Source organism: Colossoma macropomum, unplaced genomic scaffold (assembly GCF_904425465.1).
Source record: "Colossoma macropomum unplaced genomic scaffold, Colossoma_macropomum, whole genome shotgun sequence".
Classification (NCBI taxonomy): domain Eukaryota; kingdom Metazoa; phylum Chordata; class Actinopteri; order Characiformes; family Serrasalmidae; genus Colossoma; species Colossoma macropomum.
Genome location: NW_023494799.1, coordinates 17,930,978 through 18,163,605, shown reverse-complemented (window position 1 = coordinate 18,163,605; position 232,628 = coordinate 17,930,978). Strand labels below are relative to the sequence as shown.

Here is a 232,628-nt window from a genome sequence, read left to right as displayed (position 1 = left end):
TCACTAAGCATTGTCATTGGACTGTTACATTTCCACAAAGGCAGACTCTCGGGTCTATATCACATTTATATTTATCTGATGCATCAAATGACACAGAGCAAGCAGAATATACGCTTTATACTTTAATTTACGCTTTATATTTTAATTTCTGCATTTCTCTACTAAATCAGATCCTAAGAGAGTGTTCACTAGACACCATCTTTCCTTATTTTCTTTTTTGTTTCGTTTTTAAATTATATGTACACACATTGAAAACTCATTTAAAGGTCACGCTTGATCAGAATATATTCAAACCTCAATAGGCATTGACTTTCATGTAGTACTTCGGAGTTTTCTTCTTTTATGGCTTGTGATCATCTATAAGGCATAATATAATTTGAACTAATTGCAGTACATTGGTAGATCATAGGATTTCTAATGTGATGAACACTGCTCTGGAATTCGGGTTTTCTGGTTCTTCGCATGTTCGCTCGCGCTGCTGCTGCAGTTATTTGTCCTTGCGACTTTCCGTACCAAGATGCTTTCAGAGCTTGAGGAAGCGAGTAGTCGGTACAGAACAGCTAGCTAAATACAAAGCATCCCCCGGCGGTTATTGTCTATTGCAGAAACAGATTTGACTTCGCTGTAATATACGAGATGGCATATCAGCTGTACCGAAATACGACGCTCGGAAACAGTCTACAAGAGAGTCTTGACGAACTTATACAGGTAAAATTAACCAGCGTTCGCGTTAGTTAAGGTAGCGAGCTTGCTTACGGTTAGCTTGTAGGCTAAGGTAATAACCTAGCTAATTGCCTACAGCCAGTGTTACGGTCATTTAGAGTCGCCGTTTATCCACTGGAAGCAGAAAACTCATTTTGCACACTTTGTTTTGTACATAGTAGTAGGTGTTAAAATAATACATTATTAAGTTCTTGATTTTTTGATCATTTTTGAAGACTGTTCGTGAGAAACTTGTCCTGCCTTTTAGCTGTATCACTAGCAGCTTGCTCGGTAACTTCTAAACATTTTAAAACGACTTCAGTTGAAGTCTGTGCGAACGAAGTTGTTCATTATATCGCGTTTTGTTGGAAATCTTAGGGAGAACATAAACGCGTTTGGAAAAGCTTAAGAGTTTGTGCACAAAATCGATAAAGCCAACAACAGCCTATTGGATACGTGGGTCTGTTATGTCACGTAGTTAGCTAACTTCTGTCTTCAGATGCACGCTGAACCCCAGCATGCCGCTAAACTAGTTTAAATGACGTGTCGTGTTAGTGAAGTACATGTATCGGAGAGCAAGAGAAAAACATCTTATAAAGCTGGTTCTTCTGTAACGTAATGGAAGTCTCAGTGTCTGGTTTGGAACACTAGGGACTATCACTATCATCAGTTGGAATGGACCGATGTTTAAGAGCCTATTTCTTATTTTGTTGTTCTTTTTTTGTTGTTACAGACTCAACAGATTACCCCACAGTTAGCCCTCCAAGTTCTGCTACAGTTCGACAAAGCCATCAACACTGCACTGGCCAACCGAGTTCGCAATAGAGTCAATTTTAAGGTGAATATGAGTGATGTATGCATTTTATTAATTGTTCTCAAAATTGTTGTTTAGATTAAGAAGGCCCCAATGGCAAATTGGTATTCATTAGTAGGATGCAGGATAAAACTCCTAAGACCTTTAAGCCTTCTGTATGAATTGTGGTAAGTTTCCTCTGTATAATTTGCAGGGATCACTGAATACATACAGATTTTGCGACAACGTGTGGACGTTTGTTTTAAATGATGTGGAGTTCCGGGAAGTCACTGACCTGGTGAAGGTGGATAAAGTGAAGATCGTAGCCTGTGATGGGAAAAGTAAGATTGTGTAATCTGTGTTGTTCGTCACTTGTTAATTCGTTCTCTTCTCTCAATTTCCAACCTCCCACACTAGTCTAAAGAAATATTTGTCTGTTGTCAACACTTAATCAAGCGTCATACAAATGTGTGAAAAACTAATCCATATGATGTTCTTATGTAGCCTTGCAGTCTCATCTCATGTTATAGAATCCCACCATTTGTTTCAGCTGGGATTATTTAGCCTGTGAGCTGCATGTGTTGTGCAGCTAGTCTCAAATGTATATTTAAATAAATATAGCCTTTAGTTGGAGGATAGACATTAACATATTGCCCCACTTTCTGATCTTCAAATATCTGTATATTGAATTCACAATCATAGAATATTGTACAGAATAGAAATACTGGTTTGGCTCCCCAGTAGATTGGGCATGAGGCAGCATTGTTCAAATGAACTTTAGAACCACTCACAATGTTTGTGAGCATCTTGGCCAATCACAATTCCAGATGAATGTTTCTGTAGATATTTAAAAATTTAAATATTTAGATTTTAAAAAGGCATTTACATTATCGAACAAAAGTAAATTAATTTTGGGCAAAATAATGCATAACAGATTTACTATTGCATTTTAATAAATAGCAAGGCGTATTGCAATATGTTGCATTTTAATCATGATACTAGTATTTTGTCCATATTGTGCAGCCATAGCCACTGGACTCTTTCACACCCCTGACACCCCTTGGTTTTGTCTGGATTGTTTCTGTCAGTCAGATGTAATTGCCCATTCAAGAAGGGTATCTAATTACTGATCGAAATTGCAAGTATACCATAGAGAAACCAGTAGATTCCTGGGGTGGTTAAATTATTTCTGTTCGTAACCATGTATGGTATAAGAATGTGTTTTTCGCTAGGACAGTGTTCTGCTTGACTGTTAAGGTTTGTTTCTGTTTTGAGCTATGTTATGGTATGTTGTTTTAGTTTAGTGGTGCATTATGTGATTAAGTGTGGCATTGGTTTTAAATGTCATTACATTCTGTTGTAGACACTGGCTCTAATGCAGCGGAGTGAGAAGAAGAGCGGACGGATTGCAGGAGAGAAAATGGAAACAGAGTGCCATGCTGACCGAGGAAGACTAGGATGAAGGCCGGTCACACAGAGAGGACTGTGTACATATTATTTATTACAGGCGACAGCTCTCCGTCCTTCATAATAATAACAACCAGCTCAGCACAAGGCCGAAGACAAGACAAAGCCTTGGACGTGACCTTTTTTATGGATTATATATATATATATAAAAATATAATTTTTGTAGAAACATCATTTTGTTTCCTGTTTCAGTTTATTACAGTTTAGCTTGAATCATTTAATAAACTTGTTTTAAAAGATCTATTGTACTGTAAATTCACTTAAGTGAAAAATCTGGTGGATTAGAATTAACATGGCTGAACAGCAAGTAAACCCTCATGCCTCACGTGTTGTTGTCAGCTTTTCAATGTGCGTCAGTCTGACATGCCATTAAGCTCTCTGGCCAAATGAGGGCACTCGTATCATCTTATTTTGGGGATAAGTAATGAAAAAACAGATTGCTGAGGGCTTTCTTTGTAGATAAATTTTCACAAATTAACACTGCTTAAAGTCTGTTCTATGCAAAGAATATGCTTTGATAAGTTTATAGTTTGTGGGAGTCAATGGATATTGTAAGGCCTGTTGGATTATAATAATAATTTTATTGAAATTACTTGTTGTCCATGTAAAGTTAATCACAATTTAAAGTGATGGTTTTAGCACGTGAGGCCCTCCCCCAAACGTGCATAGGTCCATGCCCTTAATAGCACCTTAGGGAAATGTGTTCAATATAATGTCTGTTACATAGGCGTTGGTGAGTACATCTGTGAAGTATTCAACAAAATAATGTGAATTCGTTATTAGATGTGTTAGATTGTGTTTAATCTCCGCAGTTCACACGCTGCCGGCATCAACTGACTTCAAACGTGACGTGCTTTGGTAATCCTGTGCATTTCTTTCTCTTAATGCAGCGCAAGTCACGGCCTGACTCTCATGCTATTATTAAGCATTAAAGCCATTTTGGGTTTGACTTTTACCAAAGTAGATTTACCTTCAATCACCATTTATTAAATCTCCTCTGCATTAAAGAGCATCGTTCATAGGAGTGACTCCATTAAGCCTGATTACACAAACACACATGCAGTGCGAGAGGGAAGGGGTCCCTGTCAGCATCATACTGGTTACAGCTTTATCTGCATTTCAATCTCTCCCTCCTCACTTTAGCTGCACTGTGTTGCTCAAGGCAGCATTTGGAATTTGTGTTCATCACTGTTGACTCTTACTGTCTGCTGAAAGAGCTTTTCAGCTTGACTGATTGTGTGGGCTTGCAATGCTTGAGTACTAAACTTAGTACTACTTGTAGGGTCAGAATTAAGAGAAGAACACAGGAGGCATCTGAACAGAGAAGTGAGGAGAGACAAATGCCCAGTTAGCCATGGAGAACAAGAACTTTGGTGGGAAGAAGGGCAAGGAAGGCTCCTTTAAACGCTCCTCCATCAAACGCACATCATCTGGTTCTCAGAAGGTAAGGATCACTATAGCTCACCTCCTGAGATAGCCTCTAAGACAAAATCTGTGCCTTATTTGTCACAGATTAGGGGTGGATAATACGGCAGAAACATCAGTGTTGTACTTATTTTTTCTGAGGTTTGTTTACGAGCTTGTATTATAAATATATGGACATGATGCACGAGTTACACTGTGTTGCTACATACTGTGAAAAGTTGAGTACAATGAATACAATTTTTTTTTGTTTGCTAAGGTGTAGGAAAAAAGGAGTAGTATTTGTTCCCAAATGGCTGTTGTGGTGTAGCCAAAGGATTTCGGTCTGGGCAAATAAAAAAAAAAACTCTGTAGAGGGTACAGGAGTAACAATCAAATGATTGGTGAAAAATTAATTAATGAAAGGGATTATGAAGGAATGACATCCAATTGGCTGCTTGTTACTAAACAATTTATGTAGTTATGTATTGTTTACTGGCTCTGGTCTTCACTGGTCTTTTTTTTATGATGCATGTTGTTCAGTGTTCTAGAAGTACTGACAATGCCAAATATTTAGAAAAACATATTGTGACATAATTTGTCATGATAACATATTGTCACAATGATAAACTAGTCAAAGGGTTCACAGTCCCAGTTTTGGCACAAGGACTAGGCACAAATAGGTACCAATGCCAAACACACAGTGGTTCACTTTCCAAATAATATGGTCCAGTGTATGGATATATGGATGGAGTAGAGTGTGACTGGCAGCAGTCAGCAATTGTAAGCCCACAAAATACACCTACATGGAAGGCATATAGCTCAATAAGTGTAGGTATAAATTATTTGTACTTTATTTTCATTGTGCTAGCAACATAACAAGCATTTAATAGCTTAATTCTGTGAAGAATATTTTTAGTGTTAAGACAAAACCTTGCATCTCAATTTGAGAGTGCCAGCTGCCTTTTATATTGTGTGAACATTTCATTATGAGTGGCCCAGCAGAAATGGCCTAAAATTACTTGCAATTCCTTACTTTCATTAACTTACATTAAAGTTAACTTTGTAGAGAAACAAGGTTCTCTTCCAAGGGCGGTGATATGTACATAAGAGAGAAAAACCAAAAGGCCTTATGGTAGAGGAAGATTAAAATATATTATTTATGCATTGTTTGAATGGGTCATTCTCAAACCTGTCTTCAGGATCCCTAAAATGGTCCATATTTTGCTCTGTCTTTATGTTTTGAGAGTTGGGATCAAGCAAAAATGTGGAGAGTCTAGGGGGCCCCTGTGAAGTGGTTTGAGGACCGCTGGTCTAAATGTGTAATGTGACAAATGTGAAAACAGGAATAGAAACAGCTGAAACCATCCATCCCAGAACAGAACCTGTTCAGAACACATACAAACACATACTTGAGAGAACAAACATGCATTTCAGTATTGTTCTTTAATCTCTGGTAATGGCTCTGTAAAGACCAGCTGCCTGCACAGCTTAGTGCCTCCGTTCATTCTAATACTCACTCTCATGTGATTAATGCAAGCAGAAGACTATAGACAGAACTAAAACACACAGCACTACTACTGACCTTGACCCTGAAATAATTTCACATCTGCTTTCTAAAAGTACCTTGTAAAAAGTATAGACGAGTATGTGGAAGTTGCAAGATGAATACTGTTTCTTCAAGATTGTACATTTTAAAGCTGACAGCAGTTTACTGAATATGCTTTAATGTTGGTTTCTTCTCTTCCTTTGTCCTCATATTCCTCTCAGTAAAAAGGCTGAACAGCATAATCACATTGAAAGGATCAGGAAATAACTAGACTGCATGTTTAAAATACAAGAATAGGTAACTATAAACCTGTACACAAAATCAGATTGTAGTAGATAAATCAGAAAATCCGGTTACTGTCTCATAAAATGCAGTGATTAAATGTTGGATTATAAATTTAACCAGAATGAAAAGCATGTAGTGCCATTCAACATGAAAATTGGTAAAACATGGAGATTTTAAGAGTGAGAAACTGTGACTGCAAGCATGACCATCAGCAGAAAAGGTTTAATCAGCAGGAAACTAGATTTTTCCACGCCATAGTCTTGATGAAAACTTTTTGATGAAAAGTTATGAAATACATTTTATGAAACCTACTGGCATAATACATTACTGCTATTATCCAGTTCCTTTAGGTATATTGCTGCTACACTTTTACTGCATTATGCAATTCTTTAGATTATGTTATAGTTTAATCTGATGATCACTAATCTGTACTGTTTTTTCATTAATCCCTAACCTGAATAATCATATAGCATCTTTCACAATAGAGATAACCTGAGCCCTGTATATATTATTTAAACAGAGTTGATGTTCCTTCCTTACTAATTTAATTTTGACCTGTTCTAAGAAACTAATGTGGGGGAGCTCAAAAGAAGTTAGAAATCATTTAGCTATCTAACAGTCCATCCAGCTGTGTGAATCACATGAATTCAATACACTTAAATTAAGTCTAAATTAGAGTCTGCAAAGATCTCATGAAACACACACACACATGCATGTTGCCCCATGGCCCCACCTGTGGCCTTTCAAAAGCTAGAGTAATCCTAAAAATGTGGTCATGTGGTTTCCTGTTTCACCCCAATGACACAAAGCCCTGTCAAAGTGAGGTATACTGACAGGTTCTGTTTTAAATAGACACGACTGTGCAACCAGAAAACAGTGCTATGCAAAAGTCTTAGAAACCTTAGAAAACCTTAGAAAACTGTTAATGTTTTTTATCTATAATTATAATTATAATTTTATCAATAATTGCATTTTATCAGCTAAGCATTAGAATAAATACAAATAGACATAAATACAATAAAAGGTAACAAATCTAAAAGTAGTTGATATGACATGGTTGGAAGAATACAGGTTCTGGATTTCTCCCTGACCCCAGCCATCACATGAAATCCACCATTACCACAAATGATTTAATTAATGAAGGATTGATAGGCCAATAGAGGTGTCAGATGATAGCTACAAATAATACTGGGTCATGAGAAGAGATTTGGAAATGGTAAAATGAAAACATTAACATACAAAAAATCACTACTTATTGTGTCAATATTATTTGTATTTATTCTAATATGAGTGTTTTCTTAGCAAATAAACACTCCATGTCCAAAAAAATAGCTTTCTAAGTAATTTTCAGGGTGTCTAAACTTTTGCACAAAACTGTATGTGTATGCACACTCACTAATAAGAACCTGTGGATAATGAGCAAGTTCTGTTCCATCATATGAGTGTGCCAACACAGGATGGTGTCAACCTTAATAATAATAATAATAATAATAATAATAATAATAATGGCTGCCAAATCAGACCTCTTCTCAATCTCCTTTGCAAAAGCCTATGGCTTAGACAACTCAATCCTACCTTAGTACAGAATTCTATTGTCTATTGTATTTTCCAGTAATCCCCCCAAAAAAGTATTTTCCCTCACTACAAATGTTGCTCATTGTTTTCTATTTGGCTAATAAGTTAATTTGCTTAGGCAGAGGGGGATAATCTGTAGAGTTAAGCTTCTAACAGGAGGCCTATGTAGCTAGTGCTAGCTCACAGGACTTTTGATAATTAGATAGTTTTATGAAAAGGCTCAAACCCTGCATTGTGCTGTGTACCACGTTGCACTTGCAGACTTGGCCATTGTAAGGTCTTTTTACTGTAACTCATTTTTTGTAGCTCATTCACATGCTTGGCCAAACCAGGGCGACCGTATGCATTATTGCCGAAACCAGGGACATGCAACAGTGCACAAAGTTTCACTTTAGTTTAATAGGCTCTCAAAGTTAGTTAGTTAGTTAAAGGTGATGTTAGAAACCGAGAAACAGAGCCATTTTTTTATAAACAGATGTTTCAGCACATCAGTTAAAGTCAGGGCATGCTGCTAGAGATGTTATCTCACTCTTTCAGTTATATGTGGAGATTTGAAATCTTATACTGCTCCCCTGTGAGATAGCTTTATTCTTTGTATAACATTACTGGGAACTGGAATTCATTTCTTTGAATCCAGATTGAATCCAGTTTGAATGGTCTTGCCATGCAAAAACACTTATGGATGGTCACCCTTAGATGTCAGAGATGCTAATGCCTCACTGTTCAATGCTAGTCCAAAATCTGTGTTTATGAGGATTTGGGTGTTATGTAGCTCTAAATGACTCAAGGCCAAAAGTCATCAAAAGCAGAGCTGCCGACAGATGTTGAAATACATATCCCATGATGAAATTTGGAACACACACAGATTTTGGTTTGGTAAGACTGAACCAAGCACACTGTGTTTTGGTGAATTTGCATTTTGGAGCCTATTTTTTTGGTTTGGAGCGTACTAGTTGTTCGTGTCTTCTTGCTTTCATAACGACAAAAGTTGCATTACTCTATAATTAAATTTGTAATTGAACTCTAATTCATTGCTATCCTTAAGATTCTACAAGACAGTACTTAAATGAACTACTACCATGTAAGTAGTTGGGGAAATCTTTGAGGATCACTGTATTACGTTTTCTTTGGCAAATTATCCAAGACAAATTAACAACGAGTTGCCCATTGCAAGCACTGGTACACTTTGCCATTAATCATCTGTGATCATGTTTTTCTCACATTCTATTCTTCTCTTTCATACTGTAGGTGTAGACTAGGTGAGAACCCAGAAGTCTCCCCTAGTCTAACGGGTTCTTGTTGTTGACACATTCTATACAGTATCTTTCATTCTCTTGACTCAGTTAATTCATTTGCCAGTAATTATTAACACCGGTTGTTTGGAAGGAAGAAACTGGAAGAAAACTTAGAGATTACTGCGGTAGCCATCCAAGTAGATTTGTGGCTCCTTAGCTTCTGAATGGACTTGAGTGGGGTGGTGGGGTGGCTGTGAGTTGGTCATGAGGTTCTCAGAGGATTACCTTCAGCAGTGGTCATGAGACTTGAGGCTGAAGGCCAGCTCACATGGTCCTCATAAGAGATGCATAAAGGCGGCGGCGGTGGTGTGTCTGAGAGTGACAGTAAGTGTGAAGTTTGGTAGAAAGAACAGGGTTCCAGCCTGGTCTGAGATGTGTTCCTCTCTCCTTTGCAGTCATGAATGGTAAGTATCAAATTACTACATTTTCTGAGGCCATTTTGAAGTGTTGGAGCAGAAAAACATATTCTTTAGTTCATGAGTTCATTAGCGGTGGTGCATTGCTTCGAGGGGCAGCTCTCTGTGTTGACTTGTTTTGGATGATTTCTGTGTTTGTAATTGTAAAGTTACGAGAGCAAATATGCTATGACTTTATTGGTTTGAAGTCTGCTTCATCTCAAAAACAGACTAAGAAGGGTCTTGATTTGAGACTTATTGATTTGACGCCTTATGCTCGTTTTTTATTTCAACCATTAACATTGAAGCTTAGCTGTATTTAACTTTATATGTATGAGATGTCTGTGTATGTAAAAGAAAGAGAGCGATAGAGTAAAAAGGAAATATAGGAGGCATAATGGGGTAATCTGTTTGCACGTGAGCTTAATCTCCCATTATCTAGCATGAAGAAATTTATTTCCAGGAAATGCCAAATTAATCACTATAATTACTATATTATCATTCACATGCACAGATATTTTTTTTCCTAGATTGTAGCACTGTTTTATCCTGACCTGGTGGTTATTGAGGATTATAGGTGAGCTAAAAGAATAAATAACATGGAAAAATCCAAACAATATAATGCAGTAGGGTGGTAGTGCACAGCATGAGCTTTTTGTTTTGTTTGTTTGTCGGTTTGCTACAGGTTTACAGAGACCAAAGTGGTAATATGAACAGAATATACACATGCCAGATTTTTTCCGTGTTCTGCAGGCCCAGAAGGCATGGATTGAGCGGACCTTTCAGAAGAGGGAGTGCATTTACATATTCCCCAGCAGCAAAGAACCAATCAAGTCAGTGTTCGGTTTCATTTGTTCAATTCTATGTCCATTTTTTATAGAATTACCAGATATATATGCTGTGCATACACAACTCACAAGACACAAGTGTACCCCAGAAGTACCTTTTGAAGTGAACTTTGCTTTGGTCTCTAAATTATTATAAATTCTCCACGGTGCCTAGTCTTTGTGGGAGACATGACAGAATTAAAACATTAAAAGCTAAATCCTGCCGTACCATAGAGCTTTAATCCCTCTCAGAAATCCTCCTGAAAGATATACATGCTCCAGAGTAGCTGGAGCTGCCCCAGTTTGGGTGTTATGTCGGCACCATTGCCACATGACTTTAGCAACCCAATGAGTTTTTATAGATTGAGAGTTTTCTATAATTATTAATTGACGTAAGGCTCATCCCTTGCACCTTATGACTGTTGTAGATGCAGTTGTGGTCAGCTGTTGAATCAACATACGGCCATTCCTCCAGCCGCCACCAATAAGAGTGCAGAGGAGGGTCAGGTTGAGCCTCCACAGGAGAGATGGTCTGTTGTGAAGCACACACAGCTCATGCCCACCGATGCCTTTGGTATCATCGAGTTTCAGGGAGGAGGGCATGCCAACAAGGCAATGGTACCAAAAGCTTTAAATGTTACAGCCATAATTGAAGAGTTTTGTTCCAAAACGTATTATAGACCACTTTCAAAAAAATGTTTCCCATTATTTACATTGTTGGGAATGGACTTTACATATACAAGAAATACCAATGCTATATTATAATTATTACCACATTTTTAGAGAAAAAAAGGGGGTTTCCATTGCATGTCAGTTTTAATTCATTTTAAAACCTGTTATATCCACAACTGTTACAATTCAATATACAGCATTTTGAAATTAAACTCTTCAATTCAAACCGATTAAAGATGGTGCTAGAAGCTTTTAACTCTGCCTGCAAGTCTTGGTTTCTTGATTTAAAAGGTGCCATATTCTACATTTTTTGTTTTTTGAGGTCTACACAAGACATGTGCCTTTAAATGAACAAAAACATTCATAATTCATTTTTACATTACCATTTTTCAATCTCTTTTTATCCTATAGAATTAAACAGGCTGTTTTGTTACAGTCCATTTGAAACTGATAATGTAAATGATCTCTGTGTTCATTGGATGCCCTATATTGTGCCTCATTCACAAATCCTCCTTATAACTTTATCGTGAGTGGGTAGGGCTAGTCTGCTGTAGGCTGGATAGGCAGATATGTAAATGCATTGGTTTGTGACATAAACTAAAGCAATGGATTCAAAACGGGCTCTTTTTATAGCTTTGTTTCCATGTATTGACAGGGGATGGATGGTACACTTCAAAACTTCAAGCAAACTACATTAAACTTTTTTTTTTATCAAATCAAAAATGATTTTTTTTTGTCCATTATATGGTCCGTTTAAACCTGAAAGTCAGGACAAGTAAGTTCATGGTATTGCTATGTATGCATTAATGCTAGGAGGTACTAATTAGCTTTGATTTTCTCTGTCCATCAGTACATCCGTGTGTCTTATGACACTAAGCCTGATAACCTGCTGCATCTGATGGTGAAAGACTGGCAGCTGGAGTTGCCCACTCTGCTCATCTCAGTGCACGGTGGCCTGCAAAACTTCGACCTGCAGCCCAAACTCAAGCAGGTGTTTGGGAAAGGCCTGATCAAAGCCGCGGTCACCACTGGAGCTTGGATTTTCACAGGAGGAGTCAGCACTGGTGAGTCCCTCTCTACATTACAGCAATATTGATTTGTGTTCAATGATCATCTGCTCTATAAAGCTTAATCTGTGTACCTCTTTTCGTCATTTTGCCATGGATAGGAGTGATCCGCCATGTAGGAGATGCTCTAAAAGATCATTCCTCAAAGTCGCGTGGTAGAGTCTGCGCCATTGGGATTGCACCCTGGGGTATTGTGGAAAATAAGGAGGACCTTACTGGTCGAGATGTAAGTCTGAACTTCAAAGTCCTATACAACAGCTCCTAAGATCGCACATTATTTTCAAGGAAACCCATGTTTTGTCTGTAGAGAATTTGGCCCCTGGAATGTACGCTGAGGTACTTTTATGAATGCTTTACCACCACTGTGGTATTTTCAGGTGACTCGGCCATACCAAACCATGTCCAACCCTCTCAGCAAGCTCTCAGTGCTTAATAGCAGCCACTCTCATTTTATCCTGGCTGACAATGGCACTCACGGCAAGTACGGTGCTGAGGTGCGCCTCCGCCGACAGTTGGAGAAACACATCTCCCTGCAGAAAATCAATACACGTAAGTCGTAGAGCAATCCTGATCTTATGCGCTCTTAAAAGGTTAAAGTTCTACACTGCAAAAAATGATATATTGGCAAGAGAAATCATTTTATATCTAGTCAGTATGTCTAATATTTCTCTTTTTGAGATTGTTTTAGAAATAAGATTATTTCACTTGTTGCTAGACATATTTTACTTGTTTTAAGTCTTTGTTTTAAATCTAGTGAAACTGTCTTGATGACAATGATCTAAAAATGAGTATTATTATTAAATACATTGATGTTTTCCTTACGAAGCCAAGAACCATTTAGGAAGCTTCATTTTTAAGAGTTTAATCTAGATGACTTTACAGAAGACCACTGAACACTATTTGATGTACAATGGGAATCCTGAGAAAGCATGATGAGAACATAAAATAAATGCATGCTTTTGGCATCTGTGAGTGGTGGATAGTGCTGGATTGTCCTGTCTGTGACCTCCTGGGTTTCCCTTTGTCATCCTATGCCTGGGGCTCCTGATGAGGCAGGGACAGCAAAGGGAGGCCCAGCTGTCATCCCATACTACATCCAAATTCCATCCAATTAACCATGTACCAAAAAAGGCAAAGATTTGGTCCATGGCCAAACGAATCACTATTTTCCAAAAAGTGATGAGTAGATGTGTTGTGTCTATAGGTCTGGGGCAAGGAGTACCTTTGGTGTGTCTGATTCTGGAAGGGGGACCCAATGTCATCACCATTGTGCTGGAGAGCCTGAGAGAAGATCCTCCTGTGCCAGTGGTGGTGTGTGATGGCAGCGGCCGAGCTTCGGACATCATCTCGTTCGCCCATAAATATGCAGAAGAAGATGGGTGAGTCATGTGTGAATACAAACTTGATACCTCAGCAGTGACGTGACTACCACCAGTGCAGGCGGCATATAGCGTGGAGGGCCCATAAGATCCTAGTTATGCCATTGTACCTTAACTACATCGTCAACTCCAACTGGCTTTTTTCTTGAATTCCAGCCTGGTCAATGACAGTGTTCGAGACCAGCTTCTGGTGACTATTCAGAAAACCTTCAACTATAACCGTAATCAGGCTCAGCAGATCTTCCTCATGGTGATGGAGTGCATGAAGAAGAGAGAATTGGTGAGTAAATGGAAAGAGGACCATAGACCTTATAAACAATATAGTACTGTTTGCAGTCTTTTAATGAATATGTTCTTTTGTTTATAGTAACACTTTCTTGTACTGAGCTGCAGACCCAACAATAAACATTGCTTTCATTTACATGTTGTTTCACTGTCATTCTGCAACTGCATTTCACTCTTCATTACACAGTGTTTCATAAATCACAAACTGCTTTTAACATCATTTCCCCTATTAAGCCTCTCCATAAGCACCCAGACAAAAACATTAGTCGCTATCGTCTTAATGACAGTGCCAATCCTGTCAGGTACAGATGACGCTCATCTCTTGAAATCCTGTCCATTTTGCCTCACTCTTCAATTAACTTCGTGCTTCCTTCCTGAGCAGAACACTACACTGACATTCCCATTCACATTCCAGGGTGGCAAATATAGAGTATCTGTATGTGAGTGGCCCCCAGCTCTAAACTCCTGCCTTATATCCTTACATCTTTCATTAAACATCTCAAGAAAAACTGCAGAGAATTCATTCTAAGATAAACACAGAAGACCAACTTCTACCCAGAACTCCAGCACTCAAAGGTCCCATTTTCAAGTGTACCTCTTTTCCCTTTCACAATTTTTGTTAGTCATCCTCTAGCCCTTTATCAGTGGTCAGTTTCTGACCATCAGACTGCTGTTGGCTATATTATTTTGGTTGGCAGATTACTTTCAACTTAGCAGTGACACTAAGGTGTTTAAAAAACACAGCAAGTACTGTGCCTGATACATTCATACCAGTGCAAATTGTGGTCTCTTGCCATTGTAGGACAGGGAGGGGGGCGGCGCTGATGAATTGTGCTGCAACAGATAATAATCAGTAACTGTAAACCTACAAAGTGCATCTATATTGTGGGTGGACTTTTGTACACCCCCTATATTTCCTCACTTCCAAAATATAATTGCTATATATTGGCCCCAAGAAGTATTTGAACACTTTAACCTTTTAATCAGTGGCAAACTCTGAAGTTCTCTAGGTTACATCAAACTGATAGAAGACTCTCTATGTGGAGAAACCCTGGATGGGAATTCCAACCAGACTGCACTCTGTGTAAAGCACAGGTGGAAACGTCAAAATCTGTGGCTGTTTTTCTCACAGTGATGTGGGTGAACTTGCGTTGGTTAACAAGATGAACAAAGGCTTTTTGGATGCGAACCAGCAGAAGTGTGCAAAGAAACTGCTCTAATGATAACGATCAGCAGACCAGCTGCCTAAATGGTTGGTTTAACACTTTGTTTCCCAATGTAATATTTTTTTAAGTGTGGCACAAATGTCCAAATACTTTTGAGGCCACTATATTTTAATGTATGTGATGTCTTGGTGCTGAAATTAAAGATATAAATTCACAGCCTAAAAGTTAAAGATGTATATGTGGTGCATGTGCTGAATCATTAATTTTCCATAAGGTTACGTGATATTACAGTCACCATCAGAGTGTGTCATTTGCACACATCAGTAATTAAAGGACTGAAATACAATCAGATGTGTTATTGATGTTATTTTCCTTTACAGAGTAAGGTCCAGCTGAGTACAAATAAATACTGAGTATTTAATTACTGTATGATACTTATTTTCATTTCTGTTTAATCATCCTCATCATCATCTTTAACTGCTGTCCAGATAGGGTCGCAGTATTTCTGTTTGATGTTGTGTTTTAATGAGTTCACAATCAGGTCTTACTGACAACAGCTACCAGTTTACAGAATGAGCTTTTGAACAAGTAATCAGACTGGAACATGCGAAATGCCTCAACAAATCATGTGAAAAAGAGTTGCATTATTTTTGTCCAGCAAATGAGGTCCTATGGGCCATATGCAACTGGGCTACTCTTCATATGCCTCCCGCTTCCACATTTGCTCTTAGATTACAGTGTTCCGAATGGGCTCTGAGGGACAGCAGGACATTGAGATGGCAATCTTAACTGCTCTGCTCAAAGGTAAAAAAAATGGAAGATATTGGCTGCTTTTTGTAATTAGAATAATTTACACATTAAAGCCTGTATGTTTAAGTTCAAGGTGTAGAACATGAGTGGGTGAAAACATGATGCTACATACAGTCAGGTCCATTTTTTGTAATTCTGCCTCTATACACCACCACAATGAATTTGAAATTAAACGTTTAAGATTGAAGTATAGACCTTCTGCTTCAATTCAAGGGGTTTAACAAAAATATTGCATTTAATACATTTAAGAATTGCATTCATGTTTTACATAGTCCCTCCATTTTTACATGCTCAAAAGTAATTGGGCAGTTGATTGATAAGCAGTTTCTTGGCCAGGTGTGGCCTGTTGTCTCATTATTTTAGGACAAATTGAAATAACGAGGAGATAAAAAGAGAAAAAAGTCTTGAGTTTATTTCAAGTGTAAATATACATTTGGTAGCTGTCCATGGGAGCTGTGGTCATATGTGGTCCAAAGAAGTGTTGATGTAAGTGAAGGGGGCCATCACTAGGTGGAAAAACCAAAACTAACCTATCAGAGAGATGTTAGGAGTGCCCAAGTTAACAATGTGGTACATTCTTAAAAAAAAAAGAAATGCACTGACAAGCTCAGCAACACCAAAAGGCCTGGAAGACCAGGGAAAACAACTACAGTGGGTGATTGCAGAATTCTTTCCATGGTGAAGAAAACCCCCTCCACAATATCTGTTCAATATCTAAGTCAAGAACATTCTAGAGGAGGCTGGTATATCGTTGTCAAAGTCTACACTCAAGAGGTGCCTTCAAGAATGTAAATATGAAGGGTTTACCTCAAGATGCAAACCACTGGTAACACTCATGAACAGAAAGGCCAGGTTAGACTTTGCTAGAAAGCAAAGTCTGTGAAGAGTATAGAGAAGGAAAGACCCACAAACAAGCAGCAAATGAAGACAGCTGCAGTAAAGGCCTGGCAAAGCATCTCAAGGGAGGAAACTCAGCGTTTGGTGATGCCTATGGGTTCCAGACTTCAGGCAAAGAATTTAGATCCAAGTATTAAAAATTATCCTTGTATTTATAATTAGTAGTTTATCCAATTTTGAGCCTGTGAAAAATGGAGAGACTATGTAAAAAATGTCTGCAATTCCTAAACAGTTAATTAATTATTAATTAATTCATAGTTTTTGTTAAACCCCATGAATTAAAACTGAAAGTCTACACTTTAATTACATCTTGACTGCTTCATTTCAAATCCATTGTGGTGGTGTACAGAGACTCAATTACAAAAATTATGTGATTGTCCAAATACTTATGGACCTGACTGTACATATGGCTAGAAAGAAATTAATCTCCTTTGTTCATAATAGTAAATAATTTTGTTGCATTTGATTGTGGTAAAAGAACAAATTTGCATCTAATGTTTCCTCTTAGATTTTTTGATGAGTTTGTCTGTTTCGTGTTTTAAGGTACAAATGCTTCAGCCCCAGACCAGCTGAGTCTGGCCCTGGCTTGGAACCGTGTGGACATTGCTCGGAGCCAGATTTTTGTTCATGGCCAGCACTGGCCTGTGGGTGACATCAGGAGTTAGAGCACACATACACATACATTGTGCATTTCATTTTAATACAGAAAAATCAACCTCAGCAGGAAGCCAACCTTAAATAAACAAACCTAAAATAAAATAAAATATGAAATGTCTGTGCCATAACCTTCGCGCAGGCCACATTTTATGTTTTGTTTTGTTTTTTTTATGTTAAATCCAGCAAATAAACCATAATTGTGCATTAAAATGTAGTACTGTGTAGTACAGTAGGGTATTTATTTTCGCTTTTCACTTAGAAAACATGTCATTTGACCAGGGGCACCTACTTTTTCATATGACTATATGTCAAGACATTGCTAACTGGAGGTGTTTTATATCCGTTCAGCCTGCTGGTTCTTTACCCACTTCGGGTGCCCCACCACAAGAGAGGCCCAAAAGCCCATCAGGAACTCGTGCCAGCAAGGGCAAAGCAGCTCGGGCCAAGAAGGGCAGAAGAGGAAAACCTAAACCCGAACCACCTGAGGAGACAGACCCCAGAAAACTAGAGCTGCTCAACTGGGTAACAACCCACTTCACACTGTCCTGTATTAAGTAGCGGTGTCAATCTTAGACCTCACAGGTATTCAGTTCATTTACAGTTTTTCAGGAACCAATATGATCCATCATGAAATGTCAAATTTCACCACAATTACGTTAGTATGATTCTAAATTATTTGTAGATACAAAACACATCATGGACTTTGCTGGTAACTCACCAGAGACAATAATTTGAAATCATTCATTTATTCACTTTATTTGCTCACTCCAGTTTGAAGATACTCCACAGAGAAGCTTGATGCTTCAACAAGAGTAGTACTTCACAGCAGTGACACTGTGTCTTTGTTTTAAAAACATTGTAAATACACAAATGTGATTGATTTTGATATTGAAATATCCATAAGACTTCATAAATGATATCCAGCTAATGGGGATGCAGACATTAACAACAATACATTGGCCTGTATTTTACATCTGAAATTAGCCTGAGAAAATCTTTGTGGTAAAAAGGAGTGTGTATTTAATTTCATTATAACTGATCGTAGTCCATTTTTACATTCCAAATTGATGCAGTTGAATCACCACCTTAGCATCAAGGTGTGGGTTTTCTTGTTGTTTCTCATGTGTGAGCTTGTGTGTTTGTGACTGTCAGGTGAACTCCCTGGAGCAAGCAATGATGGATGCATTAGTGCTAGACAGGGTGGACTTTGTGAAGCTCCTGCTCGAGAATGGTGTTAACATTCACCATTTCCTCACCATTCCACGTTTGGAGGAGCTCTATAACACAGTGAGTGCACACATACATACAATGACAATATTATTAGCAAGTACAATATAATTGGACAAAAGGCCCCAAATTCCCCATTCATGCAGCTTAGGGGATGTTTATGATTTATACTGTGTTACTTTCAGCTTTTCCCATGCAAAATGTGTGCATTTAGAGTCATTCTGCCATTGCAGTGGCAAATGGTGCCCACAACTTTGAACCTGTGAAAATGAGCTCGAAATAAGAAAAAAAGGCACACAAAGCTGATGTCTGTGTTTTGTTGATTCCATCCCTAAATGAACCAACAAAAACTATGATAATTCTTCTCTTTTAATGTTTATTTTAGTGACATTTAGTCATGCTGTGCTGAAAAAAGTATTATTTTTATGTGAATCAACAATTTTGATGCTGTTTTTCAGTTTAAATTGTAAACATTATTATGTTAAAATGATTAAAGTTATATAAATATAATTTAAGTTTAATTATAAATCATGTCCCATACTTTTTTTGTCAGTGATGTTACAGTAACAAAAATCTGCAAATCAAGTTTTTTTGTGGTGATATCCCAAAAATATAAAGTCTAACTAGGAGAAGTCCACAGTTAGTGAAATCTCTTTCTGATCAATTTGGCTGAAATACTGAGAGCTCCCTGTGCTGCAAAAAGATTATGTCAATGGTGTTACATGAAACATTAAGTGATTTTAAAATTAAAATAAAATGACAGCTTCATTGCAGTATTGTACTTTTCTAGATACACTGTGACCTAAGTGAAACTAAAGTGGCAGTGGATTTTATTTTCTGTCAGTGGTGTTAAGGTTAATGGTGTTGAAATTTTACTGTGTTCTTAAACACAACAGACTACGTTTTACAAAACATCAATTGCATGTTTTGTCAGGGGGATGGTGGGTAGGTGCCGGGGTAAGTGAAAGCATGTGGAGTTCCTAATGCTTTTCCCTGTCTGCTCTCTTCCATTAACTGCTTTTGTTCTACAGAGGCTGGGGCCAACTAACACACTGCATTTTGTGGTCAGAGATGTTAAAAAGGTACATACTGTATATTTAACAACTCTAGCATTCTGTGTGTTTTGTGCCCATGTGTGCTGATGTAGGTGTGTGTGTGTGTGTGCATGTCAAAGAGTGAGTGTTAAAACAAGTCAGATTTATATGGCTAAAAGCAAGCAGTTCTTCTAGCGAACCCTCTCCAAACCTTTCAGCAGCTTAATTTAAGCCCCAGACTGGGTGCTTGTTTTTTTGATGATAAGTTGATATAATGATATAGCAACAATTTTGTAATGTTCCCACAATATCGTTCCATTTTCAGGGAAACCTCCCTCCAGATTACCAGATCACCCTGATTGACATTGGACTGGTTCTGGAGTTTCTTATGGGTGGAGCATATCGCTGTAACTATACCAGAAAGAGCTTTCGTACCCTCTACAATAATCTGTATGGTCTAAAAAGAGTAAGTGAACCTATATGTTCAGTCATAAAAAAAAAAAAAATTTGGCTCAAAATCTAATTTCCTCTTACCTCAGATGAAGTTGATCAGCCAAGACATGTTTGGTGTCTAAAATCTGTTTTCAGGTTTGAACTGGAGCTAGAAGGCTAATGTAATCAAGAGCTAATGTATACTTACAGCCACCATGTTAACACTTTGCAAACTCCACACTTGCACCAAACCATGTTAAGTAATATAATGTAGTTTTATAAATAATCGCATGTAATACGGAGTCAAAAACCACATGCAAGTCTATTTGAGATTTTGTAGCCTCTTTCTTCTCTCTCTCTTTCTCTTTCTTTTAGTCAAACCACCACTATAAGACTAGAGTTTACAGTTTAATCAATGTTTTCTGAGATAAACCCAAATTTCACGCAGTCCATATCTAATCTTTACACAGTTTGTAAAAATGATTTTAATAAGGGTCAACATTTACCAACTTCTCTGTGTCCTTACAGCCCAAAGCGCTCAAACTTCTGGGCATGGAGGTATGAGACTTGTATTTATTTTTTCTGTCATATCCATCACTTGTTAGACATATCCTTAAAGAATAGTTCAGTTATGTTATTGGCATGTTTAAAATCAACTTGACTTTATTGCTGATCTGACTCCTTCTGCTTTCCTCCAACCCCTACAGGATGATGACCCACGTCCTAAAGGCAAAAAGAAGAAGAAGAAGAAAGAGGAGGAGATCGATATTGATGTGGATGATCCAGAGGTCAGCCGCTTTCAGTACCCCTTCCACGAGTTGATGGTGTGGGCGGTGCTGATGAAGCGCCAGAAAATGGCACTCTTTCTGTGGCAGCGGGGTGAAGAGGCCATGGCCAAAGCATTGGTGGCCTGCAAGCTGTACAAGGCAATGGCCCACGAATCTTCTCAAAGCGAGCTGGTGGATGATATTTCTCAGGACTTGGACAACAATTCAAAGTGAGGGATCACCCCTACACATAGAGCCACATAATGAGCTGTACAGTACATTATTGTAGAACAGTAGAACAGTCTTCGTCTTGGTCCTGGAGTGACCTTGCTCTGCACATTTTAGTGTTATTCCTGTTTCCAACATACTTGATTCAACAAATCGGCTAATAGCCACACACTTCCTGAGTTTAACTGTATGTGCTATATTAGGGAAAACACTAATCTGTGCAGGCAAAAGCACTCCAGGATCAGCGCTGAGAACCATCTATCACCATCCACTTTATTAGAAATGTCTACCTTATACTTCCACTCTCTGCCCTGCCTATCTTTTTGGTCCACTATATAGGTGTACAATTACATATTGTAGCCCAGTGGGTGTCAAACTGGTCTTCAGGGACCCCCAGACAGTCCAATTCCCAACATATACAGATATACAGCAAAAATATGGACTGGTGGAGGTCCCAGAGGATGGGTTTGAGAACCACTGCTGTTGACATGCATTATTTCTCCATCAATGATGAATGTAACCCATTCATCATTGGTTTCTGACCACTTGGCTGTTATTGACCAGATATTGTTTGGGTGGTGGACCATGCTCAGCGCAGCAGTCACAGTAGCAATGGTAGAGGCATTATATTGGGTGTTGCATTGGTATAAGTGTATCAGAAGTAGCAGCATTACTTGGGTTTTTACATGTCAGCATCACTGCTAGGTTGGAATGATCCACCAACCAAAGTATCTAGCCAAAAATGGTTGTTTGTCAGAAACTGACCACTGATGAGTGATTAGAAACTGGTATCACAAATTGTCCATGGCAACAGATGGTCTATAGTCACTAAGGGCACACCAGCAAGGTGAAACTATGAGATATTTCTAAAAGGGAATGGGAAAAATATATTGATAATATAATATTGTATGTTAATAATGGTCATGGTTTTTTAACCAAGTTATGCTTGGTTTTGAACAGATAAACCTAAAAATGCTGACTATATTAAAAAAGGATAGAATTTTTCATTTTACATTACACTATTTCTCTTACAACCTCTCTCACTCTTTCTCTCATTTCTCTCTTAGAGAGTTTGGCCAGTTAGCATATGAGTTGCTGGATCAGTCTTACAAGCATGATGAGCAGGTGGCCATGAAGCTGTTAACCTACGAGCTGAAGAACTGGAGTAACTCCACTTGCTTAAAGCTGGCTGTGGCAGCCAAACACAGAGACTTCATTGCCCACACCTGCAGCCAAATGTTACTCACTGACATGTGGATGGGCTGCCTGAGAATGGGCAAGAGCAGTGGCCTAAAGGTATAACACACATGTACACACTTAACAAAAAAATTAAAAAATCATTAAACAAAGAACAGCATGCATTATATATGATCAAATGTGTGTGATTTGCAGGTGATTCTGGGCATCATATTTCCTCCTGCCATTCTTCTGCTGGACTTCCGGATAGGGGATGACATGTCTTACCATGGCTCCAAAGAAACAGAGGAGGCAAAAGAAAAGGAGGAAGATACCAAATCCAACAAGGTAAGAGAATGAAAATACACAGTAACAAATGTCCTCATATCAATTTGATCAGTGAGCATGACAGTGTTGACTACATCAGGGGTTAAAATAACACTAATTATCTTTTATTTGTCACACACGAGATGACTTACTACACAAATCACAAAGAAATTACCACATTAAAGGATATACATTCACAATCCAATTTATTAAAAAAAACACTTATTTTAGACTTTCAGTTACTGGCCACTTTATGAGGTTACTTACTTTATGGATACTTTATACTTACTTTGTAGTCATACGGTTACAGTCTATAGCCCATCCAGGGGTGCTGCCAGGGATTTTGGGCCCCATGAAAAGATATCAATCACCACAGGCCATGCCAGTGTGGGGGCAACAGCAGCGTAAAACTAAGCGCAAGCTTGGCTACATAGTTGATAGTCAGCTGGCTTTTTTAAACAATAGCCAGAGGCTTCAAAATTAGCTAATATTAGCGTGTTAATCCCTCAGTGTACCGAAAGCTGAAAAATGGACACTCACTAACCCAAATCACAATTTTGATGGTATTTGAGTATCTTTATTACAGAAAACAAACACAACACCACACAAGAGTTGTAGCCATATCTGAAAATGAATTGTGGAAAAATGATTACAGTGTTTGAATTCTTATCATTTAAATTATTTAATCTTATAAATCTTGTAATAATACAAAAAGAAATTCCCACAGACTCATTGTAGTTATGCCAATTGACATGTCAATCAACACAATGCTGCTCACCTATGTCAGGGGGGTAGGGCTGGTTAATTGGTAGGGGTGTGAGGATGGGGACACAGGGCTGCTGAGCCTGGAGCTGCATCTGTTGGGCCTAGTAGCAGACATTTTTTGGATATGTTGTTACTCAAAACACAGACTCACTAGATGTTTACTTTTTGCCCAAAGCAAGAAAAGAAACCATTCATTTTATAAGTACATTGTAAATTAAATATTCTATTAATGACGCTAGGTTAACTATTTAATGTTGAAAAAACATACCTAATGTTCTTATAATATTTTAGGGCCCCTTGTCTGTCACAGGCCCTCAGAATCATCCTAAACCCCCCCCACCAATTTCTCAGCTAGCCCCTACTATGGTTGTCAGTGGTTAGTGTCTATCCACTGCTGACCAGACTTTTTTGGGTGATGGCCAGTAGTGGACACAAATCATGTATTTGAGTTAGAGATACCCAAGGTAAAATATTACTGTAGTAAAAGTAGAAGTCCTCCCTTGAGACCTCCACTTGAGTAAAAGTACAAAAGTATTTTTCCGCAAATGTACTTAAGTATCGAAAGTAAAAGTACTAAAAGATTAATTATGACTCTAATGTCCTATTACCATTTTTGTAACAAGACTCTTGCTTCATTAACTCATTTTAGGTGAAAATACCCTAGTGTCACTCTTGGTAAACAAATCTTTTAATAGAATGTCATTAATTAGTCTGACGCTGATGTACTATAAAATGAAATAGTGATGCCAGTCACAACTGCATATGTGTACATATTTCTATATTGTGGTCTATTTACACAAAGTTAGGTTAGTTCCATCATTAATGTTGGAATAGACACTCCCAAAATTTTATGCTGCTGCACTGACGTTGAACCGTATACTTGAAATGGGTCGGTGTGTCCAACAGGTCAAAACTAAGTGCATGCTGTGCCCTGATTGGTGTGCTGCTTCACGCTTCTTTTTTTTTTACTTGTTACGTTTTTTGCACACATAAGCCAAAAGGAACGATGGATTTCGAATAATGTAGTGGAGTAAAAAGTAAGATATTTGACTTTGAAATGTAGTGGAGTGAAAGTAAAAAGTCGCCCAAAATGGAAATACTTCAGTAAAGTACAGATACACAAAAAAACTACTTAAGTACAGTAACGAATTACATTTACTTAGTTACTGTCCAGCACTGGTGATAGCCCATTCTAAACCAAGCAGTGATGTTGAAAGGATTGTCACATGGTATTGTGTGGGGTGCTGGTATGAGTTTGCTGGCATTTTTCCAGTGCCACTGCTTGAGAGCTGTCTGCCATCTAAAAATGTCCAGCCAAGAGCAGTTCTTTGGTCAGAAACAAGTAACAAAGGGCTAAAGAATGGCTAAAACAAACTGTTCATGGCAACAGATGTTCTATAGTCAATTGTGTACATTTGCAAGGTGGGTCTACAAAGTAGGTGTTTCTTATAAAACTAGTAAAGAGGAAATAAATTATAGAAATAGGATAAGGTAAATCTGAGTGGATGTTAATATCTTTTAGGATGGAGCTGTGAACATGGATGCAACATCCAAGAAAGGCGACGAAGAAGATACCAAAAAAAAGCACAAAAGAGTGCCTGTTGGGAAGAAGATTTGTTATTTCTATAATGCCCCATTTACCAAGTTCTGGTTCAATACGGTATGTGATATTCCACAGAGTCTGCAGAAATTGCTCTAGAATTATCAAGTAGTGATTTTAAAGTATCTTCAAAATATTTTCAGTCTATCTCAAGAGAGACCTATACAAAATATTTTAATGATTATACCTTACAAATCCCGAAGTGACAGTCATTTTCATGTACCAGATGTATAGATCTATTGCATGCAACCAACCAGGGCTGGGTTTTCCAAAAGCATCTTAAGACAAAGATGATTTTTTAATTGGTAGAGCAATCATAGCACAATGATCTCTCTACCAATTAATATAATCTTCACCTTAAATGCTTTTGGGAAACTGGGCCCAGACTTGTGCATGCAATAAGTACTGCATAAACTTATGCATATAATATGCTACTGTGATCATGTTTCACAGATTGCTTATCTTGTGTACCTCATGCTGTATAATTACATCATCCTGGTGAAAATGGAGCGATGGCCATCACTGCAGGAGTGGATCGTCATCTCTTACATAATCACTTTGGGACTGGAGAAAGTTAGACAGGTGAAAGCTAAGTTTGTTTTAAAATATATGGGAGCAGCAGAACAATATAAGAATTAAGAGGCAAGAGTCTGATACGTCTGTATTTGTTAGATCCTCATGTCCGAGCCAGGGAAGCTGAAACAGAAGATCAACGTGTGGCTAGAAGAGTACTGGAACATCACTGACCTGGTTGCCATTACCATGTTCCTTTTGGGCCTGCTGCTTCGGCTACAGAACGAGCCTTACATGGGCTACGGGCGGGTCATCTACTGTGTGGATATCATCTTCTGGTACATCCGGGTCCTTGATATCTTCGGCGTGAACAAGTATTTAGGACCATATGTCATGATGATTGGAAAAATGGTGAGCACTGAAAGTAAAGAGGTAACTGATGGAGAAAAAAAAGAACCTCTGTTTTGTCCACCCTACTTTGGCTTCCAGTTAAATTTCCACATTCATTAAAAAATGGTATTGCTGGCACAAATATGGCTTAGCCTCCTTTTATTCAAATCCTTTAAGGAGGCATTTCAGCCTAAAACCAGTGTTTTGTATCTTTTTTTGTCATTTTTTTTAGTAATGCATTAATTATTTAGCATTGTATCTCTCAGCCTCACTGGTTCATGATTTTATATAGTTTTTTATGTATCATTCATCAGTTTTCTCTTAATACAGTACCCAATCATGCATTATGTATGTAAATACAACCATTGGGAAGCCTTACAGCATTTAGGAAATCCTGACTGCTAGCCTAGCCACACAATCTAGCTGTACTCACACCCCAATATGGTTTTTCAAATGTATCTCCCACCTTCACGATTCATCACCAGAATGAAGAGAGAAAAGAGAGGTTGGAAAAATAGTTTCATTTTTAGAACATGAATGTATGCGAACATTATAAAATAATAAGATTAAAAAACGTAAATAACAAAAAAGTATGATCTATAAAAACATCACAGACGTTTGCTTTCAGAGACTAGGACCTATGAATTACTCTGCATAGTAATAATTATTTTTCATCTACATTACAATGATATGCTTTTAGTCTACAATCCCATTTCCAAAAAGGCAGGGACGCTGTGCAAAATGTAATTAAAAACAGAATGTAAATGTGAAAGTTTTTTTTAATATATGCCCATTTACAATTTGATATTAGCAGTAAGTTTCAAAAAAGTTGGGACAGGGGCAACAAAAGGGGGAGGGGGGTGTTGGGGGGGGGGTCACCACTCTGTGAAAGACTGTGAGGGCAAACAGTACAACAATTTAAGAATAACTTTTATCAACATAAAATAGCAAAGACCTTGGGAATTTCATCATCTTTGGTATATAATATCATTAAAAGATCCAGAGAATCCAGAGAAGTCTCTGTATGCAAGGGACAAAGCCAAAAACCAATATTGGATGGCTGTGATCTTTGGACCATCAGGCAGCACTGCATTAAAAACAGGCATGATTCTGTAGTGGAAATAACTGTATGGGCTCAGAAACACTTCTGAAAACCACTGTCTGTGAACACAGTTCATCACTACCATGCAAAGAAGAAGCCATATATAAACAGCATCTAGAAATGCTGCTGCATTCTCTGGGCCCAAGCTTATTTAAGATAGACTCATGTGAAGTGGAAATGTGTTCTGTGGTCTGACAAATCAAAATTTGAAATTCTTTTTGGAAATCATGTGTCTCTCAGGCTAAAGAGGAGAGAGACCATCCGGCTTGTTATCAGTGCACAGTTCAAAAGCCAGCATCCATAATGGTATAGGGTTGCATTTGTGCACATGGCACGGGTGACATGCACATCTGTGAAGGCACCATTAATGCTGAACGACATATATACAGGTTCTGGGGCAACATATGCTGCCATCCACATGACATCTTTTTTAGGGAAGGCCTTGCTTATTCCAGCAAGACAATGCCAAACCACATTCTGCCCGTGTTACAACAGCATGGCTCCATTTTCAAAACTACAGCAATTGGTCTTCTCAGTTCCCAAACACTTGCAGAGTATTGTTAAATATGTTGTCTTTGTACTATGTTTAATTAAATATAGGGTTTAAATGATCTGGAGATCATTGCATTTTGTTTTTATTTACATATGCCCCAGCTTTCCAACTTTTTTGAAAATGGGATTGTAGGTTTAATTTAGACACAGCTGTTTAAACTTGACTGTTCCTGATTTTCTTCTGTTCATCTGTTTTTTTGGTATCTTTTATTAAATGTTCATTCTTTTTAAGCTTAATTTTTCATATATATTTTTTTAATATGTACATTTTTACTTCCTTTTATTGTATTCATATTTTTAGTACAAAAGGTGCTACATAAACAAACTTGAGCTGTGTTAAGCTGAGATGATGTGTGTGTGTGTGTGTGTTTGTGTTGGTGTGTGTCTCAGATGATTGACATGCTGTACTTTGTGGTGATCATGCTGGTGGTGCTGATGAGTTTTGGCGTGGCGCGACAGGCAATCCTGCATCCAGACGAGGAGCCAACATGGCGCCTGGCCAGGAACATCTTCTACATGCCCTACTGGATGATCTATGGAGAGGTGTTTGCAGACTCGATAGACCGTAAGACTAGAATTCATAGTAAGATTCCGTTTCCTGATTGATGGACGAATGATGCGTTCCAACTCCATTCTAGCCCTTCATGTGTAATTATAGCCCTCATGAGCCATGATTTCTAAGGAAAGCCTCAGACATTTTCACCATCTTACGACTCATTCCATTCATTGTCCTCTGAATTGTGTGTTCTGGACTGGGTGTGTGATTGTGACCTTCCTTGCTCCCTCTGTTGGTGTCTTGAAATACTACACTTCAAATTTTTTACTAGTCAATGATGGTTTGAGCTGCTATGTCATATTAAGCGATGTTATATTACTTTTCATTTTAACACTTGTAATTAACTTTGTGTTTAAAATGCATCTTTGTTTTTAAAGTGTTGTATATATGTTTAGGCAAAACTGTTTCTTAATGTCATATGGTAAACCCAGAAATTGTTCTAATTTTCTCTTTTTTTTTATTCTTATAATTCTTTTAATTTCTTATAATGTTTTCTGTGCTTACCACAACAATAAGTCTATGCAATGGAGATAAACCGTAAGTATTATTCCACTATGCAATCCCTTCTGTAGAAACTATAGTATAGTATAAGTATAGTAAATAATCAGATAGGAAGGTCATGTCAAAGTGGCAATCTAAATGAGCTTTTCTTTCAAAAGCACCCTGTGGTGAGAATATGTATGATGAGGATGGAAAGAAACTGCCACCATGTATCCCCGGAGCTTGGCTAACACCTGCCATCATGGCCTGCTACCTGCTGGTAGCCAACATCCTACTGGTTAATCTGCTCATCGCTGTATTTAAGTGAGTAAAAAAAAAAAAAATTATATACTGGCAAGAAATTACCAGGAACTTGTCTATAGAAAAGTCAACTGTCATTGCTTTATTGGAGTATTCTGTTAAGGGGCCCATATCATAAAAAAAAATCATAAAAAGTACCTTTTCCACTCTAGTCCTAGGGTCTACATATGGAAATTAAACAACAAAAACATAAAAAATAAAGCAGCCAATCAGAACAAGGGTCTTTTTACACTCTTAAAGGCACAGTATCTATTTTATTTTAGGGGGTTAAAGACAGATTGGAAAATGGTGTGTACAATTAAACTATAACTGTTCTTTTAAAACCACAAAAATGTCATAAGTGGACCTCAAGGGAAAGAAATAAAATTAAAGAAAAATGCACGATATGTACAATTTAAATAACAGTACATATTATTTGCATATAGAAGATAATTCCTTCAGATTGTATATCAAATATTCTGTACATTACAGATTAAATTTAGTTTTGTTCTGTTAAAAAAATCCTTTAATTAAAAACTATAATTTATGAAGCATTTTTGTATTTATTTAAGAGCTATCTGACCAGATCACCATTCAGTGACTTAAGTTAGCTATGTATGGACATCAACATTTTGTCCAATGGCTATCCTGAAGGCAACACACCTAACTTGATGTTGTTCTGAACAGCAACACATTCTTTGAGGTGAAGTCCATCTCGAACCAGGTGTGGAAGTTCCAGCGCTATCAGCTAATCATGACGTTCCATGACCGACCAGTTCTTCCTCCTCCCCTCATCATCTTCAGCCACATCTACATTGTGTTGAAGCGCTTGTGCTGCCGCTGTAAGAAAAAGAAAAAGGAAGGTGAACTGGATGAAAGAGACCGTGGCCTCAGTAATTCATTTCCTATTCCTTCTCATTGCTTATTATTACTGTTTGTAATAGTTTATAATATTCTAAAGATTCGCAGTAGGTTTAATTTGTTAAAATCACTTTTTTTTCAGAACTGATTCTGAGTCCTGATGAGCTGAAGAACCTGTACGAGTTTGAAGAGCAGTGTGTGGAGGAGTACTTCAGAGAGAAGGAGGACGAGGAGCAGTCATCCAACGATGAACGCATTCGAGTCACTTCAGAAAGGTACTTAGCTCAAACTAATAATACAGGGGTCTTTTCTCCAAGTTTAAGCCTATGTTCCTTAAAAGACTTGAGCAGAAACATAACATCTCACTCTGACCATCTTCTCTGGTTATGTGACTTGCAAGAAGGAACTTACTGACTAGCATTTGAAACATATTCCTCCTCTCCAAAAAATGGGAGGGTTGATTCCAGTTCAGAAATGCAACATGTTCAGGAGATATGCTGGCTACATCCAGACCACCTATATAGCTATAAGTAAAACTGAACAGAGACAAGGATGCCACCGTTAGTTTGACCAAAAATCAAATTTATGCAGATTTGTTTGTTTCTTTGGTTCTGCACCAGAGCTATGAGGTGAATGTAGCTAATAAGGAATGGAAGCTTATATCTCCTATTTTAGCATCATGCTGCACAGCTAAATCCTCACACACTTGCCTAAATTTGTCAGGTTGTTGTAATCTCAGATCAACTTAATGTGTGACACTGTGTCACATACTGTGATCTGTTATCTAAAATTATATGTTAAATTAATGATTATATGTCAATATCTCGTATAAAATGACATGTTTGAGGTAGGTGTGTGAGGATATAGACTTTCAGCATAATGCTAAACATTAGCTCATTAGCTACTTTCACCTCATAGCATGCAGTCTGCAAGATTTGCAGTCTTCTACACAATTTTCTGTTAAATATCCTGCATGTTTTCTGTTTTTTCCTGACATTGAACAATTAATAACTTATACTTAGTGGCTGTTTTTAACTGGAAATTAATTAAATGAAAGAGTGATCTTCTGTACAGTACTGTATGTGTATAATATAGTACATTGTGCTATATTGCTATTGTTGTGGCACACAGGGTGGAGAACATGTCTATGCGTCTGGAGGAAGTCAATGAAAGGGAGCATACCATGAAGGCCTCTCTGCAGACAGTGGACTTGCGTTTGGGTCAGCTAGAGGAGTTCTCTGGCCGTATGATGCGTGCTCTGGAGCGCCTGGCTGGAATTGAACGCTCTGACCTGGTTCGGACACGATCTGGTGGCTCGAACATGGGCGATTGCTTCCTGCGCCGCCAAAGCAGCATCAACAGCAATGATGGCTACAGCTTATACCGCTTTCACTTGGATGCTGAGGAGCGCACAGCTTCAGAGGAGGTCATGGGTGAGCACCTGGGGCAGGGGAGTCCTGAAAGGCATGGCAGCCTGTGCGGAACTGAGCCCCTGCTGCCTCCACAGGGGGGCGTCCATTCTTTTGGCACCACTCTGGATGTTCATCCCCTACAGCAAAGGAGACGCTCTACCTCCAGCGTGGATATTCTCATTTCCCCCTGCAATCCAGGATTGGGGCAGGATTCTCAAGGCCCAAGACTGACCTCCATTCACTCGGCAAAAGATCCACATTCCCTGCTGGACGCAGCACTGGAGCGAGCCGGTGTCATGGTAGGGAAGACAAGGCTGGAGACAGTGGTTTCCTATCCTCTAGAGCGGGCGCAGTCACTTCGGCAGTATCCCGCCGGGGGGCTAAGAAATTCACTTTCACCAGAAAGTAGGGCCTGGAGCACCATGGTCTATTCACCAGTGGGACAGCCAAGACTAGGAATAGAAGGGGACGCCTGGGCATCAGAACCCTGCAGCTTACAGGATCAGGTGAGCAGGTCACCAACAACTGGTCGTTGGACCCCTCGCTTTGAATACAAAGTTCATCCCTGCCTGTTTGGACACATGCCCAGAGTATCTGCAGAGAAGCTTTCTGAAGTAACGGCAGGGTCAGGGGGAAGAGAGGACAAAGAGGATGGACGAGGAAGAGAGGTGATTCAAACAGATGAGAAGGAAGTGGCAGACACGGATAACTTGTTAGTAGCTGAAAACAGAACGTACCCGGCACTCAGATCGAAGAGTCTGAATACTAACCCTCGGAAGATGAAGGCCCGAGGAGACAGCCTGGAAAAGTCTCGAACAGCCTGCAGTGTAAAGGACCTGGTGGGAGCTTTTGAGATTAATTCGAATGACCATAAACCTTCTGCAGAGAGAACAACCTCACAAACTTGACCCTGAACAATAGTGAATGACGTCCCACAACAAGCAATATCATTTACTTAATTTTATAACTGTATAGTTTGTAAGAACAAACTTTGGACCTAATATGGAACATAAAAGTGAAGGTTTTTAACCATGCTATGATATTCTGAAGAACAGTTTTCCTTCCCATAAAGTCTTAGCCCATATATATTACTGAAGCATATTAAGATGGAAAATTTTCTTAGATTATTATTCATTAAACATATTATATTAGATGTTATTTTTTGTTATAAAATATATTTTTCTTAAAAGAAAAAGGGATGATAACTACCTCTGTGTGATCATTTTTAACAATAACAGTTATCATGTAGTGAAATAAAATTATGCTTAATTATAATTACACCATGAAGCTATCTCTTATTTTGGAATGTTTGATGAAAGAAAAGCATTAAAAAATCATAATTAAACAAACAAAAAATGTAGTACAGATAGAAGGTACACCAGTTTAATTTACAAAAGATAGTTTAATCTTTATACAGTATCAGTTCACACTGATATATATATATATATATATATATATATATATATATATATATATATATGTGTTACAGAATAGACAAGGAATTGAGGAAGACATGTTAAAAAGTACTTCAAGGGACAGAAGCTGTGTAATTGTACTATTAAGATCATAAGATCATGGGAGACTGAATGCTGTCATTGTTACATTGTAAAGTATGCACATGTGCCAGCATGCATTTTCAAATTTGGACCATAGAGGTCATTAAGAATATCTGTTAGGCCCAAACAGCCAATGAAACTCAAGCAATCATGTACCCTTAAACAAAAATCAGTAGAATGTGGAATAAATGAATAGATTTAATGATAACCGGAGTCATGGACTGCCATTAAACAAAATCAGTAGAATGTGGAATAAAATGAATAAATTTAATGATAACTAGACTGGTATACTAATGTCCTAAGGGTCAACTGGAACCATCTTAGGGTTAGGACTTTAATATTTGACTCAAGGAATCTGGAAAGGTTAACCACCTCTGCACTGTTCCACACAATCAGTACTGAGGTATCACAATTTATTGCAAGTGATTAAGACAGACCCCTCTAATAGGGTCCCAGTGGTTTTTCAAACTGGACAGGTCTTTCAGACAGACAGCAAATAGTGCAAGAACAGAAAAAAAAAATACTGTAGCAGTGGTACTGTAAACACTACACAATAAATTCACACTTATGGAATCTTAAAAAAGAGGAATCAGAAAAGACAAAACAACATCAACATACTGTAAATACACTGCAATTATTTTACATATATATATATATATATATATGTACACACACACACACACACACACACACACACACATACATATATATATATATATATATATATATATATATATATATATATAAAATCAACATCTTAACAACAGGTTGATTTAGAACAGGTTAACATGCTTGAAGTGGTTTTTATGGAATGGTAAGTAACAGGTGCTTCCTTGGATAAAGTATAAAAATATATTACCATTAGTAAACATAATAATGTGAATTAATATTCAGGGCCCAGTTGAGGCAAAGCTGGCTGCTGCTTCAACAAGCATTTGGACAAGAGTCTTCCTCATCTGTCTACACTGTGTGTGTATACAATTTCAATCAGAACACGGAATGTACATGATATTACAGGAATTATTTACCCACAAACACTAACCTTGCTAAAAATGAAAGAAAGTAGGGGCTAGACTCAGAAAATACTGTCAGGTCCAAACCAGCTTTCGTTCACTGTTAACCATGTTAGCATGTAGGATGGCCATCCTTTCAGGAAGAAAGGAAAACATTCATGGCCCTAAAAACACTTATAACAGCTATGACCCATCCCACAGCATCATTAGTTTTCGGTCACTTTGGTTTTTGTTTTTATGGTGGCATAAGCTAGGAGGAAGATAGGAAGACTGCTTTCTGTGAAATACCTCTGTTCCTGCAATTTTAGCATTGGCCTGTTTGGAACAGTTTAGAAAAGTCTGCCTATGTTTTCCTCACACAAATAATTTCTATTTAAATGTCGTATGAAATTTCCTACAAACATATTCAATGTAAACATCAAAAGTCATTTTTCTCAAGACCAAAAAAAACATGTCATCTTTAAAAAATAAGATAAAGAGCTTTTCCTAAGAAGTCCTTCAGGTTAATCAATGGAGATCCTTCAGTTCATAGTTTCTGTAACTTTATGTTCATTCATGTCAGTATTCTTGACCCTAAACTAGCCCCATACTGGGTAAAGGTCATATAGCCAGTACGCTCTTATGTTTTCCTTCATAATCCATAATGACTGTCATGTAAAACTAATCGAAAGTATCTTCATATGTAAATGCTACAATGTTGTTTTAACACTGTTTCGTAAAAAGTGCCTTTACAAGCTTTGGTAGCAACTTGCTGAGGATGATTAGGAACCTTTGATTTGTTTTGTTTTTTTCTGGGGGGCACTAATAGCAAACCAGCTGAGCTCCATCTTCCTTTTCTTTTTTAAGCCTTCAGTATATATTTCTGAGGAAGGGTGTCCAGAGCTCTCGGCAGCAGCTCACACTCCTGAGGTACTGCAGGCTGCCTCAAACATACACAGGCTGAGCTCCAAAAAACATGATCCTAACACACCTTCTCAGACACACGCGCATCCTCGCACACTGAAGCTGTAAGAATTTCAGGGTTAAAGAAGAATGCAGCGGAAGAAACTGGGCTTCTTGGAACGATTCTCTGTGATCTTGACTGGACCTCCTCCCGACGGGTTATTCTCATTCTACACACAGAAACCCAAACACAAGGAGACATTCAGTTTTAATGCCAGTGGTTGCACAAAAAAATGAAGGTTTTGCTCAGTGACTTTACACTTTCAAAACGTGTTCTCTGGGCAAGTCCAATTTTTTAATATTAGCTTCATTTACAGTCCTATGCAAAAGTTGGGTGCACTGGTCAAATTATGCTATGTGTTTTAATGTTTTGATTTTTTGTAAGTGAAAATAAGTACACACTTTACAGAGAACACAGCTCTGCAATTTTCACACACAATTACTGTTAATGTACTCAATTTAACATACTGGAGGTAAACATGTAAAATGTGGCCTGTGTACAAGTTAGGTCACATTTTGTATTTTTAAAAAAGATTTTTTCAATATGCTCTGCAAATGTATATAAATTGTGCGCTAAACTTTACAGAAATGCTATATTCAATTTGTTCCCCGTTAACTAATTTTCACTTAGAAAATCAATGTGTTATTTGACCAAGGGTATTCAAACTTCTGCATGTGACTAACTTGCGTATACAGATTTACTGAATAACTCAGTAACTGTATACCTAGAAAGCATACCTGTATGTACTCTGCATTGATAAAATGTCCAAAGAATGTACACTGTATTCAATAAACTAGTTATTCAGTATAGGTGCACTTTTGCAGGTTTCTAATTACTGAATGAAGCCCATCTGTTGCTGGATAGTTTGCCAGCCACCCGCTACCCCATCTATAAATGGTAAGAGACAGGCCTGATTGATCTGACTGTGAATGTAAATTAAATTTACAGCATATGGCAGAGGCCAGTGCAGGGAACCAAACAAAGAGGGACCTTATACTGCCTGACAGCATAGAGGCACCAGGGGTCTTTCTTTGCAGGACCACCACTGACCTGATTCTCAGTTGAATTGGATGAGTTGGATTTTCAAACAGTGTAAAATACACTACATTGTTCCATAGAAGAAGTAATTGCACGTTACACAAACAGAAATTTTGAATGTGAATTGTGGCGCCTTAATGGGGTCAAAGTGAGACAAAATGGCACAAAGCATAATGGTTTGTTTAGCTGAGTAATTAAATAATAGTGGAAAGTTTTCAACACCATAGTGAAAGTGTTGAACACAGTGTAATCAATTTAAAACGGTATCACCAATGTGCCCCTCACTCTCTTACAAGGCTTTCTCACTGAGGACGTTGGGGTATGCACACACCCACAAATGACTAGGCCTTATTCTGAAATTACTTATACTTTATTGGTTTATTGTGTTAACAGGCTGGTGCAGCAGGCCCTGACAAAACTTTTATTTATCTGAGCCAAACCAGACCAAATCAAACCAAAACCAGGACATTTTGTTTCTATATGTGTATCATTACATCCTTAGTGAATAGATTAGTGAACTAATTATTGAAATTATTATTATTAGTTACAGCCCTACTACAGTGATAACATATTTACAACAATAAATAATCAACAATATAACAACATTAACTTCAACTTCATCCGATGGCATAAACGAAACTTACCATTTTCCTATTAAGTCTGGTCATAATGTCTCTGCTGAGGGTGAAGAAGGCCTAAAATAACATAAGAGAAGTCACAGTATAGTTAGAACAGGGCAAACCTACACAGACATAGCCTTGGAGTCCAATTCAATTCTGAACTCCGATGGATATTAACTTTGTGTGCTCATCATTACTGTTAAAAACATTCATTTACTCAATCACACATGTTTTTATTCTATTTTCTCTTACCTCTTCCACATTTGTGCTGGATTTTGCACTAGTCTCTAAGAACTTGATCCCATAATCAATGGCTAGCTGTACAAAAAATCAGAAATGACTGTATAAATGCAACATAAAGTCTTGTTGTTCCTTGAGCTTAGCACTGAAATGCAAAATTATTATTAATGAAAGTATTATATATATTGGCTCTACTTACCTTCTCCCCTCTCTCTTTTGACACTTGTCTTTTGTCATTCATGTCACATTTGTTCCCCAAAATCATTCTTTCCACATCTGATGATGCATGCTGTTACAGAACAAAGTACAACAGAAAGAAAGGTAAAACAGTCTTAGAACAAAGCCACCTGTACCTACATTAATAAATCTTTCATTTTGATTATAAAGACCAGTGACTAGAGAATCACCTCCTCAATGTTTCTGATCCAGTTTTTAATGTTCTCAAATGACTTCTCATTGGTGATGTCGTATACCAACATAATACCCTTGGAGAAAAAGCACAGGATGACTGTTAATAACAAATGTTAATGGCAATATGTGAAGGGCTTCACATTAAACATCACTTTCATTTTTTCGTAATATGTTGTTGGGAGTGGGCTTTACACATATAAGAAATACCAATGCTATATTATGATTAAAACCACATTTATTAGAGAAATAAAATGCATTTTTACAAAGTGCTTTACAGCTGTTATTCTCTTCAAACCTCTTCTTGGATGTACAGAATTCTCTTCATGTATAGACACATATAGATATGCATAGGAGATGACATTTCTCTATGGAGGAATTTAGGGGAATTTCACAGATTTTTCAAAAGTTCAATTGTTGAAATGTCATTAACCACAGAGTGGTTTGATGTCTACAACAGTCTTTCTATTTGTTATCCAAAACAAACAGTGAATCTACAAGTCTTCTAAGTTTTTAGGTTTGATGTTGATATTGATAATCGTGGGAAATCCAATAAAATAAATTTTTGGAACACACCAGATGTCTGGTTTCTTTTCACCACCACTGTGAGCAATTCTGAGTTGTAGGCTTCCCTAGAATGGCAATTTGCGCATCAACCACTCTAAATGCATTTATTTACATCTGAACAATTACATAGAAAATTTGAAAAATCTGTGAAATTCCCCTTCAACAATAGATTTTGCTTCAGACATCAAAATTACATTATATATACATGTTATATAATACATTATTACATAACATGAATTATGAATAATATTACATAATAAGTGAATATTACATAATTCACTCCAGAAACATTCATTGTGTCTAAGCATTCATTTGTTGTGGTGTATTACAAACCCTACAAACATTTATTTGTAGTGGTGCAAGAGAGTCCCAGTCTCACCATTGCTCCTCTGTAGTATGCTGTGGTAATGGTTCTAAATCGTTCCTGTCCTGCTGTATCCCTGCAGAACACACAGATATCCTCACACATTGATATTCAGGCTTACTCATGCAAAATCAATGAGTAATCTACCTAGGGCTTACCAGATCTGAAGCTTGATTTTCTTGCCATCCAGCTCAATTGTTCTAATTTTGAAGTCAATTCCTGCAACAAGTGGAAAAACATATCAGTGTCATAAATTAGGCTTTCTAACTAATGACATCAGATACCTTTCATAACCACCACCATGACACCACTGTCCTCAAGACGACAGCAGAGGTGTGCCAGTGTGTGCACTGGGTAACCACAGAAACACAATGTGGGAAAAGGTCACAATGCTCCAACTTCTGCCTGATCACTATGGCCCATTGACATGTAAGCCACTATGTAATTACACTGCTGCATTAAATGTGCTTGTATCAAGCCTAATCAAGTTGCATTCAATGGGAATTGAAACTGCTCCCAATTATGACAATTATAAGAAACTGGCAGTTTATGAACAGACATCTGTCCACTGAAAGCTTTAACAGGATATGGGACAGGAAGTGAGACAGCAGCGTTGTCCATAGCAATAGGGGAAGTCTGAGGCATAACAACAACAAAAGGTCAAGAAACTCTCAAACACTCGCTCCATTTTCAGACAGGAAATATCATACCCAACCACCCCAAAAGCAAAACCAGCTGACTGTATCAAAGGCAGCAAACCAAATAACACTGGTTTTAGGAAAACTACCAACCTCCAAGAAGTTGCAAAAACCTAGTACCTACAATGCCTGGCTACATTGTTAACTTAACGCTGTGTTTAGATCATTCTCATTTTTCAATTTCCACGCCTAATGTTAAACTCGCACTATCAATGGAGATTGAGTACTTTCCCACACGTAATAAAAGTCTACAGTCCGTAAGAAATACTGGCTAACAATATTACCCTGTAACATAGACAGCTGGCGGTTCTGATTGCTAAAGCGTTCCAGAGAAAGCTCTGGGAAAAGTACTGTTAATTTCAGTCTGCGTGATAACTTCCTACGTTGTGGGCGTGATGTGCGAAACATGACAATTAACATAACTTCAGCTGTAAGTTAACTAACTACAACAGTTGACCGCTCCCCCTTTTCACTATAATATAACCTGCTAGTTACCTAGCTAAGCTAACTTTACTGCCAAAAATACCTGTGTGATATTTACCAACTTATCTTATATAACTAACTAGCTAGCTACATTAGCTATCAGTACTACTTGCCCAGACCGCTAGCAAGCTTGCTAACCAAACTGGTTAGCCAGCCACACAGTACCGTACGGTTTCTGTTCGGTAATGGAAATACATACGACATTTTATCTTTACATCATCGAATGAAGTAAGTTATGAGCGTAAAGTTATTGAACTGTCGGGAGAGGCATAAATGTAGCAGAAAACGTTAGATAAGCTAACAAACTTCCTAGCTAAGGCGAAGCTGTCAAAACGGAAGGCCTCTTCCTGTCACTCAACTCAACACAGCGGTTTTCCTAATCCTGAGTTTAAGACACGAAATGTTCCGACAGATAGCTAGTTGAACAAAATGGCAAATGACCCACCATTTCCTATTCAATAACAATGTGATATTAGTAAGCTAGATTAATCATATAAGATACATTTCAGAAACTGACCTATCGTGGAAATAAAGGTGGTGTTGAACGCGTCCTCACTGAATCGAAACAGTAGACATGTCTTGCCAACTCCGCTGTCTCCAATAAGCAGTAGTTTGAAGAGATAATCATAAGTTTTTGCCATGTCTACTCCGATATATTTAGAAAGCTACCTTGCCTGATGTGGTAGCTAAGTAACGATATTTGGCTAACGGTTCATAAAAATGTGGGTGAACTAGTCTTTCCGACTACTACACTGAGGAGGAAAAGGCTGGGTGTGAGTCGAATGACGTCATACCCAGAGCAGGACTTTTAGCTACAAGATTCAACAAATGAGAATATCTAGTACCAGTGGAGAGATGCTACAAATATTTGGGGGAATTGTTATCGAGAATGTATTGAACAGTGTTTAGCTTTGTTATTTCTTTGTTTTGTTTTGTTTGTTTAGAACAATGTCGTATTCAAATTGGCCGAGCGATGATGACAAAACAGTGTCTGTCTTTCCTGTTGGCTCGGAACACCTGTTAGTCAGTCATGCTAAAATGTAATTTGCCCCGTGTTTTCTATGAACAAGAATGTACAAAAACAACTTCATAATGTGATTTTTAAGGAGAGTCCCTAGAGGGCTGCATATGGCTTATGAAAGTAATACTCTGATTGCCTACTTCTACTTTTTTCGGCTATGGCATTGTTATCTCACTACACCATACAGATGGGTGACAAATCAAAGAAAAAAAAACTATGGTAAAAGATAACCCATCTGACCAGTTCACTTTTTTTCACGTATCTGTAGACCAGTGTCTATGGCTGACTCTCAAATGGTTCCCTACTCACTATACAGTGCACTGCATAGGTCATTAATCTATAGTGCTCTTGTAAGAGTGTAAGAACGTAAGTGTTGGGTATAGAAGCCTTATTTCATACTTACGTAGTTGTTTGTTTTGTTTTTATTTTTACCACGGACATCTCAAATGTGCATTCGTCTTTGTAATGAGAGATTTTTTTTCACAACCACACGATTATATTATAATATCCCTCTGTGTACTCTATGTACTGATATTCTCAATTACCTGAGGAACAGCTGTTTTTCTGTTTTTTCTTATGTATCACACTAATGCATGAGCATCACAGTCTTTGAAAGTACGCTTTCGACCACATTTTCCAACCCTGTTTACTGTTGTTTTTTGCACATCTAAACGCAGATGTCACTTTAGTTACCGTACCTATTGAAACACTAATCAGTCGAGCTGTCTTTGTGGCTGAAGCTCCTGCCCCAAAGAATGAACTCTTTCATAGTCACTTAGATCTTTTAATCTTGCCATCTTGATCCACAATTGCGGTCAGCTGAACCTACTCAGCACTTTATACATGCCAGAGAGCATGGTGGGATGTTAAGTGCTTAACTGTATAAGGCAGTTCACCTGTCTGAAAGCATATGGACTCACTATGTTTCCCTTCTCATTTATTCAGGTTTGTGTCACTTATCAAGGCTGTAGCCTGCCTGCTTCTATGTATGTAAACTCTGGCGGTTAAATATCCCCACCTACTGGTTTGTATGCTCACTGCGACGAGCGCTCCAGCGTGATCCCCACTTACCACAAAAAAGATGTAGCAGGTCATCTTCCGACGCTCGGTGAAGAGGGATAGCCTACAAGACGTTTTGCACGTTTGTTTATCTTGTTTTTTCATCGGATTTATTTGACGTGACCAAAAACTCGCGTAGTTTTTATCTTTATCTTTTTTAAAGAACCATAACTTAAGCCTCCAGCTGAACAGTACACAGCTGAAATACTGACATGCTGCTGTGCAGAAAGAAGGCTTTTACAGGAAATGGGGAGTAAGCAAACAACCTTCAGAGATGACCAGCTTGACGAGTATCAGGTACCTTCCTTGATAGTTTAAGCGTTTTAAGTGGTCATAGCTTTTCGTGATTTTAAAAACACTGTGATATAACAAGTAACATAACATCGCAGTAGAGGTTTGCTTAACTCACAACGTGCCTGACTGTCTTCTAACAGGACTGCACATTTTTCACAAGTAAAGAAATCCTGCGGTGAGTAACATTAACTCTTTAATATAGTAACGCCAGAGCTGTTTGCAGAATTTATCATGCAGGTTGATTTGAGGCATGCTTTGTTATCGTTCCCGTTTTGGTTGATTTGGCTGAGGGAAGTGGTCCTAGAACAACAAGAAGGTAAGCTTACACCAGGACTAAAGAGGCCATTCTTTCTCGAAATTTGCATGTTTTACTCAGCTAAATATTTATCACTTATATTTGAATCTAGCTGGAGTAGAAATACATCACAAAATATTACAAATTAAGAAGAATGTTATGTAAGCTCCTGGATGATGAACATGAATCTGCAGTGCAGAATTGCTTTCCATATCTGGCACTGAAGTTTGATTACCAGTTGTGCTATGTGCTGCCATTAAGGCCCTTGGCTGTTATATTAAATTATATTATATTGTATTATATTATATTACATTATATTATATTATATTATATTATATTATATTATATTGTAAAATATCTTAACTAGCCAAATTTTAGTTATCAATGCAGACATAGAATTACATGTACTGTAATGTACTGTAAAACCACATTGTAGTCAGTATAATTGTTTCATTTACTTATTTATAATGGGCATTAATGGATTTCATTGATCTACACTACTTTGTGTGTAAATCTTAAATATGATTGCAATTAATATTGATAGTACACTTCTTAGGTAATATCACATAATGGGGATGGAGAGGGGAGATCCTGTAGTTTTACAAAGGGGTTTTTTTTTGACAAGGAAGATGGCATCCTCCCGCATCTCCCCTCAAACTGAGCCCTAATAGCTGGACTTTGTAACCTGACTTGTAGGTCTTAACTCACTTATTCACAGCTTTTTGGCTCACTCAGATGGGTTGTAGAAATAAACTAGCTGAGCTACAGCAGTTGCTCTAGGCATATACAAGAATTCTTGATGGAAAACATCAGCCTTTATCTTGCTAGCTGACCAACTTCTACTCTGTTGTCCCAGTACAAAATCATCTGACAAAGATTAATATAGCCTAGGTAACTAAATACATTTTTTAGTGTGTTTCACTGTTAAATGGGCATTCCTAGGCCTGTCACGATCTATCTATACATACTGTTTAGCTGAAGATGAAATACTGGTATGCCCACACATGTCAAAAACCAGGATACATATATTGTCCTTCAGCCTTTGACAGAATTCACAATTCTACATCCTTCTTGTGTTTACATCTATTAGTGTTCTGTCATTGTAATACAATGGCGTGCATTATGCAAATATGTCATAAATTAAGGAAAATAATAAGAAAATGGAAATTCAACTTTGCCTCTGGTGTAGAATCTAATAAATATAGACGTGATACTCGGCTTCCTAGCAGTAAAGTTAGCTACATTAGCTTCCTACTCCATAAGCCAGCTAGCAGGAAAAAATAAAATATAAAAGCCTACCCCCAGTTATCTCCCCTAAAGCTCTTTTCTAAAAGTTCCTCTCACCTTCCAGATACATCATCATAAGGTAGTGTTTTTAATCTTAAAACCAGAAAATCTCACTGTTGAGATTACTGTGGCACCACTGTAGGATCTAGACATATTTACCAGTAGTTATTGTTACATTTTACATTTTCACTAGAGTGCCCATTTAAGCGTTCAGTTAGCATCAGATAATTCTGTTCAGTCACTGTCTAAGAATGATGGCTTTGGAAGCGTGATGCTTGCATCTGTTTTACTGTGTAGCCCTTTTTTCCAGGTTACATGGGCGATTCCGTGACTTGGCTCCCAACATTGTTCCAATGGACTATACAAATAACCCTGATATTACTCTCCCCTCCTCTGTCATTACCACCATGCCTGAACTTAAGGTAAAATTTGAGGAATGGCCTTACATTTAAGAGTAACATTTGACACTGTTTTGACATGATAATATGTTTGTAATCTTAGTTTCCTTTTGGTTCCCCTTTGTATATTGTGCATATATACCGCCTGGCGACTTCATTATGTACGCTTCCTTATATCTAACCTCATTGTCCATTTTATCTACTCTGTTTACCATTTATAGTTCTACAGTTAAAGACTGTAATCCATTTGTTTCTCTGCATAATTTCTTAGCCCTCTTTTGCCTTTTTCGTCAATGGTCAGGACCACCGCAGAGCAGATATTATTTGGTATTTGGGTCGAGGACGATTCACAGCACTGCAGTGACACTGACATGGTGGAGATATGTTAGTGTGTGTTACACTGGCTCAAGTGGAATAGACACAGCAGTGCTGCTGGAGTTTTTAATTAAACACTGTGTCCACTTACTGTTCACTCTATTACGCACACCTACTTGTTGGTCCATCTTGTAGATGTAAAGTCAGAGACAGTAGCTCATCTGTTGCTGCACAGTTTGTGTTAGTCATTCTCTACTACTACATCAGTGGTCACAGGATGCTGTTAGCTGGATGTTTTTGGTTAGTGGACTATTCTCAGTCCAGCAGTGAAAATGATGTTTAAAATGTTTAAAAGAATGTTTAAAGATTTAAGAATGTTTAAAAACTCCAGCACCACTGCTGTGTCTGATCCACTTGTACCAGCACAACGCACAGTATCACTCCGCTACCATGTCAGTGTCAATGCAGAGCTGAGAATGATTCACCACCCAAAAAGTACCTGCTCTGTCGTGGTCCTGTGGGGGTGCCGATCATTGAAGAACAGAGTGAAAGGGGGCTAACAAAGTATGCAGAGAAACAGATGGACTACAAACTACAAAGTGCGCTCTATGTTTAGTGGAGCTGATAAAATGGACGAAGAGTGTAGGTACAAGGTGTACTTAATAAAGTGGCCAAATTTTATATATATATATATATATACATATATCTGCTCTTTTTTATAGGAAAACCCATTCTGCCAAAGCATAGTTGAGACCTTTTCTGAGGATGGCAAGGGCAACCTGAGTTTCAATGACTTTGTGGACATGTTCTCAGTCTTGAGTGAAATGGCACCACTAGATCTGAAGATCATCTACGCCTTCAAGATATATGGTAGGCCATCTGTTTCTGCTATTCAATCACTGTTCATGGAGATATTTTTTTTATTACAGTAGTATCACAGTTAGTTCTGACCTTAAAATGTGAGTGACATTCAAAAAATTCCAAGGTTACCCAATATTGGCACTCTTGGCATTTTATTATTTATTTAATTATTTTTAAATCTTTTTTTGTGAGTGAGAGAGTTCTAGGCGACTTCTGCTTTAGTCTATATACTAGACCGAAAAAACTTCCTCACAGGCAAAGGAAGGAAGAAATGGAACTTTAATCCAGTCCCAAATGCCAGCTTTAGCTTTGTGATCCTCCTTAAAGTCCACACTTTGTTGACATCTACAATGTCAACGACTATAGGGCAAAATACCTTGAAGGTATTTTATTTAAAGATGTGTATTTGGGACCAACTCATGCAATGTGTAGGTTCCACATGTGCTGCACTTGGCAAATCAGTCATAATCCTTTTTTAGATTAGCTCATTTGCTTATCTGCAGTGGCACAATGTTGGTGTAAAACAGCACAAACAGGTGTAAACAAACCCTCTACTCTGATTGGTCCTTGCCTATATGTCAAGACATTTTAAATAATTAATTTTCTCAGTTGCGGTCCTCACCGAAGGCCACAGTAAGGGTGCTCGTGGGCACCCCACTGATCACCAGAAAGAGACATCTTATGGCCTTCTGGTCTTTGTATGCACATGTAATTGTGGGGTACAGGACCATGAGTGCAGCTTTTGGGACTGGGCTTTTGTAGGAATTTAGATAGGAAAGGTCTTCCCTAGTTATTCCATTATGGCATTATGTATAATTTCCTGCGTATCTGTAACCTAGTAATAGCCACCAACATATAAACCATGTAATATTTACTCTATTTTCTTGAATTAAATAAAAGTAAATAAACTCTCTTGTTGATGAATTTTTGATTTATGACACTGATTTATGACAATTATTGCATAATTGTGGGTCTGCGATTCTTTATTGTCAGATTTTAACAGAGATGGGTTCCTCTGTGAAAAGGATGTAGAGGAGACTGTGCACAGGCTGACTGGGGAAGATTTGAGGCCAGAAGAAAGGAGGCTTGTCTCTCAGAGAGTGATGGAGGAAGCAGACCTAGATGGTGATGGGAAGCTCTCCGTCATTGACTTTGAGAACATGATCTCCAAGGCACCAGATTTCATTAGGTAAGAAAAGTTGCACTTATGAAAGACTAGCAAGGGATATAACATGCCAATATGGTTAAATGGGTAAATGTACATAAATGTCTCCTAAGGTTTAGCATAATTCACTGTTTTATTGTGAAATCTTGGGAAGGGTGCTAGTTTGATTAGACTGCTCTTTGCAGTCTTGCTTCATTTTTAGTATTGGGTGATTTGGTAAATAACCCTCCTGCTGCTCAGACGTAAAATCCCTGAGAAACCTTTTACTGCTGACCGATCCATCATGGCGCTGTAAGTGGATCCCATTTTATAGCCCAAACCATTTGGAAATGGCTTAGAGCTGAGAAACATGAAAGCATTATTGGACTGGACAGGTATATTATACCATAATCAGCTGGATGGGCTGAAGCTGGCTCAAACTGGTTTCTATACCACATAATGTTCAGCTGGGGTGGCCTGTTGGGCAGAGAGTTAAAGTGGTGCTAATGTTTTCTTTTCTAAACTGTTTTAATGTTGTGTGGCCATGCAGCACCTTCCATGTACGCATCTGAAAGGGTGGAAGATGACCTTGAAATGGAAGTGAAAGAGGATGGATGGCTGACTCAGTGGGTTGCTTGGAAGATTGTGCCTCTCTCTCCTGTGCTGCTGTTCTATGTGACTATATTTTGATGCTGGCCAAAATGACAATGTCAGTCAGCTGGTAAGACCCGCATATGTATATTAGAGACAGATAGTAGAGACTTCATGTCTGTGTGGACACTAACAGCAGTCTTTTTGGCTACCTTCTGTTTGCAGGTGAAAGGATCTTTTCAATCATTTTAAAGAACAGAAAAGGACTGATTGCACAGGGAGTCTTGCCTACAGTGGAGTTTTAGCTCCATCTTTCTCATATGGATATTACGTGAAAGAAAACTCTTTATGACCGCTTGTCATGAAGGAAACCTGAACTTGAGGTGGTCAGCTTTCATGTGGACTTTTTTCAGCTACTGAAGTTCCCACTGTAAATTATGAACATGAGATATTATTATAGAATTATGAACAGATTCATCATTCACATTTAAATGTTTGAAAGCTGAATGACCATTGGTAGATGCTTTTTCATAATCTACATTACACAGCTCAGTAAATACAGTGTATATCATGAGCACATGCATAATGTTGTTTCTGAAAAGCCTTTAATGCATTTTCAGTCTTTTTTTCAGGTAATTTTTGTTTACTACAGTGCTGCTGGTAGACAGTTTAACCCTGCTTTTAATAACGCAAAGCCAAGATTTAGTGAGAGATAATCCTTTAAAAGCAGTTCTTATATGAGAGCACATTAGACTAAACAAGTAATCACATGAAACAGTGGGAATCTGGGCTTCCCTTTAAAAAAAACAGCACTAAACATATATGTACTAAATTTATATTGGTTTTACTGTATTCAGTTTATGTATATATCATTCTGTAAATCAAGTTGTAGTCTACTTAAAAAATAAGGGAGAATTGTTAATTTGTTTATAATCTTTATTTAACAATTTACAAACAACACACGTGTGTCAAATGTGATATAACTGTGGAAAACAAGACCTACATTCTTTCCACAAAAATGCAATTCAAACTACAGAACTACAGCATCTGCACAATGTTGAATTCAAGGCAGTCAAAATGGGTTCTGTTGGTTCAGCATTCACAGCTAAACTATTCTAAAAACTAAATCTAGAATCTGGAAATAACATTTAATATACATATATGTCGATCTAATTTTGGCATTTTTTTGATATTACTGTGTCTATGCACTTATACTAGCATATATATATGTTACAGATATTCTGCAAAATGCATAACCTACTGCAAGCCCAACATATCAAGTGTACTTCATGCCTTGTGTTTTTACTGTATTATTGCAAAACATTTGCATGTCAATAGTTTATTCCAGTAAAATGATTATGCACATCACATCTGCTGCACAAACACTATAGGAAATATTACACATTAGAACTACTACTATTAAACACAGAGTATTCCTAAATAAAACAAAACACTGAATTACAAATACTATGCACATATGCAAAAAGTAACAACAACAACAACAACAATAATAATAATAATAATAATAACATCTTACACATCAGACAGAAAAGTGCATCTAGTTGCACCTCACTTTGTATGGGACCTTTGATAGCTTGTTCACTTCTTCTTGTTATCTGGTTTGAATTTCCACCACTTATGGGTCTGTGAAAGTATAAAGAATGCATTTTTTTGAATGATTTATTTATTTGAATTATTTATTTATTTGAACTGGCACTGTATTTGTACAGTCTTTTCTGGTTTCTTACCTTCTTTCCCAGGGAACTCTGCTGTTTGGGCTGCAGCTCCTTTATAGTTGCATATGTGTTATTGTGTGTAGCTGGAATGTCCTCGTAGGTGTTGTTCTCTTGAGTTTGTAGGTTACCTTGCTGGATCTCAGGTAGGTCTTCATAGGTGTTGTTCTCTTGGGTAGATAGGTTACCGTGCTGGATCTCAGGTAAGACCTCATAGGTGTCGTTCTCTTGGGTAGATAAGTTACCTTGCTGGATCTCAGGTAAGTCCTCATAGGTGTTGTTCTCTTGGGTAGCGAGGTTAGTTTGCTGGATTGTGGGTAAGTCCTCATAGGTGTTTCGATGCTCCAGAATGTCTTGGTAGGTGTTTTCTGGTGTAAGAGGGTCACTGATGGGTTTGCTGGAAATCTCAGACAATCTGCTTGGCTGGGGGTTGCAATGTGGATCCCAGCAGCTGTTGGGCCCAGAACACAGCCCAGAGGAGGCCTGGTACAGCGGGTTAGGTTGTAAGGTTGTTAGGTTGGTGTCAGGGAGGTCACTATGTTCAGGCAGGTTCTGTTCCTTGAACTGAGACAAGGAAGAGACTGGGCCTGATTTGGGTGGAACAAAGGGCAGATGTGGTGATGCAGCAAGTGAAGAGTTAGCTCTATGGCTGCTGAGACAGTGATCCTCATCCAGATGAGGTAATGACCTGCTCCGGCTGTTGTGATGTACGTTAGATGTGGAAACATGGCCATCGTGCTCTGAGTAACACTGCAAGTGCAAATCCAGAGAAGTAAATCCCTCACTCTCCCAGGCATGCATTCTTCGCCTTTGATTAAGTCCTTCAGTCCCCATGTTGCTTGGCCACTTCTGGTCTGGCTGGATGTGTTGCTCCATGCCATGTGATAGATGTCCACCACTCAAGGCATTCCGAAGAGGTACGTTTCTCATCTGTTTATGCAAAAATGATGTTGCTTATTATAACAGATGAGCCATTTCCAGTGTTGATTTTGTCTTGACAGAGAAAAATATTAGATGTTGTACTCTTTGTTTCAATACTATTCTTAACATGCCCTCACTGACTTTGGCTCCTGCCACAGAAGTGTATAGCACCTACATCATACAAGTTACCAAAGAGGAGTTGATTCTTTTTTTTAACAGAGTTTTAGCCAGGCAACCTGTGTGAATGTGTTTATAAAACCAATGTCTACATCAAGTCTGGGGCCTAGGTCTGGGGTCGATTACCTGAACAATGTTGTTCCTGTCAATGGAGGTTGAAGAAATGAGTTTGCGGTTGCTACTTTTAGGGGGTAGAGCGGGAGGGCCCTTCGGTGTGACATCACAACGGTGATCCCATAAACTCCGCAGGGCCTGAACACTCACCCCTGACTTTATACTGGGTTTACAATGAACCACATCATACAGGTCATCTGAGGGGGGCTGTGAAAATGCACAGAAAAGGAAACAATTAGCAAGAAGACACAATGGCCTAGGTTCACTCAGTGTGCTTCTGATGGCAACTGCTTGTTTTTTTTACAGTTCAGAAGAAAGTTTTACTGAAACTGCTAACACCTTTCAAACTATAGTGACATATTGCTTCTTCTAGCTGATACCCACCTCTACCTCTTTCTCTGAGATCAGACACTCTCCAAATGGCTGGATAGGTGTAGTTTTAAAGTACTCAAGCAACTCTGGTAGACTGTTGTGAGTAATGGAATCACCAGAAACTACCAGCATGCCCTCCTTGGTCTGGTTTATAACAAAGTGACGACAACGATCTTGTCCCCTGCAAGAACACAATACATTAACAAAGCGGAAGTACTCAGAGCAACATTGTTTTAATTGCAAGTAGAAACAGTAATACTTGTACATTTAATGGTTCAAGCTGTGAGAGTTACTTTTATACTTGTACACATTAATAAAAGAACAAATGTCACATAATGTGTAAAGATCGTCAAGCTACAGAACTCTTACTTGTAGGAGAGAATGTAGCCACTGGCTTTCTCACTGAGTCTGATAAGAAAGCTGCCGAGAGATTTATCTCTGAGATGATCTTCAGCTTCTCTAAATAAAAAAAGAAGCAGAGTTAAATCTGATGGAGCCTGCCAACTCAGCTCTTTACACCAACTGTCTAGCAACCTCAAGCTATTCCTTATATGTACTATATTGGGGATTCCCAATCCCAGTCCTCGCCACTCCACACTATCAATATTTTTGTGTTTTGTTTCATCTAGCACACCTAGTTGGAAAGACTGGGATTGGAAACCCCAGCTCTATGTCATTGGCTTTTCTTGTTCTAGTAAACATTATTGTGCTGTAAATAGACGAGCATGGGGCACAACCAACATATTTTGGTTTTCACTAAATAAGTTTTACAATATTTGAACACAGTCATATGCAAAAATTTATTTTCACTCAGAAAATCAATGTTTTGTTGATTTTCTGAGTGAAAATAAGATCCTCTACAGAAAACACATTTCTACACATTTTAATGCACAAGTACTGTTTATTTGCTGAATTTGATGTATTTGGGGAAGAATAATACATAAAATGTGGCCTGTGCAAAAGTTATGGCAAATTTAAATTTTATGGGGTTTTTTTCCAGTATGTTAAACTCAGCAAATAAATAGAATCAATTGTGAGTTAAAATTCACAGAAAAATTACATATTTAAATTTTTACCTCGTAGAGGATGTGTGAATGTATTTCGTTTATCAAATCGGGGTGTTCAAAAGTTTTTTGAGTTTCAGCTTCTTTAACCGTTGTTTGCCATGCAGCATGAGGAGGGTAGCAATGCCCACTTAACTGACCAAACAAGCTCCTATTGATCAATCAGACGATCAGATAGATTTCTGACATGTCAGAAATGTTGGTCACTTATCTTTCCTGTATAGGTGAAAACATATAGGCTAGTCTGTATGTGTTGACTTTGCTCTATTTGACTGAATGTAATTGAGACCTTTAAATGGTAATTTGGTGTTTTTGCCCAATTGTCTTTGTAAAAAAAAAGGCTGCAGAGAGGTCCTACCAATGTACATCACTGCCTGGTTTTATTTCAGTGCACAGTGTGGCACACGTTAACAATGCTGCACTAAACAGTGCATTGTCCCGTATGGTATTGTGCATACAATTCAGGTCAATCCCAAATGACTAGACATAGTATGCACTGTGTGAAACTGAATGAAACAGCTTCATTAGAAATTGTCCACAGACAGAGCTGTCTGTAAGGACTGCATTTTATTTGCGGTGTGTGTGAGTAGGGGTGCCACCAGGGATTTTGCAGTATAGAGGCTCTCTGGGTATTTACTTTTTGCCAAAAACTAGAAAAGAAAAAAAAAAACAGTTAGTTTTATAAGTACTGAATAAATTAAATATTCTATTAATGATGAAAGGTTAATAATTTAATATAAAAACACAAAAAATTAAAAAATTCTAAAACTTTTTAGGGCCCCTGTCAGTCACAGGCCCTTAGAATCTATATATGGAATATATGGCGCCCCGAGTGTGAGCAGTCAGACTAAGCACTTTTGTACAACTTGAGCATATAAATCGTAGGCTTTGTCTGTACACGATGGTCAATTCAAATGTACGTCACCAAAGAACAAAATTGAGTTGTCACCAAAGAACAAAATTTCTAAAATCACACCGTGTATACTTGACTTTAGAACTGTGGAGATAAATACAAAAATAACATCCATAGAATTAAAAGACTGTCCACAGAGTGCAAGAAAGGGTGAACATTCTAGTATTTACTATTTGCAGAAGGAGATTCAAAAAGAAAAGGAATACCGAACACTACAAGATGCAAAAGATCTTGTTTGCACCAAGGACAGAAGGGCAAGGCAATTCGCAATGAAGCAGAGATGAGCCAGAAGTGTTCTGGAGCTGTCCCTGAAGTTATGTGGATGGATTAGGCAAAGATTAATCTTTCACAAAATGATGGGAAGGAAAAAAGTATGGTGAAACAGAGAGATTGATTGAGATTCATGGCTGCTTCTGGAACTTTCTCACTGGTCTTGATGATGGTAGTAGCAGTATGATATATGATGTGTACATAAACATCTTGTCTTCCTATGTCTGAGCAAATGCCTCCAAACTCATTGGGTGGAACTTTATAATGCAGCACTTAACGAAAGAGAGGGAAAAAAAGTAATTGACTGGCCAAGTCAGTTTCCTGATATAAACCCAACTAAGCTTGCATTGAAAAGGAAACTGAAGTCAGACTATCCCCAAAACAAGAACTAACTGAAAGAGGCTGCTATAAAGGCTCTATAGAGCATTACATGTTATCAGGAGTTAATAAAGTTATCAAGATTCTTGAGTCAGTTATTGCATGTTAGGGACCTTGTCCCAAATACTAACTTAAAACATCATTTTGCTTTAAACTTATATGTTCCAATACTTATGCTCAGCTGAAACTGGAAGAGTATGCACAACAAATTATTTTTTTTTCCTGTATGGTTTATGTTCAATGGAAAATACTGCTCATAAATAAGATCTTGATGTGTCTCATGCTCATCTTTTGATCTGGAATACAAATATTGTGAATTACATAACAGAAATAACCCAATTCATCCCACCATCAATTGCTTCTCACTGTATGCCTCTCAAATAGCTGTGGAAATTTGCAGATGACATTCCTATGAGAATATGAACACAAGCTGGTCCTACTCAAACCTGCTTAACTGAATAAATAATTTGTGTTCCATTTTACCTTTGATAGGTTTTGCCTCCCCACTCTCCTACTGCTTTTCATCAGATCTTACCCTACAGTAAAACTTATATTGCAGATATAACCTTATAATATATATTCTTACTGTCTGGAGATGAAGCCATGAAACCATGTGGGGAAGTTTCCATTACAAAAAATGAGTGAAGCCTGCGTTTCGACAAACCACCTCAGGACCTGTTCCCTCAGTCCACCTTCAGTTCTTTCCATCCACTCTGTTCCTTCCGTTTTATCCACACACATCTTCAGTCTGGCTGATCGGCTTGTCATAGCTGCTTGTATCTCCTCCATCCTTACCATCTCCTTTTCTCTTTACAGCTTCCAAAACACAGATACACAGAAAATTCACCTGGACACACCTACAACCACCCTCACGCTCTTGCCTCAGCAATCCTACACTGCTACAGGAAGAAGGGTTCATTTGCCTATTTTCCGTTACACGTCAGTGTGCGAGAGTGTGCCTGTGAATAGTGCCATTGTTAAAGGGTGTCTATCTACCTGTTCAATTGGACCTCTGACAGGTTCTTGTGATTTTACTGCATTATCTGTTCCGGCTGTCTTGTGTAAATATAGTGCCTTGCAAAAGTATTCAACCCCCATAAAAGTCATCAGATCCGTCTTACAAATTGTTCCAGCCAGTATTTTAATTGCAAACCAATATGCTCTTAAAGTACATTTCCAAGGGCAAAATTCATTATTTGTCAGCAGATGTTTTTTTCTTTAAATAAAAACTGAAAAACGCTGTATGCATCAGTATTCAACCCCTTCAGACTAGTACTTGCTAGAACTTCCTTTTGCTGCAATAATAATCATTGTCCTGCTGAAAGGTGAAGTTCCTCCCAAGATTTAGTTTTTTAGCAGGTTGTCTTATATGTCCCTGTATTTTGTCCCATCCATCCGTCTTTCAGTTGTAACATGATGCCCAGTTCCTCCTGAGGAACAGCATCCCCACAACATGATGCTGCCACCCTCATATTTCACTGTGGGGATTTGTTGAGTATTTGTTGAGGACTGGGCAGTGTTAGATTTGCACCACACACAGCAGAATTTTGTCCAAAAAGTTCCATTTCTGTCCCATCCAACAACAAAACTTTATCTCACATTTTAGCTGGGTCACTCTGATGCTTTAGGGTTAACTCCTGACATGTTTTCTCCTTAGTAATGGCTTCTTTCTAGCCATCCTCTCATCCAGGCCAGTTGTATGCAGAACTCTTAATATTGTTGACTGGTTCACTTTCAGTCCGGTTCCAGCCACTTAACCCTTCAGCTTCTTCAATGTGATTGTTGGCCTCTCTGTGGCTTCCCTCAGAAGTCCTCTTCTTGCTCTGATGCTGAGCTTTGAGGGACGGCCTTGTCTAGGCGGTGCCTGGGTGGTATAATGCAGCTTCCATTTCCTGACAATTGATCTTCCACTATACTGGGATATCCAAACTCTTGGATATTATTTTGTAGCCTCTTCCTATCTCAGGCATGTATATAACCTTACCTCTTATTTCCTTAGAATTCTCTCTGGGCTTCATTTTCGCAGCTTTTCTTCAGATTCACAGTGTGATAAATGGTTGAACTCAGGGGGTCTTTTATCCAAAAAAGACTCTGAAGATGATATGCTCAGTGGTAATGACAGTTTCAGAATTTTGTGTAAGGAGCTGGAGAATGAGCTGCTGGCTGTGCAGTGGGTGAGCGGAGTTCATTACTCTGACGTAGCAACTAGCTGCTTGTTAAGGAACTATAAATTTGGCGGAAGGAATTGCTAACATTAAAACATATTAAATGCCATGTTCACGGCCCAATTTATTTATTTATTACTTTATTTATGTAACTGTTGTGTACAGCAAAACGAGAGGGAATGTGTTATCGCAAATAACCTGCCTTTGGCTCGTGCCTGTGGCCAAATCACAGCTGTGATGTTATTTCACGATAACACACTCCCTCTCATGTTCTGTTGCTTATATATATATATATATATATATATATAGGTAGGCCTATATTACTTTTCATTGAATAACTTATTAGTGTCCCAAAGTCCCAAATAAAAACTGTATATTAATCTACAATGTTTAAGGTGTTATTGAATTTAAAAAGCAACATTTACTAATATGACAAGTGATTCCAAACACCTGAACATTAGTGTATATGTGTGGTTTTGATTCTGAGCATGAACAGGTGAGGGTTTCAGGTGAAAATTTGACCATTGCTGTGCAAAACTACAGTGTCATTTTGTGATGTCTGTAGACTTTTTAGACTGATACTGTGTCGTTGGTTTGTTTTTAAAAACTAGAGATGAGTCCCCAGTCATATGCAGAAATGGTAGAACAATGGTGAAAAGTGTTTACAATATCATCTATTTTTAATCTTTTTTCTTCAATGAAACACAGTCACTTGTGTCATTTCATTGTTTAAAAGTGTCAGTAACTGACTTTATTCTTGGAGAAAACTGCACATAAATTACCATTTCTCATTGTGCAAAGTTTGCCTTTGCTGTTTTTCATAGGCCTTGTGTTGGACAAGATTCAGCTAAACAGTCCACAAAAACATGTACACTAACTTTTCATTGATGTTAAAATATCATATCACTACAGCTTTTAGATTAGCATATCAGTAGATAGGTGATTAGCAAGAATACAACAACTGACCTTAGTAACAGATATCGCACCATATCAGTGGACCAAACACGACGTAACTAGTCTTTTTCAAAATCAAATGCTCCGCAAAAGGACGTTATATTAAGCAGTGCAGACACTCGAATATTACAGCCTAATTATACAGCCTACGTACATCTATCGTTTAGGGCAACTCCTCTAGTCAGTGTGCAAAGTGTTTATGCAGCCATGATTTCAACAGGTGGCGTCCTGTTTTAGACAGACAGCGAGGCTCGCGCACAGGAACGCGCTCGGTCAGGCAGGCTGTTCACAGAAGAGACAAAACAGAGCAAGGCTTTTAAACTATATTCAGAGAACAGATTGAGAGGTAAGTCACTGGAAGCTTTTTTGTTTAATGAACTTTCATAGATGTATGTTAGTTCTAGTTGGTCCCTTTAGCTCAGCTAAAGTTCTGGAATCGGTTAGCATGAGACGGTTATTGTTTGTTGATACAGCAGATGTCACCGTACGTTCATTATCTGCAACCGTTTAATTCACGGACCTATTCAGTGTCACCGTCTAACTCGCTGTTAAGTTCGCAGTCACTAAATCACCGAAACACGAAAGTAGTCCGGAGTTCACTTCGGCTCTGACGTCATCCTCGACCAGCGTTGTTCTGCCATCATTCACACGGATGTTATGGCAGTTAATGCGGCATGATTTTACCATTTTTTTTTTGGAGAACGCTTCTATAAGTACGTGTTTTATAGGCCATCTACCGATAGAAAAAGAGCATGTTTTTATTTAAAGTGTAATATAATATTTTCACCGGTCACTGGGGTCGTCTGGCTATTTTTACTTTTATTTAGTCCGAAATAAGCCGTGAGTCATCCGTGAGTGAGATGTGAAGCAGTGCCTTGAGAGAAATAGAAATAAACCTTTTTCAATGACCAAAAAAATAGATATGCTAGACTTAATATTCCAGTGCATTATTAGGCGTGGGGGCTGGGGGGCTACACTTAAAGCGGGACACTTGCCATCTCTCCCTCTCTCTTTCTCTTTAAAAACAAACAGAATGGCTGTGTTTAAACAGGAGAAGGTGGAAGACTTCTATGAGGTCGGAGAGGAGCTTGGAAGGTTAAAAGACTATTTTCCCTTTCTTTTTCACTTATCATGTGAAGTATATATGACATTAGCTGCATTGACTTGCTGCTGCCTTTTAAGTATTCATGTTGTGTTGTAGTATTGTACAATGTTATGTCAGGGATGGTAACTAATAGTAATAGCCTTGTTGACCTATTGCTTCAACCCAGTCAGGAACAGAGCAAAAAAAAATGTTGTCATTTGATTTATAAAAAATAAGATGCACACTTCAGATGATATGCGTTTGTCTGGTAAAGCTTTATGTTTTGTCTATTTTGCATTACAGAATGCAGGTTTTATTTTTGTATGTCAAGTCTTAGTACTGTGCTCTCAGAACTCTTATTAAGATGAGCCCAGTTTAGCCCATTTTCGCACACTTTGGAGTAGTTTGATTCAGAGTGATGGGTGTCCTGTTAGCCCTGCTTTCATTAGGTGGTAAATATAAATAATGGCTGGATTAAAAAATCTGAATCTACTGATGAAACCTCACAAGATTCAGGGTTTTTAAAAACCCAGCTGAGTAAACACTATAGTTTACATATTGCATATAATGCATACAACATGATCTTTGAGCCATTTCTTTATCTTATCGTAGCAGTTATGCTAAGACAGTGCTATCTGTCCAGTCTTGCAGACCACAGACAGGATACAGCAGAGAGCTATCTTTAGGAGCCCTGCTAAGCTATTTGCATTGCAGTAGTCATTTTTAACCTGACATTTGTTGTAGTGCTTGTTTACCCCAAGCCTAATAAGCAATACATTCTTCATGCTGCTTCCAAAATCAGTGAGTTCTGTGGCATTTTGTTTGGCGTGAATGTATATTCAGTCTACACTTAATACGTTTTCCCATTTTTTAAATGTCAATAAACCAAAATAAACAGAGCTAAAATGTGAAGCATGGTTTTTCTTTCAACAAAACAAGACTATACATGTACCAATAACTTCTCATCAAATTCAAATTATAATAAAATATCTCCTCTTCTACTTAGTCTTATGCAAAACATTTTACACCCATCACATGTTTTGTTGATGTTTTGTTGATTTTCTAAGTGAAAATAAGTTCACACATCCTCAACAGTGAACAAACTTAAATATGGTACTTTTTCTGTAAATTTTAGCACATAATTTCTATTTATTTGCTTAGGTTAACATATAAGAAAATAATAAAACATAAAATGTGACCTAACCTTTTCCCCAAAAAAGTTAATAAACAGCAAATAAACAGTAGGTGTGCAATAAAATGTGCAGTCATGTATTTACTTTCAGCAAAACATGTTATTTGACCAGGGGTGCCAAACAAAATGTTAGAAGACATATTTTAAGGAGTGTATGCTATGGGAGATCCAGGAAGGTTAAACTTGCAATGTGAGTTTCCTTCGTTCTGTCTATGCACTGTAGTCAACAATCACACCTTCATTAATGTGCCCCCATATCTATTTTACATGTTTTACATGGTTTAATTACTTTATCACTATCAGATTGGCCATCCTGCCAACAGGACAAAATTCCATGTTGTTGTTTGGTGCTTTTTGAGCAACATGTCTAATCGGCTGAGGTTGTGCTGAATTTGGGGTTAGTACTTTAAGTTATAAAAAGGCATGTTAACTCCTTAAACTGTAAAGGTCCATATGTGGGCCCACACTTCAATTCTTCATCCTACATATTAATTTCATAGTAGTTACACAATAACTCATAGCAGTTACTGAATAACAAGTCTTACTAATGAAAATGTAATAATAAGCTTAGAATTGAAGAGGTTAAACAGTGATTGTCCTGTTCGAATCTTGCATTCTTGTGCTGCTGTTGCATCAGTGGACAGTTTGCCATTGTGAAGCAGTGTCAGGAGAAGAGTTCGGGCCAAGAGTTTGCCGCCAAGTTCATAAAAAAGAGGCAGAGCAATGCCAGCCGGCGTGGAGTACTACGAGAGGAGATCGAGCGGGAGGTCAGCATTCTGCAGCAGATCCGCCACCCCAACATTGTCACTCTGCACGACGTCTACGAGAACAAAACCGACGTTGTGCTGATCCTGGAGCTGTGAGGACACACATACTTACTCTTTCACACACACATTGATTACTTTGCCTACACTATATGTTCAAAAGTATCCAGACACCCATTCTAATTAAACAATTAATTCAGCTACTTTAAGGGGACTCATTGCTGACACTCAATTCAGTTGCACACGCAGCTTGTACAATGTTTCCTCTAGATTTTTTTGGCAGCTACCAGTGTAGTTTTAAGTCTGCCAGGTCTACAAGAAAGGAACCTGGTACTGCTCCAGCTTGGGACTATTGCAAGAAAGCCCAAATAGATCTGCATTTGATGATAACCCTTGAAAATGCTTTAGGAAGTTGATTACTTACATCTGCAAATATCCAGCAGTTGTTGTTTTACCTCATTGAACACCACATTTTAGTTTCACTTTATTTATTATTCTCTCTTCAGGAGTACAGCACAAATTTGAATAAAACAAAAACATTGCAAACTAATATCTCAGACTGTAGAAAAAAGTATAATTTATGCCTAATCAGACTAAATGCTACACTCAAAAAAACAGAAATTGCACTGTTGTTGGTTTAAATCAGTTTTCTCTCATTGATATTACTTAACGAATGCTTGTTATGTGAAACTAAGTTAGTTGTGTTATTTCTAAGAAATTAAGTGAATTGTCATATTTACTTCATAGGTTTTTGTTTGGTCAGTGTAATCTTTCCCACTGGGTCCTGACACCATCTATTTGCATATCGTTTTACTTGTTTTACTCACCATGTTTTTGTTGCCTATACTTCTATTGTGTGTACGTTTCTCTTAAACTTAATCGCTCAATAAGCAATCAACTGCCAAGCTTCGTTATCGTTGGTGTAAATGTAAGTTGCCATGGAATCTTTTGCAGAGTGTACTCGAAAGACAGATCAGTACTATACCACTACTGTAACTTGATGGAATTCTGTGAATGAAACTTAAACCTACTAAATGGAATACTGCAGTAATATGTATTAGAACCAGAGATGTTATAAAGGAGAAGACTGGTCACAGTTTGAAATAGCCTATAAATGGGAAAGCTCATAACGCTCATATGGCGTCTGTTTACGAGGAGAGCCAATCAGCTTGCTGTTTCAACCAGGGAAAGCCCCACCCCCACCCCACCCTGTTGTGAGATCTGTGAGAGATCCGCAAGAGAACAAGCTGAAAAATCATGTTTCTGTGTGTTATTTAAGCCAAACGCCACAAACTATTTATGCTATTTTGTCATATTTTATTACTGGTTTCAAATAATGATTTGATATGGCTTTTGGTTTCGGTTTTATAGCTCAATCCTCTATAAAAGAGATAGGAATCTGGTCTTGCGTGAGTGCAAATAACTGCCCGGGAGCGTTGCCAAGATGGCCGTTGAGTGGATAGACTTTCCTATAGATTATCTGAAACAATCTGAAAATAGATTATTTTGCTCAAAATTGAGTAAATACCACATAAAAAATTAACACTAGAAGGCAAATGTTGGCCTGTCAGTTATCCTAATGTTTGTATCTCTGGCAGCACACGAGTTTGGCTGGGTGGGCCCCACAGCCTATATTATTGTAGGGGCAACAATGTTGTATAATCTCATTAGAAAAGCATTGCCAGTAGAATGGGGGCATTCTGGAGTAGTAGCACATGAGCCTAAGGTCATGTTGCATAATGCAAAGCGAATACCATGTAAGATCCCCAGTATTGGGCTGTGGAGTAGTGTAATTGCATTCTCTGGAGAGATGGTGTTCTGGAGTTGGGTTGCTGTTTGTGATCCAGAACTAATCAACCAACATCAGTATCTGTAGAGCAGAGGCAGCAACAGGGGAAAAAACTCTTATAAATGCCCCTGATTTCACAAAAAAAGCACATTGGATGAAATGGTGTCTACAAACTTTTGGACATATAATGTATCTAATATTGCACTGTATTCAGAGGCTCACAGTTGACTTTGGTGTTACGTAATGAAGAATGAACAGACAATATTTGATAAGAGCTTTGATAAGACTTTGATAAGATTTTAATAAGGGATAATTGTGTTTAGAGTATCTGGAGGAGAGCTGTTTGATTTCTTGGCACAGAAAGAGTCTCTTAGTGAAGAAGAGGCCACTCAGTTCATTAAACAGATTCTGGAGGGCGTTCACTACCTGCACACCAGAAACATTGCTCACTTTGACCTGAAGGTACATTCACTAACTATAAAAGTGTTTGTGGAGTTACATCACTCTTCGAGTAGTTACTCAGTACTGACTGCCTGAAATTCAGTCATACAGAGAAAGAGTGTTCTGATTACAGATTAGTGATTCTGTAGCAGGCCTCTGGATTGTGAACCATAACATACAATATTTTCCAAATTTCCAAATCACAGTATCAAACATTAATATATTAAGTTGCTATATGTGGGGCTACTAACATTAATATAAAATAGGGAGATGAGATGTGGTCTGGACAAGCTGTTTCCTTTTTTTGCTAAGGAGAAATACAGCTATATTTATATGAGTAATTAAATAATTACTTAATTAAGTAGTATAAGCAAATGAATGAATTGCCATTCGTTTGAACACTGTGCTCTGTTAGTACAGACAGGTTTCTTGGTGTATGTGTGATTAACCTTGTCCATGTGTGGTAACCTTTTCTTATCTGTAGCCTGAAAACATCATGCTTCTTGATAAGAATGTTCCTCTGCCTCGGATCAAACTTATTGATTTTGGCCTGGCTCACAAAATTGCTGAAGGGGCTGAATTTAAAAACATCTTTGGAACTCCAGAGTTTGTAGGTAAGACCTTTGACAAGCATAAATTATAAACCCAGCATAAAAATGGAAAAATTTATGACATCTTTTAGCAAGCTAGCTATGTTGTTTTTTGTTAGCTGACCACAGTGTAAATTCTGAAATGTGATGTGATGACTTTTTTTTTTTTTTCTATTTGCCGTTTCAGCTCCTGAGATTGTGAATTATGAGCCTTTGGGCCTAGAGGCAGATATGTGGTGAGGCTTTGTGTCATCTAATATGAATCTAAAATCTAACTCTGTATTGTCTTGATGATCTTTTTTATTACCCTGAAACACAAATGCATACATACAGAATAAGTTAACTGATGCTGCTTGTCTGTTGCAGGAGTATAGGAGTGATCACATATATTCTGTAAGTTAAGAAGAAATATTGACACATTAGTTGATTCATAACGTCTTTTAGCATTTTATCATAGCTTATACGTTGAGTGTGTGTGTTTGTAGGCTGAGTGGAGCATCTCCATTCCTAGGAGAGACAAAGCAAGACACCTTAGGAAACATTTCAGCGATGAACTATGCGTTTGATGATGAGTTTTTTGGCCACACCAGTGAGCTTGCCAAGAGCTTTATCAGACAATTACTACAGAAGGACACCAAGTAAGGGATGATGTTAAACAGAAAGAGTGCCTTAGATGTTTTTGACAGAGGACTTGAACAATTTGCCACTTCAGACTGCAAACTTATAGTCCAGGATATCTGTAACAAAATGTTGGGTTTTTGCTTTACAGAAAGAGGCTCACTATTCAAGATGCTTTAAACCATCCCTGGATCAAGGTAGTACATATCTAAAGTTTCTCTCAGGGGTGTAAATCTCTAAACATACAACGTAAACAATTCAATGCATAATGAAGTCTACACTCTTGCAAATAAAGGTTCCTAAATTGTTCTTTGTTGAAAGGAATAAAAATCAAACCTACCTGACTTTCCTCTTACCCTAGATGTAGTTGATCAGCCAAGACATGTTTGGCATCTAAAGTTTAGAACTGGTGCTTTGAGGCTAACGTTACTAACCAACCTTAGAACTGAAAAATCAAAGTAGCCTGAATTCTTTTATTAGAAATGCATCCTCAAAACACCTCTCAACCTGCTTAAACCACATCCATCTCTTCAGTAAGGTTGCACAGAACTGTTGATGTGGTTTAGAGCACAGTGTGTTTTACTGAAAACAACCTCTCTATGCAATGGGCAACATTTCAGACAACACCAGGGCTGATACTCACTATGCAGGACTGATCTTAAATCAGATTCCTCCAGATTTATAATGGTCATTGTCACAATTACTGATTCTAGGTCAGCACCCCTACTCTTGAGGTAGTTTGTGAATACAGACCCTGTTGTCTAAAGAGGATACCTGCAGCTTTGTTCATTTTAACGCTTCACAGTAAATTCTACTGGGTCCTAAGCCACATCAACAAGTTTGCGCAACGCTGATGAATGTTTGGATGCAGGTGACTACTGAGTTCAACTTTGTGTGTTTGCACTGTTAGCCTCGCCGCTTCAGTTCTAAACTAAAGAAGCAAAACTTGAGCTTAAGACATATTTGGCAAGTACATCTGGGGTGAGTGGTAGTTTTTCCAGTGTTTCCCACATAGTGTATTCTTGGGCACCCATTTTAACAAAATTCCAAATATTTTGTAAGGTTATGTATAAACAAGGTCTTTATTTGCATAACATGGGACACAACAACAGCTTCATGTGTTTCAACATTTCATTAGTTCTTTGTTGCAGACTTATAAAAAATTAAACTTTGTTAGCAAAACTACAATCTAAATATTTTAGACCTGTGGGAAAAAAACAGTTTTCTTATTGCTGAATCAAACATCTCAGTGTCATTCACCCTGTCTTGTAAACCCTTCTCTTCTTTGGCTCTACAGTCCAATGAGCATAAGGAGGAGCCCAGCAAAGTCCCAGAGAGGAAGCGTGAGCGGCGGCAGCTGAAGACCAAACGGCTGAAAGAGTACACCGTCAAGTCGCACTCAAGCATGCCACCCAACAACACGTACGTGAACTTTGAGCGCTTCGCCCAGGTGGTGGAGGACATTGCAGCCATGGAGGACACTTTCAGCCAGCTGGCTTTGGCCCATGATGGCCTGCAGGAGGACATTGATGCTCTGGTGTCCATCTACAATGAGAAGGAGCTGTGGTACAAAGAGGAGAGCGAGAGCATCCGGCACGAGTTGTCACAGCTCCGCTACGAGTTCCGCAAGGTGGAGGCACAGAGGCGCAGTGTGCAGGAGGACATGAGGAATGTAGAGGGTGGCATTAGTCGCGTTAGTGAGCGCTACAAGGAGAGGCATGCTCATTTTGAGGCTTTGCAGAATGAGCTGGGGGTGGAGCTGCAGTGGGTGCAGGAGGTGGTAGGATCCTTCCAGGTCACCGGGAGCAGCGGAGGGTTTCCCAACTGCAGCTTCAGCAGTGTCTTTAATGCTGATGTGAACGAGGCACTGAAAGAGCTGCTGAACAGGACCTGTGGTGGAGAGTTGCTGACAGGAATAAATCTAGACCAGCAGAGATGATACATATACATTAGTGCTGCACAGTACACAATTTGTTAATCAATATCATGATACTGGCCTTGGCAACATTTATATTGCATAAACCTGCAACATGCAAGTGTGCCCTATGACAAATTACTTTTTTATTATGTGCTGTGAGCATCTTGATTAACCACAAATGTTCCAGATGGATTTATGTTTATGTGGGTATTAGGATGAATCAAGGGGTTCATGTGAACCAACAAACATAAAAAAATTAACCAAACATAATGCATCTTTAACCATCAAATAACATTGTGTTCACTGATGTGTTTTTCACATATTGTCAATTGCAATTTGTATCAGTAGAATTGCAATGTGGTATTTTCCATTTCATGCAGCTCTAATACACAGGGGTGGATTTAGTGATTCTGGGTGCTTAGGCAAAAGACAGAAATGAGGCCCCCTGGATGCACATCTATAAATTAGTTGAGGTTCGGGACTCCCAAGTGGTGCATCTGTCTAAATTCAAAGAAATTATATTATAAAATCCTGTTAAATCTAGTTGATATATCTAATATTTCTCATTTTGAAACTCTTGTAAAATATAATGAGATTATTTAACAGTCCATATCCTTATATACCAGAAACATTCATTCATTTTTACATGAACATTTTCCACCCTCTCTTTATTCCTTTAAATTAAACAGCCTGTTTTTGTTACTGTGCTTTTAAGATATGTAACTAAGCTTAGCTCTGATTGGGGTGACTTGTATTATTGTGCTTAAACCAAAAAGCAGTCGAGGCTGAAACACTCCTTTAGTGTAAATGAGGAGGGCTAAACTGTTGTAAACTGAATGGACAGATGTTTGTAAATGTTTTGGTTGTTCATTAAATCATAGAAATCATCAGAACAGATTAACATTTAAATTAGTATAGTTAAGTTGTATTTTTGTGGCTTATGGAGGCCAGGTGGCTGCCATCTTTTGCCAAGTGCAAAGACTGCCCCTGCGAATTCAAACACATATAAACACATCAACAGAGGTTACACACCTATACTGGTATGATGCTCTCTGCACTTCATCATTTATAAACTTGGACACCTGCCTCCACCTCATTCATAGCATTAGTGAACTGACAAATACAGCACTTGAGTGTAATCAATTCAAATATGTACATCAGTTACATATGAACAATATTATATGCTATAGTAAATAATACTGCACATTACACAACTACATTCATTCTAAACTGAAAAGAAATGGGTTGCTGTAATATTGCAATTCACATTGAACTGATGTACACATTTGAATCAAGATTAGATGTGTTTACAAAAATGACCTTGTTACCTGTTCAACAATATTAACATTTTAAACAGGTCAGGTCATCAATTATGGTAAAGGTGTTCAACAAGGCAAGGCATGCCAAAAACCCACTTGAATTGCGATAGGCGTTTTCATTTTGTATCTAGTTGAACATGAAATAGGAGGCACAGACAATCATCGTGAGCTATCATCAGATTCTTAACAGTATGTTAGGTTATTGGATTTAAAGCATTGGGTCTTGCTAGCTTTTGCCTACTGTCTGACTTTTTGAGTTTTCTGAGTTTTTGGCCTGAGGTTGTTGATGAGTGTCTCATATCTTGAGGATTTTTTGCATGCTGTCTGCTCTGAAAGTGGAAAGATAACGTTTCCATTTGAATGCCATAAAATTTCAATCAATTTCTTACAGTAACAAAACAAATTAAGAGATTATCATGATATCACTATAGAAGCAGATATACTGTTTTAAAACTGTTATAAAGTGTTATTTTAACATGGTGCAATATACAGGGTGATTCAAAAAGATTTATCCAATTTCAAAGTGCCATATTTTTATATATTGAAAGAGGGGGTCATAGAGTTTCTACATGTCAGTATGGCAGTGAACCTCCAACAGCTCAGAGCATTTGTCGTTGGTACCAACTGTTCCAAGAAAAAGGTCACCAGCATCACCAGATCTCACATCATGTGACTTTTTTTGTGGGGATAAGTTAAGGATTCTGTTTATGTGCCACCACTCCAAATAACACTGGATGATCTCTGAAATCGCATTGAAAGAGCCATGAGTACAGTGACACCTGACATGCTCAGTCAAGTATGGGATGAATTTGACTATCATGTTGATGTTGTACAGCTGAAGGAGGTCATATTGAGCACTTGTAAAATTGCATAATAAACTTTATGCTCACTTAAACCATTTGCAATTTACTGCATTGTTCTGTAATGATTTACAAGTGAAATAAATTATTTTGAAATCGGATGAATCTTTTTGAATAACGCTGTATAGCCGTATGCAAAAATTTGGGTGCCCCAAATTACATGATTTGTTGATTTTCTAAGTGAAAAAAGTACACATCCTCAGAAGACACAACCCTTCACATTTTAATGTACAGTTACTTTTTATGTGCTGAATAATGAAAGTGTGGCCTGTGTCAGATTCAATTTTTTTTCCCCAATATGTTAAACAAAAAATAGAGATTGTGCACTAGAATGTGTTGGATTAATAACTTATTTTCACTTAGAAAGTTAACAAAACGTCATTTGGTATGTTCAGTCTTACACACAACTGTAAGGGTTTGTTCATGTTAATGACTGAAGAGACTTAAGTTTCAGTAGTAGTAGTATTTAAGATTCTGTAGTAGCAATGTTTTGTACGAAAGATTACTTCTTAGTGCTTGTTGTCCTTAATAGTATTATTTCTTTCAGACACTCAAATCAGTATTAAGACTGATTTTTGAATGGAGTTTTAATACAACATAAATAAAAGATTAAATACTTTCAACATTCATCACAGTGCTGTTATCACAGATTTACCTTGGTATACACAATACTGAAAATTCATTCATTCATCTTCTTAGACCACTTGATCCAGCTAGGGTCACGATAGCAGTCAGGAAAGCAGAGAATCCCAGATGACCCTGTCCACCGCAGCTTCCGCCAGCTCATTCTGGGGACCCCAACTTGGAGATATAATCCCTCCAGCAGGTCCTAAGAAAACTTTGAGGTTCCAGTTGGCAGTGCCTGGTAAACCTCCAACGGGAGGTGGCCAGGGGGCAGACCGAACCAACTCAACTGGCTCCACTCAATGTGGAAGAGTAGCGGCTCTACTTTAAGCTCCTCCTGGATGACCAAGCTCCTCACCCTATCATGTAGAGTGTAGACTGCCACCCTGCAAAGAAAGCTTATTTCCGCTGCTTACATTTGCAATCTCATTCTTTCGGTCATTACCCAAAACTAATGACCGTAAGTAAGGGTTGGGATGTAGACTGACTGGTAAACAGAGAGCTTTGCTTTATGGCTCAGCTCCCACTTCACCACTACAGATCGGTACAGTGACCGCATTACTGCTGCTGCGTGTCCCAGCCAGCCTGCGGCCAATCTCACAATCCCTCTTCTTACACTATATTGCCAAAAGTATTCGTTCGTCTGCCTTCACATGCATATGAACTTGAGTGACATCCTATTCTTAATCCATAGGGTTTAATATGATGTCGGCCCACCCTTTGCAGCTATAACAGCTTCAACTCTTCTGGGAAGGCTTTCCACAAGGTTTAGGAGTGTGTTTCTGGGAATTGTTGACCATTCTTCCAGAAGCACATTTGTGAGGTCAGACACTGATGTTGGACGAGAAGGCCTGGCTCGCAGTCTCCGCTCTAATTCATCCCAAAGGTGTTCTATAGGTCAGGACTCTGTGCAGGCCAGTCAAGTTCTTCCACACTAAACTCGCTCATCCATGTCTTTATGGACCTTGCTTTGTGCACTGGTGCGCAGTAATGTTGAAACAGGAAGGGGCCATCCCCAAACTGTTCCCACAAAGTTGGGAGCATGAAGTTGTCCAAAATCTCTTGGTATGCTGAAGCATTAAGAGTTCCTTTCACTGGAACTAAGGGGCCGAGCCCAACTCCTGAAAACCATAATCGCCCCTCCACCAAACTTTACACTTGGCACAATGCAGTCAGACAAGTACCGTTCTCCTGGCAACCACCAAACCCAGACTCGTCCATCGGATTACCAGATGGAAAAGCGTGATTTGTCACTCCAGAGAACAGCTCTAGAGTCCAGTGGCAGCCTGGACAAAATGACAACAAAGTCAATAATTGACCTTTGATCCAAGGAGATCTGGTATCAATTACACTTATGAATGTCCTTGTGTTTGAACTTGGAGTTCATGATGGATAATCCATGACTAGCACAGAAGTCCAACAACAATTCACTATTTGGGTTTAGATGGGGCAGGCTGTTCTTCCCAATCACCCCTCTCCAGGTTTAAATACTCAAAACTGCTGTTTGGTGCATAAACACATACAACAGTCGAAGTTTTTCCCTTTTAAATCATATTAAGGTGCCCCTCTCGTCCACCGAGACAAACTCCAACTGCACGGCAGCCAGCTGGGGGCATGTGAGTATCCTCACAACCACCCAGCACCTCTCACCTGGGCAGCCCCTGAGTAGAAGAGGGACCGACCCCTATTAAGGAGTTTGGCTCCAGAGCCTCCACTGTGAGTGGAGGTGAGCCCAACTATGTCTTGTTGGTACCTCTCAACCTCCCACACAAGCTCCGGCTCCTTTCCCCAGTGAGTTCCACCTACCAAGAGCCAGTTTCCGCTGCAGGGGTCCATGCCACCAAGGATCTCCCTGCCATCTCCCACCACCTGAACGGCACTGCACTGGTACCCCATGCTGGACCTTGCGACTAGTGGGTCCCCTCACGTTGCCTTTTTGGGCTGAGCCTGGATGGGTTACAACAGCATGGCTGTGTAATCAGAAACCGTGGGTGCTAGACTGCAGTCTAGACCTGTCTCCCATTGCAAGTGCGATAAACTATGACAAAGAATACTCCATACTGTTGCATGGCTGAAGACTTGTATAATGGAAGAAATTCTGAAAAAATCTGCTTTCAAAACTAGATCAGTTGGTGTCATTAGTCCACAAACAGTTATTAACTGGAAAGGCAATGCAACACAGTGGTAAACATGCTCCTGTCCCAACTTTTTTGGAAAATGTTGCAGGCATCACATTTCAAAGGAGCATGTATTTACAAAATATAAAAACATTAAAGTTTATAGAGTAAAACATTGAATTCCAAAAATAATATAGTTTGTATGCTGTTTTTTAATTGAATATAGATCAAACAGAATTTACTAATACTGTTTTTTGTTTGAATTAGCATTTTACACACAGTCCCAACTTTTTGTTTGTAATTTCCCCTTTCCTCTGCTTCTATTGTATACAGCCTTTCATAGGAAATTGATGTATTTTGAATAAGTCTGTTTTTATCATCTTGAGAGCACTGAGAGGTCAGCCTCCATAAAAGGAAGTGTACTTAGGGTTGGGGTTGGAGATCATGTACACAAACCTATCACATTATTTGAGGACTGTTTTATGTAAACCTGGTTTATGTAGTTGGAGTAATTCATTTACTTGCTGGCTTACTACTGACGCTGCAGAAACTTGAAACTATAGACAGTGTATGTGTGGATTCTAAAGGGAGGTCAGTGTGTACAAGCTGTTATTCCAAAACCGTGTGTTCTTGATTACTTGCTCAGTTCTTTACTTACATAATGTGTCATGACACTGTCATGGGAGTGGTTGGTGTATGTGCTGTTTTTGCTTTTTTGGTGTTTTTCTTACACTATACCAACAAAAGTATTGGGACACATACACATTACACTTACTGGAGCTTTTATGGCATGCCATTCTAAATACATAGGCATTAATATGGAGTCTGTCCCCCCCCTTTGCAGCTATCACAGCTTCTACTCTTCTGGGAAGCCTTTCTACAAGATTTTGGGGTGTGTTTGTGGGAATTTTTGCCCTTTAATCTGGTAGAGCATTTGTAAGGTCAGACACTGATGTTGGACGAGAGGGTCTGGCTTGCAATCTCCGTTCTAGTTTATCCTAAAGGTGTTGGTTGGGTAGGATTGAGGTCAGGGCTCTGTGCAAGCCAGTCAAGTTCTTCTACACAAAACTCACCCAACCATGCCTTTATGGATTTTGCTTTGTGCACTGGGGTTCAGTGATGCTGGAACGGAAAAGGACCTTCCCCAAACTGTTTCCACAAAGTTGGAAGTGCAGAATTGTCCAAAATGTTTAAGCATTAAGATTTTCCTTCACTTGAACTAAAGGGCCTAGTACAACCCCTGAAAAACAACCCCTTAGCATCATTCCTACTCCACCAAACTTTCCACTTGGCACAATGCAGTCAGGCAGGTAACGTTCTTCTGGCATTCATCAAACCCAGACTCGTACATCAGACTGCCAGATAGAGAAGTGTGATTCATCGCTTCACAGAATACGTTTCCACTGCTTTAGAGTCCAGTGGCTTTACACTACTCCCCCCAATGCTTAGCATTGTGCATTTTTAACTTAGGCTTGTGTGTAGCTGCTTGGCCACAGAAACACACTCCTAACGCACAGTTCTTTTTGTGATGTTGCCTTTAGAGGTAATTTAGAATTCTTTAATGAGTGACTTGACAGAGGATATGCACTGTGCACTTCAGCCCTCAGTGGTCCCACTCTGTAAGTTTGCGTAGTTTACTGCTTCGTGGCTAGGCTGTTGTTGCTTCTAGGTGCTCCCATTTCAGCAATTACTGTTGACTGAGACAAAAATTTCACAAACTGACTTGTGGCGAAGGTGGCATCCTATGACAGTGCCATGTTTAAGGTCACTGAGCTCATCAGCATGACCTATTCTGCCAGTGTTTGTCTATCAAGACTGTATGGCTACATGCTTAATTTTATCCCCCTGTTAGCAATAGGTGTGGCTAAAACACCTGAACTCTGAATACTTGTGTCCACATAATGTACTTCTGGATGTGCAGTTATCACTCAAATCTTTCATAGAACTATTCAGTAAAACAGCACACGGCCAAAAACATAATTTAGTGTGCAGCATCTCTATTGCTGAAAGCATAAATAAGATTATTGGAAAATGTTGGTGAACGTTTACCAAGAGATACCAATTTGAATATACTTCAGTATAAATTGCATTTAATTGTAGTCAAAAAAAAATTCAGTCTGAATTCTGTTTTTCACATGAATGTCTTTTTCTGTTACCATATTCATTTTTAACAAGAATTTCATGTCTGTTTTTGTGATTTCTTAAGGTAGACAAGGGTGAAAAACATTGTGAAAATGGCACAGTGAACAAAATGTAAGAATGTTATTACCTATAAATTGCAGTTATCACAATTGATAGCAAAAACAATTAAATTTTTACAACCCCATTTCCAAAAAAGTTGGGACTCTATATGGGTATAAATAGAGCATACTAGAGAGGCTGAGTCTTTCAGAAGTAAAGATGAGGAGGGGTTCACCACTCTGTGAAAGACTGCACGATCAAATGTGCAACAATTCAAGACACTATTCAACTAATTCAATTTCTCAACATAAAATACCAAAGAACTTTTGCTTTTCATCATCTATGGTACATCATAACATTAAAAGATTCAGAGAATCTGGAGAAATCTGTGTATGTAAGGGACAAGGCTGAAAACCAGTATATGCTGGCCATGATCTTTGGGCCCTCAGGCAGCACTGCATTAAAAACAGACATGATGGGGGCTCCCGAGTGGCGCAACCGTCTAAGCGTTGGCCCTATCATCAGGAGATTGCGAGTTCGATCCCTGGTGATGCTACAGCCATCCGTAGCCGGGAGTCCGAGAGAGCACAATTGGCCTCGCTCCCTCTCCTGGCCCGTCCCTCATCACTCAGCGTGATGCTAGTCAGCGCAGGCGTCTGTTAGCTGACGTAACAGATCTGGCGGTTGGCGCTTTCCTCTGAGCGCGTTCAGCTGTCCAATGACGTTGCGTGAGCGGCAGTTCGAAAAGAAGCGGCGGCTGGCTTCACAGGTTTCGGAGGAAGCATGTGTTAGCCTTCACCCTCCTAGCGTTGATAGCATTGTGTGACTGGGGGAGTCCTAACTAGCGGGTAGAATTGGAGACGACTAAATTGGGGAGAAAATCGGGTAAAAATTAAAAAAAAAAAAGAAAGAAAACATGATTCTGTAGTGGAAATCACTCCATGGGCTCAGAAAAACTTCTATGACATAGTTCGGCGCTGCATCCACAAATGTCAATCAATACTCTTAAAAGCAAAGAAGAAAGCATATATAAACAGGATCCAGAAATGCTGCCACCTTCTCTGGGCCCAAGCTCATTTAAAATGGACTGAGGGGAAGTGGAAAAGTGTTCTGTGGTCCAACTAATTAACATTTGAATTTCTTTTTGGAAATCATGGACACTGTGTCCTCCGGCCTAAAGACCACTCAGCTTGTTTTGGAGGGTTATGAAATAAAAAATACAACAATTGAGCCCCCGAACTGATGAGCAGTTGAAATCCTATGTTAAGCACAAATGGGAAAACATTTCACTTTCAAAACTACAGCAGTTGATCTCCTCAGTTCCCAAACACTTACAGAGTGTTGTTAAAAGAAGAGGTGATGAAACACAGTGGTAAACATGCCCATGTCCCAACTTTTTTGAAATATGTTGTTGGCATCAAATTCAAAATGGGCATATATTTTTCAAAAACCAATACAATTTCTCATTTTCAACATTTGGTTTGTTATCTTTGTACTATTTTCAATTAAATACAGGGTTTAAATGATTTGTACATCATTGAAGTTTGTTTTTCTTTACATTTTGCACAGCGTCCCAACTTTTTTGGAAATGAGGTTGTATACTAATTATTCATTTCTAGATTATTAAAATAACATGTTAGTATGATTTGACTTCATGAAAAAGTTTTGTGTGTACAGACGCGTGGAAAGAAAGCTGTCCTTTACATTTGTGCCACATTATTTCTGGTCATCAAAACTAACAGATTTGGAAGCTGTCGGTACACAATGCAAATCATTGTAAATGATCTCAGTCAGCGTAATATGTCATTGCATTTGAATAGTATAGCAAAATGAAAGTAAAAACTCTTGACTTCTAATGGATAAAGTCAAGTTTTACAGCTGGTGAAATAAAGCCTTGAAAGAACATTGTTTCGTCTCCACACCTGCATAAAATGACCAAACGAACAGGGCTTTGCAGTTTATACAGGAGCTTCGTCACTCTGAGCATAGCTTCAGTAAATATAACCTTACTGTTCAGCCTTGCACTCAGTGACATAGAGCTCCTCCACCATATGCTACGTCTGCTGAACCCGTTGCCTGACTGTGAGTGCTTTTGGCATGTGTGGGGAATCCAGGCCACAGAGACAGCTATCTGCTGTGCTTGGAGGTTGGTGGGGATTACGAAAAAAATTTTTGGTGAACAATATTAACATAATGTTTAGGATAGTCACTTCAATGATGAATATAGGACCCTAGAGATGTATTCCTGCTTTGGAACCTAGAGAGATAGCAACCCCGCTGGGAACGCTTTGTTCTAAAAATATTCTGAGAATATTACACACATGCTCTATTAATGGTTTCAGTGGGAAGTTATTTTTTTTCACTAGAATGTTCTTTTGAGAACATTCTCTAAAAACATAATCATATAACATGATCTGTGGCCCGGACAACATCCTCAAAACATCCGTTGAATGTTGCAATTAAAACGTTATATCTTAGTTAAAATGTAACATTATAGATACATTATTTGAAATGATAAACGTCCTTAAAATGTTATTTGGACATTATATTTAAAAAGCTTTCTTTACAACATTATTAAAACTTGTAGGTAACGTTAGCCAAAGCTGTGGGAACGTTCCCTGCCAGCTGGGAAAACCTATCCACTAATACTTAGAGAGGGAGCAAGACCTACTTATGGTTAAGTTATTTGAAGTATCATGTAGCTGTATAATATTTTTTTGTCCTGCAGGGGGCAGCAGGGCTCATAATTTCATAAGCTTCCACACTTCAGGACCGGCGTGTCTTTGCACTGCGTTGGAGCAGCCAAATGGGAACTGAGGATGCCTGTTGTTGGGTAATATTAAGGACAGTGAACTACTGGTGCGTGACTGTTGACCCTTGAAAACGTGACGGAGACCATGCAGGGGGTGTGTAAGTAACTAAAGAAGATGTAATAATTGTATGTAATATTGTTTGGCAAACCATGGCACATCTCAGCTTCATGGGTTTGACAGATTTCTCGATTATGTATTGTTCTCAGCGTTCGCTGCAATACCCAGCATGCATTGTGCAAATACATCACAATCATTGGGAGTACACAACGGAGCTGAACAAATCCTGATTCCTAAATACTTTTGTGGTGTTACGGCTAGCATTGGTGATTTTAGCACTAACCTCAATCGTTCAATGTTTTGTTAAAGCAATAATTCAGTTAAAGAATTAGTCAGATATCAAAAAAAAAAAAGAAAGTCAAACAGCAACATTCATTTAGTTCCACCTTCAAGACACATTATCAGAAGTGGTTTTACTTTGTCTTTAAACAAGTAAATATTGCTTTAGAGACTACTGAGGCACCGCTTTAAGAGGCGAGTAAGCATGTTTATAACAGATGTAGCGATGGTTGCATTTTTATTTTTGGCCATAGTGTCCCTTTAAGTGAAAGTACGAGTAATTTTTCAAAGTCTGACTCAGTTAAAAGTGGAAGTATGAAGCCAAAATATGCTTGGGTGAAAGTAAAAACTATTAACATTTTTACAATAAAGGGAATTGGGTTGAATGTTTCAATTAAAACAAAAAAATGATTGGTGAGAAAAAAAATCATGGCCTTTAAGATTTGTGTTACTTTAAAGGTCTGAATGACAATGTAAGGAGTTATGTATTTCCACTTGGAAAGTAATAGTATATGCATATTGCATATCAATACTACTTGAATAAAGTACACATCTTTCAAATAATACTTAAGTACAGTAACAAAGTACAATTGCTCTAGTATTATTCACCCCAGATCTATCATATGGCACAGCTGACACATTGTACACTTCCATTGGCAGTGTGTGTATGAGAGAGAGAGAGAGAGAGAGAGAGAGAGAGAGAGAGAGAGTTTTTTGCTGATATGGTTGTTGTGACACTCCTATCTGTGCCTGCAAAGTGGAGATAATTAAACTCTCCCTTTTATTCTCTCAGAATAGTCAATAAAACCCAAACAGTGTATACAGGAAACACTGTCTGTTTAGTAGACAGCTGGTCTTCCATAGTTGAAATCTGAAAATATATATTTAACTATGCAAAGAACTGTTTAAGCATCCAGATGGTTCATTGAGTGTTCACGGTTCTATATACACCAATAACAGCTAAATCTGTGACTGTGGATAAACACAATTACCTGTTTTATATATTGCATGTAAATAAAGTTACTGTTTTTTTTTCCAGTTGTGTACACAGCAGAGAAGCATTGTTTGAAAAGTAGAATTTAAACCTCATTATATCTCATAAAGCGGATGTGCTTTTTAATGTGATGATTCTCTGTGTCCCTTGACAGTGTACTGTTTCCTGGAAAACAAACACATAGACATATAAATACTTTACATACATTAGGCCTCTCTCTCACACTCGCACACACACGCACGCCACACGTCAGTGCGCGCTGAACTGGGGCTCGGTTAGGGGTAGGGAGGAATAGAAGCCGAGAAGCTTCAGTCTGATTGTAGAGGGAGTGGAGTCGAGGGAGAAAGCAGTTCTCTCCCTCTCGGTCTTAACGTTGGTTTTGCACTCTCTGGGCGACGAGGTTTTCAAGTCAGTAGCGGTAGCTTGCTTTGCACCGGCACACACACGTGCTGAAGGGGTAACAATGAATTCCATTTATATCGTTTGTGCACAGAAGAGGCCTTTGACAGTTTGTGGTAAGCTTCAGTTTCACCTTTTACTGATTGTGCTTAAGAACCAGCAGGAGGTTAAGGCCTTGAACAGTTATATTGTGGTTAGTCTGCTCATTAAGTCTCATTTTAGTTATGCAGAATGCAAAAATACCGCATACTGAGTGATTTAGAGGGCGGCTTCTGTCAGGATTTAAGAGACCTGGGAGTAACGTTAGCACCAGCTGAGCTGACTCATAAACTGTGGTTATAGGGGTAGCTAGCGATATAGCCTGGAAACCAGCTGGCTAGTTAGTTAGCTAGCTAGCTTCCTAGCGACCTGACATATAATGGCTTTGTCTTGACTTGGCAAGTCAGCTGTTTGTCAGCAAGGTTAGTTATTCATAAACAGCGCTCACTGGTTTCAGAATGACACTTATTTACGCCACAGTTCAGCAGCTGATTCAGTGGTTTCGTCAGATATCTGTTTAGTTTTCAGGATTAGTTAGCCTGAGCTAAGTACTGAGTACTGACGTTATTTGTTGGCTAATGGTAGCTGCTAGCGTTAGCTGTTCTAGGGGATGTATAGCTACCTAGACAGATAGCTAACAGGTCACTTAGCTAACCTACATGTTTTGTTAGTCATCTTTTTGTTAGACTGGCATAAGCATGTAACACAACATATTCTGTCGACTTTGGTTTAATTTTCCGAACATTAACTGTTGCCTCTTTGCGTTTATTTGCTTGCACGCAGTGAACGTTACCGAGTTAATATTAGCTGGAAAGCTAGCTACGTCAAAGATGGGTGGGCAGAGGGGTTGGGGAGCCAACTGGATGATTAAGGAAACCGCAAGCTTTGCTAATTATTTGTTGTTGTGAGTCACGAAGCTAATAACTGTTCATACTGTCAGTTTTCCAAAGCAGGAGATTTTTAATTGTAGCATGCGCAGTCGGTTACAGTGCTTGCTAAGTAGCTAGGTCAGCTAAGTTGGAGGGCTGGCCAGTTGGCTATCTATGATACTGTGAAATTGCAAAGCTAGCAAATACAAAATGTTTAAAGCACTGCACCTAAAATATAGAGTAGGTACATACAGAATGAGTTAGAAATTGGGCACGCAATGTTACAGGTAACAGAACACATTTTTAGCAAATTGAAATTATGTAGAACAACTTCCTCAGATAGCTAACTGTATCATTCACTGTGGTTTGAACCCTTGTACCAGTTGGTTACTTAGCCAATGTATGATAAGTTACTGGGTGTCACAGTGAAGCAGTCCACAGGTTGAAACAAATAAAAAAGAGATAAAGGATAAAAAGATGCATGTTGGATATCAGTTGCAGCGGTTTGCTGTAAATGGAGACTATATAAGACGTGGCCAGGTGTGATTTCTTGCCAACAAATTGGAAAGAAACTCAAAGGTAGTTGTTCAAGCTGAATAGTTTTTTTGTGCAACACAAAGCTGGGTTTTGTGAAATTAGGCTAAATCAGATTCTGAGGGTCGACTTACTTTATGGAAAATGTCCTGACATGATGGACAAGTTTGGAATCAGTGGTACATGGTATTTGGTACATGGTATTTGCTACAAGGAACTGGCAGAGGTTCAGCATGTAAGCTCACTATCTGTAATACAGCGTCATCATTGTTTCCGGGTGTTTTGGGGAACAGGCAAGTAAGAGGAGTTCTTATCAGCTTATCATGAAATTTCTTGTTACCTAAGCAGAGCACCTGTTACATTACTGTTTTCTGAGTCAGACTTCTTATGATGCATTTCATTATTACTAACATTAAAAGGTGCATAGTATGTGGAAGATGATTCCTTGAAGTGTTGACTTTAAGAATATGCTAAATTTGCAAATAACCTTAGTAAAAACATAGCTTATGATTGTTTAATAACCTTCAGATCCACAGTTATGTGAACTACCTGCTTAGTTGTTGTATAAACTGATTATAGAGGAGGAGATTAAATAAAAACTGAATGATTTTCTTTACAATTAGTAATTAGAATGTACTGTATTTTAACAAAAAGGTATCTCTATACTGCTACAGAACTGCTTTCACTGTTGATTTACTCATTTTTTTTCAGTGAAGTTTTTCTTTTTTATACACACACTGTTATGGGTAAGACATTTTACAGTGTAATTCCTTTAGTGTTCCGCAAAGTCCATGTACTTTAGAAATTGTTTTTATAGAGTTGGCCCTTTTGGCTCATTCCAAATGTTTCAATTATATTTACAGTACAATAAGAATATGTTGGAATACTTCAAATACTTAAAAAATTACCTAAATACAGTGTATGATGATTAATTATCCTTTTCCAGGTGTGACAGCGTGTGTGTGAGGTGGCACCATGGCCGCAATGATCCCTCCAGTGAAGCTGAAATGGCTGGAGCACCTGAACAGCTCCTGGATCGCCGAGGACAGCGAATCCATCTCCACACGTGAAGGCGTGACCCTGCTCTACTCCAAGCTCCTTGCCAACAAAGAAGTGGTGCTGCTCCCCCAGCAGGTGCTATGTTTAAAAGGTCCCCAGCTGCCGGACTTTGAGCGAGAATGTCTGTCCAGCGATGAGCAAGAGCACTACCTGGACGCGCTGTTGGCCAGCCAGCTGGCTTTGGCCAAAACTGTCTGCTCCGACTCGCCGTTCGCTGCTGCCCTACGCAAGCGCCTTCTAGTCCTGCAACGAGTCTTTTATGCACTTTCCAACAAGTACCATGACAAAGGCAAAGTCAAACAGCAGCACCACTCACCTGAGAGCACACTGAGCTCTGCTGAGCTGCAGGCGGTTAGCGAGCGGCCTCGCTCCAGCACGGATGCACTTATAGAGATGGGTGTGCGGACAGGTCTCAGTCTGCTCTTTGCTTTACTCCGACAGAGCTGGACGCTGCCACCCACTGGGCCTGGCCTTAACCTCTGTAATGATGTCATCACTACCGCCATTGAGGTGGTTGGCTCCTTGCCGCCACTCTCACTGGCAAATGAAAGCAAAATTCCACCCATGGGCTTAGACTGCTTGGCCCAAGTGACCACGTTCCTGAAGGGAGTGACCATGCGGCACTCGGGAGCAGATGTGGTGGGCAGGAGGCTGGCATGTGAGCTGCTCCTGGGACTGGCAGCTCAGAGGGGCTCCCTACGCTACCTTCTGGAGTGGGTGGAGATGGCGCTGGCCGCCTCGGCAGGAGTCAGTAGCCTGGAGCCCAGCCAGGCTGTGCAGAGCCAAGAGGGCCTGATGGGATATGACTGCTTTATGAACATTCTCATGCAGATGAGACGCTCACTGGTATGTAATCTCTGCCTTAGTTCAACACAGTCATGGACATTTTCTCACTACCCAGCACTGCTTACGCTGAGATATGAGACGTTAAATACATTTTAAATCGTAGTTAAACATTGTGGAACTCTTATTACATTACCAGAACTCTTATTAAATACCAGTTACACCATTACTAGTCCCAGATGCTGAAGCAACATCGCATCTAGAAAATAGGTGTCAAACCTGCTTTTCCTGTGTTATACATGTGCTAAGCAGCAATAGAAATTATGAAAAACAAATGGAACAACAATTAAAAAAAAAAACTTTTGTAGTAAGTCTATAGATTTGATACCATTGCCCAATCACAAGTCAGAAAACTGCTGAGGGTGAACCAGTGCAACATGCTCTTATATAGATTTTTGTAACCTGGTATTGTTCACGCTGAGATATGAGGTAAAAACATTTTAAACTGTAATTAAGCATTTATAGTACTCCTATTACAACTATTACAAAGTTGCTTTTGCGTGCGCCCACAAAGAGGAAGTTAGGTTTTGGGGATATTATGGTTCAAAAGTATAAATTGTTTCATAAATTTGTCAAATAAAAAAAAATAATAAAAAAAATTGAACAAAAATAGACATGAATACATTTTGAGGTTTTGGGTTTGCTTGGGGATTAAATCATATACATTTTGGACATTTATAGAGAATTATATGCAAATATAAATCTGTCTCTTAAATTTGTAAATTTGTCAAAAAAAAACAACAGCTAAACAGGAACAAACTACATTTGTGTCTGCAAATGTAGACTTTTCACAGTGTTTGTCATGTATATGCCGCATGTCAGATTCATAATGCACTGTGAAATTGCTCCAGACCTAGACAGCTGGAGTCTAGACTGATGTTGTTTAGAAATTTGTTTCCCAGTTTCACATTTGTAGTGCATTACTTAAACAGTTTACTTAAAGTCATTTCTTCTTGATATAAGTAAGTGATAATTCATACTGATAATGAAATGATAGATGTCTGTTTTCCAGGGTTCATCTGCAGACCGGAGCCAATGGAGGGAGCCAACTCGCACACCAGACGGTCTGTGCTCCCTATATGAGGCTGCACTCTGTCTGTTTGAAGAGGTAAAACCTAACGTCCACAGAATTCAGAACAGATTATTTGCTTTAGGCATGGAATGTTGGTCGTATTATTTTCTTGCTTCTGATTTCCTGTGATGGTGTGACAGGTTTGTCGCATGGCATCGGATTATTCAAGGACATGTGCAAGTCCAGACAGCATCCAGACAGGCGAGGCAGCCATGGTGTCTGAGACATGTGAAGTGTATGTCTGGGGCAGTAACAGCAGCCACCAGCTTGTGGAGGGAACTCAGGAGAAGATCCTACAGCCTAAACTAGCACCCAGCTTCAGTGACGCACAAACGGTAAGCAGTGCACGAATACAAACTGCTTGTATTCTGTGTTCTCCTGGAAACTTGTTTTGTTTTCTGTATGCATCAGTCACAAGGTGGCTGTTGAAGCATATAGATTTTGGAAATTTATAAACAATTATAATCAAATGCTCTAATTATATAAAGAATGCACAACAAATAAAAGCTTAGTCTATTGTTCTACTCTTGTCTACAGTTGTGTAAGTATGTCCTCCTAGCAGAATAAAATATCTGTTTTCACTGACTATTGAAAAATGGATTTCTGTAGGACTTGGTTAAAGGTAATATGTGTGACTATGACTACAGCAGATATTCATTAACATTCAGTAATTAAAATCGCAAATGAAAAAGTTTTTCAAATAACCAGTGCTTTTACCTGCATTTATGCAAGCGTGTGCTTCAGTACACTAGTTTTTTGCCTGTCTGATGGGAAACGAAGTTTTGTTTATGAAACTAAACACTCAAGAAGTCACCAGTAGCGCACAGTAGCATATCAAAAACATAGTAAGATAATTTGCTTGCACTTTATGCAAAAACTATGATTTACAGTTAGCCTTTTTTCAAGTCAGTCAAATAGTCCTTTACTGTCAAAGCTACAGTGATATCTCTCAACAGTGTTTCCCATGCATGGGTTATACTTCGGCGATGTGCCAAGGTATATGGACACCTACCAATGTAAATTTTGATGGTTTAAAAACATGTTGAGCATTTTTATCAATCTATTTAGAAAAAACAAATGCTTTGGATTTGACTACTGCATGAACACAGAGTAGAGACTCGTAGGTAAAGTACCGTGATGTGTGCAGAATGAGGCAGGTAGAGTTTGGATTGTTAGTTTATAAATGTTTATGCGATGGTATATAGTTTCCGAGGGGAAAAGTACACCACTCATACTCAAAGAAGACATAAAGGCATAAATTAAACCTGTAAATGATGATGTTATAAATTTTGTTATTTATTTATGCTTTTGAGTCTGTCTCTGCTCGCCCCTACTAAAGTATTTCAAAACTGTGGAAAACACTGCTGCAGTAGTTAGAGGTGTAGTCAGAGGTAGGGCTGGCGAGACTGTTCCTGACTGCCTGTGTTAGCTCTAATAAGAGGAATTAATGTTGGTTTTAATCACCCTGGTGCAATCTAAAGGTCTATTCCACTGCATTTATTTCCAAGAATAAACGACACCGTGCAGGCTAGCAAGGAACTTAAGAACTTGGAAAAATCTACATAGAATCTGAAAAAGATAATAGTACATAAATTCTCAAATTTAGATTTTGATAGAATGTTTAATAATTTTAGCAATGTATGTGACCATGGTTAATCATGGAAAGCAATCAAAGAGTTAGTGAAAGTAATTTTTCTAAAAAAGGAGACTAAAAGGAGGATATTTACTTGTTGACTAGGTTCTCATGTTTTGTGCTACATTGTTTGTAATCTCAGATTGAGGCTGGTCAGTACTGCACTTTCGTCATCTCTTCCGATGGCTCTGTTCGGGCATGTGGGAAAGGGAGCTATGGTCGCCTAGGACTGGGGGATTCTAACAACCAGTCCACTCTTAAGAAGCTAACCTTTGAACCCCATCGCGCTATTAAGAAGGTTTCATCATCCAAAGGCTCGGATGGTCACACACTGGCATTCACAAGTGAAGGGGAGGTGTTCAGCTGGGGTGATGGAGACTATGGCAAACTGGGTCATGGTAACAGCTCTACACAGAAATACCCCAAACTCATACAAGGACCCCTGCAAGGAAAGGTACTAAACGTTCCCTGCACTAAAAAACAACATTCTAAAACGTTCTAATGAAAAATATGAGATATATGGAACAATTGCTGTGCTGTTTTTAGTGGTAGCTTTTCCAGTAGGCTAACAGATCCACACACCACGGCACAGGTTTGATTTTGCCAAACTCATGCTCCACTGATACAAATTTACAGGAATAAGGCTCAAATCTAAGCCAGCACGGTTGAGCAACTTGTGTTTGACTGTCAGAAAAACTGAATCTGACCTATTCTGTGGTGTTCTGAGCTTCGAGCCTAGTACTAATAAACATTTCTTTAACATTTAACAGTTGTTGTTGTTGTAGATTAATGGTTAAATGTTTATTGGGTAATGAAATGAAAGTCTTGCTAGTTTATTTTGCTGGTTATTTGTGTCACATTCTTAATCTGTTCGAACATGCTGAGTCAGTTTCCTGGACAGGGATTAAGCCTCGTTCTGGACTACATAGCACTCTGAACGTAGATTCTTCATTGAAAGGTTCCAAATTAGGCTTCTTGCCTTACTTAGAAGCTGAGCCATAGTTTTTTATTCCTTAGCCTTACATCTTGCCTGATTTGGCATTCTTAAAGATTGTTTAGAAATGCCCCAGTTCCATTTTTGGTAGTTAGTTTTTTAGGCATAACAATAATACATTGACATATTTAACTATTTGTTATTCATCATAGATTATTTTTCTTGGTTTGAATTAAAACTTGGGGTACTTTAAGTACCCAGTCAAATACAATCACGTGCAGTAAATAAGTAATACAAATGAAAATATTTCAAACCTTTGGTCACATTCTCATTACTTCAGTCAAACACAAAAGTTTGGGCCCCTGGTGAAATTACCTGTTTTGTTGATTTCTCCAAGTCAAAATAAGTACACATCTTCTACAGAGAACACATTTTGGTGTACAATTACTGTTCTTTTGCTGAATTTAACAGATTTAAAAAAAAACATATATACCTGTACAAAAGTTATTGCACGTTTTATGTTTTAATGTTTTTCCAAAATGTTAAACCCAGCAAATAAATAGAAATAAGAGCTGTATACTAAAATTTGCTGAAAAATGCAGGGGTGATTGGGGTGTTCAAACTTTTGAATACAATTGGAGTTTGATTGCTCGCTTCCAGCAGGACACTGATACTGTTTTGCCTCTGTATTGTAGCACATGGGATTTGAAAGGAGAAATGATAAGATTCAGTACAGAATGTCAACTTTTCTCATCTTTGTTATATTTTTAATAAATGTTTGCTTATTAGTATGCTTTAAGTCAAGTCAAGCCCCGTCCTGTATAACTTGCATATGGGTAGATCTGAGTAGTTAAGATTCTTGGGAATTTGTCCTGCTCCTGCAATTAGCAATCACATTATCTGTAAACACTGGTAAGCCAGTTTTACTGGCAATCATATAGGGACATGCTGTCATATTTTAGACATGCAGTGATGTGTTTTGGATTATGGACAGTTCCTTTTTTATTCATTGCACTTTCTAGTGTAATTCTAGTACAAGTTAAATATTTTATCTCAAATAATTGTAAGGCCCCCATGACCCAGGATAAGCGGCTTAGAAAATGTCTGTGTGTGCGTGTGTGTGCGTGTGTGTGTGTTTATAAGGCTTTAGTTACTCTCTGATTGATTTATTCTGATGATTCAGCCTTATGATGGTCTGTTTTACTGGCTTGTTAAGAGAGAAGAGCAGCATTCTCTACATGCAGATGCTCCATCTAGAATCAGATTTAGATGTTTGTTAACTGTCTTGTGCATGAACTAATAATGCAATGACCAGCAGCGGCTAATTGTCTGGTTACTTGTGGTAAAAGGACTCAGATGTCTCTGTGGTTCACTCTGTAGATTCACAAAGCCTCAAATTAAAGCCCACCTTCTGCACTTTAATCTCTTATTCATTGTTTTATGTCACATCCAGTACGTTAATACAGAGTGTCTCACTCTGCAGTTGCACACAGACAGCACTGTACAGTGTATATTGGCTCAGGCTTTGTACATGTCTGTTTCTGTGTAGGTGGTGGTGTGTGTGTCAGCAGGCTACAGACACAGTGCAGCTGTTAGTGAGGACGGGGAGCTGTACACATGGGGAGAAGGTGACTTTGGAAGACTAGGTAAAGGTTCCAGGTTTCTTCAAATATTTAGTTCATAAATTAACTAATTTCTTCTTTAGAGTGACTTAATATCATGAAGTTTATTGTCCAAAACATTAATTTAGTTTATCAGATGGTTTTTATCAATAATTGTTGATGGAATTACATCATTTGTTTGTGCAATGTTTCCAGTTTACAATGTCTGTTTGTTTATATGAAGTGTCTATAATGTATGTTGGTATTTAGGCCATGGTGACAGCAACAGCAGGAACATTCCCACACTTGTAAAGGACATCAGTAACGTGGGCGAAGTGTCCTGCGGGAGTTCCCACACCATTGCACTGTCGAAAGATGGCCGAACTGTCTGGTCGTTCGGAGGGGGAGACAATGGTGAGTCCAGTTAATTTAGCTGCGCTCTGCAGTAGTTCACAAGAAGATATCTGTGAATCTCCCTAGGGGCCCAGGGTGCATCCATGATGATGTCTGCCTTTAAATTTAGCATTTAATTTTGAGGATGCATGATGATGTCTATCATATTGGCATCTGAGGGATGTTTAGATTTGTTCAGAATGTTTAGGTGACACTGGGCTACTACTCTAAAATGTCTGCATTGTATTTATTGTGCTGCATTTGTAACACTACAGAAATTAATGTTACATGTTTCTGTCATGCTGGGCCAGATGAATTTAGTCTCAATTTATACATTTTATCAATGTTTATATGTCTGTATCAGACCCGGTATATGCAGATGTGTAATAGGCCTGGGTAATATCTAAAAGTAATAAGCACGATATTTTCTAATAAAAAAAATTAATCACGATTATTAATAATGTCACTGCCCATCCGCCCCCCCCCCCTAAAAAATGCAGTTTGCTGCAGCTTTGACCTACTTTCTGTCCTGTTTTAGTTTATATGCTTTCTAACATGAACTATTTTATTGAAATCTTTAATAAACTTCATATATTAAATAAGTTGATACTAAGTAGCCCAGCATTTTTTGAGAACTACATTATCTGACATTATAATAAGTGTCACAGCAAACAAGTGTTCATGAGCTTCTTCCGCTGTAGATTCACGGTGACTTGAGCGCTAATAGTGTTTACTGCCAGAGAAACTTCAGACTGCAAGTGATTTTCAGGGCTGTGCCCATGTGCTTTCCACATTAAAAACGAAATGTTTTCTGTCATTACAGTTTTGTTTTTATACTTTAACTAACCACCAGGACACTTATTCTGTACAGAGAGAACTGCAAATTTTACTTAGTAAATCACACGTGCCAGACGCAGTGGGCAGCTTTACCAGAGCTTTTATAGGCCCTGTTATTACTCAGTTTTTCAAGAATAAAAGTTCATAAAAACATATGTGTATTTAATTTCATTTATCACTTATTAATAAATAAAAGTTAGTATAGGTAATAAATTATTTATTACCTTTTTCTGAGACGAGGATCAGAGGAACTTTCTCTCCATGTTAGGATTGATTTAGCTGCTCTGTGCTAACATCTAGTCTAGTTTTTTTTTTACTGCAGCAAGTCACTTTGAGGCAAGCTGAAGTTCCAAAGCATGTCTGCATTCATTTTGGATTCCATTCACATAAAATAGCCTAAATTAAGGGGAATCTGTGCGATAAAGCTAGCATTACAGTGCGTAGCAGAGAGAAATAACACAGGCAGTTTCTTGACAAACCTTTCTCTGTGTGTGTGTGTGTGTGTGAGAACCTGACTACTGGTGCATGTGTGGGCATGCTCGTTAAATGTGAAACCTAGTTTCCCAAAGTATTTTGCATGCTGTTTAACAGTAAATTAGTGCTCTCTAATTCTTTTTTAGTTCTTTTGCCAAAACTGTGATTATTGCCTTTTGCACATCGCTGTCGGGTTACTTGTCCATCAGTGATGTTATCACCCTATCGCTTTTGTGATATTGGATATCAACACTGACCGACAGGTCCCATATCAGTGCATTCCCTACTTAACATAGTAATGCTTTTAGATATTTTTCATTAGCCTTTAAAGGATTTCCTGTCCAGTACTGTCCAGAAACAGAGATCGCATACAATTTTGTCTTGACCACAAGTACTTAAGTGTGAGACTTATTCGTGTTTTTCTGTTTTTCTGTGACAGGTAAACTTGGCCATGGTGACACTAATCGTGTTTACAAACCGAAAGTGGTGGAGGCTCTACAGGGCATGTTCATCCGAAAAGTGTGTGCAGGCAGCCAGTCTTCTCTGGCCCTCACCTCCACCGGACAGGTGCGGCTCTAATTTGAAAAAGAAAGATTTTTGCCTCAAATCATTTTTAGTCATGCATATTACTGTGTGTGTATTCACTGTTTTATGTTTTTCTAGGTGTATGCATGGGGGTGTGGTGCCTGTCTAGGATGTGGGTCGTCTGAGGCCACTGCTCTAAGGCCAAAGTTAATTGAGGAGCTGGCCACTACCAGGGTTGTGGACATCTCCATAGGAGACAGTCATTGCCTTGCATTGTCACATGGTAAAATACCATGTCCAATCCATTCTCTAAAGCATACACCCAGAAAGTTTAGCTTATTTTTACAGGAACATTTACCATTACATCTTGCCACTCAAGCGGTCTTATTGTCTTATTGATTACTTTCCATTTAAACTACTTAAGACAAGCATGCAGTGTTGTCTTATAGGCAGGTTAATGCACTGTGATACTGAGGATGTGGGATACAGATTGCTGTGAGGTTTGTTGAAGCAGAAGAGGTTGTGTTATAAAAGAGTGCTGATAGAGTTGAACTCTGATATGTGCTGACTCAGACTGTCATGCATAAGGTGAGGAGAAGGGCCTCCAGAATTGACATCAGATCAAATATTTTTTGAATACTCTACATGTTTATAACCTGCTTGAGCAATTTTCTCAACAGGATCTAGATATATAACATGCATAAGTTTACACTTTTTTATCTGTAATACGTTAAACATTTCATTGCTATTATTAAAATTATATTAAAATATAGTAGCCTTTAAGGTAGATTATGAGCAGTCTTGATCGATTGTTGTGACTGAAACTAATGCTTTGTTTCTGCACATTTTGTAGACAATGAAGTCTATGCATGGGGTAACAACTCCATGGGCCAGTGTGGACAAGGTAATTCTACTGGTCCCATTACCAAACCCAAGAAGGTCATTGGTTTAGATGGAGTGGCCATTCAGCAGATTTCTGCTGGCACCTCTCACAGCTTGGCTTGGACTGCCCTCCCTAGAGACAGGTTAGCAGTGACCTTCAAACTGTCTTAACTGTACTGGTGATACTTGCTTAAAGTTATTTGAATAAGGTGTTCTTATGTAGCATATGTCTGCATAGAGAAGTTAAACAAAATTTATATGTGTTGTATGTGGTTATATGCAGGCAAGTGGTGGCATGGCACAGGCCTTACTGTGTAGATCTGGAGGAGAGCACTTTTTCTCATCTGCGCTCATTCCTGGAGCGATATTGTGATGGCATCAATAATGAGGTTCCCCCACTGCCTTTCCCCTCATCCAAGTATGTCGTTACAGTTCCACAGACTCACATTTTATTGGTAATTAATAATAAAGTAGTTTGCTTGTTTTTAACATGTATCACATGCATCTGCTATCCTACAGAGAGCATCATAACTTCCTGAAGCTGTGCCTGAGGCTGCTGTCCAATCACCTGGCTTTGGCACTGGCCGGAGGTGTGGCCACAAGTATCCTGGGGCGACAGGCACGGCCCCTCCGCAACTTGCTCTTCAGACTAATGGATGCATCAGTGCCTGATGAAATTCAGGAGGTGTGTCTATGGTTTCTGTTTGCTGATTTTCACGTATGCTAGCATGTTTTCAAGCAGGCTGTGGTGTCGTTCCTGATTAATACTCTGAAAAATAATAAATAAAAAATACTCTGTGTTTGTGTTAAAGGCGGTCATTGAGACACTGTCTGTTGGTGCCACAATGTTGCTGCCTCCGCTGAGGGAGAGAATGGAACTTCTACATTCACTTCTTCCTCAAGGACCTGATCGCTGGGAGAGCCTCTCCAAAGGACAGGTGTGTCTTTCTTTGTGTGTGTGCGTGTCCATTTGCACTGTGTGAACATGTCCATAACCAAGCATATTTTGATTTTATATTTCTTGCTGTCTTTGTTTTTTTTTGTTTTTTTTTAAAGATCACAATTATGTACAGTGAAGCACATTGTAAACCAACAATTGTATCCGCACATTTTTTTGCGAGACACTCATGTGTTAATCAGTAAAACCTTTTATACCGGCTACACACAGCTGCAGTTCTAAACTCTTAAGTCTATTTTTTGACCTTTGCTGTGAGCTACATGCAAATATGTACAAAGTACCGTGACGATTTTTTCCTCTCATGACTAGTGTCAAAACAAGAGTGTTGCATAAATGTTTACTTTGCCACTGCCCTGCATCACTTCTAGTGTAACTCAAGCTCACATTAACATGATCTTTGCTAATCTGAGATGGCACTATACCACTTTTTCTTTCCTGGTGCTGATACTGCTAGGCATTAAAATTAGTTATTTTCAAATGAAGCTTTCATTTAAGATGAACATCCAAAAGCAGGCTATCAAACTACTTGAACATTCTACTACCCCACAGGAAGAAATACACAGCTAACAACATGATATGATGTGAATATGTGCTTATGGTACTGGATCAGATAAATTTTCTTTCCTCCTGTGTGATTAGTCTGGTAGTTTTAGTTGACTGTAAACTCGATTGTGCTCGTGCTTCAATTCAGTTCATTAACTCCACACTAGTGACTTTTCGCCATTTTTTTTTTCTTGCTGTGTTTACTTCTTTTGCAGTTTAAGTTTTCACTGGCTGTTAGAGGAATCTGTTCATATTGATTCATTGACCAGTATACACTACTAGATTACGATTCAGAGTTGGGTTGAAAATGTCAAACATAATGGACATTCTCTGAGTGTTTTGAACCGTGATCAGAAGGCAAAAAATCGGGAGTCTGCGCCCCGCACGCATTGCTCAATTTATTTCCCAACTGTCGGTGCGGACTGACCCAAAATCTGCAGACTAGATGCCAACCAGCACAGACTTTGCCAGACAGAGAATCTGGGCTAAAATCAGGGTAAAAACTGTGTAGTGTAATCCTGGGCGATATTGAAAATTTGTCATCACAACAGCCTTAATACTGAGTTAACCTTTGAATACAAAAGTCTTTATGATGTGAGATAATAGCATGCTACCTTACATTTGTGTGCATTTTAGAGGATGCAGCTGGACATTATTCTGACCAGTCTCCAGGATCACACCCATGTAGCATCTCTGCTAGGCTACAGTTCTCCCCCTGATGCCTCAGAGCCCTTGACGCTGCCCTCAGACTCCACACACACCCCTGGCACTCACCCAGACACACACCCTGATACACACCTTGCAGAGATCCTCATGAAGACTTTACTCAGGAACCTTGGCTTCTATACGGTTAGTGTGCCTCACTTCCAGCTCAAGTAATATTTTTTTAGAGAACATTACATTTGCACCCATTAACCCCCAATTTATTACAAGTATTCCATGATGTGCATGTGTATGTGTTAACAGGACCAGGCATTTGGAGAGTTGGAGAAGAACAGTGATAAGCAACTGCAGGGCACATCTTCATCAGACAGCAGCCAGCCAGCCCACCTTCATGAACTCCTCTGCTCTTTACAGAAACAACTACTGGCCTACTGCCACATTAACTCTGTTACAGAGGTAGGCCCTGTTCACGCTTGATATAATTATCTTTCTTGCGTGATCTGATCATAATTGCACAGCAAGACATGTAGCCATTTATATCTTGCATTTCAAAGTCTTGAATTCGCCTTCACTGACCGCATATGATCAGATTTCATGACTAAAGGTACAGCAGACATTTACATCAGTCTCTCACTGCGTTTTCTTTTTCAGACTAAAAAGTCATTGTTTCTGTCAATTTACAGACTCTAGAAACATGTTGATTGTATTGTTTACTAACACAAGTTATAAACAAACAGGACAGAAGGCGAAGAAAGAAACAACGCAGCTGCTTTTGTCTCTGCCATAACACAGTTGATTAGGGTGGTATTTGTTGCTGCCAGGAATGCATCAGGATGCTTTAGTGTGCATTTCAAATGTTACGTGGTCGTAAGCATCCCCGACCACCTCTCAAGTGGCTCCTAACTACTACTACTATTGCTACTACTACTACTACTACTATTAATATTAGTAGTATAATAATTTTGTAGGTAGTTTGACCAGAGGAGGATGGGTTCCCCCATGTGAGCCTTGGTTCCTCCCAAGGTTTCTTCCTCAGCTCTGAGGGAGTTTTTCTTTGCCACTGTCGCCCCTGGCTTGCTCACTTGGAGGATTTACATTTCATGTAAAAACCTTGGATTTCTGTGAAGCTGCTTTGTGACAACATCAGTTGTAAAAAGCGCTATACAAATAAATTTGACTTGACTTGCTTGAGTGATCGGATCACTATGTTGCTATGAGATGTATTGGACCTTGTTCATGGGGCTATATGTACTTGTACACATAATTTTTTAAGAAAATTGTTTGCAGATAGCTTAATGACTTTGTCAAAATGACTGATTTGATGTTTGTTGTTTTTTGTCTTCCTAAGGGCTCCAGTAGTGTGGCTCTTCTCCATAAACACCTGCAGTTGTTGTTACCTCATGCCACAGACATTTTCACTCGCTCAGCTATGCTTCTGAGAGAAAGCTCTGGAAATGGCAGTGTGCGTGAGAAACTACGAGGTAAGCACTTTGATGCATGCACAAACACAATATTTACAAACAGACATATTGATTTTCTTGTTCCATGGCAAGTACAACTGGGTTCAAACTGACTAGGTTTGTTAATATTTTATGTGTGTGTGTGTGTTGCAGATGTGATCTACGTGTCTGCGGCTGGCAGTATGCTGTGTCAGATTGTGACATCTTTGCTGTTGTTACCTGTGTGGGTGGCCCGGCCGCTGCTGAGTTTCCTTTTAGACCTTCTGCCTCCATTAGACTGTCTCAACAGACTACTGCCAGCTGCAACCCCATTAGAGGACCAAGAACTACAGTGGCCCCTTCATGGTCAGACATAAATCTAAAAAGTTTTTCCAATTTTTCCAGGGTATGGCCTTAATTTTTTACGGTTAAACCCTTAAAGTATTTTTCAAATTTTTCAAAGTTTCTTCATAATACAGTGCTTGGATGTAAAATGAAACTTATCAACATAAATATAGCCATTTTATTTACTAACTAAAATGAGCAGTGAACCTGCATGGCTTCTGAGTTTTTAAATGTTGGTAATTATGGTTACAAAATGGTAAAATAGCTTTCTGTGAGGGAGCTTTGAGTAATTTTGAAAAACAGATGGAATTCCTCTTTAAAAGGCCTGATACGTGGGCAAATGTGTTAAAAACTCCCATAACATGATTTATGTTTTAGTTTCGTAGTTTAAAATGTGTTACTAGTCTTAAGTCTCAAGCTTAACATATGAATAAAAAGCTCAAAGGGGTTAACTCATGTAACTATCTCTCTTTGTCTTGTTGCAGGAACCCCAGAGCTAGTGGAGCCAGTATGTGTGTGTGTATCCGGCCCAGCGCAGTGCTGGGTGTGGTTGGTTGACCTGGAACGCACAGTGGCTTTGCTTGTTGGCCGCTGCCTTGGCGGGATGCTGCAGGGCGCCTCACCTTCACTAGAAGAACAGCATACAGCATACTGGCTTAAAACCCCACTGTTTAGCAATGGCCTAGAGACAGACATACCACAGCTAGGTACACACGCACAAACACCTAAAAAGAATTGGAGATGCTTATTTAAAACATTTATTAACCAAAAGTACGTAACAACAGCATTCAGAAATTGTGTTATTAATGAAAGAGTGGACAAAACATTTTTGTATTAATCCTAAAGAGTTAATGTTGCCATATACAAAAAAAAATCTTTCAACATATGCATTTTTATATTTTTATACTAATGATGCCAATGTATGTATATTATAGACACATGCATCAGCTCTCTGCTAGAGGTGGCTCTGTGTGGGAATGAAGAGCAGAAGCCTTTTGACTGTCCGCTGCGTGCTGACATGAGTGTATTAGTGGACCTGGCCCTTGGCTCCACCAAGGAACCCACACACAGTCTATGGACCAACATGCAGGACTATGCAATCAGCAAAGGTAATGCATGCACATATATACTAGAGTAACTCTTTTTTACTCGGATCAATCAAAGAAGGCAGCTGCAGTATTGTACTATTTAAATAATAGACAGTCCTTTTAAAGTAATGATGTATTCTTCTGAAAGGAATATAGCATGTATAACATTTATTTACCTTTGTATGTGTGTGTTGTTTTGAATGCAGACTGGGACAGTGCATCTTTGAGTAATGAGACTCTGTTGGACACAGTGTCCCGCTTCGTTCTGGCAGCCTTTCTGAAACACACAGGGCTGCTGGGCCAAGCCTGCGGAGAGGGCAGGCAAGACAGTTTCACACCACACATCTTTAACAAATTTCTCCTCTTGTTTCTAACACTGCAACACTCACAATCACAGACACACATACTTAGATAAACAAACGGATAATACATGCAGTTTTTGTTAACACAGATAGATTATTATGTTTAGTGATGTGCAAGTCTTAGGCCATCTTAGAAAATTTGTAAAGCTGTTTATGTGGGCAGTAAGCGTTTGTTTTTGAAAAACACTAACATTAGCATAAATACAAATGAACAATTAATTTTGATTTTATTCTTACGAGTGTGTTAGTTTAACCATCTCCAAACTGTCTGTGAAGAAGTCCATTATTTACAGTTACCATCCAATACCTGTTTTGGCCACTTGATCTTTCTTTAAATTCAAGTGTGCTGGTGATGGATGAAGTCAGGGACCAAATTTGTATTCTTCTAAGAAAACAAATAAATAACCATGGCAACATTCTTATTTGTGTTTATTCAAATGCTATATGCTGTTTTGCCGACAAAAACACGTTTACTAGCTGGGTTTCCATTCAAACAAATTTTAAGTGAATTTAAAGGTAAAGATCAGTAAAAGAAAACACAAATGAATCTGTGTTTCCATCAACTACGATTATGTTCAAGATAACATGACGCACGTCATGTACGGCATGAGACAGATTTGCACATTGTACGTGCCATGTACAAAGGAAAGATCTGAACCTTTATTTTCTCTCTTATTTGTTTATTTATTTATTCTTTTCACTGAGTGGAGTAAGCAGTAGCCCATTTAATGAGGCCTGAATTTGCTATTACACTTCACTGTCACCCACTGATCACCTGAGAACAGTTCTGATAGAATGTAGCGCCAAACATGTGACTTTGTTTCCCGTTATGTTTCGTTCTCATGTCATTTAAAAAACCTTTTTCCATCACCGTTTTTCACATCTTTCTTTTATCGAGTCCATAAATATTTTTTGTTTTGTTTATTTTTCCTGACAGATAATACTTTTCACTGGTAATTTTCATTTTAGTAATTGTCTTAGTCTGTAGTTGTGTTAATGTATTTATTTGATTAATTTGCAAGTAATATGTGAATCTTAAATGTTACCCAATGAGTGAGCATTATTCATGTGTTGGTGTGGTAGGTATCAGCCATGTAAGCTGTTGGCCGAAGTGTACCGCAGTGTTTATAAGGTGCGGAATCGCCTTCTGGCCTGCAAAAACATGGAGCTCACACAGACTCGTTCATCATCCAGAGAGCGCAGGGTATGAATACAAACACAAACAAACACTCTCTTTATACTTTCAGATACCTCCACACACATCTGTTAAACATGAGTGTGTTTGTAGATCTCGGATAATATAGAGTCAGTGGAGCTGGACCCGCAGGAGCACTCCTTTACCCGCACCATTGATGAAGAGGCTGAGCTGGAGGAGCGAGCTGACCGAGAGAGAGACCGAGAGGAGGGCCACCAGGAGCAAGAGGAGGAGGAGGAGGAGAGAGAGCATGAAGTCATGACAGCAGGGAGTGAGTTCTTGCACATGCACGTACACACTCCTGCAGACTGGAGCATGTGTTGGTTATGCTGCTTATGTAGTATTGGCTGGTGCTTTGGCAGAATTCATAGTAGCATTTTATAAAATTCAACACTCTTCAGTTCTTCACTTTCAAGAATGCAAAAATTAAATTAAAAACCTGAGGGTTACTTAGACTCAAGTAGAAATACTAAACCATAAACCATAGATCAAATGGAGTTAAAAACTAAAAACAAATCTACTTCTCTGCCTCATAAAAACTGAGTGGGCATTTCAGGCTGTGCAGTGATTGACAGTTGTTTTCTGGCAGCAGTTGAGCTTTGAATTTATGTGAATGAAATATGAGGTTGCAGAGGTAAAGTTATATTCAGCTGGGAGTGACTGCAGTAAATGTGGTAAGTAGTAATGGCTAATGCATGTGATTTTGGGCACAATGCTTAAAATGCTCACTCAGGCACAAATAATGGAGACTTTGGGTTGTGTGGTGTGGGACTGTGACAAGTCATAGCTGCTCTACTTAGGTTCAGCAGGAGACAGACAGAAATACAGCAATTTGAAATGATCAGCATCACTCTGTTTGAAAGTCGAAAATTCATTCAGGAACTCAGAGCTGAAAGCATAAAGATTAATTAAATATACATTAAAGAGTAATATCTCAATGGTAAGTATAGGGTTTAAGGGATTAAGTGAGGAGTTGAATCTGATGTGTTAGACCAGTGAACATACAAAATGTACATTGTTCCCTGGCACTTGAATTGAAGACTGTTGCGATGTGGCATCATGACCGAACCCAGCTGTGGTATTATAACAGTGTGTCAGGCTTGTTTGCTGCTTCTCTAACCCACCTGCTCTCTGTGCTGTGTCTTGGCGGACGCAGAAATCTTTCAATGTTTCCTCTCAGCACGGGAGGTGGTTAGGGGCCGAGAGCGAGACCGTGCAGGCAGCGTCAGTGTCCAAGAAGAGCCTGTTCAGCCTGGACAAGAGCGCAAGAACAGCACTGTCATACAGGAGGGGCAAGACCTATACACCACCGCCTGCAATGGAATCATCCACCGCTGCGCTATGCTCCTTTTGGCCGTCAGTCCGCCACTCATGCAGCAGACCAATCAGCAGCTTCCCTCAGGTAGTGCCACACAGGAGGGAAGTGGATTCATGACAAGGTGAGTGACAGTGACTGGATGTGGAATGCTCGACTCCATCTGCTGTTTCAGTTCTGGACTGTTATCATTTTCTTAACACATGTCTATATGGTTCAGTCTGTGGCCTATAACAAGCTCCCTATAGGTACTGCTGCTCTCCTCTCAATCAATCCAGATATACTTGACCTACATTCCAGGTGCCACATCTGAGTCTCACACTTGTAGCCACATGTTTTGTAGGCTGACCTAAATCTTGTTTAGAAGTTTGTTTAATTTAAAACCAGTCATTACTGTTACATCATTTCAGTAACTGTAAAACATAGTTGTGGTGTGAATCAGTATTTGGGTCTTTATTGTTCTATAGAATGATATTGATATGATGAACTTTCAAAACCTAATTAGCGGTGCATTTTGCATTGTGTGTAGGAGTGAGAGCTTGTCTGCTGAAAGCCGTTCCATTCAAAGCAGTCCAAGTTACAGACTTACTAAATCCCGGAGTGAGTCTGACCTTTCACAACCAGAGTCTGATGAAGAGGGATATTCATTGGTGAGTTTGCACACTGGCACTTGCTATTTCTGCTTCCTTGTCGTATGCATGCTTGTATGAGTCAGGGTTGTGTAACTTGTGTGTGACCTATTTCAGAGTGGCAGGAGGAATGTTGATCTGGATTTGGCGTTCACCCATAAAAAGAGAGGTTAGTACTTCACTTGACACTGCACTCCCTTTCAGTTTAGCCCAACTTGTTACGGCAGTTTCATGGCTGACTGTATTATTAGTACCAGACACTTTTATGCTGAAGTGTTTCCAGAAGTGGTGGGGGATATGTGTGTATATGTATATGTAAGTGTAACTTGTTTCTTTTTCTTTCTGACTCTATGTATCAGTGTATGTTCTCCTATTTTATCAAATGAGTCCAAGAAATAAAAGGAACAAGCAAGTACCTGATGGCACGTTTCCCTCTTCCTTTAATCTTAGACTTTCAGTACATCCAGATAACATTGGCATCAATCAAAAATGTCAAACTCCAGGCGACAGCATTTTAGCGTTTTCCTGTAACACACCTGATGCAACGAACAAATGGCTAATTGGGTTGATGCAATGAAAATCAGGTGTGTTAAAGCAGAGAAACTGAACTGTGGACCTCCAGAACTGGAGTTTGACACACCTGGCATAAGAAAAAGTTCATCACATTTGACCATTTGACACTCACAATTGCTGACTTTTATTTTAATATCAGAATTTGTGATCATCTGTGCCTGCAGCTCTTTTGACTTAATGAGCTCATTAAAAAAAAAAAAGACTTCCCATGGCTTTTGTTTAGTGTTTTATTTTCTGCATTGGCTGGTCTCACTATCATAATTCGTGTTTTGTTCGCTTTAGGTCTTCTCCACAGTACTCCAGACTCGTCTGCTGACTGGTTTGGTGGGCGTTCAGGCCGGGAGCGCCTGTACAGCTCCCCTCAGTCCTATGAAGAGTCTGACCTGGACCTGAGCCGCACACTGGGCATCCATGCCCTCATCGACAATATTGTCAGCTTTGTCAGTGGCGATGTGGGGAGTGTGCCTACGTTCAAGGAGCCAGAGGAGAGCATGTCCACCAGCCCACAAGCTACCATTATAGCCATGGAGCAACAGCAGAGCAGGGCAGAGGTAGATACAATATATTAATCCTTTCCGGCACTCTAATATGAAGTATGTAATCACATATAAATGTAGGTATTGGTGTTTATCTAGCTGCGTCTGGAGGCCCTTCATCAGATCGTGGTGTTAATCTCTGGAATGGAGGAGAAGAGTAGCCAGGCTGGAACGGGGGCCGTGACTGGACATGCTGGCCCTGCCTTTCACTCTGCTTCCCTACTGACATCGGTCCGACTGCAGTTCTTGGCGGGATGCTTTGGCCTAGGCGCCGTCAGTAATGGGGGACTGAAGGGTGAGAGTGTCCAGCTGCACCACTACCAGGTAAAGGTTGAACGATATTGGGGGGTGGGGGGAAGGTTGCATTATGATATTTTAAGTTTTTGTAATAAATTTTTGGATATTTGAAAAGCAATTTACCCAGAAATACTATTTAAAACAATTTTAAAAAATTACTCAGATTAGCTATTCCCAAAAGGAGCTATTTAATACTTTAGCAATTATATAGAAAGGGTGTATTTAGAGGAGGAATTAAGGAGTGACTCAGTATTCTAGTTGGTTAGAGCTGCATGATGTGGTGTCACGACTATATTGCTGCATGATGTAACTGCAGTATAGCTTCCAATATACTGAAAAAAACATTACTGATGTGGTTAAGGATTGACCTGCTTTTTTTTTTTAACTGAAAGTTTTTACATTTGTTGCATATAAGAGTGTCTTGATTCAACAGAACATCCGAAGAACAAGTGGAATTCATCAGAATGCTTGCAACACAAAAAATATTTAGTGACTAGTTAAAGATGTGTTTCTATATTGTAAGTATTTGCAATATTAGTGTTGTAAAGGCCAGTGTCTTATTAAATAACTATATTATGAAGCCCTACTTGTGTTGTTTTTTCAGAAAAGCTATCGCTCTGAGAAATATTGTTCATTCATGTATATTTTTGCCTTCTGCAGGATGGTGTTCGAGCTGCTAAAAGAAATTTACAAATGGACATTCAGACAGCAGTGCACAAAATCTACCAGCAGCTTTCAGTCACATTAGAAAGAGCCCTGCAAGCCAACAAGCATCATATAGGTAACACACAAAAGCATTATTTGATACAATCACAGACACACAGTCTTTCTCTTAAATGATGTAACATGATTTTTGTTCATATAGAGGCCCAGCAGCGGCTGCTGTTGGTGACAGTCTTTGCTCTAAGTGTGCGTTACCAGCCGGTGGATGTGTCATTAGCGATTTCCAGCGGGCTGTTAGATGTGCTTTCTCAACTGTGTGGCAAGGAGACCCTTCTGGGACAGACCCTGCAACTCCTACACAAGCCCACTGGCTCCCAGCTCAGCACAGCCCTCAAAGTGGCCAGCACTCGACTGCTGCAAATACTCGCCATCAGTACTGGGTAAGACATCCATCCAAAAAAATGTGCAGCACTGATAAATCCTGAAGTCACAAGCTTTAAGCCAAGAATGGAAGGTGAAAAAAGTAACCTTGTTTGGCAGTAAAACAGCAGAGACTAGAGAATACAGCATTCTTTATGAAACTACAAATTTATGCTATTGTGTAAGAATGCAGAAAACGGTAAATATAATGTTTCTTTGTTCTTTATGCTCAATATGCAAGATAGATAATCCAGTGTTTTTTTGTTTGGTATTTGTATCATGTTATGCAGACAAGAATCTATTGTTAAATGTTCTAGTTTTTAAGTTCTTAAAAAAAATAAAAAAAGAAAGCAGTAAAAGAAGCAAATTTTTGCTACACTGCTCTACGGTGTTGTCACTGCCTCTTTTTGGAGAAAATCCACGTCCACGTTTGGGTTATGGCTAACCACTAAGAGGCCTGGAGGGAAACCAGAAAACGTTTTGGAAGACAGTTAATGTTGTAGCCTTTAGTGAATTCAGTTTCACTCTCAGATTATCAGAAACTCCAGTCTACAGTCAACTGTACAAGGGCTGAAAATCTAACTTTTCTGATATGTTTTCATAACATTTTTAAATGGAGTCGTCACATCAAAGCCTGTTTTGTGCTAGGCACTTAAATGAACACTAATTGTGCACTTAAACACAAAATACTCCTGTGCTCTTTGTGTGTTTATGTATCAGCCCTGGCCCTTGTTTTTGGCCGTGTCTTAACTTGATGCTGGAATCTGCACTAGCATAAGGATACATTTTCAAAGCAGACAACAGTGCATTTTTAAGTCACAGTGGAAAAGCACATCAGCCAAAGGTTATTAATGTAAATGTACTTACGCAAAACTTTTACAGCTGTAGCACTTTCTGCGTGCACCTGCTCAACCTTAGGGTCCTCTTGAGACTCTGTTCTTTAGGTCTCAGCCTCTTCATCCTCCACAGGCACTTTCACAGTCTGCACTTTTGTCACCAAAGATCCTTGAGTGGCACTTCAGCCATTTTTTCTCTATCAAATGTGGAGAATACAATGTTACAAATATACATCAAATGTATGTGAAAAAAGACCTTCCTGTGTTATTGGGAGCCGTACCTATTTCTTATTTCTCTAGGAGGTTCTTCTGTAAGCGGTTTTCGAAAGCCACTAAGAGACCTGGAGGGAAAATACATTTTTGGAAGATGATTGATATTACAGCGAAGTATTTTCTCAGTCTCAAAGTCCAGTTTCAATTACAGTGAACGTAAAACAGTGTAAAATGTGTCTGGTCTGTCCAAGTCTCTGTTCTGTACTTATGCAGAGCTGCAGCATCCTCTGTGTGTTCCTTCTTAACCCTAAAGGGCTTTCAGAAACCCAGTTCTCTCGTCAACTTTGATCTCAGCTAGCTGATCTTCTGTGATCACTTTCATGACCTCCACATCTGTCAACCGAGTGTCTGTTGTAGTAAACAGGCAATTTTTTATTCCAAAATATAACAAGTATTAACTTTATTTTTAAAGAGCCCTCATTTTGTATTATTTCAAGCCCTACCTTATTCTAGTTTGTATAGAGTTGGAAAGTTATTGTTAACAACTACGTGGCCTGGAGGGAAAATACATTTTAGCGAACACATATCACCATTGTCATGAAAGGAAGTGAAACTGAAAAGTATATTTAATAATTCAATTTCTGGTTGTATTCTCATCATTTCAGTCAGGGGATATGAGAGTTCCTGTTCTATACTTATTCAGAAGCTTTTCATGTTCTGCACAGTCAAGGATTTCTTCTTCCACTTCAGCTTTCTCAATAACATCCTGTCTTTCCTCAACTGTCTCCTCTTCCATTATCAATTTCTCAATCTCCATAATCACCTTGACTATTTTCTCTACCTCCACTGGTTCTTCTTCCTTCTTATCCACTTTCATCACCTCAACTTCTATTTTTGGTTCTGTCAATCTGACCTCCACATTTTTTTATCTAAGTTTTGCTCTCATTCTTAGCTGATTCTTTTTCTGTCCCCACCTTCTCTTCCTCAGAGCCAGTGTTCCTCACCTCATAGTCTATTTTTGATATATTTGTTATTAAGCAGTATATTGACAAGCAGCTAATACTTCTAATGCTACATTGTAAGTCACTCTGTATCACATGCTATGAAAATGTGCGTCCACATGTAAGCTAAAAGTTTTATCCTGCTGACCTGCTCCTTTAGAGGCCCTTCTAAAGATATGGTAACGGTCGAAGGGACAAAACCCAGTAGTAGTGTTACTATCAATGGTAACTTCATTCACATACCAGAGTGATGGTCAGTGACTTCAGTGATATTATCATGATTTGAGCCATAATATGTACTAATTATTTCTCCTAAGGAAAACTATTTTTTTATGTAATGAAATTTACACTTAAGCTAAAGAAAGTTGTGAAGTACTTATCCATAGCAATTTATAATTGTAGGTGAATGTAATGTTAGAAGACTTGCTCAGTGGCCCTTATTAGTATATTATACTGATTTGTTCTTGAGCATGTGCCGGACGAGCATATTATCCACTGTACTCTCTGGCCATTAATAATGATAGCTCTGTTGATGGAAGCTTTGGTCTAACTAGCAGTTCATTTTGTTAGTCTATTAGTCTAGCAATGGGCATCATACATGTTAAAATATTATTAATTAAATAATAAAACACTGATACTTGGGCCCTCTTGTATAATACTATTTAGATCCAAAATTAGCTGTCTGTTGTGATATATCCTGGTGTTTGTGCAAGATTTCAGTACAAAATTACAATGGAAAAAAAAACTGGAAAAAATCACATAATGCTGTATTTTTTTTTCTCATCTGTTAGACAAAAACAAAGCTGTTAAGTCATCAGTAAATTTCATGATGAACATAACAGTGACCGTATGCACACACAAACATTAATTCTTACTCTGCTGTTCCCAATCAGAACATATGCAGACAGGTTGAGTCCCAAGGTGGTTCAGGCCCTGTTGGATCTGCTGTGTAGTCAGCTGAAGACTCTGCTCTCCCAAGCTGCGGGCAGTGTGCTGAGTGTAAGCCCAGACCATGAGGAGAAAATAGATGATTCTGCAGATGCCCAGAAAAAAGACTTCAGAGGTAATTTTACACATGTTGTTTACACAATTTACACAGTTTTACATGTTATTTTACACTGCACACACAAAATAGTGAGTGCTCTAACAACTTGAATTCACCATGAATCTAGATTTTTTTTTTTTTCAACATTCTGTTATTAGTTGTACATGCATGACAGTTTGGATGTCTTGTATTGTTTTGTCATAGCATTACTGCGTAAGCAGCACACAGCAGAGTTACATCTGGGCGACTTTCTGGTGTTCCTAAGGAGGGTTGTGTCTTCCAAAGCTATCCAGTCCAAGATGGCTTCTCCAAAATGGACTGAAGTCTTGCTCAACATTGCAGCTCAGAAATGCTGCTCAGGTAACAGCGCACAAGCTTTGCTGCATATGTCTGTACATATGTACCAGGGCGTAATTTGTGCCAGAACATGATCCAACACCTCCAGCTATTGTACTTTTTTGGTTACATCTTGTTAACTTGAAATAAATTTGCAGGTTTTAGGTTTTATAAAAAAAACATGTAAAAACATAGTATTTCACAACTCACTGTATCCCGATAACAGATTGTCTATTTACATGTGCAGAATAATCTAGTAACTGCAGAAAGTCAGATTTTGACAATAATAATTCTGACTTTCTTCAAAAAAGTAAAAAAAAAAAAGTTATTCTCTTAAGAAAGAGTCATATAGACTATCAGTACCATGTTACACTTTGTATAATACCTTTAAGAATATTTTCCTTCTCAAGACAGTATTATGAATGTGGCCCCTATCTCTAAGTCTCAGTCAGATTTATTCAGAATTCTGATTGTGCTGGTTACATGACTATTTGAATAATTGGATAACTGCCAAAATCAGAAAGTGATCGTATTATTGGTGTGCATGTAAATACAGCCATTGTTGCAAATTTGTCGAAAAATGGAGCTATGAGATTTTCAGTTAATCCTTTAAGCCATTTATGTCATTACATACCACAGCGTGCAGAAACGTACATGAAGTCCAGTTAACTCAAAATAAACATTGTGTGGGGAGATACTTATCTGTTTTTGTTTGTATGTTTTGCTACATTTTCTTTTGTGACATAAAAACAACAGCAATACTATGTTTATCTTATATGATTGTTCAGTTCGCTCATACATCAAAAGATCTCAGTAACGCTGAGCAAAACAGCTGGCTTATGACAAAATTATAAAGTACTCATGCTTTTTGTTGCAAGAAAGCTGTTGGATTCCTCTTAAGAGTCTGCCTAATCAGTGTGCTTTGTAATTGTAAGAATCGTAAGATTCATAATTATTGGGAAACCTGTGCACCTGTCTAATGCTAACACGAACTGCTGGATCTGTTACTACTCAGTGTTTTGGAGCCTTATAATTTACAAATTAAGCTAAGGTTTGTTCTTGTTAGTCACAGCTTCCGTGTTCTTCAGTGATAAATACGTCGTTTTTTATTTTTTTTTTTGTTTGTTTTTTGTTTTTTTTAAAGATCTTTGTCTTTATCAAAAATGAAGCAAAATAAAAATGTGCCTGTGTTATAAGGAGGGAGATTTGTAAAATACTCCTGTATTTCAGGTGTTCCATTGGTAGGTAATTTGAGGACACGGTTACTGGCCTTGCATGTCCTGGAGGCTGTGCTTCCTGCCTGTGAGAGTAGTGTTGAGGATCATCAAATGACCCAGGTTTTGGTCTGCACATACAAACATAAAAATTGTGATATGCAGTTTTATCATCTTATCATTAAGTGCTTACTCTTCTTTTTTGTTAGGTGGTAGAAAGGTTGTTTTCTCTGCTGTCTGACTGCATGTGGGAGGCCCCGGTAGCTCAGGCCAAACACACCATCCACCTCAAAGAGAGAGAGCAGGAGCTCAAACTCCATGTAAGCAACATAATCTGATGTGTTATGAGTAGTTACAGTTGTATGCAAAAGTTGAAATACCCCAGGTCAACTTACATGCTTTGTTTATTTTGTTTAAGTGACAAAGTTGGTACACCCTATACAAATTTTAGGGCACAATTTCTATTTATTGCTGAGTCTAAAATATAACATGCACCATAACTTTTGCACAGGCCACATTTATTTCATATTAAATTCATGATATAAGCATCAAATATGCATTAGAACTTGCAGAAGTATGTTCTCTGTAAAGGATGTGTATTTGTTTCTACTTGCACCCAACTTTTGCATATGACAATAATACCATTCTGTAGTCTTATTAAAGCCAATTGCTTTAGTAACAGAAGTCATAATTAACTCTGGATATGTGTATTCTTCAGGGTGAGGCGGAAGAGGAAGAGGAGAACCTACCCATCCAGGAAGTGACCTTTGACCCAGAGAAGGCTCAGTGCTGTGTGGTGGAGAGCGGGCAGGGTCTGACGCACGGCAGTGGGGGCAAAGGGTACGGCCTGGCAGCCACAGGTATCTCCTCAGGCTGCTACCAGTGGAAGGTACTACACACACTTACTACACAAATCCTCACACTTTAAAGCATTATGGCAACTCTCATTCCTTGGGGATTATTGCTATAGTTGGCCCCCAACATAATACCCACTACTAGTATCAGGTTGATACCAACAGTTAGAGGAAAAAATGGAAAAAAAAAAAAGATTCACTTCTATAACATTCTAGACTGAAATCACAGAATTACTTTTTTTAAGAAAAACATTTTGCACATATTTTCACAGTATTGTGATATTTTGTTGTTTTTTTTTTCTTATGCTAACTAATTTTATGGCTTCCTTTTTTAACTGGAATGGTAAGTTTTTTTGTTTTTTTTTTTCGTCCTCTGTCAGTTCTACGTAGTGAAGGAAAATCGTGGTAATGAAGGCACATGTGTGGGTGTGTCCCGCTGGCCCGTGCACGATTTCAACCACCGCACTACAGCCGACATGTGGCTATACCGCGCCTACAGTGGCAACCTCTACCACAATGGAGAACAGACACTTGCACTGTCCAGCTACACACAGGGGGACTATATCACCTGCGTGTTGGACATGGAGGCCCGCACTGTGTCTTTTGGCAAAAATGGAGAGGTAAGGTGAACATAAAATTGTACTTATGTGAACTTGGAAATACATTTCTACTCACACTTTTTTATGCACATACTTGTAAGTTCTTGTAAATCTTTTTGGCTTTTGAAACACCAGACAGACACAGACTCATAGACACACGCACACTTAACTGAGCAGAATTGTTTATATGATCAATTGTCTTCACATACATGTGACACTAAAATTTCATAGCTTATTTTATAGATTTTTTTTATATTGTGTATTTATACATGACAGCAAGGCTCGTCAGGGGAGGGGAAAAAAAATAGAAAAGCAAAACAGATCTCCAGGTCACAACTTGACCCATAGTGGAAGTAGCATTTGGTTGACTTCTTAAGATCTTGCTTTCTTTTGTGACTTGGAAAGCAGTGAATCTTTAATTGCTAGAAAACAAATGGGAGCGTTTTTGGCAAAATAAAATGAAAATAACACAGAGTACCTACAACAGCGATTTCAAGTATTCAAAACATACCAAAGTGAGATTTCTCAAACTGTTATGTAGCCTTTGAGTTCATGCAAATCTAACAAGCATTGTTTCCAGGAACCAGCACACAACACTGTAGTTAATTTTTCTGTGAACTGAATACCTTACCTTAATTTGTCTGTCTGTCTGCAACTATATTTCTAAGATATAGACAAACATCTTTAGAAACAACAGAAGTGGCCTCTAGGCAGGGTTCAACATTAAAGGGGAATTCCATGTAATTCAGTAGTTAAGATGTAAACAAAATTATTTGGAGTGGTTTGATGTGAAATGGCTCATTGTACAAAAACATGAATCAGATTTCTTTGCAGTGGTGGTAATAGGAACCAGGTCATGATGTGTACTCCGCAAATACAGCCATTATATTTACTATTAAAAAGTACCAGTGAACTACCCATGTCTTCTGAGATTTTATATTTAATGTTGCTAGGGGTAAAATAGTGGAATATCAGAAAAATGTAAAGAAATAAAAACATTTTTTGGGGACTGTTTCGCCTTGTGCCGCCCTGCATGTATCTCTCCACCATTGCTTAACAAACGTGTTTCAGGCCTAGATCTTATTTTAAGACTGTCATAAAGCAACGTTTCAGTCATGGTGCTTGTTACTCATCCACATCAGATGTGTTTTTGGAGAGTTTGTAGGTCTTACATCAGTCTTTTTTTTGCCATTTATAGAAAGCAGTTACTACAGTGTTTATAAAAATTCACCTTTATAATCTCATGTGTATGAATACAAAAGAATGTTTGCCTGTCAGGAGAAAACATTTGGAAATGTGTGTCGCATGTTTTATGACACAACTTTTTTTTTCAAGGAGTAAGAGTAAATACGTAAATTTTTTAAAAATATATTTAATACTTAATATAACATGTTATCCTGTAAAGTAAGATTCTGGTTGAACAGTGATGGTTTGTGTTGCAGGAGCCCAAGTTGGCCTTTGAAGATGTGGATGCTACAGAGCTCTACCCCTGCGTCATGTTCTACAGCAGCAATCCAGGAGAAAAGGTGAGATTTACAGGTGCCTGTTTGGAGTTAAAGTTAAATCTTCAGTTTTGCGCTTAGCCAAATGTAGTATGTTTGCATCATGCAAACTAGGGTTGGGCAGTATAACAGTAAACAAAAGTGTTCATAAATGAAGATCATCATCATCATCATCATTAACCACTTAGTCCAGGGTCGCGTTAGCAGTTGGGAGAGCAGAGAACCCCAGACGACCCTGTCCCCTGCAACTTCCTCCAGCTCATTCCCGGGGACCCCAAGCTGCTCTCAGGCCAACTTAAAGATATAATCCCACCAGCGGGTCCTAGGACGACCCCGGGATCTTGTCCCAGTAGGCCGTGCCTGGTACACCCCCACCGGGAGGCGTCCAGGGGGCATCCGGATCAGATGCCCGAACCACCTCAGTTGGCTCCTCTCAATGCAGAGGAGTAGCGGCTCTACTCTGAGCTCCTCCCGAATGACTGAGCTTCTCACCCTGTCAAGTAGAGTGCAGCCCGCCGCCCTGCAAGGAAAACTCTTTTCCGCCGCTTGTATTCGCAATCTCATTCTTTCAGTCATTACCCACAGCTCATGACCATAAGTGAGGGTTGGGATGTAGACCGACCGGTAAACAGAGAGCTTTGTCTTATGGCTCAGCTCCCTCTTCACCACTGGAGTCCGGTACAGTGACCGCATTACTGCTGCTGCCTGTCCCAGCCTGCTGCTAATCTCACGATCCCTCTTCCCATCACTCGTGAACAAGACCCCGAGATACTTAAACTCCTCCACTTGGGGCAAGTCCTTTGCCCTAACCTGAAGTGGGCATGCCATCCTTTTCCGGGCTAGGACCATGGACTCAGACTTGGAGGTGCTGATCCACATACCAACCGCTTCACGCTCAGCTGCAAACCGCTCCAGTGAGTGCTGGAGGCATCTATTCAATCCAGCCAAAAGAACATCATCATCTGCAAATAGCAGAGACACCACCCTCCGGCCTCCACACATAATGCCCTCCTGACCTCGGCTACGCATTGACACCCTGTCCGTGAACATCATGAACAGGAGTAAAGACAGGGCACAACCCTGGTGGAGTCCAACGCTAACACTGAAAGAGCTTGACTTAATGCCGAGTATACGAACACAACTCTCACTCCGGGAACCTCCCACAAGATATCTCGGGGAACACGGTCGTAAGCCTTCTCTAAGTCCACAAAACACATGTAGACTGGGTTGGCAAACTCCCATGCCCCCTCAACAATCTGTGAAAGGGTGAAAAGCTGGTCCATTGCTCCATGGCCGAGACAGATTCCGCATAGTTCCTCTTCAATCTGAGGTTCAACTGTTGGTCGAAGTCTCCATTCCAATACCTTGGCGTAGACTTTCCCAGGGAGGCTGAGGAGTGTGAAACCCCGGTAGTTGGCACACACCCTCCGGTCCCCTTTCTTAAAAATAGGGACAACCACCCAGTCCAAGGGTACTGTTCCCAAGGTCCATATAATATTGCAGAGGTGTGTCAGCCACGACATCCAGAGCCTTAAGCATTTCCGGACAAATCTCATCCACCCCCGGTGCCTTGCCACTGAGGAGCTTGCCAACTACCTCAGTGACCTCCACCAGGGAAATGGAGCTTGACACGCCAGAAGCCTCTGGCCCTGACTCCCGTGAGGGAGGCATGTCTCTCGGATTAAGTACCTCAAAGAACTCGGATTGAGTTCCTCAAAGTGCTCCTTCCACCGAGCGACAATATCCTCGTTTGAAGCCAGAGTTTCTCCACCCCTGCTGAATACAGCTTGGGGAAGCCACCCCGACCGCTCCTGAGGCGCCGGACAGTTGTCCAGAACCTCCTTGAAGCCGACTGAAAGTCTTTTTCCATGGCCTCACCAAACTCCTCCCACGCCCTGGATTTTGCTTCCGCCACTGTTGCCGCTGCCACCTTTTTTGCCTGTCGGAACCTATCTGCTGAGTCGGGAGTCCTCCGGGCCATCCAGTCCCTAAATGAAGATGGTATTTCAAAATTTTGACACATCAAATTTCTATTCTGCATCTGACCGGCCAAATAAACACATTCCGTCTATTTATATTTTAGAAGGGCTCTCTGATTGGTATTGTGGGAGCGCAGTGACAGATGGAGCTAATAGAAAGAGAGGAATTGCTCAATGGGGAAAAAATGGGTGTCATTTTAGCATCAGTTAGCTGGAACCAAGTTAACTACACATTTGGCCTGCTGCACACCACAGCCATCGTTTGCTTATCCAAACACCACAGAACAAGTTTGATTTTGGCTTTCTATTATTCCAACACCAGTGACTTGACTTTTGCTCTCTCAGGTGTTCATTTTTGTCATTCAGACTTGTTTCAGCAGAACACCAGTTAGTAAGAATCAAACTGTACTGTGGAGTGTGGCGCTGTTTCAGTCTGGAGCCTGCCTGCTAAGCTTTTTGATTATTTTTTATTTCAGAACAAGATAAGAAAAAAGCATCATAAATGCCTTTGCGTCACTCCCAAATATTATCACACAATGCGTAGCACGTGAGAATTGCTGTTCTTAAGGACTCAATATTTCACAGTTCACTAGTTCACAGTGCAGCATGGTGCAGTTTCCAAACCTTATCTCTTACTAATCTCCTTTTCAGGTCAAAATTTGTGACATGCAGATGAGAGGCACTCCCCGTGACCTTTTGCCCGGTGACCCTATTTGCAGCCCTGTGGCCACCGTTCTGGCTGAAGCCACCTCACAGCTGGTGCGGATCCTGCACCGCTCTGACCACTGGACACAGACCATTAACCGCTGTATGCTGCAGCGGCTTCAACAGATCAGGGGCTGTCTGCGGGACGGTGGGCCGCCGCCAGGGGGTTACAGGCTACGCAAGAGCCGATCTGCCCAGAGCCGCGAAGAGCAAGATGAGAGAGAAGAGGAGAGGGAGGAGGAGAGAGGGAGGAGCAATCGTCATGCCTCGGTGGAGCTATCGGAGGCGCATCTGCGAACTCTGTGCAGTCAGGTTTGGCCCGTGCTGGCTGTGATCGGAGGTACGGATGGTGGACTAAGGGTCGGAGGTCGCTGCGTGCACAAACAGACTGGGAGACACGCCACCCTGCTGGGGGTGGTGAAGGAGGGCAGCACGTCGGCCAAAGTGCAGTGGGACGAAGCAGAGATTACCATCAGGTAAATCAAACATAACACACAGTGTTGTGGGTTAGATACTGTAAAATCAGTGTTTCCCAATCTTGGTCCTGCTCTTCTTAGTTTTGTATTTTCCACAAGCATGCTAGGTTCAACTCTGGAAAAGCATATTAATTAGCTAATGAGTTGAATCAGTTTATGTTGTAAGGTTACAGCTAGGGACGCACTAAAACCACTTTTACTTTTTCAATACCAATGCCTGAACTTCAAGTATATGCTGGTACAAAGTACCAGTACCAATTTCAACTCTGCCTTACATAACTACTTAATAGGGGCCTGTAAATCCTGATATTTTTACCATTAAAATTTTTTTCTTACAAGCAGTGTTCTGTGTCACAAATAAAACTAAGCTATTAAGCTTCAATTAGTAGCATGTAGTCATTGTATAACTTCACATTTAAATGGTTTCAGAGCTGCAAAAAAATCCATGGACAAAAAACAATGCCATCTAGCTGTCTAAGCCCTTTTTTCCATTAAGAGATTGCAAGTTTAATCCCCGGTAATGCCATAGCCATACATAGCTAGGAGTCCAGGAGAGCGCAAGTCTCGCTCTCTCTGGGAAGATGGCTCTCCCTCTCCCCCCATTGCTCAGAACGATGCTAGCCAAAGTGGACGTCTGTTAGTAACTGTTAAGATGTCTGATATAACAAAATTGGCAGTTAGCATTCTCCTCCAAGTGGGTTGAAAGCTTGAAAGCATCCTCTGATAATGGGAGACATAGCTAGTAGCTGGAGTTAGCCATGACATAATTAAATTGATGTTACAGATTTTGCAAGGAGCGCTTTTACTACTGCTTTTCTCAAGTGTGAAATAATCCCACATTGCCAGCATCTTGCTCTTTTCACTTACGCTCCAGCTACTTGGATGCACATCAGAAATTGGTTTGTGGTATCTGTATTCTATATTGCCAATAATAATACTATATTCATATGCTGATATTGGACCAATACCGATACGGTATCAGTGCACATTAGATGCAGCTTTTTTTTCTATTACTGTTTAACTCAACTATTTTTTTTCTTTTTTTGATGAATCAATTTATCTATCCAGAAGTTTCACATACATGCTTTCATTTGAAATATGCATCTTTAACATTTTACTGTATGTATGTACCTTTTACATTATGCTGCATTGAACCACACCTGTTACCTTCTGTTTCTTCCCTTTGTCTTCACCATCATTCAAAGTTCTGTATTTGTGAACAAGCATTTTCTTTTTTTTATGGTGCACAAAAACAATAGAAGCCCTGTTGCCCGCACTGTGGGCGTGTTACAGTTTATTGGAACGATTGAGCATGTTATTAAAAATCCATGCCGACGTTTTCCATAGTCAGTGTTGTCATAGTCACCCCTAGTGTGTTGCAGGCAGGACACACACAAAAATGTGCAGGATTGGGAAGCATTATCAAAAATGCCTTTTTTGGGCAAGATGTTCTTGTTTATGTACCTATGATCTTTCTCTCTTGTCAGGCTGTTGTTTTCCATTATCCCTGTTTAACAGTTCCCAGACTTTGATTGTCGCGTAGTTTCTTCCCCTCCTTTCTTCCTCTCATCCCCTTTCTCTCTCACCTCCCTTTTATTCTGGCTTTCTCCAGCCCTGTTCCAGCCCCCCCCCATTTTGGTTAGCTCCATGCCTTTTGCATGCCCTCTTCCCTTTTCCCTCACTCTCTCTCTCTCGATCTTTCTCTCCTTTCTCCTTTTCCTCTCTCTGTCCCATCTCTCCACCTCTCCTCACTGAAGCTTCCCCGCTTTCTGGTCACCTAGTGACACGCCACTATACAACTTGGAGCCATGCGAGCCGTTGGCCTTTGATGTGGCGCGCTTCCGAGGCCTGACAGCCACCCTGTTGCTGGACCTCACAGCTCTGGCCTCACTGCAGGATGACGGTGCCAAGCCCTCCTCTTCGTCGTCCTCTTCCTCCCGTCGCCACGAGCGAAGGCACCGCCATGAGTCCCATGATCCAGAGCGGGAGGGCGAGGGGCGGTCAGAGGGCCGAGAGGGGACAGGTGACCTACGTGTCTCCCACAGCCTGGACGAGGTGCGTGCCCACGCTGCATGCAGCACCCGCACAGAGCCGCAGGAGCTCACAACTCCACGGGGAAGCGCGCAGGAGGCAGCAGCACTAGCTGAGGTGCATGCAGTGCAGCTCTCCTACCTATACCTAGGTGCCATGAAGACTTTGAGTGTGCTCCTGAGCTGCAGCAAGTATGCAGAGCTCCTGCTCATTCCTAAAGTGATACCTGACAGCGGGCACAATGCTGACTGCGGCAGTCCAGGCGTCAGCGTCTCACAGGAGGAGGCAGAGATGCGCTCAGCACTGCAGTTTCTCATGAGGCACATGGTGAAACGGGCAGTGATGAGGTCGCCCATCAAGCGGGCGCTGGGGCTAGCTGACCTGGAACGGGCGCAAGGTATGATCTACAAACTGGTGGTCAATAGTCTCCTGGAGGAGCAGGGGGGAGGCAGAGCCAAACCATGTGAGTCTGTCTTACACATGCACGAGTCTGTCATACAAATGTGTACATTTTCTGTGAATGAATACACTCTTATGATTAAAATGAGTAAAACAATAGCAAATTTGGAAAAAGAAAGTTTTCTTTGGGTACCGTTTTGCCTTATGACAGCTTATATGTATCTCTGTGCCATGAATGGGTTTTAATATTTTTCAGGCCAAAATCTTATCACAAAGCTATTGTAAAACAGTGTCTAAGACATCAGACAATGTAATTGTAACTTTTTAGTGAAGTAACTTTTTGTTGTTTAGCTTTCAGAGGCATTTATTGCTTTAGACACCTGGCTTCTAATATTTTGTGTGTGTTTGTGGTAGTGGATACAGAGTGTGAAGAGCTGGAGGGGGAGCACCAGTTCCAGACTCCAGTTACCACTTCCCCTTCAGCTTCCAGCAGCACCTCCTTCATGAGCTCCTCTTTAGAGGACACCACCACGGCAACAACCCCAGTTACCACAGCAACCACACCGGTCACAGATGCCGAGACTGCACCAGCCTCTGAGTCACCAGGAGTTATGCCTCTCAGTCTGCTCAGGTGTGGCACGCACACACTCCCACACACACACATTTGTTTATACATGATCCTCTGTCCTGGTCCCCCTGTATGGGGGTTTGGAGCTGACACATAGGCTGTACATTAATTAGAAGTGTCTGTGTATTTGGATGAACAGGCAAATGTTCTCCAGCTACCCCACAACCACTCTACTGCCAGCACGCCGAGCTCAGACCCCTCCAGTCTCATCTTTACCCACATCTCCATCAGACGAACATGGCCGCAGACAGAGCCTCACCTCCCCTGAGTCTCAGCCTGCCAGAACCACCAACAGGACAGGTACACACACACACACACAAACTGTATTTTTATACAGGACATAAGGTCATACAGGCCTCCTTTATGTAGTTTATGGTAACTTTATAATTACATCTTTTTAATACAAGTTCATGTAAAAAGTTTATTTTAAGTAGTTTTGAACCATTTGCATTGATCCGTTCGTTTTGACATAGCGTAAACAGCAGCTGGCATCTTCAAATTCTGAAAAGAAAAAAAAAACAATGCAGTCAAAGTTAATGCATGAATGTGAGAGATTATTAATGCTTCTTTTATACTGCCTTTGATGCATTTTCCTAGTTTAACCATTTCATGCATCTGTAGGTGTGCAGACATAATGTAAATGAAAAGCAGAATCTTTACATGAATTTCATAATTAGTGTTTGATATCTTAGTATTTAATGTGTAAATGTACTTTAGCAGATGCAGACTCCACAAGTTTGTGCAAAAGCCTTTGATGACTAGATCAAATGCCTCTGAGAGTCTTGTTTCGCTGGAAGAGATAACACTTTTATTCCTTTCACAAAGGCCTTAATATGGACAAAGTCACAAATTTGCCAAAATTTGCTTAGCAACCTAGATCTAGTGCAGAATCTTGAATATTTCTTCTTCATTTTACTTGTCATAACTTTTCTTTTTTTCCAAAATTTTTCCAAGTATACCCCACTTTATGTAAGATTGTATATAGGGTTAGGCATAGTAGGTTGTTATGTATAAGACATTACAGATATACAGTAACCAAAAAGAGTATGTTGTCTTGCGTGCAGCCCTGTCAGACCCTAGCAGTCGCCTCTCCACATCTCCTCCTCCACCTGCCATCGCTGTGCCTCTACTTGAGATGGGATTCTCACTCAGACAAATTATGAAAGCTCTTGAGGCTACAGGTATTCACACACACACTTACACCCACACAAAGAGCACTGTTAATTAGCAGTACGATTTTAAGAAGATATTATACTGAAACATCACTCAACATTCAACACAGAAATTATGATTTTCTTAACTGTATGTTAAAGATCTCACAGTTCCCTTTTAATTTCTGTCAACAGAGATCTCAAATTTTCTCAAATATTACAACCCCAATTCCAAAAAATTTGGGACGCTGTGTAAAATGTAAATAAGTGTAAATAAAAACAGAATGCAGTGATTTTCAAATCTCATAGACCTATATTTTATTTACAGTAGAACATAAAATACATATCAGATGTTGAAAGTGAGACATTTTACCATTTCATGAAAAATATTAACTCATCTAGAACTTGATGGCAGCAACCAGTGTGTTCAGCACATAAGCGGTGACAGTGCATTAAAATGTGCAATATATATATATATATATATATATATATATATATATATATATATATATATATATATAATCACAGACTTGCTACTAGGTGAAGAATTTCAAGAAGTGATTCTGATTGTTTAGTTTCATGGCCCTCAGACTTCACGTCTTTATTATACGTGTATGCATATATGGCCATACAAGGACTTTAAAGCTGAGTCTGATGATTTGTGTGTTTCCAGGTGCACGGGGTGAGGCAGATGCTCAGAACATCACTGTGCTGGCCATGTGGATGATTGAGCACCCTGGCACTGAAGATTCAGAGGAACCCCATGCTGCAACTCCTGACTCCTGCTCAGGAGCAGCTGGAGGCAAGAGTGCAGACAGAAGTTGCTTCCGCTCTCCTGGAGACATCCCCAGTGCTGACGCCACCGAGATGGAGGAAGGCTTCAGTGAGAGGTTGAAACAGCATACATTATAGATTCAAATTTAGCCTGTCACTGTCAACTATATTAGTAATTGTTTTGATGATTGGTCAAATAATCAGACTTTGTTTGTTTGATTACCACTGCTATGATGATGCTGTTTTCTTTGCTACAGCCCCTATAGGTTTTGCAGTGTTGTTTTGTGTCAACAATGATGCACATTCATTTTCCGACACAGGGTTTTACACTACTTATTTCTGGTTTTGCCTAAACGCAGATATCTAAATAATTATTCTTTTTTTAGTACACTTTTACGATATTTTTTTCAGTTAATAGTTCAATTTAAAACTTGTAATAAAAGGAACTGTATTGGAGCATGTTGGCCTGGTCAGTCTAGAACTAGTTCTTGATCAAAACTGCATTCTTATTTGGGAATGTTTAGGATGCTCTAGGGCATTTTTTATAATATACATTCTAATTGTGGCTGCACACATCCTGCAGATGCACATTTATTCTTTTTCCATGATGCACTTGAAAAACAAATATGTAGTAATAATTCCCCTATGTGGAAAATGTTTAGCCTTCAATTTGAAAGATAGAATGATCAGATTACCCTGGTATTTTTGTTGATTTAGTTATTTCCAATTAATTGAGATTTAATGAAGTGACCAACCCTTCATCATTTTGTATCATGTCTCTATTCCATCTGAAATAACTCACACTGACAGTAGAATTTCTCTGTTCTCAGCCCTGAAGGACTAGATCAAGACTCTGCCTCTGCCTCCACTGGCCATGCCCCCAGAGGGCGCTCAGCAGCCAATAGAAAGCATCGCTTTGACCTTGCGGCACGTACTTTACTGGCTCGTGCAGGTATTCTTAATGCTTACATATTTTACGGAATTAAACTTCCGTCTGTACACACTAATTACCTTGTAATTATCTGGCCCTAAGTGCAAATGCTTAAACCTAGTTACTGATGCTTCATTCAGATCACAAGCCTTATTGATTATTTCTCATCTGGTCTTTGTGTCCTGATTGTTCATATTTGTGTGTGTAAGTGACCCATATCTGTCTTTAACGTGTACACACCTATACCCTGAACCAACCTGCATGTGCACATTTTAACCAGTGTTCTTGTTTAAATGTGTGTGTGTGTGTGTGTGTGTGTGTGTGTGTGTGTGTGTGTGCGCGCACATGTAGCTGGGCTATACCGCTCAGTGCAGGCCCACCGCTCTCAGGTACGGAGGGAGGGCCCTGGCCTACAACAAGACTCTCTGGGGGGTCTGTATGACTTCAACCTAGATGAGGAATTGGAGCTGGAGTTGGACCAGGAGGCCATGGAGGCCATGTTCACCCAGGAGCTGGCCTCCGACTCGGACATACTGGGAATGTGGATCCCGGAGGTACTGGATTGGCCAACATGGGTGTGTGTGACCGCAGCCTGGGGCTGGCGCTGCTTTACTACTCCCTATTAACCGCGTTAACCCTGAACACACACACACACACACACGCTTGACAAGAGCACTGGACATTTGAGCATGCTGAGCAGGCTGCTGTGAACTAGCAAAATGTTTTACAGATTTATTGATGGAGAAGACCCTTCTATTCTTACTTCATTTTATTTAGCGCTAACATGCTAACACTGCACACAATGCTACAGCTTCAAAGCCTTCAAAGATTTCCACTGTAATTTTTCTTGGGTCTGACCCGGAACATGTTTTTGTATGTTAATGTGTTTGTATGTGCACAGCATGTGTGTGAATCGGAGGACCGTGAGGAGGTGGTGGTGTGTGAGCTTTGTGAGGCAAATGTGTCCTGCTTCAACCAGCACATGAAAAAGAGCCATCCAGGCTGTGGGCGCAGTGCCAACCGACAGGGTTACCGCAGCAACGGCTCCTATGTGGATGGTTGGTTTGGGGGCGAATGCGGGAGTGGGAACCCCTACTACCTGCTCTGTGGAAGCTGCAGGGAGAAGTACCTCAGTATGAAAACCAAGACCAAAGGAGCCTTGCCGGAGAGGTCAGTGTATCTTTGTTTACCACATTGCAGTTATTTTGATGTGATGTGCTGTGATGAAATTACTTAAGCTAATATTTATTAATTAATTTACTTACTTGGTTACTTACTTACTTAGTTGCTAACTTGCTTACTTGTTTATTTATTTATTTATTTATTTATTTATTTATTCATTCATTCATTCATTCATTCATTCATTTAATTAAATTTATTTCTCCATACAGGTATAAGGGCCAAGCTCCAGACTTGCTGGGAAAGCAAGACAGTGTCTATGAAGGTATTGGTTGATTTTTCCCAAAGAATCTTTAGGAATAAAAACACTTGCACACCCTCACATACAATCACATGTGTTTGTTCTGTGTTGCAGAGGACTGGGACATGCTAGATGTGGATGAGACTGAGCGGCTGACGGGAGAGGAGGAGTTTGAGCTGCTCTCTGCACCACTGGGACTCAGCGAACGCAGACTTGTTCCTGAGCCTGTTCATTTTCCTGACACCGATCCTCTCGGTGCATCTGTTGCCATGGTTACTGCCACTAACAGCATGGAGGAGACTCTTCTGCAGATAGGTAAGGTTGTGACACACTCAAATGCATCAATACTGAAGGCTTTACTTGAACTAAGGAGCCCACCACAGGAATTTTCAGTATGGCACCTTTGCCAAACTCAGACACTTTGCTAATAAAACATGTATACACCCAAGCACACATACAGTTCCCCTGCTAACTTGTTCAGATAAAACTGATTTTGATAACATGTTAAGACTAACAGAGTGCTCCAGCTGCTATATATCTGTTAACATATTTGTCCATGTGAGTAATTTGTCTGGGTGCCTTACCTGCAGGCTGCCAAAGTTCAGTGGATAAGGGCTCCTCTGGCCGTATGTCTCTGGGGGAGCAGGCAGCAGGGCTGCAGAGTTCAGCTGATCGCCTGGTGGCTCTGAGGAGAGTTACAGCAGCTGCTCAGGTCCTGCTGGCTAGGACCATGGTCATGAGAGCACTCTCCCTGCTGTCAGTCAGGTGAGTGTGTGTGTGGGGGGGGGGTTGACAACATTTATGTGTGTTCCTTGTTTACATGAGTGTATATTACACTTATCATGCATTTCCTTGTCCTTTAGTGGCTCCAGCTGCAGTCTGGCTGCTGGACTGGAGTCTTTGGGCCTCACAGACATTAGGACCCTGGTACGTTTGATGTGTCTGGCTGCAGCTGGTCGTGCTGGTCTCTCCACCGGCCTTGCCTCAGGCTCTGGAACCTCAGAGCGGCCCAGAGGAGCCAACAAGCCCACCAAACCCATATCCTGCCTAGCCTACCTTAGCACTGCTGTGGGCTGCCTTGCCTCCAATAGCCCCAGTGCTGCCAAACTGCTGGTCCAGCTGTGTACCCAGGTGAATGCGTCTTCAGTTGTACTTTATTTGTATTCGGAATGTGTCTTTGTCTTACACCTTTCTCCTGTCTCTCACTGTAGAACCTGATCTCAGCAGCCACAGGGATGAACCTCACCACAGTGGATGATCCCATCCAGAGGAAGTTTCTACCCAGCTTCCTGCGGGGTGTAGCTGAGGAGAACAAGCTGGTGACATCACCCAACTTTGTGGTGACTCAGGCCCTGGTGGCCCTTCTAGCCGATAAGGGAGCCAGGCTGAGACCTGGCTACGACAAGGCTGAACTAGAGAAAAGAGGTACGCTGTCTCACACTACATTAAAACACACATAAATGTGTAGCCATACATAATGATGGTACCTTTACTGCGGTAGTTATTATAAATAGCATAAGAACATCAATCTATCTATCTGTCTATCTATCTATTTATCTATCATGAGAATATCTATCTATCATGAGAATATCTGTCTGTCTATCTATCTATCTATCTATCTGTTGCATTAATTATGCAATTCACTTCATGTATGTGCAGCAAAGGAGTTCCTGTATGTTTAGTTTTGCATGCAGCTTTGTTTTGATGGAGTTTCAAAGCTTTTTGAGTCGTCATTGTTTCTTTTCCCTTCCTCATCGTCCCTTTCACTGTTTGTGTTTGTGTTTGTTTGTGTCCATGTCTCTCACGCACGGCCTGGCCTTATTCCCTGTTGGATCCTCGCAGGGTTAATATCCTCTCTCTATGCCCACCCTTCCTTTGCTCCCCCTGCTGTAGGCCCGTTGGAGCTGGCCAATGCACTGGCGGCGTGCTGCCTCTCATCTCGCCTCTCCTCGCAGCACCGTCAATGGGCTGCACAGCAGCTGGTGCGTACACTAGCTGCCCATGACAGGGACAACCAGAGTCGACCACAGACCTTTGCTGACATGGCCGGAGACCTGCGCAAGTGCTCCACCATCAAGCTAGAGGCTCACCAGGGCAGGGTAAGGTCTATTGAATGTGCTGGTAAGCTTGTTGAATGCATTGCACTAGGGTTGGGCAGTTTAGCGATAAATTATGTGTATGGCGGTGTTTAAAAATCATTATGTATTTCAAATTTATTATGCGTCAATTTTCTGTTCCATGTCTGAACTGTCAAATAAAATTAGTGTAATGCTAGGCATATCATGGCCGCCTTTATATACCCTAGGTAATCTCCTGTGGATGGTGCAATAAAAAGGGTTTGCTGGCCACCAGTGGGAATGATGGAACAGTTCGTGTGTGGAATGTGACCAAAAACCAGTATACTCTGCAGCAGACATGTGTCTTCAACAAAATGTGAGCTATGTCTGTCTTCTTCTTATGGAGCTCGTCCAAATTATTTGTGCTTATCCTCACTCCCTCAGTATGTGGAGCATGTGTCTGAGTTTAAAATGTTTTTTGTGGTTTTGTGTTCTCAGAGATGGTTCCCCTGAGGAGTGTGTAAGTGGACTGGGGTCTCCAGGTGAGCCAGGCTTGGCACCAGTGGCCTGGAGCATGAGCGGGAAGTTCCTCGCTGCTGCCATGGAGAAAATAATTAACATCTGGCAGGTCAATGGTGAGTTAGCACTTAACAGTGTGCTCACACAACAGAGATTGGCGTTAAAGCTGCACTATGTAAGATTTGGAGATTTGGAGACCTCCCTAGTGGAAATGTCTGATTGTACACAATGTATGGAAAACGCTTTGTAACATTGGTTGTGCTTCAGACCACCAAGCCCAATATTTATGCACATTTTATGTATATTTAAAGGGTAGATGAGGTGTGGAGTACTTGTCTTTAGAACACGTGCAGATATTATTCTGTCACTGCATAACCAATACAGGGTTGCCCTTTGATGGAATTGAATTAGCAATTTGATTATATTGAGTATAATTAAATTTTGAGTGTTGTGCATGTGTGTGCGTGGCAGGTGGTAAGGGCATGCTGGACATCCAGCCTCACTGGGTGTCATCGTTGGCATGGCCAGAAAATGAGCCAGGGTGTCTGTGGGCTGGGGAGCCACATGAGCTTCTGTTGGTTGGTCGCATGGATGGAACCCTAGGCCTGCTTGAAGTTCTAGATGCCTCTAACATGCAAAGAACCGAACTCCAGCATTGCTACAGAAAAGACGGTAACTAGTTAGGCCCAAAAGGAGCAGCTTTGTTGATCTCTTCCTGGACATTTTATTTCTTATACTTGCGTTTTTATGTGTTTCTAAATATGTAATTTTTTTTAGTTGCTGTTATGCACATTGCATGGTACAGTGAGGACCGTCCCTTCGCTGTAGGCTATGCTGATGGAAAGCTTCTGATTGGCTCCAGAGAACCACTAGAGAATGGGTCTGTGGTGGTCATTGACGCTCACAAGGTTAGAGACACCAGCAACAAGTGACACACTGCATATCAGCCCCTGCACTTCATAAAATCAGAATGAAATTTTCCATTTAGTAGAAGCAAAAACTTGTTTGAAATATCCTTTTTTATATTGGTCCTCTGTTCTGTATGTAGGAGAGCATCAGTTCATTGCGTTGGGCTCCAGGTGGCCAGGTTCTATTAAGCTGTGCCAAAGAGGAGACAGTGCATCTATGGACAGGGTCTGGAGCAGGGTTAGGATGGAGCTGGGCTTGTATTCAGAGCATCACTCACCCCACTATTGTGAATGCTGTTGCTTGGTGCCACCTGCCTGGGCAAGGACCCAAGGCACTGAATATGTTGGCCACGTATGTTTACTCACACAAATATACACATACTTGCTTAATATTTCTTACTTTATGTGTCCACTGCGTATATGCTTTATTATCTAATATGTTATGTTATAGGTGTTGTCAGAATGGACTTGTGTCTGTATGGACAGTGCCTCAGGATCCTTCATCCTTCTCCCAGTCCAGCTCAGCCAGCTCAGAGGCATGGTGGGAAACAGAGTCAAAGTCTAAACCTAGGGTAAATTCACCCATAATGCCTGTTTGAGAATAACTGTAACTGTGTTGCTGTTTTATCATTTAAATTGTTAGTAATGTGGTTTCTGTGTGTGTAGCTGACACCACGACGATGTGAGGCAGCAACATGTGTGTTCCAGCTACGGGGTCACATGACCCCAGTTCGGACAGTAGCGTTCAGTCCTGATGGTCTGGCTTTGGTTTCTGGCGGTGTTGGAGGACTCTTGAACATCTGGTCCCTACGGGTCAGTTGTGCGGATGCTAGGGGTGTAAATCTCTGAATCCACAACAATAGATTTGATTGCAGTTCTTTAGGAAACGGTTCAATGTAAGGGTATTCTCACTTTAATTCATCATCAAAACTCAAATTTAACCACAATTTGATGTGGTTACTTTGGTACAATTTAGAATCATATTTATAAGTACATTGAACATGCAAATGTGAGTTGAGGCACTGTATACTCAGTGATGGAATATAGACAATAAAAATGTTTTCTTTTTGCAGTTGATAATTGCCCAAGCCAAAAAGGAATAGTTACTTTATTAAGCGTTATAATAATGATATGGCATTTTAAAAAGCAGTTGACTCTCTGCATTTAGATTGATGCATCATAATGCACTGATCCATTTTTACACCGCATATACATACACTTACTATCAGGATCTTATTTATCCAGTGTAATGTGTATGTGGATGAATTAGAAAGCATGTGTGTGTCTTTATATAGGATGGCTCAGTGCTGCAAACTGTGGTTGCTGGCTCTGGAGCCATTCAAAACACTGTGTGGATCCCAGATGTTGGTGTGGCTGTCTGTTCCAACCGCTCAAAGGTCATATGTCCAAATATAATAAATATAATAAAATTGTGAAGTAGGTCTGTAAGTGTGTCATGTTTATTATTTAACAGTCACACTGTAATGCTGTTGAATTTTTGTTGTAGGATATTCTGGTTGTCAACTGCTCCACGGAGTTCATGACAGCCAGTCATGTACTGGCAACCTGCCGCACTGCTCTAAAAAAGCAGGGGGTTGTAGGACTGAACATGGCTCCATGCATGAGGGCCTTCCTGGAGAGACTTCCCATCATGCTCCAGGAGCAATATGCCTATGAGAAGGTACACTCACACATACACCACATCACAATCACTTTTATTTTCAATAAAACTAGGCAAGCAGTTTAACAGGCAAGATGTGAGTAGGAAAAATGTCTACCACGCACTAACGTTATTCATTATGAGAAAATTCATGAAAAGAAAACCATTTGTAAGGCAACTATAATTACTTTTGATCATCTTAAATCTGCGGGCAGCTTGTTTTCAGATATTTATATCTTAAATTGTCCAACTTGATTGAACCATGTCGTTTGTTACTGAAGTGTATTTTAAACAACAGCTATCAGTTTTAGTGGTCTGATACATGCATATGTAATGTATGTGTGTTTTAGCCACACGTGGTGTGTGGAGAGCAGCTGATCCACAGCCCCTACATGCAGTGTCTGGCCTCTCTGGTGGTGGGGCTACAACTGGACACTCTTCTGTGCCGGCCCCCAGTCCCTCCTCATCTGGCCCACTGTCCCGTTGAGCCAGGCTCCTCAACATCATCTTCTTCCTCTTCCTCGCATTCTTGGGGCAGCAGCGAGTGGTCATGGCTTCACTGCTTCTCCACCACTGTCAAAACAGCCGAGGCACTCGCTCGCGGACACACCTTTCCAGAATCTTTCTGCGTGCCTGATCTGGAGCCTGTGGCAAAGGACAAGATGGCACTGCTTATGGTGAGATACTTGCATATTTATCTGAAAGAAAAGTATGTTTGCATAAAAGAAGGTAAAACAATGTATGAATAGTATTTTTTTTTTTTCCTAAGGGCTATTTGAGTCATGTTGTTTCACATGCTTTTTCTTTTAACATGGTTCCAGGACAATAGTAAATGGGTTCCTGGGATGGATGAGCAGATAATGGCCTGGGCCACCTCCAGACCAGAGGTAACAAGACCAGAACTGTACTGGTGGATTGTAACACAACCAAGAAATGCACTAGCAACAATAAACTGAACAAAATCCATAGGGATTAATTGCATGTGTTAAACAGGACTGGCACCTGGGTGGAAAGTGTGATGTGTATCTGTGGGGGGCGGGCCGCCATGGTCAACTCGCTGAGGCCGGACGCAACATTCTTGTGCCAACAGCTGCCCCTTCTTTCTCTCAAGCTCAACAGGTACATAGCAAGCTCCCACACATACACACTTGCACACAACACTTAACAGTGGAAAATCAGTGCACTGAGAATGTTTGTTATAATCTGTATATGTGCAGGTTGTGTGCGGGCAGAACTGCACGTTTGTAATTCAGGCGAATGGGACAGTATCTGCATGTGGAGAGGGAAGTTATGGCCGCCTGGGGCAGGGGAACTCTGATGACCTGCACGTTCTCACAGTCATCTCAGCACTGCAAGGTAGCTGACAACACACATATGAACAATAAAACACACTCGTCCTTACAATATAAATAATATTGAGAAAGTTTAATTCTACACCTTTCAAAGTATTAATTTTATTACCCATGGATTCAGGGTTTGTAGTGACTCAGCTGGTCACATCATGCGGCTCTGATGGGCACTCGATGGCTCTGACTGAGAGTGGCGAAGTGTTCAGCTGGGGAGACGGAGACTATGGCAAACTGGGCCACGGAAACAGCGACCGACAACGAAGACCACGCCAGATAGAGGCCCTGCAAGGAGAGGAGGTGGTGCAGGTCAGACACAAAAACACACATATTTACTCATATTCCTAAAGGACCTCCATTACACCCAAACCAATAGCAGAATTTGTATCACAAGAATATTGATGCTAAATGACAACAATGGGCCACATTCACCATTATCTTCCTCAGTTTCTTCTTAATTTTGTTTTGAGAAAGGTCCTAAGAAAAAGTCTACGTCAGATTCATGACGTATTCTTTAAGCACAGAATTATTTGCACCTTTGTGTTCTTGAGTGTGTAGATTCTGTTTTAACCTAAGAGCAAATCCCCAATAAGAAAACATTGCTGAATGTCAGAATCTTCGTAAAAACTGCGTAAATGGGTTTTAAAAAGAAATTTCTTCTTAAGAACAGTTGGTGAATGAGGCCCAATGTCATAAAATCAGTTTTGAGTTTATCCTTACACAACTTGTCATGCTCTTACAAGTACACGTGTGCTCTGTAGGGTGTTAAATTTTCTTTGTTGGTGAGACCAAAACTGTGTTGGGATTGAGGCAATTTCAAAATAATTATGCTGAACCTTTAACGTTACAAAACATGCCATGTTCAGGAACTACAAATGTACTTATTTATTTACTTTTCTTGTGCTGTCAGCTTAGTTTAATATGTTACGTCATGCATGTGTGCACTCACCAAGACAAATTCCTTGTATGTGGAACATACTTGGTGAAATGAAGCGATTCTGATTCTAGTAGTTGTGTTTAAACAGTTCAGTGATCTCGTGGCTATGCCACTACATTGTACTGGACACCAGCCCCCAGGACCAGAACTGAATATCAGCACCTCTAAGGTGTTGAAGTGTCTTTGGTAATAACAGTGAAACTGTGTTTTGTGTGCAGATGTCATGTGGATTTAAGCACTCAGCTGTAGTGACAGCGGATGGTAAACTCTTTTCTTTTGGGAATGGAGACTATGGCAGGTTGGGCCTGGGTAACACCTCTAACAAGAAGCTGCCTGAGAGAGTCACTGCCCTGGAGGGCCATCAAGTTGGTCAGGTAAAACATACACACAGAGACAAAACATGTCCCTGCTCAGACCCAAGAAAAATGACACTGGGTGACTCCTGCTGTTTAAAGCTATAGCTCAGTGTTATCATGCCAGTGTTACATAAAATGCAGTAAGGGTTAAAAGGTCACTGCAGCCTGCTCAGCATAGTGGTGTAAACAGGCTTAACAGTCTGTAGTAGAGCAGTGGCAGCCAATTTTATGTCTATGGCAAAGTAAGCATTGATGTGAACTGTGTTTGGGTGCATTCAGGTCGCATGTGGGCTAAATCACACCTTGGCTATGTCAGCTGATGGAATGACTGTCTGGGCATTTGGAGATGGAGACTATGGGAAACTTGGCCTTGGAAATTCAACTGCGAAATCTTCTCCACAGGTATTCTGCATCACTTGTAAAGACTAATCACATGCACATTCATTGCAAAAATACAGTTTTATTGATTTTCTAAGTGAAAAATATATATAAATAATATATACTTATTTTCACTTGCAAAGTTAGCAAAACATGTATATTCCAGGGTGTTCAGACATTTGCGTACAAGCGTACATACTCAGTCACATATGTAAAAGCACCACTGAAGACACATCTGTGTGTTTTCTAGAAAGTGGATGTTCTGTGTGGCATTGGGATTAAGAAGGTGGCTTGTGGGACACAGTTCTCTGTGGCTTTGACCAAAGATGGGAATGTTTACACTTTTGGGCAAGGTACGTACATGTTCATTTTGTGTTTTTATAAAGAGAAAGTCATTTAGTGTTTATAGGTAAAATCTACAAATACACACACATTTCTTTGCTTAACCAATAAACATATTGTTTGTAAACTGTCTGTTTTCCAAAACAATATATATCTATATATATAGATCGGCTGATTGGTCTTCCAGAGGGGCGGGCACGCAATCACAACCGCCCACAGCAGGTCCCCGCCCTTGCAGATGTGTTCATTGAGGATGTGGCTGTTGGGGCAGAGCATACCCTTGCTCTCTCGTCCGCAGGAGATGTTTATGCTTGGGGGAGCAATTCAGAGGGACAGGTACAGAGATGAGCTCACAACATTCATAGCTATATACAGATTTGATGTTCATGGTTATCGATGATTATAATGACAATGTATTTGTGCACGTTTGTGTTTTTGTAGCTGGGCCTGGGTCACACAAACCATGTAAGAGAGCCAACTCTCCTCACTGCTCTACAAGGCAAGAACATCCAGCAGATCTCTGCAGGACGCTGCCATAGTGCAGCATGGACTGCACCATCTGTCCCACCAAGAGCACCAGGTACCTAAGCACACACAGTAATAATCTGGGGATATGACCTATGTAGGAGGTTTTTAAAATATGCCCACAGAGAGATCTATTTACAGAAATAATGTTTTTGTTTATTTTAATTAATTAAATGAAACAATATGTGACCAGATCACAACCACATGTATACACCAGCTATATATGACCAGACCACAATCACATGTATACCTTTTACAAAGCCTCACATGGTCGGGTTGGGCTGACTAGTTTTTCCATTTTGTACCTAAACTTTTAAACATACACATCCTAGGGTCGTCAGTGCCGCTGCAGTTGGGCTTGCCCATGTGTGTGCCTCCTCAGTACAGTGCTCTGAGAGACATCAGCATGGAGGCTCTGAGAGCCAGGCTGCGTCTTCTCTACCATTTCTCTGACCTTATGTATTCCTCCTGGAGACTGCTCAACCTCAGTCCCAACAATCAGGTACACCCACACACAAAACCTTTTACCTCATACACTTGTACCATAGCTCCTACAGTCACGTACACCACATATCATAGGCGTAAAAATTCCTTATCTGGCATTGTTACTTGTTTCATGCATTGTGATGTGTTTCCTCATCTGTGTTTCAGAGTTGCACATCTCATTATAATCCAGGAACATGGGGAATAGTTCAGGGGCAGCTGCGGCCCCTGCTGGCACCAAGGGTCTATATGCTCCCAATGGTGCGGTCTATTGGCAAAACCATGGTGCAGGGTAAAAACTATGGCCCTCAGATTACTGTCAAGAGAATCTCCACTCGGTCAGTAACTTGCACCTTATTGGACCATCACAACCATAAGCACAGAAATTAATAGCTCTATTAAAGTTATAGAGAATATACATGCTGTTTTTCCACTAGTAATTGTGCTGAGGATATTAGAGATGGTTATTATTTTATTTTTCCTTTTCTCATGTTTTCTTTTTCTCATTGTCTCTCTGAAGGGGCAGGAAATGTAAGCCCATCTTCATTCAGATTGCTCGTCAGGTGGTCAAACTGAATGCATCTGACCTCAGGCTGCCATCCCGTGCCTGGAAGGTTAAGCTGGTGGGAGAAGGGGCTGACGATGCAGGGGGGGTGTTTGATGATACAATCACTGAAATGTGCCAGGTACGTTCACCTTTTATACATGTAATACATATGAATTATCAATTCTGAAAAAAATATTTGTTGTGTAAAATACTGTAGTTGCAATACTGTTGTGTCTAATAGTTAGTATGTAATTATGTCTAAAAATTTGTCTATACATTTGTAGGAAATTGCTCATCTAACCTTTTTTTTTAGTGGTATTAATAGGGAATGACTTTCATAATAATAATTTGCAAGGCAGACAATAAATGTAAATGTAACCAAAAAATCATCACTATCCAAAAAAAATCTCATTTATTTCAATTTGTTCTACATAATTTTACCACAGCAGCTTCCTTTTATGTTGTCTGACATGTTGAATGGACCAGAAAAAAAATGTCTTTTACATTAACTTGTATTACAAGTAAAAAACATTTTTTTTTACTTGTAGTTGCCATTGTGGAGATTTTTTTTTTGTTGTTTTGGACAGCAATGAAATATAGCTTTTGTATTTGTGTGTAGGAGCTTGAGACAGGAGTGGTTGACCTGCTTATCCCCTCCCCTAATGCCACAGCAGAAGTGGGCTACAACAGAGACAGGTCAGTAACACCTTCCTTATGATCGTTTTGGCATGTAAATATTTGCAAGTAGTTGTCTAACATGAATACAGTTTTGAATATCTCTATTGATTTTATTATGTGTCTGTGTGTTTGTGTTCATGTGTGCGTGCGCGCGTGTCCATCTGTGTGTGCATTTGTTTAAACACCTTTAGATTCCTGTTGAATCCCTCAGCATGTTTGGAGGAGCATTTGCTACAGTTCAAGTTCCTGGGCATCTTGATGGGCGTGGCTATCCGCACCAAGAAGCCACTGGACCTGCACCTGGCACCACTGGTGTGGAAGCAGCTGTGCTGTATTCCACTCACATTGGAGGACCTGGAGGAAGTAGACCTGCTCTATGTGCAGACACTCAACAGCATTCTACACTTGGAGGACAGCAGCATCACTGAGCAGAACTTCCATGAGGTACCACAAACCAAATATATATTTCAGCATCAGAAAAAAGTTGAGTGCACTCATTATATTAATTTAATAGAATACACATTGTGATTTAGTGTGGATGATTTGTCTCGGAGACAAATATTTCCTAAGTCTTTGAGGCACATTCATACATTGGGGTGTTGGTAACCGTGTAATAAGCGATATGACTTTCATTGGGAGGTGGACAATCAGATTGTTGTAATGTGGCAAGGTAAGCGTTTCATATAATGCCCATAGCAAAGTTGCAGTAAATACACATTGAGCGAAATTCTTACAATGGTTTAAAAAATATATTTAAAACACCTATGAACATTCAACGGGAGATAATGATATTTTTTAAAAACAGTATTAGTCTTCTTGTCACCTGTATTTTATCAAGGCTCAGGACTATCTTACAACTCTGCATCCACCTTTAATCCGGACAGCTAAGGATTCTTTAATTTTAGTGACACACCCCCAAAACTGCCAGCAGTTGGCTGTTATTTCTCAGTTTCCATAGCCATGGTCTCACTTTCACTCTGAAAAACTGGAGTTTTGTATAATGATGCATATACATTGCCAGCTTTTAGTTTTTAGGCCGTGGCAGGCCCACTACTGCAGTTGGTGGACATATCAGTCGGTCATGCTAGCATTGTGGTATCGTTGAAGTCTCATTCATTCAGCTGAAAAACTGAGAAAATGAATACAATTAGCCTGCCTGTACCAGTATTTATGTGAACTGTGTAAATTACGTGACAGACATTGGATTTCTTTTGTAGATGATTCCCCTCGACTCATTTGTGGGCCAGAGTGCTGATGGGAAAATGGTGCCCATCATTCCAGGAGGAAACAGCATCCCTTTGACCTTTTCTAACAGGAAGGAGTATGTGGAACGTGCCATTGAGTACCGACTACATGAAATTGACCGTCAGGTTTGTGCATGTGTATGTGGGTCTGAGAAATAAAGTGTACTCTCAAATACATGTTTCTACATTACATACTGCATGTCTATGTTTGTTAGGTGGCGGCAGTGCGAGAGGGCATGTCTTGGATTGTGCCGGTTCCTCTTCTCTCTCTGCTTACGGCGCGGCAGCTGGAGCAGATGGTGTGCGGCCTGCCTGAGATCAGCGTGGAGGTGCTAAAGAAGGTGGTGCGCTACCGGGAGGTGGAGGAGCAGCAGCAGCTGGTGCAGTGGTTCTGGCAGACGCTGGAAGAGTTCTCAAACGAGGAGCGAGTGCTCTTCATGCGCTTTGTCTCAGGCCGTTCGCGTCTCCCTGCTAACACTGCTGACATCTCACAGCGCTTCCAGATCATGAAGGTGGACCGGGTAAGGCCCAGATAGATATGATAGTGTGTCTACAAATGTTGAGTATTTGAGTCTTGTTAATCGTCTTATACTTTTGTGCCTCTCTCCACAGCCGTATGACAGTCTTCCCACCTCTCAGACCTGTTTCTTCCAGCTCCGCCTCCCGCCCTACTCCAGCCAATCAGTGATGGCGGAGCGGCTTCGCTACGCTATCAATAACTGCCGTTCTATTGACATGGACAACTACATGTTGTCTCGCAATGTGGACAATGCTGAGGGTTCGGACACAGACTACTAAGCCCTCCATGCACAAGAACAGACGTACAGAAAATCCTGTATGGACCCTGTTGAAGACTCGGTGCAGGCTTTTGTCACTTTTAAACATTCAGTGTTCTCATACACATTTAAACACATTTGATTCAGTGTTTTTATTTTCACTTAATTTCTTAGCAGTTTAAGCAAGTGGAGCTAGGGTGGGCCAGAGTATCAATTAGGATATATAAAATTTTCTATGCTTTCACACGCTCTTTCTCTTACTCTCTTCAGCGCATTCTTTCACCTTTTCTTTGTTGATTTTTTGGCACCACCCCATTTTCAGGGTTTTCTGCATGAACATATGTTTATTTAATTTAGGAAAAAAAATGTATAAAATGATTTATTGAAAAAAAAAAAAAAACAATATTGTACATTGTGTATAATGCTTCATTAGGAAATTGTTTTACCTAAGTGTCCATATTTATTTTGTTTTAATTTTTGAATTGCCTACGCCCAGTTTCATAACAGAGACAAATAAATGCTTCAATATTAGACTGTCCTTTCTCTGATCTTTTCTGTGCTTTTAATAGAAAATTTAAAGAAGGATAAATATTTGGCTCCATTACGTGGATAGGCAGAACAGTATTTCCAAAATGGAGGAACAAGGAAAGAAGACAATAGCAAGATAGTGCTCAACTACAGAAACGTAACAGCTAAGTAGCTTTAAAATTTAAGTTAATTAAAAACGTGTTGTGACAGGCAAGTGCATGGAATAAGATATTTTGACTTGAGAAACACCCAGCCCTTGAACCGAAGTTATTAAGTCTAATAAATATCAGTGTAAATAAACATTAGAGTGCAGTACTTAGTTTACCAAAAAGGTTCATTTTGGACGTATGGAATAGTAATTGTATGCCCTGCTGGAATGGTCCAAGCTCACTGCATTGATGGATCATCCAATCAAGTACAGTGAGTATCAGAAGCTAGCACAACTAGCAAAAATGGATAACACCAAATTGTGGAGACGGAAAGTGGATTTCTCTTCTAACGTACATTAGAAATACTCCAAGACAACTCAAAAGAGGTGGCAAAGAGGTGCGATCGCATTTCAACCGTGGAACTACTAGAGGCTGCCATTGAACTGCTGACACAGCAATAATTTTATTTTGCTGGCACAGCAATAAGGGTTGTTTTGTATTTGATGATAGCCAGGGCGGTACTTACTTAGTGGATGTTTCCCCCAGCATCACCGCAAGCAGCTAAGCAGCTCCCAGATGGCCTGGGGCAGGCACTGCATAAGAAAAAAACAGCCCACTGTACTAACTAAACAGATGGACTCGTTTTTCTGAGGACTAAAAACCCTATTCATAGAATATGTTAACAAGCTTGGTGCTTAGTGTGGGTTGAAGGCTAGACCAGAGCTGCCTGGAGATTTGGAATGTAGAGCGGATGCAGTGGATAGAGATTGTGTTTCCTCATGTTCAGTCAGAAGGCTTTTACTCGATTTACTTTATTGTTTTGAATAAAGTATAAAGCTTTTGGCCAATTCTGGACCTCCGGCAACTGAACAACTTCTTCCTGTAGTTTCTATGCTTTCGCATGCTTCACACTGCTGCTGTTCTTTGCTGTGTTCAGGAAGGAGAGTGGTTTACTTCCATGGACTTACGAGATGTGTACTTCCATAGCATTGGAGCATAGGCATTTTCTCTGGTTTTGCGTTCCAGGTCAAGGAGTTACAGATCAAAATTCTGCCCTTTGCATTTTGCTGGCTCCATGGACATTTTCAAAGAGCACACAGGCTCTGACGACAACCTCTTGTTGGGCTCTGTGTGGGACACAGGAGTTCCTCCACACCAAACTCATTAAAACATGTATTTATGGACCTTGTTTTGTGCACCAGAGCACAGTCATGCTGAAACAGGAAAGGGCCTTTGCCAAACTGTTGACACAAAGTTGGAAGCATGTGATTGCCTAAAACGTCTTTGTAAGCAGTACTATTAACATCACCCTTAACTGGAACCAAGATGCCTAGCCCAAAACCTGAAAAGCAGCCCAACAATTATCCTCCCTCCCCCAAACTGTACTGTTGGCACTATGCAGTGCAATGCAGTGAACTCAATAATTAGGAGGGGTGTCAACATACTTTGGTCATTTAATGTATTTCCTTATATCCAAAATATAAGTGAGTTATATGTCAATATACTTTGTGGGAGCATCAAAATTCCAAACATGAAATCATATTTCATGCAACATTTATTCAAAGCAGACTTTAATGAAACAAGTTGTGGAAGTCATGCAGATGACAGCTGTATTTCGCTTTTGAATGCAATGATTTCAGTAGATTAGCCTATGTAACTCTGTGTATTTTAGCCATCAAGGCAAGGATCTCATGTAACTGCTTTAAGTTAAATGAAAAAAAATAAAAGAGCTTCAGGTTGTTGGCCCTGGCAGTGCCCGAAGGGATTTGTAAGTAGCTCTTGGTCCACTCACATCAAAAGTAAACCTTTTTCCTAGAACTTAGGGCATTATTTTTATTCTCAGTTCATTTTTTCAATGTATAGCAAGAAACTTGTTCAAATCAGTTTTGCCAGTAAGGAAATATTGCAAAAACTAGATGTGCTTTGTCCTTTCGGACAAAGTAATGCTCTTACTCCACTTCAATTAGTCGGCTGCTCGTCTTCTTACAAAGACTAAATGGAAAGATCACATTAGCCCAGTGGTTGCCTCTATTCATTGCCTGCCAGTGAAATTTAAGGAAACAATTTATTAATCCCCAAAGGGAAATTAGAGTGTTCCAGCATCATACATACAAGACAAACACAGAATACAGAGTAAAAATAATTAAATAGAATAAGAAAACGTACAGCATGAAATATCATACAATACTATATATATATATATATATATATATATATATATATATATATATATGGGTCTTACACTCAGATATAAAATATTGAAGTTACAGCTACTGTTGCAGTTAGGGCTACAGGTACTGTTATTGTTACAATGTTATAATAACAGTAATCCACAGATGAGTTAGTTTACATTTCCAGTACTGTTGCACAGTAATAGAAGAAAGTACCTAGTGCAGTAGTGCTGTAAATACAGTATTGTGCTGCTTCATGACCACTGCAGAATAATCAGTAACAACGTGCTGTGCAGATGATACATAGATATACATTGATGCATGAGGAATAGATGAATTAGAATGCAGTGTTGTACAGTCTGATGGCTGCAGGAAGCAATTACCTGCAAAAGCATTCCTGCAGTGAAGCTGGAGCAGTCTGCTGCTCATTGTACTCCTCTGTCCCTGTAGTGTTTTGTGGAGTGATCACTGACACCTTTGCAGCATCCCCCTCTCCACCTCCATCTCCACTGTGTTCAGTTTAGCCCCCAGGTCTGAGCTGGCCTTTCTAATGATCTTGTTCAATCTGTTAGTGTCCTTCACTGTAATACTGCTGCCCCAGCCCACAACCGCATAAAAATGGCACTTGACACCACAGATTCATGGTAAGTACTCAGCAGCTGGTCTTTCACACCAAAGGACCTCATCCTCCTCAGAAAGTAGAGTTCACTCTGGCCCTTCTTGTATAGCTTGTCCACACTCACTTCCCATCCCAACATGTCACACAGATGAACAACCAGGTACTTGTAGGTACCTTGTAGGCACCTGGATGTTCATCTGTGTCTTAATGTTCTCGCCCTGGATGGTGTTTCTGTTTGTTCCATTGATATGAATAGTGCTCCATTAAGTATTGAAATGAATGCAGCCAATATAACATAACCATAACTGTTCTGATAACCTTGATGAAGGATAAAGGCTGTTTAAATATAATTCAGGCCAGACACAGGTTGTCAGCTGATTCTCACTGCAGGTTAAGATTGTAACCAGTGCTTTCTCTCTTTAAAGGTGGAGTATACAGTTCTGGAGAAAGACTGATAACTCAACAGCTAAACAAGTACACCCTCCTTTCAGTGCTTCTCCAAAAGCTCCACCCCCCAAATTCATGGACGCATATTGCCAAGGCAACAACACAGGGCTAACAAACTCGTTTTTTAGCTCTTTGTGGCCTTAAAACCCTTCCCAAATGTTGTACGGACAAATACAGTGAGAACAATGAAGCAGCAATTACTGCAACATTAGCTAGGTTGTAGGTTAGCAAACTTTCGCTACAATTGCTGCTGCAATGCTAACCAGTTGCTATCACAAACATTAGCAAACAGCAAAAATACAATACTCACTTATTGCTTCTGTGTAACTGCAAAAACAAGTTAATGTTACCCACCCGTCAAGCAGAAACAGGGCAGCCTCCTCATCCCTTCTCATGCCTTTCAACAAAGTTGATAGTGAAGTCAGCTTCTTTTTCACCAGCTTCTTGTTCAAATTTTTTCCATCCCATCTTAAATGCTGCAGCAGTTTTATGCAGGTGCAGAATGGACTTAAGGTAGAATGGGAAAATACAAATAGAAAGCCAACTTCAGCCTCACCAACTTCAAGAAATATTAAGAGGAGGAATACTTGGAAAGTCACTTTCACCTGAACATTTCCTACTACACTATCTTGCATGCACAGTGCTGTGTGGGCGGTCAGTGCCTTTGCCTTTTGGGGACAGCAAAACAAAATGAGGAGAGGACCAACATTTTCACAGGGAGGCAGTAACATGCACACATGGCCGGACTGGCTATGAAAACAAGAAAAAGAGAAGCTCAAATTACAGCACACACAGACAGAGTGTGACGTCATTCTCAAAGTAGTTGTTTGCTGCTATGTTAATGTTTAAAATAATGTTGTATTTAGATCCTTTAAAAAGGGAAACCCCTGTTTAAAGGATCTAAATACCCCCATTTTTATATTTGTACAATTTGTAATATAAAGAATTAGGGAAAAACTTTTTGATCATTTTATTGTGACTGTAAGCACTGCAAGGAATTATAAAAGGATAAAAGAATTATGAAAGGATAAACATCATTAAAAAGATCAGCATTCTTTAAGAAAATTTCCATCACCTTCGCAGTTTATTGTATTCTTCATGGAAAATCATGGGGATTTCAAGGGCATTGATTTTGTCTGCAACAAAAAAATGTGTGTCACACGTTATGTCTTTATGCTAAGAACTTCAGATCCGTTCTCTTATGGTTGTCTCTCCCAAAACGCGTGCCATTTATTTGATTTCCTACTTCTGGCAAGTCATTTTTTACATACGACCACCAAGCACTATAGTTTTTATTTCCAGCAGTTATTTTGAGCGTATCGATTTCATCTGCAACAAAAAAAGGCAATTGCCGCAAGACTAGACTTGATGGCTGTGTTTTTATATCTCACTCTTGCAGTCAACAGCAGTTCACATTGACCATCAAGCCAAAGTCGTCGAAAACAAATGCAGCCATCGACAGCAGACTGCAGGATGTACACCACTATCACGATAACATGCGAAAATTCCCTGTGCAGGTAAAAGATTAAGTAAGACTACTGATGCTTACTTACCAGGCTTTACATGGTGAAGTGGCATTGGAGTGGCGGTGCAGTGAAAGTCGCTAATAAAAGTCATGGTGAAGTGGCGGTGAAGTGACGGTGAAGTGGTGGTGGAGTGGCAGCACAGTACCAACCGCTAATAAAAGTGGTGGTGAAGTGGCAGTGGACTGGTGGCGCAATGCCCGACACTAATGAAAGTGACTATGAAGTGGTGGTGAAGTGAAAGTCACTGGTAAAAGTGGCAGGGAAGTGGTGGTGAAGTGGCAGTGAAGTGGCTGTTCCTACCGTCACATAAGATGCCACTTCCGCCCGTCACCCGACATGCAGAGATCCAACCAGAGCCGGTTTATGAGGAATCTGATCCTATCACATCCTATCCACCTCCCCCCCAAAAAACAGACTGCTAAACAGCAGAGGGCGCCCGCGAGCAAGTCCTCAATGAATGGGAGTAAATGGAGCTCAATGGCTAAAAATAAAAAGTTATAAAAGTTTCTAACAACTTGCCCAGAACGTTTCTTTAATTTTAGAAAGTAGAAAGATGTATTTCACTACAAAAACAAAGAAAACTTACCATATATTTCCCTTTTTCTACAGCAAACAGGTTTTGGGCAGCAGAAGGCGGGCATTACCGCTAGTGAGTGCTGGTTGGTTGGCGAGCAGAGCAGCTCATTGGCTGTTCGCGCTCACAGACATCATGGACATATATAAGGTGTTGTTTTAAACTCCTATAGCTCGAGTTTAAAAGCTCTTTAAAATATAACAGCAGTGTTAAATTGTTTTATACTGTTCTGTGTTCAGGAAATGATTGTATTCTTTTGCATTAAAAACGTTTAAGCATTTATAAACTATGATTTTGCTCAAATGCTCCATATCAACCCATTCATTTTGGGAGAGGGGGTTGGATCTCTGCGTGCCGGGTGACGGGCAGAAGTGGTCACTCTTGTGGCCGCTTTTACTAGCGGCCGCCATTGAGCAGCCACATCACGGCTACTTCGAGGCCACTTTTATAAGCAGCTGCCATTGAGCAGCAATGTCGCAGCCACTTCGCGGCCACTTTTATAAGTGGACGCCATTGAGCAGCCACTTCGAGGACAAATCACGGCCACTTCGCTGCCACTTTTATTAGCGGACGCCATTGAGCAGCCACATCCAGGCCACTTTTATTAGCTTTTTTCTATAAGTTTTTTACAAAGTAAATAGGAAAAAATGTGAAAGTAAATATTAACCCATCACACATGAATTTATCTTGCCTCACTAAAATGCTGTGTAGTTAAGTTAGCCGTGTTATTTTGGTTTTGTACAGTGAATATTTAGCGATGTGGTGGTTGTTCGGTTGATGGGAGGATTGTTTTTTATTTTTTTCGGATTTTTTTTTCCTTTTTCCATTGTTTCATTTGACTTATCAGTGAATTATCCAGCACTATATTATTATTTTTTTTTTTGGAAGTGCTTCTGCTTTTTTCAGGTGCATTTGTTCTGTCCTGTTCACTTGAGAAGGTTGGTAGATTGGTGTGGGGGGGATCAAAGTCAGAAGCCCCATTCTCAAAAGGCTGAGACTGAGAATGAAGTGAGAGATTTAAAGTCATGAAAAAAATATATGATACCTGTAAAAAGACATTGTAAAGAATGTTCTTAAACTTTAAATATTAAATGAAATAATAAATATTAACTATATACGAGTGTATTGAGTAATTGACAAATGAATAAATACAAAGATTTAAACAAGAAAAAAAGTAAAAAAAAAATATATATATATATATAGTCATAGATAGAATAAACATGGTGTTCTTTATTTGACACTAACAAACACTGAACTGCTTTCCATACACATTTTAAGTTTGTCCTTTATTGTTATTTAAATACAAAATACCCATTGATTTGCAATAAGCATACAAAACAGAATATTAATGTTTAATTATCCTTGCTTGTCAAGTTTAACAAAATGTGTTGTCTAGTTCATCTTACCTTAAATAGAATGTGAGTATTGTTAAACAGAAACAGACATGAGCCTATCATGGAGTTACAGCAATATTAAGATTAGTCTCCCATAAGGAGAAAATTTATATATATTTCAAATATATTCTGAAATATATTTTTGCAATATATGAAAATGACCAAAAACATATTTCTTAAATCTGTATTGAAAAATGCATTTATTTGTATTTGTTATTATATTTTTCAATTGTATGTCATTTTAATAAAGGTTAAAGATGTAACTAAATATACATGAACTGAATGAACGGTACTGACTGCTGTGTTTTGCATTGTACTTTGCATTAAGACACTTACACAAAATGTATGCCAAATAAACAAGATATCAAATCGTCAAACTACATTTTCACAGTGTATCAATATCCACAACACTTGCTTTCTTCCAGTTAAAGGTCCATTTACCATCATTTACAATTAAGATACTGGAGCACAAATTACACACAAATTACTGGAGATACAAATTCACTTCAAAAAGCGGCTGTTTAAAAAAGTGGCTGCGATGTGGCCACAATGTAGCTGAACAACGGTTTCCGCTAATAAAAGTGGCCGTGATGTGGCTGCTCAATGGCAACCGCTAATAAAAGTGGCCATGATGTGGATGATCAATGGCGTCCGCTAATAAAAGTGGCCACGATGTGGCTGCTCAATGGCAACCGCTAATAAAAGTGGCCACGATGTGGATGATCAATGGCATATGCTAATAAAAGTGGCAGCGAAGTGGCCGTGATGTGGCTGCTCAATGGCGTCCGCCAATAAAAGTGGCCGCGAAGTGGCCGTAATGTGGATGATCAATGGCATCCGCTAATAAAAGTGGCCGCAATGTGGATGATCAATGGCATCCGCTAATAAAAGTGGCAGCGAAGTGGCCGTGATGTGGCCGCTCAATGGCGTTGGCTAATAAAAGTGGTCGCAATGTGGCTGCTCAGTGGCGACCGCTAACAAAAGCAGCCACTTCCGCCCGTCACCCTGCACGCAGAGATCTGATTCCTACTGCATTTTGGACTCGCTCGAGAGTGCTCTCTAGCAATTGAGAAACCAAGAAGACACTGCGGAGTGGTAATTCTCCTCTCTTCAAGTTCTCTGATCCAACCCCCTCTCTCTGTGGGCTACATCAATGGCCATCTTATCGCTGTCTCCCAGTTCCGGAGCCAGCTGCAACACTTTGCTTGCGGGACTCTTTGTGGGAGTATCTGCAAGTGATTGTGGCAGCTCCTTCAAAGTATTCTGTGGGTCTGCTTCAGTTTCTGAGTCGTCAGCTTGCATGTTGTCGTCTGTATTAAAAAAGTTCAGTAGAACATGAATGGTCATGAACAAGAAAGAGTGCATACTATTCTTGACATGAACAAGAAAGAGTGCATAGTATTCTTCCTTTTTCTCACTGTTTTACTTATCTTCTCCACATAGCCAGCAGGCTGTGGTGCATTGGTCTTTCTTTTTCAACCACTAGAGTTTTTTTTAAACAGAAACTGCTGTGATAAAGTTCCCAAAGTTTCTACACTGAGTTGCAGGGAAAACAACAAAGTATAGTTAAGGTGAGAGAGGAAATAAGATTTTTCCATTCCACCTTAAATGGCGCTGCAGTTATTCTTGCACCAGTGCACACTTAAGGTAACTGCAGCATCATTTAACGTGGACCGAAAAAGTTGAATAAGAAGCCAATTTAGCCTCGTGACAGAAAAAGCCATTTCCACAATGTAAATAATTTCACATTTCATGTTCATTAAATTATATAGGCCATTCCCACACTTCTGGGTTCGTTAACATGGAAGAGTAAATAGTAGCATTAAATGGCTTCCGGTCATGCTGACAACAATGGATGACATTGCCTGAAATCGTTGCTGCGTAATAGACCACTGTAGTCGTGACGTCATTTTGTAGTCGGCGCCATGCTCTTATACCCATTCATTAGGAACTCCGGGTCTAAGCTCCATTTCTCTATGGCCAGAATGAATAGGGTTTTCAAAAAATCGCCTCTATCGCACGCCGTGTTAAATAAAAATCTTCAGAACCCGATACATTTTGTCCTATGAACATTCCTCTCTTTAATACCACCAAAATATCCCACCGAGAGGTTTTATTTACAGGTATACCTGTAAATATGCGCTACAGTAGAACATTTCGATAAGGTAGCACAGCTCGTCAGAGCTCCACCACAGCCCGCCTTAGTTTCGTGTAGCTTAGTGACATCACATTGATGCGCAGTAGCTTTAGCTCGCTTGTAGTAATATTAGTATTATAGCTCTTTAACGACCTCGTAATTCGGAGGATCCAGTGGTATTCGGAAGAAAAATTAAACAAGACAAAACGTATCGGGTTCTGAACATTTTTATTACAGACAATTTTTTGAAAACCCTATTCGTTCTGGCCATAGAGAAATGGAGCTTAGACCCGGAGTTCCTAATATGGGCATAACGAGGAGTACAGAATGACGCACAACCACAGCGGTCTATGCACCAATAATTCTATGAAACTTTCTTATTGTGTTGCTATTTGACATTGACTGTACAGTGGGACCGATTTACTCGTATTTATGATTAGAAATGCTCAGATCAAAGATAAATATTTACTCACTGGCATATTTACAAACCTGGAGACTGTTATCACAGAAGTTTGCTTTAAAACCTTGAGGACAGACTCCTCATCACAGTAGCTTGGTGATTAGTTTATTGTAATGTAGAAATACGATGCTGTGTCTCTGTGCTGGTTGTGGTATTCAGGGCACTTGTCTACATGGGCTGAATAGTAAGAATTAAACCTGACAGACCTTTTCTTCTCCAAAATGAAGCACAAGTGCAAATCTGTTGACCATAAAGATCTGCTACGCTCCATCTCACCTTTGCAAAACTCATCTCAGGCAAATTCCTCATGGTTCATGAGGACTCAGACTAACTGGAATTTTGGGGAAAATCGTGAATCTGACAACCCTGCATGATGGAGAAAGAACTTGTGAGTGAAACACGTGTACAGAAAACAAGTAGTAGGTTATTCCTGGTTGCCGTAGCGACCCTGCAGCTTAAAATCCTACTGTCAGTGTAGCTTCACTGTAGCAACTGTTTTCTTTCTGTCCGGTTTCACTGTTGTTTCATTAACCGCACTGTCGTATATACCGATCAGGCATAACATTATGACCACCTCCTTGTTCTATGCTCATTGTCCATTTTATCAGCTCCACTTGCTATATAGGTGCACTCTGTAGTTCTACAATAACAGACTGTAGTGACGATGAAGTGACAGAGAAAGGTTTATGTAGGGGCATCTCCACAGATATTAACCAAGTAAAACAAGCCAAATTAATGCTTGACAAATATGAGTTTTTACAGTTCCTTATAAAACTGAATTGTTTTCAACCACGTTAGTAATATAGGTCATGTGAGCCTAAAACTGATACACGCTTCTCTCTTCAGCGTCTAGCAGCGATTGTGAAGAGATTTGAAGTAACCGGGGACAAAACATTTTTTTTGCACTCCTTGTAGATCATCTACCCTTGAATATAAAAAACAACTCAATGAAATCGGTTACGAAATGCAAACGTTATAGTGCTTTTTATTCAGAAAAAAATGCAGCTCCCCATTTACTTTACAGGCCAGTCTTGCCTAGACCAATATGGCGGACGTGTTGACGTATCGCGGCAACAGGTCGAAGCAGCCAATAAGGCGTCTATGTGCGTATGTTATTGGCCCAGTCCCATTTTACCCCTAGCCTCTACCACTAACCCTTAGCCCATTTTGTGCGTTCACATTAGGTAGGGTGTCCCGATTTTTGTTGAGATAGAGGGGTAGGGCGAAGTGTGAGGGCTTCATGGCCCTCCAAGCACAGGTTTTTCAGAGGCACACTCCAAACGGAGTGTTATGAGGAAAAAAAGAAAAACCGGCAAGATGGCTGCACAAACGACCAAAGAAACACAAAAATGTGAGTATTTTCTCAATTTAAAAATTATGATAACCATTGTATTGTCGTAGTTTAATGTTGTTTCAAACATGGTGGACAAACTTCTCAGCTAGACTCTTAAGGGGGCAGAAAAAGATTTAAACCAACTTTGTGTAGTTCTACTGAAATAATGATAAACATATTTGTATGATTTGACCTAAAACTGTTTTAATAAGGAAAGTCCATACACCTTACAGCCAAAGATGACTTTGAAAATGAATCTCATGAAAGTAACAGTGACATCAGAAAGACATCACTAACCCTGCTATAAAACTACCATCATTCACACCTTGTTGTAATGAAAGCAAAAGAGTTCAGTAAAAGAGACACCTGTATCCATCAGTCATGCTCTTGGTCATTTAGAAAGAAGTTTAACCTGATCTGCTGCACTGTCCCACAAGTATACATCAAAACTGACTTTCAACATCTGACCCGACTTGGGTCTTTGTATAAGACATAAGTTAAAATACAAAAACAGTGAGAACAAAACATCGAGTCCTCAAACATCACTATTAATATCACTAAAACATGAATGATGGTTTCAGAAATAGGACATTTAATGAAAAGAAGGAAAAAAAATGAAAATCAATAAGAATGTTGAATCTTGATTAAAGATGGTACCAGAGAATGAGTTAATGCCCTGACTGAAGGCACACAGAACAATGAAAGAACATGAACCAGCCAGAGCAAAACTACAATCTATTGACAGCCCAATGCAAGCTTTATTCAAAACTGCAACTGACCAGTTATTCATACTAGCTGTTCTACACACTGTCACTTTTTGTCTTACTTACGCATATACACAAGATGAGTGGTATGAACAGAGAAGAAAACAAAAGATGAATGCAAAAAGTGACAGATATGCACAAAGAAAATCCTCAGCAACCATTAGAAAGACTATCCAGATCCCAGAGCTTGTAGCTAACAGAGTCCAGGTGTAATAGCCGTGAATCCAGCCAGCTGGCCTCATGAGCACCTTGCTCGTGTCTTTGGAGAGATAGTCCTGGTTTGTGGTTGAAAGGTTATCTTGGCCTGTGATTGGCCAGGAGGAAGTCTTTGTCTTTGCAGGTGAGACAGAGCTTGAGGTTCCTTAGAGTGCCACCAGCACAAGAGAACGCCCAGCCAGCCATCACACTTAGTATGATGTAGGTGGGGATGAGACTGCCCTCATACTGTGGGTTTACAAATGTCTGAAAAATACAAAGAATACAGAGTTTTTCAAATGGCATACAACAAACCACTTGCCTCTTCCCGCTTCCCATATTTAAAGACAGATTTACCCCAGTCAGTAAAGCTTTTTCAGAAGGCAGATGACAAACTGTTTTTCTCTCGTAACCATAGTTACAGTGATAAGGCTATGCACAAACAGTGCTTGTCCAACACAGACTGCACTATTGTTTTACAACCATACATATCAAAAATTGGTATAACTAAAGAATTTGAGAATTAATTAAAGTGGCTAATAAAGATCAGGGAGACTCCAACTCCTAATTGGTTAAAACAGCTAATAAATGAACATGAATCATAAGCAATCATCTGGTCTTCTTTTGTTTGAGCCATTGATAGCCGCAGGAAGGTGCTGACATATTAAACTATGTTTAGCATACATGGCAAGAAGTGAATCAATGTTGGTTTCACTCCATTCTGCTTGCAAAGCACCTACATGGTGAATTTCACAGTTCTATTCTCTCCTCCATGACCATAAAAGTTGAGAGGCTGTCAACCTATGCACTTGGCAGACGTGCTTATCTATGGGCATGTGAACAATTAGTGATACACAAGCGATTGTCACCTGCTGTCTGAAAAGACTTCAATGCCAGTTAGTTAGTTGTACCAGCTGAACTTTAACCGTAATGTAGGGAATACAGAATAGTTAGTTTAACTAGCAATGTACAGAATTTAGGTTACATCATAGACACTTATAGTCCCATTATAAAGCCGATAGTTCCGGTCCTAAAATCTGATTGGCAGAGCCGTGTCCGAAACCAGTTTAAAATAAACAATATATGCACAAGATCGTCTCACAGCAACTGAGCTCTGTATCACTGCACCATGTCAAGAAAAATCTCTGTGCTGTTAATGGAATAATCTTTGACTGTAATGCTGCTCGAATGGACCGCCGAGTGTACTGATGGAGGAGGAACCTGTTTTTTGTTTAAACTGAGGGGCTTGCAACTTATTTTCTTAAGTAAAATTAGGCTGGTCAGCTAGCTAACAGGATAAAAGATACATAGCAGCATAAACAACTCCATCATTAATATCACAGGCTTAAATTAAAAGTACTTCCGATATGATTCACTGTAAAATGGCAATATGAAAATCCAAAAGTGTAAAACCCAGCTTGAATCCCAAATGGCTCCGTACTACCTAAGCAGTGTGCTAAATTTCTATGTAGTGCACTACGTAGGCAGCAGGGAGCCATCTGAGATTCGGCCCCAGTGTAAGCACTATTGGATTGGTGCTATATAAGACTTGCAGTTGTAATTTGGTGACCAAAAATTACTCATAAAGTGAAAAAGGTTCATGAAATGACCATGATATACAGCCATGGGTGACCAAACGTTCTTTTCTCATTCAGCAGTCAATGGATATCATACATAAACAACAGGATAGTTGTTTTGCATTTTAGTCATATGGCCCTTTCCTATTAAAGTAGGCTAGCGTAAAGACATGAAACACTTTTTAGGAATAACCAGAATAGCTGGCTTTTGAGACTACACAAACTACATTAAATGTGGTTAGTTAATTACCCATGTCTGTTCCTAAATGAAATGCCAGACAAATTAACAAATCCAAATAAATTTTGCTTTTCAATAATAGGGATGTATTGACAGCATTCATATATTTCATTTGTACTTAATATGTAGTCATTTTGTTCTGCTGCTTGCGGTTCTCAATGTGGAAGCATTCACACGAGAACTGTTGTGCACCAAATTTAATGACGAATTAGCATTAGACAATAGCAAAAAGTAGCTTCTAATTAATATGCATTTGGATGGCAGGAAAGGTAGCCATGTTAACATTTGTTTCCTGGTGGACATGGAACATACTAATTAGTAGGTGTAAAGTTGAAGCAAGATTGAAACACATACATTACGTCGAAACACATACACTAATTGGCGAAACCAGTTAAATTGTAGCACCTTATAAATTCCAGCATAGTTGCAATTCATGCGATTATCATAAAACTTCTGTTAACTGGTGCAACTGGCTATTATTTGACATAGTCTGCAATAATAACACAATCTAATTCACAACTATAATATAATAACTAAGAAGGAAGATTGTGTGTATGTTAGTTACTCTTACCAGACATGACACTAGCAGGTGACTCAAGACCACTGTTGCAACAGACCACCATTTCTGGCGCTCACATGCCTCAAAGAACACCACCCCCCAGAACATGTGCAGCAGGATTATGGCCAGTGTCATGAAAGCTGAAAAGAAGAATAAGCAGGTTTAAAATCAAAGGATGAACACACCAAAAATGTCTCCTGGTTTAAACACACTGTAGCTCCTTTACCTGAGGATATGAAGTAATGCTGGGAGTCACCATGGATACCGACAGTTCCAGGACCTACTGAGTCAGACAGGATGTTGACTACTGAAAATGCTCCACTCATGAATCCAAAGCCCAGGCCAGACACTGAACAACATACATGCACCATCAGATTAAGTACACATTATCATCTTTACACTAACATCAAGTTATAAACCATTAATTAATCTATAGTGATTATACCATAAGATAGTTGACGAATAGAGATGGGCATGGTGTCCTCTTGGCTGATGGCCAGTAGGCCTTCATTAGCTTTCCTGTGAAAGACATACAGCAAAATTAAATGACTTGTGCAACCACAGAACCACAGGGCTTCTAACATGCGAAGAGATTGCAGCGCACATAACTGCAAGGGATATCCTTTATGGAATCATTCATGCTTACTTCAATAATTTGTAGTAGGCAAATCGGAAAACCTCTTGAAGCAGTACAGATAGCACCACTCCAAATATGAGGAGGCCTTTCTGCTGTGCGGCACTGTTTTTGTTACTCATCTGTACAGTTACAAACCATACCAACGATGAGAGTAGCAAAGATACCAGCCAGAAGAATGCCCTGCAAAACAAAACACTGATCACAACACACACCAACCTGTTTCTTTTAGAAGAAGCAGCAGTAACAAATTAGTGTAGAAAGCAGGGGTGGATGATATGGCAAAATATATACCATACTTAAGACATTTTCACGATACATGAGATCTATCACAAAATTTACATTTTTCTGGTTACACAGTGCAGACCTTTTATACAGTAACACTACTAGTACAGTGTAGCATCACTTCCCCTGTAAACGAAAGATGTTTTGTGAAAATGAAACTGCTAGTCAGAATCAGCTATATAATAGGCTACTTCAAGACATTTTCATGATTCACAATATGCATCGCGATATAGGATTGATAAGTTGGTACTGAGAGGAAAAAAGCTAGGTTTAAAAATACAATCAAAAACTATCATTACAATGATTTTTGTTCAGTTTTACACACACTAAATTCAGTTAAACTGGACTAATTATGCCCTGTGTATAACAAAACATGCAGTCTGTCAATGTTATTTGAGTATTGATGATCTACACAGTTTGTTTAGAAAAGTAATGTATATCATGACGTAATGTGACTAACTTATCAAGATGACGATATTTATCTTGATAAATTAGAAACGTAACGCATGTCATAACGTAATGTCACCAATTTATCAAGATAACAATAAATATAGTCATACTGCCCACCCCTAGCACAGATGTTTTTTTTTTATCACCTGATTCTTTTCAGCAAGATAAATTCAGCTTGTTATGAGGAAAAACAGTTAAACGAAAAACGTGTTGTTTATCCGACAGGAAAAAGGAGAACATCTTTTTAGCATAACACAGCAAGCCACTTAGCCACTTCTAAAATGTTCTGTATGATGTTGTTACTAAGCAGACAGCGTTATTGAGATATCGTGCACTATTCAAAGGCAGAAAACTTCGATGTTACGTTACTTGATAAGCTGCATCAACGGGTAGGCAGTTCATTTCAGTGTTTTACAGACTCACTTTCGCATCATGTGATTGTCCCCTGACTGACTACCTGATGATTTCGGAGCGAGGGCTTACTAACGCAAGTGTAGCCAGAAGTAAAGCCAGTTGGTTATGGCAGCTAAATGAAGCCCCTTCGCCGAGTGATGCTTTCTGAATCTAAGCCTGTTAGCTAATAAGCACACACCAAAATGTATCAACACCCTGAAGATGTTAAATTACCTACAACAACCGCCGGCAGCTAGTCAGTATGCTAGCTAGCTAGCGTAGCTAACGAACACACTCGTAACATACGAGCACACAATTTTGCGTCACTTACCCAGCAATAAGAAAGATAACTCGAAGTGGATCCCGGGCAATAGTAAACAAGAACAGTGCTATGGCTGGGCCAAATGCTATAAACGTACAGCCAAAAAACACAGCTGCTGTCATGACGGATTTGAAGTGGGTTAGCTAGCTAACGTGATAACGCCGCTTCTTCTTGCCTCTTCATGCAATCTGGTCTTATAAGAGGGGTATAAAACTATTTTTCAGAGAGTTCATAGGGTTGTAGGTTAAGCAGGTTACATGGGCGAGCAGTGGTTGACCAGTTAATGTCCACTTTTCCTTAAAATAGGTTGAATAGGCGTAATCCTCCGTCTGATGATTTCAGAGCCGACGGGTAACTTCCTGTTGTCTGTCACATGAGCAAAATGTCTTAAAGGCACACTGAGTCATTTGAGAATGGCAGCTACTTAATTTGCTATCTGCCTAACGTAGAAGTAAAGGTGATGAACAGTGAAATATGTGTCATTAATGATAAAGTCTTTGTATCGGTCTTAAATAACATATCCGGTCTAAGCCTGTATGGGCGTTTTCACCATTGATTACTGTAATATAGTGCTTCTCAAGAAACAACAGGTGTTAAAAAGATTAAAATAACCTAATATTTGGCATCACCATACATCTACGCAATGCTCAGTGATGCTTCTCATTCTGTTTTCCATTTTTTAAATATATTAATTTGACATGTTTAAGAAAAACTCTTGGTACCAGTGTTTTATATAATTATCAGTTCTTAAAAGGAAACTTCAGTATCAATCCACCCATTCCTAATCAAATCCATAGATTGAGCTTAAGACACAAAAGTATATTTTGAAGCTTGTTTAAAATACACCACAATTTTTGTTCAGGCTGAGTCACAAATGGTTTTGCACCCCCTACATAGTGCACTGCATAGTTCATGAAACTACGGTTTCTACACCTAAATAGTGCACTAATTGTTGGATAAGCAGTCATGCTGCTTATAGCTCAGTATAAATGGCTATAAATCAACCAGATCTATAACACACTATTTGGGAGTAGAAGTCATTTTTTCATGACCTACATAGGGCACTACATAAGAGAGTACGGAGCCATCTGAACCAGCTGTGTCAAAATTTTGTTTTTATTTTTTATTCACTTTATGTCATTCACATCAAAATAATCAGTGAGGACATTAATGTCTTGGATTAAATATTTATTAACAGAACCATACATACCGACAACCTAAATAATGGCATAAATTAATAAAAAACAACACATATTTGATCTTCAGTACTGTACAACATATAAGTTACATCACATGTCTACTCAATACTGACAAATATAATCATGCAAACCATGAATGGCTTCTGCTGCTGAAAGCATCCATGATTTAAATGGCCGAGATACATGTTATGAGATATATGTTTCTCAGACTCAGAAAGCACTGAAGCTTTCATTTTCATGGTCTTGACATGCCAAGTATCTGTATGCTTAAAATAAGAGTTAAAAAAACAGTACATTTTTGCTCAGTGCTGAATGTTTCACATTTAACTGTTTAAGATCTTGTTTTAAAAAAAAGAAGTGAATCATTGAGTTAAAATTTTTTGGTGTGACAGATTTGGTCCTGAAATGGCATTGATCCAGAGGGTGGAGAATGTAGCTCAATGCAATAAAAAATAACCATTCATTTATAGTCCAAATTCAGATAAATAAATACTTGCATTATTTTCAATCTCCCTTTCTACTCCAATACATTTACTCTTTTTACTGATCAGGCAGCTTCTTCCTTTCCTTTGATATCAAAACAATAGAAATGTAACTTTTCTTTAGTGGTAGGGCGCAAAGCTCAGCAAATTCCTCCCACAGAGAGGTTAGAAACAACTTTAGCCATTCATTTAGGTACACAAGCAAGTAATGTTAATCATCCACCAATTTCATTGTTGATGAAGATGATAATCAGAACTTGTGTGCTAGCTCCATGATAGCAATGGTAGTACTCTGGCCAAAGATGAAGGCTCCGGTAACAACAGTGACAACGCCCCAGCCAGTTAGGAACATCCTAAAAACATAAAGGAATCACAAAGAAAGAGTGAAATTTTATTTACATAACCTAAAATCACACATTGAGGATTAAAAGAACTATTCTGCAAAAAATCTGATTTACACAGTTTTCCACTTACCCCCACCAAGACATGTTTGGTGACTGTAGCGTCTGACTGCAGCTTCAGCTACACAGTGAAGTTTTGTGCATTTTTATAACTCAGTCAGTGAGAGACGTTTTGGGCACGTATTTAATTAAAAGATCTGGGTGTCTATTAGGGCTGACCTGAACATTTCAAATACTCATTACATTTCTTCTTTTGTTTCTCTATTCAGTGTTTGAAAAAGTCATCTAAAATTAAATAAAGCCTAAAATAACTTAGCAAAGACCTTTAGATACAAAAGTTAAAGCTACATTATGTAAGTTTTGAGGATTTGACGACCATTCTGGTGGAAAGGTGTAATTGCACACAATTGCGGAAGAACAGTTTCTACTGTCAGTTGTGTTTAACACCCCTCCCTTGAACAGATGAATCTGATGACAGCAAGCATGTTGAAAGTGTATTCAAAGAGATCAACACTTGTTGAACAATGTCTTCAGAGGATGTAAGTTGTAAGAATGTTGATTTTGAGACCTAAACATTGAGAACTACTTTTTTGAACCTGTGAACCAATAATACATAAAAACCACATAAAGTGTTCCAAAAAGTCCTAGAAAATCCAGGCCAACAACTCAGGCTTTAAAGGGTGACCTGCAGCACATACACACCATATTTTAGTCTGGTTTGGTATTTTATCAGCTCCACTTGCCATATAGGTGCACTTTGTAGTTCTACAATTAGAGACGGTAGTCCATATGTTTCTCTGCATACTTTGTTAGCCCCCTTTCACACTGTTCTTCAATGATCAGGACCACCATTGGACCACCTTGTATTATCTGAATGGTGGATCATTCTCGGCACTGCAATGACACAGATGTGGTCGTTGTGTGTTAGTCTGTGTTGTGCTTGTATAAGTGGATCAGTCACAGCAGTTTTTAAGCACCTCAGTGTCACTACTGGACTGAGAATAGTATATGAAAATATTGGCGTCCTGTGACCACCAATGAAGGACTAGAGGATGACCAACACAAACTGTGCAGCAACACATGAGCTATCGTCTCTGACTTTACATCTGCAAAGTGGACCAACAAGGTAGGAGCGTCTAATAGAGTGGACAGTTAGTGGATACAGTGTTTAAAAACTTCATCGGCACTGCTATGTCTCATCCACTCGCACCAGCGCAACTCACACTAACATGCACACTAACATGCTGAGAATCAACCAACACCCAAATAATGCCTGCTCTGTAGCGGTCCTGTGGGGATCCTGACCATTGAAGAACAGGGTGAAAGGGGGCTAACAAAGTATGCAGAGAAACAGATGGACTACAGTCTGTGATTACAGAACTACAAAGTCCACCTATATGGTAAGTGGAGCTGATAAAATAAACAATGACTGTAGGAACAAGGTGGTTTTAATGAAGTGACCGTTCAATGTATATAACTGCAGCAATCCTTATCTGAGTACCACCATGCACCCAATCCACACTGCCTATAATTTAACTGACTCTTTGTTCTCCCTTCCTCTTTATAATTAAACAATTTTTTAAACAACAGGTTTAAAACATGACAGCGCAAACTGCAGATTTGTTTTTTTTGATGAAATCCCAATCACAAATCTTTACTTCTCTTTCAGAGAAGAGTATTCTTCACACACACATATACACACACACTATTAGTGCAGCGCTGATCTGCAACTACTACATCAACAAGATCATTACATTTTAATAATTTATTATTTTAAGTATAGTTTAGAATGCTTGTGGGAGTGTGTGATCTCTACTGAGTTGCGCGAGTGGGAAAAAATAGCATTTTGATGGTAACATTCATTAAAATTGTAGTATATCTGGTCCATCAGATGGTTGACTCAATTATTATCATTTTTAAAAGTGACTTTGAGAAGAAGCATTCCAGTACTACTTAGGAAATATTTAGTATCTGAAGCTTGTAAAGTGCTGTTTTGGCTCAGCCCTAGTGCCTATTGACTTTAATGTTTGTTAACGTTAGCCTCATAGCTACAGTGCCCAAGCAAAATCTGGACACCAAATTACAATTACATCTGGGCTTAGTGGAAAATTGTGTAAATTGTTTTTTTTGTTTTTTTTTCCTTTAGTAATATACACAAATCACTCACTTTGTTCTGTGACCCATTGGTTCTGTCTGCATGGCAAATATGAGACACAGTCCTGCAAAAGAACAGCTGAGAGTTCAATATTTTTCCTACAATTTTTATTACCTGATTCCTTTTTTCCTGTGTTGTTTGACTGTGTGTGTGTGCGCGCCTCACCAGGAAAGATAAAGATGAAAAAGGCACTGATTCCTCCAATTACGCTGATGACATCACTCATGTCTGGTACATAGATGGCAATAAATAGTGTCACACCAATCCACAGCATTGTTAGACCCACCCGGCAGCGGCTCTCAAACACTGCCGTAACCATAGCCTCACGCTCCCGGTAACGCAGCACCAGTGTCAGTATCACAGACCTGGGGAACAGAACACAGACATGCCGATTGTATATGTGTGAGGAAACATAAGAAAGCAGAAGAGATACTGTTTAAAAGCTACTGCTTGTTCCAATACTGTTTTTAAGTCCTTGTCAATTCAAAGGAATCCCTGATGCCATCTTAAGGCTAGTTTTACACAGTGAGACTTTCAAGCACCTTTAATTTACATGAAACTAAATTGCACTTGAGTAAAGCATCCTAATGTAAATAATGCATAATGTAAAGCATCCTGCAACTCATTCGAAACTGAGCCATAACAGTTGGTTACAACCTCAAGGAAACAGGTTTCACTGGATTAACGGTCAAAAAAATGGTTTATTGGGTGGTTGAAAAGTAGACCCCTCTGATTGACTTTATGCAAGGTTGGTAGTTTTTCATTCTGTCAGTTAGCTGAGCCATGACAACAAACATGAGTGTCTTGAAATTCACATTACTGTAACCAGCTAGCTTAATTAGCCAGCTAACAGTAACAGCTGTTTAGATGGCTGCTTGTGCCAACATTTATTCATCTAGACTGCTGTTACCAGAATCTTTGTAGCTAAATTAATTTTCCTCTCTGTTCTGATGTAACATTATTACTTTACTTTTGCTAGTTAGCAAGCTAAAGGCTAAACAGCTAGCAACAACAAAAAAAGGCAATACACCTCAGTTTTAAACCAAAGCTTATAGCTAGAGAAAGCAATTATTCTTAAAACTTGTGTACATTATTTTCATTGATCTTAAAACTTCTGCAAAATTTGCATGACTAGCCCGTTAGCTTACTGAGGACGACCTAGCAGAGGGCAAGAGAATTCTGATTGAAGAATCTGCTCTTCATTGTCCTCTCGCCCCCTTGTGCTGCGAGCAGCCACTAGTGTAAAGTGTGTGTGATGTTCTGAGGGCGTGTTCAAAAAGCGCTGAAACAGGAACCTAGATACCACACACAAGATGTTTTGATCTATGCACCTGCCCAGCAGAAGTATTATGGGGTAGATGGTGATAATTGATATCCCAAACAACAGCCTCGCAATGATCATCACCACATCATTTCCAGGGTATGACATCAGAATGTCCGAAGCCACTTCTTGTCCAAATGTAAGGAAGCCAAACACTCCTAGTGAAAAAGAGATGGTTATGTTAATTCTGTGAGACAAAAACGGCTGATGTAGATAATAGCAGTACTCTTTTGAGGCCAGTGTCAGGGGTGACATCCTGCCCGAGGCTCACCTGTAAGGGTGTAGATAAGCAGGCAGAAGATCATGGAGACCATAGCAATGAACACCCAGTGGGTAATCTTTTTGTTCTCCATGCTGCTATAAATGGCAATGCAAGCTTCATGACACTAAACAGAATACACACATACTGATCAAAATAAATGGTAGATACACAATGCACTTACAAACACACACATCTAAAGAGTCCATAAACACACCTAATGGGCAAGCACAGCAAGAGGCCTAAAGCAAAATCTGACCTGGAAGCCAAAGCAGATGGTAGGGACCACACTGAACATAGAAGCCCAGGACTCCATGCTGGAAAAAAACAAAGAGTTGTTTAGATAATCATTTGTTTTTTTCCCTTTTTTACATCAATTAATCATCTTGATGCACTTTTGATAGCCCGACTCCAGGCCAAATTACAGCATTGCTAGTCTGGGAGGACAGACACTGTACATGCATCCTCTAAGGCATCTGGCACGACAAGCCACATAGAATTTACAGTGGAGCTCTGATTCAATCCAAGCTGTTAGAAGTATTTTTGATCTTATTTAGTTTCAACATGGACAAAGAATCTACATTCCCCCCTAACTTTGTGAAAAACTCAAATAAGCAACTGCTTATCTTTAAATGAATTCATTGAATATATATATTTTTAACATATTGTATGCTACACCAACACTATGCATTTAAATGAAAGTTTTATACTTGTAACTTGACTAAAAGAGTTTAACTTCATAATACACACCACTGTTCAAAAGTTTGGAATCAATGTTTTCAATAATACAAATCAATTTGGTAGCAGATGATTCTAAGATGCTAGTGAAGTGCAACTTCCCATGTTTCAAATAATTTGCAGGACACTAGGTTGCTGTAAATATAAATATAAAATAAGCCATTTTAGATGTCTTAGGATGAATTCAGAATAATGGACAGACCAACGGTCGATGCTTTAATGACTGAGAAAGGCATATAGCCTGCAGAATTAAGTTACAAGAAAATCAATCAATAGAATTCATCACATTTTGAAAGTGGAGACCAAATCTTAAGGCAGGTAATTTTACCCGAATAAATAAATAAATAAATAAATGCATCTGTTTACAGAATACATGTAATATTGAATAAAACATCTAAAAATATTTGGTAAATAGTTTGTAATATTTAAATCCACACTATATAAGTTATTATTATACATAAAATTGTTGGTGACACTTTTGAATGGCAGTATATGGGAAATTAAGTCAACAGTTATCCAGACCAGGAATTTTCAGTCCTGGGACAGTGTGGTAGCAGGTCTTCATTCCAAAAAACAGGAGCAAACATGGTTTGAAGACTGAGACCAACTGAAACAAACAGAATCAGATGTGCTCCTTGCTTGAATTTAAAAAAACACTGCAGTCACACTGACCCTTTGTGGATAAGACTGGACACCCCTGACCCCCTGATTTCCTGCTCAAATGAATGTACAATGCCAGAACTTCTTAATGACAGCAAATTTATTTTTTTGTTAAACTACCCTTGTGTTGAAAGCTGCGAAAGTCAATGTATCATACATAGCTGTGATACTAAGATGACAATGTTAGCTAACTAGGTTACTTACAGCAGCGTGACTAATATGTATGAATATTCACTTCTTGTTTCTTTTCTTTGCAACATTTAATCTGAAGCATAATTTGGATCCCTTCCACTAGTGAATGAATCTGATGATTGTGAGCATGTTGAAAGAGTATTTAAAGAGAACTCAAAATCTAACCAGACCTACACCTCTGACTTTTAAATTATTATTTCAGGCTTCACAGCAGCACATGCACATCATATTTTAGAGTGCTTGTTGCCTCCTGACTCAATAACACTAGTTCTTTCAAATTTAACAAAAAAAATCTTACATAGTGCAGCTTCAGGTGGCCCCTCAATAAATCGCATAAAGAGTAGTTCTTGTTTGTTTTTTCCTAAAGTTTAAATGACAGCTACGTCCAAGTGTCATGCAAATTTATGTATGTGAGTCTCTTTGTGGTTAGTAAGTCTCTCTTTGAAAAATACTGCCTACTCAAAATCTGATCCAAACACACACACACACACACACACACTTACCCTTCACTGCGTTCTGGAGTGAGGTTGGCTGTGTGTTCCTCTTTCAAGTAATACTTCACTATGACAGCAACACTCAGGTAGGTGGCAGCCAATGTTCCCAATACACTGCCCAAAAACATATAATATACAGACATTATACTTTAATCAGTATCAGTGGAGTAATATTAATAAGCAATATATTAACCAACTGCCAAAACATACCTGGTGTATTTCTGGATGCTGATTTCTTTAGGTATTGAGAGAGGGAGGATGATGATAAGGCACATAATGGAGAGTGCAAAACTCTGGTCTGTATACCAGTGATACGGCATTACTTTTTCTCCTGTCACCATTTCATACAAAGATAGACACACTGAAATGACATACACAGAAATATTTGTTGAAAGTGTGAACATATCTGGACACATACAGTGTAGAGTTGCCAGATTTGCCAGATTGTGCTTCATCAACGTGGCCTTGCCATTTCCTTTCAGGGGAATCCCTGTCACCATCTTAAGAGCTGTAATTTATGTAGGGTAGTTCAAAACCCTGGGGAAAAAAATGTTTTTCATTACAAAGTTTGTATACCTAGCGAATTAGCTCAGAGGCTAACCTAGACAAGGGTGAGTATGTTCCAATTGAAAAATCTGCTCCTCGCTGTCCCTTCCTCCCCTTGAGTTCCAAGTGGCCACTTACGTAACGTGATGCACTTCCACACATTGAGTCGAAGTTGGCAAGAGCATGTCAAAAAAAAACTACTGGAATAGTGTCATGGACTTACTCCCACTCAACTTACACTTCTCCAACTGGTCCTGCACCACCACAAGGAATGCAACAGAGATCATGAAGAGGTTGAAGACGAAGCAGATCTCACAGAGCTGGCCAATCCTGCGGCCACACACTTCTTTCACCACATCATGATAGGTGCTCTGTCGACTGATAGACGAGGCATATCCCAGAATGACCAAGCCACTGATCAAAAATACCAGAGACACCTGACAGAGTGACAAAAAGAGAGATGTAGATACTGGGGTCAGTTGTACTGTAATATGATTCTGCAAATGTGCTCTCTGTAGCCCAGACCCAGATGGTGATGCATAAGAGGACTGCAAGGCCTTTTTCACATTTAGGCAATCAAAGGAGTGTTCACTAGTAGTTTCAAGTTGACAGTTATGTGATGAAAGATGAGTCAATATCCACTAATTGCTGATGACGAGAAGAGAATGCTGCAACCAGCAACTTTAAAAATCTGTGATGAAGCAAAAACTTCACAGGTCAGTAGACCATGATATGCCCTTCACAATGAGCCCTGGATCACATTGCTAACCCTCAGGGAACTGAAGATAAGGACCCCGGAATCTCGCAAAATTCAAATCCGACTTAGGCACACCCTAGATGGCCTTGGTGATCCCCTGCGGCAGAGGTCTGGAGAGCCGGAGAATGCGTTACGCTTCCTCTCCAACAACACATGACTTTTCATTGTAGTCTTCAGGAACCTGGAGGAGATGATGTTCAAAATCTGATATTTAAAGCACTGTAGAATGGTGGAGAAATGCCAAAACTCCACAGGTGAGTAGAGCGTGATGTGCCCTGTCCAATGAGCTCTAGATCTCATTGGTAGCCTTCAGGAAACCGGAGATGCTTTAAGCCTGTTAACCGGCAGTAATGTTGACTAGTCTGTGCAACCTTTACTGTATGCTAAATTTGCATATTTAGCAAACTAGATTTGGGCAAATTATAGCTCACTGAAAAGCATGAGTACGACTGATATGCTGGGTGCGTCACATGCAGAACCTGTACATCATACGAGTCTGTCCTCATCGCACACGTTTAAACCAAGCACTCTCATGGTTTCTTTCCCTGTAGGTCTGCAAGTTGTTGATGTCACCAATGTGTGGTCTTTGAGGAGGACCGTAGGGTTAAGGGTGGCATTTGAAACTGGGCTTTCATGGTACAAATGTGCAAATGTTTAATAAAGCTTAGAGCTAGGCTTACAGCTAGAAACACATATGACTAAATCCACAGCTACTTTTACTGTTTTTGACTTGGATAGTGAAGAAGATAAATATGTTTTGTATTGTTCCATCCCGTATCATTACTGATCTGTAAAATGACTGTTAGAAAAATGACTGACATGAACCATGCTTACTCATCTTAAATTTAGAGTTTCAGCAGGCATAAAAGAATGGTGGAGCAACACACACAGGAAAAATACTTCTGGATAGCAAAGCTAATATTATCATTATTGTTCATTTCCTAAGGAAAAAACATTAAAATACCTCAGAGATATTTAACAAGGTTAATACCTTGTTTGTTAATTCTCTTCTTGATACTTCATTTCTTGAGTGCCTTGCTATCCCTTTGCTGTTGTAGCACTGTGAATTTCCCCAGTTGTGGTACTAATAAAGGATTATCTTATCTTATTAGCACCATTCATTACTCACAACACCATAAAAGAAAACTTAATTTTCAGTTAAAACATTTAATTGTCACTCAATTAAATTATTCTCACTCAAGCATGTTCTCGGTTCCATACTTCCACTTTTGAAAGAATACTCTGATATTCTAATTCTGATGTCACTGCACTGGCTACTGGTTAACTACAGCATTGACTTTAAAGTGCTTCTAATTGAACATAAATCACTGAATGGCCTTGGACAAAAACACACTGCTGATCTGCTTTAAGTATATGAACCCATTAAGCCTCTATGATTACAAGTGACCCATCAGTAAGTAGTGCCCAGAATCAGAGCCAAACAGGGTGAAGCATCGTTTAGTCATAATGCTGCCCACTGGTGGAATAAACTCACAGATGATGTCAGATATGCTCCAAATGTAGCCATCTCTAAGTCACATTTACAGATGTTCTTGTTTTCTTGTACCTTTTGCACTGCACTTTCTCGTAGTGCTACAGTAATTTTATTTATTTTAGCTTATTTCATTTTCTATCTCTATCTCTACAACACACTGTATTATTTTTGTTACTATTTCTGCAAATGCCTTTCTGAGGTGCTATATCTCAGAACGTCATAAGGTTTCAAATTTCTTTACAGTGGTGGTGTTAGGTACCAGGGCTTGCAGTGTCTACAATGCAAATATAGCCATTATTATTATTATTATTATTATTATTATTATTATTATACTATTTTAAATAACCAAAGAACCTACATTCTGATTTTTTTTATTCATAATGTTGATAGCGTTAAAATAGGAGTCAATCTGAAAAAAAAACTTGATTTACTATTTTGCTTATATTTTCGTGCTGTTTTGCCTTAACATTCAATTAAATAGCTATAGTTCCTCTGTACTTTTACCCTGCTTAGAACTTATCAGCAATACACCGAGGCGTTATACACACACACACGCACACACACAGAGGACAGAGTGCTTTAAATGTATACCATTCATTAGTGTCAAACTGTCAGAGGCAGCATCAAATTCACACCCTAATAAAAAATCTGATGCAGCAAACACACACACAGACACACCTGTCTTAAGACTTTAAATTCATTATGAATGAGACTTTGAGAGCCATGTGAATCTTACATTTAAACTGCTATTAAATGTTTAAGCCATTCATGTCCAACATCTAAACTGAGTATGATGAGGAAAAATCTACTAAATTTGTTCTTATTGGTCTGGGGTTTCCAGTCCTAGTGCTTGAGGTGCCACACTATCAACATTTTTGTGCTTTGTCTTATCTAGAACATCTGATTCAACTAATTTCTCACTAATTAATTCATGCTTCTAGTGTACTGGACCAGGCGTGTAAAGTATGGGAAACACAGAAATGTGCAGAGGGGTTGCTCGGACTGGGTTTGGGAAGTCTATTGTGAGGACATTTTGTATGAACATCTAACAGTGCGTGTTTGATTTTGTTAATCCGTCTAAACTATTTTATTCATTTTTTTGTGTTTGTGTTGCTAAAAATCTGTAATGCCAAGTGACCACTAGACTGAATTCAATGAGAAAAACTCACTTTTTAGCCATATGGTGTGTTAGATTTGAAAAAAATATATATTCTTCAGATTTGAGCTCAGGCAAGCTGGACCAAGTGAAATGTAAATATGTTTACACACAAAAAAAACAGTCAATAGCTTGATTACGTACCATCTCCACAGTGATGGCTCTGTTCACGCCACCCGCCTTCTCAAACGCCCATGGGAAGTTGAGGAGTCCCGCTCCGAGCGCGGATTTCAGCATGATGAAAATGGCCCCGAACGAGCCGAGGCGCGGCTCCTCAGAGCCTCGCGCAGGTTTGGACAGCAGGCTGAGGCTGCGGATGCTCTCGCGCGCGAGTTCCTCCATGACTAGCCGAGCTCCAGACCGCACGCGCGCACAGCAGAACAGTGGACACGCCGAAAACCCTCACAGTCTGTACGGGAGTCTGAGACAGTCACCGTCAAACGAGGGAAACAAAGTTAGAGCTAACCCGCTGAGCGGTGTGAGTGGACCCGAACAAGCCTCGGTTGATTGAGCCATGCGAGTTCGGTGTCTTCTCAATTAAGACTCTCTTTAAAATGTCCCGCCTAGGTGAGAAATCTAGAAAAGATTTGTTAGCGTTTGTAGCTTTTGTGTGATAGGTCAGAGCTCGAGCCAGGACTCGGCTGTTTGAAGATGCGGGAGGAAGGTTCAGTAATATGTGAGCACGTGCGCGGCTGTGTGCGGGTCACACTGACCCAACTCACCCCGTCCCTTACACCCGGCTGTGTAAACACATCCATTCGTCAGCGAGGAGACGTCTTTGCAAGCAGTGGAGTCTTCTCGGAAAAATGCATCATTTGTCTGTGAACTGCAGCGTTTCGGAGGTAAATGAAAATGTAACACGCCCTTGACAACTGACTCCGTAAAGTAGGCGACCCTCTCTAGTTTCCCCCTATAATCTAACACTGAGCAGTGAGCACAAACACGCTGCACTATATGTTTCATTAAAAGATAGACATTTAAAAATAAAAAGGTGGGCCTAAATACCTTTTATACACGGTGGCCACAGAAAGTATTTGGACACTTTAATAGTCTTTAATGAAGTTCCTCAGGTTACTTCATAAAATCTCTAACAAAATGATATGTTTCAGAGAAAAACACGTTTCCCAGTAAACATTTGGCCGTTGAAACAACGTTGAAATCACACATCTGACTGCCGTTTAAACTACGCTTTATTAAGGTTCAAAATGAAAGCTGAAAAGACGTCTAAACTTAGCCGTTGAAAAAACGACCAAAATAGTCACATTAAAGACGTCATTTTAAGGCCGTTGCTTTAACGTTGAAATCACGTACACAACAGCTGTTTAATTTACGTTTTCTTATGGTTGAAAATAAAAGTTGAAAAGACGACCAAAAAAGTCACAGTAAAAACATAATTTTAAGGTGTTCTAAGGCCTTGGAAAAAATGTTAAATAATTAAATAAACTGAAGTATACTACCAGAGTCACCTAGCAGACATAATTTCTTGGTTTAAAGGCATTGAAAATTAATCCAAACTTAATTTCCACTGGTACACTCTCAAAAAAGATAGCACTTTACGATGAATCCTATATAAAACCATTTCATGCTTAATACACTGTACAATAGTAGAACCTTTTTGGTTCTATATAGAATCAATTGGTCTATACAGAATCTTATACAACACATTATCTGTCAATGTGAAGAACCTTTTCACCATGCACAAAAAACTTCTTGTAGTTAACTAACAATTTTGATTCCAATGTAAACATAAAACAAACTTTGTTAAATGGCAACTTTATTGAAAATGTGTAGTTATTCTTAATTTCATTTGTGGAACATAAAACTGGACCATGAACTTCATCAGGACTAAGACAAAGATCCTCTGCATCAATTCAGAAAAAAATTTCACCTTTTAACCATAAGCTGTGTCAGTACTTGTATAGGATTTCCAATGTTTTAATGTAAAAGAAATCAAAGTAATTACTTAACAAGACAAAATCTTGTTCATTTTAGTTTCTGAGAAGTCAAATAAGAAAAGAAAAAAAAAAAAGACAAAGTTAAAAGCTCTGCAGGGGTCATGCTTGAGGTGATTGGCCAAGGCAGCATCCATCTCATGAGCTGTGGCTTTGTTGTTCCACTTCAGAACTGCAGCTAATATAAAATACAAACAAGACTTTTACAATTAATGTACACACAAAGCATTAAAATCTGGCAAAAACAGACAAAAACAATAAGGAGTCAACTGATAATTACAAATCTATTTTTTAGTTATTTTTAAATGTTTATTTCAGTGGGCTTCTAAACAACTGCGAAGGAGTGCTATCGTGATATGTTCTTTTAAATGCAAAGGGCTTGAGTTTGTCTCTAATTTTATATACTGTCTCTAATTTTATATATTCTCCTAAGACCCATGAGATTTCTAAACTCTATACTAGACTGCTGGGAACTGAAAGGTCTCTCTTATTTTGGTCAGTGTTTATTTGTTAAAGGAATAAAGCACAGTCCCAAGAACTAACTGGGTAGTAAACAGTACAGAATGCAGCTATATAACATAGGAAGCATCACAGAAAAGCTCAGTATTATTGTTTGACTTTTTTTTAATGCCTTACAAATTCCAATATCAAATTTGACTGAAATGACTACAATTAATGATTCTGCTTCTGTTTAGTACTGGCATTATGTGTAACATTGCTCAAACACTAGAAGACAATATTAACCCAGATGTTTTTCCATTAATACATTTCTAAAACTTTTCTCAACCCTCTCAAACTGCATCTAGGTCTCCATTAAAGTCAGCAGACTTGTCAGTGTAGTGTAGAACACAGAATGACTTACTTTGAACTACAGAAATTAACAAAACTTCACCACTATGGACATTTCAGGCAACACAAAGGCTGCACAGGACTGATGTTGGATCAATAATTATATGTCACTTCCATAAAAAACAATTCGAGATAAGCAATCCTACTCCTGAGACAGAGAGGTCACCCACAGCACTTACTCTGTGATGACATTTTGTTCACTTTTATAGCCCACAGTATGTCAGACTGTGGTCTAAACCACACTGAGAAGTCTGTGCAACCTTAATAAAGACATAGATGTGGTTTGAAAGGGTTGAAAGATGTTTTCAGGAAGTACCTACAGAAATGATTTAGGTGAATATTGACTTCTAGTGTTTGTTAGAAATGTTAGCTTCACAGCTCCATTGCTACAGACACAAAATTTGGATACCAATTATGTCTTGGCTAAAAGACTACATTGCAGGTAAGCAGAAAATTGTTTAAATTTTATATTTTGCTGAACCATGCCTTTAAATAGGTTCTTAGTCATAAAATGAGTATGGCAACTGATAACCAGGAAAACTGTACATAAATTGTTAACACATTACGTTTCGTTGTGTTTGCGATAATACTTACTTTTTTAACTTGTGTGCATTATTTGACCACTGCCAGTATGTTGTTGTGGCACACAGACAAATCCAGTCAGCTTCTGAAACAAATATTTGTTTGCAAAAGAAGATACAGATACAGTTAATTCAGTAACATCTCATAGAACATTTCATTGTCTAATAAAAACTCACTAATGATTTCAACTTGTGTAACCAAAGCTAAAGAACAAAGTATTAGGATGACTGCCCCATTTTCCCCTGCCTACCTACTAAGCTACCTACTTTCAAATATTGTAAAATAATCATTAATTGTGGTACTTTGTTTCAAAGTAAAAATATGCTCCTTGAAGTTTTAAAATGTGCCTCGAGCTATTCATGCACGTGACTACAAGCTTAGGTAAATATAACCTAGCTAATGTAGCTCAATATAGCTAACGGCTAACTTGTACAAATGAGCCCGCGCAAAAATCCAACATGAACACCGACGTAGACGTTACTATAAGTGCTAAACACACAATATACAACTACTATTCACGTTAGAGTTTTACTAGAATGATTATATGGTGTTTCTAAGAAGTTATTAGCGAATACTTACGGGACAACAACAAAAATAGCTAATGTCAGAAAACGTGTGTTGTCGTGATGAACAAATAGCATTAGCTAGCGAGCTTAGCTTTTATCAGGACCTTCGCCATCAATGACACTGAATTGAGGGAAATAAAATGACCGTTACCTTTGTTAATAAGCCTTTAATTCGCTATATTCAGCCAATACAGACAAATCTTTAAATCTAAGTTAATGACGTGCAGCACCGACCGCTATGTTTCACGTAGTTAGCACGACTGTTCTAGCACTAGCTAACCTTAGCAAGATAGCTTCAGCAGCTGTATCAAATACTAACTAGCTAGGTAGCTAGCTGGCTAACATATACCCTCTATTCATAAACAAACGATAATACTAATATTTAAAGATTCGTTGTAAGCTTAGTGACTCGTATATGGCAAAAGGTCTACCTAAAACGGCCAGCTAACGTTTACTCACCTGGATCAATGTGGACAGTAGCGCTGTGTGCTGCGGACGGCTCGCTGAAGACTTTCTCAAACGAGAACCTTCCAAAGGGGCAGTAATTGTTGCCTGTTCAAATTGATAACGCGTCTTCTTTTAAACTGCTTGATACATCCCCCAAACCCACAGCGCTTAAATTACAAGACTGACAGTGGAAATGCTGTTGCAAACAGGATTGCAAATACAGTTTCATTTTGGCAGAGCTGGAGTGCCATGAGGACGAAATACAATAAAATGGGCGTTTTTTATGTCAGAGTCAAACCATATTAAGATAATGAAACGCTGCTTTTATGTATTAAACGTTTCCAGCTATAATACGCAGAAATTAAAACGCAAATAATTTTGCATTCAAATTCGAATTGTGTCTTAAATAATGCACACTGCTATGAGATATGCAATTGTAAAAACACCATTTCGCACTTGCATTAACATTTAAAAAGTCCAGAAAATGAAGAAAAGCTGATGGCACCATGTGAAATAACAACCACACTCCATGTGATGTCATAAGGCATGTTTAACATCATAAAGACAAGTGAAATATTATCAAGCTTCAGCAATCAACATCTAACATAACAGTAAGCCAAAACCCTCTATATTTAACGTTTGGTATCTTTGAGAAAAGAAACATAACATCTCTGGACTGGAATACAGCTTTCTTTTTGTTTTTTCTTCTTCTTCTTTTTCTTCTTCTTATCATTATTATTATTATTATAAGTAGTAGTTGTAGTTGTAGTAGTAGCAGTAGGCTAGAAGCAGTGGTACTGGTACAGTTATTATCATGATCGTTATCATTATTATTGCGTTATAGTGAAACGTCCATTGATGTTATTAGTAGTACTGATTTTGGACGTCTGTGGACGTTATTAACAGGTCACCAATTAACTGACTTTTTGAAACTGATTTTGGACGTCTGTTGATGCTTATTACATGTCCCCGACTGACCGACTATTTTTAAATACATTTTGAACGTCCACGGATGTTCTTTGTTTACTGGGTTAGCACAAAATCCAACTGACTGTAGACTTTGTGGAAAAGAATTCTAAGCAGACTGCACTGTGTTTTGTAAAACAGAGGTGGAAACATAAAAGATCTTGAACTCAGAAGTGTACAAAGCCATTTTGGTTGCAAAACCTGCAAAGAAATAGTGTAAACAATTTGAAACACACCAGCCACCTTTGAAAAGAATTTTAGCTTTCCAAAAAGACAATTACAGTTTTGGAAAGGACTGTTGAAAATAAACGGCAAAACTTGTTTTGCCATTTTGTTTTAAACCACAATGAATTCAACAGACTCCATAATAATGCACATGGTTTTGGAGTGGGATGTCCAAGAAGCTCCTATAGGTGTGAAGGCAGGTGTCCACATACTCTTGGGCTATATTGTATATATGGCAAAGTATTAGAAAATCTAAATAGGCTTTAAGTAAAAATAGACCATACCCTTGTAATATCATACAATATGAGGGGGAGGGATGTAACCACTGTAATCTGTTCAAATGAGTCATATGATGTGCTCTCAACAGGTGCAGTACAAGGACTTTATTGGGGTCTGCATTTCTCATCCAGCTCTTCATCACCTTCCCACACACGTTTCTTATACTGCGGCTCCAGCAGTGTTGACACACGCCAGCCTTACAGAGAAGAGGTGAGCACTGGAACACACCGCCCACACTCCTAAACACACTCACCCAGAGATCCTGGCATAGCAGAACATAATTTATGTCTTCAGTCACAACATTTGCACACATGGTAAATGTTCATATTAAAAATTCTAATATATCAATGGGTAAAAGTGCTAAAGAACTAAAATTGGCAGTAAAGTGAAACATTGGAAACATTGTGCACACCACGTCTGATGAACACATATGGTTTCATAAGTATGAATGGAATGGTCACCTCTGTTAATGTTATGCAGCAGTCTCACAGCCTTGTCATCATGTGACACTTTTGGCTCATAACCATCTGGTACTGAAACACAGCATCATAAACCTTCCCAGTATCCTCTTTCTGTCAGGACACATATGTACATTTTCCAGTGATATAAACTTTTCTCAGATTACTGTAGTTCTTCTACAATTTATCAAGTTTCCCAATCCTGGGGACTATGCACTGCATTTGTATATAGCACACCCTTTTCTAACTCACAAATACCATAATAACTAGCAAATGACTTGACCCAGGTGTGCTGAAAATAGGTAAACACTAAAATGTACAGTGGTATTCAAGGAGCAGGACTGAAAAAAGTCTGTAGCCTACAATGGATTTCAAGTCTTTGCTTATAATGTCTACTGAGGCAGGATTAATAATTGTGAGACTAAGCTCGAGTTGGTGGTCATTGTGGCTGTTAACAACTATATAGCCTTCATAATGCAGTAAGGCAACAAAACATTTTGAACAGTACTGTTATATATTTCTTATAGAATGAAAGAACACCTATGCTAGCACACATATGAAACTTCAGTATTGGTTTAATCTCAAATTACCACTCAAACTTTAGCTTACTGCATGTTGTGTATCTGACATACCACTGAACATATTAACATATTAACAGCACATATTGGGCAAGATTGTTTTACAGCAGAAGTGCCTGGCACAGCAAAAGTGGAAAGGCCAGTATAAAAGGCTAATCTATTTACAATCATGGCCAGAAATACTGGGCACCAGATAAATTCTTCCAAATAACTCCCAAAATACTATATAATACGTTCATTCACTCCAAAAACAGTACCTTCTTTGTCCATTTAGAACTTAGTATATCAATTCAAACCAAAAAATTGTATTGATAAATTTATTGGCACCCTGAACTTAATGCTTGGTAGCTCACCCTTTGAAAAGAATAACTGAAATCAAGTGCTCCCTATAGCCATGAATGAGTTTCTTGCCCCTTTCTACTGGTATTTTTGACCACTCTTCTTTTTGCAGTCTCCCAGATTTGAGAAGCGCCTACTATCAAATGTTGCTTTAAGAACTCTCCACGGGTGTTCTGTTGGATTCTGGACTCATTGACAGCCACTTCAGAACAGTCCAGTGCTTTGTCTGAAACCATTTCTGGGTACTTTCTGATGTATGCTTTGGGTCATTTTTCCGCTGAAAGATTCATGACGTCCAAAAGAGACCCAGCTTACTCACACGGTTGTGTTTCAAAATTATTTGGTAGTCTTCAGATTTTATGATGTCATGCAAGCATTCAAGGCACCCAGTGCCAGAAGCACCAAAGAAACCCCAAAACATCTGTGAACTTCTATGTTTGACCCTAAGGACTGTGTTCTTTTCTTAAAGGGCCTCTGTATTGGATTCAGCATAGTGTTTTTTGTATGCTCTTTAGTGGCACCTAGTGGTGATTGCATTTAGCTGCACAGAAGAAAAACAGGAAGTAGTACTCAGGAGCACATTTTCCTTCATGGACTCATAGAGTGAGCATCTCAGTATTGCAATCCTCTTAATCCTTTGCCTTGAAATCCACAAAAAGGCTTCATCTGTAAGTCTCACACTGTTTACAGTTATATTAATGTGTTTGTTAATATTTCTTGGGTTGAGTACAGAATTTATGATAATGGTTAGTTTACTGTCAGCTACATGTAGATGTGTTAGTGATTGGTGGTTAAAGCATTGGTGTTTGTTTAAATGATACTGATGTATTTTCATCTTTCATTACTTACACCAAAATACCTACCTTTAAGCAAATTGTTTTTTCAGTAATCGTGTCTATACAAATGTACAAGAGATATTATTGAGTACTTACACAGGTACTTATCAGTTTGTATTTTGTGTTCTTTTTGCAGTTTTACAAATTACATATTTTCCTACATTAAATCCTGCCAAACACAAAAACTTGTCTGTTCCTTGGAGGATGCATGGCTGGAGAATATAATGTTAAGCTAGCTGTATAGCTGAAAATAGGTTGCCTGCAACAACTTTTAGCAAGAACAGCATAGTAAAAAGATGACCACTTGCTGTGGGATTTAAGAAGGATTTGAAGATAAACAAGCTGCACTGCACTTTATCATCATGGAAACCACAGTTAAGTCAGTAGAAGTTCCAGATGAAGACAAAGTAGAAGGCTCCCAAGATGGTGTTGAAACAGGTTCAGTCCTTTCTGACAATCGCTCCAGAAAATCTCACACTTCACGCTCATCAACAAGCTCTAGAGTCAGCTTAGAAGCAGCAAGAGCCTGTGCCAAGGCAGAGGCAGCCAAAGCCAGGCTGGCCTTTACAGAAAGGGAAAGTGAACTCAAAATTGAGAAAGCCAAGCTGGAAGCCAGAATTGATTAGATCAATCTTCAGCGAGAAGCTGAAGCTACCCATGCAGAAGCTTTAGTGCTGGAGACAGCAGCAGCAGATATGGATAGCTCAAATCACATTAAAGAATTTGAGTTCCTACCGCTTCAAGAGAGTGCACTTAAAAGAACTGACGACTATGTCACTTACCATGCCCTGCATCACTTTGCACAAACACCTAAAGAAGAGAGGAATGTTTACTACCCCCCACCCCTAGTGCTCACAACTGAACAATTCACTCAGGCACCTAGAGATGAGAAGGATCTTTATCACCCCTTGCTTCCAACACTCACCGCCCATCAAGACTACACTGGCCAGAGTGGAGCCCAATCGCAGATCATCAACAGAAGAACAATGTACCAGAAAAGGGACACAAAGCAGCTTCACACAGATTTACTACAGCAGAGAAATTACGGCCATCAGCATGGTGCTCGCTATAACAACCCATCACCCTTAGCCAACACAAATCATAACGCTACAGCAGCTGATCTAGCCAAATTCCTTGCTAAGAACCAGCTGGTTTCTTCAGGACTAACAAAATTTGATGACTTACCTGAACACTACCAAGCCTGGAGGGAGACCTTCATCAACACAATTAAAAACCTTGAGCTGTCTGCAAGTGAAGAGATGGATTTGCTGATCAAATGGCTGGGTAAGGATTCAAGTGAGCAAGCATTTAGAATTAGATCTGTAAATGTCAGACAACCATCACTTGGTCTTAAAAATATTTGGGAGAAATTGAACAAAACATATGGGTCTCCAGAAGCAGTAGAGACTGCTCTGTTTAGTAAAATAGAGAACTTCCCCAAGATCCACAACAGAGACAGTAAAAAAACTTCAGGAGCTGGCAGACCTACCGGTGGAATTGGATGTTGCCAAGAAAGATGGGTACTTGCCAGGGCTAGCTTACCTTGACACAGCAAGGGGAGTGCAGCCCATTGTTGATAAGCTGCCCTTACTTTCTCCAAGATAAGTGGTTGTCTCACGGGTGCAAATACAAGAGAGAATATGGTGTTGCCTTTCCACCTTTCTGCTTCTTTAAAGAGTTCATTTGCAGGGAAGCTGAAGAGAGAAATGACCCCAGCTTCAATCTGCCCACTCTCTCTACAGCCTCATACAAGAAAGAAAAGTTAGGTCAAATGAAATCTGTCTCTGTACATAAAACAAGCATATCATCATCAGATACCGTATACAAAACAGAAGATCCTGATAGACTGTGCCCTATTGATAATAAACCCCACTCACTTAAGAAATGCAGAGGGTTCAGGAAAATGACCCTTGATGATAGGAAGAAGTTCCTAAAATAGAACAATATCTGCTTTCGCTGCTGTGCTTCTACTGCTCATCAGGCAAAATCCTGTGAAATCCCCATCAAATGTAAGGAGTGTGACAGCGATAAACACCTTGCTGCTCTTCACCTTGGTCCTGCTCCACAGCCACAGCCAGGTTTATCCCCTTCATCAGAGAACGGCGGGGAGAGGGAGGACACAGGGCAGCTAGATGTCACATCAAGGTGTACCAAGGTATGTGGTCAAGACTTCAAAGGTAAATCCTGCTCAAAGATCTGCCTCGTAAGGTCAGAGTTTTTTGACATATTTGGCATCAATGGAACTGCAATGACATACACACTCAAAACCTGTGCAGGGATGGTAGAAACAGCTGGCAGGAGAGCCCACGGATTCACAGTAGAGACCATAGATGGAAAAACAAACATCCCACTACCTACACTCATTGAGTGTAATGAAATCCCCAACAGTAGATCAGAGATCCCAACGCCAGATGTTGCGTGCCACCATTATCACCTCAGAGAAATAGCAAACAAGATCACTCCTCTTGATCCAGTTGCCGACATCTTGCTGTTGTTGGGAAGAGATATCATTAGAGCCCATAAGGTTCGTAAACAACACAACGGTCCTCACAATGCACCATATGCACAAAAACTAGACCTTGGGTGGGTCATAATAGGTGATGTATGCATAGGGGGTGCTCACAAAACAAATGTAGTGAGTGCCATGAAAACCTGCATCCTTGACAATGGAAGACCAACTTGCCTTACTCCATGTGAGAATCAGATACGTGTAAAAGAAATCTATAGTATCAACATCATTGGGAAGAATCCTCACCTGTCCATACCCACACAAAGTGCATCAGTGGTACCAAACAAAGACAATCTGGGAAAAATAGTCTTCTGTACAACAGAGAATGACAACCTACTCGCTCACTCCATTGAAGATCTGGAGTTCCTTCAGATCATGGAACGGGAAGTCTTCCAAGATGACACAAACAGCTGGGTTGCTCCGCTCCCCTTCCGCCACCCACGCAGACGTCTCCCTAATAACAGAGACAATGCTCACAGCCATCTGATGTCACTGCGACGGATGTTAGAGAAGAAGCCTGGAATGAAAGCGCACTTCACTGAGTTCATGCAAAAAATGCTTGACAATGAACATGCTAAGTATGCACCACCACTCAAAGAAGGGACAGAATGTTGGTATCTCCCTACCTTTGGAGTTTACCATCCCCAAAAACCAGACCAGATTCATGTGGTGTTTGATTCCAGTGCGCAGAACGATGGAATCTCACTGAATGAGGTGTTGCTTTCTGTACCAGACCTTAACAACAGCCTCATTGGAGTGCTTCTCAGATTCAGAAGAGAACCTGTTGCAGTGACAGCAGATATAAGGCAAATGTTCTACTGTTTTGTGGTGCGCAAAGACTGCAGAGATTTCTTACGGTTCTTGTGGTTCCAAGAAAATGATCTTAGCAAAGAAGTGGTGGAGTACCGCATGCGAGTCCATGTTTTTGGGAACAGCCCATCACACTGCAGTAGCAATCTTTGGCCTGAGGAGGGCAGCAAAACACCTTGAAAATGAATATGGTAGTGATGCTAGGCACTTTGTTGAGAGGGATTTTTACATTGATGATGGTCTTCGATCATTCGCAACTGAAGCTGAGGCCATTGATGTTCTGCGTCGAACACAGCAAATGTTGGCTGTGTCAAACATAACGCTGCACAAGATAGCCTCAAATCGCACAGAAGTGATGAATGCATTTCCTGCAGAGGAAAGAGCAAATGACATCAAAGACCTCAATCTCTCTGTAGATGACCTACCTGTCCAACGAAGCCTGGGGGTCAATTGGAACATTAAGTCCGACACTTTCACATGTCCCTGAGAGTCAAAAGCCATTCACACGTCGCGGCGTGCTATCAACAGTGAACAGTCTGTCATTGTCTGATCATTGTCAGCACTCAAGCAAGTACATATCGTATGCACGTATGCATCTTTCTCCACGTCCCAGTAGGGCTGAATACTGTGATGTCATTTGTAATGGGGTAGTCGAGCCATGCTTTTAAAAACGGCTCACCAGACACTTTTTCCCACTCTCCCATGACAGATTTGTGAAATGTTCCACTGTTTGGCGAGTGTTTGTCGTGTTCCGACCATAAAGGCTAGTTTAAAACTAACCCCCTCTACCAAAGCAGTATCAGCAGTGGCTTACCTGAAGGTTACAGATGAGCATGGTCACAGTGAAGTAGGCTTTGTCTTTGGTAAAACCAAGCTCGCTCCTCAGCCTGAGTTGACGGGAGTCATCAGGGAGATTGATCTGAAAGTGAATGCAGTCAATTTCTACACTGACAGCAGCGTTGTGTTAGGATACATACATAATAAGACGAGAAGATTTTACGTCTATGTAAATAATCATGTACAACGTATCCGACAGTCAACCAGCAAGAGCAGTGGAGTTATGTTCCCTCAGAACTAAACCCAGCAGATCATGGTTCCTGGTCCGTTCCAGCTGCTGAGCTTACAAGCACTACATGGCTGTCTGGACCAGCCTTCTTGACCAAGCCAGTAAGTTCAGAAGTCAATACTGAAGTTGAGACAACATATGACCTTGTAGATCCAGATTCTGATGCTGAGATTCATTCCAAGGTAACATCCCTCCTCACACAAATTATGAAAGACAAGCTGGGTTCAAAGAGATTCAAGCGTTTTTCTAATTGGAGCTCACTCACCAAAACTGTGGCCCGCCTCTGTCACATTGCTCAATGCTTCTCACTCCCATCAGGCAATCATAGCTGCACTGGCTGGCATATGTGCAAGAATGGGTTGTCAGTTGCTGACATTGCCAAAGCAGAGCATGTCATCATAAAGTGTGTGCAACAGGAAAGCTATTTAGAAGAGCTGAAATGCATTAAGTCAAGCTGTGACCTTCCCAGAACCAGCCCTCTTCTTAAACTTCAGCCAGTCATTGACAGTGAAGGCATGCTGAGAATAGGTGGACGCATCGACCAGGCACAACTTGAAAGGTGTGAAGCCCATCCTCTCGTTATCCCAAGCCATCACCACATAGCAACTCTGCTTGTCCGCCACCATCATGAATGTGTGAAACATCAGGGCAGACACTACACTGAAGGTTCAATCCGAGCCAGTGGTCTGTGGATAGTAGGAGGAAAACGTCTCATCAGCAACTGCATTCACAAGTGTGTTACATGCAAAAAGCTGCGAGGAAAAATGGAGCAACAACAAATTTCTGATCTACCTTTCGAACACCTTCAAGTAGACCCCCCATTTTCCTACGTAGGGCTTGATGTCTTTTTTAGGGTGGGAAGTCCTCACACGTCGTACCAGGGGTGGCCAAGCCAGGCACAAAAGGTGGGCGGTTTTATTTACATGCATGTCCACACGTGCCATTCACATTGAGGTAATTAAAACCATGACCTCCTCAAGTTTCATAAATGCACTCAGGAGGTTCTTCTCCATCAGAGGTTATGCCAAACAGCTTTGGTCAGACTGTGGGACCAATTTTATTGGAGCATTTAAGGAGCTGGAAATGGATTCACAGTGTTCCTGTCCCTCAAGCATACAAAACTACCTCCTTCAGCAGAAATGCACCTGGGTTTTCAACCCCCCACACTCCTCTCACATGGGTGGCGCTTGGGAGTGCATGATTGGAGTCACACAACAAATCCTAGATTCCATGCTCCTCCAAGTTGGACCTCAAAAACTCACTCATGAAGTCCTCATCACCTTCATGGCAGAGGTCAGTGCCATTGTGAATGCGAGGCCGTTAATCCATGCATCCACAGACCCAGAAGCTCTCCTCACTCCCCTCCATGCTGTTGACACAGAAAATGGGTGCACCTCTTTCTCCAGCCATTGAGTTCTCAAAAGGAGATTTGCTCAAGAACCAGTGGAAGAGAGTTCAAGCTTTGGCAGAAACCTTCTGGGTTAGGTGGCGGCAAGAATATTTGAGCACACTTCAGAGTCGGCAGAAGTGGCAGTCACAAAAACCCAATCTCAGAGAAGGAGATATAGTACTGATGAAGGACAGTCAGGCAAAAAGAAATCAGTGGCCAATGGGAATTATTGTGAAGGCCATTCCCAGTAAAGATGGACTGTAAGGAAGGTGGAAGTCAAAGTGACAAGAAATCAGACAGTCAAGATATTCTCCAGACCCATTTCTGAGGTGGTCCTGCTTTTCTCCCAAGAGGACCAAGAAACCCTAAAAGGCTCTTCTGTAACTCACCAGCCTCTTCAGCATGGACTCAATAACAGAGTAGCTGAGTGAGGTAGTAACATAACCATGACATTCCCACAGTCCACAGCTTGTAACTCAGCTATTTCCCTGTGCAGACTTTGAGGAATGCGGGTCAATCTGTGTAGTGGCATATTTCTTAATATGCCAGGTGGGGAGTGTATTGGATTCAGCATAGTGTTTTTGTATGCTCTTTAGTGGCACCTAGTGGTGATTGCATTTAGCTGCACAGAAGAAAAACAGGATGTACTCAGGAGCACATTTTCCTTCATGGACTCAGAGTGAGCATCTCAGTATTGCAATCCTCTTAATCCTTTGCCTTGAAATCCACAAAAAGGCTTCATCTGTAAGTCTCACACTGTTTACAGTTATATTAATGTGTTTATGTTAATATTTCTTGGGTTGAGTACAAAATTTATGATAATGGTTAGTTTACTGTCGGCTACATGTAGATGTGTTAGTGATTGGTGGTTAAATCATTGGTGTTTGTTTAAATGATACTGATGTATTTTCATCTTTCATTACTTACACCAAAATACCTACTTTTAAGCAAATTGTTTTTTCAGTAATCGTGTCTATACAAATGTACAAGAGATATTATTGAGTACTTACACAGGTACTTATCAGTTTGTATTTTGTGTTCTTTTTGCAGTTTTACAAATTACATATTTTCCTACATTAAATCCTGCCAAACACAAAAAACTTGTCTGTTCCTTGGAGGATGCATGGCTGGAGAATATAATGTTAAGCTAGCTGTATAGCTGAAAATAGGTTGTCTGCAACAACTTTTAGTGAGGACAGCATAGCCTCATTCCATCTTCTGTAAACAGAACAAAAATATGCTTTGCCAGAATGATTTATTTTGATCTCATCTGTCCACAGGTCACTCTCCAAGAAGGAATCTGGCTTCCTAAGATATGTTTTTTTCACAAATTCCAATCTGGTTTTTTTATACCTCTGTGTCAGGAGTGGGGTCGTCCTGGGCCTCCTACTATAGAGTCCCCTTTTATTCAGATAATGACGGATAGTGCAAGCTGAAGCTGCCGTACCTTGTTTCTGCAGCTCAACTTGTATTTGTTTGGTGGGTTTTTTGTGCATCATTTGAACAATCCTTCACTGCAATCTTTCATCAACTTTTCTCTGTCCATGTCCAGAATAGTTAGTTACAATGCCGTGGACTGCAAACGTCTTGATGCGTTTACAGTGGATACAGGAAAATTAAGATCTCGGGAGATGGACTTATAAGCCTGTGTTTTCTACAAATTTATTTCTCAAATCCTCAGACAATTCTTTCGTCCTTTGTTTCTCAGTGCTCAGTACGGTACACACAGACACACAACCTTAAACTAGTTAAAACTATGTCCAAGCTCCCATGAGCAAGTCAAATGCGACAATAGCTGGCTTATTGCTAATTAATGTAGATTAATGTAGACATGTATTGCATGTACCACTATGTATTGGCTGCATTCTAGGAATTTGCTGTATGTTGTGGGAAGACAAATTAGCAGATAAATTTGATAAAGCTGACTGTTGCATTTGAGGCTGAACATTCTAACACTGTGCTCGAATCCCTCCAGTGGGACTGTACTAAACCAGGGACGATTCATGTGAAATGTGTGAAAAGTGGTCTCTATTGGAAACCATTAAGCCAATTCCCCTTAGAAAGCAAAACCACTGGGTTTTAATCCGTATGGTTTCTAAGGTGCTTTTTAAGCAGTGAGGATTTTACGTATTTCACACTCTACATTGCATAATATCATTAAGATTCAGGGAATCCAGAGAAATCTCTGTGCATAAAAGGCAAGGCCGAAAATTACAGCTAAATGCTTGTGACCTTTGATCCCTTAAATAAAAAACGTTAGTAAAAAAAACATTCTTACAGTAAACACTTACAGTTAACACTGATCATCGTTGCTCGCACAAATGGAAGTTAAGGGTGCACTAGTCACAGTGGAAGCCATATGTTTAAAAACACCCAGAAACACCACCAACTTCTCTGGGCTTATCTGAAATAGACTGATGCACAGTGTAAACATGAATTGTGGCCTGATGAGTCAACCTTTCAGATGCAATATGTTATGGAAATAAGGGCTGTTATGTTCTCAGGGCAAAGAAGAAAAGGACCATGCAGATTGCTGGTTCGAAAGCCAAGGTCTATCATGGTATGGGGGGGGTGCAAGGTAACCAATGGCATTGTTTATTAACTTGCACATTAGGAAAGGCACTTTAACTCAAACATTAATAAACATTTTGGAGGAATATATGCTGCCTTCTAGACAACATCTTTTTCAGGGGTGTCCATACTTTTTGCAGCATGACAATGCCAAGACACATTCTGCACATTTTGCATCAGTGTAATCAGAGAGTGCAGTATAGGGCCTCCCTGCAATCCAGACCTGCCTCCCATTGAAAATGTGAGGTGCATTATGAGCACAAAATATGACAACAGAAGTCCTGTATGTTTGCACAGCTGAATCACTGCTTTCTGTTTTTGCTAGCATTTCATATACTGTCTCAACTTTTTTAGAATGAAGGTTTGTATATCAGGCTTGGATTGGACAGACTATTTGTTAAAATGATGGTTGTGGAAAAAGTGTAACATGGCTTAATGTTTTAAAACTAAACTAGGACCATCAAGCCTCTCTCACTCGCTACTGGTGACAAATACTCTCTACTGCTGAAAGGATGAAGCTGTGCTCTAAGAAGAAAGTAATAATTTTTACATTGAGCTTTTTTCTTCCCATTTAAACCCATTATAAGAAAAAAGCTCAATGTGGCTTAATGTACTAAAACAAAACCACCAAATTTCATGCAACTCATGGAACTGATGTTATAGAATTTGGGTGCTCAATCCTAGTAATTAAGGCTTTCAGGGATTTCTGAGAATAAGAGCCAGGTAGACGTCTAAGTCAGCAGATTTGCAGAACCAGGATTGGGCACTCCACCTGTTATAGAAGGCTGGCTTCATTTCTTACAGCCGAAGTACTACATGACTCTGTATTTATATAAGGGGTGCCCAACTTCAGCCCTGAAGGGCCAGTGTTCCGCAGTTTTTTAGCTTCCCCATTTCTAGCTGAATAATGTAGGCTTGGCTTAACACAACAATAGGAGACAAAGATGAAATGTGATTGAGACCTGTGGTGTTACAGATTCAGGCCATATGGATCAGTAATGTGCCTTTTAAAATAATATGTGCATGTTCTACTTACCTCTGGAATGTACTGCCAGAAGTATGAGCCCTGAGAAGCTGCGTCTAGCTCTGCTTGGGTGAACTTGCCTATTTTCCAATTCATTTCATTCCCTGCCACCATGTCACTGCATAAATATTGAATTGCATAAATTTGTCCTGTGCACAAGTTCCCTGAAATTGTCTGATGGGTTTTCATGTGTTACATTTATGTGATTAAGAGACAGAGATGTGCTAGTTAAGTTTGATTTGGCTGTGAGTTATGAGGACATTGCAGCTTCCATTCCCAGCGGTGCTTCACAATTAGGAAACGGCCCACATTCATCAGTGCAGCTGCAGTTTGATGGTGAAATGAAGGAAGACGATAAACTAAAACCACAACCTTCACTAACTGCACTTTCTAATCATTATATTTAAAAGAGAGATGAAGACAGTGTTTTCTAGCTACAGGCAAAAGCTGCCCAGAACTACAGCCCAAATTCTCAGAGTTCTCCCCGTCCCTCAATTAGTCTTTCCTCAACCACTATGTTGAAGACATGGTCTGAACTCACAGATTACTTTTTATTTTTACCCCCGTTCTCCGGGGATCCGTTGTAGTGACATATACTTAGACTTAAAATGTAAACTTTTAACAGATAATAGCGCCCAACAAACTATGTCCCAAATCTAGTAAATATTGGATTTAGGGCATTCAATACTCGCCAGTTTGTGTCTCCTCACTCTCTTTTTACTTCTGTTCAAGTTTTCTGGTAGTCCTTTATTTTTTAGTATGGTTTGGGGATACTCCCAATGCTGGAGTAGGTAATCGGGTCTGGGAGTGTTGGGGACGGTTAATTACCTCATCTATAAATTCACGCATATAAACACGAAAATGTTCTGACATGATACATATGTCCCACTCAAGTGTTTATATGTACTAATTTAGTTAAACCAAACGGTCACCACCTTGTAATACGTAAAGTTTAGATTCTTATGCAACGCTCCACCTTAAATTAGGTAGCCGTTACCTGCCTGGGCGCTAGCGTGTAACTGCTGCACTGTTTAAGGTGGAACGGAAATTCGAAGTACAACTCTGGCACTGGTTTCTCCTGTAGTTTGTTTCTCTACACACGTTACCCCGCCTAACCGCCAGATGGCGGTACAGCAAACAGCGACAGCATTAAATATTTCCGGTCACACACCGGTTTGTTTTTAGCTTTCTACTTGGGGCAGACACGTGAACAACGTGAAAAATGCCAGTAGATACGAAGCGTGTTCGCGGTCCGGAGGAGTCTCAGTCTCCGCTGTTATTTCTATCTCCTACCACGCAAACGTGTGAAGTCCGCAGCAGGCCGGGCAATCGCGGAAAAGGGGACGTTCGGCCGCTGTTCGCGCGCTGTGGTCTGGTGAGCCAGGCGAAGGGCTCTGCCTACATCGAGGCCGGCAACACAAAGATCATCTGTTCTGTGTACGGGCCACGAGAGACCGAGCGGAAAGACGAAACCGACATGAAAAGCGGTCGCCTTGTGTGCGACGTGAGGCTCGCTCCGTTCTCCTTCTTGAAAAGGGGCGCGTGGATCCAAGGCAGCGAGGAGAAGGACCTGTCCTTGGCGCTGTCAGAGAGCATGCAGCCCGGCGTGTGCCTGCACCGGTACCCGCGCTCCCAGATAGAAGTGAACGTAATGGTGTTGGAGAACGACGGTTCTGTTCTGGCACACGCCGTGACCTGCGCTTCCATGGCGCTGGCGGACGCCGGCATCGAGATGTACGACGTGGTGCTGGGCTGCGCGCTGCGTCAGGATGGAAACTCGTGCCTCCTGGACCCGGACTTCTCTGAGGAAAGAGGGAGCTGGCAGGCGGGCTATGGTGAGAATCAGGGCCGCGTTACCGTCGCACTCCTGCCCAACCTCAATCAAGTATCGGGCCTGCACGCGGACGGGGAGATGCGCGAAGAGACACTAACCGCGGCCGTGAGGACGTGCATGGATGGGTGTCATAAGCTGTATCCAGTGGTGCAGCAGGCCATACTACGGGCTGTTAAGAGAAAAGCGCCACCTCCCGAAAAATAAGACTTGGAGGTCGTGTTGTTGTAGGCTATATTAATTTCCTTTCAGCGAATTTGTTTCTGAATGTTTTTGCAGTATGTTGGAGCTCTGCTCGCAATAAATAGGAAAACCGACGAGTCTTACTGTTGTGTATCTGCTATGCTAGGCTTGTCAAACTGGATACCTCTGGGCCAAAGTGCTGCGGAGATTAGTATTTATCCTCATCAACCGCCCTGAATTCAGTTCAAGAAGGCCTTGCTAACTAACAGATTAGCTGAATCAGGTGTGTTTAATGAGGCAGCGTACTGACGTCTGCAGTTTTCTGGCCCACAAGGACTGGAGCCTGAAACGTGTGTTATGCACTAACGGTCCATCCTCGTCTGCTGTTCTTGTTTGCTTTTATAACAGTGGTTCCTAATCCCAGGCTCTGCTCAAAATGGTCTGCTACAGCGTTTTACCAACTTTGTTCTTGGAGTCCCCTTCTGTGCATATTGTAGTGCTTTCCCTGCTTTAACACATCCCTTCAGCTCACCAAGTTAAAGTAGTTAATTAGTTGGAGCAGGGAACACATTAAAATGTGCAGAGCAGTGGTGTCTTAAAGTAAGCAACTGTGCAGAATAAACAGAATAAACATTTTTGTTCTGTTAACTTGCTGTAAGAAGTCCAGTGAGTTCAGAATTGTATTACAGCACAGTAACTTTAAGTGAGATGCCAACATTTTCTAGTATACTAATTAAGTCAGTATATTAAGAGGCTGTTATTTAACAAGCAGGTTGTAAGTAACTGTTTAATGCAGAACATAAACTGAATGATCACCACTGTTACAACCCTAAGGCAAACTTCAGAATTCAAGTTTAATATTATTTAACAGTTGCACTGCTACTTAGAGATAATTTGTTAGACAGAACTGATCACTCACAAATGAGTTTCTTACAAAAGAACAGCCACTCAGAATACAACAGTTCACATCAAAGTGCTTAAAATCCATGGAACAATTATGATACTTTTCTCAACATTAAAAAATAAAACAGTCTATGGCTTCAGTAAGATTGTCATGTAGCAACCCATGGAGAAATGCAGACATGTATGTACTGAAAAGTTATTTGCATTAGTTTTACTAAAAGAGAAATGGGGAAAAAAAAGACTGATGGAAAAAGATCTGCACTGGTTTTACATTTGAACTGGCCTAAGAAAAACAGTGCATTTGAATTTTCCAGCTACTGGGAATTTTTTATACAAGCCTGTTCCTACTTTCTAGTACGGTTATCAGGGTTGTTGGCATGGATAGTATAGATGCAAGACAGTTTGAGCCTGTTTATACTTAGCCCCTTTGTGTCTCAGGCTGATAGAATACTGATTGTACAGCTGTCCGATCACAAAAAGGCCTAGTGTTAATGCAGTGAAAACATATTGGTAGCATGGTAAATTACGGAGATGGTTTGAGACGCACTGGAGATGCAGCTGAATCAGTGTAAACATCAGTTTCTTTAAGCCACATATATAATCTTAATTCTGTCCAGAAAGAACTACTTCAGTACAGAAATTAAGGTATGGTGTGGTGGAGATAAATTAACCCAAAATCTAACTCACATGAGATCTACTGTTTGACACTGGTTTAGGAAGCTAGTTATTCAGTTAGTACTGTCTCAGTGAAAGGACCAAATATTATACTCTCCTACTAGTGCTGACTCAAAGTTATTTTGCTATAGCAAAATTAATCAATGACAACAAATTAAAAGATGTATTAAAAAAGCTCCTGTGATCTTTTTGACCAGAAGTAATTTCTCCCTTTTGTTCTTCTAAAATGCATAACTGCAAAGAACAAAATGGAAATTATGGCACCTGGCCTCATTTCATAATGTGGGAAAAGCAGTGTGGGTGCAAGTCTATATCAGCAGTGGTATAGAGGACGAATGATCATGCTCACCCTACACTGCAGAATAACGCCTATGACTCTGATGGCTATTTAGGCACATTACAATTTTGTGGTGGAGCTCACAGTGTGGGAAATCAGACATCCTGGTATACTCCAAAAAGTGCTGGTACTCCATCAGTCTTAATTAAATTGCTGGCACATAGTGGTCCAATTCAAGCATGCATGTGTGTGTCTGGCAGACAAGGTCAGACAGGTCTTAGTATGATCTCAGTGATCTCTGCACGGCTCCCGATTCTCATTGGAATGCCATAATAGCCAGTTCCTGGGGTAACGTAGACCATAGTGTGTTCAGAAACACGGTAGAGTCCACAGAAATACGGGTTCACCAGGAATGCCAAGAGAGTGAGGGGGAACAGCTGGCCAGCATGGGTGTGACCTACACACAAGCAAACATATTAAAAATGTCATATGCCAATGAGTATTTTTGCCCTACCATTTAGGTAATACTTGGGTAATGAGGGTTCATACCTAGTTCACCTGCCATACTTGAATATATGTACTGTGACTGCACCAGTAAGATTTATTTACACTTTATGTAGTCATGTCCATATACTGGTCTCAGCCTTGTTGACCTTGTTGAGACCAAGATAAGAACCACCACACCTTGTTTCACTTGAGTCACATATTACTGACTAACTATACATACTAGGCCACACAATGTAAAGATTGTTAGCTGATCCTAGCCCCTTAGAAACAAACAAAAAAAGCCATAGCATATCCTTTAATGAGATGATTCAGGCAGAATGTGTGAAATAAGTTATATTCGGAATATGTACCTGACAGTACTAAGTTGATATCTGGCCTTTGCTGGAGGGCCTTTTTAGCAGCATGAGGCTGATGAGCCAAAAGAACAATGGGATTATCTTTACTGCAACCACTCAGAGCCTTCTCGATGTCCATCCCATGACCAGGATACCTGAAATATCAATACACAGGCCAATAGCAGTGCACATAATAAGCTGCAGAATTGAATATTCAAAAGAGCAACTGAAAAAAGAAAAAGGATGGATAAAGTGGGGGGTTGTGGTAACTGAGTGCTTTAGCCTAACCGTAGCATGCTAGCCTCTAGATCATCAATGCCAGCAAGACAGATCCAATCTTGGCTTTGACCAGGGCGGAACACTTGAGCGTGGCTGTTGTGAAGTGGTTTGATTCCCTTTGAGCTTAAGAACTCAAACCAGCTCTCTACATCAGCAGTGTAGTAGTCATGATTACCTAATGCAGACAGAAACAGAGCATATTAGTTGATATGTTTACATATGTAGCTGTTAATAATGTTACTCCTAATGTTACTTCTGTGCAGCACTCCCGCCTGACCTGTAGCAAAGTAGGAGCCTAGCCGAGCTTGGATGAGCCCCAAAGGTTCTGCAGCAGTCCTCAACCGGCTCACCTGAGAGTCTGTCAAATCACCAACGATCACCACCACATCTAAAGCCAAAACACATACATACAAGAACAATGACAGAATATTATATACACTAAATATTGAAATCAAACATCCAGTGTTGTTATATTACAATTACCTGGTTCCAGCTGATTCACCATGGTAACAATGAGCTGTAGTTTGGACTGCCCAATTGTAGGTCCCAGGTGTATGTCTGACAGCAGAACTATCTTGAGGCCATCCATAGAGGCTGGCAGCTTCTCCACTGGAACTTCCACCTCCACAACCTGCGGTGGCTGTGCAGCATTAAATAATCCATACACAGTCAATAGTGCGGTCACCATCAAGGCTAAAACTGTCTGACCAGTCGCTGACCCATCCTGGCCGTCTGAGCTGGAGGAGCACAGCCGACGGAGGCGACTCACGCAGCTAAATGCCACCAAGAAGAATACAAGGATGATGTAAACGCCTAAACACGTGAAGCTCAGCAGAGCAAGCCAGTGGGGCTCCGTGTCCACCAAGTAAAACATGCTGAGGTAACTGCAGTGAGCGAGGACCAAGAACAGCAGCACAGCCGCGCTCCAACATCTCTGAGGCCACGTCCGGGGAGCCGATCTGGAACCACAGAGGCGCCTCACCAGGCGCTTCCAGATATACAGCGAGCCAAGGAGCAGCAAGGAATTAATGAAGAGAAGAAACTGCACTCGGAACAGCAAAGCCCGCGTTTCTATATCAACCAGGTCCGATATCAGTGTTCTAGATATGAGCATAGAGAAAAACACGACCCCCGTGGCTAGTCCCACTTTCCCTTCGGCAGAGAGGCGAGCGAAGCCGAACATGTTTCAAGTACACGTAAGTGCTATAATATAACCTAAATAAATTAACCTTGAACTCTTTTACCATGATGGATAATTCCAGCGCTTAAGACACCTAAACCCCCTCATGATACCCTTAAGTTAGCCTGTTTGTCGTTTGTCGTTTGAAACGTAGGTGCACTTCCGCAAACAACGACCTACACGTCGAGATTACCGTATCTCAGTCTCTCTAATGAAGCTAAAACCTGCATCTACCATCATACAGAACCTTCACAGCTAATACACACAACCTATAAAACATATGATCGATCCCATATCGCGAAGCTGTGGATGGAGACGGTTAAGAGGACCACATGACTGTTCCGGAGTTCAAAGGCAAGTGCATGCGTCAAAGCTATTGGTGCAGCTTCACAGGAGGCGTGGCTAAAGTGACGATTCAATTGTTACAAGGCCACTTTGCAAAAATGGTTATTTACATAAATCTCCTATTTTTAGAATTAATAGAACGGCATAGTCATTCTATATACATCCACGTTTAATTATTCATTATTATACCTCATATATCAAACACTTAAGTTAGCCTATAAGAAAAGTTTATGTAAAACGTGGTTTACCCTATGTAGGTTCAAAACAGTCACAGTGTGACAGTCTATGTTTCGTAATTTTACTGGATATAGTAGCCATGTGACTTAGCAAGCTATTCAGCTCCGCCAGTGTATTTAGTGAGACCATGGTCTACAGATCAACCAAAATCAAGGTCCGCAGATGTCGACTATTTAGACCCACTACATATTACTCAGCAAAGCAATGTATTTAAATGTAATTAAGTCACTACGATACTTACTTCTAGAAGGCTATCAGACTCTAAATTCAATACTGCTAGAGAATGCAAAATAAACTGGGTATGACATAATATCAGCATGTCTCATTAGATGGCTTCCTTCCAAATTAGTGACAGTAAGGTTCAGGGTACTTCGAATAATAGGGAAATGTGATGCTTTTTACTGTATTCTTTCTAAGCAAATAAGATGGGCAAAATTAATTAAGCTCGTGAACTGAATTACAAAATTATTTTCAGCAGCAAATTAAATTAAAAATATAACACTTCGTGTTTTCAATAGGGAACAAAGCGGGATTCCATTGATTTTCAAAATGTCTGTATAATTCAGTTGCAGATACAGAGTCATTCGGAGTGGTTTGATGTTAGATGGTTTAAAGTGGACAAGTTTCCCGATTTTCTATTCAAAATCACCAGTGAACTTACATGTGTCTTTGAGTTTTTACATAAAAGTTTTCTTTGTGTTCTATTGTGTCTTATAACACCCAGCATGTACCTCTCTGACATGAATGGTTTGAAAAATGAGGCCAAATTGTATCTCAAAACTGTCGTAAAACGATGTCGCAGGAATCAAGAATCATATTCATAACCACTTCATGAAATAACTTTCCATGCGGGAGTTTTTAGAGCCATTGAACTCCTCAGACATCTGGTTCCTATCACCACCACAGTGAACAATACTGACTCTAGAATGGAACATTTCACATCGAACCACTCTTGTTCTTGTGAATGACTTGCATCTCAACCATTTAATTACGCAGAAAGTTTGAATAAATGGTGGGATTCCCCTTTAACTTAGGTGATGAAAAGCCCAATGCAAAAGACAGGGTTTATGATCAGTGAACCAGGAGTTGCTATAAACTTCGGTGTGTTTTTAGAAAGATAAAATATGCCAACTACAGTTTCTACATTCGATTTTCTGAGGGTGCCAATAATTGAGAATAAACGTGTTTTTTCTATCTTTAAATGATATTATATTACTAAAAGCTTATTTTGGTAGGCAACAAAAACATTTAACAAAAACAAGCTTATTTGTTCCTTTTACGGAGGGTGCCAACGATTCTAGAGGGCAAAAATGGTTATTTATTAAAATATCATTTTAAACTGTAAACTGTCCGCCACATATATATATATATATATATATATATATATATATATATATATATATATATATATATAGCTGAAACCTCATTTTGAATTCAGTGTTAAAAACAGCTTTTTGAAAAATATATTCAACAGCCCAAAGCTGTTTAAACCCGCCCATTCACGCTAAAGCTATAGGGAGTGTTTCAGCCCGGACTGCTTTTTGAATGAGGTGCAATACAGGGCAGCCGATCAGGATATAGGTCGTTTACGTATAAGGCACTGTGGCAGAAACAGGCTGTTTAATTATAGGGATAAAGAGAAGTTAGAAAATAGTCATGTAAAATGAATGATTGTCTTTGTTACATATAAACCACACAAACATTATGAGCGGACCACACTTAAAAATGAAATAAAATACAAATGTAGATAATGGACCCTTTAAGATCAAAACGGATATATTTCATTTCACAACAAAGAAAGACTACTCTTGTACGACAAATATAAGAGTTAAGTTTTATTGAATCAGAATAACAGTGCGTGGCAGGCTGTACCATCACGCGCCATTATTTGCAGCATTTGCTCTTGTCCTTGTCCTTACAGGCGCTGCCGCAGCTGCTCGCGCCCTTCGTGCAGCCCGAGGAACAGCAGCCTACCGACAGACAAGAACAGCGCACAGCGTTAGACAGCCAGCCAGAGACAGAAAGAGTAAAACACACAAACGTTTGTCCCGTAACTCACTTTTGTCGCCTTTAGCGCATGTGCAGTTCGTACACTTGCAGTTCTGCCCGCAGGTACAAGATCCAGCTAGAACGAGCGAAAAGAGAGAACACAGAGAGAATACCCGCTCAGTGATAGCTACCTAAAGCCTTTAACATTAGAGCCAATGAACATTGTTCCAAGTAAATGTTTTATTTCTTGCATTTTAATGACTTACTCTTTGAGCATTCGCACTTGTCCATCTCAGCCCAGTTTTTGACGGTTCGCTGCGATGCTGTCGACGCTGTGTCTTGTCCGCGCTTGCGCCGCTTTTTGTGGCGCTGATGGCGTTTGCGTGACGTCATGCAGCGTGTGAGCTTGAGCCAGAGGGCTGAGGGTGAGAAACATCTGACAGAAATGTGAGCCCCCATTGGACATTTCTCAGAACAGCGAGTCTTTCTGTGATTTTTTGGGTACGTGAACAACTTTTCTTTCCATTTAGGCGAATAAAGCTTTTATTTGACTCTCACTCATTTGTTTTTATAGAAGTAAATTTACTAAAGGCCTCGAGAGCATCAAAATATTTGAGACGTATCAATAGTGAGGAAACAAGCATTCACCATCGAAAGTATCTAGTATAGTATAGTTTAGAGGGAGCATACTAATTACAGCATTGTCTGCACTGCATAAATGATATCTTGGCAAGATATCTTAGGTAGGAATCTTATAAGATTATTTAACTCATTTTTAGGTTAAGAAGTATTTTTTTTGTAAAGTAAAATTGTCTCTCGATACTGAATAATTTTGCTTATTTTAAGAAATATGCTTGAGACAAGCAAAATGATTTACCAATAGAGTGAGATAATTAAGGGAGGTAGGTATCGTTTGTGTTAAAATGTATTTGGTGATATTTTTGTGGAATGCTTAAAATACAATTTAATTTAATAAAACATTAATGACAGTTTAATAAAATATAATTTAATGTTACTTATAGCAGTGGTCCTTAGATACAACAACACAAAAATCAACACAAAAATGGACCGTCTAGGGGGCTCCCTGAGTGCCGATTTAAGAATTTATAGCAATAAAATTATGTACATTATCTGATCGATTGAGGACATGCCATATCAAATGTCCTCATGGTCCAACTTTGGTCTGCAGGCCACACTCTGGGCAGCCCTGTATTAGACCATTACAGCAACTACTTTGCTTTCTCACTTAGCTAAAATAAACAGTTGTGGATGTTAAATGAGAAGAGAAACTACTAGAGATGGTGCTAAACTGTGGTTTTAATGTAAACATTTCATCAGTTGGTCAGATTAAACCAGCAGTACAATGAAGTATACCCCAAGGGAGAGTGAGCATTCAGTACACACACGAAAACATTCACAGCTGAAAAAGAGAAGAAAGGTGGAGAAAAGAAATCTGGGTTAAGTATCAGGTCAGCAGTAAGAAGAAAGAGTGTATGCATCTCACACACACACACACATGCACACACACCATTAAGAAAGTGAGTTAAAGACAAACAATAGCGCAGTCATACAAGAATGTAGTTAAACATGACTTGAAGAGTGCTTTTTCTATATGGTAAGTTTATTTCCCTCTAAAGCTGGTTATATAGCTGTTGGTGCAATTAATTGGTTTGTATTCATAATCTAAAATGAAGAGGTTATGTGAAGGGTAGGGTATACAAAACATATAAACACATACATTAATATTTATAGAAATAATTGAATAAATAAATAATAAATAAACAAATATATAGAATCATTTACAAAGAACTGAACTTGATTTTTACTACTTGTGCTCATGGAGAGTGAGAATGCTGTTGACATCGCGCTGCTTAGGAGATTCATTTGTTGCACAGTATCATATTCCACAGCATGAAGCCGTTGGGTGGAAACTCATTCAGAGGCGACACTAAGTTCACGCATGACTTTGGCTTGAGAGCTGCCTCTGAGCAACATTCAGTTTCTGAAATGACATTCAGCTTAATCAAATGAACAGTTAGGCAAATGTCTCATTCACAGTCATTCAGTATTTCTCAGATATTATTAAACAAGAATAAGCTACAAGAGAAACTGACCCCACTGGGATCCTGAGAAGTTTTAGGCGAAGATCATACTACTGTTGCATCAGCATTTTGTGGTTTTCTGCTCCACATAAGCCTCAGAGAACTTTGTGTGACCAACTATCAGACGCTCATTCATAGTGACTTACATTCATACACGCATGCGCCCAAGCTACGCCTAAGCCCACACTATTTACCCTACATATGTACAGCCATACCCATTTTTTTCCTCAACCAAGAATATGAACATAGATAGACAAGCTACAAAACAAAACCATTGAAAAAGGTGAACATCCTGACCAAAAGACAAAAAAAAAGGACAGCAAAGTAGGGGAGTGCCCTGGCCAAAGGGGTGGGGCTTCAGTTCAATCACACCTTGGTATCAACCAATCAGAGCCTGATGAGGCAGGGGCTTAGTACAGGCCACAGCCACGCAGATTGTTAGCGATGATGATGTCTGTGACAGCGTTAAAGACCACCTGGATGTTTCCTGTGTCAGTCGCACACGTCAGGTGACAGTAGATCTCTTTGTTAGGAGAGCGATTCTTGCTCTCAAACTGCCCCTGTATATATGCAGCTGCATCTTCATATGTGTTTGCACCTGTGTAAGAAACATAAATGACTGCAAACTGGAGCAAAGAAACACTTACTTTTTTGTTTACATGATCATCAAAAGTTTGCACATATGTAGTGAGCATGCAGCCTTCTCAGTCGGCACAGTTGTGTCAGATTATAACAAACACCATGCTGGAAAACATGGAAAACCCTTGCAAAGAGTGGTAAAATTGAAATGTACTTAATGTTGCTCTGTTGACATTTTTATTTTAAATTGTAGATCAACTACACAACAATTTACATAAAAGCTGATAACAGTGCCACTAACACACCATTTAAATAAGTTTTGGTGAAAAACGACAAGCTAGCACAGGTAAATAGAGCTCACTCACTGTTTCAGCCCAAACTACTTTCCGAGTGATGCACAATACAGAGCAGCCAATCAGAAAAGAAGTCGTTTACAAACATCAGTCTTACAGGAACAGTAACAAAAACAGCCTGTTTCATTCTTAGTGAGAAAGAGAGGTTGGAAAGTGATGATGTATTGAACAACCCTGTACTTCATTCATAATATGGGTATATAACTGTAAAATTGCTTTTAAATGTATTCAAGTTTTAAAAGTAAAGATACTATTATTATAGTCATGTTGTATTATTTGGGCTCTATTAAAGTGAAATATGGTTGCAGAGATGTAAAACATAAAATAGAGTTGATGCTTTGAATTTACATCATTCAGACATGTCAGAGAGTTCCACATAAAGTGTGCTACATCAACATAATTGCAAGATCGTCTTTAACTTTACTTCTTTTTGCAAGAAACAAGTTCTTGTTATATATATTTAAATGGTGTTCTTAGCACTTAGTACTTTGATGTACAAAGCCCTTTGTCTGTGTATGGCAATAGCTAGCTTCTACATGGGTGCAACAAGCAAATCAAAATGAAAAAGTGTGATGATGTGCTATGACTGTTTTGTATCAATTTGAAAATGCATCATGTTCTTTCTGATATTTTAGATAGTCTGGCTTTTCTCTACTTCAGAGTAGCAAGTAAAGATATACTGCAGCAAGTAGTGAAGTGAAAAGTAGGATATATTTTACATTAAAATGGAGTGAAGTAAAAGTAAACGTTTATAAAAAGTACAGATAGTTTGTGTGCATGTCTGTTTATATGCATACCTGTATATTCTGGGAAGCATATAGTTAATGGAGATTTCTTGATCTTCTCCCCAAAAAGATCCTTTTTGTTGAGAAAGAGGATGATGGATGTGTCAACAAAGAACTTATTGTTACAGATGGAGTCGAAGAGCATGAGAGACTCATGCATACGGTTCTACAGAGAGAACAGAGAGAGCAGAAAAGTAAGAGACATTAAGATTCAAGGCCTTTCGTGACTTAGCCTTGTTTTTGTTTAATGAGTGGGTAGACGTAAACCGATGATGATACCAATCAGAATAAGCTTGCAAAATAATTATACAGCAGTTCACATTTTGTCACTGACATTAATACCATGGAAAAAACTCTGGCAGTTTAACTTCCCTAAGCTTCCTTTGAGAGCCCTCATTTTTCTCTCTTTTGCAGAGTAAAACACAAGTTCAGCAGAACATACAGCACTGAATGCGTTGATGCACTATGCTCTCAGACACGCAGCTAAAAAGAAGTCTTGTTATGAATATATATGAGATCTGGATCCTGTCTCTTTATACTACTTTAGAAATAGATAAGGAGTATTTACACAGCATGAAACAAAGTTGAAGTAATTCAAAAGATTTAAACTTTTATATATACAAAAACATTTCAAACTCAAGGATTCATTTAAAAAAATCACTGCAATGATTTGCAATTTATCTTACAGCTTGTGAAGTTGCATAACAACTTGATTGCTTGTTATGTATTTTGGACTACAATCCTAGATTAAGGTCCTAAATTTCAATCAGTAAAGCAAAGTAGTTAAAATCATTTTATTCCATGCTCTTTTTCTAATTTTCCTCAAAGCCAGTTGGATCCAGTATTACTAACCCAGAAGAGTGAAGGCCTTCCTTTGAGTATGTAAGCAAACACCATATCTTTTCAATTTATTGCTCACATAGGGCTGGTTTCCCAAACATTGATTAAGCCAAATCTTGGACTAAACTTCAGTGTCAATGGTGAAGCTTCATTCAAATTCTTTTTAGTCTATTCTTTAGAGCCTGCAGTACCATGACTTAAAATGGAGCTATTTATGATTTTCGCACGATGTACTTACAGTGTATTTAACACTGATCTGTTGTGTGTGAGAATGTGTATTTTGGCAAATGTTTGCAACTGTGTGCGTTTACCGTTGTCTCATCTTCGTGTAACACTTGGTCATACCCACTCAGTGCTACACAAAAGATAATGGCTGTCACATCCTCAAAGCAGTGGATCCATTTCTTCCTCTCTGATCTCTGTCCCCCTACATCGAACAGCCTAAAGAGAACAGAACACAAACACACAGTCACATTCATAGTGTAATGTGTATTTTAAAATGTTCTGGGGCTACAATTGCGTATTCTATAATTTAGCACTTAATACACTACATATTACGCAACATTCAGCAACTAAAGTCTACTAATATCTGCCATATTATAGGCACTATAAATACAAGCATGTGCAAAGATTTAAACATCCCTGGTTAAATTACATGTTTTGACTTTTTTAAGTGAAAATAAGTTAATATATCCTTTACAGGAAACACATTTTCAACTATTTGTAAAATTCAGCAGACAACCAGGAATAGTGCATTAAAGTATGCAGAAGTGTGTTCTCTGTAGACGATGGATACTGATTTTCAACAAAACATGTTATTTTTGACTGGGGTGCCCAAACTTTTGTATATTACAAAAGCAACAGACATCAGTCAAATCAAACACAGCTAACTAACTGGCTAACGGGACAAAGCCACATTTTTTTGTTGTTTTAGCTTTGTGCTCAAGCACATTACATTTGAGATTTCAAAAGACAAGTGTTTTCTTTTCAACACATGGAACATTTCTGTGCACACTGCTTCAGTGTATCTTCTGATTTATTTGATAAAGTTTGACTTTGGAGTTTTTATCATGGAACGAGTTTTGCTGTTTTGTCTTTGTATTCCTGCACTCTAATAATATGTATTGTATTCTTGAACAAGGATTATGAAGAAAGAGTGCAGAATACCATCTTGAATTTGAAGGATTACATCTATGTTGGGTGAACTGTAAAGGCATCACAGACTTTTTTTATGCAGAGCCTAGTTTTCCCACGTAAAGGGGTCACTGAAATTCCACAAATTAACATAATTTTCCTAAAAATTGTCATGTTTAATACTTGACTGCAGATTTTTTTCCTTTCATTAACTATATTAAGTCTTTGAGACATCATCAAATGCTGGGTGATTTTTCTGTTCTTCCAGGTAAATGTCTTTGCTTTTTGCTTAGACGTCATCTTTCTAGTTAGTGATATGCATTCTTAGTTGGGTTCAGCTCAGGTATTTGACTTATCCTATGAAGAACATCCCATATTTTGGCCCTAAAAAACTCCCTAGTACCTTTAGTATGTTTCTGAGGCGTAAACACAGGTAGGCCTGGGCTTACACAGACTGATCACAGGCCTACCCAGTCAAATGGGGAAGGAATAAGTTTTAAGTTAATGAAATCTATTGTGCAACAGTGCTGTCACTGTTTTATAACCAATCAAATTTTTAAGCTCTCCACCAAGCTCCAACTTATTTACCTCAGCTTTCCAGTCACTGCATAGCAACTATTGCTATCTGCCACTGTTTGTTAATGGCACACAAGTGTTTGAATTTGAAGCTCTGGTTTCTTCACCTTTCTGATCTTTTCATCTTCTTTTTATTTCAGCTATCTGATTTTATCTCAGTCATGTTGTCTTCTTTAGGTCTGCCCGCTTTGGCAGTCTAGCCTAGGATGATTATGTTAAGTTTGCTGTGTTGTTTTTTGTTATTTATGTCATGTTCATTGGGCAAACATTCGGTGGCATTCGGACACATGTACTATAGTCTTTATAGTAAAGGGTGCTGTAGTGTTTGTTGTGTTTATGTGAATCCAGTTTTCTGGTTGATTGTTATATGGGGTAGAAGTGTTGGAATAGGCAGGTATAACAGCATGGCTGTCAGAAATGAGATGTGATGAAATTGTGGGACATTAGTGTGTTGGGGAGTTTTAATGTACCAAACTGGCCTACCCACTTTTCACTGGCCTACCCAAAAATGTATTTCTGCCTATACCACTGGTAAGTTTAATATGTTTTGAGGCATTTGGTTGGATCTGAGCAGTTGAGATTTCATCGCACTTTAGAATTCATGCTGCTGCTGCCACTGGCAGTCACATTGTCATAAAGACAGGTCAGCCAGTTCCAGTGGCAACCAGGTGAGAGTTTGTAATGCATTCAATGCCTAGAATCAACACTAGACATTTTCTTAAGCACATTTCCTCCCTCTACATTTGGGAAGACTGGTGGATTCCAGTATGGTTCATTGTAAATGTGAAAGTCCTCATAATAAAGCTGCCATCCTGTGCTTTAACCTCAGAGTCATCATTTCATTTCAGATTCATCAAATAAATCAGCACATACATTGATACAGCATGCAAAGAAATTTTCCTACTGCTGACACCTTACCTGAAGTTGAGGTTCTTGAAAGTGAAGTGCGTCTCCACAATGCCAGTAGTTTTAACGCGTGTCCGAAGAATATCCTGCTCAGTGGGCAGGTAGTCTGGTGACCCAATGCGCTCCAAACTGTCCAGGTAGCTACAACATGAAACTTATATGTCAACACATGGACATGGGATTAAAATTTTTATGGTTAGTATGAACCTGTATAAACCTGATGTTTTCTCATAATGTGAACAAATCTAGCAGCATTAGGCATGTCAAATTATAATACTTGCCACTTATACATTGTCACTGTCAGAACTTACCTTGTATCTTATTTTTGTTGTTGTTTTCTTTACACAATTTGAAAATAGCAGCCACATTATATAAAAATGTCATTATGAATGGACCTGTAGAAATGGTCCAATATTACTTATAATAAAATATTTTTACATTAACTTACATAGAACATCAGTAATGTTTTTAGCTTCTCCTGTAACATTACTATTTTGGAGATACAAGGTTTTGTCTCAACAGCACCAGTATGTTTGTGAATGTCTTACTATTGGGCAGAATCATTGAGCTGATATTCTCGTGAGCGATTGAAGCAGGCCTGAGTTCCTCCATCTTTCCACAGACGCATCATGGCCGCCAGCAGTTCAGGAGAGTAGGGCTCTGTGTCCTCCATTCGGCTGACCACGTCAAAGATTAGCTTTGCATCAGCCTGAAGATATACACACATTAGGAACATGGATTAGGCTCAGTCTTGGACTAAATTGGAGTTCCAATGGTGAAATTATTTTTAGTCTGGGAAGCTGGCTGTGTATACATATGAAGACAATTACATATTATGAAAAAGTAAAAAAAAAATTACGCCCCTTTTATCAGTACAAAATAAGAATGGCAGTGCTTCACTGTGTTATAATAATCATTCATTAAGAGGATTTATTATACTTTGATACACTAGATGTCACTGTAACCCAGTTAATCATAAAACTTGACTGATGTAGGTCATAGTTGCCCAATCCTGCTCCTGGAGAACTACCGCCCTGCAGAGTTCAACACACCTGACTCTAATCTGTAGATGCTACATAGAGGCCTACATATTATTAGAGTCAGGTGTGTCAGATCTAAACCCCACTAGATGGGGCTGGGCAAAGATAAAGTTTTCAGAACAGGTTAATCAACATGGAATGTAAGGAATAAAAACATGCTACACTTTAAAAAAGGTCGTTCTTCAAGGGTTCTTTAGCAAAGCAAAGAGTTCTATATAGACAATGGTGAAATGGTACATGGTATATGGTTCTCTGTAGAACCTTTTTGAATACTTATATTGTTACAAGTTTGACATTGTTACAATAGAGGAACCCTTTTTGGTGCTATATAGAACCCTTTTCAAAAGGTTCTGCAGAGAACCATGCAGAGCACTTTCTCCATCAATCTGAAGAACCTTTTAGAGAGAAGATCTTATATTTATAATGCAACAGATGGGGGCATTCACAGTGGAAGGAGGTTTGTATGTATCACTGATTATTGTGGTTTGTGTGTGCATACTCACAGCCCTGCTCTTGTCGGTATACTCAATGCCGAGGGTCTCCATAGCTCGCAAAATGGTGGCCAGACTCTGAATGGTGTTACTATAGACGACGGGTTTAAACTGCTTTACATCATCTCCACTGAAACCATCTTCATGGATAATCCTAATACACAGACATACTATAAGTAAAATCTTATACTGTCTCTCTCTCTCTCTCTCTCTCTCTCTCTCTCTCTCTCTCTCTTTAACACACAGACACACAAATGTTTTTGTCAAATGTTATTCCACCAACTCATTAACGCAGAGAAACTGAAGCATCCAGCCAAATCTGTTTAAATGTGTTATGCAATTAATTTAGTGAGAGTTTTGTTATGTAGTGTGTTATGTGGCATGTGGGCTGATCAGATAAAAGCTGAACTTCTTGTGCAGTTTCTTTATTTCAGTCCACTGGGCAGATCTGGTTTTGCTGTTGTGTAACTTCATAAGCCTGTAATGTTGTGGACGGCACTTGTAGTAAACAATGTTAAATCTGTTGCAAAGTTGCCACAGTTGTGTCATTTTCCCAGCTGGTGTGCATGGTTGTGTGCTTGTAAGGTTAGGTGGCATAGTCGCACAAAATCCGTTTAATGGGTAGCTGGTGCTTAACAAGACTGTAGGGATCAGGCACTAAAAGCCACCCATTAAGATTAACACAGAGAGAGATTCAAACGCAAACCCACACACAGTCTCTCACAGACACATTAAAGAAGGACCAAGCGTTCACTGACCCTTTCTTCCTTCCACTGCAACACACACACTTTTGATATAAGCACAAAAAACTGACCAACACAAACACTGACCCATGTGCACACATAAACGCACTCAGAAGGAAACCCAGTGACTACACACTGCACAGAAACACACAGAACTGTCTCTGGGGGGAGAGTGAAGTTTCAGCACCACCACAGCGGACAGCGCCGCAAATCGCCGCGACTGGACGCCAAAGCGGGGCAGAGAGAGAGGGGCATGCAACGGAAACATGGCGGAGCTGGAAAAGGAGGGGAGCTCAGCAACCAGCACGGGCACGAGCGCTTCAGAAAGACTTACTTCATCTGTTTGACAATCGTGCTCTTCCCCGACTCCCCGCCGCCTGCGAACACACAGGCTGTTAGGAAGCCACGCGCTAACACACCATCCACACGTGTCCACACACACCTGCGATTGTGAACGGCTCCGTCCACCAAAACACAAACGCACGCAACCTTCCATCAGCCCTGGACCCCCGGTGTCTTTTCCAAACGGTCTTACCGAGCAGCAGGAGTTTGACTTGTTTGGCGGCGCTCAGTCCGTCCTCGCGCAGATTCTTCTCGATTGCTTTGCTCCGATCCAGCGCCGCGCGCTCCTCCGCGCTCAACGTGCAGCCCATGGCGGGACCGAGGCACCGGGGCGCGCGAGCGACTCAGTCTGCGGGAGTAATCCCGTCAGTGTCTCTTGCCCCCCCACCGTCTCTATCTCTCTCGCGCTCTCTCGCTCTCTCTCTCTCTCTCTCTCTCTCTCTCTCTCTCTCGCTGCTTTCGTCTGCTCACGTCGTTAGAGATTCCGAGCCGGATGCATGGAGGGACCTCTAGCTGGAAGGATGGAAAGAGGAGGGAGGAGGGTCCGCGTGCGCGCTCCGGATGGCGGAGAGGGAGGGAGGGGGGCTCATCGGGCAGCGGCAGCGGCAGCGGTGACGAGCAGTGAGCGCACGCGCGACCGTCAGAGCCCCCTCTTCTCGCTCTGACGTCAGAGCCGCGCTCGTCCACGCGCCGAGAAAAAGTGGAACGCGGGAGTCACACTTTTATAATAAAGCTATAACGGTCCGATCATACAGACAGACGCTAGAGAGAGAGAGGAAGAGGGAGAGGAAAGTGAGAGAGAGAGGGAGTGAGAAAGAGAGGAAGGAAAGGGGGGGTGCTTCTGAGGAACAAATGTCCGCGGTTTGTGTTTGTGTTCTGTCACAGTCTGAGTACGGGTCGGAGCTTTAAAAGGGTGCTGGATTTCTCTAATGCTCTCTTTCTCTAAGTATGGAAACAGATGTTCCACCGCTAGATTGTCAAAGGCCAGCATAATAGTTTTGTGTGTGTGGGTGGGTGCGGGGCTGGGGGAGGGGGGCGTCGCTTCATAAGTTAAGAGAAGTCAGTGATGTGGGTTTTAGCTAAAAGGCAGTCTAACATACCCAAACATGAGCACATGCAGTTTCTTTGAAAGCCCTGCGTCCCACATCAGGGTGAGATTTCATGGGTGGTTGGTAATCTGTGGGGATTAGAATGTATCCGAGATGCAGAGTTACTACGAAAACTGTCACACCGAAGTGACTCTGAAGTCAGAGAGGAAAAAATAATCCAAAGGATCCATCTTGTGCGCCAGCTTCACTTGTCCAAGCGCCCCCCTCCACCCCGACGCACACACGCACAGACGGCTCGTTCTGATGGATTACTTCACTGAGATAAGAGCCATATCGGGGCGCGTGGCCTGCTTAACGTGCTTTTATCTTTATTACCGGCGACCTCGGCGATGCTCCTCCGTAAAGCCCTCAACGTCACACGCACAACGGAGAGTCATTACATAATCATTCACATACAAGCGCGTTAGCCCGCGGAGAAACTCTTTAGTAATTACACAAAAAGGCCAGAACATCACAGCACACAAGTCATGATGTGTCCCAACGGAGTCTCTTGTTCTCAGGTGTTCCTCCTGGGTGGTCTTCTCCTCAGACAAAACGGTCAGACCCCAGAGTAGAAAAGGAGCAGGAGGAGCTAAATCCCCATAACTAAAATGAATGTGATCTCTTAACCATCTAATACTTTAATGGCAGGTCCTGCGTAATGCTTTAATGGAGAAAAGCCTCCTCCATTTCATTAATCTGACCGCCCTCAATAGATACCATTAAGCTAAAATTAATTTCTAAGAATAATGGCGTCTCATATCATATCAGAACACAATCATCTGTATGCATTTTTTTTTTTTTTCGTTTTTTGTCTTTTTTTTCCCCCCACACTAGTTTATCAGACTAATGACAAGACCCTACACCCGATATCATGAATGACTTTTGTTCAGGTCAGGAAATCAAGATACCTTTTCAGTTTTTAATCTTCACAGTGTCCTCACTCTCATTCATCTCTCATAGCATGTTTATGATCATCAGACTTGATAACAAAAAAATAACTATGAGCACCCTGTGGTCACTTTGAAAGAAGGAACAAAAGAAAACAGGACATCAGGGGGGATGTGTTATACAAAACGTCTATGAAGAACTTTATTGAAGGTCTCCAAGCAGGACACGAAGAAGGATTGTGAGATGCATCACAGGTTGAGAAAAGGAGAAACAATCAAGGCAAGATGAAAACATAAAAAAACATATCAAAATATAACAACAGTGATACAGTGAAACTTTAAGTTCAGTTGAAACACACACACACACACACACATACACACAATTACAGGTACTACTAGGGGTGTAGTTAGTTTCAGATTAAAAAGTCCAATCTTCAGCAGTGTTGAGCTTTCTTAAACTGGCTAGCGATGCTGCGTTGTTCTCTTTACTTGCATTTTCACCACAATACAGTACAATACTGGAAACCATTTGTAACGTAAGTCAGTTAGGTTCCTTGTGAAGGCTTCTACAATGCAAAACATGTCAGAGCCATTCTGATTAGCTCAAGGGCTCAGTGGGTTTAGGTTAGAGCCGAGATGGTACAAGACACTTTGATTCTGCCTACCCCAAATTTATTTTAACCCCCTTACATCATGAAGTCTTCACAAAAAAAAATCTCAGAGGCTATCAGGCTAAAAGTCTATGCAGCAATCAAACAAACAGCAAACTGCAGACTGCTCTTGGCTATTCTACTGTGAATTACTGTAAAGTGTTTGGACCCTTTGGACAAAGCACTGGTTGATTTGGCTCAGGACCCCAACATATTACAGCATTTAGTCTGACTGGAAAAAGAAAAGCAATACCAAAAACAGAATACATATGGTTGCTGCTGGAACAGAGTCAAAAACAGAATTTTACAGGCGAAGGAAAAAACAGGAAGAAAAAACTTTCAATGTAAGTTAATGTAACATGATTTTATTCTAAGTAATTTCGGACCATTTCCGTTGGTGCATTCATCATGACATATTGAGACAATGTAAAGGAGAGCTGTCAATTTCAAACAAAATGGAGAAAGTTTTGTTCTAACTGTAACAATGTGTTTTGTACATATGGACTGCAAAAAGCATTACATAACGTGGTTGAGTTTAATACATAGTCACAAGCAGTTTTCACAGAATGACAATCATGCATTAAGTACCTGATGCTTGATATATCTCCAGATGATGCTCTTTGGCCAAAAGTATTTGGTTTTTCCTGATAATCATGTGGAATACATGCTCTGGTTTGGACTTATTTTTGCAGTGAAGTCTGCATCACTATCTCCTTCATTATCTTAACATTCACAGTCACAGACAAAAAAATCCTCTACAATTAAGGTTAAACCCTTTTGCATGCAATTCATGTTAAAACAAACACAACTAGCCATGGCCAAAAAAAAACAATACAGTCAAAATAATAGAACTGTAATTACAATCCTTGAACTGACTGTAGATCACAGATAATCCTTGTCCTGATACATTTTGTGTATTCCTTCCAACATACCCAGCTCAGCTCAAGAAGAATCTTATAATTTCCTGAATAAGCACAAAGTGTGTTAAATTAGGGAAAATACATAGTACCCATAACTTGCATTAAGGAACAATGTCCATGATCGACCTCTAAGCATGTGCCCCTGTGGCACAGCATGAAGGACAGTCTGTCTAGAAGTAAGAATGCAAAATGCAAGGCATATTGTTTTATCTCTAAAGTACTATAAAATACAAAATTTTTAAAATAGAAAACTACTGAATGAAATAAAAGGAGAGGTATACAAAGCATACTGAATATAAAAAATATCTGACCCCATTCCCAATTTTACCTTTTGTAACCCTCAACATATTTAGACTTTTTTAAAAGATTTTGACTTTCAAGGTGTAGAATTTGATACATGAAACATACATGTTTTATACTTTCACGGTCCACTGCTATTAGCAATTAATAGTACCAGTGTTTAAAATGATAGTATTGACAGGGCTTTCATACAAGACTCCTAGAGATCCAAATCCCATTATTCAACGAATAATGTGAATGCTGAATGATTCTGTATTTCTAAGCACGGACGCACTATATGAGAATTGTGGGGCGCTGCTGATATCTGATATCTTTCATGTACATATCTGCCTATGCTGATACGGATATATAAACATTTATAAAATGTAGAAATTGGAACTAGATCCAGTTGGATTAGCATTACAGAGGAATGTAATGTTTGTAGAGGGTTAGAAATGCAGTAAAATTAATCAAATGCAAATCTTTTTCTTTTAGCTTAGTAGCTCAGCATCATTTAAACCTTGTGCTCTTCTGGAGTACAATGAACATGCCATTAAATATTGGTTTTAAATATCTGTCAAATCCTGTTCCATGCATAAAATTTTAAGCAAATATCTGCTGATACTGGTATGATTTCAGATATTCCTAGTTTTTAAGTCTAGGCTACATAGTGTAACCTGGTATGCTGTAAAATATGGTTCGTCAGTTCAACCTAAAAATTACTTAATGTGGTAACAAGTAAGTTTATGAGTTCTATTTCATTTAAACAATCTGACTTTCAACTATTTATTTGAGTTGGATAAAACTAGTTTTATTGCTTATTACCTTATGAAATTATGTTTTAGGTTGAGCTGACAAACCATTTTTCCCCAATGCAGGAACAAAAAAAAAAACACACCCCTGGGTACCAGATGTAGACATGCACGCACGCACACACGCACACACACACACACACACACACACATATTCCAGTCTCTCACTCGCGTGGCTGAATGTCCAACATGATCTCGGCCATGTTGGTCAGCTTGCTTTCCTCCAGTGCGCTGATGAGGCGTCCCAGCCTGGCGCTCCGTCCCTCTGATTGGATGAACCGTCCCAGTAGCTGGTAGGCCTGTTCGTAAAGCCCTTCTCGCTCGTACTCATAGGCAAGATTATCGATGGCGGTCCCCTTCAGAGCCCTGCAGTTCTTCTGTAAAGCTCTACCCACTCGCTTCCAGTCCCGTCCCACGTGAGCAGCAAAACGTTGCTGGTCTGCAGATGTCAGTGGCCGATCATCTTTAAGGATATGAAGAATGGGACAAATTGATAAAAAAAGGAGAGAGTAATTGCTCATTCTAGTCAGACTGTCAAATGTATAGTACTGTGACCACCCATTTGTTTATTTAATCTCCAATCAAGTTATTTATTCATTCATTTATTCATTCATTCATTCATTCAGTGTCAGAAAAACAAGCAGGAAACATATATTTAACATATATATAATATATAATGCACACTACTGCCACTTTAACTCTTCCACCCTTCCAGTCAAAACCAACACGTTACACCCACGTCTTTTGGTGTTTCCAAAGGTGTCACTGACATTCAGACAAGCATCTACCCAAACACACCTTAGATGCCTTGCACATTTCTCCCATGTGCATCTAAAATGGCTAAAGGAGATATTGCAGACTAGATCAGATAAGGATAATCCACTCGCATAAGGAAGGGGCAAATTAACAAGTGAAAATATAGGACTTTCCTAGCCAGGAGTTCCAAAACAATTAAGACATGGAGAAAATGGGACTCCTAACAACTGTGCAAGACCTGATAGACCACCAAAACTGTCACCACATAAACAGCACCTAAAATTTCCATCTTCATCAAAGCACTACTCTTGCTCCAGATTTGAAAAAAATTACAGGTATTTCTATAGGATCTGCAAGGATGTGCAGCTGTTAAGAAGCAGTAACTGACAAAAGGAAATGCACTAGAACACTGACACTGGACATCTGAGATGTAGAGTGAGGTTTTATAGACTGATGAATCTAAATTTCAGATCTTTGGACATAACAGAAGGCAGTATGTACAGTGCCAAAGCAATAAAAGCCTCTGTATACCAAGTCTACAACCATCAGCCAATAATGGTGGAGGACCAGGGCAAGTTTGGCCATAACATCTGCAGTTGTTGATCTGTTTTTGATTGTAGGTATCATGAATGATGTTAAGTACAAACAATTTTTTAATATATCATGTAATATCCTCTGGAAAACATCTGATTGTTAAAAAGTAATGACTCTAAGCAATGGACTAGAGACCAGATTTCAACATCACTGAATTTTTCTGAGTTAACATGGACCATGAGAAGCAGAAAATGCTTCTTCTAAGACTGAACCAACTTCTAAGACTGAATTTTAAAGGTGTGGAAAAAAGACCCCTGCAGATCTCTTTAAAAAACTGAAAGCAAGTCTCCCAAAAAGAATGGAAGATGCAACAAATACAAAACGTGGACATATTAAATAACAACAAATTTGACAATTGTTGGGGGATCTGGTATTTTCTGTTATACATATGTTTTCTGCTTTTTTTCTGATGCTGAAAAATTAATAATAAATGAGATTTGTCTCTGACTTTTGCACAGCACTGTGGATATTTTGGGGATATTCTTGCAAAGTACAAAACAAAAAGAATAAACTGTTCATTATACTCACCAAACATGCGTTTCTGGAACAAGAAGCAGTTTTTGGGCACTTCTTGTGGTGTCTGAACGGGTGGGGCATAGCTATTCTGTAGCTGCTGTTCAAGCTGTGTGACCTCATCATCCCGCAAACGCACAGGCTGTAACCAGCCAAAAAGACAGATTTGAATGTTTATTAGATTATAAGTTTAACAAACTTCTTGGATGGCTCATGATACTTTTGTTTAGGATTTCTGGCCACAGCATCAATTTAAGCCTTGTTTAGATAAGGATTACTTGAAGGGGAAAAAGTTTAGCCTACTTATTATCATATTGTGGCCCAAGAGAAACTATATGTGAGTGTTTACCTGAGATTGATATATATGTTGCAGGCAGAGTTCTGTGTTTTTAAGGTCATGGTCCAAGATGTGTGTTCCTGCCTTGAGCACAGCTTCCATAGCAACCCCATCAGGGAGAGTGAGCAGGCGTGAAGCATGCTGAGACAAAAACTGAAGAAGCGAGCCACAAGCATAACTATCCAGGAACCGTTTACAAGGAAGGGCATCCATGAACTTCAGTTCCACTCCCAGGAAGGGGTCAGCATCATGCAGCTTCAGGATTTCATAACCATCAAGACCACCTGCAACATCTAGTCCAGAATTCAACACAACCTCTGAGTATATTAATACACTAATTGACACTAACTTCACTTCCCATAATAAACTCATACAACATAGTCATTCTTTTGTGAATTACATTGGCATTATTTTGATTCTATATGGCTGCATTAGAGTCCCTTTATTCCACCAAGTGTGTTACACACGACATGTAAATGACTGAACAGACCAGACAAGCACACGGGCTACTAACAAATATTTCTCTGTAAAAGACACACACAGTGCCTCTTTTTCTTACCTGTAAGAGTCAGTTTGATAACCTTGAACACGCTGAACTTCCCATGCTTGTCTTTGTAGAAAGTGAGCAGATCAGATCCTGGATTGCAACAACGCAGGAAGAGCACAGCACACCCTGACCAGGCACGATCATTTGTGCTGTTCACAGCCATCTTCTACAACTCAGGCAAACAGTAACACACTCAACAACCATGACAAACATTATTATTTATATATATTATTATAGTATTATTATCATATACACAGACCCATATACACAGTAAACACAGCCACTGCCAAAAAATATGCTTACATAAAGTATACATACCGTGTATTCTGTACTGCCCATTACCTGAGCATCCCAAACACCTCTAATTCCCTCAGTGCCTGCACATAAAACATTATTTGTAAGCCAAGAGATAAGTCTAATAAACACAACTGAATATTCTGTATAGATACACTATAAACATGTTAAATATCTAAGATCTATGCTGCAGATGTATGTTTGCTGGCAGAATGAGCATTTTTTGTTTAAATTTTATTCACATGAAAACAGGCAGCCCTGCATACACATAACTCAGTTTAAGTGCAGACGTTTGTGTGAGTGTACTGTATTGTTTCACACTACAACCAGTGTTAGCTACTGAGTAAACACAAATAGGAAGCATGGCTGATAAGTCACTTTAGGCTTAGTACTTTAATAGTTGTGTACAATAAAGTGTATCTATAAAGATATTTAGACAAATAGAGTATCCTGGTAAGCCAAAAGATGAGTCAAATGAACACATACATACATACCAATACTCTGTATCTGTATAGATACACTACAAAATCTGTATGAATATGAATATCTTACTAAGACACTCTATTTGTCAAAAATATCTTTATCTGCACTGAAATGCTAGAGATAATAGACATATCATATTATCACTATAGCCCATACATTTTCATGCCATCTCTAATAAGGAATAAAAAAGTATATAAAGACCAACAAATGTGTACAGCTCTTCAAAACATTTAAAGCTGTACATAGTAGGGGTGGGAAATATGGGTAAAAATATAACTTCACAATACTTCAAAACATTTTCATGATATTCAATAAGTATCACAATATTTGGAACAAGAAACAAAATAGAACCATTACACCCATTTACAAAATACAAAGGTATATTTACAAAATACAATCAAACACTATAAATACAGTCTCCAAAGTAGCGTAACTATGTAAGCAATGTCCCGATTAGTGGGAAATTGATCCCCAGAAATGCTACAGTCATCTGTGGCCAGCAGTTGAGGAGGACATAATTGGCCTCCCTCTCTCTGAGTGGGCAGAATAGCCTTCCCTCTCCCCCACCACTGAGCACGATGCTATCCGACGTGGGCTTCTGTTGCCTAATGTAACAGAATTGGCACTTAGTGTTCTCTTCCAAGCATACTTAGCTGTCCAATTATGTTGCGTTAGCAGCTTCATGTATCTTCATGGAAGCATATGTTAGCCCTCACCCTCCCAGCATCATGTGTTGAGGAAGGCCTAACTAGCATGTGGAACTGGCCATGGCTAAATTGGGGAGAAACTGGGTAAAAGTCAAATAAATAAAATCATATATATATAATGTAATAAATATATTATGACATAGGGGTGGGCAATGTGACGATATTTTAGCGTTAAGGAGATAAATGTTATGATGACAGACAATATGCTTTTCTGAGCATACCATAGATAACGTCACTACCTAAAGAACTCTGAACAACTGCATGTGTCATTATATAAAGTGCATAATTCCTGAAGTCCTGTTTAACAGATTTCTGTGCAGCACTGTATGCGAAATGTTAAAAAACAATCATTGTATTGTTTGTATTTGATTTTTTAGTTATGCGTTTTTAGATGTGATTTTAGATTTAAATACTGTCATACTGCCCACCCCAGTATATAGCTTTTGTAATGCACATTCTACCATTATAAAGACCAGGCCAGGACAAACATGTTTTGTTTTGAAGGGGCCAAAGCAAAAAATAATAAGTTTTGTAGACAACAAGTAGTGACCCCTTTTGAAGACTCTGATGTGAATGTAAGGACTAGACCTCTGGATTTGATTCTTATGAAATGATGTCAGGTGGACAGAATTTTGAGAGGTTATGGCTCAGGTAAGAAACTGTATTCTGGACACTCTGTAGGTGATCAGTGGCAGATGAAGCCCAACAAGGATGGAGGTACGTCCAATGTCTTAGAGGTCTAATCAACAGAATCTGTAAGTACAAGTAATACGTTCTGCTGGTCCAGAGGCGTCACTAGACCTAATTTTCTGAGACATGCGCCCTAGTGAAATGGTGATATGCTCTTTTATAATCTCAGAGAAATGATTCAACAGGAAAACAGGAAAAGCTTTTTTTTTATTTTAACCTTTATTCTTGAGCTAAACTATGCAATACAAAACATTATGACCATGTAAATGAATTACAATCAATACAATTCCCATAGCACACTTCCCCTAGCCTCTTTGCTTTGAACACTTTCAGTTTCCATGAAGTCAGGCTAAAAGAAGAATTAAATCAGGGTGTGCGGCAATTATTCTCAATATTGAGCTAGCAGTAGTTATACAAAAATATGTCAAAAAATGGTCAAAAATATGTGGACACTGCTCCACATTATTGAGTTTAGGTGCTTCAGCCAAACCAGCTAACAGGTGTATAAAATCAAGCACCTAGCCACGCAATCTCCATAGACAAACACTGGCAGTAGAATGGGTTGTTCTGAAGAGCTCAGAGAAATTAAACGTGGCCCTGTCATAGGATGCCACTTCAGCCACAAGTTAGATGCTCTGCTAGATCTTCCCCAGACAACTGTGAGTGCTATTATTGTGGAATTGAGCAATTAGCAATCTAGGAGTAACCATACTCAACCACAAAAGGACAGACCACATAAACTGACAGAAAGGGGCCTGTTCTTTCCCATTCCAGCATGACTGTGTCCCTGTGCACAAGGTGAGGTCCATAAAGACATGGTTTGATGAGTGTGGTGTGGACAAACTCCAGTGGTCTGTACAGAACTCTGACCACAACCCTACTGAACACCTTTGGGATGAATTGTAACACGGATTGCAAGCCAGGCCTTCTCATCCAACATCAGTGCCTGACCTCACAAATGCTCTTTGGACCGAATGCACACAAAACTCCACAGACACATTAAAAAATCTTGTGAAAAGCCTTCCCAGAAGAGTGGCAGAAGGAGTGAGAGAAGGAGTCAAATAGGGAGAAAGAGTGTGCCTTTTGAAAAGGTTTTGAAAATGACTTGGGGAAATCAACATGTATGTACTAAGCAAATCAGACCGCCTTGGTATCCACATCAGTACTTCGACAGAAAAGGACATCTTTTTCCAGGATACAGTTTTCAATTAAAAAAAACAAAAAAAAGTGGCTCTGTGTTCTTCATGCCAGGCTGTATTGACTACTCAGCCCATATTACTGGCAAGCAAGGAGGCTGAGCTGTACCCCCCCTTAATTCTGTGTGTGCAAACACCTCTGGGCTGAGCTGGTCACCTAAGCAACTCTAAGGTTCCTGACAATGTATGCAGGATAAAGTGTGAGGTCAACAGTAGCGATGTGCAGATTGAGATTCAGACAGTGTTTTAAAGGACTGTCAAGTTACATTTTATCATGCATACACAGGAAAGGCTAAAGCCAGTACACGACGAGACACCACACAATCTGATACACGTTGGGAGAGTCCGAAGGTGGAAAAAGTAGGGTTAGATGTCAGCTACGTAACGATTCGTAAGTGTTTGGGGGATCTCCAAAAATATAGCTATACATAAAGCTGTCACTATAACAAGTTACATTTGTCTGCTATGCACGCTGCCGAACATGCATATCGAAAATACAATTTAATCTAGAAGAACTCATCAAAGAACAAACCATTTCGCATCTACATCAACATCTAACCATTTCCTCGTCAGGAAATGTAAAAGTGTTCGTTAAGTGGGTCAGTCGTGTTTCGAGAGAAGGAAACTGTGAAGTGACGAACCGGAGGTGCACGCGTCACGCGAGTCGCGTTGGCAGGTAATAGAATGCGACCCACAAAACTTGTGCGCATATACGTCACATGACCAAAAAAGTAACTTTTAGATGGTAACAGTGAATTCAGACAAATAAAACAGGGGTACGAAAACGATGTATGAATTAAAAACTAAAGCTCTGTTTAGTAGACGCATATAATTGCACTGCTAGTAAGGAGGCCAGCTAGAACAGCCTCACAATTTAGCTAGCCAGCTAGCAAGAAGTTTTTCTTGGGGACTTAGCGAATCTTTTGTACGAACTGAAGCTAAATTGAGTCAGAGATGATTTACTACTCACGTACTGATGTAAAACGGCCTTGTCCGAGCGGTACGAACGTCTTGGTAAATGGTGAAAAGAAAGAAGCTTTTCGGGAGAAAAAAAAAAGCGTCGGAAAGAAAAGTGACTAAGTCAGTCGATATTGGAACACACCCACGTCAAGACTGAGTGAATTGTGATTGGTGGAGACGGCCGGGTTTCACGCGCTGATTGGTGGAATGTTCTGTTTCTGCACACTTTTGGCTGTTTAACAGCGGAACTCGTGGTGTAAGAGGAAGTAGAGAAAAACATTCACTTGAAAGCAGGGAGTAAAATCAACAGCAGTAGTCCGCAGGACGGTCCAGCACAAAAAAGACAAAGAGCAGTAGTGTCGGTGTTGCTGAGATTTATTTGTAGCGGACTTCTGAAGAGCTACACCGCTGGTCTTTTGATAACGAATTGGTATGAAAGATAGCACGTATTAATGAAAAACCTGTTATGTAATGGAACTGCCAGAAGAAATCCTTGCCTATATTTTCTCTTTTCTCTCGCTAAGGGACAAATATAATGCCTTCACTGTGTGTAAAACATGGTCCAACACCATGACATATCCCAGTGCATGGACGCACACGGAAGTCAGGTGAGTAAATGGATCTGTTAGAAGAGAAATGATATATTACTGTCGAGGCCCATAACATTTCGAATAGCTCAAGATCCATTACAGCTCTGCATGTTACAGCAGTGTCTTTTTTTTGGTATAATTAAGACAACCTCTAATGTCACGTAACATATGTTTGCATACTCAGTGACGTATTCAACCTGGGCACTCTAGTCCAAACCACCTCTTACTATACCATACTATATTACACATTCTATGTACTAAACTGATCAATGTACTACTACTACTACGTACTACTGTGGTGTATTACACTTGCTCACATGCACATATGTCATACACTGATGTTTAGCAGCTGTTTTAATGTGTTTATACTGTCTGCTTCAAGGAGGAAGACCCCAACAAGTGAGGAGTATTCCAACAAGATTTAAGTGAATTTGGGCATGATTTAAAGCCTGTGGACAGCAGTGAAGAATGTGTGGGAAGCAGTTATTTTGAATCATTAAAAAACCTTATGAAAGCGTGACAAAACAGTGTGAGCTCCAGTTTAAGACTACAGGATGTACAAAATGCTGACACTATAAACTGTTAGTGTGCATTTCCAATTTTGCATTCTTTGTTGTGTCAGTGATTATTACAAAAACATTTTAACAATTCTTTTTGACAGTGCGGTGTTTCAGTATTTTGTAGATCCTCTAGTCATGAACACTGCTTTGTCACGTCCCTAATGTTCTTAAAATTATTTAACTGGAACTGCTTCCCACACATTCTACACTGCTGTCAACAGTCCATCCATAGTGGCTGAATTTTTCTTCACACGTTTCCCAACATAACCCCACAAAGTCTCAAAGGGTTTGAAATCGGGCCTGAATTTCATTTAATAAATGGGGCATATTGCATTTATCTTGATCGAACATCCATCCTTTTTTGTGGTTTTCCTCCTCTAAGTGATCAAAAAAACATTGTCAAACATCAGTATATCTTAAACAAGCATGTAAGGAATTCTTTTATCTCTCAGTGTATTTTGACATACACTGTTCTGAACGCAGCCAATGCCTTTACCCAGCTTATCCTTCCTCCTCTCAGGTGTGATTCGGAAGCTAGCGTCCCTCAGAGCTTCTCTGCATTTCTGCCTTTAGTCAGACACTTGAAGCTGAGTGTCAGTGTGACTGAGGCTGCCAGTCGGAAAACTGGACTCTGGGTCCTCCGCCAGGCCTTTTCTGGAGGTGATGGACGGCTGCAAGTGTTGTGTGTGAACTGCTTAGGAAACCCACCCCTGTTCTACGCAGGACACGACCTGCTACAGGGTTTGGTGGACGTACTGACTGATGGTTCGTCCCTCATGGAGCTCGACCTGAGGGGTGTGCCCTTTACTTTGAGTGATGCATTTGTGAAGGGCGTGGCTGCACTTTGCCCCGCCCTTCGATGTCTCTTCATCAATAATAATTCCCTGGTTTGTGGCGTCGTGGCCGAGACAGTGAGGGAGGTACTGAAGCTCTGCCCAGCCCTGAACACTATAGGGCTCTTCCAGGCCAGCCTGTCTCAAGATGTCTTCCAAGACCTCCTGTCACCCCAGCGAACAGCGCTGAAGCGGCTCGAACTGCGCTGTGAGCGCTCACTGAAATATGCCACACCCATCCGTGATCAAATGTGGGCAGAGGTGAGGCGCAGGCACCCAGTGTTAGTTGTGGACCTCGAGCTGGATCATACCCTTCCGGAGCTGCATGTTCCAGCTGTGCTGCAGCCCAGCATCCCTGTTCGCCAGCTGCGCCTGCTCACCTGGACGTGGCTGCTGGATGAAGTGCGCCTGGTGGGGCAGAGTTACGCAAATACTCTGGAGGCCCTGGAAGTGCAGACCACACCCTCCCCAGAGCTTAATGATGCACTGGTCACCTTGGCAACACAGTGCACAAGGCTGCAAGAGGTGCACTGCTACTGCGTGGTGTCACCAGAGGTCATAACAGCCTTCCGCACACACTGCCCTGACCTTCGCAGATACACACTCAAAACACGCAAAGAGCAACACCCGTGGACCTACACCACACTCAGATAACACAGAAGCAGACAGTTACACACACAAAAACACCCTTAGTTGTGCCTGAATCTACCACTAATGCACAAAGGTTTACATTATGAATGTGATGCACAGTTCACTTAGTCATATGGGGTGTTACATGTGCATCACAGCAACTGCAATCTAATAAATATAAACATCAATTTAAGTTTATTTGGATAGTGCATTTTACAACAGACAGACTTAACGTTATTGTTGTCTTTTGGCACTAGACCTCTATTGAGCAAACCAAGGCCTCAGAGACAAAATCTTTAATAGCATGAGGAAGACACACTGAGAAGAACCAGGCCTTAAAATGTGAACCCACTCTCCTCAGAGCGACACGGGACAGTAATTATGATACAAGTAGTACAGGTAAGATTAAAACAGAAATGAAAATCATACAGAAGATTCATGATAATCAAAATGAGTATTTAATTTGTGAACCAGCAACATGAGATGTTCAACAAGGCATTGTAAAATCACGTAACATACTTCTCAACGTAGCACTTAACATGTCCTCAGTACTGTATAAATAACTGAAAACCTATAAATGACGGAAAAGTGAGTCACAGTCCTTTGTGCAACTGGCTGATTTGAATCTTTATTGTCCACATTTGATATGCAGCCATGTTCATTCATAGTAAGTGAAGGAGAAATCGTAGAATGCTGCATCTTTTTGGTCAGTGCTGCTGTGATTGATGTGTTTGACGAACCTGAGAGTTTCTTTGTCTCTGTAGACTAGAGCCAGGGAGTTATCCTCTGGATACACAGTCAGGAGCTGACAACAAACAATGCAGACATATGGGAGAAATTACTAGTAGGCTTACACCAAATGTTTGATTGTTATGTGCTGATGAAATAAAATGATTGTGGTGTGTTAAAATTTTTGTCTACCAAACAGCATTCACAACAGCACTCTTTTCCATGACTCTAATCTGTGACTGTAACAGCACTTTGAGAAATATTAATATTAAGTAATAAATCAATGTTGAGAAAGCAACATTACTGTGCGATACAAACACTGACCTCTTCATCTTCATCATGTGCAATATAGGAAGTGAAGCCTCCAAACTCTGCCTTCCAACCTGAAAGACAACACAAAACAAAATAACGACAGAAAAAAAGAGTAGCATGGATCCTTCTGTACTAAATAATTTTAGACCAATTTCAAACCTACCTTTTCTAAGTAAAGTCTTAGAAAAAGTTGTTTTCAAACAACTAAATGCGTATCTAATATCAGTTTATAGGAAAAGTTTCAGTCAGGTTTTCGTTCTAACCACAGTACTGAGACAGCATTGATTTGCGTTATGAATGACCTCAGGCTCAGCGCTGATGCACAAAATCCTTCTATTTTGGTATTTTATTAGATCTTAGTGCAGCTTTTGATACTGTTGACCACAAGATTTTAATCTAGCGTCTCGAATGCTGGGTCCGCCTCTCGGGCACAGTTTTAGAATGGTTTAAATCATATTTAAGTAATAGACAGTTCATGGTTTTACTTGGAAATCATTCATCAAAAAGATTTGCCATTTCTTGTGGAGTCCTTCAAGGTTCAGTCTTAGGGCCTTTGCTTTTCTCTTTGTACATGCTACGTCTAGGTGATGTCATTAGGAAGCATAGTATAAATTTTCATAGCTATGCTGACGACACCCAGCTATACATTTCTATTCCTTCTGAAGATCAAGACTCTGTAGATAGACTAACTAGCTGTGTGTCAGATATTTCTCAGTGGATGTCGCAAAATTTTCTACAATTAAATCATGAAAAAACTGAAATACTGATCGTTGGTTCAGAATCTCAGAGAAAAATTATTCATGAGAAACTTGGTTCTTTAGCTTCATATACCAAACCTGAAGTACAAAACGTGGGTGTGATCTTAGACTCTGAGCCCTGTTTTATCCCGCATGTAAACACAGTCACTAAAGTAGCTTTTTATCATTTGAGAAATATCGCTAAAGTTCGGCCTTTTCGCTCTCTGAGCGACAAAGAGAAACTTGTTCATTAATTTCTTACAAGCAGATTTGACCACTGTAATGCTTTTCTTACTGGACTTCCTAAGAAAACTACACATCCCTTACTCGTACTCGTACAAAATCCTCCTAACAAAAACAAAAAAGAGAGATCATAACACACCTGTTTTAAAAGAACTGCACTGGCTACCTGTACCGTTCAGGATAGATTTTAAAGTTCTGCTACTAGTTTTTAAAGCTCAAAATGACCTAGCACCTGCTTACATCACAGAGTGTCTGTCTGTTTATGTTCCAGCACGTAATCTAAGATCTGCAGATAGTGGCCTTCTACAAATATCCTCTGTAAAGTACAGGAAACATGGAGAGGCCTCTTTCAGTTATTCTGCTTCTAAACTGTGGAAATCAATTCCACCTTTTATTAGACAGTCAAGCTCACTTTTAGGAAACATCTAAAAAATCTCTAAATCTCTTTAACTTAGCATTTAATTAAAACTCTGCGTCTTGTGGTATTTCTCTTCAAATGTGATCTTTTTCATTTTCTTCTGATTCTAAATAAATACTAATGATTTCTTGTATTACTATGTTTTATCACCTGTCTGTAAAGCACTTTGAGCTGGCACTGGCATGAAAAGTGCTATATAAATAAAAAATATTATTAAAAAATTATTATTAAAACATTCACTTTAAAAGTGCTCTCTATTTTCAGGTGCCACAATGTTAATGTTGGTTTCCTACCTTGGAAGGCCACAGCACTGCACTATAGAGCTGCACAATGTATTGTTTGTTAATCAACTTTGCAATACTGATATTGCCCTTTAATCTATCGCATATTTGTGAGCTATAAGCATTCAGATGATTGTTTCCATGGGTGTTTTCGTGATTCTGCATAAAAAGTGATGGAACACATAAATTAGTTAATTAGTAACACGCACCAATCTTCAACTCTGTTGCATTATTGATTCACCTTTGATCTGTAATATATTGCAAGGTGCATCAAATTCACAACATGCAGTAATGTAATCACAGTGCTAGTATTTTGCCCTAGTGCAGTTTAGTGTTTTAGCTGTTTTAACAATGTATGATTTAACTCAGTCGTTCAAGAGTTGAGTTTTTCAGGACTTGAGATTGACAATCCTGAACTGATTAACAATGACAAGAATCAGTCTGAATGTAAAGATATCTCAGCATGGCCTCACGCCCTTCTTCAGTAAGTTGGGAGGGGGCCAGCTGTTATTATGTCCCAGCATTATGTCTCAGAGACAATGCAACAGTAAGGCTGACAACCAACTAGTCTACTTCACTGAGGCTAAGCAGTTAGAAAAGTACCCCCCATTACCATAACCATAGAAGAAAACATTTTAACAACACATGATTGCTTATCTCACATTTAACAGCCTAGTTACTCCAAAAACAGATACCATGGTGGGAATTGGCTAAGTAACCTTAAGTCTACCTTTTACAGCACTGTAGCAAGTAGGTGAAGGTTTTCTTTCCCCCACAGTATTGAAGTTCTTCCTTACCACTATAACCCCACTTACACTTGGTCACTTCATGCATCTGGAGTATCAGGATTATATCTGGATAAGGCCAGTCCACATAAAAATGCAAGTGTAAATGCAGATACAAAAACAGTTACAAATCGGATTACTGAAACCACTTCAGGAGGTGATCTGAGATGCAGTTGGGCCATGTTATAGCAGTGTAAACGCATCCGTCAACAACCAAAACTCTGGGCACATGATCCATGTCTTCAAGAAGTATACTCATGGAGGACACAGATGGCTCCCACAAGTTTGAAGAAATGCACAACGGCATGCAAAATTGGGAATTTTGAGGCAGCAACCATCTTTAACAGCAAAAGAAGAGGCTAAACAAAAACAACTGGTTGGTTGATGCGTAATGAGCGGATTTGCATATTCCATCCCACACAGCAATCGGATTTCAGTCCCGACTACCCAGAGGCGCATTTGACAACAAAGTATGTGTAATGCATGTGACTGAAATATTATCAGGATACAATCCAGATACTAGTCACATAAAGTGACCAATTGTAAACAGGGTCTATGAGTTTCACTGCTTATCTAGCTTGCTAACTAGCTAAGCAGTAGCCTACGCTAAAAATGGTAGGAGCTAAGCTCCTGCAAACTACAGTATGAAACAGTCTAGCAAAGGTATGGTGTGTTTACTTGTTGGTGCCGAAAAACAAGCACTGTTTCATGTTTTTTTGTAGAACTGGTGTGAAACTGATGGTACACAACCATGTAGACGTTACCAAGGTGATTTCAGCTATCAAAAAGTGGTGATGATCAAATTAGACCCTTAGCAGTCACTTATATATTTAAAGGGTAATTTCTTTTTTCAAAACGTTGGTGTAATTACACTGTTAAGATATAAATAAAGTCAATAAGAGTGGGTTTAATGTGAAATGCTCCATTTCAGAGAAACCTATCAGGTAAGAATAGTTCACAGTGGTGGTGACGGGAACCTGACATCTGAAGTTATTAATTAATTAATGCGTCTAAAACTACATCACAGAAAGCTGTTACATGAAATGGTTACAAATACACTGCTTGATGCCGGAAACACTGTTTTACTATAGATTTACGGTAAGATTTTGGCTCAACTCAGAAGACATTTGTAGGTTCATTGGCTGTTTTGGTCAAGTTTCTCTAGTCTCTTTCACCTTTTCACATTACTCAGAATGACCTTGTTGACATCTCAACAATTGTATTATGCAGAAATTTTGAAATATAGGTGGAAAAAAGGCAGTAAGATACAAGACCTTGGTGCCTTTTTTATCCTGTATTATAAGAGCAGAAGTCAAATTGCATTTTGTAGCCCTTTCATCGGCATCGAAAAAGCCTATGAATTTTTTTTGTATATTTTATATATTTATATACAGTCAGGAATCAGGGGAGTGAATGAGTGTCACCTTTGCAGCCCAGGTGAAGCAGCAGGTCCAGTGCAAACTCCCTCTCCACAGAATCATGCAGTAGCGTGTAATCACCATGCGCCCAGCGACAAAGCTCACCAACACACATCGGAGGGCCTGAAATACGCAAACACAGTAAACAAACTTAAAACAACAAACACACAAAACAATTCACACATCAGAAGCACTTATAAACCAAAACAGTTAAATATGTAAAGGAAGATTACCTTTGTCTTTTTTCTTATTTGATGAAGTAGCACTACTAGTGCCTTGTCCTCCTTGGTTGTTTCTCTTTTCTTTTCCTTTCTCTGCATAACTCTCATCACCCTGACTGTCACTCTCATTCTCCTCATCTCCCACAGCCAAATAATGTAGGGAGAGGCCAGTGAGGTTGGAGAGCAGGAGGAAAAATGGCTCAGAGGAAAGAAGATCCCAGCACTCCTTTAGACATGCTGGTATGCTCTGAAGCTCTGCACGTGCATAGCACCTACACACACCCACACACAGACAGAGATACAATCAGGTCAGTTTATTTACATTTACCATATAGGTGCACTATGTAGTTTTATAGTTACTAATTGCAGCCTTCCTGTTGCTGCACAATTTATCAGCCATCATTCTGCACACAAATGAAGTGAGACCACCATAGGACCACTGCTGACCAGATATTATTTGGATGATGTAGAGTCCAGGGTACAATCTAGCCTAAAATACAGGCTCCTCATCACATGCTGTTCTGCTTTGTGGTCAAAAATACATTTGCCAGTGTTTGAGCCTCTTTTCATTAATTATATTTATACAGTAACAAATCCAGTAATCCAACCACCTGCCCACTGGATCCCATCCCATCCACATTGCTCCAGTCAATCTTAATGGATCTACTACTGCCCTTCATCACATTTCTTATAAACAACTCCTTGTCATCAGGTCAAGTTCCATCAACTTTCAAGGCTGCAAGAGTACTTCCCATCCTGAAGAAGCACATGCTTGACAGCTCTGATGTCAACAACTATAGACCGGTATCACTCCTTTCTTTCTTTCAAAAATTCTTAAACGTGCAGTCTATGATCATCTGTCTCTCTTTCTCACGCAGGATCCACATCCTCTCCATGCAAGCTCTCCACTGGTGTCCCACAAGGCTCGGTGCTGACATCTCTTCATGGCAGCCCACCACTTGTAGCTCAGCCCTAGCAAGACTGAGCTGCTATTCATCCCTGCAACTACAGGTCCTCATCATGATCTTGCCATGTCATTTGAGAACTCTCTGATTGTTCCGTCTGAAAAGTCAAGAAGTCTTGGTGTGATTCTGGATGCCCAGTTATTGTTCTCAGCTCATATCGCGAACCTAACTCGGTCATGCAGGTCTCTCCTATATCCGGAGGATCCGACCCTTTCTCACTCGAGAGGCCACCCAGGTTCTAGTTCAGTCTTTTGTCATCACAAGGCTTGACTACTGCAACTCGCTCTTGGCTGGTCTTCCTATGCAGGCCATCAAGCCTCTGCAACTCATCCAGAATGCAGCAGCACGGCTTGTCTTCAATCTTCCTAAGTTCAGTCACGTCACTCCACTGCTGCTCTCCCTTCACTGGCTTCCTGTAGCTGCACGCTTCAGATTTAAAACCCTGATGCTTGCCTACAAAGCCAAAAATGGACCAGCCCCTCCATACCTGATGGCAGTGGTCAAAACTCGAACTGTACCTCGAGCCCTTCGAGCTTCGAGTACAGCTCAGCTTGACCCGCCATCCTTCAAGATGCATGGAAGACAAGCATCAAGACTTTTCTCTGTACTGACACCCAGGTGGTGGAACGAACTCCCACTGGCTGTCCATACAGCAGAGTCTCTCACGGTCTTCAAACGCAGACTGAAGACACATCTCTTTATACAGCACTTAAGTGAGCACCGAGTAAGTATTCGTTGTAATGTATTGTACTGCACTTACTGAAATGTATTGTATTGCACTGTGCTGTGTTTAACTCTTTCTTTTCTAGGTGTCAACATGGACTTCTGTTTCTAGCAGTATCTGAACTCAGGACTAGCTTTCACTCTAAATCTATTTGTAACTAGCAAAGATACTTTCTCTAGATAGACAAAGCACTTTCGCTAAATGCTGTAAATGTAAAAATGAATATTTTGTATTAAATTCTGAATTAATGCACCATTATGCTGCTTGCAATGACCACTGAGCATAGATTGGACCACAAATCAGCATGTAAATTCATGCTGCACTACATACCTTCGGGAGATTTGGGGATTTTGACAACCAGATAAAGTTACAAACTTCAGCAGCGCACCAATATGGAAGATCACTTAGAATACTAAAGATTATATTATCAAGCATATGTACCCAAAAATAGACAAACATTAAATCAGTGAGCATGACACTTGGATTTAAAAAAGATTTCGACCTTGCCAATTTGACTGTATGGTAAAGTTTAATAAATGAAAGGACAATTCATTAAAATGTTCTGCTGTTTCTGGTTTACATGCATTATTTTTCTACTGGTTAATACCTAACAGTTTTATTTATTTATTTTTAAGTGGAGTAACTGTATATTGGAAATTTCACTGTGTTATCTGCATAAAGATAAAAACTCATAGAACATGATTTCAGTAGACTGCACCATTTGCTGTAAAAGCAAAGCTCTGTCTGTGATTCTAAAAAGTCAATAAAAGTGACAAGGAGACAGTGTGCTGCAGTGGGAAAAATAATTTAGTCTATAATCTGATGAATATTTCTGTTAAAGCAGATAAAAATCTTTAACAAACTAAAAGATTACCTCTACCTCGCAGGAAGATGTTTTTGTTTGTGTTTATTATAATACTTACAGCATAAAATGGTTAGGAACTCACCGCAGTACATCCCTTTCTGACCCACACTGACTGAGCTCAAATGAAATAATCTCTCCTCTAACTACCCTGCCTGGAGCCTACCATTACAGGTGAAAAATGTACCTAAGAAAACCAAATACAATAGCCTATACTCCTACTCATATCAGTATTTAATACTGCTACATATTCTTAAATCATAGTTTCAGCTTCCCATGCTACTCGCGCACACTCACTTGCCAAAGGGTGCAAAGGCAGAAATAATATAGCATGGTTTAAATGAAATAACAGGACAATTACAAACAATTGAAGAATATGAACCACAATACTCTAGGCATTGAAAAAATGTTTTTAATCTGGATTTGACACTAAGCTTGCATTCCTAATATTTTCTGAAATGCTATCCCAGAGTTTTGGAGCTATATATGAAAAGGTTGTTCCACCAAATGAGCTGTAAGTGATCCTAAGGGTTTGCAGTAAGCCTGCCTCAGCTGAGTGAAGTGGTCTGGACGAGCTGTAACACTTCAACAGATCAGTAAGATGCTAGAGCTAGGCCATTAAGAGCTTTAAATGTCATAAAACAAGACCTTGTAGTCAATGCGAAGCTTAACAGAGAGCTCCTATAAACTGAAAAGACCAAAATAATATGCTTAAACCTTCTTTTCCTGGAAAGCACACATGATGCCACATCTAGTTGGAGCTTATTTGGAGAAACAGCAGGCCAACCAGTAAGTAACACTACAGTACAGCAGTCTAATCTAGTAATTATGAAAACACAAACTAATTTTCGCCATCTTGTAGGGTTAGCATGTGTCTTACATTGGATGTTTCTCAAGTCTACAGCTATGTAGTATAGATATGGTGTCAAAATTAGGGATAATTGGGATATATGGGTGGGCTTATGGGGCTTTACAAATAAAGTGAATATTGAATAATCCATCACACTAGCACGAGTCACTCAATTTCACTCAGTTTTGTCTTTTATCATCTAAATTTATGGATATTCAACATGTATTGTGGTGTGTGGAGCTGTTTTAGTCTGCAATATGCTAAAGATAGCCTCTAGCACTAAGTTAGTGAAGCAATAGCTTAGCTAGCAGCTGCACACAAAAATACAAAAGGTTCCTCAGATTTGAGCCTTTATTCTCTAAACTTGCATCAATGAAACAACAGTAAAAGTAGCTAAGCTAACAGTACCTCATATAAAAACCTAGGTTTGCTTTAATAAGTTGAGTTTTACTAAAACAATGTATTAAAATGCATTTCAGTGAAAGTTGTGGTTGTAATCTAATGTCATCTTTAATTTAGTCTCAAAACTGTAAGCAATCTAGTAAGAATTTGAACTGTGAATATCACACAAACCTTTCCGTATAAGAGTTTGTGGCTGATTAGCTTAGCCTGACGCCTTCTTCTGTGAAGGCATTTCACATGATGTATGACAGCTGAGACATGATTTTACTCATGTTTAAATATCAACATAATTTATCTATTTTATCCAAATGTCAACTGTAACAGCTAAAATGTTTTGTAGCTATGCGTTTCCTGTTCCTCTCATTAGTGTTTTTTGCTATTTTGAACTGTGACAGGTTCAAGCTTATTTGTGATGTACAAAATTGAGCTAGTACACTGAGCTCCAGGTCATCCAGGCTCTTATTTATGTCTTGAACGCAAACTTCCATTATGTGTGACTGTCACTGAATCTAGCTGAGTTGACATAATAATGGAGTATCAACAGTACAAAAGAGAAAGGGAACATTGAATTTATGAATTAATTAATTTAGTGTCCTAGCGGCTATAAATAAAGGGAGAGCAGTGAACACTAAAGCAAAGACACCACATTTTCTTCTTTTATGTTCTAAAAAAACTTCCACAATCTGACAAGTAAGACCTAAACCAGACAAGAGCTTGTCTGTCTGAAACAACCATGTTTAATTGCATGCTTCTGTGCACAGTTTTTATCAGTTTAACGGTAAAACAAGTTGCCTGCCCTGACAACAATCATAAAGTTGTATCAGCATCAGTTTCCTATGCTCAAATCTGATCTGTTTCCACATCCACACAATATGTATTTACTTAATATAAAACTAATAATTTAATCAATTTATAATAAAAAAATATAATATATAAAAATATACATTTTGCATAACTTACTCATATAACAATGTTCTGTCATATTAAGTAACTTAAATAGTGACAAAGACTGAAAGCTGGTAAGATCTACTCTCGTTCAACATTGATAATTTATGTTAGCTCTCCACTGAGATAGTCAATCTACTGTAAAGAGGACAGAATACAGTCCAATTACAGAGAATTTAGAATTTTGACCAAATAAAATTACCTAATTACCTGACTACCTAGTGTGATGCCCTCCATTTCCATAAAAGTAAACTGCAATTGTCAGCCCATAGTTATTTTAAATCAGTAAAAACTAGAGCGCTAAGTAGAAGCAGGACACTTTACTGGCATTCAGATTCATGTTCTAAGGAAAGACACAAAATGCCTGAGAAATTTTAAGTGTGATGGGAGATAATTGAGTCTAAACAAGTGAAAATATACAGCCCTGAGACAAAGTCACTAGACTGAAAAGTTCTTTGAGTTCAAGAGTTTTCTTTGAGGCCTTTAGAAGTTAGCAATCATATTCTAGCGTGCATGAAGATGCATATTACTTTGTTCTTTAAGTGTGTTTTTGTTAAAGCTCCTGCATGTAACACTAAAACAATGTGAGTTATACTGCATGTCAGCATGGCATACATCATCAGTGACAAAAAGAATGATATCTAATTTTGTTACATTTTTACAACTCATACTCATACATATACTCACAATATTCTTGGAAAAAGAAACGAAAATGAATCTTACAGAAAAGTAATCTTAAAGAGTAAATAGGATTATACCAAACATGTAAACTAATCCCTAATGGTGGTGATGATACATAAACTTACAAACATATACACACACACACACCATACAGAGGTAAGGGACAATTATACATTTAACATCTCACCTCTTATTGGGTGGGCCTCTCCTCTCCCACTGTACTTCAGCCAATCGTAAGGCTTCACTCACTTGCTTAAATTTTTCCTCCTAATAAAACATGACATGAACAAACATGAATGAAATACAGCAGTCAAAATCAATCTATCGATAACATGGATGTATGGATGTATGCAAGAGCTTCAGTTTTTAACCAAAGTTTACAAGTGCTACCTTCCTAACGTTCATTTACATTTTCTGTAATTACTCCCACACAAAAATGCACCTAAACCTTGAAGGCAATGCAAAAGCTCCTTTGTATGCTTGTATTTATATTTCCAGATAGCCTCCGCACTCACTAAGAAAAGAGTCTGTGGCGTGAGTCACACATTTGCAAAATGAAAAATAAATCGCCACTTAATTATTTAAGTCTTACACTTACACTGTCTGCACGGCTCTGGTGTGCCTGTGCATGTGAGTGAAATTCACATAGAGGAGAGTTCCTTTTCCTTATACATTATCCACAAGCTTTCCTAGCAGAGTCTAAGGAGTGAGGGGTAAAATATTTGTCCCTTCAGGTGTGGCAGTAGAAATGGCAGGATCAGTACCCAGCATTGACACCATGCCTGTTCTATGTTCAAGATGCTACTAAATTATAATAGGATAATTACTGGTGTATTGAGCATTAAGATACATGTACAGATGTTGTGCAACAACAAATTACCTGCAGAAAATTTGGAAGGCGGATTTCTGAATTGTCCTCAAACTCCTGCTGCACTTGTGCCTGATACAGGGGGTCCATGTAGGTCTCATTCACCCACTCAAATAATACATTCTCCTAAACATACACAAACAGTAACTCTGAACACCAGAACACCACATCTCACACTAGTTAAACAGTGTTTGGTTTTGCACATCATGTGACACAGTCAATGTACATGGCCTCACTTACATCTCTCGGGATGTGTGTGTGACGAGGAATCAGGGGCTCTATGTAACGTGGAGGTCTCGGTAGGGAGGGGCCATGAAACCAACCGCTGAGAGACAAACGACACTTCCCTTCAGCAAGAACCTCGGCTACCTGAGAGAAAAAGAGATATTTCTGTTGAACTGTTTGAGACTCCTGTAGACAAAGCTGCAAAACTGAGCACTCGCACACCTCCGTGACAAGTTTACAGTTCAGTGAGATTCAAGCCTCTATAAATGATGAACACCCATAGAATCTGAAAACGGTCTGTATGAGTGTGTGTTTGAAGTTACCTGATGGAAGGAGACAGGAGACACCTCAAAAAACATCAGTGTGTTCCAAGAGGGCAGCAAAGACTTCACTATACTCACTGGCTGATAATGCTCTACACACCAAAACACAAAGTTAAAAAACAAAGTGCATGTAAGTAAAAACATATTGTTGTTTTATGTGTTTTCTGTTGTTGCTACTTAAGTCAAGGCTAGATAACATGAATGGGAATACAAATCAACAGCATTTGAAGGAAAACCATTATCATGGTACACCAAATGGTAATATATATCCATACATTTGTCATTTGTACAAATGAACACTACATACCTTTTTGGTCACACTTTATTTTGATAGTGCCCTATAGATTATATAGACATATAGATGTTTTAGATGTTAACAAACTATTTAGTTAAACAGACAAGTATCAACTTCTTTAGGATTTGAGATAGGATTAGGATTAAGTGCAGATTTTGGGTTGAAGTTAAGGTTAGGTTAGCGTTTTGGTTTAGTGTTAGATTTCATACAATCATACAGTTATGCTGCATATTAAAGATACACAGTCGAGCATTAGTTCAACATAAGGTGAGCACCTACAAAGCACCAACAGTGGACTCTCAAAATGAAGTGTTGCCATTTCCTCTATTACTCATGTTGTACTCATGATAAATTGGTACATTTTTCCTGACACTATTTCTTAGGTCTTGTAAGACCTAATGCTATGGGTGGCTGATATAAACAATATCACAATACTTACAATAGTTAAATACTACAGTTTTGGTAAGTTGGAACAGGTAGTCTTCATAGGTAGTAACATCAGCAATGCCACCTTAAAATAATACTATACTACGCCACACTAAGTCCATTTGGACAGGACTATTTATGCACTCTGTAACTAAACATGCAGTTGGTCAGTGTATTGACGACACCCACAATAAGCTCAGAAAAGTGGATTGTGAAGTGTCATAGTTCATTGGAATATGATAATATTGTCTCATTGCCCACCTCCAACAGTACAGCTTACATCATGTATGAATTCAGTAATGACACAAGCACAGAAATAAATAGGTTCTATTTTTACATTCATAACTTTCTTAATACAAACATGAACAGTTCTGTGTAAAACTTTATTTCTACTCAAAACAGCCATTAAGCTCAAGTTATTCATTTTTAGCATCAGCAAGCAGAAAGCATTTTCAACAGATATTTGCACAAAGGCCTAACAATTACATGTAAAAATTTAATTTATGGTGTCCATTCTTTGCCTCTATTACAGCTTCTATTATTTTCAGGACACTTGCTTTCAGTTATGTAAAGAAATCTCCTGGAATATTTTCTGTACTTTTTGTGAAACACCTCCAAAGTTCAGTCTTAGATGTTATTTGCATTTTCTGCCTCTTGGGATCCAAGTAATCTTAAACACATTCAATGATGTTGATGTCTGGACACTGGGGTGGTCAGTGTCAGCAGCTTCTTTGTTTGATTTGGAAATTTTCTATGTGCTTTATTTCATTTCCTTCAGCTTCTTGTTGTTTTCTCACAGTGGAAGAATGGACAGAAACACCTTTGGATTTTTTCAGATCTGAAGTAAAGAGTGAAGCATGATTTTCTCCCATCTCTTAAAGATGAAAGCTTTAAATACTGTTTATCTCATTGTGACAGTTCTGGCGGTCTACAAGATTTAGGTGTACCATTTTCTATATATCTTATAACAATTTTTAAACTCCAGTTTTGAAAACTCCAGTTTAACAAGTATTTTGCCCTGACTTCTCCCTTCCTTACACACAAGAAATTATCTTATATCTAATCTCCTTAAAAGTTTATTCTGAAAAATGAATAAGATGTACTTCTTGAATAGCTGTTTTGACTGGAAATAAAGTGGTCTCTGACTTTTGCACAGTACTGTATTTCACAGCAGTCATTACCAAGCTGTTCACCACGGTTGGGATGTAACAGAATACAAGTACCGGAAATACGTATTCAGAATACAGAAATTAAGTATCTGTATTCAGTCCAAGCTACATTTTGTAAAAGCAGCATTCAGAATACAGTTACTTTTTACTTTTTTAGGAGAATACTTTTAGAACATACACCCACCACATCTAAAAATCTATAACATCTTTGAAAGAAACACCTTCAATGGTTGTTTATTAACCAGTTCAAAATCAGCGCACAGTGTGTAAAGACATGCTCTAAAGTAGACTTCTTTACAAATACTTTGTAAACTCTAAAATCTTTTGAGGGATGATGAAACTCATCTCCTCAGCAGTGGACAAGTTCACGAGTGACAAGCTTAGCATCGGTGTTGTACTGACTCATGCACTGCATTTCGTGGCAAGTTACTTCTGTCATTAACTGAATATCACAGAGCTACTCACTTCACAGTTAAATTTGTTCTTGGTATACAGCGAATTGTTGGCTTAGGTCATGAGAAGGCAGCAGGTTGGTGGGTGTTGCAGTTTGCTAAGAGCCATAATACTATTTTGCGAATTTTGTGACTTCATTTAAAGTGAATTTTTCATGAAACATACTAATAGAATCATTACATGAAGAAAACTGCAAACCAGTACCAGCGAGAAACAGTGTGAATTACTAAAAATTACAACAGCTGAGTTTTTCCCATGTGTCTTCTCAATGTGTATTCTACATGTATTCTAAATACGTGACTTTTTTTAATCATCATAATGGAATACATAACTGAATGCATTCTGGACAACGTATTCAGTATTCAGCCATGACTGCTATTGTTCCCAACACTGTCCATCCTATATGTGCTGTCATTCATACAAAAAAAATCCATATGCACACACCATCAGTGCTGTACAAGTCCAGTGTTCCTCCATTGCTCAGGTCCCATGGAGGTACCAGGTAAAGAATGAACGCAACCCTCCGCCCTTCAAGTTCATCATCATGACACAGCAACACATCTGTGGAGAGAGGTGGATAACAGGAAACAACACCAGGTGCGCACGTTTTCATCACCCATGACCTTCTGTTCTCTAGGGGTTATTGGCTAGATTACCTGTGTGTTCATACTTAGCACAGGATATGTCAACGGTTGGCTCTAAATCCACTCCTAAGACCTCAGCCAACCAGGAGCGGAACTGCACAAAAATAAGGGACCTAACACACACACACACACACACACACACACAAATACACTTACTTTAGCACAGAAGAAAACACTACAAAGCCAAACTGTAAGAGGCACTTAATAATGTATTCATGTATTATGTTACGTATTAACACTGCAATTTACTCTGAAACACACCTTATCTCAGAAATGTGATGTTCTTTTCTCTTCTTCAGATCATCAGACTGTTAATCAAACAGTTCATAATTAATGTCTTAGGGCAAGATCACAGATTTACAGATTTGACTCACAGTGTGAAAGTAAGCAGGTACCTGCTGGAATTTGTACAAGTCGTTGGACTTGTTGTTGAAATTAAGCTGAAGTAGTTCATCTTGTAGGCTCTGCGCGAAACTCTCATTCTGAATAAAGTTACGGATCTTACAGTGAGGGAACGGTTCACAGTCCAGCTCTATGCTGCCTGTACAGCCAGAAGAGGGAAAACGTTTGAGGAAACCACATTTAAAAACAGACCAAGTAACTGACAGTTACGGGTTATTAATCTTATTGGGGTTTTTATGTCAACCGCAGGCCTCTACACATTTGCTTTGAAAAGCTCAGGAAAGCAATAACAAGCGCCAGTCCACAGATCTACACGTGGACTAGCAAAGAACCAACCATGAGAATAGCTCGTCTTCTTCTTCCACGCATCTCTCATTCCATTCTGAATGACAGTATCTTCAATGTCGGGGTTAATAATGGCACTTTCACCTCGCTTATCCTTTTTACTACATTTTCCCGTGTTTTTATCATTCGACTGCCGTTTAGCAGACATCTTAGCTACATGAAGTAGAAGCGACTAGGTCGCAGGGAGATGACGTAATCAAAACAAACGTTGTCAACCTTCTGGCAAAAACATGTTCAGTATTGAGGAGGTTTATAAAACAAAAACAATGATCACCCTAACTGCATTTACACTTGTGTTTTTTGTATTCTGTACCTTTCCTGTCAAAAGCCAAATATTCCTGCCGCCATTGTGTTGACTGAAATATATGATATGCAGGGGTTATATATAACAAGTATAAGTTTAATACATACTTGATACATAGTATGATGTTAAACATACATTATTAAACTTTTGCACCTTCATATTATTGTTACTACTTTGAATCTGTATCGTTACAATCACTATATGTGTGACTGTGATTTGAGCAAAGTGAAAATAAGTAAACACAACTGAAGTACAGTATTGTAAAAAAAAAAATTAAAAAAAAGGGTCTATGTTTATCTTCACACAGTAAGAACACAGTAATAACATAGTATCATCTGACCCTGATCAAATATAATTAGAAGTGTGGAGGCACTCAATTCTTACAAAAAAAGATTTGTAAGACATTCCCAATTAACAGAAAACTGATCATGGGATATTGGACATGGGACTTTACCCCTAGCCTACCCCTAGCCAACCCCTCACCAACCCCTCACCAACCCCCACCCCCCCCCAACCCCCACCCCCCAGCTGTCATCAAAGTCAAACAAATGCTCAGAATAAAGCAAATTTTATTACAAACAACAATACAGTAAAATTATTTTAAACTGACCATACATGCTAAAAAAATATTTCAGAATAACAGATTTATATTCTGTAGATAATACATAGTTTCGACATGAAAAGACAATTTCTGGTTATTACAGTTTTCAATTTGGAATTCTCTGTCTTTGTGGCACCATTGCCACTTCTCTCAGCTCAGTTCTACCATTGGCAACAAGCATATGCTGAGGGGTCCCCAGGTAAGTCACCGCCCACTGCACCAGCTGCTCTGGGACCCTAAACACACACACATGTACATTCAGAAAACTCAACCTACACCATACTATATTATAGAACAAAGAACTAAACCTAAAACATAAAACAACTGAATTCATAGACACTATATAATCTCACAAAAAACAACACATATATATGACTCTTTTCATACTCTTTGAAGCACATTTTAAGCTTGATTATTTGTAACACTTGTGTTTTTGTGTTTCTTTTTCCACATTCAGGGATACAGTTTATTTTAACGTTGATAAAAATGCAAACTGACGTGACTCGTCTTGACTTACTTGAACTGGCTGAGAGATCTGACAACTTGTGGGCAAGGTTCATATGTGTAGGAGAAACCACTGCCATCTGAATGAACCTAGGAGGGTACAGTTGAAAGGGACACAGTACAGGCAACATTAAGTCAGCCCACTGTAAACCTTAGGTGTTCTGATATCATTTAGTTAATATCTACACCTACCCAGCCCTTTTTGGCAGGTGGGGACACAGTGGGGCTTCTTTTGGCAGGTGGGTCCATTGGGGACATGTCTTCGGTGGACAGGGCTGTATTCTTTATTACCCATGTTGGTGGACTCACTTGCTGCTCTTGTTGCTCCTCGTGAGGTTGGTCTGAGGTGGTCTTTTCACTCAAGTGGGAGGAGCTGTGCAGAGATTGGCGTGGTCTCTGACAAGGCGTTATGCTACTCCCTGACTTCTCTTCTATGCTAGGATTGGAGGACTGGACCTGGCTGCTTGTTGCCATGGACAGAGGGGCTATAGTTAGCAGTGATTCACTGTCCTTCTGTGAGAGAGGCTCTATACTGACTAAATGTAATGAAAAGAAGAAACATTAGTGCTGTGAATATTTATTCTACGAAGCTTGATATCAGGGTAATAATAATGAAGTTACACACTAGACTTGACCAATATTCACGGGCGCTATCTTGTTCAGTTTATCTATCAGTGTTTGTGAACAGTTTCAATTCTTTCCAGTATAAATTCTTGCTTGACAAGCAACTACAACAGAAGATATATTGCTTTATATATATATATATATATATATATATATATATATATATATATATATATATATAGTACTGTGAAGGCAGAGACCACCCTTCATTATTTAAATTTAAGTTCAAAATAGACATTATGTTAAGTACAAGTTAGTGTATGCACTCTACATTACAGCTTCCACTCTTTTCAGGAGACTTGCTTTCAGTTTTTCAAAGAAATTTGCAGGGATATTTTTCCCCACATCTTCAGTCTTAGAAGTTGGATGGATTTTCTGCTCATGATCCTAGTAATACCAAACATGCTTGTACTTAATGGCCATTTTGAATAGAAATTAAATAAATCTCTTTGACTTTTAACCTTAATCTCTAAAGCCTCTGTTTGTATTATTGAACAGAAGTGTGTGTTGAATGACGTGAGTAAAAAGGAAATTACTCTCTGAGGAGGAGGATGGGGTTCCTAGCAGGTCAGGGGCAGGACAGAACATATCCCACGGGCTCACTCCCTCCCCACACTCTTCTCCTCTGCCACACCAGACCTCTGAGAAACCAGCGGGGAAAATACAATAACAGCACAATAAGCTCCCTGGAGCAGTATTTACTCTCCTCAGCATTTCCACATCACTGCTTGGCTCTCCTACCTGGTCTCGTGTGGTCCAGAGTGGGCTGTTCCAAATCAGATGGCCTATCAATAGCTGTTGTGGGTGAGTCTCTTTCATGGTATTGTGCAGTGACTTGCTGGTTCATCATTACATCTACATGAGGAGGCGCCAAGCCACTTGGAGTTTCACTCCCACTAGTTGCACCTGGGCACAGGAACATTTAAGGGAAAAACACATGCATTGTGAGCCTCATACACACGTCTGGTGGAATTCCCAAGGGATTTTAATAATAAGGAGCAATTAATTAGATGGCAGACAGTACCGGGATCAGCTGTCAACAGCTCCCTCTGCTCCTCTGGGATGAGGAGATGAGACACAGGAGCGTTGAAACACTCCTCACCCTGGAAAAAAAAGTACACACACATTTGTTTGGATGGTCTGCTGACAGCTGGTGCCACTTGGTAGCTATAGATACCGCCTTACCCTGCAACGAAGTCTTTCTCTGTGCCAGTGAGTAGGTGTGGCCACACATGGGTGACACCCAGTGGGTGTGGTTATTTTCTCTATTGCATCATTCAACATATCCATAATGATGTCATTGTGCCATGCCCCCATTAGGCAAGAAAGAGGAAATCCTAGAGAATCATGAAGAACAATACATTTCTTAACTGACCAGTTGTTTCTGTTTTAAGCCAATTGTTTATGTATAAACTAATGACTCAAAATACTGACTACCAAGTGTGTGCATGAATGTGTGAAGGTGTGATAACCAACCTGACTGTGAGTTCAGAGAGTTGACTGAACACTCCTTCATTAGCGATCTGAGGTGAAAATTGGAAATTACAATTCATATCAATGACTGCTGCCTATCCAACACATTATTAGCTCAAAATCCTGCTCTGAAGGATTCAAACTCACATGCTAGGCATAACACATACACCTACCTCCATGTTTTTAGAATTTGTTGCTTGACTGATTGAAGCGTTGTGCTGAAACAAACAAAGATACATACTTCAAATCAAGTAAAGTCAAGCCTTCAAAACTTCATGCTTTGTCCAAAAACAGTATCATTTCTGTAATAAAGGTTGCATTAGTCATAACGTAGCACTAATATTTCACACTTATGAGATACATGTGCAAAGCCTACTCCCAATAACAAAATCGTGAAACTATTGATGCGTTTCGGAACAAAACCCCTCAATACTTTTACCCTTGAGACGCAGAGATACAGTGCTGTGAAAAAGTATTTGCCCCAACCCAATGTCTTCTATTTTTGCTAATTTGTCACATTAAATGTTTCAGATCATCTAAATTTAATAAGACAAAGACAACATGAGTAAACACGAAATGCAGCTTTTAAACGATCATTCCATTTATAAAATCTTCAAAAAACCTACATCTCCAGCGCGATGACCTTACCCCCACCACATGTGCTCTCATGCTGAGTTCCCTCTGGTTTTGGCCGTAGTTTTGTATTAGCTGCCCGATCCACGGCTCCGGGTCAACCTCAGCCCTCTGGTAGCGGCGCATGATGGGGCAGAGAGAGGGACACGGAGAAACCGCGTCCTAATGTTTCATCTGCAATGGTCAATCCAACGTTTGTGCTAACTAGCAATGAGTCATTGTGGAGGAAACGCTATGCAGGAATTTTGGCCCTTTTGGCAAAGAACTGTTCAAACTCAGCTACACTGGAGAGTTTTCAAGCATGAACTGCCCATTTAAGGTCTTGCCACAGTATCTCAGTAGGATTCAAGTGAGAACTTTGAGTTCGCTACTCCAAAACCTTCATTTTGTTTCTTTTGAGCTATTCAGAGGTGGACTTGCTTGTGTGCTTCAGATCATTGTCCTGCTCCATAACCCAACTGTGCTTGAGCTTTAGGTCACAAACTGATGGGCAAACATTCCCCTTCAGGATTTTCTGATAGAGAGCAGAGAACCACCACCATGTTTGACTGCTGGTATGATGTTCTTATGGTAGAATGCAGGGTTGACTTTACGCTAGATGTAACCGGACCCATGTCTTCCAAAAAGTTCAACCTCTGACTCATCAGTCCACAGAACATTTAACCCAAAAGTTTTGGAGGTGGCCTGGATGTTTTTTGACAAATGCAAGATGGACCTTTGTGTTCTTTTTGGTCAGCAGCAGTTTGTGCCTTGCAACTCTCCCGTGGATGCCATTTTTTGCCCAGAGTCTTTCTTATTGGCCTTAAGTGAGGCCTGCAGTTCTTTAGATGTTTATCTGGGTTCTTTTGTGACCTCCTGGATGAGTCGTCGAATCACTCTTGGTAAAATATTAGTAGGCCGGCCACTCTTAGGAAGGTTCACCACTGTTACAAGTTTTCTCCATTTGTGGATAATAGCTTTTACTGTGGTGTAGTGGAATCCCAGAACCTTAGCAATGGCTTTGTAACCCTTTGCAGACTGGTAGAGTTCATTGTGACAAATATGCAAAAATAGAAGAAATTGGGAAGGGGGTAATACTTTTTTAAAGCACTGTATATTTAACATGAAACAGCAGCAATAAGATAAGACGATAAAAACAGTACATTTAATAAATACCAACAATAAACTGTTTGAATATTTCTGTTTCAATTAAACTGAGGAAACAAGTAAATATTTGAAATATATTATGAAATGTTTTACCAGCTAGGGGGGTGATAATGCTTGGTGACTCTGCCCACGGTGATGATCTGATTGATAGTCAGATAAAACTGACAAGATGTCTAAAACAGAGGAGTGAACAAGAACAAAAATGTGAAAGTTTGTATGCTAAGATAAACATAGTCCAACTCTGTTTTATAGAAACTTTATACTTTCTGCTATTTTTCACAAGGCCAAATTAAATGGTCTGACTGTACATTCTTGACCTCAGCATTGGCTCTCCCTTTCCTACCAGTTCAGGGTCCATGTGGAAGTTCAGCTGGAATTCTCGCACAGACACTGTTGTGTTGTCCAGACCTGAAAAGGTCTCCCTCTCTTCCAATCTGACATGAAACACAGATGTCATGGTTATGAAACATCAATTACGTTTCAGGAACTCATCAGATGCCTCTTGTTTGAATAGTTGTCACACTCCAGACATTCTGGAGCCTTTCTCTTTGCACATCATCTAGATTTGCCTCCTGTACAGAAATAATGCCCAAAACGTAACATCTCGCTATCAGATTTCAGATATAACGTGCAATTTGAATAGTCAGGCTTTGAGTTGTTTTACAACGTAGACTGATGATAGCTTAAAATTACCCGCAGGACTCGGGTGTTTAGTCAGTGGTGTCATAACACTTTCTTAATAAGTGTGTGGGACGTGTACTCACTCCTGTAAACGTTCCCAGGCGGCTGCGCTGAGCACCGCAGGAATAAACACAGTTCCGTCGGACAGAAACAGCATGCAGGCATCGCTCTCATCCGTCCGCACAGAGTCACTCAAGTCGCTGACCTAGACTCATGAAACACGATCATCTCAGAACCTGCCCTCGTACGTAGCCAAGCCCTTTCGGCAACTAGCGGCGCGATGACCTTACCCCCACCACGTGTGCTCTCACGCTGATTTCCCTCTGGCTTCGGCCGTAGTTTTGTATTAGCCGCTCGATCCACGGCTCCGGTTCGACCTCAGCCCTCCGGTAGCGGCGCATGACGGGGCAGAGAGCGGAGACACGAAGAAACCCCGTCCTGAAGTTTCATCCGCAAGGGTCAGTTAGCTAGATACATGATGCCGAGACAAATTCAGCTATAACGAACACTGTTTTTCTATCAATGGTTTCATATGTTGGGTCAAGCTTTTACTGAATTTAACTGCAGTTATCCTTCTTTCATATTAATACAGAGACTCCTATGTTTTCTTTTTAACCTAGCTAGCTAGGTTAGCAAACTTCAACCGTAGAGCTAACGTTAACCGGTCCCAAGCACTTTTCTTTTTGCATTAGATAGAATTAAAGTGAACTTCAGTTGCAATTCTCATTTTTCGTGGTCAATGCAGAATCTTAAAGATACGTTTTCTAAAACTCTTCATCTTTACCTAGCTAACTTACTCTTATGGATCACTCACTCGAGCAGTACACCCATGTTTTCACTCCGTTCAGCAACCGGTTGAACGCTTTCACAGTTCCAACTGGACACAGAGCATCAGTGCACCTTGGATGCCCCCTTCAGGTAGGTATAGGAACTGCACTCATGCTAACAGCTCTCTCTTACGAGGACCGTCTAAACCGGTGTTAGTTAATTCTGCTCCTTTCTTGAACAATGGTGACAGCTTTCGGTACTGTGTCCCAGATCTATGTTTAATAGAACTGGTGAACTTGCTTCTCTTAAGTGCTTCTGATGTAAAAACATAGATGGGTCTTTCTGTCACCAGCAAATCATTTAAACCCTATATTAACTGAAAGTACAACATAAGACAACATATCAAACGTTGAAACTGAGAAATTGTATTGTTTTTTGAAAAATTTTGTATTTGCATTTTTCCATTTTGCATTTAATGCCAGCAACATTAGGACAGGGGCATGTTTACGACTGTGTTGCATCACCTCTTTTTTTAACAACACTGTAAGCATTTGGGAACTGATAAGACCAACTGCTGTAGAATTAAAAGAGAAATATTTTCCCATGCTTGCTTGATATAGGATTTCAGCTGCTCAACAGTTGCAAGATCTCCTTTGTCATATTTTTCATTTCATAATGCTGCTAATGTTATCAGTGGTGACAGGTCTAGACTGCAGGCAGGCCAGTTTAGTACCCAGACTCTTTTAATACAGAGCCATGATGTTGTAATATGTGCAGAATGTGGTTTGACATTGTCTTGCTGAAATACACAAGGCCCTCCCTGAAAAAACAGATGGTCCCTCTCCTCTTTGGACAGGAGGACACAGAGTCCATGATTTCCAAAAAAAAAAAATTTAAATTTTGATTCATCGAACCACAGGGCACTTTTCCACTTCAGCCCATCTTAAATAAGCTCAGGCCCAGAGAAGACTGCAGTGTTCCTGGATCCTGTTTATATATGGTTTCTTCTTTGTATGGTAGAGTTTTTACTTGCATTTGTGGATGCAGCAACAAATTGTGTTCACGGACAGTTTTCGAAAGCGTTCCTGAGCCCATGCAGTGATTTCCACTTGGAATTGTGTTTGTTTTTAATGCAGTGCTGCCTGAGGGCCCAAAAATTACAGCCAGCCATTATTGGCTTGTCCTGTTCATTCAGATATTTCTTCAGATTCTCTGAATCTTTTAATGATAGTATGTACTATAAATGATGAATGTCGCCAACGTCTTTGCTATTTTATCTTTATTCTTACTTCTTATTTTTAACGTTATTCTTGAATGGTTACACTGTTTGCCTGTGCAGTCTTTCACAGAGTGCTGAACCCCTCCCCATCTTTACTTCTGAAAGACTCTCTGGGATGCCCAGTAATTATCTGTTGTCAGTTAACATAATTAGTTGTGAGATGTTTCAGCAATGTTTTTTTTTTTTTAGCATTACACAGCTTTTGTTGCCCCTGTCCCAACTTTTTTGGAAAGTGTTGCTAGCATCAGATTCAAAATGGCCATATATTACTTGCATGTGACTGTGTGAGATTTAATTTTTGATCAGATGTCACAGGTATCCACTCAGCATTGCAATAAGAATTTGTTTATTAATGACTATATTCTAGGAATTATATTCATAATGTAAACATATTTTTCCAAATATTTCTGCCTTTATTACAGTTGTGATTGTATGTCCTTTCCATAAATCAAATGGTACATAAGAATGCCAAAAAGGCTTTTTTTTTGAAGACCCCTAGCTACAGATTTATGAACCAGTTTTATTGAGCTTTGTCGGTTCATAATTGTAAGATACCCTCATGTTGAATCTTGCGTAACAATCAATTAGTGCTCGTATGTTGCGTAATTAAACTGTTAAGATGTAAACAAAGTCATTTAGAGAGGCGAAAAATGCTTGATTCTGGTGAATACTACAGAGTCAATGGTGATAGGAACCAGGTGTCCAAAGTGTTTAAGGCCCCTAAAAAGCTACCTCACATAATGCTTTTGCATGAAATTACAATACACTGCCTGATGTCTAAGACATCATTTTATGATGGCTTTGATTTACAAATTTGGACTAAAATACATTACATACACTCAAAATGGACAGGTATATGCAGGTTGTTGTAAGAAAAAATATCACCAAAAGAAACCCCCCCTCCTTCTTTTCTCCCACATTTACCACTATATTACCATTACTTAGAGTACATATAAAACACAAAAAAACATAGGTTGATTGTTCATTTTGAATAATAAACAAAAGACTATAATTGTGTTGTATCCACCAAAACCCCTGGCAGATAATCACAGTCAATGTAATAA

General features: G+C 39.6%; 17 protein-coding genes across 34 annotated transcripts; 7 read left to right on the top strand and 10 right to left on the bottom strand.

Annotated features, from left to right (window-relative positions):
- Nucleotides 1–504: 504 nt before the first annotated feature.
- On the top strand, nt 505–3,136 carry gtf2a2 (general transcription factor IIA, 2). The gene is made up of 4 exons (XM_036585903.1): nt 505–708; nt 1,436–1,540; nt 1,710–1,836; nt 2,859–3,136. Exons 1-4 carry the CDS (start codon nt 637–639, stop codon nt 2,882–2,884), a joined length of 330 nt encoding a protein of 109 aa, XP_036441796.1. The 5' UTR covers nt 505–636; the 3' UTR covers nt 2,885–3,136.
- Nucleotides 3,137–3,534: 398 nt separating this feature from the next.
- trpm1a (transient receptor potential cation channel, subfamily M, member 1a) lies at nt 3,535–32,087 on the top strand. The gene is made up of 27 exons (XM_036585902.1): nt 3,535–4,406; nt 10,216–10,295; nt 10,718–10,907; nt 11,812–12,025; nt 12,130–12,254; nt 12,406–12,577; nt 13,233–13,407; nt 13,564–13,687; nt 15,590–15,662; nt 17,109–17,209; nt 17,571–17,744; nt 18,375–18,509; nt 19,481–19,531; nt 19,809–19,949; nt 20,444–20,473; nt 20,623–20,912; nt 21,978–22,206; nt 22,303–22,434; nt 24,701–24,838; nt 25,232–25,360; nt 25,451–25,702; nt 27,726–27,900; nt 28,408–28,428; nt 28,551–28,695; nt 29,359–29,564; nt 29,675–29,807; nt 30,664–32,087. The coding sequence occupies exons 1-27, from the start codon at nt 4,317–4,319 to the stop codon at nt 31,850–31,852; spliced, it is 4,914 nt and encodes a 1,637-aa protein (XP_036441795.1). The 5' UTR covers nt 3,535–4,316; the 3' UTR covers nt 31,853–32,087.
- Nucleotides 32,088–32,326: 239 nt separating this feature from the next.
- Nucleotides 32,327–39,646, bottom strand: rab8b (RAB8B, member RAS oncogene family). Of its 3 annotated transcripts, none has more exons than XM_036585895.1 (8): nt 38,676–39,000; nt 37,852–37,912; nt 37,709–37,769; nt 36,762–36,839; nt 36,554–36,643; nt 36,367–36,432; nt 36,139–36,189; nt 32,327–34,625 (listed from the first exon to the last, which is right to left on the bottom strand). In XM_036585895.1, the coding sequence occupies exons 1-8, from the start codon at nt 38,809–38,811 to the stop codon at nt 34,536–34,538; spliced, it is 633 nt and encodes a 210-aa protein (XP_036441788.1). In that variant the 5' UTR covers nt 38,812–39,000; the 3' UTR covers nt 32,327–34,535. The 3 variants fall into 3 exon arrangements, with proteins under 3 accessions (XP_036441788.1, XP_036441789.1, XP_036441790.1); XM_036585896.1 differs by lacking the exon at nt 38,676–39,000 and adding an exon at nt 39,392–39,646 and having other exon boundaries at nt 34,472–34,625; XM_036585897.1 differs by lacking the exon at nt 38,676–39,000 and adding an exon at nt 39,074–39,092 and having other exon boundaries at nt 34,472–34,625.
- LOC118818626 (calcium and integrin-binding family member 2-like) lies at nt 38,770–46,718 on the top strand. 3 transcript variants are annotated; one of them, XM_036585899.1, is made up of 9 exons: nt 38,770–38,821; nt 40,841–41,251; nt 41,389–41,423; nt 41,544–41,564; nt 43,141–43,252; nt 44,266–44,413; nt 45,398–45,593; nt 46,099–46,269; nt 46,365–46,718. In XM_036585899.1, exons 2-8 carry the CDS (start codon nt 41,201–41,203, stop codon nt 46,118–46,120), a joined length of 585 nt encoding a protein of 194 aa, XP_036441792.1. In that variant the 5' UTR covers nt 38,770–38,821; nt 40,841–41,200; the 3' UTR covers nt 46,121–46,269; nt 46,365–46,718. The 3 variants fall into 3 exon arrangements, with proteins under 3 accessions (XP_036441792.1, XP_036441791.1, XP_036441793.1); XM_036585898.1 differs by lacking the exon at nt 38,770–38,821 and having other exon boundaries at nt 39,764–41,251; XM_036585900.1 differs by lacking the exons at nt 38,770–38,821; nt 41,544–41,564 and having other exon boundaries at nt 39,764–41,251.
- A 1,020-nt stretch (nt 46,719–47,738) lies between these two features.
- si:ch211-112g6.4 lies at nt 47,739–52,961 on the bottom strand. Its single transcript, XM_036587044.1, has 6 exons — nt 52,668–52,961; nt 49,826–49,915; nt 49,469–49,637; nt 49,097–49,291; nt 47,888–48,802; nt 47,739–47,783 (listed from the first exon to the last, which is right to left on the bottom strand). Exons 1-6 carry the CDS (start codon nt 52,877–52,879, stop codon nt 47,739–47,741), a joined length of 1,626 nt encoding a protein of 541 aa, XP_036442937.1. The 5' UTR covers nt 52,880–52,961.
- Nucleotides 52,962–55,275: 2,314 nt separating this feature from the next.
- On the top strand, nt 55,276–65,810 carry dapk2a (death-associated protein kinase 2a). The gene is made up of 10 exons (XM_036586291.1): nt 55,276–55,546; nt 56,233–56,295; nt 58,114–58,335; nt 60,353–60,491; nt 60,955–61,084; nt 61,248–61,296; nt 61,427–61,453; nt 61,546–61,698; nt 61,830–61,875; nt 62,976–65,810. The coding sequence occupies exons 2-10, from the start codon at nt 56,234–56,236 to the stop codon at nt 63,615–63,617; spliced, it is 1,470 nt and encodes a 489-aa protein (XP_036442184.1). The 5' UTR covers nt 55,276–55,546; nt 56,233; the 3' UTR covers nt 63,618–65,810.
- A 6,944-nt stretch (nt 65,811–72,754) lies between these two features.
- On the top strand, nt 72,755–129,341 carry herc1 (HECT and RLD domain containing E3 ubiquitin protein ligase family member 1). Of its 7 annotated transcripts, none has more exons than XM_036586696.1 (79): nt 72,755–72,843; nt 73,426–73,603; nt 77,628–78,586; nt 79,596–79,691; nt 79,796–79,990; nt 81,431–81,742; nt 83,772–83,868; nt 84,094–84,237; nt 85,967–86,094; nt 86,191–86,335; nt 86,906–87,077; nt 87,218–87,352; nt 87,454–87,619; nt 87,747–87,872; nt 89,072–89,284; nt 89,402–89,554; nt 90,447–90,579; nt 90,712–90,903; nt 91,368–91,589; nt 91,818–91,991; nt 92,177–92,291; nt 93,416–93,536; nt 93,621–93,798; nt 94,684–94,966; nt 95,372–95,492; nt 95,589–95,640; nt 96,327–96,595; nt 96,680–96,904; nt 97,538–97,658; nt 97,743–97,980; nt 100,904–101,073; nt 101,260–101,415; nt 102,622–102,728; nt 102,815–102,925; nt 103,324–103,494; nt 103,840–104,079; nt 105,501–105,584; nt 108,191–108,720; nt 110,478–111,214; nt 111,565–111,781; nt 111,918–112,078; nt 112,843–112,959; nt 113,603–113,819; nt 114,534–114,655; nt 114,986–115,209; nt 115,536–115,804; nt 116,026–116,078; nt 116,169–116,369; nt 116,645–116,819; nt 116,918–117,185; nt 117,266–117,479; nt 117,897–118,153; nt 118,360–118,487; nt 118,610–118,746; nt 119,102–119,302; nt 119,408–119,538; nt 119,679–119,890; nt 119,990–120,110; nt 120,205–120,351; nt 120,834–120,935; nt 121,046–121,219; nt 121,549–121,875; nt 122,020–122,085; nt 122,192–122,317; nt 122,416–122,554; nt 122,672–122,853; nt 123,700–123,855; nt 124,117–124,239; nt 124,466–124,568; nt 124,724–124,893; nt 124,999–125,137; nt 125,415–125,584; nt 125,734–125,903; nt 126,086–126,251; nt 126,732–126,808; nt 126,982–127,234; nt 128,008–128,160; nt 128,250–128,555; nt 128,647–128,832. In XM_036586696.1, the coding sequence occupies exons 3-79, from the start codon at nt 77,657–77,659 to the stop codon at nt 128,830–128,832; spliced, it is 14,622 nt and encodes a 4,873-aa protein (XP_036442589.1). In that variant the 5' UTR covers nt 72,755–72,843; nt 73,426–73,603; nt 77,628–77,656. The 7 variants fall into 7 exon arrangements, with proteins under 7 accessions (XP_036442589.1, XP_036442588.1, XP_036442587.1 ...); XM_036586695.1 differs by having other exon boundaries at nt 73,426–73,607; XM_036586694.1 differs by lacking the exons at nt 72,755–72,843; nt 73,426–73,603 and adding an exon at nt 75,102–75,355 and having other exon boundaries at nt 128,647–129,341.
- A 10,985-nt stretch (nt 129,342–140,326) lies between these two features.
- aph1b (APH1B gamma secretase subunit) lies at nt 140,327–145,936 on the bottom strand. Of its 2 annotated transcripts, none has more exons than XM_036587173.1 (6): nt 145,575–145,936; nt 144,128–144,298; nt 143,927–144,000; nt 143,708–143,830; nt 143,494–143,621; nt 140,327–141,374 (listed from the first exon to the last, which is right to left on the bottom strand). In XM_036587173.1, exons 1-6 carry the CDS (start codon nt 145,685–145,687, stop codon nt 141,207–141,209), a joined length of 777 nt encoding a protein of 258 aa, XP_036443066.1. In that variant the 5' UTR covers nt 145,688–145,936; the 3' UTR covers nt 140,327–141,206. The 2 variants fall into 2 exon arrangements, with proteins under 2 accessions (XP_036443066.1, XP_036443067.1); XM_036587174.1 differs by lacking the exon at nt 145,575–145,936 and adding an exon at nt 145,220–145,513.
- A 1,560-nt stretch (nt 145,937–147,496) lies between these two features.
- slc38a8b (solute carrier family 38 member 8b) lies at nt 147,497–157,783 on the bottom strand. The gene is made up of 10 exons (XM_036586871.1): nt 157,565–157,783; nt 154,251–154,449; nt 153,677–153,827; nt 153,476–153,580; nt 151,642–151,699; nt 151,395–151,509; nt 151,134–151,281; nt 149,968–150,167; nt 149,815–149,866; nt 147,497–147,599 (listed from the first exon to the last, which is right to left on the bottom strand). The coding sequence occupies exons 1-10, from the start codon at nt 157,760–157,762 to the stop codon at nt 147,497–147,499; spliced, it is 1,329 nt and encodes a 442-aa protein (XP_036442764.1). The 5' UTR covers nt 157,763–157,783.
- An 18,271-nt stretch (nt 157,784–176,054) lies between these two features.
- Nucleotides 176,055–177,018, top strand: exosc6 (exosome component 6). Its single transcript, XM_036586855.1, has one exon. It carries the CDS (start codon nt 176,090–176,092, stop codon nt 176,903–176,905), a length of 816 nt encoding a protein of 271 aa, XP_036442748.1. The 5' UTR covers nt 176,055–176,089; the 3' UTR covers nt 176,906–177,018.
- Nucleotides 177,019–177,654: 636 nt separating this feature from the next.
- tmppe (transmembrane protein with metallophosphoesterase domain) lies at nt 177,655–181,398 on the bottom strand. Its single transcript, XM_036586853.1, has 5 exons — nt 180,341–181,398; nt 180,135–180,245; nt 179,867–180,032; nt 179,594–179,733; nt 177,655–179,193 (listed from the first exon to the last, which is right to left on the bottom strand). The coding sequence occupies exons 1-5, from the start codon at nt 181,038–181,040 to the stop codon at nt 179,003–179,005; spliced, it is 1,308 nt and encodes a 435-aa protein (XP_036442746.1). The 5' UTR covers nt 181,041–181,398; the 3' UTR covers nt 177,655–179,002.
- A 2,032-nt stretch (nt 181,399–183,430) lies between these two features.
- Nucleotides 183,431–184,044, bottom strand: mtbl (metallothionein-B-like). The gene is made up of 3 exons (XM_036586929.1): nt 183,875–184,044; nt 183,679–183,744; nt 183,431–183,589 (listed from the first exon to the last, which is right to left on the bottom strand). The coding sequence occupies exons 1-3, from the start codon at nt 183,999–184,001 to the stop codon at nt 183,504–183,506; spliced, it is 279 nt and encodes a 92-aa protein (XP_036442822.1). The 5' UTR covers nt 184,002–184,044; the 3' UTR covers nt 183,431–183,503.
- A 1,321-nt stretch (nt 184,045–185,365) lies between these two features.
- gnao1b (guanine nucleotide binding protein (G protein), alpha activating activity polypeptide O, b) lies at nt 185,366–193,813 on the bottom strand. The gene is made up of 8 exons (XM_036587060.1): nt 193,693–193,813; nt 193,492–193,534; nt 192,427–192,568; nt 191,432–191,592; nt 190,896–191,024; nt 188,579–188,708; nt 187,440–187,593; nt 185,366–186,308 (listed from the first exon to the last, which is right to left on the bottom strand). Exons 1-8 carry the CDS (start codon nt 193,808–193,810, stop codon nt 186,121–186,123), a joined length of 1,065 nt encoding a protein of 354 aa, XP_036442953.1. The 5' UTR covers nt 193,811–193,813; the 3' UTR covers nt 185,366–186,120.
- A 1,849-nt stretch (nt 193,814–195,662) lies between these two features.
- Nucleotides 195,663–205,337, bottom strand: tradd (tnfrsf1a-associated via death domain). Of its 2 annotated transcripts, none has more exons than XM_036585921.1 (6): nt 205,230–205,337; nt 201,204–201,262; nt 200,898–201,051; nt 200,351–200,631; nt 200,017–200,143; nt 195,663–198,601 (listed from the first exon to the last, which is right to left on the bottom strand). In XM_036585921.1, exons 2-6 carry the CDS (start codon nt 201,222–201,224, stop codon nt 198,303–198,305), a joined length of 882 nt encoding a protein of 293 aa, XP_036441814.1. In that variant the 5' UTR covers nt 201,225–201,262; nt 205,230–205,337; the 3' UTR covers nt 195,663–198,302. The 2 variants fall into 2 exon arrangements, with proteins under 2 accessions (XP_036441814.1, XP_036441815.1); XM_036585922.1 differs by having other exon boundaries at nt 205,226–205,329.
- On the top strand, nt 204,902–207,878 carry fbxl8 (F-box and leucine-rich repeat protein 8). 3 transcript variants are annotated; one of them, XM_036585920.1, is made up of 3 exons: nt 204,902–204,931; nt 205,740–205,823; nt 206,886–207,878. In XM_036585920.1, exons 2-3 carry the CDS (start codon nt 205,786–205,788, stop codon nt 207,850–207,852), a joined length of 1,005 nt encoding a protein of 334 aa, XP_036441813.1. In that variant the 5' UTR covers nt 204,902–204,931; nt 205,740–205,785; the 3' UTR covers nt 207,853–207,878. The 3 variants fall into 3 exon arrangements, with proteins under 3 accessions (XP_036441813.1, XP_036441812.1, XP_036441811.1); XM_036585919.1 differs by lacking the exon at nt 204,902–204,931 and adding an exon at nt 205,345–205,645; XM_036585918.1 differs by lacking the exon at nt 204,902–204,931 and having other exon boundaries at nt 205,345–205,823.
- Nucleotides 207,879–208,109: 231 nt separating this feature from the next.
- Nucleotides 208,110–223,738, bottom strand: ogfod1 (2-oxoglutarate and iron-dependent oxygenase domain containing 1). Its single transcript, XM_036585917.1, has 13 exons — nt 223,543–223,738; nt 223,200–223,345; nt 223,066–223,112; nt 222,817–222,917; nt 222,605–222,721; nt 219,818–219,909; nt 219,510–219,638; nt 219,282–219,395; nt 218,589–218,668; nt 212,985–213,244; nt 212,758–212,874; nt 208,882–208,940; nt 208,110–208,633 (listed from the first exon to the last, which is right to left on the bottom strand). Exons 1-13 carry the CDS (start codon nt 223,697–223,699, stop codon nt 208,487–208,489), a joined length of 1,566 nt encoding a protein of 521 aa, XP_036441810.1. The 5' UTR covers nt 223,700–223,738; the 3' UTR covers nt 208,110–208,486.
- Nucleotides 223,739–224,407: 669 nt separating this feature from the next.
- Nucleotides 224,408–230,392, bottom strand: acd (ACD shelterin complex subunit and telomerase recruitment factor). Of its 4 annotated transcripts, none has more exons than XM_036586397.1 (14): nt 230,332–230,392; nt 229,808–229,955; nt 229,601–229,722; nt 229,180–229,270; nt 228,930–229,009; nt 227,231–227,275; nt 227,061–227,107; nt 226,770–226,921; nt 226,609–226,687; nt 226,326–226,490; nt 226,121–226,225; nt 225,153–225,496; nt 224,974–225,050; nt 224,408–224,692 (listed from the first exon to the last, which is right to left on the bottom strand). In XM_036586397.1, the coding sequence occupies exons 1-14, from the start codon at nt 230,346–230,348 to the stop codon at nt 224,563–224,565; spliced, it is 1,602 nt and encodes a 533-aa protein (XP_036442290.1). In that variant the 5' UTR covers nt 230,349–230,392; the 3' UTR covers nt 224,408–224,562. The 4 variants fall into 4 exon arrangements, with proteins under 4 accessions (XP_036442290.1, XP_036442293.1, XP_036442292.1 ...); XM_036586400.1 differs by having other exon boundaries at nt 230,315–230,382; XM_036586399.1 differs by having other exon boundaries at nt 229,808–229,984; nt 230,332–230,373.
- Nucleotides 230,393–232,628: the final 2,236 nt, after the last annotated feature.

Excerpts from the sequence above, each read along its gene's own strand:
- exosc6 (XM_036586855.1), top strand. The coding sequence starts at position 176,090 with ATGCCAGTAGATACGAAGCGTGTTCGCGGTCCGGAGGAGTCTCAGTCT.
- gtf2a2 (XM_036585903.1), top strand. The coding sequence starts at position 637 with ATGGCATATCAGCTGTACCGAAATACGACGCTCGGAAACAGTCTACAA. Across the intron at positions 1,541-1,709 it reads GCAATAGAGTCAATTTTAAG|GGATCACTGAATACATACAG; the intron begins GTGAATATGAGT and ends TATAATTTGCAG. Across the intron at positions 1,837-2,858 it reads CGTAGCCTGTGATGGGAAAA|ACACTGGCTCTAATGCAGCG; the intron begins GTAAGATTGTGT and ends ATTCTGTTGTAG.
- LOC118818626 (XM_036585899.1), top strand. The coding sequence starts at position 41,201 with ATGGGGAGTAAGCAAACAACCTTCAGAGATGACCAGCTTGACGAGTAT. Across the intron at positions 41,424-41,543 it reads ACAAGTAAAGAAATCCTGCG|TGGTCCTAGAACAACAAGAA; the intron begins GTGAGTAACATT and ends GGCTGAGGGAAG. Across the intron at positions 44,414-45,397 it reads CTACGCCTTCAAGATATATG|ATTTTAACAGAGATGGGTTC; the intron begins GTAGGCCATCTG and ends CTTTATTGTCAG.
- slc38a8b (XM_036586871.1), bottom strand. The coding sequence starts at position 157,762 with ATGGAGGAACTCGCGCGCGAGAGCATCCGCAGCCTCAGCCTGCTGTCC. Across the intron at positions 154,450-157,564 it reads GAGCCATCACTGTGGAGATG|GTGTCTCTGGTATTTTTGAT; the intron begins GTACGTAATCAA and ends TCACTCTGTCAG. Across the intron at positions 149,867-149,967 it reads TTTCATCTTTATCTTTCCTG|GACTGTGTCTCATATTTGCC; the intron begins GTGAGGCGCGCA and ends GTTCTTTTGCAG.
- dapk2a (XM_036586291.1), top strand. The coding sequence starts at position 56,234 with ATGGCTGTGTTTAAACAGGAGAAGGTGGAAGACTTCTATGAGGTCGGA. Across the intron at positions 61,699-61,829 it reads TTACTACAGAAGGACACCAA|AAAGAGGCTCACTATTCAAG; the intron begins GTAAGGGATGAT and ends TTTGCTTTACAG. Across the intron at positions 61,876-62,975 it reads TAAACCATCCCTGGATCAAG|TCCAATGAGCATAAGGAGGA; the intron begins GTAGTACATATC and ends TTGGCTCTACAG.
- fbxl8 (XM_036585918.1), top strand. The coding sequence starts at position 205,687 with ATGGAACTGCCAGAAGAAATCCTTGCCTATATTTTCTCTTTTCTCTCG. Across the intron at positions 205,824-206,885 it reads TGGACGCACACGGAAGTCAG|GTGTGATTCGGAAGCTAGCG; the intron begins GTGAGTAAATGG and ends TCCTCCTCTCAG.
- tradd (XM_036585921.1), bottom strand. The coding sequence starts at position 201,224 with ATGGGCAGTACAGAATACACG. Across the intron at positions 201,052-201,203 it reads TGGGCAGTACAGAATACACG|AAGATGGCTGTGAACAGCAC; the intron begins GTATGTATACTT and ends CCTGAGTTGTAG. Across the intron at positions 200,632-200,897 it reads TATCAAACTGACTCTTACAG|ATGTTGCAGGTGGTCTTGAT; the intron begins GTAAGAAAAAGA and ends ATTCTGGACTAG.
- gnao1b (XM_036587060.1), bottom strand. The coding sequence starts at position 193,810 with ATGGGCTGCACGTTGAGCGCGGAGGAGCGCGCGGCGCTGGATCGGAGC. Across the intron at positions 187,594-188,578 it reads TACACGAAGATGAGACAACG|AACCGTATGCATGAGTCTCT; the intron begins GTAAACGCACAC and ends TTCTCTCTGTAG. Across the intron at positions 186,309-187,439 it reads ATGCTTCCCAGAATATACAG|GTGCAAACACATATGAAGAT; the intron begins GTATGCATATAA and ends TTTCTTACACAG.
- acd (XM_036586397.1), bottom strand. Across the intron at positions 229,723-229,807 it reads TGAGAGCACACGTGGTGGGG|GTCAGCGACTTGAGTGACTC; the intron begins GTAAGGTCATCG and ends TCATGAGTCTAG. Across the intron at positions 226,491-226,608 it reads GCTGTTGACAGCTGATCCCG|GTGCAACTAGTGGGAGTGAA; the intron begins GTACTGTCTGCC and ends TCCTGTGCCCAG.
- ogfod1 (XM_036585917.1), bottom strand. The coding sequence starts at position 223,699 with ATGTCTGCTAAACGGCAGTCGAATGATAAAAACACGGGAAAATGTAGT. Across the intron at positions 222,722-222,816 it reads TGCTAAGTATGAACACACAG|ATGTGTTGCTGTGTCATGAT; the intron begins GTAATCTAGCCA and ends CTCTCTCCACAG. Across the intron at positions 218,669-219,281 it reads GCCTTCCAAATTTTCTGCAG|GAGGAAAAATTTAAGCAAGT; the intron begins GTAATTTGTTGT and ends ATGTTTTATTAG.
- aph1b (XM_036587173.1), bottom strand. The coding sequence starts at position 145,687 with ATGACAGCAGCTGTGTTTTTTGGCTGTACGTTTATAGCATTTGGCCCA. Across the intron at positions 143,831-143,926 it reads TATTCGTCAACTATCTTATG|TGTCTGGCCTGGGCTTTGGA; the intron begins GTATAATCACTA and ends TATGTTGTTCAG. Across the intron at positions 141,375-143,493 it reads ACCTGCTAGTGTCATGTCTG|ACATTTGTAAACCCACAGTA; the intron begins GTAAGAGTAACT and ends TGTATTTTTCAG.
- si:ch211-112g6.4 (XM_036587044.1), bottom strand. The coding sequence starts at position 52,879 with ATGGTAAGGATGGAGGAGATACAAGCAGCTATGACAAGCCGATCAGCC. Across the intron at positions 49,916-52,667 it reads CATGGCTTCATCTCCAGACA|AGAAGCTGAAGATCATCTCA; the intron begins GTAAGAATATAT and ends TTTTTTATTTAG. Across the intron at positions 49,292-49,468 it reads TCTCAGAGAAAGAGGTAGAG|CCCCCCTCAGATGACCTGTA; the intron begins GTGGGTATCAGC and ends GCATTTTCACAG.
- rab8b (XM_036585895.1), bottom strand. The coding sequence starts at position 38,811 with ATGTTAATTGTCATGTTTCGCACATCACGCCCACAACGTAGGAAGTTA. Across the intron at positions 36,433-36,553 it reads CAAAAGAGAGAGGGGAGAAG|CTAGCCATTGATTATGGGAT; the intron begins GTAAGTAGAGCC and ends TTTTTTGTACAG. Across the intron at positions 34,626-36,138 it reads CCAGACTTAATAGGAAAATG|AATGAGAATAACCCGTCGGG; the intron begins GTAAGTTTCGTT and ends TTCTGTGTGTAG.
- trpm1a (XM_036585902.1), top strand. The coding sequence starts at position 4,317 with ATGGAGAACAAGAACTTTGGTGGGAAGAAGGGCAAGGAAGGCTCCTTT. Across the intron at positions 4,407-10,215 it reads CATCATCTGGTTCTCAGAAG|GCCCAGAAGGCATGGATTGA; the intron begins GTAAGGATCACT and ends CGTGTTCTGCAG. Across the intron at positions 20,474-20,622 it reads TCAAACTTCTGGGCATGGAG|GATGATGACCCACGTCCTAA; the intron begins GTATGAGACTTG and ends CAACCCCTACAG.
- herc1 (XM_036586694.1), top strand. The coding sequence starts at position 77,657 with ATGGCCGCAATGATCCCTCCAGTGAAGCTGAAATGGCTGGAGCACCTG. Across the intron at positions 102,729-102,814 it reads AGGATCATCAAATGACCCAG|GTGGTAGAAAGGTTGTTTTC; the intron begins GTTTTGGTCTGC and ends CTTTTTTGTTAG. Across the intron at positions 112,960-113,602 it reads GAAAGCTCTTGAGGCTACAG|GTGCACGGGGTGAGGCAGAT; the intron begins GTATTCACACAC and ends GTGTGTTTCCAG.
- tmppe (XM_036586853.1), bottom strand. The coding sequence starts at position 181,040 with ATGTTCGGCTTCGCTCGCCTCTCTGCCGAAGGGAAAGTGGGACTAGCC. Across the intron at positions 179,734-179,866 it reads CTAGAGGCTAGCATGCTACG|GTATCCTGGTCATGGGATGG; the intron begins GTTAGGCTAAAG and ends TTGATATTTCAG. Across the intron at positions 179,194-179,593 it reads TATCAACTTAGTACTGTCAG|GTCACACCCATGCTGGCCAG; the intron begins GTACATATTCCG and ends GCTTGTGTGTAG.
- mtbl (XM_036586929.1), bottom strand. The coding sequence starts at position 184,001 with ATGACGTCACGCAAACGCCATCAGCGCCACAAAAAGCGGCGCAAGCGC. Across the intron at positions 183,745-183,874 it reads CAAGTGCGAATGCTCAAAGA|CTGGATCTTGTACCTGCGGG; the intron begins GTAAGTCATTAA and ends CGCTCGTTCTAG. Across the intron at positions 183,590-183,678 it reads ATGCGCTAAAGGCGACAAAA|GCTGCTGTTCCTCGGGCTGC; the intron begins GTGAGTTACGGG and ends GTCTGTCGGTAG.